General features: G+C 31.9%; 42 protein-coding genes, 2 long non-coding RNA genes and 3 pseudogenes across 57 annotated transcripts; 20 read left to right on the forward strand and 27 right to left on the reverse strand.

Moving 5' to 3' along the window:
• Positions 1-1,020: 1,020 nt before the first annotated feature.
• LOC107952997 (protein PSY3) lies at positions 1,021-1,737 on the forward strand. The gene is made up of 2 exons (XM_016888223.2): positions 1,021-1,119; positions 1,456-1,737. Exons 1-2 carry the CDS (start codon positions 1,032-1,034, stop codon positions 1,614-1,616), a joined length of 249 nt encoding a protein of 82 aa, XP_016743712.2. The 5' UTR covers positions 1,021-1,031; the 3' UTR covers positions 1,617-1,737.
• A 1,090-nt stretch (positions 1,738-2,827) lies between these two features.
• Positions 2,828-5,496, forward strand: LOC121212674 (uncharacterized). The gene is made up of 5 exons (XM_041085916.1): positions 2,828-2,988; positions 3,363-3,787; positions 4,614-4,709; positions 4,946-5,005; positions 5,087-5,496. The coding sequence occupies exons 2-5, from the start codon at positions 3,365-3,367 to the stop codon at positions 5,279-5,281; spliced, it is 774 nt and encodes a 257-aa protein (XP_040941850.1). The 5' UTR covers positions 2,828-2,988; positions 3,363-3,364; the 3' UTR covers positions 5,282-5,496.
• Positions 5,497-7,755: 2,259 nt separating this feature from the next.
• Positions 7,756-9,725, reverse strand: LOC121212675 (metallothionein-like protein 1). Its single transcript, XM_041085917.1, has 3 exons — positions 9,483-9,725; positions 9,269-9,352; positions 7,756-8,184 (listed from the first exon to the last, which is right to left on the reverse strand). The coding sequence occupies exons 1-3, from the start codon at positions 9,533-9,535 to the stop codon at positions 8,094-8,096; spliced, it is 228 nt and encodes a 75-aa protein (XP_040941851.1). The 5' UTR covers positions 9,536-9,725; the 3' UTR covers positions 7,756-8,093.
• Positions 9,726-11,744: 2,019 nt separating this feature from the next.
• On the reverse strand, positions 11,745-15,425 carry LOC121212676 (probable GTP-binding protein OBGM, mitochondrial). 3 transcript variants are annotated; one of them, XM_041085920.1, is made up of 6 exons: positions 14,926-15,425; positions 14,430-14,598; positions 14,210-14,318; positions 13,242-13,324; positions 13,100-13,162; positions 11,745-12,998 (listed from the first exon to the last, which is right to left on the reverse strand). In XM_041085920.1, the coding sequence occupies exons 2-6, from the start codon at positions 14,556-14,558 to the stop codon at positions 11,904-11,906; spliced, it is 1,479 nt and encodes a 492-aa protein (XP_040941854.1). In that variant the 5' UTR covers positions 14,559-14,598; positions 14,926-15,425; the 3' UTR covers positions 11,745-11,903. The 3 variants fall into 3 exon arrangements, with proteins under 3 accessions (XP_040941854.1, XP_040941853.1, XP_040941855.1); XM_041085919.1 differs by having other exon boundaries at positions 14,430-14,560; positions 14,926-15,309; XM_041085921.1 differs by lacking the exons at positions 14,430-14,598; positions 14,926-15,425 and having other exon boundaries at positions 13,100-13,155; positions 14,210-14,322.
• A 3,117-nt stretch (positions 15,426-18,542) lies between these two features.
• On the reverse strand, positions 18,543-21,651 carry LOC107891963 (nudC domain-containing protein 2). The gene is made up of 5 exons (XM_041085922.1): positions 21,380-21,651; positions 21,130-21,278; positions 20,988-21,036; positions 19,708-19,850; positions 18,543-18,839 (listed from the first exon to the last, which is right to left on the reverse strand). The coding sequence occupies exons 1-5, from the start codon at positions 21,426-21,428 to the stop codon at positions 18,753-18,755; spliced, it is 477 nt and encodes a 158-aa protein (XP_040941856.1). The 5' UTR covers positions 21,429-21,651; the 3' UTR covers positions 18,543-18,752.
• A 452-nt stretch (positions 21,652-22,103) lies between these two features.
• Positions 22,104-26,363, reverse strand: LOC121212677 (protein DAMAGED DNA-BINDING 2). Its single transcript, XM_041085923.1, has 11 exons — positions 26,029-26,363; positions 25,096-25,186; positions 24,846-24,973; positions 24,350-24,472; positions 24,144-24,232; positions 23,914-24,034; positions 23,711-23,802; positions 23,476-23,605; positions 23,137-23,385; positions 22,861-23,057; positions 22,104-22,594 (listed from the first exon to the last, which is right to left on the reverse strand). The coding sequence occupies exons 1-11, from the start codon at positions 26,224-26,226 to the stop codon at positions 22,375-22,377; spliced, it is 1,638 nt and encodes a 545-aa protein (XP_040941857.1). The 5' UTR covers positions 26,227-26,363; the 3' UTR covers positions 22,104-22,374.
• Positions 26,364-28,951: 2,588 nt separating this feature from the next.
• LOC107891961 (E3 ubiquitin-protein ligase AIRP2) lies at positions 28,952-31,609 on the forward strand. The gene is made up of 5 exons (XM_041085924.1): positions 28,952-29,203; positions 30,298-30,448; positions 30,530-30,596; positions 30,670-30,904; positions 31,200-31,609. Exons 1-5 carry the CDS (start codon positions 29,136-29,138, stop codon positions 31,408-31,410), a joined length of 732 nt encoding a protein of 243 aa, XP_040941858.1. The 5' UTR covers positions 28,952-29,135; the 3' UTR covers positions 31,411-31,609.
• A 995-nt stretch (positions 31,610-32,604) lies between these two features.
• LOC121212678 (UDP-glycosyltransferase 71K1-like) lies at positions 32,605-33,195 on the reverse strand. The gene has a single exon (XM_041085925.1). The coding sequence runs from the start codon at positions 33,193-33,195 to the stop codon at positions 32,749-32,751; it is 447 nt and encodes a 148-aa protein (XP_040941859.1). The 3' UTR covers positions 32,605-32,748.
• LOC121212373 (UDP-glycosyltransferase 71D1) lies at positions 32,605-34,191 on the reverse strand. Its single transcript, XM_041084848.1, has one exon. It carries the CDS (start codon positions 34,189-34,191, stop codon positions 33,358-33,360), a length of 834 nt encoding a protein of 277 aa, XP_040940782.1. The 3' UTR covers positions 32,605-33,357.
• Positions 34,192-37,025: 2,834 nt separating this feature from the next.
• LOC107892667 (UDP-glycosyltransferase 71D1) lies at positions 37,026-38,468 on the reverse strand. The gene has a single exon (XM_016817729.2). The coding sequence runs from the start codon at positions 38,466-38,468 to the stop codon at positions 37,026-37,028; it is 1,443 nt and encodes a 480-aa protein (XP_016673218.2).
• A 3,016-nt stretch (positions 38,469-41,484) lies between these two features.
• On the reverse strand, positions 41,485-42,181 carry LOC107891959 (pleckstrin homology domain-containing protein 1). The gene has a single exon (XM_016816893.2). The coding sequence runs from the start codon at positions 42,040-42,042 to the stop codon at positions 41,605-41,607; it is 438 nt and encodes a 145-aa protein (XP_016672382.1). The 5' UTR covers positions 42,043-42,181; the 3' UTR covers positions 41,485-41,604.
• Positions 42,182-43,170: 989 nt separating this feature from the next.
• LOC107943616 (beta-glucosidase BoGH3B) lies at positions 43,171-48,153 on the forward strand. The gene is made up of 9 exons (XM_041085926.1): positions 43,171-44,205; positions 44,306-44,510; positions 45,387-45,477; positions 45,675-45,820; positions 45,929-46,172; positions 46,300-46,404; positions 46,483-46,665; positions 46,927-47,128; positions 47,356-48,153. Exons 1-9 carry the CDS (start codon positions 44,055-44,057, stop codon positions 47,847-47,849), a joined length of 1,821 nt encoding a protein of 606 aa, XP_040941860.1. The 5' UTR covers positions 43,171-44,054; the 3' UTR covers positions 47,850-48,153.
• On the reverse strand, positions 48,136-49,324 carry LOC107943617 (uncharacterized). The gene is made up of 2 exons (XM_016877390.2): positions 48,996-49,324; positions 48,136-48,881 (listed from the first exon to the last, which is right to left on the reverse strand). The coding sequence occupies exons 1-2, from the start codon at positions 49,027-49,029 to the stop codon at positions 48,427-48,429; spliced, it is 489 nt and encodes a 162-aa protein (XP_016732879.1). The 5' UTR covers positions 49,030-49,324; the 3' UTR covers positions 48,136-48,426.
• Positions 49,325-50,426: 1,102 nt separating this feature from the next.
• Positions 50,427-56,721, forward strand: LOC107943612 (alpha-glucan phosphorylase, H isozyme). The gene is made up of 16 exons (XM_016877386.2): positions 50,427-50,691; positions 50,779-50,985; positions 51,104-51,283; positions 51,532-51,708; positions 51,795-51,880; positions 52,200-52,389; positions 52,651-52,743; positions 53,347-53,531; positions 53,643-53,760; positions 53,829-53,957; positions 54,049-54,267; positions 54,366-54,569; positions 54,994-55,152; positions 55,588-55,851; positions 56,053-56,243; positions 56,348-56,721. Exons 2-16 carry the CDS (start codon positions 50,794-50,796, stop codon positions 56,472-56,474), a joined length of 2,514 nt encoding a protein of 837 aa, XP_016732875.2. The 5' UTR covers positions 50,427-50,691; positions 50,779-50,793; the 3' UTR covers positions 56,475-56,721.
• Positions 56,722-57,462: 741 nt separating this feature from the next.
• Positions 57,463-61,009, reverse strand: LOC121212679 (serine/arginine-rich splicing factor SR45a). The gene is made up of 6 exons (XM_041085927.1): positions 60,818-61,009; positions 59,533-59,636; positions 59,301-59,421; positions 59,024-59,173; positions 58,558-58,621; positions 57,463-58,479 (listed from the first exon to the last, which is right to left on the reverse strand). The coding sequence occupies exons 2-6, from the start codon at positions 59,634-59,636 to the stop codon at positions 57,632-57,634; spliced, it is 1,287 nt and encodes a 428-aa protein (XP_040941861.1). The 5' UTR covers positions 60,818-61,009; the 3' UTR covers positions 57,463-57,631.
• A 2,818-nt stretch (positions 61,010-63,827) lies between these two features.
• LOC121212680 (proliferating cell nuclear antigen) lies at positions 63,828-65,948 on the forward strand. Its single transcript, XM_041085928.1, has 4 exons — positions 63,828-64,466; positions 64,621-64,773; positions 65,251-65,348; positions 65,482-65,948. Exons 1-4 carry the CDS (start codon positions 64,148-64,150, stop codon positions 65,710-65,712), a joined length of 801 nt encoding a protein of 266 aa, XP_040941862.1. The 5' UTR covers positions 63,828-64,147; the 3' UTR covers positions 65,713-65,948.
• A 259-nt stretch (positions 65,949-66,207) lies between these two features.
• LOC121212681 (cytosolic enolase 3) lies at positions 66,208-71,895 on the reverse strand. The gene is made up of 13 exons (XM_041085929.1): positions 71,487-71,895; positions 71,225-71,379; positions 70,829-71,003; positions 70,401-70,472; positions 70,200-70,316; positions 69,934-70,014; positions 68,981-69,057; positions 68,725-68,828; positions 68,317-68,415; positions 68,125-68,210; positions 67,798-67,884; positions 67,400-67,597; positions 66,208-66,457 (listed from the first exon to the last, which is right to left on the reverse strand). The coding sequence occupies exons 1-13, from the start codon at positions 71,589-71,591 to the stop codon at positions 66,392-66,394; spliced, it is 1,422 nt and encodes a 473-aa protein (XP_040941863.1). The 5' UTR covers positions 71,592-71,895; the 3' UTR covers positions 66,208-66,391.
• A 2,174-nt stretch (positions 71,896-74,069) lies between these two features.
• Positions 74,070-77,385, forward strand: LOC107943613 (tubulin beta-8 chain). The gene is made up of 3 exons (XM_016877387.2): positions 74,070-74,579; positions 75,035-75,304; positions 76,518-77,385. The coding sequence occupies exons 1-3, from the start codon at positions 74,186-74,188 to the stop codon at positions 77,186-77,188; spliced, it is 1,335 nt and encodes a 444-aa protein (XP_016732876.2). The 5' UTR covers positions 74,070-74,185; the 3' UTR covers positions 77,189-77,385.
• A 2,786-nt stretch (positions 77,386-80,171) lies between these two features.
• Positions 80,172-84,056, reverse strand: LOC107943614 (elongin-C). Of its 2 annotated transcripts, XM_041085931.1 has the most exons (5): positions 83,838-84,056; positions 83,041-83,503; positions 82,805-82,910; positions 80,953-81,049; positions 80,172-80,421 (listed from the first exon to the last, which is right to left on the reverse strand). In XM_041085931.1, exons 2-4 carry the CDS (start codon positions 83,150-83,152, stop codon positions 80,971-80,973), a joined length of 297 nt encoding a protein of 98 aa, XP_040941865.1. In that variant the 5' UTR covers positions 83,153-83,503; positions 83,838-84,056; the 3' UTR covers positions 80,172-80,421; positions 80,953-80,970. The 2 variants fall into 2 exon arrangements, with proteins under 2 accessions (XP_040941865.1, XP_040941866.1); XM_041085932.1 differs by lacking the exon at positions 83,838-84,056 and having other exon boundaries at positions 80,172-80,448; positions 83,041-83,521.
• A 490-nt stretch (positions 84,057-84,546) lies between these two features.
• Positions 84,547-85,437, forward strand: LOC107943611 (pentatricopeptide repeat-containing protein At4g01400, mitochondrial-like). The gene has a single exon (XM_016877384.1). It carries the CDS (start codon positions 84,547-84,549, stop codon positions 85,435-85,437), a length of 891 nt encoding a protein of 296 aa, XP_016732873.1.
• Positions 85,438-89,782: 4,345 nt separating this feature from the next.
• Positions 89,783-91,434, forward strand: LOC107952990 (eukaryotic translation initiation factor 3 subunit G). Its single transcript, XM_016888214.2, has 2 exons — positions 89,783-90,235; positions 90,783-91,434. The coding sequence occupies exons 1-2, from the start codon at positions 89,899-89,901 to the stop codon at positions 91,310-91,312; spliced, it is 867 nt and encodes a 288-aa protein (XP_016743703.2). The 5' UTR covers positions 89,783-89,898; the 3' UTR covers positions 91,313-91,434.
• A 4,479-nt stretch (positions 91,435-95,913) lies between these two features.
• Positions 95,914-100,077, forward strand: LOC107944828 (methylsterol monooxygenase 2-2). Its single transcript, XM_041085934.1, has 7 exons — positions 95,914-96,112; positions 97,314-97,451; positions 97,616-97,761; positions 98,294-98,413; positions 98,519-98,731; positions 98,846-98,926; positions 99,756-100,077. Exons 1-7 carry the CDS (start codon positions 96,083-96,085, stop codon positions 99,841-99,843), a joined length of 816 nt encoding a protein of 271 aa, XP_040941868.1. The 5' UTR covers positions 95,914-96,082; the 3' UTR covers positions 99,844-100,077.
• Positions 100,078-100,222: 145 nt separating this feature from the next.
• On the reverse strand, positions 100,223-104,101 carry LOC121212683 (tropinone reductase homolog At2g29290). The gene is made up of 5 exons (XM_041085935.1): positions 103,912-104,101; positions 103,583-103,790; positions 102,470-102,686; positions 101,526-101,632; positions 100,223-100,585 (listed from the first exon to the last, which is right to left on the reverse strand). The coding sequence occupies exons 1-5, from the start codon at positions 103,998-104,000 to the stop codon at positions 100,397-100,399; spliced, it is 810 nt and encodes a 269-aa protein (XP_040941869.1). The 5' UTR covers positions 104,001-104,101; the 3' UTR covers positions 100,223-100,396.
• A 12,237-nt stretch (positions 104,102-116,338) lies between these two features.
• LOC121212682 (tropinone reductase homolog At1g07440) lies at positions 116,339-120,511 on the reverse strand. The gene is made up of 5 exons (XM_041085933.1): positions 120,318-120,511; positions 119,820-120,027; positions 118,735-118,951; positions 117,602-117,708; positions 116,339-116,692 (listed from the first exon to the last, which is right to left on the reverse strand). Exons 1-5 carry the CDS (start codon positions 120,404-120,406, stop codon positions 116,480-116,482), a joined length of 834 nt encoding a protein of 277 aa, XP_040941867.1. The 5' UTR covers positions 120,407-120,511; the 3' UTR covers positions 116,339-116,479.
• Positions 120,512-125,078: 4,567 nt separating this feature from the next.
• On the reverse strand, positions 125,079-125,696 carry LOC121212374 (putative B3 domain-containing protein At3g49610). The gene has a single exon (XM_041084849.1). It carries the CDS (start codon positions 125,694-125,696, stop codon positions 125,079-125,081), a length of 618 nt encoding a protein of 205 aa, XP_040940783.1.
• A 506-nt stretch (positions 125,697-126,202) lies between these two features.
• LOC121212375 (B3 domain-containing protein At2g24670-like) lies at positions 126,203-126,718 on the forward strand. Its single transcript, XM_041084850.1, has one exon. The coding sequence runs from the start codon at positions 126,203-126,205 to the stop codon at positions 126,716-126,718; it is 516 nt and encodes a 171-aa protein (XP_040940784.1).
• Positions 126,719-127,994: 1,276 nt separating this feature from the next.
• Positions 127,995-131,012, forward strand: LOC107949094 (putative B3 domain-containing protein At3g24850). Its single transcript, XM_041084851.1, has 3 exons — positions 127,995-128,238; positions 129,952-130,116; positions 130,425-131,012. Exons 1-3 carry the CDS (start codon positions 128,020-128,022, stop codon positions 131,010-131,012), a joined length of 972 nt encoding a protein of 323 aa, XP_040940785.1. The 5' UTR covers positions 127,995-128,019.
• An 8,050-nt stretch (positions 131,013-139,062) lies between these two features.
• LOC107944114 (tropinone reductase homolog At5g06060) lies at positions 139,063-148,258 on the reverse strand. 2 transcript variants are annotated; one of them, XM_041085936.1, is made up of 5 exons: positions 148,068-148,258; positions 143,533-143,740; positions 141,558-141,774; positions 140,500-140,606; positions 139,063-139,364 (listed from the first exon to the last, which is right to left on the reverse strand). In XM_041085936.1, exons 1-5 carry the CDS (start codon positions 148,154-148,156, stop codon positions 139,152-139,154), a joined length of 834 nt encoding a protein of 277 aa, XP_040941870.1. In that variant the 5' UTR covers positions 148,157-148,258; the 3' UTR covers positions 139,063-139,151. The 2 variants fall into 2 exon arrangements, with proteins under 2 accessions (XP_040941870.1, XP_040941871.1); XM_041085937.1 differs by having other exon boundaries at positions 148,036-148,234.
• Positions 148,259-153,748: 5,490 nt separating this feature from the next.
• Positions 153,749-159,393, reverse strand: LOC107944113 (tropinone reductase homolog At5g06060). Its single transcript, XM_041085940.1, has 5 exons — positions 159,184-159,393; positions 158,288-158,495; positions 156,294-156,510; positions 155,250-155,356; positions 153,749-154,129 (listed from the first exon to the last, which is right to left on the reverse strand). Exons 1-5 carry the CDS (start codon positions 159,270-159,272, stop codon positions 153,920-153,922), a joined length of 831 nt encoding a protein of 276 aa, XP_040941874.1. The 5' UTR covers positions 159,273-159,393; the 3' UTR covers positions 153,749-153,919.
• A 3,234-nt stretch (positions 159,394-162,627) lies between these two features.
• Positions 162,628-166,171, reverse strand: LOC121212684 (tropinone reductase homolog At1g07440). 2 transcript variants are annotated; one of them, XM_041085938.1, is made up of 6 exons: positions 166,061-166,171; positions 165,840-165,967; positions 165,457-165,664; positions 164,352-164,568; positions 163,898-164,004; positions 162,628-163,157 (listed from the first exon to the last, which is right to left on the reverse strand). In XM_041085938.1, exons 1-6 carry the CDS (start codon positions 166,154-166,156, stop codon positions 162,930-162,932), a joined length of 984 nt encoding a protein of 327 aa, XP_040941872.1. In that variant the 5' UTR covers positions 166,157-166,171; the 3' UTR covers positions 162,628-162,929. The 2 variants fall into 2 exon arrangements, with proteins under 2 accessions (XP_040941872.1, XP_040941873.1); XM_041085939.1 differs by lacking the exon at positions 163,898-164,004 and having other exon boundaries at positions 162,767-163,157.
• A 3,137-nt stretch (positions 166,172-169,308) lies between these two features.
• On the reverse strand, positions 169,309-173,298 carry LOC121212685 (tropinone reductase homolog At1g07440). Of its 2 annotated transcripts, XM_041085942.1 has the most exons (6): positions 172,769-172,837; positions 172,656-172,666; positions 172,362-172,569; positions 170,972-171,188; positions 170,285-170,391; positions 169,309-169,657 (listed from the first exon to the last, which is right to left on the reverse strand). In XM_041085942.1, the coding sequence occupies exons 1-6, from the start codon at positions 172,820-172,822 to the stop codon at positions 169,469-169,471; spliced, it is 786 nt and encodes a 261-aa protein (XP_040941876.1). In that variant the 5' UTR covers positions 172,823-172,837; the 3' UTR covers positions 169,309-169,468. The 2 variants fall into 2 exon arrangements, with proteins under 2 accessions (XP_040941876.1, XP_040941875.1); XM_041085941.1 differs by lacking the exon at positions 172,656-172,666 and having other exon boundaries at positions 172,769-173,298.
• A 2,277-nt stretch (positions 173,299-175,575) lies between these two features.
• LOC107942448 (serine/arginine repetitive matrix protein 1) lies at positions 175,576-180,361 on the reverse strand. Its single transcript, XM_016876111.2, has 12 exons — positions 180,026-180,361; positions 179,822-179,911; positions 179,592-179,714; positions 179,230-179,397; positions 179,059-179,145; positions 178,783-178,919; positions 178,188-178,241; positions 177,239-178,024; positions 176,960-177,142; positions 176,716-176,865; positions 176,471-176,611; positions 175,576-176,381 (listed from the first exon to the last, which is right to left on the reverse strand). Exons 1-12 carry the CDS (start codon positions 180,044-180,046, stop codon positions 175,730-175,732), a joined length of 2,592 nt encoding a protein of 863 aa, XP_016731600.1. The 5' UTR covers positions 180,047-180,361; the 3' UTR covers positions 175,576-175,729.
• Positions 180,362-182,476: 2,115 nt separating this feature from the next.
• On the forward strand, positions 182,477-184,693 carry LOC107942447 (L-type lectin-domain containing receptor kinase I.8-like; annotated as a pseudogene).
• Positions 184,694-184,987: 294 nt separating this feature from the next.
• On the forward strand, positions 184,988-190,511 carry LOC107942449 (protein TOC75-3, chloroplastic). The gene is made up of 7 exons (XM_016876113.2): positions 184,988-186,311; positions 188,118-188,339; positions 188,458-188,565; positions 188,691-188,882; positions 188,972-189,220; positions 189,557-189,811; positions 190,001-190,511. The coding sequence occupies exons 1-7, from the start codon at positions 185,166-185,168 to the stop codon at positions 190,238-190,240; spliced, it is 2,412 nt and encodes an 803-aa protein (XP_016731602.1). The 5' UTR covers positions 184,988-185,165; the 3' UTR covers positions 190,241-190,511.
• A 313-nt stretch (positions 190,512-190,824) lies between these two features.
• Positions 190,825-193,192, forward strand: LOC107942452 (pentatricopeptide repeat-containing protein At5g59600-like; annotated as a pseudogene).
• Positions 193,193-193,308: 116 nt separating this feature from the next.
• On the forward strand, positions 193,309-197,383 carry LOC107942453 (E3 ubiquitin-protein ligase SDIR1). 2 transcript variants are annotated; one of them, XM_016876117.2, is made up of 9 exons: positions 193,309-193,577; positions 194,483-194,643; positions 194,745-194,799; positions 194,921-194,973; positions 195,063-195,291; positions 195,429-195,540; positions 195,663-195,711; positions 195,968-196,093; positions 196,970-197,383. In XM_016876117.2, exons 2-9 carry the CDS (start codon positions 194,566-194,568, stop codon positions 197,093-197,095), a joined length of 828 nt encoding a protein of 275 aa, XP_016731606.1. In that variant the 5' UTR covers positions 193,309-193,577; positions 194,483-194,565; the 3' UTR covers positions 197,096-197,383. The 2 variants fall into 2 exon arrangements, with proteins under 2 accessions (XP_016731606.1, XP_016731608.1); XM_016876119.2 differs by having other exon boundaries at positions 193,399-193,577; positions 194,492-194,643.
• Positions 197,384-200,957: 3,574 nt separating this feature from the next.
• LOC107942446 (laccase-2) lies at positions 200,958-205,587 on the forward strand. Its single transcript, XM_041085943.1, has 6 exons — positions 200,958-201,180; positions 201,838-201,989; positions 202,382-202,626; positions 202,723-202,851; positions 203,679-204,629; positions 205,215-205,587. Exons 1-6 carry the CDS (start codon positions 201,055-201,057, stop codon positions 205,343-205,345), a joined length of 1,734 nt encoding a protein of 577 aa, XP_040941877.1. The 5' UTR covers positions 200,958-201,054; the 3' UTR covers positions 205,346-205,587.
• A 203-nt stretch (positions 205,588-205,790) lies between these two features.
• LOC107929760 (uncharacterized) lies at positions 205,791-206,904 on the reverse strand. Of its 2 annotated transcripts, none has more exons than XM_041085944.1 (2): positions 206,447-206,901; positions 205,791-206,191 (listed from the first exon to the last, which is right to left on the reverse strand). In XM_041085944.1, exons 1-2 carry the CDS (start codon positions 206,577-206,579, stop codon positions 205,854-205,856), a joined length of 471 nt encoding a protein of 156 aa, XP_040941878.1. In that variant the 5' UTR covers positions 206,580-206,901; the 3' UTR covers positions 205,791-205,853. The 2 variants fall into 2 exon arrangements, 1 of the variants encoding a protein (XP_040941878.1); XR_005907926.1 differs by having other exon boundaries at positions 205,843-206,163; positions 206,447-206,904.
• A 7,935-nt stretch (positions 206,905-214,839) lies between these two features.
• LOC121212686 (uncharacterized) lies at positions 214,840-215,684 on the reverse strand. 2 transcript variants are annotated; one of them, XM_041085945.1, is made up of 2 exons: positions 215,450-215,623; positions 214,840-215,192 (listed from the first exon to the last, which is right to left on the reverse strand). In XM_041085945.1, exons 1-2 carry the CDS (start codon positions 215,580-215,582, stop codon positions 214,855-214,857), a joined length of 471 nt encoding a protein of 156 aa, XP_040941879.1. In that variant the 5' UTR covers positions 215,583-215,623; the 3' UTR covers positions 214,840-214,854. The 2 variants fall into 2 exon arrangements, 1 of the variants encoding a protein (XP_040941879.1); XR_005907927.1 differs by having other exon boundaries at positions 215,020-215,164; positions 215,450-215,684.
• A 1,959-nt stretch (positions 215,685-217,643) lies between these two features.
• On the reverse strand, positions 217,644-218,193 carry LOC107952975 (vitellogenin-2). Its single transcript, XM_016888190.2, has one exon. It carries the CDS (start codon positions 218,097-218,099, stop codon positions 217,767-217,769), a length of 333 nt encoding a protein of 110 aa, XP_016743679.2. The 5' UTR covers positions 218,100-218,193; the 3' UTR covers positions 217,644-217,766.
• An 8,508-nt stretch (positions 218,194-226,701) lies between these two features.
• Positions 226,702-231,620, reverse strand: LOC107942441 (factor of DNA methylation 4). 3 transcript variants are annotated; one of them, XM_041085946.1, is made up of 8 exons: positions 231,527-231,620; positions 231,317-231,421; positions 229,725-230,283; positions 229,456-229,637; positions 229,181-229,249; positions 228,810-229,097; positions 227,981-228,193; positions 226,702-227,324 (listed from the first exon to the last, which is right to left on the reverse strand). In XM_041085946.1, exons 3-8 carry the CDS (start codon positions 230,281-230,283, stop codon positions 227,097-227,099), a joined length of 1,539 nt encoding a protein of 512 aa, XP_040941880.1. In that variant the 5' UTR covers positions 231,317-231,421; positions 231,527-231,620; the 3' UTR covers positions 226,702-227,096. The 3 variants fall into 3 exon arrangements, with proteins under 3 accessions (XP_040941880.1, XP_016731599.1, XP_016731598.1); XM_016876110.2 differs by lacking the exon at positions 231,527-231,620 and adding an exon at positions 231,134-231,214 and having other exon boundaries at positions 231,317-231,526; XM_016876109.2 differs by having other exon boundaries at positions 231,317-231,620.
• Positions 231,621-237,076: 5,456 nt separating this feature from the next.
• On the forward strand, positions 237,077-239,556 carry LOC107942450 (serine/threonine-protein kinase PCRK1). Of its 2 annotated transcripts, none has more exons than XM_041085947.1 (4): positions 237,077-237,668; positions 238,222-238,491; positions 238,604-238,726; positions 238,825-239,556. In XM_041085947.1, the coding sequence occupies exons 1-4, from the start codon at positions 237,246-237,248 to the stop codon at positions 239,389-239,391; spliced, it is 1,383 nt and encodes a 460-aa protein (XP_040941881.1). In that variant the 5' UTR covers positions 237,077-237,245; the 3' UTR covers positions 239,392-239,556. The 2 variants fall into 2 exon arrangements, with proteins under 2 accessions (XP_040941881.1, XP_040941882.1); XM_041085948.1 differs by having other exon boundaries at positions 237,109-237,668; positions 238,215-238,491.
• A 613-nt stretch (positions 239,557-240,169) lies between these two features.
• On the reverse strand, positions 240,170-243,441 carry LOC107942451 (probable serine/threonine-protein kinase PBL10). Its single transcript, XM_041085949.1, has 7 exons — positions 243,129-243,441; positions 242,789-242,868; positions 241,885-242,192; positions 241,621-241,756; positions 241,396-241,538; positions 241,184-241,307; positions 240,170-240,874 (listed from the first exon to the last, which is right to left on the reverse strand). Exons 2-7 carry the CDS (start codon positions 242,838-242,840, stop codon positions 240,429-240,431), a joined length of 1,209 nt encoding a protein of 402 aa, XP_040941883.1. The 5' UTR covers positions 242,841-242,868; positions 243,129-243,441; the 3' UTR covers positions 240,170-240,428.
• Positions 243,442-245,102: 1,661 nt separating this feature from the next.
• LOC107942442 (thylakoid lumenal 17.4 kDa protein, chloroplastic-like) lies at positions 245,103-264,647 on the forward strand (annotated as a pseudogene).
• LOC107942445 (uncharacterized) lies at positions 245,904-246,314 on the reverse strand. Its single transcript, XR_001695839.1, has 2 exons — positions 246,176-246,314; positions 245,904-246,102 (listed from the first exon to the last, which is right to left on the reverse strand). It is a non-coding gene; the product is annotated as an uncharacterized lncRNA (long non-coding RNA).
• On the forward strand, positions 247,121-250,204 carry LOC121212687 (uncharacterized). The gene is made up of 2 exons (XR_005907928.1): positions 247,121-248,854; positions 249,144-250,204. It is a non-coding gene; the product is annotated as an uncharacterized lncRNA (long non-coding RNA).
• A 7,303-nt stretch (positions 264,648-271,950) lies between the features above and the next one.
• Positions 271,951-274,474, reverse strand: LOC107943631 (methyl-CpG-binding domain-containing protein 5). Of its 2 annotated transcripts, none has more exons than XM_016877402.2 (3): positions 274,123-274,474; positions 272,680-272,805; positions 271,951-272,567 (listed from the first exon to the last, which is right to left on the reverse strand). In XM_016877402.2, the coding sequence occupies exons 1-3, from the start codon at positions 274,420-274,422 to the stop codon at positions 272,334-272,336; spliced, it is 660 nt and encodes a 219-aa protein (XP_016732891.1). In that variant the 5' UTR covers positions 274,423-274,474; the 3' UTR covers positions 271,951-272,333. The 2 variants fall into 2 exon arrangements, with proteins under 2 accessions (XP_016732891.1, XP_016732893.1); XM_016877404.2 differs by having other exon boundaries at positions 272,657-272,805; positions 274,123-274,473.
• Between the last annotated feature and the right edge of the window lie 3,771 nt (positions 274,475-278,245).

A 278,245-nucleotide genomic window follows, 5' to 3' on the forward strand; every position in this document is an offset into this window, starting at 1 on the left:
ATTGGTTCGTGCAACGAACTTGAATCATTAATTAATAATGAACAAGTTTGAATAAAATAAATATGTCCAAGAATCACACATTGTGGGACAAAATTGGGGTATAAAGATAAATTTAGTCCATAATATTTATATTTTTTTATCAATTTAGTCCTTTTTTTAGTTAAATTTGACCCTAATATCAACCTTTTAAAAAGAGATGAATTGTTGCTTTTTAAATAGAAATTCTAAGTAAAATGTCAATTTTTTAAACATAACAGCTCGTATGGCTATCTATATACTTCATTTTTTTTAAAAAAAATTACGAACTTTTTTTTGTGAAGTTTGAATGGTTTTATTTCTTAAATATTTTTATAAAATTTAAATTATTTGTTGGCGTGATTTACAAGATAAATAGTGTCATTTCAATATAAGGTACACATGAAATACTATATAAACATTGTTAAAAAAAATTAATGTTTTAGTTAGCATTTTTATTTTTATTTTTTACTATTCCTGAAAAGATAATGGCCAAAGTTAACTAAAAATGACCAAATTGACAAAAAATATAAATGCTGAAAGTTAAATTTATTGTTATACTTAAAATTAGAAAAAAAAAACCGACACATTGTTTGCTTAAGGTAAAACTTGAATTTCATCCATCAAGCTCGATTTTAACTTTATCAACACAACCAAAACCTCGTCAGTCCAATGATTTAAATCATTATATTTCTACAATATTTTATACATTCATATCATATGGCATAGAGTGTATATGAAAAAGAAAAAAAAAAGGATAATGCAGCTTTAGAAAGCGGCAACATCATACTCGTTGACTTTTTTTGATCAAGATGAAGCGAACGGCTCAGATTCAATCAAGTAACAAACAGTTTCATGATAAAAAACGTGAAATGCACGACCTGTAAAAGTCAACTCTCAACTCCCAATCACGATTCGCCACGTAATAATATTTAAACTGGGGAACTTTGTGTCTATAAATAGGGCTTCCCAAAAATTGGCAAAAATACAAAGGACCTAAATGAATTTACAAAATAATGAGTTTTAAAGCTAAGCTTTGCTTCTTTCTTCTATTTACATTGACTATAGTGTCCTCGGCTTGTAAGGCAATTTCAATTTCATCAGGTATGTATTCTTAATTTATTATTTTCTCGATCCGTTATAGTTTGTAATAAAATTCACTTAGAAATTTTCTTGGTTTTATCTTATAAAATTGAAGAGATTATTGTTGATTGTTTGAAAGTAGAGTTGGATTTCATTCAATCACATTCTAGTAAAGCATTCCGAGACTACTATTAGTATTCTATGACCATACAATATAAGACGTGTCTAAAAACAGTCCAGAAGACATACGATAGATTCAACTTCCGATTTGATTTTTATTTTTATTTTACATTAGTAGAGGAGATAATATATAAATAATGAGATCGACATTCTTGCCTGGTTTGTATAATGTTACAGGAGATGAGATATTGATTGCTACGAAAGAAAGGTCTCTAGTGGCGAACATTGAAGATTACAGTGAACCAACCGCGAATCGTGGCCATGATCCTACTTCAAGAGCTAGAAGTGGCGGCGGAAATGGCCGTGGCCGAGGCCATAGCAGAGATCGAAAGGGTTAATGATAATCGTACTTAATTTTGTTTTTAAAAAAAGTGTTATTGGCCGATTATAATCTAAATATTTGGTTAAGTAATTGTGCATATGATGCTAAAGTTTTGTAGTGTAATAACGTTGATATAGTAATTATTGTGATATATGTCAAATAAAAATATTTATATATTTATTTTATAATTTATAATAAATCGACCAATCTTGTTAATTTTGGTTTGAAGATTTAACTTAATTTGATCAATAAAAATTAACAATTCAAATCCGAACATAAAGTGATCTAAAACGTAAAATTATTTGAAAAAGTAATTTGTAATGACCAAACTTGAAAATATTTGAATGACCCAAATTTAAAAAGACCCAAATTAAAAGTGATCCAAAATTTATAACCCGATTTGACATTTTAATATCGACTATGTTATTTATACTTGAAAATGAGTGTTTATACTCAAAATTTTCTTTCAAGATTTCAAATTAAAATTGGTTTAAGAAATCCAGGATGGTCAAGGTGTTCACGGCCTCATTTGTGGTTTGGATTTGAGTTACATTAATCGTGTTTGTTGTTCGGGGTTTGTTAAACTATTTGTGGAATAAAAAAATACACCCTATACATATCTATCTGTTAACTAAACTTTTTCGATGTTTATACAAATAAAATTGTATATTAAAAAGGGTTTTCTAAAATTTCGTATTACTAAAATTTTGATTAAATTGTGTCATTAATATTTATAGTATTTAAAAATTGAGGATTCAGTTCTTATAATTTAATTAATTAATTTTAGTCTTTTTTTTACTTGATTAAATTTAGTTTTTATACTTTTTAAATTTTAAAATTTTAATTTTAACCCAATCTATAATTCGATTCAATTATACTATTATGAGTTAAGTTATAGACTTAGTCTATGTTCTCCAATTAGATCATTTTTAGTCCCTATACTTTTCGAATTTTGAAATTTTAGTATTGATACAAAATGATAATCATTAAATCCATTAACGTCTAGCTTTTTGTTAGTCATGTATGCAAACAACAAATTGATATAACATTACATACGTGATAATATGTTTACCACATCAAATTTTAGAAATAAATAATCTTAACGAATTAACAACAACCATTTGGTCAGGACAAAAATTTTAAAATTAGAAAAATACAAGGACAAAAAATGATCAAATCAAAGTACATAGACTAAATTCATAACTTATGCATCTTACAAGGACTACTAGCATAATTTAACCTAGAAGTTTCTTGAGATTTCCTCCAAAATTTCCCGACTTCCCTTTTTAACTCTCTTTTTCCCACATCCCCGCCGCCAAACAAGCCTCTCCCTCTCCTCCTCCGCCTCCCACCGTTCAAGTTTCCGGCAGACCCTGAAATTAAATAAGGTAATTTATGAAACCCTAATTTTATATTTGAAGATTGATTTCTATTTGATTCATGAAATTTTGAGTTGTCTGCATCACTCTGCTATATTTGATTTTTTCTGTTTTCAATCCTACTGCTTGTTACTCTCTCTGTTTACTTTGTTAAAAAGAAGAAATCTTTTTAAAAGCTATCGATTTAGCTGAATTAGGGGATCATTATCGCCGCTATTTTCCGTAATTTGCGGCCGCTCTGCGCTGCTATCGTGAGGTTTTTACCGGTGGCGAACAGCACCGCTACTGTGAAATACTACCTATTGCTATTTGGAACTCTAAATGTTTTTTTTCATTGCTTTTAGGGTTGTTTTTTAGCTCATTATTATTATTATCATTATCAGAAATGAGAATCACTCGAGCTATGTTGAGTTCACTCAGTGGTGGTTTTACACGTCCAGTTCAGTATCTTGGAACTGTTAGATCTTTCTCCACAGCAAATAAGTTTGATGGAAATATTCCGAATTCCGGTTCGTTTGAATCAACTGAAGAATTCGAAGGAAGAATATTCGGTGGGTCTTCCAGTGATAGTGAAAAAGCTCAAGCTTTTTTCGAAAAGCTTGATAAGAGGTCTCGATATCGATTAGGTCCTTCGATGGCTAATAGAGACGAGTTGGACGATAGTTTCAGTATGGTATCAGATGGAATGGATATGAAATTGAAGAAAGCAGCCACTTACTTTGAGTTTGATCTCAATGAAGTTCACAAAAATGATTATGCTTTTAGACCCGATGTTACCTTTCATTCTGGATCGACATACGAACCCAAGGTTTTTCTTTTGGCAATCTTTGTCTACGTAGCTTCAATTCTTCATTTTTTCTTGAATACTTATATATGGACTTTGAACATGTATGTGTCACATCCTAGTATGAATAACATTGATCTTTGTTTCTTAGCAATATCATGTTTTAAGGATCATTAGAAACTGAACCAGGAATTTGATATTCCGTGTTTTGTTACGATTCCAATTTAGTCGAGCAAAGGATCGATTTATTTGATGCGAAAATGTGTTTTGCCAAGTTATTAGTGAGTGTAACTTTTAGAAGTTTCTGGTTCATTATGCTTACATGAGTAATCCGTAATTCCCGGACTTTTCCACTGATTGTTTCCCTTAATAGCTCGATGTGTTCCACGGTTGATGTTTTAAGCACTTTAGACTGATTTAAGTGTACGAATGGCCTTAAAAGAGTAGTTTCATGAATGAACTTAATATAATTCCGAAGAAACCAAGGTTTAGAAGTATAACCCACATTGCATCTTCCTTTCTAAGTCTCGGTAGAAGTCATCATGGTAGAATACAATAGTCTGACCCTATTTATCAAACAAACTAGCTCAGAAGACTCCACAAACCTGTATTTCTATCATAACATGTCTGGTCCTTATAGAAGATTACCTTCTTTTTGTTTTCGTTGTTTAGCAAATGTTTTTTATAGATATCGATAAGCTTTTGCGTAGAAATGGTTAATCAATGCCAAATCTTAACATTGAGTTTTGATGTTATAATTATAAATGTGCTGCTACTCCGTTGTTTTATTTTTCTGTTATGCTAACAGTAGCACTATCCTATTGTTCAACTTCCATGTGGTATAATGCAGGATCTTGATCTTAGAAGACCGGGAGTACGTAAACCTCCCAAAACTGCCACATTTGAAGTGACTACAGAGGAAGTACTGAGAAAAGCTGATTTCCGGGTGAGCCTATCTGAACCTTGCATCACCTTTGTTTCCCGAGCCTAATTGGTCATATATTCTTGTTTTTGTAAATGCTTTCCAAATCTAGATGGTTCAGATAATAGTGCTATCATGTGATTATTCTCTGATGACAGCATACTTTTCATTATAACTTGTGGGAACCTTGATTATCATTTTGTTAGTTATCGGGTACTGTAATTAACTTACTGTTACTTCTAACGATACATGTTGGACAGAATGTAAAGTTCCTGGCGCAGTTCTTAACCGAGGCTGGAATCATTATAAAGCGGAGCTCGGTAATTTCTAATGATGATTTGATGTATTTATCGTAGCTTATGGATTTTCCTTTATTTACATCGTTTTAGTTCAATGTATAGACCGGTATTAGTGCCAAGGCTCAAAGGAAGGTTGCGAGAGAGATCAAGACTGCTCGAGCGTTTGGTTTAATGCCATTTACAACGATGGGGACAAAGTCATTCGTTTTCGGAAGATCAATGGAAGTTGATAATAAAGATTATGAATATGAGGCTTTCGATGACATGACTCCCGCTATGGACGAAAAAGATGCTTGAGCCGAGATTTGAGCCTTGCATAGTTCCATTTTTATGGTATCCTCCTACCATTTCTGATGTTTTGGATGAAACAGTTAACTGCATTTACTATCATATTAGTTGTTTTGATTATATCAGCAAATGATGTTTTTTTCTGGACTTGTTAAAAGAAAAAAAAAAACCTTGTACGTTCTTAGATTGATCTAGGCTTTTATATAGAATTTATGTTTTTTCGATTTTTCGAATTTTTCTTATATTTCGGTTTTTTGAAATACTCGTGTTTAGTATTCGTGTTTATTTGAGTTCAATTAGTTTAAGTTAATTAAAAACATTTCATTTAAGTCACTAGGTTGTTAAAATAGCAAATGTATGTCCTCCGCTTGCACTACTTGCACTAAACGAAAACTATTGTTCTTTTTTTCTTCTACAATTTAATTTCTTTTTCATGAAATAACTTTGAACGTCACTAATCTTCAAATCAAAATCCAAACAAATTAACCATTAGATCAATTTAGATCTACGGTATATTCTTTTACACATTGATGAGTGTTGATTCATCGTATCGATCTTTAATTGTTGTTTGAAGCCCACTAGCCGAACTTTAAAAAAAATTAACAATTTAGTGACTTAAATAAAAACTTTCAAATAGTCTAGTTATTATTTTGTAATATTTTAAAGTTGAGTGATTAAAACGTAAATATATTAATAGTTTAGCGACATTGGGTATTAGTTTACCCAAAAATTAAAATAATGTTTTGAGAAATTAATTCAATTATTAGTGTGTGTATATATATATATGAGAGAGATTCACTTTCACAGTGTAAAAACTAAAGTAGTTTAACATACTTCAGTAAATATTTATATAAATTGTTAAAATATTAATCATATAAATAGTTACGAAAGTATGTAAAATTAGTGGATCTCTCCCTATATATATTGAATTATTGATTTTTGCTAGTTCTTTATAAATAAACTGTTTAAATTTTTTCGAGTTCATTTTTTAAAATTTTTAATTGAATTGAGTTTAAACAGATTCAAGCTCGAATTTTGTGAGTTGAGTTGTCAAACTTAATCTATTTTACATATATATATATATGGGAGAGATCCACTTACATAGTGTAAAAACCAAAATAATTTTACATACTTCGGTAAATATTTATATAAATTGTTAAAATATTAATCATATAAATAATTATAAAAATATGTAAAATTACTTTAATTTTTACACTATGTAAGTGGATCCCTCCCATATATATATATATATATACATATATATATTTTTAATCGCTTTTTGTTAATTTGTTGCATATAAATTATTAAATTATTAATTTTTGCTAATTCTTTATAAATAAACTGTTTAAATTTTTTCAAGTTTGTTTTTTAAAATTTTTAATTAAATCAAGCTCGAATTTTTTGAGTTGAGTTGTCAAACTTAAAACTATTTTACATTTTTATTTAAATTTAATCAAATCAAGCTCGAATTCAAGTGTATGAATCGAATCGAAAATTAAATTCTTTAATATGTGTTTTAAATATTATTTAAATTTACATTTTTTTTAGTTTCGATGGTATATTTTCTTTTTGTAATACTTCTTATTTTATACATAAATAAATTTATATAATATCTCGATCTTAATATTTTCTTTTCGATGGATAAATATTAAATTTATATATAAATTTTAATTTAATGTATAATTTTTTGATTTGGTACAATAATAGATGTAAAACTTAAATTCTGGTTCATAAATTTGAAACATTGATTCTGATTTAATTATACACATTTTAAAAAATGAATAGATATATTTATTTTCATATTAAATTAAAATAATTATTTGTGCACGCAATATATATATCATAAAATGATGCTAATTCAATAATCTTGTTAATGATTTGTCGAATTTAAGTCAAATTAAATTTTCATATATTACATTATACATTAAATCAAAGTTTATATATAAAATATATTATGCCTTACTTTTTTAAACCAAATTTAAAAAATTTTTTATCTAAAGATATAATCCAACACTTAAATAGGTACATACTAAATAAAAGAAATCAAACCATGAATTAAAAAAAAATAACTAATAAGTGATTGGTTGTAATGGTAAAGCACATTGTACTCCTAATGAGAGTTTGAAAATTGAGTTACATTTATTTTCCAGTTCCATTCAAGAGTTCTTATGTGTTTCCATGACCTTTAAAACCCCGAAATTTTGACAATTTTTTTTCTTAAGAACACATACAAGATTCATCACTACAAATAGGATAATGGTAACCGTTACCACGATTAATTACTTTATTTATGAATTTTATAGTAATAGAAATACATGTCCTATCGAAATAGAATTTATAATTTGCTATCCTCTTGCCTAGCGGGCAAGGATTTATCTCCGTAAAAAAGATGATTCATTCGAATCCGCAAAAATAACATTATTAAGAGGGATAGACACGAATTCTAAATATAGACCAGTACATGCATAATAAAAAAATAAAAGTAATAAAAGATGCCATATATTTTCAGACAATGATTTGATACAAACCAAGAGCAGCAACCGATATATATTTTTATAAGATTTTAACAACAACAGATAAAACCATAAACCAAGTCACCATGAATGAGCAGCAAAAATCCTTTGGAGAAAAGGACAATTTGCTCCCAACCAAATGGCTTATACATTATTTTCACCACAAACAAAGCTTCTATTACACAAGACACAGACAGAGACATAATTATAGACCTTGCAGGCATCCATCCTTGACAATATATCATTACAGAGGCCTGTTATTTTTGCTGCTTTCTTTTTTTCATAATCTATGGCTTTCATCAAGCTTTTCAACAGTTGCATGGATCACAAGAGCAGTTTGATCCACACTTGCATCCATGTCCTGATTCAGTAGTGCTCATCTCTGGTCCCTCAAAGGTCCTGCAATAATAAAAGTTATTATTAAAAACATCAATATATATACATATATATTTTTGCAATAAAATTTCAGTTACTATTATCTGGATTCTGAGATGATCTCAAATTTCAAAAGGTTCTTTTTTTAAAATATTAAAATTGTGTCAATCAGATAGTTTTGTTAACCTAATCATTTGGTTTGGATGTTAAAATGCAAGTTTAAATCTAACGTAAAATATATTTAAAACACGTGTCTACTTTTTTTAACTGTTAAAAGATAATCTCTACTATCTTTTTTTTAGTAAGTTAATCACGTGGTTATGATTTGATAATGTGTTTTTACATATGTTCTACATTATATCCAAATATATGTTTAAAACTTAAATTAATGCCTAAGTCGATAGAACTAACTTGATAATGAATTTATAGTTAAGGAATATATTTCGGCTCCTTTAAAAGAAGTTAAAGTGTCATCTAGTGGAATATAAGTGGATCCCTCAACACGTCTTGTATTGTTTCCAATAGTGATTTTGTCTTTTGATTTTATTAAGAGCTTGAATTAGGAGTGTAAATGAGACACCGGTGAACGTGAGTTATTTGACTTTGACTAAAAAGAAACTCAATTTGATTAAGTAATTATCATACCAAGCTCGAGTTATCAATTAAACTAGTAAATGAAATTACTTACGAACGAGTCTAATCGAGCTCAAGTTTGAGCTTTAATATAAAAATTGGTAAACGAATTTAATTGAGTTCGAATAACTCAATTATGTCTTGAATCGAGCTCGAACTTAAGAATTAATCTTCGAGTCGAGCTCAAGTCGAATAACAAACATCAAATTTTGACTGGAGCACAAGTTTACCGCTATTTAAGCTCGACTTGGCTCAATTACACTATTAGGTTGAGTGCTCAAATAGTCGAAAACGAAACCATGCCAATCTAACGAGTTTGCGTTTGCGCTGAGCAAAGCTCCATCCTCTGACCCATAACTTATAGGCCGAGAGAGCATGGTACCAAGGACCAATTTAAAATCCAAACAATTGTTTGGGACCGCTTGGTGCAATTAACTCATAAAAATTTGAATTTAAATTTTAGTTCGAAACTAACATCTTCACTGGCGCAACTCCGGAGATGATGGTCTGAGTGCTGGTTGTCTTCTCCGAATATCCAAGGTTAAGGTTCCTGCTGCATCTGCAACAATCCAAACCCGAAATTCAACATCGAAAAACAAATAAATTCAGAATTAATCCGATCCGTTTCGTTCAAGATCGATTCATTTAACGATTTAACCAAAGAAACCAATAATTACAAAGTAACTTACGAGCAGTTGTCACCGCAGCTGCAGTTAGATCCGCAATTGCAACCTGAAGACATTTTTTTTTTCGAGAAAGTGAGGGAAAGAATTCAATAGACAAACACGAAAGCTCAAAAAGTCTATGGATGAGTTTTGAGACGGAAAATGGATCGGTACTTATAGTGGATTTCAAGTAAGGGAGGGTGAATATCAACCGTACAAGTGGCATAATCTCGGCTGATTTGCGTCTTTGGAATTGTAAAGCTGCATCAGCTCTTTCCCTTGTTAGAAATTATTATAATTTTATCATTCAAAAAAAAGATTTTTTTTATTTAATCAAAAGAATAAATAAATTAATTAAATTATCCTTTTTGAGAAAGTCAAATTTTAAAAAAATATTATATATTTTAAATACTTTTCATACATATTACATAAATATAAATATATCTAAATTACATGTAAAATATTTATATAAAATATTAAATTTAAAATTATTAATTACGGCGAACTTACATTAATATAAATTGAAACCAATCGAAACGCATCATTGTGATAAGTAATGATCGAAATTCACACCAGTTCGAAAATTAAAATTGAGCAATTTTTTTACTTTCTAAATTTCATGATTTAAATATAATTATTAATATCAAAATTTTTATTAAATTTATTTATATAATATTTTAAAAATAAAAAAAATACTTTATCCTTTATGCCCATCAAAAACCAAGATTTGTGGTCTTAGTCGACTGTTTTTTTAAATAATTTTGGGTCAGAATCAATTGAGAAAGTGAGCCAATAGGTGAATAAATGTCATTTTCACACGTAAATTAATTTTTGCCATTAAAATTTTAAATTTAATCCAACAACTATGGTAACATCGAAACGAAATGATGGATTAGAATAATGATGAAAATATGAGGGGAAAAAAACAAAGTAAATTGATTAAATAAATAGATAAATAAAGTTGAGAGGAGATAGTGATAAAAAGGCATGAATCATGCAACCTTGGAAACATTCTCCCTTTATTTTATTTGTAATTTGTAATTATAATATAATAGACACTATATTTTTGGGTTAAACTATGCAACCAACAACAATGAAAACGATTAAAATTGAATATAAATATTTACATAGAAAAATTTATTCGAAGAAGATAAAAGATTATAGATAAAAGAAATTTCACTAAAACGATAAAAAAATTGAAAGAAGAGTACAAGATGAAAAACCAAACAAACCTGAAATCAAAATAATACAAAATTCTCCGAAAATTCCCACAAAACTATTGCTGAAAGTCCTATTTATAGGCTACAATTCGCGACTAATCTAATTATAATATCCTAGAGTTATTAGAGATCGACTTGAAAAGGATTGCAGAGTTTAACTAGGAGAAGAAATCCGGTTTAGTGGAGAACACATCACCACGTCATGACGTCATTCTTTATGTCGTCGGGACGTCGACTCTTCCTCATCCTGACATCGGCTCTGTTTCATCCGAAATGCGAAACACACTCCATAAATATATACACATATATTTTAATATATTAAAAATATAATCTTGTGATGTGAAATCAAATTTTAATAAATTAATATAAAAATTATACATAACTTTTGTATTGAAGTTTTGCACTAAGAAATGTATATATATATTTACAAAATATTTAAATTGTCATTATTAGTCGATTAAATTTTAGCTCAATTGGCATGAAAATTATTACTAATACAGAAGGACATGAGTTCGAATACATTGAAATATATTATTCTCCTATTTATAGGCGAATAGTTCCAAATATTATATCTAAGAGAGCGGATATTATCAAAACAAAACATATATTGAAATTGTTCAAAACATTATTATTATCATTAAGTTTTAATACCTAAATTACCCCCAACTAATTTTTTATAATGCTTAAACTACCCTTATTTACTTCTTATGGGTCTACAAAGAGTTGGTTTTATTATATGTCGATTATTTTCATATAATATCTTTGGATGAATCTAAGAATTTGTTTGTTTTCTTCAAAATTATTTCTTTTATAGAAAAAGCAATCATCGAAGATTAAACTATAATCATTTTATGAGTAGCAACTTTGTTAATGATGTTAACCCATAGCTCTCTGCCTTTTTTATATAATTGTTAATGGTGTTTGGGTAGTTATATTTTTATAATAATTACTTCCGGTTTGCTCTAATAATCATAAATTATAAAGATAAATTAATACAATGATAATATTGCATTTTTATTATTTCTTAAGATATCTACCGGAGCGAGGCAGTAACTAATCATCCGCATTCTGTAAGCCTATTAAGGAGATAAAACAATAAATTCGTGATATCAACACAATATGCCCTAACAATAATATTTTTTCATCAACGCATATATTTTTAAAAATAAAATTTAAAAAATCGACTAAAATAATTTCTAAAATATCATCCAAAGCAGAATTCTAATCAACACCTAATGTTTTCTATATTGAGTGAGCTTGAATTTTCATCACCATTGACAAGCAATTTAAGACCAGCTTTTACCTCTGATATTCCTTCCTCTAGAACTGCACATACACGATATATAGGAACGCCTTCGACCCTTTTCTCGAGCTCTCGAAAGACGTCTTCAGCCCCGGTCTCATCGATTTTATTCGCCACAACCAATGCTGGTCTATTCGAGAGACCTCCCTGATGGTGCTCGAGCTCCAAGACTAAATCTCTCAGTTGTTCCCATGGTGGAATTCCTTTCCTACCATCTAATGCGGCGGCCAAGTCTACAACGTATGCCAAAACCTTAGTACGTTCTATGTGGCGGAGGAAAGCATGTCCGAGTCCACGATTCTGGTGAGCACCCTTTATTAATCCTGGAATATCAGCCACCGTAATTGACAAGTCGTCAAAGTTCAAATTCCCTAAATTAGGCCTTAGAGTCGTGAACGCATAGTGGCCTATTGCAGGCTTAGCTCGAGATATTGCCCCTAAAAGTGTACTTTTACCAGCATTGGGCATCCCCACAAGGCCTACATCAGGAATGCTCTTAAGTTCTAGGACAAGAACAGCTTCAGAACCTGGCAAACCAGTACGAAGGGAGGATCGATCATCATTTGATGCTTCATCCTCGATTGAATTATCCCTAGGGACTTCACCCTTTGTCATCTTAGGCTTCATCGTAACATTTGGATAACATACATTACCTAAACCACCTTCCCCTCCATTTGCAACAATCATCCGCTGACCTTCTTCCGTTAATTCTGCCACATTATAACTGATTTCTTCCGTAGGTTCTGATTGAGGCCCGGTTGCTTGGTTCATGCCACTTGATTGGTCCACAGTTATTTCAGTACAAAACGATAAGTGACCAGCAACATGTGTCGATTTTACTTTCTCAGCCATACTTGTGTTCTTTGAGGAAGGTAGCTGGTCAACTTCAGACTGGTCCGTAGAGAGTGAACCAGGGAGTTCCCAAGGATCCAAATCGGCTGAAGAACAATGTTCAAGCATGGACGGTATTTCACCCTTTTTCAGGTGAATTACAGTACCAATAGGCACTTGGAGAATCTATCACACAATGAGTATCTCAAAATCCCATTTGATTCAATCAAACACAAGAGTGAATAACACGAAGTTCAAAGTAAAGAAAGGAGCTCCAAAGTATTAACCTTGTCTTCTCCTCGAGTTCCTATCTTGTTCTTCGAGGTTCCATGTCCACCTCTCCCTGCATTCTACAGAGAATCATAAGGTATCACACCGATCACGGTTGGGGAAATGTGCTGAACAAAGAAAAGAGAGAAGATAACATACGACATGATTTTGCAGGCCACTGAAGTCCCAAACTGCAGTGGAACATTCTAGGATCACATCACCACCTCTTCCACCATTCCCACCTACGTTTAAGCCCATCAAACATCAGAAGCAGGGTAGTAACAAAATATTACCCTTTTTCCCTCCATAGATTTACCAAGTTCAAACACCCTTTATTGCCAACATAATATGAACTAAGAATCACCACAAAATTCCATGTATGTATGCATGACTAGTCATGTATAGTATGAACTTGCGTTTGTCCGACTTGTTATTTCAATTGAAGCACCCATGTCGGGTATAAGGGCATAGGAACATGATCTTTCAAAGACCACCAAATACATGAATTTTTTTAAAGAAAAATGGAACATACCCGTGTCCTAAATAGACTTACATCTGCCACTTATGCTCGGGTCCGATTAACAAAAAAGTACTAACATGCAACTATATGAAAGAATGGTTGCAATTAGAAGCTCCGACTCATCATTTCAATTGAAGTACTCATGTCAGATACAACACATATTCATGCAAAGGAACAAGAGTATAGGAATATGATCTTTCAAAGACCTCCAAATACATTATTTTTTTTTAAAGGAAAAATGGAACAAACCCGTGTTCTAAATAGGCTTATATTTGGCATTCAGACTCGAGTCCGATTAACAGAAAAAGTACTAGCATGTAACTAACTATATGAAAGAACGGTCGCAATTACTAGCTCCGACTCGTCGTTCCAAGTGAAGTATTCGTGTCTGATACGACACATATTCATGCAAGGGTATAAGGGTATAGGACATGATCTTTCAAAGACCTCCAAATACATTTTTTTTAATAGTAAAATGGAACAAAACCCGTGTTCTAAATAGGCTTATATCTAACATTCACACTCGAGCCTGATTAACAAAAAAGTACTAGCATGTAACTATATGAAAGAATGGTTACAGAGAAGGAAACATTGAGAGAAAACTGACCATCAGGTTTACCACGACGATCATGACGACTACGGCGAAAACTGGTGGAGCCATTACCACCATCACCTCCTTTGGCATAGAGATTAAACCTATCTCTCATTCTAGTCTCCTACGAAAAAAAAAAAAAAGGGCCCATACAACCCCAAATATCAAACACAAGTCATCATTATATAGTTCAAATCCATGAAAGTGAACAAATGAGACAAGATATACGAAAAACCTGTAAAGGGCTCTTCTTGTTAGGAACGTCCGAGTAAGAAAGAAAAGAGAAAACGTAGCATGGTGATTTCGAACATCTTCTTCTAATGGTTTGCAATTGCAACAGAGGCTTAGCTCGTGCAATCCACATTTCTGATCTCGATGAGTATCTCACAAATTCATTATTTCAACTAAGAATAACAATACAAATACGAAATAGAAACCGTTATTAAGAGGTATATGTAGTTTCTTTTTCTTTTTTCTTTTTTCATTCAAGCATTTTATCAAACAGTTCATTTTCGTAGTTCGACGTTTCGGGTCTCGATGACTTTCATACATTCATTACTTCAACTAACAATAACAATACGTACGCAAAATATTAAGCGTTAGTACGAGAAATATGTACTCATTTTCCCTTTTTCTTTTCATTCAAGCATTTTATCAAACAGTTGATGTTCGCAGTTTTGTCAAACAAATAAATAAATTATCTTAGTCGGCTTAAGGCTTAAACCATTTACCTTCAGTTTGGGAAGAAGAACTTTCCTGCCGTTCAATTCTCAGGCTGCCCAAAACCGTGGCTGGCGTGTAATGAAATGAAAAGATTTGCGATTACTGGCCCATTCGGTAAAAAGAATGCGCTGATCTTTGCCCCGTGTATTGCTAGGCTTCTTATCCTACATTCTTACTTTAACAAGGAATTAAAGGGTGGGCTTAACCGATAATTAGACCCAAAAAAAGAAAACACATATTTGTGCATAGGTTCTTACATTATATATTGGGTTAATTTCATCATAAGTCCAAAAGTAATGATCCAAATTCTAAATTAATCTAAAACTTCAAAACATTCAAACATTTAAATTCAATCAAATCTTTCAATTAGCCTAATTCTCAACTTGGGCATTAAATTCTAGCTTAGATATAACAAGAAACATATTTATGTATATATCTAATGCACGGACAACTTTATATTTAGCAAGTCAATAGAATTATTTATTTTTTAAATACGTAAAATTCAAATAGCCTATACAATAGGTGCAGACATGTTTAAAATTTGAATTTTTTTTAAAATATGCACAATGTTATATTTGTTCAAGCATTTAATTCCTTAGATGATGACTTGACTAATAAAGATACCTAATTGATATAATAACGATATTTTGTAGTTAGGACCAACTTCAAATCAGTGCTAAATTCTAGAGACATCTAGTGTAACTAATGTGACGAATTGTTGACAGCCGGCATTATTATCGCACGTAATCAATGATCATCAAATTGTCATTTGAAGCTCGCTAGTCAAACTTAGAAAAAAGATTCAATAACTCAGTAACTTAAATAAAAAAAATTGAATAGTTAAGTGACTTAAACGAAAGTTTCTAATTAGTTTAGTGACCTTTTATAACTTTTTGAAATTGAGTGGTCAAAACATAAAGTTACTAATAATTTTGTAACATTTATATAGTTTACCCAAAAATTTAAGAAAAAATATATATTTACAAAAACCAATGATGTCCAATGTTCAAAAATTACCATGAGTGATTTTTTGCCTGATAAATCATTTGGTAAAATTAAAATATTTTTTAATTATTTAATAAGAGCTATTTATTTTATGTTTAAGATTTCAATTTTTGTTTAGAATAAATTCAAATGTTTAAAAATTAAGGATAAAATATAGAATATAATTTTTAATAATTTAAAATTTATATTTATAAAAAAATCTAATTATATTTCTTAATTAATTTTAAGTAATATATCAAACAAATTTTATAACTTAAATTTAGTAATTAAATTTTCAACACTTAATTTTTCAGTTTATCAAACAACACCAAAATTTATCGTGAATTTATTTTATTTTATAAATTTTATGGAAAATATAACAACATCATCGTTATATTATTTGTTACTTTCTTTAAAAAAAAATTCTTAATTGGGTCTATACTTAATTAACTCGTGGCACAACTCAATCAATAACTAAGACTTGAAAAAAATTCACTTACTCCTATAATTTGAAAATACTCACTTATGAAAAGTTTCAAAATGATCATCCAACTATTCAATTTTATCTTTTTTAGTCACCATCCGGCTAATGCAAAAAATGGAAACACCAAAAAATCTAAGATAATTGGGTGATCAAAGAAGACAAAATTGAATAGTCGACTTATCATTTTGTAGCATTTCATAGTTGGATGACCAAAAAAGCAAAAAAAAAAAAACTATAGTTGGGTGACTATTAATGTAGTTTACCTTAAATATTTTTTTAACATTAATCTCATTATAGGTTCTTATCATATCTGCTCTATTATTTGATACAATACCTAAAACTACCCATAGCACCTCCCGAACCCTTAATTAGGAGAATAATACGTTGCAGCATACTCAAAACCACATCCTTTGCACTGGCAACAATGTCGATGCCAATCAAGTCAAGACTCAACTAATACCTTAAATGAATTTAAATAAAAAAGGTCTTGTGAAATTCCGATTATGAGCTATCTATAACGTATATTAATGGCTTATTGAATTAATGTCAATTATCAAACCAAATCTCAACTCACTTAGAAAATTACCAAGTAATCAATCATTTTACGAAATAAAAAATATACTGAGAAATTTTTTTTATCTGTGATATTTAACTTAATTATTTCAATCGAAACGTAATTTAATTTTTTTATAAATATATTTCTTACATCATTATATTCATATAAGTCTAGCGTATAGATAAAAATTTATAAATCCAATTGGAATGTACACAATTAGCAATTGGTAATATAGTATAAGGAAATGGGCAAAACATATTATGAATTGAAATATAAAAAAAAAATCAAAAGCCAATAAGTCATAACCCAAAAATCGCACGTTACAAATTCCTATTAATTCGATTAAATTAATTATTTTTATAAAAAATTCAGCTGGCAATTAAAATATTAAATATTTTAAAAATCCAGCTTATAATAATTTAGTTCGTTTAATAATTCAATTATTTGAACACACCTAATTAATTAAGAGTAGGAATTAGGATGATGCTTTGAGACTAAGCAACCTGATATACCTTTTTATGTCATGACCAAAAGAAAATACCTTACTTGTATCAAAAGATTAAAGTGACATGATTTGATAAAAAAATAGTTTAATGCTCTTTGGTCTCGATTTAGCCTAATTGGTCGCTAATGAATTTTGTAAGGCTTAATATATAGATTAAAATATATCATAAATCCAAAAATTAAGAATTTAATCCTTTTATTTTTTATGAATATGTTAATATTGTTACGTTCTATTTGTTAAATTTGTTACTGTAATATTTTTAAAATAAAAAAAAATGCTCTTTTCCTAACCATATAATTAAAAATGACTTTGTAAAGTATTAACAATTAGACTTAAATTTTAAAATTAAAAAAATAAAAATATTAAATTTCATGAAATAAAAATTCAGAGATTAAATTCCCAATTTTCAAAAGTTACAGGGACTTGTGAAACTCAATTTTCTAGTGTGGTACTTGAGTTATTTTCTAATCCAATGTAATACCTGTATTTATATATATATATATATATATATATTAATACCTAAAAGTAACTGTTGACTTTTTTATTGTTCAATTCAAATTTAATGTTAGCAATTAACTTCCTTCAAGTAAACTTTAAAACCCGAACTAAATTAAATCCATTGACTGTACTTGACAAATTACACAAATTCACAATTAATATTATATTTATTCTATGAAAAATTTGAACCTATTATCATTAACATTTAACTTTCAGTCCTAAAAACATAAACGAAACATTAAAAAATTAATGCCATCCACTTTGGATACTAAAATTTATAACTCCTATAAAAAATAAATACCAGATTGAAACAAAAAATAAAATATATACCGCTTTAAAAAGAATCAAACCAAGTATCAAATAATGTATTAAGCCGTTTTATAACTAAAAACAACCAACTTAACTAACTTCCTAAATGTATAATTTGAATTTCTTATAATATATAATATATAATTTTTCAGTAAAAATTCAAATACAACCCAAATCAGTTTAATCGACCGAACTAATCAATATTAAGTCGTATTTTATTTTTATTTTTTAACCGAACCGACCGATTACTCTCCACTACAAACACCAAAAATTATAAAAACAACTAAGGTCAAGTAAAACAGAAGATCAATAAAGGTCTATAAGACACTCAATTTTCTTACATTAGATTTGAGCAATGGTGATAAAACGGCGTCGTATATCACAAATTGATGGCCGAGTCAATAAGTTAATTCAAAGCCTTACGACAAGCAAGAGAAAGCACATTAGATAGTTTATTTACTTAATAACAGGACAATGTAAGTGATCAAACCAGCAACTGTCAATCCGAACTGATGCCGCCCATAAAAGTCCTTGGATCGGGACAGCTTCCTGTGAACTGAGCTTGGGAGAAATCGAAACCCGGGTTCTGCAAAAACAATAATAATAAATGTTTACCGTGATGTGCAAACTATACATATAAATGTGAATGTGATTCCAAGTTGCTCGTTAAAATGAACAATTGTGGGATTGCGAGTTTCTAATGAAATGCATCTTTTACAGACATGCGAGCATGAATAGAAGATACCGATGGATGTCAAAACGTAAAACTCGAGACATTCCACAGTAAGCACATAAAACCGGCATTCTTATCAAGTCGCATTTATAGAAGACATCTTATTCTAATCCACGAGCAAGCATTTTGGAAGAAACTTCGTTTATATGAGATCAATTTAGAGTTTAATTACGAGGTCATATCCCTAGGGGCAGTGCCAGTGGGGCAGACAGGGGCCTTGCCCCACAAAATAGTAGAAATACAATTAGATACCCTAAAAAAGGGTAAAATTGCATTCCCCCAATTTATAATTCAATTCTGGTCCCATTAAACTTTTTTTGGCTTCACACCTACATGTCCCTATCCAATTCTGGTATATGATTATATCACCGATGTTTTACATCTCTGGTGTCTAGAGTCATTAGCATGGTTCTTACTCTCTCTCGCATGCTAAGCAACAAAAAAACAGAAGAACCACAAAGTTAGCCCGTACAGGCATACGGCATTGAGACTTGAGCAGACTTCACAAGCTGCAGCTTCATGATATAGATACAATTTATGTATTGACATACACGGAAATATACGTCTTTTAACGGAGCTTAAGAATGGATGACTAAACACATTAAGTTTGGCTATAGCAATTAAAATGAGTTGATACTGTAACAATGGAATCATTCATATAGATCGTAAAACTGCAATCATTACATTAAGAGCAAATTTAAGAGGGAAACGCATGATTCACCTCTTCCTGGAACCTCTGAAGCATGAGCCGCTTCTGCTCGAGATCAGTGGCATACGGGTCCAGCTGACCCTGACCTAGTATCGGTGACGACCATGTCTGACCCTTGTCCCTCTTTTGCAAAGTTATGTGCATTATATCATCCTCTAAAACACATTCAAATAACCCCCACTTCAGCTCAAATCCAAAAACTTAAAAAGTTTTAAGTGCTAATTCATCGTTCTATATAATGAAGTCAACTGAAAATGATATAAATAAATATAGGGTTAATTGCACCAAAAGTCTCCAAATTATGACCTAGATTCTAATTAGTCTCAAACTTTAAAACGTTCCAATTGAGTCCTCAACGTATCGATATCAAATCAATCAAGTATTTCTGTCAACTTGGGCAATTAAATATTAGTTTGGATCTAAAACGGAACATATTTAGAACACGTGGATCAAATTTTAAATTCATTTTGTACCCATCACATAAATAACTTGGATCTAAGATATTAAAAATAGCTCCTAATTTAATGACAGTCTATTTTTAACACATACCCAGACCGTCTATGAAATACGTATACATGTTTTTTTTTTCTTTTCGAAGTTACAACTATATAAATAGTTTAGATAAGAATCAATCATTACAAGCACTAAACTGAATAACTTTACTCCAACTCACTCACTCAACTAAGTAGCATAATTTTCACAAGGTGGGACACGAACTTGGACACTCAAAATACCAAGGTCTTAGCCTTTACCATTGGCAAGCACATGCATACTTAAAATTTTAACCATATGTTTGCTCCATGTTAGATTCAACCTGGCCTTTAATGCCCAAATTGCGGTTGGACTAATAGAAAGACCTCAAATATACTTGAAAACATCTAATTATCATTTTAAAACTTAGGCACTAATTTAAGAGTTGGATCATAGTTTATAATCATCTGGGGTAAAAGTACCATGAATGCCTCTGTACTAAGTGTCAAATTGTATTTTGCCCCTTTACTCAAAAAAATGAGCAAATTAGTCCTCATACATTAAATCAAAGAGCAAATCGGTCTTTTCTGATAAAAAATTCATCCATTTGTATAGAGACTAGTTTGCTCTTTGATCTAACTTATTTGCCCATTTTTTGAAGTTGAGCGAGCAAAATGCAATCCAACTTCTACTACAAGGGTTACCAATCATCTAATGGAAGTAATACTAAAATAAATAATACAAAAACGGATCCATTTCATCTTTAAGCTCTCAAGTTCTTAAAGAATTCCCAAAAAAAAAAAAATTGAAACGATAAATACCTAGCGTCCAAAAAGATGAATCCGTCTTCACTGGGGAGAACAAATCATGCTAACATGAAAATGAAAAAAATCAGATAGTTTTAAAAAAAAAATCTCAAACTTCAACAAAATGATGAACAATTTAACTTTAAAATAAACTAACATTGAGATAAGGAGGGTTGCCTTTGATGCCAACTTCGACATGTTTGGACTGAATCTTACAGTAAAACTGTTTGGAGTGAACATTCGGCGGTAAGTTTATGTAAATATTCACCTCTTCCAAGGTTTGATCCCATTCAAATACCTTTTCACCTAAAAATTACAACAAAAAAAAAACGAAATTAAGCTTCCAAATCATGAAAACCTAAGAGAAGAACCATCGAAATATGAAGATAAAGGAAATATATGAATACCGTTGTGGAGAAAACTGTGTCGTTTTTCAGGAGCCAATTTCTCCGCCATTTTTGTAGGGTTTGGACCTTCTTTTTTGTCCCTATCTGTTCCTGAATGTTCCTTTTTCTTCTTCTCACGGTTTTTGCGAGAATTTTAAATTTTATACGCTAGATCATGTACTTTTAATTTCTACTTAAGGATAAACGTTTTAAGTAAATTAACTAAATCGATTTGTGAATGCATATGTTTTCACTTTTTCATCCTTCCTTTTTTTTTTGGTTAAAATATGCTTAAGTGCTTATACTCTTTGAAAATTTAAAATTTAATCCCTAATTTTCATTTTAAATAATCTAATCTCTCTTTTATAAATTTAAAAATATAACTTCAATTATTAATTTCATTAAAATCTCACACCAAAATACAAGCCAAAAACCTAATTGTGTTCTAAAAAGTTAAATGAAAGATGAAATTTTAAAAATTAAATTATATTATAAGTCCTTATACTTCTTATAAATTTAAAATTTAACCTTTATACTTTTATTTTTAAAAATTCAATCTTTACTTGTTCAAATTTTAAAAATTCAAATTTAAATGTTATAACTATTAAATTATTTTATTAAATTCAAATTCATGTAACTATTTTTAAAATAAAAATACATAAAATATTTAATACACCGACAATTGAATTTTTAAATTCCAAAAACAAGATCAAGAGTAAATATTCTATAAAAATATAATAAAATATTAAAAGATAAATATTAACTTTTTTTTAATCAAAACCTATTTTACTTCAAACAGTTCAAATATACACTAAATCGGAATAAAAACCGATTTTAGTTCAAATAGTTCATTCAACCGATTCGAGCTAAATGCTACTTTAAAAACTATTTTTATCACTGACCGTTAGGCAAAATTAGTGATCTGATACGAAGATTATATATAGTTGATGGAAGCTATCAACAAAACCAAAACAAAAAGAAGCTTAGTTTCCATCTATGACAATGATGTTCTCGACTCAGCGCTTCGCCTTTCGATGAGTCATTTGCTTTACGGGTTTCTTGACCTTTACGTTTTTGCCTTTGACGTTGAATTTATCATCATCGGAATCATCATCGTAATCATCTTTTGACCTCTTGCCCCGCTTTTTCTCATCTCCTCCAAAGACGATGATTTTCCTCGCATCTGACTGTTCCGAAACGTCAAACTTCTCCTTCGGTCTCCAAATAAAAAGAGACCTAAAGAAAAATGATTGAAGTTAGATGGCTAATGGTGAAGCCAGGAAATTGTTTTAGGCAGTAAAAAATAAATAGTTGTTTTTGAGGTATCAAAATGCAATTTTATCATTATTCTAACTTGATTTCCTAAAATCTAAAGGGACTAATAGCCGATGGCCATGATGACTGAAGTATTCGGTGTAATCGTTTTGTTTAATCGTTCCTTTGCAAAATCAGATTGAAAGAATTCTTATATAAGAGTAAAAAAACGGAGAAAGAATTCCGACCTTGAACTACCCGATGCCAAAACATCGTCTCGTGGATGTAGTTTGTTCACGGGAGTGATAGTAGTAATGTTCGGGTCCATAACCTCAGCTACTAATTGCCCCGTGTTTATGTCTATGAAATCGATAGGGTGTAGAGCAGTTCCGTTATAATTTTCACTGATGTAACGACCGATAACGGCTAGAGATTCTGAGGGATCCTGCACAAAAATGAACAAGGGAATCATTAAATATAAAAGAGATATGTTGTAAAACAATAACAGTATCCGGTTTTATGACCTTAGGATCCCATTCAGCTCGGAAAGGAGTCAAATGCCGATTGAAATCATGACTATGTACGATTTCCCGACTCGGTGAGTCCAAATCCCGGAAGATGGAATCCCATATGCGAAGGCGATTATCTTGAGACGTGGTAAGGATTTTAGTCCCAGAAAATGGAGAGAAATAGGCGGAGTTCACAACACGTCTATGCTCGAGATTAGCAAGAACAGATCCAGCTTCTAATCGACGCATATCCCACAAACGGGCCTATGATAAGAACGATGTTTGGTTGTCACAAGAGTACCGTGCAAAATAAAACACAAAAACCGAGCACGGCGATGTAATTAATAGTCTTACAAAGTGATCGTTTCCACAACTCAGCAAAAGATCTGGTTGAAAAGGATTACAGTGTAGACCGACGACTTTACTTCCTTTCTTATGGATCATTATTGCCTTACCGGTTTGGCTGTTGGAGCGACTATCGACCCTATATATGCCATAACAAAAATTTCAATGAAATTCGAGCATAACAAACTCATAGATTCATACTCAGGGTGCTTCCTGGCTTTACATCGGTAAGAAATTTACTCACAAGTAGAGGAAACCAAAGTTATCAGCCACAAGCACAACACCTCTCTCCAAGTTGATATCCATTCCGTAAAGCATCCTCCAACTCCCCGGACCCTAGAATGGTACAACTATCAGTCATGCTCAATAATATATTGAAAAAAGCATATTTTGAATGCATAAAGCATAAATCTTTGTCTCTTAGGTTAAAGAAATTTGAATCATTACCTGCCAACCATCTGGATTAAGATTCATTAAAGTTGATGAAATCCCGGTCTCTAAGTCTGTGCAACTGACAGTTCCATCCGAAGATGCAGCATATATCATACCATCATTTGCGGGACTGAACCTGCAACAGTTTGGATTCGAGAAAAAATACAGTATTTCCATAAAAATCTTTTCTTACACAAAGCAGCACACGAAAGACAAAATACAGAGTTCAGACAAGGATCGTTCACCTCATATTATTGAGTATGCAAGAGTGTATGTTTCCATAAACCGTCTTTTCATGCACTTTTGCAAAATCCCAAACTCCGAGTTGTCCTTTCTATTAAACGAATTAGAACAGAACAGAGAGACATGAATAGAGAATCAGAATCAAGATATTCTCATATTAATATAAATTTATACAGAGTAAGAACTTCTTGCTTAAGACTGGGTTGACCTTATCTCCGGACAAAAGGATGTGATTGTTAGTGGGATGAAACTCCAAACACGTTACTCTTCTACTGTGGTATCGGATAACAGCACAATCGACTTGATCCGGGATCACATACGCCGGCTTGATCTACGTAATGAATAAAAGAAAGCAATCAACAACCATGCACTAGTAACGGATATACCTCGAAAACACAACAGCCTAATTCACACCCAATTTACAATGACATTTCAAAATGACAAAATATATCGTCAAAGAACACAATCCAAACTCACACATGCACAGGATTTACGAACTCTATTCTCGCAATACAATTGAATTACAAATCAAATAACAGCACAATTGACTTGATCCAGGATCACATTAGCCAGCTTGATGCATGGAACAAATAAAAAAAAAGCAATCAACAAGCACATCCCAGTAACGGGTATATCTTGAAACCACAACTGCCCGATTCAGGCCAAAAGGAACTCGACGAAATGATACCAAAGAGAGAACTCACCGGGGTAATTCTAGGTTTAAGTTGTCGCTCGAACACAAATTCCACGGGGTTCTGAGTATTTACATGGGGTGCAGGGACAACACCATGCTCTGTAGCAACTCTATGTGGACATGCCATTGTAGTATGACCTTCACAAAATGTTGTAAAACAGACAATCAACCAAAAAAAACATCATCAACATAAATACAGTAGAAACTTTTCAAAAGAACATCATTTCACAACAAAATTACACATTGTTTATGAAACTTACCAGGCATTTTGCAAAGAAAACAAGGCTTCATTGGGCAATCAATATAGGTAGCTCCTTTAAACCCAGCTTCATGTCCCGTTTTCTTACACACCTAAACCCCACCAAAATATTACAAATTGCATATATATATATATACGCTTTGTTGAGGGAAACCAACTCTTTTCGGAGAAATCTTATGAAGTATAGTTTGCTCGAAGTTATAGACCACTTAATGAATTGGTATTATCTTTAGTCAAGTCGGGTTTTGTTCCCAGACTTTGGGAAAACTCAGAATGCCTATATTGGTTCAAGCACTACCATGGCAAATGACACCATTTACTTGGTAGGTAAATGGTAACCGCACGACAAGAATGCTCCATTCTAATGACGCGCTCTCACTCTATGGTCACTCGACCCAAAGACAATACCGACTCGTTGAGTGATCCATCAACTCCGGACCCGGCCACGTGACCCGTTTTCTTAATCAACTAAACTTCACCAAAATTTTACAAATTTCATATATATATAAACACTTTAAGGGGAGGCCGATTCCTTCAAACAAGTATGCAAAGTACAGTTGGTTCGTAACCTACGAATTCTTTGAAAGTTTTGTCTCCCAACTCTATGAAGAGCCTGAATTCAATGGAAGTTCAAACACTATCGATGGTAAATGATCATCATTTCTTTGATAGGTGACTATGCCACTTACGGTCCATTCCGAAAAGACACTAGCTCTATCAACCTGCAGTCTAAGCGGCTTTTTCAAACACTAGAGCTGCCCAACAAGTCGAAAAACAAAAACGTACAGGGGACAATAACGATAAATTGAGGGATTTATCGGACCCGAACATGCCACACTTCAAAAACTTTTCCGAAAATAAATCGAACTCCCCTCAACATATTTTTCTCTAGAAAAAATGTAACCATTTAAAAAAAAAACTATAATGTACTTACTTTACAAACTTTCTTGAGGCTAATAGTAATGGGTGATTTTCCTTTCTTTTTCGTATCATTAAACTCCTCAGTTTTCTCTTCGTTTTCATTTTCTTGTTCTTCTTCCTCATCATCATCATCTGATGAGCTTTGTTCAGAGTCTGTATCTCTCTCAATAAGTACCTTAGGGAACGCCGTTCTTCTTACTTGCGGTGCCATGTTTTCCCAAAGAACGATAAATGAAGACAATACAGTGATCGGATACGAGGAAATTGAAAAAAAAAAGAAAAAAAGAAAAGGAGGAAATCAAAGTGTTTTTTTTTCTCTTTTTGGGGCAAAAAGAGGGAAAATGTATGCGAGGAAAAAGAACCGACTTTTGCTTCGGAGTAATTGGAACGTCGACGCACACGTGTTGTTTGATTTTACTGGATTGTCCTTACTATGGTACGGATGAAGGGTCTTGTGAAGTTGGGGTTAGTTTCGGGATTACGTTTGGGTTCGTGGCGGGAGATGACGTGGCTCATTTTATGCCGCTAGGTGTCTCCCACATGGAGCTTTCAAAACGGTGCCGCGTTTGGCCTGTGACCTTTTTGGAATAGGTTGGGAAAAGTATACCGGAGGCCCTAGTACGAATAATAAATTACATTTCCTTCCCTACACTCAAAAAATGGATAAGTTACATTTTTAACATTAGATCTTAAAGTAAATCGGTTTATTTGTTAAAAATTTTATATAATTTTATCATTAAAAACTTATTTTTATTTGGCAGCATGAAGTATAAATGATACGTCACGTATAACTATCTAGTTATTTTGTCAGTCAAGTCAAATTTTAATAATAAAAACGATGAATTTTTTAATAGAAATGACTAATTTTTTCTTTGATCTATCGGATAATGACTAATTTACCCATTGTTTTGAATAAAATAGGCAAAATGCAATATAACTCCTAGTACATGAGTCTCCATAATACTTTTACCAAATAGATTGAATTTTGCTAACAATCATTGTGCTATATGGACTTTTCGTATTTTTTGAATTTAGAAATTTCAGTCTCAACTCGAATAGTAACAATTAAATTCGTTCAATCAAATTATGCTATTAATAGTGTAATATGAGTAAGTTGTGGATTTAATCCATTTTTTAATTTGATATTTTTAATCTTTATACTTTTTTTTATTTCTAAAATTAACTAAAATAAAATATTTTATTGATATTATATGAATATAACAAGTTAGCATGCCATTATATGTATGATAAAATGTTTGGCACAAAAAAAAACTTAAAAATAACAACATTTAACCTTACGAATTTAACAATTATTGTTCGAGTTATTATTAAAATTTCAAAATTACAAAAATTTACGAAAAAAAACCAAATTAAAGTGTAAAAGTTCAAACATGCAACTTATCCATAATACCAAGACTAATAACAAATTTTGACCTTTAGAAAAAATAGAATGCTCCATTTTTAGCTTATCAATGTAAAATATGCATGAATTAGTTCTTACAATGTGTGGCAGTAGACTTATCTGTCCAAGTTTAAAGGCTCGCTCGACCCGTTTTTTAAAGTTTGTAATATTGTATATTATATAATTTATAACACATAAAAATTAAAATCTATAGTAATTTATATATTACTATAATATAAACATTAAAAAAATTAAGATAATTATATATAAAATTATAACAAATTAAAAATAAATAATTATTATATATTAAAGTAAAGCAAATATAAATATATGTTTTAAATTTTTGAAAAATAGTATGTACCTAACTTAAAATGAGCTTGGCTAGTAATTTGTAAATATACGATGATTTAGAAAAAAAAATTAAATTCATATTTTAGTCAAATTAAAATTAAAAAAATATAAAATATATTAATATCATATTTAGATCTAACACTAATCCAACCAATTAATTTAATCGTATTTATTATTATACTCTAGTTTCCATTAAAGGCACAAAAGTTCTTCCATTATATATACACATACAAAAAGGGGGTTGAGTTTGCATTTTGATTCGCTTGCTATTATTTAAAATGGATTAGGAGAACCGACCATTAAAGGACAAACTTTAGTTGAGAATATGGCTGATTCATAGCAAGAATCCCCATGTTTCATGACCTAATATGTTATACTTTTATTGTAAAATATGTTATAAATTAAATTTATATAAAAATGTTTTTTTATTCAATAATTTACATATGTATGTTGTGGTTTGAATTTTATTTTAGTTGAAAATTTTATGATTGATTAAGTCTTAATTCGATTGATATGGTATTATTGTTAATATAAAAGGATGTGGGTTCAAGTGCGCTGAAGCACATTATTCTCTTATTTATGAATTGTAGAGAGGTTAGGTCTAATTCTAGGCATTATATAAAAAAGATCAGATATGATCAGAAACTATAACTATTAAAATTGTTGTCATTGTAGAAGGACGTGGATTCGAGTGTATTGAAGTACGTTATTTTTCTATTTATGAGTTGCAGAGAAATTACCTAATTTTAGACATTATATAAAAAAAATTAGATAAAATCAAAATCTATAATTATTAAAATTTAATTCCTCGAAAATGGACGGTGGAAAGATTATCTATAATTAAACCATAATTAATTCCTCAATACACATCTTAATTATGACTGTAAATCTAATAATATCTACCATTCGGATAAACCCAAGCTTTTTATTTAATTTTATTAATTATTTCAGCGCCTCCTTGGTTTTACAAAAGAAAAACTCTAGGCGCCGCCACAAGTGTTTTAGTGGATTCTCTACTGACAACCTCACGCGAACTCCGTTAATTTAACCAATAATAATCACCCACGTCACCATATTTCTCTATTTGTCCTAAGTCATTAGTGGATTAGGTTCAGACGAGGACAACACCGTAATTTCTCCACCACTTCCCCCTTCGCTTTTAAGGCATCTTAGTACCCCGACAGTGTTCTTAGATTGCAATTAAGCTTCGTCTCAGTTTACTAATTTTTAAAAAATAAAAATACGAAATTACAAAACTATAATTTTATTTGGAGTTTTTCTTTGGGAAACCGGGGATTCTCTTTTAGCTACTTGATTGTTCTTGTGTTTGTTTGATGGGAAAATTTTTTCCGGGAAAATAACCGGTCATGAGAAAGTCGTCTTTCAAGGATTCACTCAAAGCGCTCGAAGCTGATATTCAACATGCCAATACTCTGTATAACCTTTTTTTTCCCTCTCTTTTTATGTGATTATATATATATATTTTATTTGCTATGATTTTCTATTTATGTATCAAGTATTTTCTCTGCTACTGTGATTGCTTGAAGACTTTTGACTTGCAATTTCTTTTTAAGGGGAAAAAATGGTGATGTAAAGGAATTTATATTTAAAAAAAGGTCGAAATTTGAATAGAAAATTATGGGTTTCTCTCTGAATCTGCAATGATTGTTGTTGATTTTGTGTGGAGTTGATTGTTTCTGCACTTTGTGTTTGACAATAAAAGGTTTCAAAGCAGATTATTGAAGTTATTCTCAACATTCTATTCCAGCATAGCTTATCATTCATTCCAAAACGTAAACATGCATGTATGTATGTATGTATGAAAGGTTTCTAAGCAGGTTATTGAAGTTATTCTCAACATTCAATTCCAGCATAGGATATCATTCTTCCATTCCAATGGTTTAGGCACAGGGGTGAATCCAAATTTTTTTTAAGGGCCGAAATTGAATAATAAATTTGAGAGATTAAAATTTAATTTTATAATGTATCAATTTATGATTTCATCATTTTTAAAGGGATTAAAAATAATTTTCTTCATTTTGGGGGACAAAGTGCAATTTTGCCATAAATTAATTTTAATTTTTATGGGGGGACTTAAATAGCAATTTTTCCATTTGAGGGGTGCCAAGGCCTTCCCTCAGATTCGCCCCTGTTTAGGCATGTATGTATGCATCGATAATATGTCTGTATGTATTTATGTGTATGAATGGATGGATGAATGCGTGTGTGTGTGTGTGTGTGTGTGTATGATGCACATGCTTGGAATATGGATATTGGATTCACAATAATCGGCAAGACAATGGAGGATTATGTTTCACATATAATCGATAGGACATCATTGAACATTGTCCTTGTATCTGTTACAATGCCGAACCAAGTGAATATTACTAAAACATCATTAATCCCTACTAATGTCAAAGATTTATGGGTGCCGAACCCTAGTAATGACATTCATTTTCGACATTCTTTTTGCTTTATCATCGGCCCTGCTTGATGTTTAACCCTGTGTTTTTATCGGTACATTTTCAGGGCTTTAGATTATCCAAGGGAAAGAGACGGAGCACGTCTTCAAATGAGACTGTCCTACAGTCCAGCCGCTCAGTTTTTCCTTTTCCTCGTTCAATGGACCGATATTCAACTCGCCGGTGCCCTCGGTTTACTCAACATACATATTTATATGGTAATGTTTCTTCCCGCCATACAATTGTCGACAAAATTATCTTTTTATTCTTCGAAATCGTAATCTGATGGATCAACGCAGACCTATGCTGATGGCAAGACCACCATGTCCGTTTACGAGAGGAAAGCCAGCATTAGAGAATTTTATGGTGAGTTCGAACGGGATTGCTTAGCTCGTTTTAAGTAAAATCCGGGTTCTCACTAGCTTTCTTTTTCGTGTAGCGGTAATATTTCCTTCTTTATTGCAACTTCAAAGAGGAATCACTGATTTGGAGGATCGAAAACAGAAAGAAGCTTGTACCGTAAGGTACCGTAGGAAGGATGAATCCGCAAGGGGGAAGATCTCGGAAATCGACTGTGAAAGGGAAGACGAGTGCTCGATTTGCATGGAGATGAATGGTCTCGTCGTTTTACCTAATTGCAGCCATTCTATGTGTTTGAATTGTTACAGCGATTGGTAAGTTACTCATTTCTCATAGTATAGCTTATTTGATACAGCGTTTGTAGGCTAAACCGAGTCTGTAAATATTTGAGATGATATCGTACATTCTCGAGTATAAACTTTTTTCGGGTAATACGGTTAGGGGTATCCCTATGTTTTTCGAGGATCTAATCCCCTTCTTGGCCACATTCCGAGTCATACCCAAACCTGGGTTTGACAAGGAAAGCTATATTAGCGGTTTCCATTCACGAGGCTCTTCACGATTCATGTTCAAAATGTTCCAATGTTGTATTTCTTTCTTGTTTTTCAGGCACGACCGGTCTCAGTCCTGTCCGTTTTGTCGGGACAGTCTCGTAAAGGTCGACTCTTGTGACCTTTGGATTTACATAGAACAAAGCGAGATCGCCGAGTTATCGTCGATCCTTAGAGAGAATCGTAAGAGGCTCTTCACGTACATTGACAGATTGCCCCTCATCGTCCCGGATCCTGTATTTGCTCCCTTTGACGTCCATGTTCATTAGTTAACCCGACTTCTTATACATACGAGGCAGATTAAACTGCCTGTATATAATAACTAGCATGATATGTATACCCCTATCATACTTACTGTTTAAAAATGTAAATGGTTTCTGGTTCAAGCCTCCATGATTTCCAGTGGCCAACGAGCTTATGACCGATCTTTTGTTCTCGTAAAATCGAGGTCGATTTTCTTCCTGATGATATCTACCGCTAGTTCGTTGTTGATGTTGAGCATTTTAACACAAATTTTCATCTCCACCCGTATCTATCCTTTGTACCAAGCAAAGCTTTAGGGTTTGGATTATTTCAGATATGGATCGGTTTCTGGTTTTTTCAAATTTCTGTTGTTTTGGTTTTTGTTCATTTTGAGTTTCGGTTATTCAAGTTTCTTTAGTCGGGTAGTTTGGAGGGGGGTTAATTTAAAATTTATACTCGCATTCAAATCATTTTGGGTCAAGGCTATTTTGGATTTAAGTCAATTTAAGTTTATATAATTTCAACAAGGAGATTTTAAAATTTTGAGGAGTCAAAGGTAAAATTTTTATTTAAAAGGACTTAAATTGAATGTTTAATAATTATGAGGGACTAACAGTTATATTATTCAACTTAAACAAGAGTGGCCAAAGCCCTGTAAACTGCAATGGCACAAGGGGCGTAACAGGAGATAAGTCGGGGCCTTCGCCCTTGGGTAAGTGGTATAATATTCTTTTTAGTTTCTCTTAAAATTAATGTTTCAATTTAATTTTTAACCCTTTTAAATGGAAAAAATTGTAATTTTGACCCTTTAGAAAATTATTTAAGTCGATGTCAGTTATTTTAATCTTTAACATGATTTTTAACTTTGACTTCCAAAAATTTTGTAATTTTATCTCAAATAAAATATTCTTGCATTCACATGCGCACACATATACTAGATATATTACATTACAACTCAATCATGATGTTAATAAATATAAGGAAAATATTTGGAACATTGTTAATAGAATTTTTAGACTTTACAAATAATGTTGGGGTTGGCAAGTGTCCAATAAGACTATAGTAAGATATTAAAAAAGGAGATTCGTGACAATTTTTTAATACTGTTTGTGGAATAAAAAAAGTACACTGTCGAATACAAATTATTTACCCATACATAAATTTATTAAAAGTTTGTATAAAGACAAATGGATATTTTATATATGTCTTAAGCTTAAATCTCACAATGTATGATTTTTTATTGATTTACAAAAGTATGAAAAAGACAAATACACTATCGCAATAATATAACTTATTTATAAAATAAATTGATACTTTTTTAATTTCGTAACCGAATTAATACCCGATTGAATGGTGACACCAATTTAATTATTACTTATCATATCGTTGATCAATCTTTGAATTGAGAGGAACGAAGACCCTTCGCTAACAATTGATTTCCTAGCAATTTCAGCCATTTCCTTCACTTTCTTCCGAGCCTCATTGCGTTCATCCATTACTTGCTTGACCGCTTTCTCAATCTCATCAGCCATCACGACGTCGTCGACTTTAAGTTGTTCGTAGTCGAGTCTTAGTTCCACTGCTAACTCTAATTCCTTCATCATCTTAAATACATTCAATTTTTGTTCGGCGTACATAGGCCATGTTACCATCGGCACCCCAAACCACAAGCTTTCGAGGATCGAGTTCCAACCACAATGAGATACGAACCCTCCTATAGCTTTGTGAGCTAGAATCTCCACCTGCGGTGCCCACCCATATATCATCATCCCCTTCCCTTGGATCCTTTCTACAAACCCTTCCGGCAACATGTCCTCACTGCAATGAACGCCTCCCGAATCATCATTTCGTGGTGGCACGCGCAAGGACCATAAGAATTTGTATCCACTTTGCTCGAGTCCAAGTGCTATTTCTTTGACTTGGGGTGCAAGAAAATGCCCAAAGCTTCCAAAACAAAGAAATATCACTGATGATTAAGGCTGTTCATTGAGCCATTTCATCACCTTTTCACGTTGAGCCAAGTCGAATTTAGTATGAAGCTTACAATTTATATCAAGCACCGGCCCAACGGGGTAAACCGGGGGATTTCCGTGATCAGAGAAACTACTAATAGCATAAGGTTCAAGCTCCTCAAATGTATTAACCACAATTCCTTTGACAGCCTTGAACTTTTGAGCAGTCATCATAAGCAAAGGATAACCGTTATCCTTGTCAAACAAAGCCGAAGGCAAAACATTGAGAGGAACGGGATTGATAAATCCCGGGATCAGTTGGTCGGGATCGGACTGCTTAAACTCGGGGCTACCCCGAATCTCACCTTGTCGAGTCATCAAGTGAAAAAAAAGACTCAAACACCCTGCATTAGCTGTTAAAAATATATACGAAGGGACGTTAAATTCACGAGCAACATCGACCAGTGATACAAACAACAAATCGAAAACGAACCCTACAAATGTTACCGAATCCAATCTTGATCTCGACAAAAGGTCAACGACAAAGTCTTTCAAAAGCGGCGTATGTATTTCCCTGACGACATTAACGTGATCTTGGATCGACTGCGAATGATTATCAACAATCGAATGACAATGTTGTTGTTGAAAAACATCCATAAAATCGATTCGATCAAGTTTTGAGGCCTTGACCGATTCGATATAAGCATCGGCGAAAGGATCGGAAGGCAATTTAACAAAAACAACGCTGATCGAAATCCGATCATCGTGATCAACAAGACGCTTTGCGAATTCAAGAACTGGGATCAAATGGCCTTTACTTGTTGACGGAACAAATATTAGCTTTGCTTTCTTCATTCTTCTTCAAGCAAAAAGTTCAAAAAGAGAGTATAAATAATGGATAATTTATTTGAACTTTTTTTAAAAATAAATAAATGAGACCCACGTTTCTTTTTTTAAAAATTCTATTTTTTCTTTAAAATATTCTACATTGAGTGTACCAGTTAATAATTCATAAATAATTCAAATTATAAATAAAAAATAAATAGCTTGTTTGAATGTTACGGCTATTATTTAATTTAAAAGATTCCAACAACTTTCAATGATTTATTGATTTTATGGAAGTAAATAATTAAAAATTAGAAGAAAAAAAGAAGTCTTGGTGGATTGGTTGTAATGATAATTATTTATTTTTTAAATATTTTAAAAAACATTTGAACAGCTCTAGGTATTGATTTTAGGCCTAATGACAAGAGAATGTGGATTCGAGTGAACTGAAGCACATTCTCTTTCTATTTATAGGTTTGGGAGAGACTGTGGGTAGTTTTAGATGGTGTATTAGAAGTACCTATGTTACTATGTAAAGTTGATCTTAGTTTTTTTACTAAAAATTGTTTTAGATTAGTCCTTGTATATTAAAAAATTATTCAAATCATGACATCGTTACAATTTGTCATTAAATTACTGATAATTTGAATAAAATATATCATACTCAATTGATTTACTTATGGCCAACCTTGACTTTTAAAAAACTTAACTATCCCCCCATAAACTCCATGTATTTTTGAGTTGTCATGTAGCTGAAAATAAATACGGGCATATTGGGTTTTGTTCAATTACATGTTAGTTAAAAAATACATGGATATTTCCAAGAAAGATGGTTGAGTGTTTTTATGGGTCTGGTCGAGTCATGAGTAAATCAATTTATTTTTGGCCATCTTGGGTAAATCAATTAGGTATGATATACTTTTTCTAAATTGTTAGTAATTTAACTATGAAATGTAACGGCGTCATGATTTTAATAAATTTTTAACGTAAAAAAACTAATCTAGAGCAATTTCTAATAAAGAGACTAAAATAAACTTTATATAATAATATAGAGACTCCCGATAGACTTTGATGTTAAATTTATCATTATGCTTAAAATATTTTATGTATTCATTTCTTTGCTTAAATTTAAAATATTTTCTTGTTAAAATCAATTTCACCTTCAACCCTTAGTTATTTGAGGTAATTAGTGGTAGTTGATTAAAGATGTGTATTAATATTTTTATTTTTAGGAATAATGGGAAAAATATATTAACAAATAAAAAAGTTAAAATATGTCACAGATCCATGTCTTTTCTCAAATTTAGAATTCAATCAATGTACTTTTATTTTTAAGAATTTAGTCTTATTTTTCAAATTTCAAAACTTATGTCCAACTGTTAATACTGTTATGATTATTTTGTTAAATTTAGGTTCATTATAACGTCATTTTTTAGTGACATTGCTGTCAAGCGAATATTTTTTTATTTCAAAATATCACACCAACAATTTTAACAAAAAAAATTAACAATGTTAATAGTTGAAGTCAAATTTTGAAATTTGAAAAGTAGAGGGACTAAATTCCAAAATTTAAAAGTGGGCTTATAACATATTTTACCCTAAAAAAATTGGAATTGCTTATCATCATCGAGCAAATTATGGAAATTTGATGCAATGAAAATATAAAAGGCTCTAGAAGCCATTGAAAAGTGATAATGATAAAGAATTCTATGTGTTGGTCTGATGGTCAAGGTGTTTACCGCCCCCAGTTGTGGCTTATGTTTAAGTCGCGTTACTGTTAGGGCTTTGCCCTCCTCTTATAATTCACTAAAAAAAAGTGATAATGATAAAAATAATAAGAGTTAAAGTGAAATGTGTTTTACCTTTTAAAGGGAGTGTATAAATTCATAAATACTTGTTTGATTTATGAAGTAAATTATCCTTATAAATATAGTGAAATAGTTAGGATATAATTGCCATGCCAGCATTTTGCATTAGAAGGCAACAATTTCTGTCTTGCATAACACTTATGTACATAATGAGGGCCATGATGTTTGGTGTGATGGTTAGATTGCATTTCAATCTTATAAATGTACTTTGTTCAGTTGGAATCCCGAGTATCTCGATCTTATTTTACTAGAGTTTACTAAGTGCTAAGTGTTTTAACAATGATGATTGAATTTATATTTAGGATGTGTTTCAAACATGCAAGTCAATAATGCTATAGTATAGGGCTAGGTATCGATGCACAGGGACCATGTATTGATATCTCTGCCCCTACACCTCTAAATTTATGGCTTTTAAGCTCAAATTAACCTTGAACCAGGTCTTAATGTTATAGTTTTGTAAAGATACCTTAGAAATGATTTGAAAAGTTTATTAAAACCTTAGAAAATTATCTTTTAATGAACCAAGTGAAAAGTGACTTGATTTTTGAAAGAAGACTTTATTGTCTCATTTTCGAAAGTCTGCATTTTAAGTCGATTGAAAAACCCGAAAACTAGTTTTAGGATTTTACCTCTTCTTAACACTTGGAAATCAATTTGATCATAGTTTGAAATGTATAGCAAAGTTTTAGAAATATGGAATCATGGATGTATTAAATCCTTTAAATTTGTTTTATGATAAATGCTTTCCATAAGAAATTTTGTAAGTACAAACATTGTATCTGTGTGATATCATTCATTCGTATTAATCGTCAGTGTCGGTGAGGAGTGTTACAATTTTAAGCTTAAATCTTACAATATGTAATATTTTATTGATTTAGAAAAATACAAAAAATATCATCATAATAATATAACTTATTTTGTAAAATAAATATTTTTTTTATCATTTTCCAATTGATTTAATTCCCGGTTGACTTGACTTGTGACATTAACTCAAATCTATCCTATCATATCCTCAATGAATCTTTGAATTGAGAGGAATGAAGATCCTCCATTGACAATTGCTTTTCTAGCAATTTTAGCCATTTCCTTCACTTTCTTTCTAACCTCATTGCAATCATCCATTACTTGCTTGACCGCTTTTTCCATCTCGTTGGCCGTCACAACATTGTCGATGTTAAGTTGTTCGTAGTCAAGTCTTAGCTCCACCGCTAACCTTAATTCCTTCACCATTTTAAATGCGTTCATTTTTTGTTCAGCGTACATAGGCCATGTTACCATCGGCACCCCGAACCACAAGCTTTCGAGGATTGAGTTCCAACCACAATGGGATACGAATGCTCCTATTGCTTCATGGGCTAAAATCTCCACCTGTGGTGCCCACCCGTCTATCATCATCCCCTTCCCTTGGATCCTTTCCGTGAACCCTTCCGGAAACATATCTTCATTGTAACAAACTCCTCCTAGAGCATCGTTTTGTGATAGTTGCGGCGGTGACGATGATTGCACGCACAAGGACCATAAGAACCTGTATCCGCTTTGCTCAAGTCCAAGTGCTATTTCTTTGACTTGGGGTGCAAGAAAGCGCCCAAAGCTTCCAAAGCAAAGAAATATCACCGATGATTGAGGCTGTTCATCGAGCCATTTCATCACTTTTTTGTGTTGAGCCAAGTCCGACTCAGTGTGTGGCCTACAATTGATATCAAGCACTGGCCCGATGGAGTAAACCGGGGGATTTCTGCCATTGGAGAAATTGCTAATAGCATAAGGTTCAAGCTCTTCAAATGTATTAACCATAATCCCTTTGGCAGCCTTGAACTTTTGAGCAATCATCATATAAGCAGGATAACCATTATCCTTGTCGAACAAGTCAGAAGGCAAAACATTAGGAGGGACGGGATTGATAAATCCCGAGATCAACTCGTCTGGATTGGACCGTTTAAACTCAGGGATATCTCGAGTCTCACCATGTCGGGTCGTCAAGTGGAACAAAAGACTCAAGAACCCTGCATTAGCGGTTAAAAATATATACGAAGGGATTTTGAATTCATGAGCAACGTCGACCAGTGGTACAAACAGCAAATCGAAAACAAACCCTGTAAAAGTCGTCGAATTTAAACTCGATTTTGACGATGAAATGTCAGTGACAACGTTTTTCAAAAGCGGCAAGTGCGTTTCCACAAGGTCAATGACGTGGTCTTCGAACGACTGTCGATGATGATCAACAATCAAAGGAACATCGATGAATTTGAATCGGTCGGGCTTCGAGGCCTTGACTGATTCGATATAAGCATTGGCGAAAGAATCGAAAGGCGATTTAACGAAAACGACGGTGATCAAAATCCGGTTATCATGATCAACGAGACGCTTTGCGAATTCGAGAATTGGGATCAAGTGGCCTTTGCTTGTTTGTGGAACGAATATTAGCTCTACGTTCTTCATTTTTATTGATGTAAAAGTTCATACTGAAACTTAATAGAGAGAATGAGAGTTTAAATAATGGATGTTTATTTGGAAATTTTAAAAAAAAAATGATATCTTCGTTGTTGTTGTTGTTTTTTTAATTCCATTTTTTAGTTTTTTTAATGATTTCCATGTTTTTAGTTAAAAATATATTTTACTGTATAATTCATAAATAAAAAATAAGTTGCTATTTTTCAAATATTTTAGATTTAAATGGTTTCTAGATATTGATTTTAGTCATAATAACAAATTTAACCTTCCATGTTTATTTTTTGTTTAATTTGATCCTTATTTTTCTAGTTAAATTTGAGAGAGTTAACTCATTTATTTATTTAAATAATCTCATTATAAATTTTGATCATATCTCCTCTTTTTGATACAATACTTAAAATTACTCATAGTCCTCCAACCCATAAATAGTAGGATAATGCACTTCAATGCACTCGAGCTCACGTCCTCCTACATTGATAACAATGTTTATGCCAATCAAGCTAATACTCAATTGACAACTCATTTTTTTAAACAAAAATACTTATTAAAATATTATTTTTGATAATATTGATACAATAGTCTGTGACAATCCATGTATGCTTTATGTCAACGTAGCACTTTTAATTTTATATATGTCATGTCAATAAATAATTTTAAAAAAATATTTTAAAAAAACAAAAAATTCAAAAATTTGAAATAAAGAAAGAAAAGAAAATGAATTTTCACATGAGTTGTAATATTTAAAATTTTAATATTTTATTCAATATTTCCATTAAAAACAACAATTCCACTTCAATAGTCAAATTATTATTATTATTTGATAAGGTTAAATTTCAACGTAAAACGTTAAACAATTCAGGTTTAATTTTGAAAGATGGGATCAAACAAATTTGAAAATTTACCAAAGCTGTTGGCATGTGTATGTTGATAGCAGAAATTTATTAAAAAGAAAAGGTTCAAATTATTGGCAATGAAATGCACGAATGGTAAAATAATTTATAGTAGTCCTTTTGACATTATAATTAATTTATAAATATAATGCTTTCGATTGAGTCTTAGCCTAATTGATATGGGTATTGTTGTCAACATAAGAGGACACGGGTTTGAGTGCACTGAAACGCATTATCTTCCCATTTATGGGTTGGAGAGGAAATACGGGTAATTCTAGGCATGATATCAAAAAGAACATATATGATCAGAACTTATAATGAGATTGTTCAAAAAATAAATAAATACAAATACAATGATAAATAGATAAATGGTAAGTTTCACTGGTTTTATAATTCACGGTTTTGAACGATTCACGAGTCATTTGATTTAATCTTTTTTTCTAGACTAATATCCCAACCAGTTTCTGGTCCAATTAATTGGTCATTTCCGATTTAAACAACGTTGAATAAAAGTATATACCGATGAAATTTTAAAAAATTGAAATTAATTTTCTTGTTTAACTTTGAACTCGATTAACTTCATTGGTTGGATTGAAGCATTTATCTTCAAGTTACTTGTAATTAACAATTCCAATGTAAAAAATAGTCTCCCTCCTTACATCGCTCCATTTAAAATCTCAACATTTAGTTCTCTTATTTTAACTCGATTCGTTCATACAAATCCTTCATCTATAGGATCAAATAATGTTAACATTTTGCCATTTTGGCAAATCCTAAAACTTTAGGACTTTGAATTGTTAGAGTTCGAGTATCGTATTTTAGTTTCAAGTCCCATCACGTGTAAATCATATCCAAATTTATTATGATCTATATCCAGATATATTTTGATTTTGATTTTATTACATTGTGTTGAATTAATTTTAATTCTAATTTATTAGATATGCTATTTTTATAATTCATTCTATATTTCCGATAAACTCCCTAAAATATTGAAAATTAATTTCTCTACTGCTATAATTGGTAAATCAACTTTTATAATCCTAAAAGTACTTGTTGCCGATAAAATCATGTGGAAATCCTTCTATGATATTTGTAAACTGCTTGTTTCACTCAATAATCTTATAATAAACTCTATGCTAATGTGATTCTTAATTTTACTAAATTAGATTGCTAGTGTTCTCTAAAAAAACATATGCAAGGTTGTTTAAATTAGATGACTGATTAAACCGAGAACTGATAGGGATATTTGTTCGGAAAAAGGTAATGAATCGATTGATTTAGAAACCGATACAGGCTGGTTCTGAAAACCTTGAACGTAAGTACCCTTTCGGAAATCGTAAGGAAGATAGCAATTTCCAATAACAAATAAGGACACGTACAACCAATGTTACTAAGAATGCGAATCAATTACGAATAAAAACTAGAACACAATTAGTTACTTCTATAAAAACATAATTCGACAGAGTAGTCTTCTTCCAGGAACGAAATATGATATATTCAAATGTAAAACACCATTGATAGTGTCCCAAAAACAAAATTGTGAAGATAATGAAGAACAACACACCCCAAGTAGCAAACACATTTTAAATAAAAAAGTTCATTACCCACTTAAATCTTAGATGGTTAAAACTTACTCCTTGCTCGAAAGGTATTAGTGCGTTTATTTACAGTTAGTGTAAAAACAACAACGGTGACGATAAAATTAGATATTATAACCTGAGAGAAAATAAGAAAACTAAACGCTACCCACTAAAAGTAAATCCCATTTAAAGTAGTCCTAACTCTTTATGCCTTCGTATATTTAAAATTTAATCACTTCATTTTTATTTTTAAGGGATTTAATCAGGTTAACTGTCTCAAAATTCTTTTGTCAAATTAGCTATGTAATATTTTGAAATAATAACTTTTTTCACTTGATAATCAATTAACCATGTAAGAAAAAGATTTGTAATAAGACTTGTATTTTTAACTTGTTCATTGTGAAAAGAAATTATATACCAAGTTCTTCGTTATAATAATTACTAACCCTAAACTTGCAATTAAATTGAGAAATTTACTACTATTTTTCCTAAAACACAAAATTAATTTTTTTTTAAATATAAGGAGAGTGCATAAAATTAAAGCAGGCACAAGTATTTTTAGTCTTTATTTCTACAAGCCAAAATTTACAGCACATATTAAAAAAAAAAGACGAAAAATTAAAATTAAAAAAGAGAGCAAAAAATTCAGAAAAATCACCTGCTTTTGCTATCGTAATCAACGATCTCAGAATCAGTAACGGATCTCGAATGTTGAACAATAGATCGACCGATCGAATTGATCCAATCCTCTTTCTCTTTCTCCGTATCAGCGATGAAATACATGGTGGAATCTCGAGTAGAGAGCTCAAAAGCGAATGCCTTATTGACGATATCCTCAGCTCCTTTGACGGTAAGGCAAGATCCTACTGAAACAACACCGCGAGGAGAAGATCGGCGGCTGACTGAAGCCGGATCCTTGAACCATAACAGTTTGCCTTGTTTCAAGATGAACCAACGGCGTCGCCAAGTCTTGATGTAATCACCTTGTTTGGTCAACCAACCGGCTCGTTCCGGGTTGGTCCAGAACTCGACGCCTTTATAATCATCGGGATTCGGGTCCTGACCCGTTGCCGCTCGCCATAGATTCTCCATTTTTTTGAAGAAAGGGAGAGGAAAATGGCGTGTTTTTGAGTGAGATGTGGAATTAGATTTGGATTTTTTTTGGGGGGTTAATGGGAGTCGGTCGAAGATGCCTTTGTCTTTTTCAAAACGTCGACGTTTATGTGATAGATACGTGCATTTACCCATGTGAGGTCAAAGATATATATACTTTTACAGCGGTGAAACTCGAACTCGAGTATTTAGTATCTAAAGCCTTAAACCCTTTGTCTTAATAATTTTAGAATCGATTCAATTAGTTTATATAGTTTGATAAAATGTATAGTTAAAAATTTATAAAAATAAAATATATTAATAAATTAATTTTATTGATTTGTATTGACTTATAAATTAATTAATCTATTATCTCATTCTAAATTCATACCTCGATTAATTTTTAATCTAACTGATCCGATCAATTTTTGTCAAACATGCTAAAGCTTTATTAATTTAAAATGTATTTAATTTAAGTTTCTTTTTCTTTGTTGATAATGTGTAATAATTTTATTAAAATATACTTTAAAAATTTATATTATTAGTACATTTTGAATTCTTTTAATAATTTAGCTTTATTAATTGGTGAATTTAAAGTTTAATTCTAAGTTTTGTACTTGAGCTCGATAAAGTTTGTATGTATTTAAATTTAAACTCGGCTCGATATTTAAGCATATGATTAATAATATGTTATGAGAAATAACGTGATTTAATAATATAAAATATTTTAAATATATGTTAAAAATGAAAAATCCGATAAAGTTTATGAACGTTTGAGTTAAATATTATTAAACTTGAAGTTAATTCGATCAATTGCTTGAACTCAAACTTGACTTAATAATTATCAAATTGAGTTAGAGTAATTTTTGAATACCAATCTTATTTACATCCCTAATTGTATCGAGGTTAGCAATTGAATTTTATTTTCAAATTTGATAAATAAAGGACTAAATCAAAATGTTTTTGAAAGTTTAAAATCAATTTTCTGATTAAATAACACGTGGAGTGAGTGGGTTGGATGATGAGCTCACACCACATGCTTGTTGCTGATTAGTAGCCACATGTTTGGATTCAACCACTTTTTCGACTTTTTCTTGGCAACCACTTCGGCTTTTTTTTTATATTAATAATTTGGTAATTATTTTATATTTAGGTTAAATTTTTTTGTCATTAATTTTTAAAATTGGTAATTGCTTTTGCATTTGAGTGATTTTTTTAAAGTTAGTTTATGATATTTCTTCTAAAACTTTAAAGTTTAGATCTTAATTTGAGAATAATTGTTAAATTTAAATTTTAACGTGAGAATAATTATCTAATTCAAGCCGAATAATTATTAAATTTAATGATTAATTTAAAGAAGAAAAAAAATTTAAGCCCAAATGAGATAAGAGTTACTAAATTTAACCTCTAATTAATGATTTAAGATATGTATATGACATTTTAATATTAGGGTGTATTTAGCATTACATTTAAGAAGCACTTTTTAGACAAAAATATTATTAGATAATACTTTTACAAAATAAAAAATTAGTTCAAAAGTTTTTTTTAATTAAAAATTTTAGCTTATCCCCAAATTTTAAATTTGGTTTTATTCGTATTTAGTTCCTGAATTTGATGACTTCTTTCGTGGCCTTTGGATTTTTTTTTCTATCTATATTAGTATTAAATTTTTCGATAAACTTTGTCCTTTGAACTCGATTTATGTAAAATTATCGTATGAAATTTTTTAAGATTTTAAATAATTTTTTAAAATATTTAAATAATTATATATTACAATTTTAAAGTGTCTATCGAAATCTAAGTTGTCAACTCATGGATTAAGTATTGATTTATCCATTTTTGTTTTTCTCCGGTTAAGGGAACAAGCTAGTAGAAGAGCTACGAACAATTTGATTATCATTTCGAATCAAAACTTGAATTTTAGAAGTGAGATTTAATCGAATTAAAATTCTGGGTTGAGCTCGAATTTTCTTTATCCTTCAGATTTTCTCTGTTCAATTCAATTTTGGTTAATGGATTGCACTTACAAGAACCCAAATGCACCCATAGAGGATCGAGTCAAAGACCTTCTTTCTCGAATGACTCTACAAGAAAAGATCGGTCAAATGACCCAAATCGAGCGAAGTGTCGCCACTCCTGCTGATCTCAAAAGCTTTTCCATAGGTACCTTTATTTTTTTTTCCTCTTTTAGGCATTTTCTCGAACAGTCTGTTGATAATTTTTGAGAACTAGAGAACATTGATTAGCCTTAAATTTTTGGCAGGCAGTATACTGAGTGCCGGTGGAAGTGTGCCATTTGAGAAAGCATTGCCAGCTGATTGGGCTGATATGGTGGATAAGTTCCAGCAGGCAGCACTTGAGTCTCGGCTTGGGATACCGCTTATTTATGGGATTGATGCAGTTCATGGTAACAATAGTGTTTATGGTGCCACTATATTTCCTCACAATGTTGGAGTTGGAGCTACTAGGTTTGTTTCTTCTTTGATTTTAAGTCTTTTATGGTAATTTCTAATATTTCTTTGATCAATGCCAATGTTGATGAAGGAAAATAAATGAATATTGTGATATTAATTTTCCCCTATATTACATCATGTCCATTAGAGAGAAAAAAAATATAGAGTTTTTGACTGGTACTATGTGCTAAAAATGAGTGATGTTTCAAAAGAACTTATCCCACCTCACTTATTCTAAAACTTTAGACTTTTGCTTATAATATAGAGTCAGTTGAGAGGATGGGCTTGCGCACACGAGAATTGGACCCCAAAGTCCAGTGTTGTGCAAATCAATAGATTTCCCCTTGCGCGTGATAAGCTCGTATTTTTAAACATTTCGTTGAAATTACCCAAAAGCCTTGTGTTGCTTGAACTCAAGTGCGAGTGCTAGATGTATATGTTCAACATAGGAGTGCTCTTTTTTCTAAGTTTCCCCCTATAATAAGGGGTGGCTCCTTGGGGGCAAGTGCCGGATATAGGTATGTGTTGAGCACAAGTATGCTCATTTTTTTTTCTAGGTATTAAGAAAGAGGGAAAAAGGGAATTGGACTAGAACTAGGCACTCTTGTATTATGTTGCTAAAAATCAGAGGCAAGTGCTGGATATAAGTGTGTCAAACATAAATATGCTTAAAATTTTCTATGTATATAAAGGATCTTAACGCGTATCCAAGTCTAATTATGTGTGGATATGGATATTTTAAGCAAAATGAAGAGGTAGAGTAACATAACTCTTGTATTTAGCCTTCTCCATTTCCTCAGCCAACTTTTTACAGTAAAAGATTCATGGGAGTATCATTTCAAATACAGTAGTTGTATCTTCTAATTATTGAAAATTATATGCTCATCATAGAGATGCAGATTTGGCTCAAAGAATTGGGGCTGCAACTGCTCTTGAAGTTAGGGCAACTGGCATTCACTATGACTTTGCTCCCTGCGTAGCTGTAAGTACTGTAAAAATAATTAGCCAAATGTTCTTTGATTCTACCGTGTTGTACCAAGTCAAATAATTACCGAGATACTAGACCTGATAATTCATACGTCCATGTTGTGTTCATGTCATAATCATGTTTAAGATCCTTTTTATATATTATAAAATTTTCTATTATATAGATTTTGAGACATTAGTGTATTATCACAGGTATGCAGGGATCCCAGATGGGGAAGATGTTTTGAGTGTTATAGTGAAGACACCAACATTGTTCGAAAAATGACTTCCATTATTACAGGTTTGCAGGGAAAACCACCGGCGGACTACCCGAAAGGCTACCCTTTTGTAGCTGGCAGGTAGATATATTCGTGTTGGATTCTGTATCAACTATCAATAACCATATACAGGTATACCTCGTTAGAAACTTGTTTCAATCTCTCATCATCAAGTTTGCTTGATTCCAGAAACAATGTCATTGCATGTGCGAAGCATTTTGTTGGAGATGGAGGCACTGAAAAGGGTATAAATGAAGGGAATACCATATTATCATATGATGATTTAGAGAGCATTCATATGGCACCATATCTGGACTGTATTTCTCAGGGGGTTTCCACCATTATGGCATCATATTCCAGTTGGAACGGACGTCAACTTCATGCTGATCGTTTCCTCTTGACAGAAATTCTAAAAGATAAACTAGGTTTCAAGGTTTGGATCCCTGTATTCTTTTCATCCGAAATGGCCTATAGGTGTACTGTGAAATGCCTATTATAGTAAGGCGTTCCATCAAATGCTTTATGTAGCATATGTAACTTCGGGGGAATGTTCTGTTCAGGGTTTTGTAATTTCCGACTGGGAAGCACTCGATCGACTCACTGAACCTCGAGGCTCAAACTATCGTTATTGTATTTCTACTGCTGTTAATGCTGGTATCGACATGGTATAGAATGTTTCTCGAATTCTACAATAAATCTTTCTTTTGTTCATTTCTTCATTCCTTGATTGAGAAAATGTGCAGGTAATGGTGCCTCTCAGATATAAACAGTTCATGGATGATTTGACGTTTCTGGTTGAATCTGGGGAAGTACTGATGTCCAGGATAGATGATGCCGTTGAACGAATATTGAGAGTGAAATTTGTTTCCGGTCTTTTCGAATATCCCTTCTCCGATAGATCTCTGCTGGATATAGTTGGCTGCAAGGTAAATATTGCAGAATTTAGCATCTGATAACTGAACTTTTGGAACATGGTTTTGAAGGAAATTTTTTTTCCAACATTTTTCCAAGAATTTATTGCAATTAGTTCAACAGTAAGCGGCCGAGTTTCCGAGACTCGGTATGTTTGCTTGTTAGGAGAAACATGTTTGCTACTTTTTATTAGGTAAATGTTTCAAAGGCAACCAAAGTCCTTGTTGATTTTATACTGTTGAAAGGATGGTCCTGATATTCTGATTTTCCTGCAGCTACACAGGGAACTAGCTCGTGAAGCAGTTCGCAAATCCTTGGTTCTATTAAAAAACGGAAAGAACCCTGAAAATCCGTTTCTTCCATTAGACCGAACTGCTAAAAGAATTCTTGTTGCTGGCTCACACGCTGACAATCTCGGGTACCAGTGCGGTGGTTGGACCAGTACCTGGTTTGGAGGCAGTGGTAGAATAACAATTGGTAAGTGGATATATATCGAGTTTCCTTTCTTCTTATCTGTTTTTTTGCTTCTCTATTGTTTCTGAAAGTCAATTAACCGATCACTTATTTATAGAACCATACCATTTATCAACAAAATGCATGCATAGACATCTAATAACCAATAACTTTGCTGCAACGAGAGAGATGGGACTTATTCCTGAGTTCATGTAGGCATTTGGATTGATGGGTTTTCTTTTATAATTTAGGCACCACCATCTTGGATGCCATTAGAGAATCTGCAGGAGACAAAACAGAGGTGATCTATGATGAATGCCCCTCAACAAACACCTTAGCAGGGCAGTACTCTTTTTCCATTGTAGTTGTAGGTGAACCACCTTATGCCGAAACTTTAGGCGACAACAAAGAGCTTGTAATCCCTTTTAATGGAAGTGATATAATCAGTTCCGTTGCCGAAAAAATCCCCACGTTGGCCATCTTGATATCTGGAAGACCCTTGGTTTTAGAACCTCAGGTTTTGGAAAAAGTTGATGCTTTCATCGCTGCTTGGTTGCCTGGAACTGAAGGGAGGGGAGTCACGGATGTTGTATTTGGAGATTTTGAATTTGAGGGTCGATTACCGATGACATGGTTTAGAAGCAAGGACCAGCTTCCAATGAATCCCGGACAAAATTCATATGACCCTTTGTTTCCGTTAGGGTTTGGATTGACATACAATAAGGAGAAGAAACCTCAAGAGTAAGCAACTTGTACTCTATTTATAGATCTTTTGTATAATGTATGTAAATGAGTGTGCTCAATCACATTGTCATTAGAACCCTACTGTTTAGGTGGAAACCCGATATTTATATTAGAGTTCAAGTAACATGGATCAGTTTTATTACCATCCCCTAGTGTTTGAATGTATGAAATAAGGTCTAGCTTGCCATTGGTTGTTGTGGTGGTTAAGAAAAGCTCTGTTTGTAAAAGGTGCTGTGAACAATGATGGTTTGTAATTTATGTTAGGCATTGCTATGAATAAACATATGTTATGAAAATTAATAATATATATGATATCAAATTTAGCTCAAGCTTCAAACACGAAAGCTTGAGCCAAGCTTTGAGTCTCGAATTTCAAGTCTAACTCGAGCTTTTGAGCTTGGTTCAATTGCATCATACATGAAGGGGTACCAATTACACTAAAGGATAATTAACACATAAAAACAAAGACTAACTGAAAAGTACAAAAATTAAATCCACAATCCACAACTTATTCATAATAAGGACTAATAACGAAATTTGACCCTTAACAATAGAATCACCATAGCTGAAAAAATCACTCACTCAACATCATACCCTTTCTCTTGAAGCTCTGAAATAACTTCATTCCTCATCCTAAGCCAAAGCTTCATCGCTTCCTGTTCGAACTTCTTGTTCTGCATCTCTTTCTGATAATTAACCGAATCTTTATCGGTTTCTATTATCCCTTTCGGCCCAATCGTAGTTCCAATCATGCCTCCCTTAGCAACGAACTCTTCCATAGCCTCAGCATCACCGGGGTACGGAAACTCTCGCCGCTCATATAAATGGGCTAATTCCCTTTCTTCTTTTGGTCTAGGCTTCAACGTCCACCACCCTAGCGGCGACGTTTCGTTGTAAAGCCATGCAACGCCAAAGAGCGTGTAGGTGCATAGCAATGCCTTCCCGACTTGCTTCCAAAAGTAATGATCTTCTTTGCCTAATCCTATCTTTTTTAGATACTTGTCTGCGTCTATTGATTTTAACAATTGGAAACCTGGGGTTTTTGAGAAAAAGTAGTTTCGTTTAGGCATTTCATCGAACAGGTTGAATACAATCAATTGAGGTGAAAATTGAATGAATTTGTTTAATATTTGTCATTGAGATTTACCTGTTTTGGCTTCTTGATACCGTTTACGAACCATTGTTTGAAACCCAATCCAACGATCGAGGAATAGTTTGAGTCTTATCGTATGATAATTATGATCGGAGAAAGTTTAACTTTGTCTAATAGTTCAAGGTGATAATAAGATCATATCAGAAGATTGAACAGTTTTTTAATTTACCAAATTTATCCCTACACTTTTGTCAAATTTACGAGCATAATTCAATACTTCTGGATAAAAGAAGGGATAATTGGGTCATTTTATGAGATTAATAGCATTTACACGACGGCTACAACGATGAGGTTCGCAACACTTGTATCAGGTTAATTCCATCGAATATCCCCAAGCTATCACAAATATTTTAAGGGTAAACTGCTGCCAAAGTCCCTAAACTATTAGTAATTTTACATTTTGGTCATTCAACTTCAAAAAGATATAAAATTGTCACTAAACTATTTGAAAATTTTCATTTAAGTCACTAGGCTGCTAAAATCATTGTTGTATAGCCTTCTCTATTCGCATTGCCAGCACCAATTGAAAGCTCTAATTCCCCTTCTCTTCAATCATTTATTTTTTTTATGAAACAACTTTGAACATCACAATTTACAAACCAAAATCCAAATAATTTTTTCTCCTATCTCCACTAATCGTCAGATCAACTTGGATTTAATATATGTTCTTTTACTCGTCGATGGGTGTTGATCCATCATACCAATCGTCGAATTAACGTTTGGAGCTCACTGACCAAATTTAAAAAAAAAAAGAAAAGAAAAGGAAACGTAACAACAGTGACTTAAATAAAGAAAAGAAAAGAAAAAGAAACGTAACAACAGTGACTTAAATAAAGACTTCTGAATAGTTCAGTGATCACTTTGTAACTTTTTAAAGTTAAATACAAAAAAATATACTTACTAATAATTTAGTGACTTTAAATGTAGTTTATTCATATTTTAATTTGATCCTTAAATTTCAAATCTTAAGTCACAAATCATCAAATTTAATCTACGAGTTTTAAATATATCTTAGTGTCATTATTGCGTTGTTATTTAATAATAATTTAAACAAAATTTTTTAAATAATTTAATAATTTAAATAAAATTTAAATATTTTAATTATCATTTTATAACTTTTTAATTAGTGTTAGTTTAATAATTTTATGTATAAAATTTTATCATTTTTAATTAAAGTGTTCGGTTAATTGTGTCATCTATTTTATAAGTAGTATAAATATAAATATTTAGTAAAGTAAAATAATAATAAAAAAAATTTTATCCCAAATAATCTCGAAAAAATTCAAGAAAAGACATGAAATCCGTGATGTTGGCCCATTCTATTCTCAGATCCGTCGGTTAAGTATCTCGTTGAGCGCGCTTTCCCTTAAATCCGGCCACGTGTCCCCGCCTTTCCAAGCTAACGAACATGGCTTTGTCCACGTCATCTCACAAACCAAAAAACGAAAACAAACAAACTTTTTTTTTTTTCCAAATTCTCTCCAAAATTTCTTTTCTTTTCCTTTCTTTCAAAATCATCCTCATTTTCTCTTTGATTTCTTTTTCTTTTTCAAAAATCTATTTTTTTTGCTTTAAAAATATCTCAGTTCTTTCGCATATTCCCTCAAAAAAATATCTTCATTTTGCCACTTGCTTTGTTAAATTTTTGGAACTTTCGATTCAAAAAAGTATATAAAAAAAGATTTTGATAGTGAGTTGGCAGTTGATACACTACACTCTTTTACATTCACTCAAATTTTTGGCTTTTTTTTCAGTGTATTATTGTTGTTTTTGTTAGGCAGATTTGGAAAAAATGGCGGAAAACGGTAAATCTGCGACGGAGAAAGTACCGGCGGTTGCGAATCCGTTAAGCGAACAGCCATCGGAAATCGCATCGAATATCAATTACCATGCGCAGTTCAGTCCTCATTTCTCGCCGTTCAAGTTTGAGCCAGAACAAGCTTTCTTCGCTACGGCTGAGAGTGTTCGCGATCGTCTCGTCAAGGTATTTAACGGTTTCGTTGTTTTTTGTTTTGTGTCTTTGATTCGGTTTATGTGTGAAAGTTTGTTAGCTGATTATGGAAGTTTTTGTGCTTTTTTTTTTTTTGTGTGTGTGTGTGAAGCAATGGAACGAAACTTTCGTTCACTATCATAAAGTTGATCCGAAACAAACTTATTACTTATCAATGGAATATCTTCAAGGACGAGCTTTAACTAATGCAATTGGGAATCTCGACATTCAAAATGCTTACTCTGAGGCTTTGAATAAGTTAGGACATGAACTCGAAGAGATTGCTGAGCAGGTAATTCGTAAATCCTTTAATTTTTTTTTTGGTTTAATTACTTCTTATTTTAATTTGTAAAAATATTTTTAATAGCTGTATTTGTGATTTCTTTTACTAATAAGATGCATGATGTTATTTTCATATCAAATAATTTATGTGAGGATAATTGATAGAAGCCTATTTTGTTGTAGCACCGCCATTTTTTTTTTCTTTTTTGAATGCCTAGTTTTGAATGTGCATTAATTTGATGACTAAAAATTTTGTAGGAGAAAGATGCTGCACTTGGAAATGGTGGTTTGGGAAGGCTTGCTTCTTGTTTTCTCGATTCTATGGCAACGTTGAATTTGCCTGCTTGGGGATATGGTTTAAGGTACAAATATGGGCTTTTCAAACAGCTGGTAACAAAACAAGGACAAGAGGAAATTGCGGAAGATTGGCTTGAGGTTGGTTCAGCTTATTCCACCTTGAAGTTGCAGCATAGTCCCTGGAATATACCCTGATTTTCTGTTTTGATTGGGAATTTTTGCAGAAGTTTAGTCCCTGGGAGGTTGTTAGGCATGATATAGTGTTTCCTGTCAGATTCTTTGGAAGTGTTGAGATTAATCCAGATGGGTCGTAAGTGTTATAATCAAAGGCATAATATGCCCTTTTTGGTTATTTCTTTGCTGGTATTTGTTTTAAACTTACTCAAAAGTTGCAAAGTTATTTAGTTCGTTTTCAATTAGAAAATGATCAATTTAGTTCTTAACTCCTCATTATCATGGTTGTTTCCAATGCACTTTTCCATTCAGCTTTTGGAAGCAAAAGCAAGTAGCAAAGGAAACAACTAGAAGGCTTAGTATTGTATTATGCTGATGTTTTTTGGTCTGAATGTCATTTCTAACTGCTTCTATTTCATTCTTAATTTATGTTATATGATTTAAATGCATTGCAGTCGAAAATGGGTTGGAGGAGAGGTAGTGCAAGCTCTGGCTTATGATGTTCCAATTCCAGGATATAAAACCAAGAATACAATAAGCCTTCGCCTCTGGGAAGCAAAAGCTCGTGCTGAGGATTTCAATCTTTTTCAGTTTAATGATGGACAATATGAATCTGCTGCACAGCTTCATTCAAGAGCTCAACAGGTGATTATCAATACCATTAATGAGAAGCTGGTCTTGAAAGCCTTCATATTGCAGAACGAATCAACTATGCTAATTATGAAAGATAAATTTGATTAATGAAATTGTTGGTTTCTGGGCACAAAATGATACTAATCTCCAAGGTTCTGAATTTATTCAGTTGAATAGTATATATAAGCTTCTGAAAAATTTTGTCTACATTTCATGTACCTATCTCACTGCATGTTTCTTGGCACTTATGGTCTATGAACTTTTCGCATGCAGATATGTGCTGTTCTATATCCTGGAGATGCTACTGAAGATGGGAAGCTTTTACGTCTGAAACAACAATTTTTCCTCTGCAGTGCATCATTGCAGGTTAGTTGATACCATTATTGCTTCCCTTCTATAAGATTCCTGGTTCTTTCATTCTTCTATTGGATTTTTTCTTGTTACTGGCCTCCTTTTGTGTAGTGAATTGTTATATGCTTGAGGACTTGCCATTATTTCTTGCATGGGTTGGTTGCATAAAAAGGGAAATTCTCCCATATTCTTTACCCCAAAATCTATTTACTTGTGTACAATTTAGCTTTTGAAAGAGAAGGAACAATTTTAAATAATATATGATAGAGGTCTATTGCATGTAAAAACTACTGCATGCTTTATAGAATTTAAGTATGAAATGATCTGTATTCAAGAATAATCTTGACCATCATTCCATGTAGAGTTTTCTGCTCAAATCTGAAAGTTTTAAGTGTATTTGAATTCTATAGACGAAATCACACCTCTTTTCTGCAATGAAGAATGCCAATCCAATTTTCAGTTTTCATCAATTCCATTTTAAGTGGTAGTGACAATTCCAATGATAGTTATATTTATAATTACATAATTTTCTCCCAATTCAACAGTGTCATGGTTGTTTTATTTTTCCTGCTAAAATTTATCATATTGGTCTCAAATCTCAATGTTGGATTATTACAGGACATTATTCTCAGATTCAAGGAGAGAAGAAGTGGAAAGGGCTCATGGAAATGGTCTGAATTTCCCAGCAAGGTAGCTGTACAACTGAATGATACTCATCCTACGCTTGCAATTCCTGAACTGATGCGCTTGCTAATAGATGATGAAGGACTTGGGTGGGATGAGGCTTGGGATGTAACAACAAGGTGCGTAGTTCTGTTTTCTAAGAGGGTTTTATAGTAGCCCATGTTGCTTTATGGCATGTATTGCCATTGTTTTCTTTTTTTGACATTATTAATTGTAAATAACTGAACCAGGACAATTGCATATACGAATCATACTGTCCTTCCTGAAGCACTTGAGAAGTGGTCACAATCTGTAATGTGGAAGCTTCTTCCTCGCCACATGGAAATCATAGAAGAAATTGACAAAAGGGTAATTCGCTTGTCTTTTACTTTCTATTCATTAGAGTCTTCTAATTGCAAAATTTAAGTTTTTTTCAGTTTCTTGCAATGATCAATGCCACCCGTCCTGACCTTGAGCATAAGCTTCCTACCATGCGCGTCTTGGATCATAATCCCCAAAAACCTGTTGTGAGGATGGCGAACTTATGTGTGGTATCTGCACATACAGTAAGTAAATCATTCTACAAAAATCATCGAGGCTCGTAAAATTGTAGCGAAAAGCACTACTTTTGAGCTTGTTCTGTTGACCTCTTTTCAGGTGAATGGTGTAGCCCAGCTGCACAGTGACATCTTAAAGGCTGAGTTGTTTGCAGATTACATTTCTATATGGCCCACCAAGTTCCAAAACAAGACTAATGGAATTACTCCTCGTCGATGGCTTCGGTTTTGCAGTCCAGAGCTCAGTAACATAATCACCAAGTGGTTAAAAACTGACCAATGGGTGACCAATCTTGACCTGCTTTCTGGTCTTCGAGAAGTATGTATCAGAATAATTCTCTGGAGTATGCTTTCTTTTATTCTTTCAAAACTATAATTGCAGTAATGTTGCATACTGAACTTATGCTTCCCCAACAGTTTGCCGATAATGTTGATTTTCAAGATGAATGGGCGTCTGCTAAGATGGCTAACAAACAACGTTTGGCGCAATACATACTGCGTGTAACAGGAGAAAGCATCGATCCAAACAGTTTATTCGACATACAAGTTAAGCGTATTCATGAATACAAGAGACAGCTGCTGAACATTTTGGGTGCGATCTATAGGTACAAGAAGTTAAAGGTATCAAATCATACTGATCGTTCTTGGCAATTTGTTTGCTTAATGGAGTTCTGTGTACTGGCATTTAATTTTCAACCAGTATAATACTTTTTCTCTACCAAATTTGAAAATCATCATCATTATTATCGGTATTTTAACTGTTATTGCTGTTGTGTGTGTGCATAATCTTTCAATCTGAATGCTGTTTTTAACATCACGGTTTTATATTAATCAAATCATGCAGCTAAAACAACTTAAGATTAAACCTACCTACTTAAGAACTCAAATGAATTGCTTCACCCTCTATGAGCTTTCATATGTCCCTTTTCATTCATCACATTGATTTAGATATTTGATTTTTTGGTTCTTTAATGTTTATATCAACTCAAAGTCAGTTATGAAATAATTTGCTCTGATTTATTTTCATGAAACAAATTTATGGTAGGAGATGAGTCCTGAGCAGCGGAAAAATACAACTTCCCGCACCATTATGATTGGAGGGAAAGCATTTGCCACATATACAAATGCTAAACGTATAGTCAAATTGGTGAATGATGTTGGTGCTGTAGTCAACAATGATCCTGAAGTCAATAGCTATTTGAAGGTAAATTAATTACTTTTGACTCGGTACTTTCGGCTTTTTGAGATCTTTTATTGTTGTAGGTTTGAAAGTCCTTTTTCCTGTTTTTCTCGATCAGAAACCCGTTGCCCTACTTAATAATTTCGTATCATATGCATTGTTATTTAGCAAAGCAACCAGTGGAATTGACGTAAGTTAACTCGCTTGAAATGAAATTGAAAGTTTACACGTGAAATTTTGAAAACTTTGATATATCCGGTGATAAGGTTGAAGCATCGGTGCAGTTACAATTGCTTAATTGGTATTTAATTCCTTAGGTCCAAGGCTTCAATTGTATGATATTCCTTATATAATGTTCTTAAATTTTTACCACTGGGTAGAATATTTGGTAAATGTCTTCAAACTATGTCGGGTTCATCCTACAAAACATTATGTTTCGTACTGATAAAAAATTTTCAGGTCGTATTTGTTCCAAACTACAATGTGTCCGTAGCTGAAATGCTTATTCCCGGAAGTGAGCTTTCCCAGCATATTAGTACTGCGGGCATGGAGGCTAGTGGGACAAGCAACATGAAATTTGCTCTAAATGGCTGCCTCATAATAGGAACACTTGATGGGGCTAATGTTGAAATCCGCGAAGAAATAGGGGAGGAGAATTTCTTCCTTTTCGGTGCAAGAGCTGATGAAGTCCCTCAGTTGCGGAAGGACAGAGAGAATGGATTGGTAAGAACTCAAATTATTATTGCAACTTTGTGAACTTAGAGTCGGTGCCTTCAACTGAAATTAGCAGCCTCAGTGATTGGTGCCATTAAAATCGATATGAGCGTCTTGTTAATTATGTAAAGTGCAACTTCCTTTGAGATACTGAATTTGTTTAATTGTTTCTTTACCATTGGTTAATGTTATTTCTAACTCACCCAACAGTTCAAACCCGATCCTCGGTTTGAAGAGGCCAAGCAGTTCATAAGAAGGGGAGCATTTGGAAGTTATGACTACAATCCACTTCTCGATTCTCTAGAAGGTAACTCGGGTTACGGTCGAGGTGATTATTTCCTCGTCGGTCATGATTTCCCAGATTACATGGATGCTCAAGCCCGAGTAGATGAAGCTTACAAGTAAGTCCTAAACTTTACTTTTTAAATCTGAATGTCCTGACTTTCATGAACGATAATAACATGTTTACTAAAACGTTATATGTCGCGTGTTATTGCTCCTTCAGGGATCGCAAGAAGTGGCTAAAGATGTCTATACTAAGCACTGCTGGCAGCGGCAAGTTCAGCAGCGATCGGACTATAGCCCAGTATGCTAAGGAAATTTGGAATATCGAGGAATGCCGCGTGCCGTAATTCCGACCCAATCTATTTTGGCAATCAGGTTCTAGTTTTATGATAATGAAAAGCATATATATATATAAGAATGAGTAATAGGATTTGCATTCCAAAACCATATGGCTTAGTAAAAACAAAAAATAAGCGAGAAACCATGCATCTCGATTTCACCTTTAAATGTAATAAACAAAGTAATGTGTTTTACTGAATTGCCTTTACTAGTTTGTGGAACTTTAGTAGAGTATTAAAATTTTAATTTTAGTAAGCGGAATTCACTCCTTGAAAGGTGTATGTGTATATATATGCCTAATCCATGTACACATATATATTTGGTAGAAGATGTTAGTGTATATATTTATTTATTTATTTATTTGATAGAGTTTTGTAGATCATGATTAAATTCAACCAAACTAGTAAATTCAACCAAAAAAAATAGTTTGAATTCAATCGAGTTGAGTTTGAGCAATTTGAACTATTAAATGATCCGAGACTATGTGTCAAACAGTTTACGAGTCTGATTCAGTTGTTCCCGGGGAAAAGTATACATCTAAGTATACTAATCGTGTAAACAGACTTAAATAGTTTGATTTTATTTTAAACTTGAGCTCAGATAATAATATTCAATTGAGCTATGAGTATTGAGTTGAACTCGAGCTCACGGCCAACCTTATCACACTTTGTGAGCATAGCGCAAAGTAAGACGAGCACGTAAATATTGTTAAATGCACAACTATTCTACTATTAGCGCTCTTACTCTCCTTCGTCGTATACTAAAATTTAATTATTTTTATTAATCATAAATAACTGTTTGATATTTATTTAATTATTTTGGATAATTTTTAACAGTGTTGACATTTGATAATGTCAACTTAAAGATTAAAGATTATAAAAAATATCCTAAAAAATCTTTAATTAATATTCTCAATATATTTCTTTAAGTTTGATACTAAATTTAATTTGTTCAGTTTATGCTGTCATCGGCAATATAAATGTTCAAAACTACGTCTAAAACCAATATTGAACATTATTTAAAAAAGAAAAAAAAAGGTCGGTTTCATAAGATGTACTAGATTTATAGGGCACAAGGCCATTAACAAGGTAAACAACTACTCCTGAAACTACTAGTATTATAGTGCATTCATAGTAAAAGTAGAATCTAAATCCTCTGCCATTTTTCAAGATGAAGAATTCGATCTAGGAGAGACCGACCTCGACATAGATCTCAGAGCTGGACTTCCACTTCTTCTAGAGTAGCTTTTGTTAGAACCGTCCTGCCTCAGACTCCTCGAACTTCTCCTAGGTGGTGGAGAAACGCTTAGCGAGTAGCTCCTTGACCTCCTCCCTACTGAGGAAGTGCTGCATGAGCAGCTCCTCCTCAAACTGGTACTTCGTTTAGAGCTGACACTATACGAGCAGCTTCTCCTCGAAGCTCTCCTTGATCGAGGAGGTTTAAGGCTTCGAGAAGCAGAACGATAATGGTGTCTTCTATATCTAGAGTCATATGGTGAGTATGACCTATCACGTGAAATTCTATAGTACCGATCATCAGGTGAGTAAGAACGTTCCCGCCTTCTATAGTGTCGATCCTCAGGAGAGTAAGAACGGTCCCGCCTTCTATAGTATCGGTCCTCAGGAGAGTAAGAACGATCCCGTCTGCAGTGGTAACGATCATCAGGAGAGTAAAACCTATCACGCCTTCTATAGTATCTATCATCGGGAGAGTAAGAACAGTCCCGTCTACGATAATAACGATCATAAGGTGAGTAGGACCGATCACGCCTTCGATAGTATCGATCTTCAGGTGAGTAGGAACAGTAACGATAATTCTTTCTATAATAGCGGTCATCAGGTGATCTACTAAACCGGGAATGAGCACGTGAATAAGACCTATACTGAGGGGAGTAAGACCTGCTCCTACTCCTACTCCTATCAGATGAATAACAAGATGACGGGCTTCGGCTGCTTGAATAAGGAGAATAGCTAGGGGTTCGACAGGGTGAGAAACTCGGTGAACGATGACGCTCTGTATGCAGAGAAGAATAGTATTAACACATTTTCTGGTTGGATCGAAGATAACAAAATCGATAGAAAGGAACCATACCACGAATAGTTCTCAACCCCAAATACCTTCCCGGTGTAGGGGTTCTCCCCCTCCGCCTCCTAGCCTGCAAAAAACAAAACTCGAAACGTAAGATTCTAAAATTACCTAACTGTCCACAAACAAAACAAGCTGAAAGACAGCCAGGTTTTTTCCGGAATAAGTATGAAACTGTAAATCAAAACAAAGACAGGGAGACATAAAGCTAAATAAAGAGAGAAATTCCGGGCATACAACCCTAAAAGTCTGATTCTTGATGTTGTGTTTGATTTACTTTTGGAATTTGTTGAAGAGCTGCTTCACACAACTAAACCTGCTGCTGCCACAAAAAACTTCAAGTGGAAAGAAGCAAAACAACTTTCAAGAACTCTTAGGAACCGACCATTCATATATCATTATGCAATATTTGAAGGAGCAAACACAAAACAATTATCGAAGCAGGCTATAATCAACACAAGAAAACTTTTACCTTCTCAACTGTAATGACACGTCCCTCAAGAACAGAACCATCCAAGTACTTAATGCAACGATCAGCTTCTTTGTTGGTAGCCATCGTAACAAACCCAAATCCCCGAGAGTCCCTTGTCCTTGGATCAACCACAAGGTGAACATCGATCACCTATATAATTGAAACGAGATTACCACTTAACCATATATGCAAACCTGATATTACATAAGTCATTCAAACAAACATAAGTTCTTAGAGTTCGAACAATCCATGAAACAAAAGTTGCATTCACCCATACATTTCCCTCGCTTGCAAAATGCTTTTCCAACTCCCTCTTGGTGATCCGAGGTGACAAGCCAGTAACATACAAACTGTTCCCGGGATTTTCAACATCACTTTCAGCACTCCTACTCTTACTCCTACAAATCGAAAAAAGAACAATAGGGGAAAACATATATATCAACCTTTTGCGAAACAAATATAAACACAATAAACAGCATGAAAGGCAGGACTAGAAAAATTAAAAATACCGGGACCGACTCCTTGAGCTCGACAAGGATCTTGACACAGACCGGGTGTATCGCTTGTTTGGGGAAGGAGAACTTGAATACCTTGACCTCTTAGTGTACGACATCTGGAAATATAAACAAAATATACAACTCAGTACTGAATTAAAATTATAAAATTTCTTCAAATTAAGGGATAATTTTTTTTGACTGTTTTGATAAATGTAATTTTCAAAATTTTAAAAGTATTAAATGAAATAAAATAAAATAAATGGAAAAAAAATCTACATCCTTATCTACTTATTATTTTCTAAAGTTTTTCATTGAAAAAATTCTATCATTTAGATTTAGTTATGTATTATCTAACGTGCTTAAAAAACTAAATCACTGGAAATATTAGTTTATTTATTTATTTTTAATACAAGGCTTAAGTGCATAATGAAGTTATATTTCAAAGTATTTCCAGTGCAAAATAATACTATATCATATTATCATTTTCCTAAAAGAACAATAACAATTCGAACCCATTTTAATTAAACTCCTTATTTTTCATGATGAACTCGCACCTGATACCCATGCACGATGTATATCGGGATAACGGTACAATACATCCCTTGAAAGGACCCTCAAAATCCATATAAATCTTGAGGAAAATGTAAGTTCCTATATTGCTTACTTATATCCAACCTTCACAACTAAGTTCAAATCTAACTAGTCGGATCAAATTTTAAGTTAAAGAGGTAATATGACTAGTTCTAAGCATTATATAAAAAAAGTGATAAATTATCTGATAATATTCATATTTTTCCGTAATTATAATCCGGAAAAACAGCTTCGATTTAGTCTTTTATATAACAATTTAATCAAAAATTTAAAATCTACAGAATCCTTCGGAATTGCTTTCCCTTGTTAAAATAGAAAAGATGCTAATGTATAAGGCTCTTGATTTAAAAACTTCATTAACGACAGATAAAAAAATTATTTACAAATTGTTTCTGCTTATTGTATTTAACTTTCAATTGAATTTTTCATTTTTTTCATAAAATTTGTTATTAATTAAAAAAATCAAATAAACAGTTAATCCACCTATAAGCAATTAAGCTAATGGATTTATATTTAGAGCCAAGCCTATTCATCATCATAAACAAAGCCAATTATCAAATTCAACAAACATGATTTACATTACAATAATTAAAAATAAAACTAATCCCCAACCAAGAATTGCGGATCGAATTACGAATATATATATAAATGATTAAATAACAAAGCAATAAATTAATTTAAAATTTAAAATCGATGAATTTATTACCTTCGAACAAATGAAGAATTAAACGATCGAAGAATCGAGTCTTTTGAATCCCACCTTTGTTTGGTTTATGCAACGATTTTCTTTTTATTTGTTTTTTTTTATTTTTTTAATAGAATTTAAAATGGCAAAACGAATTATATATAAATGGTGAAAAGGCACACTAAAGAAGTTTCCGGAGATACGGACGTGAGGAGTGCATTAAAATTCGGACGAATCTTTCCCCTTCAAGTCCGTGTGCCGGAGGCTTTTTGGTCGTTCAGTTTAATAACGACACCTGTACGAGTAATCAATCTTTGGTTTAAAATATACTATTAATTTTTGTATTATAATTATATTTTAATTTAATTATTTTTAAATTTTTTTCAAATTTTGAAATTTTATTCTGACTAAATGTTAGCCATTTAATTCATTGAATTAGTAAATGTATCTATTAAAATTTAAATTGTATTTTATCTGTTAAAAAGTTAATCAATTCCTACTGTTAATAATTATTGTCACTGACGGTAACCAAACGGTTGCTGTGGTATACCACGTGTAATTCATGTTAACATACAAGACTAATTTTAAATAGTATAAATGGATGTAATTTTTAATAAAATGATCAGTTTGCTCTTTAATATAATGTATAAAAATTAATTTGTCCATTCTTTTAGTAGGAACAAAATGTAATCCAACTCGCAGCAAAAATGCTTTCATGGTAATTTTGCCTATTAAGTATTTCTATTTCTAATATCTGATGCGAAAAAAAATATATTACTATATATATAATGTCATGTTAGCTTGCTATTTTTAAATAGTACTTGCGAAAAAATCAACTAATGATTGCAATGATTGTTTTTTAAGACAGGAATGGAATTTTAAAATTTAAAATAAATAGGGGCTAATAATGAACAAGTTAGAGAATATGGATTAAATCCATAACTTACACGATACAAGGCTAACAACGAAAATTAATAGAATTGATTTAATTGTTTTGCTTGTGTTAGGGATAAATTTTCAAATTTTAAATAAATATAGAGATTAAAATTGAATAATTTGAAAAGTATATGGATTAAAATTTTTAAAATAAGATTATAAGGATTAAATTTACAAATTACAAAAAACAAAATAACTATAGATGAACTGAAAACGTCTTAAGCTTGTTCGATTTAGCTCTAAAATATGGATTTAAACTTTAAATTTGATATTAAATTTCAAAACATGATAATTGAGTACTCAATTAAAACATTTGAAGAAGTGTGTGGACATGGAATCACTGGAAGAAATAAAGGAGAGAATGGGATGCCTTACGTAAAGGGAACGCTAAGCAATAAATGAACAAACACTTGGAGGATTCCAATTAATCAACTCCACCATGGGTTATTGTTAATAATAGGCAAATAAAAATCGATTTGATTTGAAATTTTTAAAAATAATTTTGAATTTTAAGTTAATCAAATTGAATTATTTAAATTATGTGAGTTAATTTGAATAACTTAATTTAATTTTCGAATTCGAGTTGAGTTGAATTTCACAATTCGAATAACTTAAAAATTTTAAATGACAGATTAATGTAAATATATTTTTTGTCATTGTTAATTTTGAAAATAAGCAATCTAGTCTCTCTCAACAAAAAATATATAGAAAAAAATCAAAATCATTTTCAAAAATTCAAAATGTTTATAAAATTTTCAAAAATTTTAAAAATTTTCTAAAATAATATTTTTGGGACCTAATTAATGGTTCGAATTTATCTAGTCAAGTACTTTATTTTTTTTTGTTTTGAAAAAAATTCAAATATATATATGATTTCAAATTTACTTGCTCTAACATAGATTTAATTATACTGTAACAATATTTTTCTTTGACATGTTTATTTTTTTAATTTAACTTGAAAATTTCATTCTATCCGACTCATCTCGAATTTCATTTCACTCGATTCGATTTGAAATTTTTTCAATCTGAATTAGGATGATAAAATATGACTCGTGAATTTAATTAATTCAAAATTTGTTCACTCGATTCGATTGAAGTCTCACCCCTAATTATTATTATTACTATTACTATTATTATCATCATTATCATTAGGTTAATATATGTTAGTAGTCATTGTACTTATCCAAAATTTGAGATTTAGCCCCTACACTTTAAAAATTAAAAATTCATTTTTCTTATTTTTTTTCAATTTAATAATCCTAGTCTAATTATTATTGTTGTTTGTAATTTCTTTTAAAAATTGTCAACTTAACATATTTATTTTATTGCCAATATCATATAATGTCATATGAGAATAGTCTAATGAACATGCCAAACTGATAAAATTTAACGAGAAATACTAATAATGTTAATAATAATTAGACTAAAATTTCTAAATCATAAAAGTAGATGAACCAGTATTTAATTTTGGTCTAAGGACTATCAGCATATTCCAATCTTAATATTATTATTTTACAAATTGACCTTGAATTATAGTAATTTATTAGTTTTGTATTTAATTTTTTGACTTATTTTGGTACTTCAAATTTATTTTTGTCTTAGTCTCTAAAAGTTAACGACGTTGGCCTAACAAAATGCTATCTTGTGGCATTTATATAATTTAAACTTAAGGTAAAATCGAGTTAAGTTAAATTTGAGCATTGAATATTAAGATTTAATTTAAGTTGAAATTATCTATAGAGGTATAACTGAATCGAGCCTAGTCTGAATAGTAGTAAGTTTAAGCTTGACTCGAAGTTTATAGTTCAATATCAAATTCAAACTTGACTTGAAACATAATCGAGCTACTCAAACTCAAAATTATTTAAGCTCATGTACTAAATTTCATACTTAACTTGAGCTCAAATAGGCTCATCCGTATTTGGGCTAAGCATAGTTCATAATTAAACTATTGTTATAAAATAAAAATAAAAATGTAATTCCATAATATAAAAATATACTAAAAAAAAAAGCTTAATTAGGCGCACAAATAGTTTTTATCGAGCATTGTGATGCTCAAATTTAATTTCGAACAATAGCTCGAATTGCTCAAATTCAGCCTAATTAATATCGAATAAAATTCAAAATTTTTGAGAACTCAAGTAATCTACAAATACCAGCGTCTCATTTTCACCTGAATCGTATAAGTTGCATGGCAAAGACTCTACAAACAAAACCACCTAATCCTTTCCCCCGCGTCTCCTTTTTGCTAAAGTCATTGGCGGGAACCAAAACACTTCCCTTTCCCGCTAATTGAATCCCATCACGGTTCAAGTTCTTCCCAGCTTTTTTATCTATAAAACCCTAACCCCAAAATTTTCAATCTCTGTGCTTCAATCGAAGGGAAAAAAGGGAAAAAGAAAGAAAACCCCAAAAATGCTAGAGCTTAGGCTAGTTCAAGGTTCGCTTCTGAAGAAAGTATTGGAAGCGATTAAGGACTTGGTCAACGATGCTAACTTCGACTGTTCGGCGACCGGATTCTCATTGCAAGCCATGGATTCAAGCCACGTTGCTTTGGTGGCTCTGCTGCTCAGATCGGAAGGTTTCGAGCACTATCGTTGCGATAGGAACCTTTCCATGGGGATGAATCTCAATAACATGTCTAAGATGATGAAATGTGCCGGTAATGATGATATCATCACAATCAAGGCTGATGATGGCAGTGATACTGTTACTTTCATGTTCGAAAGTCCCAGTAAGTGCTTTATGTTGGGTTTTTTTTTGGGATTTAATGGAATCTGTATAAATTGTAAAGCGTTTTGATGTTTCTTAAAAGATTTGGTATTTTTTTTTGTCAATATAAAGATGGACTGACATTATTTTTGTGTGTATTGATGGATGGATTAAAGCACAAGACAAGATATCGGATTTTGAGATGAAGCTGATGGATATAGATAGTGAGCATCTTGGGATTCCAGAGGCAGAGTATCAATCTATTGTGAGGATGCCTTCAGCTGAGTTTGCTAGGATTTGTAAAGATCTTGCTAGCATTGGTGATACTGGTAACCTACTGAAACCTTCAGCTTTAATATATATATGTTATTTTGTTTTTGCTATCAATATTCTGAATGAAATTGATCGTGGTAATATTCTTTAGGTCTAGAGCTATCAAAATTTTTAACCTGATACGATCTAATTTGACTATAAAAAAGTTTGAATTGACCCAAATTCAAAAGATTCTCAATTTGAGGTTGAAATTGATTTGAACTTGAAATAGCTTGCATGAAGTGATGTATTGACTTGATCTAAAGGCTTTGATCTCAAACTCAAGAGTGTTTGAACTCCACATTATTTGAAATAAAGTTGAATTAGGATTTGATGATCCAATTCAAATTAATTCAACTCAAAACTAGCTTGACTTCTCTAATTATTTTTGTTACCATAATAATTGTGATGCCATTGCAATTTTGAGTCCTTGATTGATCATAGTTTCGTGTGCTTGTTTCTAAGGTTAAGTCTCTGTTTGATGTGATCTGCAGTTGTTATCTCTGTAACCAAGGAAGGTGTGAAATTTTCCACAAGAGGTGATATCGGAACTGCCAATATTGTTCTCAGGCAAAATACCACCGTAGATAAAGTATGTTCTTTGCCCTTTAGGCCTATAATTTTTCAGCACTGTGATTTGCTTGAATGTAGTTATTTTGTAAAATGTTATGCTTATTTCCAAGATATAATGTAAGTTGGTTTTTCTGGAATTAATGCTTTTGCAGCCTGAAGAAGCGACGATCATAGAGATGAACGAGCCGGTTTCATTGACATTTGCATTGAGGTACATGAATTCATTTACAAAAGCAACTCCATTGTCAAGTACAGTGACGATTAGCTTATCTTCGGAATTGCCGGTTGTGGTTGAGTACAAGATAGCTGAGATGGGTCATATTAGGTTTTACTTGGCACCCAAGATTGAAGAGGATGAAGATGAGACAAACCCACAAGGTTAACTTGATTAAAAAAAAATTTTTTTGGGGTGGATTTAGTTTTCTTGGTAAACTGAAAATGGGTATTTGATGTTTATGCCATTAATGGTTTTGATTAGGGTTTTTCTCCTTTAGGGTTTCACGTTTATAGTTGAACATAAAGTAGTTTAGGTTTTTGATGGATGTTAAGTTATATTTGTTGCATTTTTTTTAATTTTGTTTGTCTTTACTTCTATTGCAACTTAATAGTTTCTCTTTAATGGATGCATTTAAAATAAATTATTTAGATAAACGATAATTTTTTATTATGATTAGAAAATAATTAATGGTATCATTAATATATAATAAAAATTAAAATTATTGTATTATTTTGATAAAATATGTAAAAAGAATAAAAATGATTAAATCTAAAAAAATTAATAAAAGGTAATCATATAAGCTTCTAAATTATTTCACCGAGCATAACAGTCTTTAAAATACCTCATTCACCAAAAGTAAAACAAAGAAAACACTTAAGACTAAAGACATGAAAAGATTTATTAGTGAATTATATGAAAAAGTCCAAAGAAACAACCAACAAAAAATTGCAGAAATCTGGAAAATTCAACAAATTGTTTAATACATTTCAACAAACTATTTCAAGGTCTCAAATAATTGAGGGAAAAGAAAATGGCAAGTATAATTCCCCCATAAGAAACTCACATTATAATCTCCAGTCTTCACCTGCGTACACCGCTTGATCACCGAGTTCTTGTTCGATACGAAGCAACTGCAAAAATATTTTCATTTTCCACCATTAATATCATCTATGGCCTTTTTCTAGACCTTTAATTTCATCTATAGATTGTATTTGTGGTTACTAGATCAAGAAAATGGCTAATTGGCAATCTATTGATTACAACTAGACTACAAGGCTTTCGTTTTTTGGTATAAAAGAGGTCATAACCAATTATGTTTGAACTGGACCAGATCAGCCGGGGTACTGGTCCTAAGAATGTGGACCAACCGGCTGAATCAGTTTTTTTTTTTTTTGTGAATTTTGAATAAATTTTTAATTGAACCAGTTGGACTGACGAACCAGTGACCTAACTGGTTCAACCACCGGTCTGGCTGTAGCATTAGGTTAGAGGAGACGATTGTTGATATTAAAATTCGAATCCTGAATTAGCTGGATGCCGCCTTCTAATGAATCGAGTAGGTTAACAACAATAGACATATAAGGTTGTGCTTATCTTAGGATAACTCATCAGCCAAAGAGAAAGGAAGGAGAAATTATGGGAACCACCAAATATACTACCTACACCAATGAATGTTCAGGAATACAGAAGGAGATCAAGGGAATACTAAATAAGGTACTACAAGATGACTCGGTAACGAGACTACTATCACCACAGCAGCCATGTGGTCTGGAAAATCGCAAGGTGACGGTCCTAGATGAATATTTAAATTTACTATATCAATGCGTGTGTATATATATCTTGTCCTTAAACTAGTTTGGTGAGATGTGCATCAGTGAGAATACAAGGCCTACCAAAAACAAGAATTTATGAACTATGGTATTTATTAGCAAAACCTATAAGATCTGTCTTAATGAAATCTTGTCTTCGGTATAATTAGTATCTTATTATTATTTTCTAAACGTGAGCTATGTGATTGTTCGAAAAGCAAAAAATTATAAAAAGGTAGCACTTCACAAGATAGGAATACAGACCTGGTTGTACTTAGCCACTCGCTCTCCTCGGCAAGGAGCCCCTGCTTTGATCTGACCTGCGCCAAGTGCGACTGCTAAATCCGCAATGAAACAATCATTAGTTTCCCCAAATCTTTGAGATACCACCACTCCCCAGTGGGCTTCCTTTGCCATTTTTACCACGTCAACAGCCTCTGTCACAGTTCCGATCTGATTTATCTGATTCAGAACATCGAATTATTAGAACACGGAGTTCCAGCAGCATATTTAACAACAAAAAGTTTCAACATATTCTTTTGGCGCACGACCTCTCTTTTTTTTCAGCTTCAGACTAAGTAAAAAGATGGTGATTCAGCTAATTTGACATCATTATCATCAAATAAAAGTACTTGTGTTTCGTACAATAATCCAGTAGATACCTTGAGAAGAAGAGAGTTGCAAGCAGATTCATGTATTGCTCTCTCAATGCGCTTTGGATTTGACATCAATAAGTCATCCCCCACCACCTGCAAAACCATCTTACCTTAAGTTACAACAGGTCCAACATAGGGAAGACGTACAAGATTTGAACAAAAAGCTAAAAGTACCCAATAAGTTTGCAAATTTGGATCCTATTTATGTTTAGGTGCACCAAAAACCAACAATTAAACCATTCTATGTTCTTGCCTTTTGTTGTATATGTTAAATTGGATAAAACATCATTCAACGGATCTAAACATAAGCAATATGTTAACAGGAAAACAAACCTGACATAGTCCAAGACTGCAAAAACGTTTGCTGTGTTCCCAATCTTCCTTGTCAAAGGGATCTTCAATAGAAGCAATTGGGTAATCTAAGACACCAGAAAAGAAGATAAAGGAACAGGATAGCGTTAATTTTTAGTTGAAAGAACAAAGCAGAAAAAACAAACAGAAGCCTCTACGGAAAAATGGAGATACCAATGCAAAGGTCTTTGTACATCTGAATCATATCCTCTCCTGACTTGAAATTTTGCCCAGATTTATTTGGAGATTTGAATTCTAAATCATACTTTGTACCTGTATGAAAACGAAAGAAAAGCAGCTCCTATTTATTATGAGCAAGCCATGTCTACATATGAAAATTAGATTCTGAATAAACATGCAACCTAACTAGGGTAAAATAATCTTTCGAGGGACCTAGATCATATATTCAGTTAAAGATCTTTATATCCTACTAGGCTACTAGTGATTATAATGCAATGGCATTGCACGGATATGCCAACATATCTTATGAACAGTAGAATAGCAGGTTCTACCCAAAACTTGTCCCTGGTCTTACATGCTTCAAAATGAGAATTGACTAATTAATGAGAGAACATGCATCACCTATGCAAAATTCAGTAGCTGCAACACCAATTCCTATCTTTATTTTGTCATTATACCCTGTTCTGCCAATAGCTTCTCGGACAATATCCAATCCTTCTCTTACACTGCCAGACATATGAGAATATCAAACAAAAATTCCAGCCAGTTTCCTGAAATAACACAAGATAAACTTCATTCCCCTTACGGGGTTAGGGGCAGAGTGCGTTGATCAATAATGTGAAAAACAGGGATAGTCAGACATAATGGTAGCACTTGCCTGGATATGTCAGGAACAAAGCCACCATCTTCACCAACATTACACCCATTTGCACCGTATTTTTCTGTAACAACAGCCTGCTCTTCTTTACAATAAACTAATGAGTATATGCGTGACATTTCCAGTGCAGATTACTTGTAAGAGAGTATACAACAAAAATATTAAGGTTGAGCAATTTAAAGTTTCTTCACAGAATTAGGTTAAATGATTTTCTATTGTTAATGTCTACCCATAAACTGATGGTTAATCGGTATTTCCCCAAAAAGTATAGGTGTTTGTTTATGTATATGTAATCAGATCCATTCTCAATCAGAATCTTTTAGAAAATTATAGGCACAAACCAATCAGCGAGCCAAAAACCTTTAAGAGAGGTGACAGCTAGACAGTCAAAAAACTAGCTGTCAATAGCAACATTACAGGCAGGTCCATATTACTTACCCAAAAAAATCCATTTTTTTTCTATTGAATTTACTGAATCTCCTAAATATATAGACTGCAACTTACTTTATCACACTAGCAGTGTCACAGAGTTCTAGACAAATGAGGCATTCTATTAATACAAACAATTTCTGGAAACTGGGCAGATGTAAAAGTTCAAGAAGAATCATGAATGTCTATTCGAAACATTTCAAAAAATCAAGTCATAAGAGACTTAAACTACAGTATGTCAACTTATTTACAATGAAAGAAGAACAACCGTAAGATCAAATGATGATCAATAAAAAATAACAGGCCAGACTTAGAAATGGAGACTAAACTACAACAAAATTCTCAATGAAGATTTATTTTTATACTCAGTTTACCAAATTGAATTTCCAAAGGTGTTCTACGACTCATGACTTTTCACATGGCAAACTTTACTTGCTTTATACCCATTGAGACAAATAATATGTTTGTGATGGGCAACTTAAAACTAAATCCAAAGGCTACACAATTTGGTTTAACAAAATCACCTTCAAGTGATGATAGGTCTCAGAGCCCATTTGTAAAGCTTCCTCAAATCTGCCTGCTCCTGTTGGGAGAATCATAATGTCCTGATAGCAAAATAACTCGAATCAAGTCATACAGATATGAGGCATTTCAAAAGAAGCACAGGAAGGAGATAAATTCCAGGAATCAAAATCATAAAAATGCTAAATTATGGGGACTCGAAGTAAAAGATCATTCACAAAATGATATAAGCCAATATTAGAATTTAAACCTAAAGATGATTCTCTACCTGAACGGGCAGACTATTTCCAGAATGTTTTCCGCCACTGATAACTGTGAAGGCAGGGACTGGAATGATTGCATTCGTTTTACCAGAAAGATCAGCTATGTGTTTGTAAAGTGGAACCTGATTTTTACTTTGATTAGAAGATTTTGAATAGAAGTCAATAATTCTAGCATATAAATGGAAAAATATATTGGGAAATGATACCTCCTTTTCAGCAGCCCCAGCTCTGCATGCAGCAATAGACACAGCTAATATAGCATTTGCCCCAAGTTCACTCTGCGATAATTATATTCAAACAAAGAACCAGAATGCAACAAATTCTGTAAATTCCATTATAATGTGAATCATCCAACCTAAAATTTAAAAACAAAAAGATCTAAAAATTGGTAAGGAAAAGATTGGCACAATAATTTCTTCCTATTCTGTTTATTCATCTAGAATTTCACATAAAGAAAAATTATCTCACTTTCTATCCACTCCACCTAGACCAGATTTCAGTTGGCAGACTTGAAAAACAATCTCTAGGTCCCAACCTAAACCGACTATTAAAATGGTTTGGTTTTTGAACCCATATATAAAGTAAACAACAGCTAACTAAACCCGAATTTTGAGAAAGAAATAAAGAAATGCACCTTCTTTTCTGTCTTGTCCAAGTCTATCATGGCCTGATCGATCTGAAGCTGAACAGTTGGATCCATACCAACCAATGCTTCAGATATTTTCTCATTGATGTTCTTAACAGCTTTTGTTACAGCATTTCCAAGGTATGTTCCCTTATCTCCATCTCTCAGTTCAACAGCCTCATACCTGAGATGAAATTGTCAAAACCAAAACGTTATCATGGCGTTGATAATTTTCCAATAATGATAAATAAGAGAGTTTAAGCATTAAACAACAGAAAAAAAGGGTTAAATAATAACCAATAAAATGAGTCAATTCATAATCATGCATTTCCATATGAACTAAAATTAAATTGTTCAGTTAAAATAATTTTATACATTCTGAAAACAAGCTAAAAAGAAAATTACATTCCAGTAGAGTCGCCGCAAGGAACAGAAGCACGGAACACCCCTTTGTTAGTGAACAACTCAACTTCAACAGTAGGAATCCCTCTACTATCGAGAATCTGCCGAGCTTTTACCTTCGTTATCACTGACGAAACCGCTTTTTTCATATGATTAGACTGCAATATCCATTTAAAAAAAAACAAAAAAAATCATCGTCAAAACGAAAAGCAAAGGAAATTGAAAATTTGCAATCGAAAAAGGAGAAAGAGAAAAACAAATTTACGATGAAGAGGATGGGATCCGGAATTTTAGCTCGAACAGCGGCATTGACGGCGTCTTCGATTTTGCGAGAGAGCATATGCTTGTCGAGGTAATCTTGAACCGACATTTTTTTTTTAATTCTCTCGTTTGACGGTAAAGATCTAACGGAGATACGTTACCCTTTGAGCTTTGATCCCCAAATCTTCACAGTTTATTGCGATATTCGAGTCTTCAAAAAGAGCTGAACTCCACTTGATTTCGAAACAATAAGAAGCTTAGCTCACTTCGTGTTTTTGTAATCTGAAATTTCAAAAAGAAAAAAACACCTCCCTTTTTCACTGTATTTCCTTCTCCCGCATCATTTTCTCCTTCGAACAATTGAAAATTCCAGTTTTCAGGGAAAATTTTCCATATCGATTTTTGGGTTTTTTGGGCCAATATGAACTGGATTTCACTGTCTTTTAAGCCCGTCTTAGAGTTTTGGAAAATTCTGGGCCAGGCTCAGTAAAATGATAAGGGTAATATAAGAAAGGAATAGGGCTATAACGGTTCGGTTCGAATAGGGTGGTTTGAATAATAATAATAGAATATATTCATTTTATTTTTAGTTTAAATATTTTTTTTACGTTTACAGGTATTGATAAAAATGCAGAGAGTCGATTTACCTAAGTAGGCAAAAAGTTAAAAAAAGAAAAAATTTAGAGAAGAGTAAAAAAGTAAGGGAGACTGAGTGCAAATAAGGATTGAAGGATGTAAGAGAGACTAAAGATCCCTCCATCATTTTATTGGGCATTTATAAAGAGGAAAGTCTTGTGCCTAGTAATGTCACATCACCAACAATTTCAAGACATGGTGGTCATGTGATCACCCAGGTGACAAAGCCGTTATACATGATTTGTCATCGAGTGTGGTACAACTTTAATATAGTACTAGGTTACTATGCTTAATGGTCTCTTATTGGTCCACACTTTGAGGTGAGTGCGTTCCTCTTAAAAACAAGTGGTTTGGAGGATGAAGTGTCTGGGTGGCTAGTCACCCAGTAGTGATCAGTTGAGTGATGCAAGATGGGGGACAATTTAGGTGGTCGTATGGGAAATTAACCAAGTAATGTGAGGCAGAGAGTCATTTGTGGATGCCTTTTAGGTATCTTCTCATGATGCCACAGTGTTCATGCCAAATAGGAGCATAACAACAATTATAGATATGGTTACAAGTAGTACAATTCGAATCAATTATAATCAAAATCAACCATTATAAAGCACAATTTAAGTAATATCTGAAGACAAATAAAAATAATTTTAGAAATGACCTACACATAACAAGATGTAAGCCAAAGTAAATTTATAAACAACTCACACGTAATTTAAACATCAAAAAATATCTTGAAGTACAAACTCTTAAAATCATATAATTTTCCATTGTCTTGCCAACTAATCGATTTATATTAACCTTGAAACAACTTCCAACTCATCCTCCTCCAAAATTAAGGTTAACAAATAAATTAATAAATATTTCTAAATAACTTAATTATTATAATTTTCTGTGCAAGTACTTTAAATGTTCCTCTGTCATAGGGTTGGACAATTTTAATTTTTATATTATTAAAAATAATAAAATAGACCAATTTTTAACAAATCTAGAATTTATTGTTTAAAATATGATATGAAAATTATTTTATTTATTTACAGTTTAAATCCAGATACTGTTTAACTATAAATGTTCTAAATATAAGGGTTAAAATTGTTCAAAATCCTCGCACTCTTTGCACATTTAAAATTTAGAATTTAGTCCGTTTACCTTCTAGATTTCAAAATAATGTGCAATTGTTAACTCCATTAAAATTCTTCTGGTAAATTTACTCACTTTACATTTTGAAAAAAAAAACTCAATCGATAGCCATACAACAAAAAAATGAAGTTTGCAATGGACTTAAATTTAACAAAAGAATTTTAACAGTGTTAATAATTGAATTTATATTTTTAAATTGAAGAAGTAGAGTGACTAAATTCTTTTCAAATAAAAATAGAGAGACTAAATTCTAAACATGTGATAAGTATAGGGGCTTGAAGCAAATTTTAACTAAATATTAAATCAATTAACAATAAATTGATTAATTTAAGGGTAAACTATATTAGTAGTCACCTAACTTCTTTTTTTTTGTCACTCAACTATAAAAAGTTATAAAATGGTCAGCCAACTATTAGTAATTTCTTTTTTGGTCACCAGCTAAGAAAAGTTACAAAATGACCACCCAACTATCCAATTCTATCTTTTTTGGTCACCCAACTATCTTGGATTTTTGGGTATTTCTATTTTTATGTTAGTTCGTTGGGGACCATAAAAGACAAAATTGGATAGTTGGGTGACCATTTTGTAAATTTTCATAGTTGGATGACCAGAAAATAAAAAAATCATAGTTGGGTGACTACTAATGTAGTTTACCCTTAATTTAATAATAGAGAGACTAATTTAATAAAATTACTACAATAGAGGGACCTCATAGTCAATTTCACCTACATTTTTCTCTTACCTAGCCGTTACAAAACCAGTGGTAACCCGCCAGCAAAGCCATTATATATAACATATAATAATAACAAAATACAGCAAAGAACAGCTTACTAATTCCATTTGAATCCCACTATAAAACCCTTCCCTAATAATGCAAACCCTAAATCATCCCATCTTCAACCTCAAACAATCCCTCTCAGTCACCAAAACAAAATGCGTGAAATCCTTCATATTCAAGGCGGCCAATGCGGCAACCAAATCGGCGCCAAGTTCTGGGAAGTTATATGTGCGGAACACGGCATAGATCCAACGGGGCGTTACAATGGAGAGTTGGATCTTCAACTCGAGAGGATCAATGTTTACTACAATGAATCCAGTTGTGGTAGGTTCGTTCCTCGTGCTGTTCTTATGGATCTTGAGCCTGGGACCATGGATAGCATTAGATCTGGTCCGGTTGGTCAGATTTTCAGACCGGACAACTTCGTGTTTGGTCAGTCCGGTGCCGGTAATAACTGGGCTAAAGGGCATTATACTGAAGGTGCTGAGTTGATTGATTCTGTTCTTGATGTTGTACGGAAAGAAGCTGAAAATTGCGATTGTCTTCAAGGTACGTAAGATTGTTAGATTTTGTCACATAAATTCTATTTGGTAATATTCAATTGAGATTTTAATATAATTCTATTGACCGGAGATTGTTTGATAATAAGGTTTATTAATAAATTAGTTGTTTTTTTAGTACAAAACTCTCAACATAAGGTTTCTTGGCGATCAAGTAATAGTTAGAGTACAGTTTCCTTGTAGGATTAAGAAGAAGAGGAAATATTTAATCTTTGTAGGAAACTTTTATGAGGGCTTCTAGCTTTATTTGTGTTGTAGCCTTGGACTCGTAAATGAGGGCTAGAAGGGTCGAACACATAAAAATTTATGTTAATCTCCTGTTGTTTATGTTCTTGCTCACAAATTCCCAAATAAAATATTGCTTATGAAGAAGAACCTCTTGATCTGAGAAAAGCTTGTTTTAAGCTCTGCTTGATTATTGTTTGTTTCTTTCCTTTTCATTAGGATTTCAGGTTTGTCATTCATTGGGAGGTGGAACTGGATCTGGAATGGGAACACTTTTGATTTCAAAGATAAGGGAAGAATACCCAGATCGGATGATGTTAACTTTCTCGGTTTTCCCATCTCCTAAGGTCTCTGATACGGTTGTGGAGCCTTACAATGCTACATTATCTGTTCATCAACTGGTTGAAAATGCTGATGAGTGTATGGTTCTTGACAATGAAGCCTTGTATGACATTTGTTTCCGTACACTTAAGCTCTCCAATCCCAGCTGTAAGTATTCCCATTGACTTATATACTTTATTTTTTGTATAGGAATCATTGGTTTTGCATTGGATTGCTGATTTAAACTTTGATACACCATTGCTAAGGCTTTGCTTGGTAGAGTGGAAAAAAATTTGGAAGGATGGAAAATTGAAAGGGTAGAAATGATTGAAAATTGGAAAGACAATAAAACATTTGAAAAATGCATATTTTTTAACTAACATACACTTCTCTCTCATTTTCTATCCTCTAATCATTCCAAATTGGAAGGATTGATTTTTATACATTTAGGATGGAAAATGATCATCCCTCCTATTTTCTTTCCTCTCACTTTTCTTCCTTACCAAACACACTCAAAATTTATTTTCTTTCCACTTTTCTACTCCCTCCTTCCATCCCTCCACATAATAGCTAGGATTCAGCATGTTAGTTGGTATAGGAATGAAGCCCGTTGTTTCTTTAATTTGTAAAAAAAACTCTCGTGGACTATCGTGTGAGGTATTGCCATTTCTTGATCCGAAAGTCTCAGTTTTATCTACAATAACAGGTTTCATACCTAATATATTATAATTTCATGGAAGATTCTCACAATTCTCCAATATGAGATTGGAGGCATTATAATTGCATGCTGTTGTGGCTATTGCTATATAAAATGGTTGGTATAGGGAAGAAGCCCTTTGTTGTTTGGAGTAACCTGTCAAAATATCTTTTTCGACTATTTTGCGCGGTATTAGCCTGTTTTAATCTCAAAAAGTTTCACAGTTTTTCTTTTCTTAAAATGAATGTCGGTTTGAGTCTCTACAGAGTCTCTACATACATTGAATCGTAGCAGATCCTCACAAATTTTCAATATGAGATTGGAAGCATTACAATTTCCTTTATTTTGAACTTTTAGAAATGATCATTGTGCCGGGTTATGGCTTTTGCTATATGAACCAGTTTATAAAAGAAAATAGTTTCCAAAAGGCTAAAATCGAGTTAGATTAACCAAGAAATCTTTTGCAATCTGTTAATTGGTTTGGGAAAGAAACCTTTTGTTTGGTGTAATTTGTAAAACCACCTTTGTGAACTATCGTGCCATGTTTGTCTTGCTTTGATTCGGAAGTCTCACGGTTTTGTCTTAAAAATCGCGGGTTTGGGTCTTCATAATTTTCCGATATGACTGTAGGCATTAATAGCGTCTTTTGCATCATTGTGATATTCTTTTTTCATCTATTTGCAGTTGGTGATCTGAATCATCTAATATCTGCAACAATGTCTGGAGTTACTTGCTGCTTACGTTTCCCTGGCCAACTCAACTCCGATCTTCGGAAACTCGCCGTAAATCTCATCCCATTCCCTCGTCTTCACTTCTTCATGGTCGGTTTTGCTCCACTCACTTCAAGAGGCTCCCAACAATACCAAGCTCTAACTGTCCCCGAACTCACTCAACAAATGTGGGACGCAAAGAACATGATGTGCGCAGCCGATCCTCGACACGGCCGGTACTTAACCGCATCAGCTATGTTCCGTGGTAAAATGAGCACCAAGGAAGTAGACGAACAAATGCTAAATGTTCAAAACAAGAACTCGTCCTACTTTGTTGAATGGATTCCCAACAACGTGAAATCAACCGTGTGTGACATCCCACCAACCGGTCTCAAGATGGCATCGACATTCATCGGGAACTCAACGTCAATACAAGAGATGTTTAGGCGCGTGAGCGAACAATTTACGGCTATGTTTCGAAGGAAGGCTTTCTTGCATTGGTATACAGGTGAAGGCATGGATGAAATGGAATTTACTGAAGCAGAGAGTAATATGAATGATTTGGTATCAGAGTATCAACAGTATCAAGATGCAACAGTTGATGAAGAAGAAGAGTATGAAGAAGAAGGAGCTGAATATGAATGAGAAAATTAATATTTAAACTTATTAAATATAATTTCCAGTTTCTGTTTTTTTTAAATTAATTATTGCGAAAGAAATTAGTTATTTTGATGTTTATGGAGTTTCATGGTAATGGCCAGTTTCAATATGAAGCAAAAGGGATTGTATTATTGTTCAAAAGCCTTTGAAAAACAGATTTAAGAAATCAAAGTACTTACAAATTCTTGTGCTGTTTTGCATTTATGTTAGTAGTGTTAAATTCAAGGTTTTCATTGAGTTTATCTGTTTAATTGGGATTAAATAAGTTATTAAAAAATTAAAAATTTTAAAAATTTGGTTCAATTGCTTAATTTAATCAATTTTTTGCCAGGTTAAATCAGTCTGTTTCTCAGGTTAACTGGTTCAATGCTCTTTTCAAAACTAGTATCTTGACAACTTCTATTCGGTTCAAACAACCTTGGTTACGGTTAGATAAGAGTATGAATTCAAATTTAAGCACTAATAGCAAGATATAGTGAAAGCGACAATTCTCTAAAAGTTTAATATGCCATTTGGTTTTTTTGTCTTTATTTTGGTATATCAATTTGATTTCAATATTCAATATAGTACTTATAGCAAGCACATAATATGGTTAAATGAAAAATTGAGACGTGCTCTACTAAAAATAACATAGATACTTAATTGAGAAAAAAAAAAGCGAAAGTACCAATTTAAACATTGAAGTCAAACTTAGGTGCTTAATTGTGAAAAAAACTTAAGTATTAAACCGAAAAAACTCAGGTACTAATTTGAATGCCGAAGTCAAATAAAATATTGAATCTAAATTCAGGTACCAAATTGTATAAGAACCCTTCTCTAATCATGAAAAGAACTTTATATGCATATTTAAAGGCAATTCTTAATAGAAGTCGTTGTAGTTTAGTGGTGAGTATTCCCGCCTGTCACGCGGGCGAGCCGGGTTCGATCCCCGGCAACGGCGGTTTTATGCATTTTTTAATTTTTTTACTTGACAGTCAAAACGTCAACTAACTCTTCACCTTCACTTTATTCTTTGACCCACCACCACATTCGTAGCCGTCAGCTCTCCCCCCTGCGCCGCTGTCTCCAACATCGCCTGGAACCTTGTAGCATGAAACGTGTAATCGTTTACCCCTTTCGCCTCCTCTAGCCTCACTGCACCAGCCATTGATCTAAGCCATGAAAATAAGCAAAACATAGCAAAGACATGGACAGCACAGGGAATGGGGTTTGGCGCCAGTTTTAAGTGCATATGAAACCTTAATGGCTTTCACGGTCGAGATTTATAGGTTTGGCTTAAAAATCGAGAAATCCATTTGAATTGAAGTATTTTAAACAAAGGATAATATCATATTCCATACCACTATTTTCATAAAATAAACAATGTAATACTTACACTTTAAAAACATTCAATACGGTACCTAAACTATTTATTTAGGCTTCTTCTTTTTCTATTTATAAGATAATTCTGAAACTCTATTTAATTTTCTTTGAATCTCGCACTGTTTTCTGATAAAAATCATGTCTCATCATTAATATGATTGCTTCCACGTTAATTGTCTTGTCAGATCATTGATTTGATGGTTGCCTCCACATTGCAATCTTTTTTGTTTTTATCTAGATATCATTTACTTCAAGTTACCTTTTTTATCCATTTGTTTTTCTTAGACTTTTTTTTTCACACGTAGCTGCCTGTTTTAGCTTTATTCTTCTTGAATGTTATCTAAATTCATCTCTTCTATCTCATCTAGATGTAATGAATTTAGTAACAGTCTTTTATTATATTTATAATAAATATATACTTAAACTGAACTGAATTTTATTTTTTATTTAAATTAAATTATTAACTCGATTAGCATAAATATTATTACCAATACAAGAGTTCGTCAATTCAAGCATGCTAAAGCGTGTTTACCTTTCTATTTAAAGAAGTAAAAATAAATATATTTTATATTTTCATATCCATTTTATAATTCATATTCAGAATTTATGTCTATTCCTCTTAATAATATCGTCTCCAAAGTTTAAATCTAGATCTCTCTTGTTAATGAAATATGCCTTACCATTGTTCCAACAATGTAAAAATAAATACTCTAAATAAGATAAAAAAAAACTTATAATTTTTAATATTTTGTAAAAGTTAGAAATCTCAATACACAAAGTTAGTACGAAAAACGGTTGAAAAATTTTAACAAACCTAATCCGATTAAACCAAACTAAGCTCACCTCTAAAATTTATAACCATTTTAAGATATTATATTTATATGACTTTTGATGTATTTCTTTTATTTAGATTTTGACATGTTTTTTGTGTTCATTTTGCAATCGCATTGTGTCATGTTTTAACCATCATAATCCACATTTTTATTTTACTTTCAAACTTGGGCTAGGCTTATTCATCATAATTCATGCAATATCAAAGAACATCTTCAACTGTTATCTCAAACTCTATCGATTTCTTTCAACAATCATCATACAAAAATATTCTAATCCCGAAACCTAACTCTTTAAAAGGTAACATCTAGCAAGATTGGGATTCGATCCCCTCGTTGGAACCCTTCTATGCCGCAGCTTCTTTAATATCGAAAAATCATACGAAAAGATTCAAAAACAATGCCTATTTCAGATATTCCGTAAAGATCATTAGCACAAAGTTGCTCCACCTTCAAGAACCTTTCAAATATATTACTCAAACTCAGTGTGTCAGAACATGAGTATATTCAAGATTTCTGTGTATTTGGAGGGTTCTTTGAAGGATCTTAACGGCGCCCATATCCATATATGTCCGACATAGAAACTTCAAGAAAAATGAAAAGTCGGAGTAACATAGCCTTTCAAAACGCTTACCCCATAATCCAAGCACCAACTAGGTCATGCATCATATCGCGATTGTGTTGGAAGGTTTATAATAAAAAAAAAAAAGGTTTCAAAGTGCTAGGTGTGGGAACCTTGCATCATAAAGGTGTCTTACGGACAAAACATGAGGATATAATCGTGCAAGGAAAGATATCCGATTAACATTGAATAAACAGTCTCGTTCTAAAACCGTGTTCGAGTTATTTTGGTGTATTAGAATCAATCATAAGTCTCACAATAAGTGCATTCATTTACCTACATATAAGTCTATGTTCTAAGTCAAAACAATCACATAAGATAATCATAAATATACCACTATGCATTGGAGCAGAGAAGCTAAAAAGCACGCGACATACATACTCCTCTCGGGCAAGAAAACAGACCTGGAGTTGCACAAAAGAGAAAAATGGCTGAAACACGGAAATAATAGTTACCAATTTATTGCTGAATTCAAAGACCAGAATACGAAAAAACAATAAAAACTGATGAGGTAAATGTACCATGAAGGCCCCTGTACTAAGAGTAAGATTGCATTTTGCCCCCCTTTACTCAGAAAATGAGCAAATTAGTCCCTGTATGTTAGATCAAAGAGCAAATTGATCCTTTCTGTTAAAAATTTCACCCATTTCTATTGTTAAAAATTGGCATGGTTAATAGAATAACCAAGTAGTGACACGTGATGTGCCACATACTTACATTCAAGGACTAGTTTTTAACAGTAGAAATGGATGAAATTTTTAAAAGAAAGACCAATTTACTCTTTGATCTAACATACAGGAGCTAAGTTGCTCATTTTTTGAGTAGAGGGGGCAAAATGCAATTTGACTCCTAAAACAAGAGCCTCTATGGTACTTTTATCAAGTGATGACATTTGTGCATTGAAAAGTTTTGCAATGTTGAAATGAAGATCTTACCTAAAATACGAAAATTGGCTAAGTATGGAGATAATTCGCAGCCATCATCAGCTCCAGAGTCAGTTCGGGTTCAATGTGGAACTCAGTCTCTTTGCCCCTGACAAAATCGTAACCGTTTTTAATAGCGTAAAACAAAAACAGGAAGAGCTCGTAAACATAACTCAAAGTTAAAAACACAGAGAAATGGAGCTGATTCGAGCAATCAACAAAAGTAAACAATGATGGTTCTTGCATAAGTGACTAAGTTCGATGAGGTTGAGAATTTCAATGTTGTTAAAATACCACACCATACATAAAGAGGATATACAAAGAACTTTCTATCTTTGGAAAATATTTAATGTCGTCAAACAATCACTCCAAGATGATAAAACACTCACAGCAAATTCCATATTTTTCACACCAAAATGAATTGGATTCACCTAGAAATTAGCGTTTATATTCAGATGATATTTTTCATAGAAAATCCAACTACAATAAGTGAAACAACTGGAATATTTCAAAAGAAAAGTATCATGGCTCATTCATATCTCGAGAAAACACGATAAATCATCAGATAAGTATGTTAAGCTATCACTGAGAAATCCATTATGCAAATTTACATAGAGAGGAAATGTTTGTAATTTTGATTTCCACTTTAACTACAACAACTCCTATCAAACAGAAGGAGCCGCTATGAATATAGTCAAAGACATCATTAAAAACACTTAACATTTAGTTCTAAATTAGAACAATAAAAGTCTTCCCGCCATACAATTTGATAATTTCACTTAGAACATAATCAAGAAAAAGAACTCTCATAATAGATTCATTGGCATACCATTTATCTTTCTTCTTTTTTTTCTCTTTTAACTTTTAAGCATTTGACTCATTTGCAAATTTAGGCTAATGCTCAAATCAGGAAACAACCTCTACAGTTGCACACATAAGGGTCAAACCCTTCAAAATAATCATATAAGGGCCAAACTTTTATGAAAGTGCTCAAATAAGGACATTTTACATACTCCAACCTAGTTTGTAAAAATTAAGTGAATGCGGACATGTTTAGATTAGAAAGCACTTTAAATCAAATATACTTGAAGAGGAAAGAACAAAAATTCTGAAACCTGATTTACGGCATTTGAAAAGCCCTTATTTGACCATTTTAAAAGTTATGGCCAGCAATCCCTTAAAGGATAGGTCCCAATTTGAGCATTTTAGCCCGCAAATTTATTATTTGTCGAATATGGTTGGCTAGATTCCCATGTGACCATGATTGTGTAATCAAATAACAGTACAAAATTTTCATATGAACACTTTAATGGAAGCAACTAACAATGATATCAATTAGAACCTACTAATAACAAAACAGTAGAGGGATCAAATCCCTAACTTTCAGCATAGTAGAGGGACTAAAACCATAATTAGACACACTGTTTTTGATAATTCACTTACAACATAATCAAGACAATGAGCTCTTAGAGAAAAACAACATTATGAGATTCATTGGCATACTAATTATCAGTTCACATTCGTCTGACATGAAAATTTATTATTTATTGAATATGATCCATGTGTCCATGATTGTATGATCAAATAACAATACAAAATTTTCACACCATCACTTCAATGGAAGCAACTAACAGTAGTATCAATTTGAACCTACTAATAACAAAATAGTAGAGGGATAAAATCCCAAACTTTCATCATAATAGAGGGACTAAAACCATAACATATCGATTCTCCAGAAGCTACAATCCATGGAATTTCTTCCCAAAATCAAACCAAACCAAACATCAATTCATAAAAATAAAAAAATAATTAAAAAAAAACAGCTCACAAAACCTAGAAAATTTATAATAAAAAAAAACCAAACCTGGAATATTGAAGAGACCAATAAAAATACTGACAAATCTTCTCAAGAATCACAGCACTTATCTCCGGGAAAGTCACTTCCCCATGCTCCGCCTCAGCGAAACCACCTTCATCATCAATACCCAAAGTTCAAAATTTAAAAAAAAAATAGGCCTTTCATATCAATAAACAATTAAGAACCCAGAAAAACTCAATTGCCCCCACAAAAGATCAAATTAAAAAAAAAAAGAATTAGACCTGGAGAAGTAAGCATGTTACGGATTGTTTGAGAAACCATAGCAGCTTCTTTGTCGATAACGAATTCCATTCCTTCAGCGCTAATGAGTTTCACTGTGTCTTCTTTCTTCATCTTTGTTGTTGTCGGGTTATTTTTAAATTTTCGATTATCGGCGAATCTTAGGTGAGATCGAGAGAGAGTTCGTCGATTATCGGTGGAGTTTCCCGGAAAACAAGATTTTGGGCTGTAAAGCTCTTAGGGCCGATGATGGCTTTAATCGGGAATGGAAACTTCTAAATCGGTACTAAAAGGATATATATGTTGTTCTTACATCTATGGATTGTACTGGATTTCGGATTTAGAATGATCTCGTTCGGCGCGCGTGAATTTCACGTTGGATGTTTGGGTATTAGGTTTACTTCAAAACGGCGTAGGAAAATGGATAAAGAAAGCCGTGAATGATGTGGTTAAAAAAAGGGTAAACTGAGACATCAAATACGATGGTGTTTAAGTTGAAATCCAATGCATTTTATTTCTAGTAAAAAGATAAAAAGAAAATATTTTTATAATGATATTTATTATTTTGTAAGAAAAATATGTTTTTAATAAAAGTAAAAATATAAGATTCAATATAATTTAACATATGTAATATATATATACCTAGATTACGATACAACCGAAATAAATACTGTTCATAAAAAATTAAATAAATCTGAAATGATAAATTTTAAATATGGTCTTATATTTAAGACTGTTAATTTTTATTTTTTTATACATAATGCAAATATTTTGTAAAGAAAACGAAATATATTAGTACCTTACGACTAAATAAAGGATATGTTCAAGTCTCTCCACTGCTAGAGCCATAGCATGCAGCTGTTCCTCGAATGTTTTTACCATCCTGTGAAATGGAAGAGGATTCTCTTTAAAAAGAAGGTATAAACCTCTTTGAAATTTGCTAATACCGAATTTGGTGGTTGGTGGATGGGGGGGAGGGGGTGTTAGATTCGTGTGAAAGAGTATGGGAAAATTAAGTGTGGCAAGGTTTCTAATTATCCTGTGTGAAAGATAGTTTTTATATCCAACATAGACATTCCAGATAAAATACCTTTATTGTTTGAGGGTTCATCAGATGCTCAAAGAATAAGATTTTGAAGATTTCTCTTGAAAAAGAACACTAAGAAGCTCCTCCAACAATATTCAGTAGAAAATGTAATAATATGCAAAAGAGAAAACTAATAAGCAATGCCATAAAAAAATAAAGGGTAAATTACACCAATAGTCACTCAACTTTAGGGTAGCTGACAAAATAGTCACTTTAATTTCATTTCAGTCACTCAACTTTAAAAAAGTGACAAAACAGTCCTTTCCGTCACAGAGGTCACAGTAAAGTGACATGGCAGATGAAGGTCTCCAGGTGGCCGATTACCACCAATTTAACAGCCCTATCAGCACCAATTTAGGGTTTAAAAAGAGAAAAAAAGAAGAAGAAGAAGAGAAGGAGAAGAAGAAGAGAAAAAATAGAGATGTGTCCAGTTTTCAAATCAACGGCAACCGTCGCTGTCGCCAATAGCTTCCCCTACGTGAGTCTTGAAACTGATATCTTACTCTTCCTTCCTCATCCTCATTCTCAAATTCGGTGGTTCCAAGCACTTCTATCTTGTCAACAACCTTCTCATTCGTCTCAAATCCGATCAAAATCTATGTCGACTCTCTTTTCTTACCTCATCAAAATCTATGCTGAAGCTGATTTATCCCAGAAAGCTCTCAATGTGTTCTACAAAATGCTTGAATTCAATGTTAAGCCTTTACACAGACACTTAAATCATATCCTCGAGCTACTTGTTTCTCATCATGACTTCATCATGCCTGTTTTCGACCTTTTCAAGATTGCCTATAAATACGGTGTTTTCCCCAATACCAAATCTTACAACATTTTGATGGGAGCATTTTGTTTGAATGGGGACTTAAGTATTGCGTACAAACTGTTCAAAAAATTGTTTGAGAGAGGTGTTATGCCTGATATCGAGTCTTATAGGATATTAATGCAAAGGGTATGCAAGAAGAGTCAAGTGAATAGAGCTGTAGATTTGCTAGAAGATATGTTGAATAAAAGATTTGTACCAGATTCATTGAGTTATACTACTTTGTTGAATAGTTTGTGTAGGAAGAAGAAGCTTAGAGAAGGAAGAGCTATGGATGCTGTTAAGGTTTTTGCACAGCCATTACAGTGGAAGAAATCATATCAACTGTTGAGAAATTTTAGATTTCAGGATAACTTTAAGCTTGGATATCAATGGTATCGCCCTTGTTTATACCACTGCAACTTTAGCTGCTGCTACGACAAGTTGCCTGCCTGTCATCACTTTTTTCTTGGCTATGTTAATTTGGTAAATTACACCATCAGTGGCCGATGACAAGAGACGAATTTTGGGTCAGCGGAGAATTATTAGCCGACCAAACAAGGGCGTTATTTCTAGATATGTTGTAATACCAAACAGAGAAAGTGTAGAGATTTGTAGAAGCACTCATTGACTTAAACCCAGCAGCGAAGATTTTGTTTGAACAGATAAGAATTTTTTTTTTTTGAGATGAAGTCCATGGGAAATCCAAGAAATTGAAAGATCGATATTGCCAGGACAACAATGGCGAAAGGTTACAGAGGAAGAGGCAAAGAAGATTTTTTTTTACAGTCTCTTCTTCTTCTTCTTCTCTGTTATTAAAGTTATTCTTTTTTCAATTTTTCTTAAATTGGGTGGGATTTACTGTGTGCATCCGATGTGGCAAGTTAACTTGCCACATCAGTGGTCCCGTTAACCCCCTAACGGAAACTGTTAATCGGTGACTGTTTTGTCACTTTTTTATAACGTTAGTGACTGTTTTGTTATTTTTTAAAAATTGAGTGACTGATATGAAACCTAGGTGACTGTTTTGTTAGTTACCCCAAAGTTTAGTGACTGTTAATGAAATTTATCCAAAAAAAAATTCGAGGTGCTCCAGTTTACCAGCTTTTTAAACCATCGTTGAAACCCCTCAAATCTCAAACACCTCACTGTAAAGTCACTCTACTTAGACCTATCAGTACAGTCCACCTGCTCATCTAGACTCAATCACAGTGTGACTCGTGGCTCTCTCATGACATAAAGTAGGACCCCGATAAAAGAGGCCAAGCAACTCCACTCCTTCCCACCAAAACCAAGTAACCTTCATTACTATTCCATTAAAGCTCTACCTCTCAGTCAACTGCCTCCGACCGCCATACCCGAAATCTGTATCAACAATTTCCTTTGCTTGAAGCTGAATCATGAGAAATAACAACAAATTCATCACATATTTGCAGGTTCCCAATAGCTTCTTTTACCTCTTATTTCCAATATAATGCCCAAAAATAACACCATTACAATACCTTCAAGTATAATATCTTGTTGTTTTCAATTAATTCTGCATTTTTTTTCTTCTGCAAAAGTCCTGTAGCTGAGATGCTAAATCACCAACATTCGCATGCACTACCAGTTATATGTTTACTATAATAATATGCTAAAAAATTATAATTCAAAAGGCCCATAATTTGTTGAAACAGATTAAAAGAATTCGCTATATTTTTCCACATTGAATTATACATGAGAATTTGAATGTTAAGCTTCGATGACAGTGAAGAATTAGTAATCAAACTTCAGGCAGCACAGGCAAAAAATCAGTCAATCAATAAATAAATAAATTCCTGCAATATCCAAACAGATTACTGTATAAAATTTTAAAAAAGTTTACATAGTTCTTTTCAGCAAATAACTTAAACAAATTCCACATTTGAATAAAAATAACCGATTCGGAAAAATTATGACTAAAAAATACCTCGGAGAGTCGATTGCTCTGATTTCTTCATGACCGGAATATCTACAAGCATAATTTTTTTTTTTAAGGAAAAACTCAAATTATGAATAAATTAGAAAATATGGAACAAACATGAGAAATTGATATCGGAGCTTTGGTACAAGATCAGATCCAGAAGAAGCTTCGCAAATTCTTTTTGCGCCTCTCTCTTTCGAAATCTCCATTAGCTATTCAAAATCATCGCCAACAACAATAAACAAAACACTAGGAGAAATCAAAAATCAATAAACACTATCAAATTTGCATTAAATATTATTCAAATTTCTAAAAAGATTACAAATCTATAAACACTATTAATCAAATTATCTTTACCGTTTGTTGATCGAGTGAAGCACGATGAGCGTCCACATGAAAATAAAATAGAAAAAGAAATTTCAAAGAAAAAATTGTTCTTAATTTTGATATTATTTTCGTTGAAGCGCAGAGATTATATATATATCCCTACAAAATTATTTAACCGACTAGAAGCATTTGAATTGGTGTCTGGGTGGTGTAGTTGGTTATCACGCTAGTCTCACACACTAGAGATCCCCGGTTTGAACCCGGCTCATACTTTTTTTTTTACTTAGATTTTAGGTTAAATTCTGCAAATAGTCCTTGTATTACGTATAAGTTATGGATTTTGCCTTTATACTTTTGATCATTTTTCGTCTCTAGACTTTTCAAATTTTAAAATTTTAGTCTTGAGTTTGGCTTCAATATTCAATTTTGTACCTAATTTTTTTTGTCCTAATTTGTACTTAAGTTTAGATTCAATAATCACTTTGGTACCTAAGCTTTTTAATTTGATACTTGAGATTTTTTTGTCCAAATTAAGTATATATGACTTTTTACTAGAGCACACATGTCAAACATTCATTGGGTTATACGACTTGGATTTAGTCATTATACTTTAGTTTGATCATTTTCATTCTTCAGGCTTTTCAATTTTTGAAATTCCAGTATTAAGTTTTGCTTTAATGTTTCAAATTGGCACCTAAGTTCTTTTATCCCAGTCTAGCACTTGAGTTTGGATTCAATGTTCACTTTGGTACCTAAGTTTTTTTCAATTTGATACTTCAGTTTCTTTTTTTCCCAATAAGTACTTAAGTTTGACTTTAATGTTCAATTTGGTACTTTAGCCTTTTTTCCCAATAAAGTATCTATGTTGTTTTTTACTAGAGTACACGTGTTAAACATTCATTGGCTATACAAAATGGATTTAGTCCTTATGTTTTAGTTTGGTGTTCAGTCTCCAGACTTTTCAAATTTTAAAATTCAGTCTTGAGTTTGGCTCCAATGTTCAATTTCATACTTGAGTTTTTTTTGTCTCAATTTGGTTTCTAAGTCTGAATTCAATGTTCACTTTGGTAACTGAGTTTTCTCAATTTGATATATATATTTTTGTCCTAGTTAAGTATATGAGAGTTTGGCATTAACATTCAATTTGGTACTCTAGGCTTTTTTTGTCTCAATTAAGTATCTATATTTTTTACCTGGGCATACATGTCAAATATTCATTGAGTTATACAATTCCATTTGATCTAAGTACCAAACTGATCATTAAAACTAACCTTAAGTACCAAATTAAAAAAAAACTTAAGAAATAATATTAATCTAATATCACAAATTGGAAAATAGAAAAAGTTTTTTATTTATATTATTCATCAAAGAAAATACAAATAAAAATAATTTTAACAGTCACAAGTATCTCGACCGATGTTTGGGTGGTGTAGTTGGTTATCATGTTAGTCTCACACACCAAAGGTCCCTGGTTAGAACTTGAGTTGAAACACTTTTTTTTTTTCTTATAATATGACCAATTCGAAACCGATTAAGACTTTTTTGAATGGTATTTTCATCTTGGTCTTTGAACATTTTCATTGTTGACATTAATTCCAAAAGTTGGTAGCTTTGTCCAATTTGGTCTTTAAACTTATCTTCTATTAAGGTAGGATGATGCGACATTATAAGATTGCGCCACATCATAACTTGATTTTTTTTTTAATTTTTAGATGATGACATGGCACAATTTCAGAGTTCACGTCATTTTACTATTAATACAATCCAATTTCAAGGGCCAAATTGGAAAAAATACAAAACTCAAAGACTAAATATTGCTTTATCCAAATTTTAACTTAAAAGTTAGGTCAAATTCTCCAATTAGTCCCCTATATTATGCATAAGTTATGGACTAATTTGGTCACTTTTAATTTTCGTACTTTTCTAAAGTTAAAATAACAAAATGTAATGAATTTAACAATTACAATTCAGTTCAAAATTCAAAACGTACAATGACTAAAAGTGACCAAATTAAATACGATAACTAAATGCATAACTTACACATAAAACAAAAACTAAAAACAAAATTTATCCATTATTGTTTAACATACAATATGCCATAAGTTTGTATAGTCATCACAAATTTAGAATTAAATCCTTCTACTTTTGTTTATTGGAATTTAGCCCTATTTTTTTTTAAATTCAAGTCTATCTGTTAACATTTTTAAGATTATTTTTTAAAATTCATGTTCATTATAATGTCATTTTTAGTTACATGACTACTAAGTGAATATTTTTTATTTCAAAATGTCACATTAATAAATTTAACAAAAAAATTAATTATATTAACAATTAGACCTAAATTTTGAAATCTAAAAAAATAAAGAGATTCCTAAAAGTATAAAGACTAAATTTTAAATTTTTAAAAAGTGTAAGGACTTATAACATATTTTAACATCCTTAATATTATCCATCTTTATGTATTATTAAAATAAGCCATACTAACTCAAATCGAATTAGGATTTTTTTTTTTAATTTCCTAATGACTCCAAATTGGATTAGGATTTTTACAGCATTATATAAAGCATCTTGAAGTTAAAAAATATAAATAAAAATAAAAGTTACACTAAAAATACTCTCTAGTTACTATTACCGTCTGCTTTTTTTTTTTTTTGACACCTTTCCCGCCATAGTAAAAAGCTTGAAATTTTTATTACTATTCTTCGATGGCAACTGAAGCTACCAAGCAAACAAAGTTCCGATGGGCGGATATTGAAGATAACGACGCCGAGGATTTGACTTACTTATTACCACCGAAGGAAGTAATCGGCCCCGACAAGAACGGGATCAAGAAGGTGATTGAGTATAAGTTCAACGAAGAAGGGAAACAAGTCAGAGTCACGACGACGATCCGAGTCCGAAAAATGGCCGTCGATTCTCCAAGCAAGGAACGGATATTGGAGCGAAGGTCTTGGGCTAAATTTGGAAGTGCTATGGGTGATGAAGATGATGATAGCCGACTCACTATGGTTTCTACTGAAGAAATCTCCCTTGAACGACGCGGTTCGTTTCTTTTTCTCTCGGTTTATTTTGATATGAATTTGATTGTTTTAGGTTTAATTATGAACCGGTCCCTAATAGAGTTTTGAAAATTAGTCACTTTTAGGGGGAGTAATTTTCGGTTTTAATAAAAAAAACCCAAAAATAAACCCATTCAGTTTTGATTTAATCGGGTGGGACGGATTGATCGATTTTGACCTTAATTTAATTGATTAATTTAACCTATTATAGTTTTTGAATTCACGGAACCGAACTGAAGAAAGAATTGATTATATTTAAATTATTTAAAATATATTTATATTTTATATATAGCCATATTTTAATTGAGAAAACCGACTTAATCAAATTAATTTCCTAATTTTCATTGTATACGATAATTAAAATTTGACAAATTAGAATATTTGAACTAATTTCTCAATTTCTGTGAGAAATACTATAAATAAAATTTGACAATTTAGTATATAGGGATTAATTTATAAATTTTTGTAAAATAGTGGATGAAATTTAAATTTAAACATTTATTCTTAAATATCCTTGAAACTACTTATAGGTAGCAAAGTAGAAGAACCAAAGGTTGCTGCCGAACATTCTTTAGCTCAACAAGCCAAAAACGGTGCCGTTCTCATGCTGTGTAGAACATGCGGCAAAAAAGGCGATCACTGGACTGCGAGGTGTCCGTACAAGGATCAAGCTCCACCACCAGCCAATGGAACCGTCGACAAACCTCCGGCATCTGAAACCAGTTCCGGCAAGACTGCCTACGTTCCTCCAAGTAAGAGAGGCGCCGGAGCGAAGAGAAACGGAACCGATATGAAACACAGGGACGAGGAGAATACTATTCGGTTCACTAACCTCTCGGAGGATGCTATGGAATCCGATTTGCGTGAACTTGTCGCACCGTTCGGTCCGGTGAGCCGGGTTCACGTGGGGATTGATCGGAAAACCGGGATGTGTAGGGGATTTGGTTACGTCAATTTTGTGAAGAAGGAAGATGCCGAAAGAGCGGTATTGAAGCTAAATGGTTATGGATATGATAGTCTCATATTGAGGGTTGAATGGGCCGATCCAAGAACCAATTAGATATTCTTCTTTTTTTTGAGAATTATAACTTTATTTTTAATTTAGGTTTTCTTTTTGGGATATTTTAATTTTTAAGTATCTAGACATATTAGGTTTTTTTTATTAATAAATTTTTTTGTGGAATCTAAATTCCACTAATCATTAATAAAATTCAACTAATTTAGTGTAAATTTAATCCAACTATTAGTAAATAACAACTATAAAAAATTATAAAATGGTCACTCAATTATTAATATTTTTTATGATAATCTAACTATGAAAAATTATAAAATGATGACCCAACTATTCAATTTAATCTTTTTTAGTCATTAACAGGACCATGAAGATATAAGTCAATACAATGATGAAATTGCATTTTAGTTCTCATAAAAACATATAACTTCTGTCAGCTTATCTAAAAAATTTTTTAGCTTCGCCCTTGGATACACACACGCACATATATATATATGGAAGAAATCCACTTATATCAATTTATCTAATTATTTGTTTTATGTTTCAATAAATATTAATATATAAAATTTTTTAGAACGATATCAGATCGGTTAAAAATTTTTCATGTATTGACAAGTAAAATTTCATTGATAAATTATAATTTAGTTTTTTTTTCATTAAACATCTTTGAACATCACAAATTTGTGAACCAAAATCCAAACAACTTTCTTATTTGACCTTCCATTCTAATCATCAAATTGACTTGGATTTAAGGTATGTTCTACTTGTCAATGGGTATTGATCCACTGTACCAATTGTCGTCGCTTGGAGTTTGCTAGTTGGATTTTTTCAACAAAAAAAAAACCCTTAACAACAAATGACTTAAATAAAAACTTCGGGATAGCTCAATGATTTAAATGAAAACTTTCGAATAGTTCAATGACCATTTTGTAATTTTTTGAAGTTGAATGGTCAGAACTTAAACTTACTAATAATTTAGTAACATTGAGTGTGATTTAACCTTATAAATGTTGACCGTTAAATAAAAAAATTATGTTCATTTTAAAAGCTATCACCATCAGCCAGTTGGTGATAGAAAAAGAAAATTGAATAATTGGGTAACCAAACAAGAAATTTACTAATAGTTAGGTGTTAGATGACTACTAGTGTAGTTTACCCTGATAAAATTGAAATAATTTATAAGACCATTGGTTGGTGAAAATAATTACCACATTTTCAAATTTGGGTATTGTAGAGGGACTAAAATCAAAATTTGACCAAATATAAAAACCAAATTCGATGTAACACAAGTCCAAGACGTAATTGAAAACTTTGAAAATAAGTAAGTTCTAGGTTCCATATGTGTGATGGTTCTGATAATTGAAAAGGAAATGACGTTTTTTAGTTTTGTTTTTTTTCAATAGAAATAATAAAAGAAGTCAAAAATAGATATTGATAGCTTCCAATCAAATCATACTACCAATTTAAGAAAAAAAATCGTTATCTTATGATTATTTAAAAAAAAAAAAGAGTATTAATACTTTCCAATTTAATCCTTTCATGTCTCTCTCACTCTCACTCTCACAAGGATTTCTTTTTTAATTAAAAATTCATTTTGGTCACCCAAATTTTATATTTCATTAATCAATCTAAATAAAAACATGATTTTCTTTCTTAAAAAATTCTTTCTAAACTCATTGACTTGACACAATTTTTTACATTTGGAAGGGTATTTTTTTTAAGTTAAAAAATTGTCAGTGTTTTAATGAATTAATTAAGCGCTAATTATTTGGACTAAAATCAAAATTATAAAATTAGATGGACCAAAATTAAAATTTGAGCACTATGAAGATCTATATTCAATCCGACACAAGTCTAGGACGTAATTGTATACTTTCAAAATAAGTAAGTTTTAGGCTCCAAACGCGTGATGTTTATGTTTAATGAAAACAAAAATGATGTTTTCTGGTACCTTTTTTTAATTAATTGTATTAGAAAGGAATAATAACATACGATTTAAATTAGTATTTTAAAAAAAATAAAATTAACGTAATATATGTAGATTTATTAATTCCATTTATAGAATTTAAAAACTCCACTCAAATAATAATTCATATTTAAAAATAGGGATATAAAACTATTTTTAGTCCTTTAACTCAGTTAATTTTCTCATATTCGTCTTTAAATTTTTTTATTCGCATTAGTCCTGAAACTTTACAATTTCTTTTCAAATTTGACCGTTAAATTTGAAAACCTTTAAAGTGTGATGATATATTCCAATTTCAGAATGTTACATTATCGCACTTAATTAAATCAAAATTTAGGGATTAAATTTAGAAAAATTTCTAAATTCAAGGACTAAATGTTATTTTATCTCTTTATATATACATATATATATATAACTAATAAGAAAAACACTCGATAGTTTTTCAACCTTGTTAGCGGATATAATACAACGAGTTTTTTGAAGTATAATTTTAATTTTTAAAAGTTATAATTATAATCGCCATCAATATAGTCCGAATAATTATAATCAACAATCAAAATAAAATAAAATAAAATAATACACACTGTGAAACTCAACTAAAATAAAGGGAAAATATTAATTTAATTAAAAAGCATTTTAGTATTAAGCGATTACACTATTATAATCAAATTAAAACATAATAAAAACATTATAATCAGTCAGCATTTAGATCCCGCATTGAAGGATGTGGCTTTGCAAAAAAAATGTAATCCTGTGAACCTTGTAACAGAATACTTGATCAAATGGTTCGCAATTTCGTTCTGGGTTCTTGGAACATGACGAATACGTACCCTCCAGCTCCAGTTAAACAACTGATGTATTAGACACAATTCCATCATACTACTATCGATATATTTATATGATTTTGACCACTTTTTAAGGGAAAAAAATATCAATTTAACACCAATCCAAAAAAATTTAAATTAATCCTCCTATCAATCTACATCTAATCATCATTACTTAAATAATTAAGAGTTGGCAAATAAAAAATAAGATTATAATTTATTGCATGCATTAGAAAACAAAATAATATTTTGTCTATTTATTGAAACATATTTTAGTAATTTCAAAAGCTATGTACTTTCAATTAGATACAAGGGGCAGGGCCTCCAAATATGATAAATTATAAATTTAGTCCCTTTAGAAAATTTAAAATCATATTTTATATAATGTTAATTTTAATATTTAATAATGAGGTTTTAAAAATTATGACCTTTTTAAAGTTGAAAACTCCTCCAGTTCTCCCCTTCACCACTTAGTTACATTTTGGTCAAAACTCTCTTTTTATAGTGTTATATAAACATATAAAATATTCCAAATATAATTTTATGACAACTTGAAACCAATATTTTTTTACAACTTATTCATTTAATCACAAATAAAAAATGTAAGATTATAGCTCACTATTAATGTATAAAGAAAAAATATTAATTTAAATTATCGGATCAAATGATAATAAGTTTAATGTTCTTTTAAATAAAATTTTGGGTTCGAGTTATAGAGAAAAAAAATTATGCACTAAGTTTACTTTTTGTTTTGGTGTATGATCAGAGGCGGATGCAGGGTAGTTGGCAGTGGCTCTGGCCCCCCTAAAAATGAAAAATTTATATTTAAGCCCTTAATTTTCTTTTAAAATTTTAAATTAGTAAAGATAAAAGTATACTTTAGCCCTCTCTAAAATTATAAATATTCGATTTAATCCTTTAAAAATTATAAATATATAGATTATAAAAATTAAAATTTCATTCAACCCCGCCTAAAAATTTATTTTGACTTCGCCCTTATGTATAATCCGACTTGATTTTGAATTTTGTAAAACCTTAAATGTAACTATCAAATATAGAGGCAAAACTAGAGCACAACCCCATAAAGGGGAAAAACAATTTCTCCTATAGTCTTTAGAATTTGTAACTTCTATAAATAATGAAAATGATAAAAATTACATTTTGACTTTAAAAAATTTAAATTAAATTTTAATATTTTAAAATTTAAAATTACTTAATATTAATTTTTACTTAGAATTTGTGGTTATCTCACGTAATAAAGTTATATTTAATGCTGCACCTAACTCTTATTAATACTCAATGCGGATTATTAATACTCTAGTTAATACTAAAGCAATATGTACCAAGCAGCACTGGGCCTTGATGGTAAGTTAGGTTGGCTTCAATAAATTACATTTTGACTTTTAAATTAGGTTTTGAACTTGACAATTATTCTCATTTTAGGATTTGAAATTTTTTTTGTTCAAGTTAATTCTTAAACTTGACAAATATTCCCATATTAAAACATGAACTTTAGGGTTTTAAAGAAAATATTAAGAATTAATGTGGAAACATGTGCCTATTTTAGGCCTAAATGTGGGGTCAATTGTCAAATTTAGGGTCTAACTTGGTCAAAAAAAGTTCAGACTCCAATATGAGCGTAATTACCAAGTTTAGACCTTAAAAAATGATTTAATCATAAAATTCTTTTTAAAAGATTAATGGTCAGATTTGTTTTTTTTAGGATTTAAGGTCAAAATTTTATCAAAAAATAAAAAGGATTAAATTGAAAAAAATGTAGAAGTTAAGAATTAAACTTTGCATTATACCCCAAAAAGTCCATGTAGAAAGCCCTGATTCCATTAGACAGACTATACGGCAATACATCTAGTGGTCTTTATTTACTCGCACTCTATATTCACTCTCTGTATCTATACCTGTCTCTCTATCTCTCTCTGTTTTTCTCTCTCCCGCAAGGATTTAATTTTTTAATTAAAAACCCATTTTGGATTCTCAGTGTTTTGCTTGTCACTTCCAAGCATCACTCTCATGGCTTCCATCATTGAATCTGGTTGGCTGGTAAAAACTTCTGTCTTTTCTTTTCGCTCATTTGCTTTATTGTGGATCTGTTTTTGCTGGGGTTTATGTGGTCTTGGGATTAACTTAGTTCAATTTCAAGGTTTAGGGGTTGATTAGTTTCTGATTATATTTGATTTGAAAATTTTAGATTTTATTTATTTGTTTGTTTGTTTTGGCTGTTTTTTTGGAGGGTGACATTCAAAGTAAATGTAGATGGTAGATAGATGATGGATGTTGATGTTTACAATGCTAAGATTTGTTTAAATATTATTATGCAGTGTTTCTTCTCTGTTATAAACTGAAATTCATTATGCCACCATAGTTTGAATATACATACATACATACATAATTTGAATAATATACTGTTATGGTTTGTTTGAATAATACACTGTTGTGGTTTACATAATTGGGATGATGGTAGCTGCAGAATGGATAATAATTTGGGTTTTGATTCCAAGTCACTGATTTACCATATATTTTTATTATATACACATACATGCATGCATACATACATAGTTTGAATAATATACCGTTGTGGTTTACGTAATTGGGATGATGGTAGCTGCAGAATGGATATTGATTTGGGTTTTGATTCCAAGTCACTGATTCACCTTTTTTTTTTGTTATATACGTATACATATTCAGTTTGAATCATATACTTTTGTGGGTTAACATAACTGGGATGATGTAGCTGCAGAATGGACCTTGGTTTGGGGTTTGAGTCCAAGTCACTGATTCGCCATTTTTTTCTTGTTATATACATATATGTGTATGATATCATTATATAGTTTTAATCTATGTTACTCTGGACTTGGGTGTGAGTGTCAAATGGGTATGTATCTGGCACAAGTATGGTTAGTTTTTTTTCTAAGTTTTTTCATGTATTTGAAGGATCATTGGAAGTGATATCCTCATATCTGTGTGACGGACACGAGTGTTAGACATAGGTAATTCATGAAAAATGAAGACTCAGAGCAACATATATTTTAATGCCATTGATTAGCCACTGAATATGTGTTTCTTCGTTGTGATTATTTAGATCTTAATTTTATTTGGTCTACATCGAAGGATCTTTGATGAATCTTTGATTTTTCTTTCAATCGTTTGAAGCGCGAATTTGTCTAGTTTTGCTTATTGATTCCACCTTTTGACACGTAGTTCTACTAATTAGTTTGAAAAATGTTCTTTGTTTACTGTGCAGTATCTGATCACGCATTTCAGCGACTTCCAACTAGCTAGTATGGGAAGTTTCCTTCTTCATGAAAGTGTTTTCTTCTTATCTGGGCTTCCATTTATATATCTTGAAAGAGCTGGATTGCTAAGCAAATACAAGATTCAGGTTCACTCCATCTTCTTTGCTGCTATCATTGTCGATGGTTATTATTTTTTTAGCATAGAAACCGGCAAGGGGGAGTGAAGGGTTGTTCGTGATGGAAAAACATCTTTCGTTTTTATCTAATTCATAATAAATTAGTTTCGTTTGTAATTTGTGTTTCTACGCAGACAAAAAACAATACCCCTACTGCTCAAGAAAAATGTATCACTCGCCTTCTTTTGTATCATTTTAGCGTCAATTTACCGCTTATGATTGTCTCGTATCCCGTCTTCAGATGCATGGGCATGAGAAGTAGTCTACCATTGCCATCCTGGTATTTTCAGGTTCTTTATATGCTAGAGCCTTTATATTTTCCTTGATTCTTACACCCTTCGATCATAATATCGTGAATTATATTACTTCTCCGAAGGTAAAAGTACCATAGAGGCTCCTATAATAGGAGTCAAATTGCATTTTGTCCTCTCTACACAAAAAATAGGCAAATTAGTCCTTCTACATTAGATCAAAGAGCAATGTAGTCCTTTCTGTTAAAATCTTCATTTATTTGTACTGTTCAAAACTGGCGTATCTGACAGAATAACTAGACATTGATGTGATGTGCTACGTGTATGTCATGTTGACATATAGAGACCAGTTTTTAATAGTAAAAATGGATGGAATTTTCAATAAAAGAACCAGTTTGGTCTTTGGTCTATCGTTCAGGGACTAATTTGCCCATTTTTTGTGTAGAGGGGGCAAAATGCAATTTGACTCCTATTATAGGGGCCTCTATAGATTTGCCTGCATGAAATTAAATTCTCTGTTTTTGAAGCTCTAATTTTTTGCATCCTTTTTTGGTTTCATAGGAAAGTGGTTCTAACTCAGATAATATTCTACTTCATTCTGGAGGATTTTGTGTTTTACTGGGGACATCGTGTTTTACATACAAAATGGCTGTACAAGCATGTACACAGTGTCCATCATGAGTAAGTCCGAGCATTAGATGGTTATACTATTTAAAACTACGAGCAATGTTGTTCGTTCTAGGTTCTTCCGCATGTACTAATCGGATAATCTTATAAACTACACAGATATGCAACACCATTCGGACTGACATCGGAATATGCTCACCCAGCTGAGATATTGTTCCTTGGCTTTGCCACAATTGTTGGTCCTGCCATCACCGGCCCACATCTGATTACTCTCTGGTTGTGGATGGTTCTTAGAGTCCTCGAGACAGTTGAGGCACATTGTGGTTACCATTTTCCATGGAGCCTCTCGAACTTTCTTCCTTTATATGGGGGGTGAGTTCCGTGTTCACTTGTCACTTTGCTTCTTCACGAGTGTGCGTAGTTCTATTGTTTTTTATTTTAACTCATCGGCCATGAAGTAATTGTTCATATTTTTCACTTTTCCAGTGCTGATTTTCATGACTATCATCATCGTTTGCTTTACACGAAATCTGGCAACTACTCATCCACTTTCATTTACATGGACTGGTGAGTTTGGATTTATTTTTCGAATCATTAGTATGCTTTCAATGGTCAGATTGTAGGGGTAAAAGTACTATAGAAGCCCTTGTATTAGGAGTTGGATTGCATTTTACCCCCTCTACTAAAAAGGGCACAGTAATTCCTTTACATTAAATTAAAAAGTAAATTAGTCTTGCTATTGAAAATTCCATCCATTTTTACAGTATCCCTATACATTAGTATGATTTAAATGTGGCATGCCACATATAACTGGCTATTTCGACAGCTACGCTAATTTTTAATAGTAGAAATAGATGAAACTTTTAACAGAAAGGACTAGTTTGCTCTTTGATCTAAATATACAATGGCTAATTTGCTCATTTCTTGAGTAAAGGAGACAAAATGCAATCTAACTCCAAATACAAAAACTATCATGATCCTTTTACCGGTTGTAGGTTATTGTGATTGCCAATATGTTTTTCTTGAAGTACCATTGTCCGACACTTGTGCATGATGCATGTACATGAAGCACTCGATCACTACTCACTAGGAATTTCTTCACGTCGTTCAAATGTTAAACCGACTTTCTAGCATCTGATACACCGTCAAAGGTTTGTCAATTTGGATGTCAATAATCTCGTAAGAAAGTTTTGCGATGAATGTATGCGTTGTTAGAATCCTTCATGTACATGGCACCGTCTGTAATTTTGACGTACCCTTCAAATTTTATCTGTTGTCATTCGAAACCGATCTTGATTCTCATAATAGCCCTCTGGGTTCGGACTTTATTATCCTCCGGAGATCATTTTTCTGTTAATATACATACTAATCAGCAGTGACCGCCCTGTATTCTCAGGATATTCGGTACCGATAAAGGCTACAGAAAGCTGAAAGCACTAAAACACAACGGAGTCGGAGTCGAAGATGACAGCAAGCAAACATAATGGAGAGAAAACTAGTTTCGAGTTTGAGGGTTCGGGATGATTTATTAATCGTTTAATGACTTTAGGTATAATTTATCTTTTTTATTTCAACAGTAATAAAGTGTCATGTTATTGTTTCCATAGGTAATAATTTGGGGTAAAAAAAAATTAAAAGTAGTGAAATATAATTTTAATTAAATATGCCTTTAAAATATGTTTTCAAATAAATAAAAAATATATATATTCAGAGTTGAATAGTCTTTACAAGCATTGTTAAATGGTTAACATATGTCTTTCTAACGTTATCTTAAATAATATTTTAAAAAATATATGTGATATTATTTGAATATTATTTGTGACATCAAAATTTTCTCCTCGTGGCGTATTAAACAATCAGTTTTTTTTTTAATATATGGTATTTTTTATAATTAATATAATATTTTATTTCATATAACATTTTACAAAAGGTAAAATATTTTAATATTAAAAACTTCACTGGCTATGAATCCTCTAGCTTCATAGCTCGTCTTATTTAATCACCACATTTACATGAGAGCTGGCTCACGGCTGTGATTTATTTAGGAAAGTTCAAGTCATTCACTGTCATCCCACCATCAACACAAATAATCTGCCCTGTTAAATAGGAAGCCGCCGGTAAGCACAGGAAAGCCACCATAGCCGACACTTCCTTCGGCTGGCCAAGCCGTCCTAATGGTGTTCGGTTTATGGTTTCCTTTAATCTTTCATCTTTCTCATCGAAAAACTGCAAAAACAAATAAATAAATAAATAGCTGTACTGTAAATATAGTATCAAATTGGTCCCTCCATTGTTAAATAGATCAATATAGTCTCTATGCTATTTAAAAAAAATGAAATAAACCCGAACTGTAACATAGTTTTAACATTTATTATATAAAAATTATCTTGAAAATTATTTTTTTAATTATAGTTTAATTCCAAACAAAATATTTCATTTACAAAACTATAAAAACTTTATAAATATTAACTCTTTTTAACCGTAAATGTTAACTATATTCTAATTTGACCTTATTTGATTCTTTTTAATAGTATAGGAACTAGATTATCCATTTAATAATAGAAAAACTTATTTGATATATCCTCTATAATACAAAGATTTCCTAACTTTCACCATAATTGTCTACTTAATCGGATTCAATTTGAAAAAAAATCAAAATCTTTTCTATCGTTATAGTCGAACTATCAAGCAAACCGATTTGAATATCCTGATAAGATACAAGTTGAATCAAGTTTTTTATAATATACATAAATTTAGTTAGTAATTGAAAAATCTCAATCCGAGCTCTAACTTGAACATAAATTATAGAGTTTGAATTCAATCATAAAATCGAGCTTACTTAATACTAGGTGAACAAGCCTAATCAAATAAGTTCAAGTAATTCTTTTTTTTTTTAAATCTTGAATGAAATCTAAATTTTGAATATGAAATTTGGTTGAGCTCGAATTAAGTTTTGAATGTTGAGTTAAACTTGAGGTTTTTTTACAACATCCTAACTCAATTAAAAGTAAGTTTTTCAAAATTAGACCGATGAATGAATTGGTTAAGTCATAGTTCATTAGTCTGATGGTTCGATTAATAAATCAGTAAAAAAAATATTAAAACTGGTTCAACCAGTTTAAAACCTTTCTTCAAACTGATTTCACCATGATTAAGAGTTTCTTACTTGTTCACTAAGGGGAGTTTTGATTACTCCAGGTGCAATAGTATTAACCCTAATATTATCTCCTGCCCAATCACATGCCAAGTATTTTGCAAGATGGTTCATGGCCCCTGCAACAAAATCACACAATTTTACGTTAAGGCTAAAGCAATAAATTTTTTGTAGAGTTCGGTACAGAATTATAAATTTTTATAAGAGTTAAAACGTAATTTTATTATTGTATTAGCTTATAATTCTACTATTTTATAAAGACTAAATCACATTTGTATCATTCTCAGCGGGCCAAAAATGCAAACTTACCCATATATTAACTTTATAACTCTACAAATTTTAAAGGGACTAAAGCATAAATTTTCCATTGCTTGTTGCCATCTTTGCTTATATATAGGGCTAAGCGTTAAATTGAATTTTGTCCCCTTACTAAAAAAAATTGGATAAATTAATTTTTGTACGTTAGATTAAAGAGAAAATTGATTCTCTCTGTTAAAAAAATTATCTATTTATATTGTTAAAAATTGGTGTAACTGACAGACTAACCAGACAGTTACACTTAGCGTGCCACGTGTATCTCAATCTGATGTACATGGATAAGTTTTTAATAGTAAAAATGGATAAAATTTTAAATAAAAGAACCTGTTTACTTTTTGATATGATGTACATGAACTATTTTACCCATTTTTTAAAAGTAAAAGATAAAATATAATTCGACTTTTAGTATAATAACCTCAATTATAATCTTACCCTTAAACACGACAAAAAAAATATAAAATCTAATGCGAAAATCATCAAATTTTGAATCACAATATTATATGACATGACATGATGAGATAAATAAAATACGGAATTAATTTTTTAACACAAATAAAATAAATCTCATAAATATATATAATACAAATTATTAAGGTATCAAAATTTATATAAATATAAAACATCTAAAGTAATATTACCTTTGTTGGCTCCATATATAGGTGCAAAAGATACAGGTAATATACCAGCAACTGAAGAAATAAACACAATGCTTGTACTGGGTGAAGCTTTCAAAAGGGGATGTGCCAATACACTAATGTTATAAGCTGATTCAAAATTGATACTCGTCAGCTTTGAAATATCTTCCGCCGTGTAATCCGACACCGGTTTCCCCATACTTATTCCCACATTGTTTACCTGCAAAATTTTACCATCCATCACAATTCGGATCGATTTAATTTTTCAACGGGGTCATGTCGGATCGGAGTGGACTTGTGGCGATTTTGATTAGGTTTTTATGTGTATAGACTTGAATTTCATTTTATTCAAGTCTTTGTCTCTCATTCTGAGTAAAATTTGTTAGATTGATATGAATCGAGTTAGTATAAGTTTCAAAATTTTCAAGTTGTTTTGGTTTGTGTCAATATTAGCATCAGGTCAATTTCATTTCTGGGTTACTTAGGGTTAGAGTTATTTTAACTTTGATTAATTTTGAGTTTAGGTCATTCGGGTTTGTGGTTCAGGTTTTACGAGTTGTGTTGTTTTGAGTTCGTATCATTTCGAGTTGTTAAATTATTTCGAGTTTAGTTTAGTTTGAGTTTAGATTGTTAGTTAAAATACATTATAAATTTCAAACCTTTAACTTTACTATTGCACCGTTTAAATTTTTTTTATATATAAACTTTTAATAACCATATCTATTATATATTTTTTTGTGCTCATATATTGAAGGTTAAAATATGTCTATTCTTTATAAATTTAAATTTTAGTCTCTATATTTTTATTTTTAGGAATTTAGTCACTCTAATTTTTAAATTTTTAAATTCAAGTCCAATTGTTAACACGGTTAAAATTATTTTGTTAACTTCAAATTCATTACAACGTCATCTTTTTAATTACATTACTACCAAGTAAATTTTTTTTATTAAATTTCAAAATGTCACACCAACCAATGTAACAAAAAGAAAAAGTGTTAACAATTTGACCTGAATTTTGAAATCCGAAAAGTAGAGAGATTAAATTCTAAATTTATGAATATTATAGGGACCTATGATATATTTCAACCTAAATTGAATGTTAGCGGTAAATCTTACCAGGATGTTAAGCTTCCCATTGAACTCAGAGGACACTGCGTTTAATAGCTTTTCCCTTTGAGCTTGATTCGAAACATCACAGACTGAACCTGTAACTCGAAAACCCTTTGCCTTCCACTCGAGTAAGCAATCGTTGAGCTCGGTTATAGTTCGAGAGCATGTATGTACTCTTGCTCCGAGTCCTGCTAATTCCTCCACAATTGCATACCTAATCATCATCGCATTAACAACAATACTTGGTTTTTTTTTTCCCATATTGACATAAAAGCAAACAAGTTGAAGGCAATAAAGAAAAAGAAAACAAATCATAAAATTCATAGCACAATTACCCGATCCCTTTGGTTCCACCGGTAACAATTGCAGTCATGCCTTGAAGATTCCATCTCTTATCTTTGCTAAACCCATCTGCTTCATCCATTTTCTTCTTCTTCTTTTAGTTTCTAAGCTTCTTCCTCTCCCTGGTCTGTTCTGCAACTTATTTTATTTTGAAGAGAACCTGCTGCAACTTAAATGTATATATAGTGTGTGGGGGGTGGGCGAGTGGGGATGATATCCTCCTCCGTACTGAAACTGACATATACAAAACAATTATTTTTTAAATAAATGATAGAAAAATTAGGGTAAATTGCACCGGAGGTCACTAAATTATTAATAACTTTATATTTTGGTTATTTAACTTCAAAAGTTACAAATAGTCCTCGAACTACTTAAATGTTTTCATTTAAATCACTAAACTATTTAAAAGTTTTTATTTAAGTTATTGGGTGGTTAAGTTTTTTTTAAAGTTTGGTTAACGAGCTCCAAGCAACGATTTGACAATCGATATGATGAATCAATACCCATCAACAAGTAGAATAATTGTAGAAGAAAAGGGGATGGAGAGTTTTTGATCAGTCCAGACGGTGCAAACAAAGAAGACCATACAACAACGATTTTAACAGTCCATGACTTAAAGAAAACTTTTGAATAGTTTAGTGATCATTTTTTTTAACTTTTTGAAATTGAGTGACCAAAACGTAAACTTACTAATAATTTAGTGACATTAGGTGCAATTTACCCTAAAAATTAAACGTGACTTTAGTTGAAATGGTAAAGTTAAAGATAATAAAGAATACAGTGTTTTGGGTTCAAATCTAATGATTTATATATTTTTTTGTAGATTTATTAAAACATATAAAACGCATACTTAGAATAATATTTGTTGCTTTGTAAAAAGAATAAGTTTTTTTGGTAATTTTACAATTGAGTTGGGATCCGGTTAGTAGGTGACACGAATTTAGTCAAACACATTATAATAGTGTAGCACCTACGTAAATTTTACACTTACGGTTACATTTTATACAATTAATATTTTAACAATCCATCTGTCGTATTTATTATTCCATTCATGTAGATAATGCATGTCGAGCTTGGCATAAATTAAAATTCACTTACAATTCGTTTTATGAAAAAAGCTTTCAATCGTTAAATATATACTAATATAGACAATATTTTAGATCAATATGATAGAAAAATTATATCGATTCAAAAAATTTACATGCATGACAAAAATAAATATTTTGATAATTTAAAATATTTAATAGTATAAAAAGTTACGAAATGGTATAGAACCACTTAAGTTTTATATTGGTGGTAGTGGATCCCTCCTCGTATAAATATTTATCAGTGTTCATGATTGAGTCGGTGTTATGAATGAATCGAATAATAATTCAATTCAAAAATTACTAATCCCATTTTGTTACAAATTAGCAAATATTAATATGAGAATGTTTTTGTCATCTTAAATATTTATATAAAATTTTATTATGTTAAGATTCGAACCTAAAATCAATTTTATAAAAACCGAACCACCCTAACCAAAAGTCGAACCAATATAAGTTTCAAAGATTTTAAAATTAGATTAGTGATTAAATTAGTCATACCACCAATTCGATGCTTCAACTTAATGAGCTTTTGTTTTTGGCTCTACTGCAGGGCCAAAGTCAAATTTTTTTTTAGGTGAAGTCGAAATTAAATTGTAATTTTTACGATAGTAAAAATGTAATTTTATTATTTTAATAGTCTATATCTTTATAATTTTAAATGATTAAATTAAAATTTTATTATTTTTAAGAAGTGCAAAGTGTAATTTTAGGACGTAAATGAAAAAAATTTCCATTTAGAACCCCCCCCCCCAGCTACGACGTTCCTCAATCGGTTGTACCTTATGTTTTATTTTATAAAGCGACACCTAATATCTTTGAGTCAAATAGTCAACACTTGGTCACCTAATAGTAGCAGAAGCTTCTTTTCACGCTATCTAGGAAGGAAGATAATTTATTTGTTTCCTCTGAAAGAACCATCTATGGAGATAATGAAAAAGAAACCAAGGGGTAAACTGCATCTAAGGTCTTTAAACCATTGATAAGTTTACGTTTTAGTCATTTAACTTAAAAAATTACAAAATAGTCATTAAACTATTTGAAAGTTTTCATTTAAGTCACCAAAATATTCAAAAGTTCTTATTTAAGTCACTAGACTGTTAAGTTTTTGTTTAGAAAAAAGTTAAGTTAGCAAGGTTCAAGCGATGATTCGACATTCAATACAGGGATCAATACCCACCAACGACTAGAACAACTTACCTTAGATCCAACTTGATTTGAGGGTTAGTGTTAAAGATCGACGAAGAATACTATTTAAATTTCAGTTCGTAGATTCGTAACATTCAAAGTTGTTTCATGAAAAAATTGAACTGTAAAAGAGAAGGAGAATGTGAGCTTTTGACTGGTGCAGGCAGTGCTAACAAAAAAAGCCATACAACAACGATTTTAACAGCCTAGTGACTCAATTAAAAAACTTTCCAATATTCTAGTGACCATTTTGTAACTTTTTAAAATAGTTTAATGACCTTGATTATAATTTACCCTAATTTATTTTATTTTTAAAAAGAAAATGATTTTCTTTCAATAATTACGTAAGGGATAATCACATGATATACTGAAAATTATTGTCGTATTCAGCTATAGAAATCAAAACAAACTTTCATACGACCAGGTTTTATTCACAACTATTAGGTGTTTTAGCCATCGTTATCGCTATCCGACCTGTACTTCGTCGTTTTGATATTGTTTTGATATCAGGTAGTTTCGATTTTATTTCGATAAAAATTCGAAATATATTTTAATATTTTAAATTAATTTTTTGTTTTTATTTTTAATTTATTCGAAAAAAATTCCAATTTTAAATTTTAAAATTGGTTTTTTTATAGTTACATTTAAAAGTAAATTATAATCTTATTCAAGCTAATAAATAATTTTAAAATTGATATTTGCATAGTATTTATGAGCTTGGCGAACCTATATATATTTTTCAAGGGTCCAAATTTGATTATAAATTTTTGAGAGAGTTAAAAATATAAATTTTTTATTTTATTAATGTAAAATTGTACAATTTTCAAGTGATTAAATGATAAAATTTATATTTTTTAGAGGGCATAATTTAATTTAAAATTTTAAGAGGATCGAAATACAATTTACCATTAAATTAACTTAAAACATTATAAATACTATAGAGATTAAAGGGGCAATTTTTTATTTTAAGAAGTGGTAGGCCCCTTCTTGCCCCTCTAGCTTTGCCCGTATTTATACATACATAATGGAAGTATATTTGCATGTATATATAATTAATGAAATGAGATTTATTTTTATAACTTTTTTATATAATTAATATTTTAATAATTTAATAGTTGAATTAGCATGCATGTAAAATTTTAAATAATTTCGATATTTTTATCATATTGACCTAAAATATTATCTATATTAATATACACCAAATTTCGGTACACCCACAATATGAATGAAAATTTTATGTAACAAAGTTAAAAAAATTGATATAATTATCAAATATAGCTTTTGTTAAGACGGTAGAGTTTAGATGTTAAACATTTTAATGTTTTGGGTTTGAATCCCATTTAGACCTATCCAAGGGTTAGGTTTGGGCAATGATTTTGGCATCTCAGGAGCAAACTTGAATTCAATTTAAACAGTAATATTTTATTATTTAAATTTAATTTTAAAAATATATTTTTAATATTTTATTAATTTTGGAATAGTGAAACGAGCTTTTTGGTTTGGCCAAGAAGGCATGAAAACGAGTTTGAACTTGAACCTTTTTTGGAATCAGGCTTTATTCCGCCCCATGAATAACTCTAAACCCATTATGTGCATGTATTTTTTTTCTAGATTTTAGATGAAAAGACAAATTTGTCCTCAAAGAAATATCTATTGATTTGTAGACATAAGGAATTTTTGGTAACTTTACAACAAAGATTGGCTGATGGATGAGGTGGGATTTGGTTGACGAGTGACACAACTCAGTCAAAAATTTAAATATAGTATAGATATTTAACGGTTGAAAGGTTTTTTTACAAACAAATAGCGAGAAAATTTTAATTTACTCCACATTTGATATGCATGATTTATATGAATAAAAGATGAAATTTAACGATATGCTTGTTAAAATATTAATCATACAAAAAGTTATGAAAATATGTAATTTAAGCATTGTTGACAAAATCGAACTGACCAATTGAACCAAAAACCAATAAATCTGACGATTCATCCATCCTCGTAGAACCAAAAACAAGTGAAATGTCAAGGACAGATAAACACCAAACTAAAAAATTTCTTAATTTTCAGTTTTAGGGTTATTTATTTATGATTAAAGTATACCATAGTCTCTATACTATTTACAAATTTGAAATTTACTCCATATACTTTTATTTTTAGGAATTTAGTCCTTCTACATTTTAGATTTGAAAATTCAAGTCTAATTGTTAAGATTGTTAATTTTTTTTTAAAAAAAATTGTTGATGTGACATATTAAAATAAAAAAAAGCTTACTTAGTAACAACGTAACTACAAAAATAACATCGTAATGAATCTAAATAAAACAAAATAATTTTAATAGTGTTGATAGTTGGACCTAAATTTTAAAATATGATAAATAGGACAGAATTCCTAAAAATAAAAGCAAAGGGATTAGATTTCAGATTTATAAGGATTACAGGGACTTATGGCATATTTTAACCTTTATTTATTTACTTTTAAACCTTTGAACGGCCGTGATTTTGTTGATTCTTTGAATTTTGCCCCAAACTTGTCTTTGATCACCTTTTTCGTTTTCCTTTTGCACGTTTACAGCTACAGAAATAATTATGGAGTTTGATTTAAAGTTTACGAGTTCAAGTCAATATTAGACAAAAGGATAAATAATTAATTATGTACCATTTAAAGAAGTAATCGCACAAAACATCCTTAAATTATGGTCCTCATTTTAAATTGGTCTTTAAATTTTAAAATATTCTAATTATATCATTAGACTATCAACGTTATATCAATCAAGTCCTTCTATTAATGAAATTATTAATTTAACTGTAAAATGATATGTAAAATCTTATGTGATATAATTTAAGATGAAAATTTTAAAGAAAAGTAGAATGTTGTTGTATAACATTTAAAATTAAAAATAAAATAAGACCGAAAAAGAGAGAGAGTGAACAACAATTTCTATTAAAGCTTCAACAACCTCGAAACCAAGATTTTTATAACATCCATTTTAAATTATGTCATATAAAAATAGAAATCTCATTTAACGATTAAATTAACGATTTTAGTAATGAAAAATTTTATTAATATAAGATTGATAGTTTGAGAATGAAATTAATATATATATAATTTTAAAATTATATTCAAAACCTTCAAAGAAAAAAAAAAGGCAAGATTAGAAAATGTAAAAAAAATAAAATAAAATGACACATTTTCCCAAAACTTGGTAAGCAAGTGTTTTAATTTTCAATAAAGTAACATTTACTCTTTGCAGTTTATAATATTTTTTAAACTTAGATTTCTAATTTTTAAAGTTAATTGTGGAATTTAACAATTTTTTATTTAGTATTTGAATTTAGATTCCGTTCGAGAGTGATAAATTGGTAATTCTTTTATATAAATTTATAATTTGTTTATATTTTTTACTATTAATTAATTTTAGAAAATAAAAGTTTATAATAAAGGCAGGGCGTAGTAATCCTCTCTAAAATAGAAAATTTTCCATTTTGGTCATTAAATTAGTAAAGTTAAAATTGTACTTTGGCCCTCCTAAAAGTGATAAAAATTTAATTTAATCTTTTAAAAATTATAAATATATAGACTGTTAAAATAGTGAAATTATATTTTTACTATCGTAAAAATTAAAATTTAATTTTGATTCCTAAAGAAATTTCTGTCTTCGCCAGTGAATAGAGAACAATAATAGTAAATATTAAAAAGAAAATTAACCAATATTCATAGTAAAGAGAATGTTTGAAATTTAGAGCTTTGAAAAGAAAGTTTTCAAACAAATGAAATGGATATGAAAAAAAAAACCGAAAAAAGGTGACGAGAAATTAGAAATAGGGACTTGAAAATTAAAATACTTAAATATGGAAAAGAGAAAGTTTTGAATGGAACAACTTAGAAATAGGGACTTGAAAATTAAAATACTTAAAAATTGAGGCGGCAACTAGAATTATGGGTTGAAAAAAATATTTAATCTCTAAATTTGATAATTTTTTCACATTTGTTTCGAAATTTGAATTTTTTTTAATAATTTCGTTATAAGTTTTGATCATATCTGTCTTATATTGGTAATAATACTCATGCCAGTCAAACTAAGAATCAATCGGCCGGAATTTGATATTTTAGTTCTTGAATTTAGATTTTGAAAAATAAAATTATTTATAATTTTTGTTAAAGCTTCAACAACCTCAAAACCAAGATTTTTACATTTTAAATTATGTCATATAAGATCAGAAATCTCATTTAGCAATTAAACTAACGATTTTAGTAATGAAAAATCTTATTAATATAACATCGATTAATCAATATATATAATTTTAAAATTATATTCAAAACCTTCAAAGAAAAAAATAAGAGTAAAAAAAATGACACATTTTCCCAAAAATTGGGTAAGTAAGTGTTTTAATTTTCAATAAAGTAACATTTACTCTTTGCATTTTATAATATTTTTTAAACTTAGATTTCTAATTTTTTAAAGTTAATTATGGAATTTAACAATTTTTTATTTAATATTTGAATTTAGATTCTGTTCGAGTGATAAATTCGTAATTTTTTATATAATTTTTTTAAAAATAAATTATATAAATTAATAAATTTTTTTATTTTTACTATTAATTAATTTTAGAAAATAAAAGTCTATAATAAAGATAGGGGCATAGCCAGGGGGCTAGCAGGGGCTCGACTCTCCTCAAAATGGAAAATTTTTCATTTAGACCTTTAATTTAGTAAATGTAAAATTACACTTTAACCCTCTTAAAAATGATAAAAAATTAATTTAATTTTTTAAAAAAATTATAAAGATATAGACTGTTAAAATGGTGAAATTTTATTTTTACTATCGTAAAAATTAAAATTTAATTTCGACACCTAAAGAAATTTCTGTCTTCGCTAATGAATAGAGAACAATAATAGTAAATATTAAAAAGAAAATTAACCAATATTCATAGTAAAGAGAATGTTTGAAATTTAGGGCTTTGAAAATAAAGTTTTCAAACAAATGAAATGGATATGAAAAGAAAAAAAAAACCGAAAATAGGTGACGAGAAATTAGAAATAGGGACTTGAAAATTAAAATACTTAAATATGGAAAAGAGAAAGTTTTGAATGGAACAACTTTTCTCTTCTTTTTTTCCAAATAAAAAAAAATACATAAAATTTACAATGGAGGTGGCAACTAGAATTATGGGTTGAAAAAAAATATTTAATTTCTAAATTTAGTAATTTTTTTCACATTTATTTTGGAATTTAATTTTTTTTGAATAATTTTATTATAAGTTCTGATCATATCTGTCTTATATTAGTAATAATGCTCATGCTAGTGGGACTAAGAATTAATCGGCTGGAATTTGATATTTTAGTTCTTGAATTTAGATTTTGAAAAGCAGAATTATTTATAATTTTTGTATTTTTAAAGATTATATATATTTTAAAATTTTCAGGTGATGACGTGATATATTTTCGGAATGACACGTCATCACTCCTAAATAAAATCTAAATTTAAAGCTAAAACTAATGTGAAAAAAAAAATCAAAAACCAAGTTGGAAAGAAATTATTAAGTTTGGACTTTAGGGATTAATTATTGCTTTATTTATTTTTTTAAAATTATAAAATTATAAATTTAAAGCCATCAGTTGGCAATATGAAAGTCACCATAGTCGACACTACTTTCGGCTGCCCAAACCTTCCTAATTGTGTTCGGCTAATGGTTATCTCCCATAGCTCGATTTCGAATTGAGTTAGAATATCATTATGCTTAAAATTTTTTTAATATTTTTTTCTTTTTAGTAATTGAAAAAAATATCAATTGGAACTCGAGCTTGAAGAGAAAATATCGAGTTTGAATTCAAGAACAGAAATCAAACTCATTTCTTACTAGATGAATAAATCTAATTGTCGAAATCTCTTTGGAAATCGACTTTTTATTTTAAAATGATAATGGAGTCGCCACTAATATTTTTTATTTAGGTGTGATTGAATTACCTCAAAACTTGGTCATTTTAATAAAATGTTTGATTTATTAAAATGATAATTTTCGGTGTACAAAATCCAGGAAATGGGTTCGTGAGTTAGTTACATATGAGGAAAGGTTAACACCCTCATAATACCCAAAATTGGTACCTAATTGATTACTTGATACCTTAATGTCAAGAATTGAAAATTCAAAGAAAATTTAAGATACGATCCCCTTCTTGCGTGATTGCAAACTAAATTGAATTTTATGGAAAGAGCCTTCTTATTTTGAGTCAATTGAGAAAATGATCATGTCCCGTAAGTTAGAGCATGATATCTAGAATCCTCGAAAATAAGGATTCTCGTTATTTGATTATTGCCTAAGTCTTATATATTTTAAATTTTAAAAGGATGCTCGTTTATCTTGGTTCAAGGAGAAAGTCATACCTTGTAAGTTAGGGCACAATTCCTTGAATCCCTAAACAAAGAACATTGCCTCGGTTTTAAAAAATTCCTTTTTTATGCATCAGGTAAAAATAAATATAACGTTTAATGCAATATGTGATTAATTTATTCAAATGGTGGTACAAAAATAAATGAATATTTAAACATGTTGCATAATATGGAAATGACAAAAATAGTATAGAATAGCTTACGTGGTCAAAAAAAGATAACGAAATAATAACGAAATAATAACAAGTGGTAGTTGGAATAATTTTTAGCCAATTAATAATACTATTTAATAATGACAATAATAGTAAAATAATAAGTGGAACATTAGTAATGAAAAAAATGAAAAAAAAAGTACGATAATGCTATGATCATGCTTGTGTAATATTAGGGGATAAAATAATAAAAACAATAAATAAAGAGGCAAAATTAAATAAAAGAGGGATTAAATTGAAATTGAAACAGAACTTGAAGCATAAATTGCGAAATAAATAAGAAAAAGGGAAGTAAAGGACTAAATTAAAAATATAACAAAATTTAGAGCCTAAATTACACGAAAACATAATATAAATGATTAAATTAAAATAGAATATAAAAGTTTGGGTATCAGAGAGCAATTAATTCAATCTGTGTCATTCCCTTGGGTTAGCAGTAGGTCAAATGACCAAATCACAAAGGAATCAAAATAATAGGGTAAAAATAAAATAAAATAAAAATGTACAAGATTAATTTAAAAACATGCTAAAAAGTGAAAGGGCCAAAATGGAAAATAACCCATTCCTTAAAAAACATGTGGATCTAAAGGAGTTCGGGTCGAGTTATCGGGCTAAGTGTGAAAACGACATTGTTTTGGGTGTTTGAAGGTTAAGCCCAAAACGACGTTGTATACAGCCCTATATAAATAAAAAAATCAGAACAAAAAAAATTTTAGACTCTGTTTAAAAAAAAAATTCTTTTCTCTTGTTTTTTTTTTCTTTCAAAGCCACCCCTATGTCCGACCATGGGATGATGGGTCTCCGTCGTGGCCATCGGTCATCGACGACGGAGACCGCTGCCTCCGATGGCCGGAGTTCCCCAAAATAGGCCCTTTTGATCCCTTTTTTGAGTAGTTAGTGGATCTAGGGTTAGATCCTCCGAAATGTAGTCGAAAATTGACTGGAAATCAGGAAACTTTTCGGCTCCTTTTCTCCGATGAAACCGTCGACAATGGTGGAAGATGAACAGGTAAAAAAATTAAATTTTTTGTTTTATTTTTCTTATATTTTTCAAAACAAGAAGAAAGAAAAAGAAAAGGAAAACAAAATAGGACTACCTTCGTATTTTCTTTTTAACTTTGTTGTTCTTTTTTTTCTTTTGTATTCGATTTCTTCTATAAAAAACGTTACATGTGATGGTTGTGGCTTTTATAGCCAAACAATAATATTTATTTATTTTTTGTTTCTTTTCTGTTTCTCTGCTTTGTCTTCTGCTTTCTTTTTTGTAGGTATTTCACAGCAGTGGCAAAGGCTTTCCGATCAACCATGGTAGGGAGATATGCCATTGCCATTTTGGTGAAACGATGGCAAGGGCAAACCTTGGGTGCCGTGCCTGCTGACGTGGAGAGGAGTGGTGGCGGCTGGTGAAGTCTTAGAGGTCGCTAGGGTTCTTTGTTTAGTTTAGGTTTTGGGCTTTGGGCTTTTAGGGTTTTTAGGTTAGCAGATTGAGTATTTAGGGTTTTAGGCTTGTAAATAAACTTTTTGTTAATGGACTTTTATTATTTTTATTTATTTGTTTTTGTCTATTTTTGTCTGGGCCGGACAAATTTGGGCCATTACACTAAATTCAAAATTTTTATCTCAAATTAAGTTTAAACTTTAAAAACAAAACCCGATTCAACCCAAACTTAATTTTGAATTTCAACTTGAACTCAAGCTTCTTAGATAGAGGGGAGTTTTTCTTATCACTTGTAATAATATAACTCACTTTGTCTATAAAACAATATTTTAATCATTTTTCAATTGAGTTAATGTCCATTTAACTTATAACACAAACTCAAATAGTAGCTTAAATATATAGAGAACCTATATTCATTTATATTTGTTTTTCTTTTAAGATAGGGATTAGAGGCGTTCATGGCCCGATTTACTTGATCAACTTGGCTCGCTTTGGGTCAAGCTTAGGTTCATATATTTTAATCTTGAGCTGACCTAGTTTTATTGTTTATAAATAGTAAAAAAAATAGTATAAATAACCTACAATCAAAATAGAAAAATGACATTTATGTTTGTTTTTCTTTTGGGATGGAGAAAAGTAGGATTGGGAAAGGTAAGAAAGAGAAGAGAAATATTGTTGGTCTATGCCATGACTTGTTATCAAAATTCAATTTAGAAAAGGAGTTGCATGGGTGGGAGAGATCATGATCCATAATGACTTTAAGTTAAAATATTTATGTAATTATTATTATTATAATAATTTAATGGGTAAACTATAAAAATAGTAATTTTTGTTTGCCTCAATTCATATATTAGTCACTTATGTTTGAAATGTTACGTTTTACTCATTTACGTTATCGTTTTGTTACGAAGTGGTCACTCTGCTTTAAGCTTCGTTACCTCCCTAATGACAATCCTATGTGACAGTCCAAATGGGTTTTAAATGCCAACTTGGATGTACAACTGAGATGAGAATAAATTTTTAATTAAATAAATTTAATTAATTGAAAAGTTTAAATTAATTACAACTGAAAAAGAAAAACTCAATTGGACATCCATGTTGACATTTAAAATCTATTTGGACTGTCATGTAGGATTGCCATTAGGGAGGTAATGGAGCTTAACGACAAAGTGACCACTTCGTAACAAAATGATAACATGACTAAAACGTAACATTTCAAACATAAATGACTAAAATGTAATCTGAGACAAACAAAAGTGACTATTTTTATAGTTTATCCTTTAAATAATTATTTTAATTTAATTTTACATAATATATTTAAAGAGTTGGTTTACATATTAAACCAAGAGTTGGTCTACATAATGACAACGCCATGATAAATAATTATAGTGCATTTAGTATTATTAATTTCATGTGTTATTATGATTAATTAGTTTCAAACCATACGTTTCATTATTTATTGTATGTTATTTTTCAACACATATAAGTGTTTTAAATCCGTAGTTTCCACTCGCATACGCGTGTGATAGGATTTTTAATCTATACTATTTATCAAGCATTTTACTGACTAAGTGTCGTCCTCAAGGAAATTATGAAAATGCCCTTCCATAATTAAAATAGTTATATTATTCAAGGGTATTTTAGTATTTTATTTCAACAAAAACTAATAAAAATATGCATACAATGAGATTTGAACTGACATCAATTAGACTAGTAAAATATTAAATTTACCACAAATCCAAAGCTTCATTTTAATATATTTTATACATTTTTATTTAATATGCATAATTTATTATTTCCACAAATTTTATATATGTATATAAAATATAAATAATGTTGTTAATTGAGTTAGTGTCATAAGTCAACTCGACACTAACTGCAATTGATGACAACTCCGTTATAATTAGTTGTAGTGCATTTAGCATGGTTAATTTGATGTGTTTATGTTGTTAATTTTACGTGCTATTATAATTAATTAGTTTTAAAACATACATTTTATCATTTATTGTATGTTAATTTTAAACATATACTTTTGCTTTAAATCCGTGATTTTCACACGCATGCGTGTGTTAGGATTTCTAATTAATTTTTTAAATATAATTAAATATATATTTAAAATCTATTTTTATTATAATAATATTTATTAAAGTTTGGATTAAAGGGTGGCTATGAATCCACTAGCTCATAGCTCATACATGTCTTATACATCACAACTTACAAACTACGCACAAATTTGAGTTGGCTCATGGCTCATGGTTCATGTTGTTTTGTAGTTTGATTTGGAAAACAGAGGCCATTTACCGTCATCCCGCCATCAACATAAATAAGCTGCCCTGTGACATATGAAGCCGCCGGTAGGCACAAGAAAGCCACCATGGCCGACACTTCCTTCGGCTCGCCAAGCCGTCCTAATGGTGTTCGGCTTATGGCTGTCTTTAATCCTTCTTCATTACCTTCAAAAAACTGTAAAAAAAATGTATTATACCTATAATTGTCTAATTATGATCATACTAATTGCTGAGTACTAATAAATGAAACACAAAATAATTCAAATTCAATTCGAAAAAATGGGTTAAACTATTGAGCCGGCGAATTTGAATATCTTAATAATGTACAAGTTTAATCTAGTTTTTTTTAAGGTAAATTACACTTAAAATCATTAAATTATTAATAAATTTGTGTTTGTCACTCAATTTTAAAAAGTTATAAAATAATCACTAAACTATTCAAAAGTATTCATTTAAGTCACTAGATTGTTAAAATCGCTGTTATATAGTTTTCTTAGTTCGCATTGCTTGCACTAGTCGAAAACTTTTCTTCCCCATCTTTTCTACAGTTCAATTTTTTTCCATAAAACAACTTTGAACTTTATAAATCCAACCAACGAAACGTCACTTGGAGCTCGCTAGCAAGACTTTAAAAAAAAAGAAAGCTTAACAACTTAGTGACTTAAATGAAAACTTTTGAATAGTTTAGTGATTTAAATCAAAACTTTCAAATAATTTAATGACTCATTTGTAGTTTTTCAAAATTGAGTAACCGAAACGTAAATTTACTAATAGTTTAGTGACTTTAGATATAGTTTATCCTTTTTTAAATATATATATATTTATTAGTAATTGAAAAAATCTCAAACTGAACTCGAGCTTGAATATAAATTATAGAGCCATTTAGCATTAGGTGAACAAGCCTAATCAAGCAAGTTTGAGTAATTCGATTTTTTAAAAAAAAATAAATTCAATCAAGCTCGAAGTGAGTTTTGAATTTTGAATAGAACTCAAACTTCTTATGGTGTGGATTCATTCGAGATTGATTACAAGTTTATTGGTATTGAGGGAGTATAAAAGATAAGCATAAAGATGAGTTTCTTACGCGTTGAGAGAGGGGAGTTTTGATGACTGCAGGAGCAACGACATTAACCCTAATATTATCTCCTGCCCAATCACATGCCAAGAATTTCGCAAGATGGTTCATGGCCTCTGCAACAAAATCACTCAATTTTAGAGGGGATTAAAGCACAAATTTTCCATTTCAATGGCCAAGGCCCCTACCTACCTCCTGCTTATATACATGGTTAATTGTATCAAGCATTCTTAAATTATCACCAGGACTTTAAATTGGTTTTTGAACTCCAAAATATTTTAATTGAATATTCAAAATATTTTAATTTAGGCATTAAATGATAGTATGAATCTGACGTGCTACATATTTAAAACATATGAATCAAATCGTAAACACGTCAGATTCAAGTTGTTTGCACGTAATTACAATTTGAACCACATATTTTACATATGCTTTACACCATATTTGAGTTGGCAGTTAACAGCCTAGATTAGTAGAAGGACCTGATTAACATGATAGTGATATTTTAAAGACTCGATAAGAAAGTTTTAAAGTTCTAGGGCCAATTTAATATCTAGATTACAATTTGAGTACGTCTTGAACTTGACAACATTTCCAACTTTGGTCTCTAAACTCTTTTTATAATCCACATTAGTCCTTGAACATGTCATCTTTTCTCAATTTGGTTCCTAAACTTGGATTATGTTAAGGCATGAGGACATGGAACTCTGATATTGGTCCCTAAACTTGTAATTTTTACATTTTATACAATTTTTAAACATGACACAATATCAAAGTGCTACATTATTACCTTAGTTGAATCTAAGTTTAGAGACCAAATTAGAAAAATTACCAAGTTTTGGGACTAATATAAACTAAAAAAAAAATTCAAGGACCAAATTGAAAAAATGTCATGTTTATTTATTATATTTGTTTTAGTTTCTTTTTATTATTATTATCACATTTAATATTAGTTAATAATTATTTGTCGAGTTAATCCGTTGTGTTTAGATAATTTCAATTTGATATTATTCCCAATTCGATTTTGATGTTCAGTATTGAAGCTGCATATTTCCCGATATCCCAACTGTTTAAGATAACAATTGTTATATAAATATAAAACATGTAAAATATATTTCCAAAAGAAGAGAGTAAAACATTACCTTTGGTGGCTCCTAATATAGGCGCGGTATATATAGGTAATGCACCAACAATTGAAGAAATAAACACAACGCTTGCAGCGGCGGAAGCTTTCAAAAGGGGATGTGCCAATACACTAATTTTATAAGCCGATTCGAAGTTGGTGCTCGTCAAAAACGAAACATCTTCTGCCGTGTAATCCGTCACCATTTTCCCTATATTCGTTCCAACGTTATTTATCTGCAAATTTTACGGGTTAAACTGTGAATTTTTATTAATTTTATATAATCATAGGTTAAATTCCATGGGAGGTCCCTGTACTATAGAGGTTACATCAAATTAATCCCTCTATTATTAAATAGATCAATTGTAATCCCTATACTACAAAAAGAATTAAACAAGTCCCTTAAAAATAAAAATGTGATTCTATAAAGCAAGAATTATTATTAATTTTTTTATGAAATGGATTCAAATTACTTCACAAACTCTAATTAAGAATAAATGAAAAGATCTAGCTTGAAACCTCTCCTCAAAATTAAAAGATTCAATTTAAGTCTTTTTAACTATTCATTAAATGAAAAATTAATAATTTTATCTCGATCCCTTAAACAAAATTTCTAGCTTAGCCCGTATTTATTTGAGTCAATTTGTAATATATATATTTATATATATGGGAGAGAGATTTACTTACATAAGTGTAAGACTTAAGTGGTTTTACACATTTCCATGAATTTTTACACAATTACTGTTTTAATAATCCAACTGTCATGTTTCATGCTCCATTTTTTAAGATCATGCATGTCAAGTTTGGCAAAAATGAAAATTTTATAACTATTGATTTTATGTAAAAAACTTTCAACCATTAAATATATATTAATATAAACAATATTTTATATAGATATGATAGAGATATTGGATCGATTAAAAAATTTACATGCATAATAAGTATAAATATAATGATAAATTTAAGGTTGCGTTGTTAAATATTAATAGTATAAAAAGTTACGGAAGGATGTAAAACCATTTAAGTTTTATATCCATATAAGTGGATCTCTTCCCACATATGTATATAATGATCTTTCATATTTGAATATTAGCAGTAATTTACCAGGATGTTAAGCCTTCCATTGAACACAGAGGAAACAGTGCTTAATAGATTTTCCCTTTGAGCTTGATTCGAAACATCACACACTGAACCTGTAACTCGAAAACCCTTTGCTTTCCATTCGAGTAAGCAATCGTTGAGCTCGGTTTCAGTTCGAGAACATGTATGCACAATGGCTCCAAGTCCAGCTAATTCCTCCACGATTGCATGCCTGATCATCGTCGCATCAACAACAATACTTGGTTTTCACATTGACATTAAATCAAACACATAGAATGCATAAAAAACCAACACTCTTTTCATGTAGCATCAATAACAATACTTGGTTTTCACATTGACATTAAATCAAACACATAGAATGCATAAAAAAAACAACACTCTTTTCACGTATATTTCCACTAAATTCATATCAAATCACGAAAAGGAGATGAACCCTTTTCGTGTTGTCTCATGTTCTGGTTATTTTTCTCGAATTTTTAGGGAGTAGGGAGAGGAAAGTACCCGATGCCTTTGGTACCACCGGTGACAAGTGCAGTCATGCCTTGAAGACTCCATCTTTTGTCTTTGCTACACCCCTCTGCTTCTCCCATTTTGCTTACTTCTCAGCTTCTTCTTCTTTTCTTTGGTCTTTATATAGCGGTACACCATTTTGTATATTTTTATATGTAGATTAACTCTCCAATCTTCATTTTCGTATTCCATTAAGATAGATTATGTACCGTAAATTAAAATTTTCTAATTATTTGTTTTGTGTAAAAAATTTTCAACCATCCAATTAATATTAATATATAAAATATTTTAGATTTATATGATAAAGATATCAAACAGGTTTAAAATTTTACATCTACAATAACTGCAATTATATTAATAGATTTAACGGTTAGATGATTAAAATAACAATTGTAGTGTAAAACAATGTTAATTTTACACTTTTATTGTACATATATCGTTAAAATGTCGATCCAAAATATTTATTTTTATTCCAAGATTTTGTCAATTATTTTATTTATTTAATCTTTCTAAATATAATTTAAGTATACACGACAAAATTTCAATTTCACTTGCAAAGTTAAAACTTTCCATTATCCGTGTATAAAATAATATGACACTTCATCATTGGTGAAATAATAAGGAAGGACTTTTAAATAAATATAAATAATATTTATTTAGAAATAAATCCTAAACGTGCTTGTGGATTGAGCCTTATACGGTTAACATTATTATTATTGGAACAACCAAGAAGACGTGGGTTTGAACGCATGTGTTTTTCTTCGATTTAAGATTGAGAGGGCTTATGAATAGAAATATGTATTGTATAAAAAAACATGAAATCCTAACCTCAATATAAACTCTAAATCTTAAACTCGAAACTTAAGAGAAAGAATGTACTAATTTTATTTATAAGTCCTCCACTATTTTTTGTTTTACTCAATAATAACATATTGTAATATTATTTACTGACAGTGTATTAAATTCGATACCACGAGTTAACATGATACAAAATGAATCGAGAAAAAAATCCAATTTTTTTAAAAAAAATTAAAAACTCTTTTTGTAATTTGTTTCATATCTTTCCAAAAAAAAGAAAAATGGAGGAGGGTTTATTTATTGTAGGTGTTTTACTATATGTATTTGTAGATGGCATACAACCATCCACATAGTGTATGTGTTTTACTATATATGTGTGGATGATATGCTGAAAATGATTGCCATTTTCATAGAAATCCGAGCTATACGACCATGGTAGGTAGCCTGGCTGTTGTTATTATCATATCAGTGTCGGTGGTGATTGTTTTGGTTTAATTATATTTGCTTGTACTATATGTATAAGTACTATTAAAGATAAAATTAAATTTTTTTACGGGCAGAAACTAAATTATAATTTTTACGATAGTAAAAATAATAATTTTACTATTTTAATAACTTATATATCTTTATAATTTTTAAATAATTAAATCAAATTTTTATATTTTTAGGGGGATAAAGTATAATTTTACCTGAGTACTACTTATTGATTGATAAGTATTTTGATATTTTAAATTAATTTTAATTTTAATTTATTAAAAATAATTTTTTGTCTTAACTATTATTTTATATGAATAGATAATGAAATATGATGATTGTATTATTAAAATATTAATCGTATAAAAAGTTACGGAAGAGTGTAAAACCAATTAAGTTTTACACCAGTGTAAGTGGATACCTCCCCGATAAATAGTTAAGTTGACAGAAGGACCTTCTTGACATGATAGAGATATTTTAAAGACTCAATAAGAAAGTTTTGAAGTTCTAGGGCCAATTTAAAATCTAGACTACAATTTGAGTACGCCTTGAATTTGACAACCTCTCCAACTTTTGGTCTCTAAACTTTTTTTTGGTCCACATTAGTCCATGAACATGACATCTTTTCTCAATCTAGTCCTCAAACTTGGATTCTGTTAGGGCATGATAGCGTACATGGAACTTTGATATTGGTCCATAAACTTGTAAGTTTAACGTTCTATACAATTTTTTAAATTCTTAGGTGAAGACGTGACACAATCTTAAATTGATACATCATCACACCTTAATTGAACTAAGTTCATGGACCAAATTAGAAAAAAAAATACTAAGTTTTGGGGCTGATATGGACCAAAAAAGGTTCGAGGACCAAATTGAAAAATACCAAGTTCAAAGACTAAATATTGCTTTATCCCAAAAATAAATAGAATACAACATGTAAAAAAAATAGAGGGATTAATTTAATAGTAGAGAGACTAACTTGATCATGTTCCTAACTATAATAGGGGGACCTCTTAGATACATTCAACTATAAACATATTAAAGATAAAAACATCCTCGTAATAACATAACTTTGTAAAAGAATAGTATTGAAAACATACCACTTTAAGGATAGTTTTGTTCATTGATCGGGTTGGGTTAGTTTGTGTATTGGTTGTATTTGGGTTAGTACAAGTTTTAAAATTTTGAGTTATACATTATTTCAATTTCAATTTATTTTGGGCTTGAATCATTTAGGGATAAAGCTCGGGTTTTGCATGTTGAATCATTATGGATTTCGGTCCTTTTAGGTTATTTCAGCTTTGGGCCAATTTTGGTTCAAAATGTTGAACTTTTTTATTGTTAAATTGAACATATTCAAGTAGAATGGATCGAGTTTTCATATTTGAGTAAAATTTGATAAGACTACAATTGTAAGATCCAACCTAAAATATTAGGCTCAGAAAATAGGTCTAGACAAAAAAAATTAGACATGTTTAAAATATGAGAAGTGCTCAAGCTCAAGCATTCAAGACCCGTGCTCGGCTCAACTCGTTCTCTACGTTTGCAATATATATTATATTATGAAATTTACAATCTATAGTAATATATAATACTAAAAACGTTAAAAAATATTAAGATGTCTATATATAAAATTTTAGTAAATGCAAAAAATATATAAAGCTATTAAATATTAAATAAAAATAATATAAATATTTTTCAAAATGATTAAAATATAAATGGGCAGGCTAGGGTAAAATTCTAGACCTATATTTTTGGCTAGCTAGGTTCGATTTGAACAAGCATAAAATATATTAATATTATGTTTAAGCCTAGCCTAAACACAGTTTGACCCTTCCAACCATCAACACCTCTAACCCCACCCAAAATTTACTTGATGATGTATAATATATTTGATCTTCCTTGAAAAAAAATTGATTCTATAAGGTTACAATTATCATTAATTTTTAGGTAAACTACACTGTAGTCACCCAATTATTGTCTTTTTTTCTTTTTTTGTCACCTAATTATCTTATATTTTCGAGTATTTTTATTTTTACGTTAATCAACCGATGACCAAAAAAGACAAAGTTGAATAGTTGGGTGACCATTTTGTAATTTTTCATAGTTGATGACAAAAAAAAATACTAATAGTTAGTGGTCATTTTGTAACTTTTTATAATTGAGTGATAAAAAAAGAAACCATAATTGGGTGAAGTCTATTATAATTTACCCTTAATATTTTGGATAAAATGGATTCAAATTACTTTATTAACCCTAATTAAGATTAAATTACAAATCTAGCTTGAATATTAGAGCACGAGTAAGCGAAAGATTTAAATAAGCCTAAGGATTAATTTGCAATAAATATATATATACACACACAAATATTTGCAGTAATTTACCAGGATGTTAAGCTTCCCATTAAACTCAGAAGAAACTGTGTTTAGTAGATTTTCCCTTTGAGCTTGATTCGAAACATCACAAACTGAACCGGTATCTCGTAAACCCTTTGCCTTCCATTCGAGTAAGCAATCATTGAGCTCAGTTTCAGTTCGCGAACATGTATGCACAATCGCTCCGAATGCAGCTAATTCCTCGACGATTGCATGCCTGATCATTATCGTATTAATTGCACTATGCTTGGTTTGTCACATTCACATAAAAACAAACACGTTGAAGTTAATAATAATAATAAATACTTGAGTTTAAGTATGATAAATTTGAATCATTAATTATGTCCCATAATTATTATTTTAGAAAATTTTTAGATGTTAACTTTTTTATATATATTTTAGATTTTTTTTAAAATTTTTTTATAATTTTTTAAAAATATAAATTTTAAATTTTTTATAAATATTTTGAATTTTTGGAAATTATTTTAAAATATTTTTTATTTTGTAATTTTTTTGTGAGAGAGATTAATTTGCTTATTTTCAAAGTTGAAAGGGACCGAAAGAGTATTTACACCAATCTGTTATTCAAATTATTGAGTTATTCGAATTGTGAAATTCAACTTGACTCAAACTCGAAATTCGAATCAATTTATTCAAGTTGAATCGAATAATTCAAATAACTTAAAACTCAAAATTATTTTCAAATTGAATTAAATCGAGATTTTGTTACAAATTTATGGTGGTTTGAACGACATGGAGATAAATTATTGAGTTTATTTACACTACCATTGATTTAATTTTAGTTAAAGAGAGAGAAATAAAGTAAAAAAGGCCTTTGGGTCTACATTTTATGTTTCTCTATATGATAAGCAAATGTACATGAAACCTTTGAAAGAGAGATTAGCAACTGTTGCTAATATGTGTATAAGTCAGGCAAAGGCAGGAAGCTAACATAAGATTTTTACATTGTTTTTTTGGGGGGTTATGTACATAATAAAATAAACTAATAGTTTTGATTCACTTAATACTAATATTTAACCTTAAACATAATTGAGTATAACTACTTCATAATTTTAACTATACATTTTTCTGGAGTTAAATCAAGTCAAAGTTTTTGAAGTGCAAAGCATAAAGTTGAGTTAACTCGGAATGACCAGAGTTGAACAACATCTTCAGCTTTGAGTTGGTTGTTCTTTACAATAGAATTCCAAGATGTCGTAATGACATACATTGACTTTTTGCGCATATCCCACCTTTTAAAGTTGATTTCAGTTTCCTCCATGGATGGTTCCACCAAGCAAGCTTTAATGGCTTCTTTATTCTTCAAACGCTCAACCTCGGATTCGTTAAGGAACTCATGGGATTCGACTTGCGAAAACGGTATCAACAATCGACTTGCTTGAGGGTTCACATCGGAGAAAAACAGTTGTTTTTGAATCACCAAAACGCAATTTGATCCACCCATGTTTTCAACAATATGTTGTTTCAAGCCTTCAGGCATCATTGGCTTAGGTGGATAAGAGGTAATGGGTCTCTTGTTCTTGTTATTTTCTTCTTGGGTTCGGCGTTTCCTTTTCAATCCACCATTCTTTTTCTTATTCATGAAGGTTTGCTCTTGCATTTTTTCCTGGTCGACTCTCACAACTTCTAACAAATAATCCATAGCTGTCCATTCAGGTTGAATCTTTGTGTTCTTGAAATCTTCAGAAGTAAGAAGCTCCATTTTTCTTTTAGATAATCATATAGGTATTAGGGTGGAAGTATAAATATATAGACATGAGAGCTGAACAGTTCGTGTAGAATTGGGTTTCTTTTTTTTTATGAAAAATATGAAATTAATCCAAATCCAAATAGGAATAGGATGATTGAATTTAAATAGAAATCCAAACCCAAATCCAATATGTAAAAAAAAAAATTTCTTTGCTCTAAAAATTGACAGAACCAGAACCAGAAACCTATGACTTACATATTGAATTTGGAGTTGGATTTCTATTTAAATCCAATCATCCCAGAACCAGAAACCTATGACTTACATATTGTATTTGGATTTCTATTTTTTTTTACATATTGGATTTGGATTTAAATTCAATCATCCTATTCCTATTTGTTTTTGGATTAATTTCATATTTTTCATAAAAAAGGAAACCGAATTCTACACGAACTGTTCAGCTCTCATGTCCCTATATTTATACTTCCACCCTAATACCTATATGATTATCTAAAAGAAAAATGGAGCTTCTTACTTCTGAAGATTTCAAGAACACAAGGATTCAACCCGAATGGACTGCTATGGATTATTTGTTAGAAGTTGTGAGAGTCGACCAGGAAAAAATGCAAGAGCAAACCTTTATGAATAAGAAAAAGAATGGTCGATTGAAAAGGAAACTCCAAATCCAAGAAGAAAATAACAAGAACAAGAGACCCATTACCTCTTATCCACCTAAGCCACTGACGCCTGAAGGCTTGAAACAACATATTGTTGAAAACATGGGTGGATCAAATTGCGTTTTGGTGATTCAAAAACAACTGTTTTTATCCGATGTGAACCCTCAAGCGAGTCGATTGTTGATACCGTTTTCGCAAGTCGAATCCCATGAGTTCCTCAACGAATCCGAGGTTGAGCGTTTGAAGAATAAAAAAGCCATTAAAGCTTGCTTGGTGGAACCATCAATGGAGGAAACTGAAATCAACTTTAAAATGTGGGATATGCGCAAAAAGTCAATGTATGTCGTTACGATATCTTGAAATTCTATTGTAAAGAACAACCAATTCAAAGCTGAAGATGTTGTTCAACTCTGGTCGTTCCGAGTCAACTCAACTTTATGCTTTGCACTTCAAAAATTTTGACTTGATTTAACTCCAGAAAAATGTATAGTTGAAATTATGAAGTAATTTATAATTGTACTCAATTATGTTTAAGGTTAAATATTAATATTACTTGAATCAAAACTATTAGTTTATTTTATTACGTACATAACCCCCAAAAAAACAATGTAAAAATCTTATGTTGTCTTCGTGCCTTTGCCTGACTTGTACGAATATTAGCAACAGTAACTGAATTTCTCTTTCAAAGGCATCATGTATATTTGCTTATCATATAGAAGCATAAAATGTAGACCCAAAGGCCCTTTTTACTTTATTACTCTCTTTAACTAAAATTAAATCAATGGCAGCGTGAATAAACTCAATAAATTATCTTCATATCGTTTAAACTAACTGTCAACACCATTAATTTGTAACACCAAAATCTTGATTCGAAAAAATCGAAAAAATTTTCGATTTCAAGTTATTCAAATAATTCGATTTAACTCGAATAACTCGATTCAAGTTTTGAGTTGGATTCGAGTTGAATTTCACAATTCGAATAACTCGAATAATTCAAATAACAGATTGGTATAAATACCCTTTTGGTCTATGTTAGCTTTGAAAATAAGCAAATTGGTCTCTTTAACAACAAAAAATTACAAAATAAAAAAAATTCAAAATATTTTTAAAAAATTATAAAAGATTTAAAAAATTTCTAATATATATATATAAAGTTCAAATTTTAAAAATTTCTAAAATAATAATTATGGGACCTAATTAATGATTCAAATACTCAAACTCAAGTATTTTATTTTATTTATTGTTTTGCTTTGAAAAAAAATTCAAATATATATGGTTTCAAATTTATGTGCTCTAACATGAAATTAATTATAATGTAAAAATATTTTTATTTAACATGTTTAATTTTTTTAATTTAACTTCTACAATATCACTTGATTCGATTCGAAAAAAAATTCAGATTAAGTTAGGATGATAAAATAAAATTTATGAATTCGGTTAACTCGAAATTTTTTCACTTAATTCGATAAAACGCTCACCTCTAGTTACCTTTACATAACCTACGAATGGTTAATCTTACATTAGTGTTGAGACGCATATTTGATATGAATCTAGTGGAAATCCACACGAAATGGTTCCTTTTTTTTTTCTTTATTATTATTGTCTTCAACGTGTTTGTTTTTATGTGAATGTGACAAACCAAGTATTGTGCAATTAATACGATGATGATCAGGCATGCAATCGTAGAGGAATTAGCTGCATTCGGAGCGATTGTGCATACATGTTCTCGAACTGAGACTGAGCTCAATGATTGCTTACTCGAATGGAAGGCAAAGGGTTTACGAGTTACCGGTTCAGTGTGGGATGTTTCGAATCAAGCTCAAAGGGAAAATCTACTAAACACGGTTTCTTCTGAGTTTAATGGGAAGCTTAACATCCCGGTAAATTACAGCAAATATTTATGTGTATGTATATATTGCAAATTCGTCCTCGAGATAAGCTTGTTTAAATCTTTTGATTTCTCGTGCTCTAATATTCAAGCTAGATCTTGTCATTTAATCTTAATTGGGGTTAATAAAGTAATTTTAATCCATTTCATCCAAAAAATTAAGGGTAAATTACAATTGACTTCACCCAATTATGGTTTCTTTTCCGGTCACTCGATTATAGAAAGTTACAAAATGACCACCCAACTATTGGTAAATTTTTTTTAGACACTTTACTATAAAAAGTTACAAAATGATCATCTAACTATTTAATTTTGTGATTTTTTGTCACCAGCTGGCTAACGTAAAAATAGAAACACTCGAAAATCTAATATAGTTGGGTGACCAAAAAAGAAAAAAAACATAATAGTTGAGTGACTACAGTGTAGTTTACCCAAAAATTAATGATAATTGTAACCTTATAGAATCATTTTTTTGTAAGGGGTTGATGGCGGGGAGGGTCGGGCTTAGTTTGGGCTGGCTTAAACATAATGTTGAGATTTTTATGCTTGATTAAATCGAATCTAGCAAAAGATTTGGGTCTAAAATTTTACCCTAACCTGCCCATATTATATTTTAATCATTTTGAAAAATATTTATATTATTTTTATTTAATATTTAATAGCTTTATATATTTTTTGCATTTACTAAAATTTTATATATAGACATCTTAATATTTTTAATGTTTTTAGTATTATATATTACTATAGATTTTTTTTTTGTGTTGTAAATTTCATAATATAATATATATTACAAATATAGAGAACGAGCTGAGCCGAGCACGAGTCTTGAATGCTTGAGCCTGAGCATGACCCATATTTTAAAAAAGGTCTAATTTTTTTGTTTAGACCCATTTTCTGAGCCTAATACTTTGGGTTGGGTCTTGCAATTGTAGTCTTATCAAATTTTACTCATATATGTAAACTCGATCCATTCTACTCGGATATGTTCAATTTAACAATAAAAAAGTTCAACATTTTGAACCCAAATTGACCCGAAGTTGAAATAACCTAAAAGGACCCAAATTCATAATGATTCAACACGCAAAATCCGAGCTTTATCCCTAAATGACACAAACCCAAAATAAATCGAAATCGGAATAACTCTAATATGAAATAATGTACACCTAAAATTCACACAATAAAATAACTCAAAATCTTAAAACTTGTACTAACCCAAATACAACCAACACACAGCTAACCCCATTCAATCAATTAACAAAACTATCTTCAAAGTGAGATGTTTTCAATATTATTCTTTTACAAAGTTATGTTAGTTTTTTTATCTTTCAATATGTTTATAGTTGATTGTATTTAAGAAGTCTTTCTATTATAGGAACATGATTAAATTAGTCCCTCTACTATTAAATATATCAATTTAGTCCCCATACTATTAAAAAGAATCAATTAAAGCCTAATTGAAATAGAATTAACATCTACTGTTTTAAAAAATATAATTTACAATTTAACAGAGTTAATCATTTTAATTTTTTTACAGAATTGAAGTTCAATTGAATTCTTTTTGTACTAAAGGATTAAATTGATCTATTTAATAATAAGACTAAATTAATCTAGTCACTATTATACAGGGACCTCCCGTGGAATTTAACCTATGTTTATATAAAATTAATAAAAACTCGGATTTGAATTGAAGTCGTAAAATTTGCAGATAAATAACGTGGGAACGAATATAGGGAAAATGGTGACGGATTACACGGCGGAAGATGTTTCATTTTTGACGAGCACCAACTTCGAATCTGCTTATAACATTAGTGTATTGGCACATCCCCTTTTGAAAGCTTCCGCCGCTGCAAGCGCTGTGTTTGTGTTGCTGGTACATTACCTCTACTTTCTGCGCCTATATATGGAGCCAACAAAGGTAATATTCTACATCTTTTATATTTATATAAATTATTTTTTTTACATATTGGATTTGGATTTGGATTTGGATTTGGATTTGGATTTAAATTCAGTCATCCCATTCCTATTTGGATTTGGATTAATTTCATATTTTTCATAAAAAAAGAAACCCAAATCCACACGAACTGTTCAGCTCTCATGTCTATATATTTATACTTCCAACCTAATACCTATATGATTATCTAAAAGAAGAATGGAGCTTCTTACTTCTGAAGATTTAAGAACACAAGGATTCAACCTGAATGGACTGCTATGGATTATTTGTTAGAAGTTGTGAGAGTCGACCAGGAAAAAATGCAAGAGCAAACCTTCATGAATAAGAAAAAGAATGGTCGATTGAAAAGGAAATGCCAAATTCAAGAAGAAAATAACAAGAACAAGAGACCCATTACCTCTTATCCACCTAAGCCACTGATGCCTGAAGGCTTGAAACAACATATTGTTGAAAACATGGGTGGATCAAATTGCGCTTTGGTGATTCAAAAACAACTGTTTTTCTCCGATGTGAACCCTCAAGCGAGTCGATTGTTGATACCGTTTTCGCAAGTCGAATCCCATGAGTTCCTCAACAAATCCGAGGTTGAGCTTTTGAAGAATAAAGAAGCCATTAAAGCTTGCTTGGTGGAACCATCAATGGAGGAAATTGAAATCAACTTTAAAAGGTGGGATATGCGCAAAAAGTCAATGTATGTCGTTACGACATCTTGGAATTCTATTGTAAAGAACAACAAACTCAAAGCTGAAGATGTTGTTCAACTCTGGTCGTTCCGAGTCAACTCAACTTTATGCTTTATACTTCAAAAACTCTGATTTGATTTAACGCCAGGAAAATGTATAGTTAAAGTTATGTAGTTTATGATGATACTCAATTATGTTAGGTTAAATATTAGTATTACTTGAATCAAAATTATTGATTTATTTTATTACATAACCCTCCAAAAAAACAATGTAAAAATCTGATGTTGTCTTCGTCCCTGTGCCTGACTTGAAGACATATTAGCAACGGTAACAAAATCTCTCTTTCAAAGGGCTTATGTATATTTGCTTATTATATAGAAGCATAAAATGTAGACCCAAAGGCCTTTTTTACTTTATTACTCTCTCTTTAACTACAATTAAATCAACGGTAACCTAAATAAATTCAATAATTTGTCTCCATGCCCTTCAAACCAATTATCAACACCATAAATTTGTAACACCAAAATCTCGATTCGATTCGATTTCAAAAAATCGAAAAATATTTTGAATCTCAATTTATTCGAATTATTCAATTCAAGTTTTGAGTTCGAGTTGAACTAAGTTGAATTTCTCAATTCGAATAACTTGAATAATTTGAATAACGGATTGATATAAATACACTTTTGGTCCCTCTCAGCTTTGAAAATCAACAAATCGGTCTCTTTCACAACAAAAATTACAAAAAAAATTAAAGTAATTTTTCAATTAATTTTTAAAATTTAAAATATTTATATAAAATTCGAAATTTATATTTTAAAAAATTATACAAAATTTAAAAAATTCTAAAAAATATATAAAAAGTTTAAAATATAAAAAATTTCTAAAATAATTATTATGGGACCTAATTAATGATTCAAATTTGTCATACTCAAGTATCTTATTATTATTTTCATTGTTTTGCTTTGAAAAATTTCCAAATATATATGGTTTCAAATTTATATGCTCTAACATGAAATTAGTTAAAATGTAACAATATTTTTATTTAACATGTTTAATTTTTTTAATTTAACTCGAACAATTTCACTCGATTCGACTTGACTCGAATTTCATTTCACTCGATTCGATTCGAAAAAATTTTAAATTAATTTAGAATGATAAAATAGGACTTGTGAACTCGAATAACTCGAAATTTTTCACTCGATTCGATCGAATGCTCACCCCTAATTACCTTTACATAACCTAAGGATAAAACAATTGTTACATCACCACATCCAAAACACTCAACTAACTAAATACTTTTCTCAATGTTGAACTCGTTCAGGAACTCATGCCATTCAACTTTCGAAATTGATATCAACAATCAACTCGCTTAAGGGTTCACATAAGAGAAAAACAGTTATTTCCGAATCACCAAAATGCATTTTGATCCTCCCATATTTTCCACTATATGTTGTATCCTCCATAAAAATTCCTTCTTGCATTTTTTCTTGGTCAACTCCAACAAATAATTCAAAGACCTCCATTCAGGATCTAACCCTTGTGCTCCCAAAATATTCGCAACTAAGAAAATCTTAGATAATTATGCAACTATTAGGGTGAAAGTATAAATATATACCCATATAATGGGTGTGTCTTAAATTTTTTTTATCAATTAATTTATCATATATATTTTAAAAGGTTTAATATAATGAAAAATCCTTGTAAAATAATTTAATAATCAACTAAGGCCTCAATTAAAAACAACATTCAATTGAGTCTTTAATTTTTCTTTTTTGCTCGGCAATTAAGTCCTTAATTAAATATAAGCAATCAATTAAACTCTAAAAAAAAAAACAACTTCCATGTAAACCCTTAATGATAGGAGCTCAATTGATTATTTAGTTATTTTATAGGGACTTTTCATTTTATCAATCCCTTTAAAGCTATAGTTTTCGTAAAAAAGACAAATATTTTCATAATAATAATTGTTATTTTTAAAATAAATATTTTTTTAATCATTTATAATTGAGTTTGTTTGGTTGACTCGTGAAGTCAATTCGGTAAAAAAACTTGAATATAATATAAATACAGAGAAAAGCTTTGATGAATTAGGGGATGTGTAATTTGAGAATGACTTAAATATGCGTTTCGGCCTTTGAATTTTGATTCACTTTGGTGTCGGGTTTTTAGAAACAAGTACATGAGTAATGTTGCTTTCTTGAGTGATGAAGTTAAGCCAAATGTTTCCTCCACTTGGAGAGCTTTATGAGATAGTGGCCAAGGGTTGTAAATGGGAAGTAGGGGATGTTCAAATATTCGGTTCAGGTTCGCTTGGTGGGTGGGACAATGACCGTTGAAGGATAATCAAAACACGAACCAATCGGAGAATGGTCTCGGATTATATCTCGAATGAGGGTTCGTGCCAATCCCTTGCGTGAATAGAGAGGTTGTTAAAGACTCTTCTTGTTGGGGGTTGGAGACTTCTGGTAGATTTTTGGTAGGCTCAGCTTATTATATGCCAGCAAAAATGGAGTTCTATAGCAATAGTGACATGAGGTCCAGAGTGAATCCATTTTTTCATAGGGCTTGCTTAGCTAAATCACTAACGACATTATCGAATTAGTACTATTTTATAATGATATATTGCATCTACAAACAATTATATTAATCTAATTTGAAAATAAATGTAAGTATTCATTACTTTAGATGAGACAGTTGAATCAAAATCAAAGTTTCTTGTATACATATGAATCACAATTCAAGTTTCATATGAATAATTGCACCAAATCAAAATTTATGTATCAAATTACACATTAGACCAAAGCTCATATATGAACTTGATATTCATTCCAAAAATAATATTAAAGTTTGGATTAAAGGGTGGCTATGAATCCTCTGTTGGTAATGCAAAGGGTTGGTGTTAGTGGGTATATCCCATATTGTTTAAATACAAACTGTTAAAGAGTGTTTTTATATAATTGTACTTCTTAGTCTCATTGAGCAATTGGGCTATAGGCTTATTACATGTTTTTTTTCTTTTCAAAAGACTTATTTTTTCCACATAGTTACTATTTCGAAAAATCTAGGAATTTTCGGATGTTCGAATGGAAATAGTGGGGGTAGTTTCAGTGCTTTTATTTATTTATTTATTTCTTTGCCCCTGCCTTTTTATCATTTTCCCTTATGTTACTAGTATAAATAGAGGGCTGATTTCCTCATTTTCTTTTACACTGAATAGAAACACAACCCTCTCTAAAAAACATTCCACTCCTCCGCTTTCTGTCTTTGATTTCTTTATAAATTGTCTTTTTTTCCTTAATCACTTTAGAGGAAATTCTGTCTAGGAGTTTGGGTTTTAAGTGGGATCGAAATCACTGAACCTTTCAGAAAAAAATAATTTAATCACTGAAATCAGAAAAAAAAACTTAATACATAATTTGGTACTTAAGTTTGACACTTTTTTCTAATGTGGTACATGTGTTGTTTTTTGGTCTAATTTGGTACATGTATTTGATAAAAATTATACATTCTGGTACCTAAAGGTAAGAATGCTAATTTTTTTAGTGTTTAATTTAGGTTTTAAAATTGATTTGATTAAAATTCATAATTAGCTAATAATATTAACAATTAACTTTTACAAAATCAATCCTATAACTTTAATTAAACCACAATCATCGGACTATATTTAACAAATTAAATAAATGTTACAGGCCAATTTCAGGCTGTTTACAAATACCCAAACCCGGTTGGCCCATTACAATACCCCTAACCTATTTATAACTATCACCCATTTAACCCATTTACAAATTTAACCCAATACCCACCAAACCCCAAAACCCAATCACATTAAACCAAATACCCCAAGCCCAGTTACTAAACCCGAATGGCCCATTTACATTACAATGAACTTTAGCCCAACTAACCCTAGCCCAATTAGCCCAATACCCAAAATCAAAAGAAAAAAAAAACAAAACACCTAACCCTAATCAGCCTTTAGCCGCAACCACCCTCCCCACTTGCCCCCGACTGTCAGTCTCTGCCACCACCATACCAGCCCATGCCACTGTCACCTCCACCGTTCAACCACCCTGCAAAGACAAAGCAGAACACGCAACAGCAAAACAGAGAAACAAAAAGTGTATAAAAATCGAATGTAAACCATAAAATAGGGATTCGGCAAATTTTTGATAAAAAAGAAAAAGCATTCAATTTTAAAAAACACAAAAATAGAATATCAATTCCAATGATACTAAATCAAGCATAATACCAAATCAGAAGCCCCAAGATACTGAAATCGAAAGTTTAAAACCTAAGGTAATTTCTTTTTTTTTTCTTATTTTAATTTCGTTTTTTTTAAACCTATTTTCTCATCTTTACCTACTAAAACACATAAAAAATATAACACAAAAATAAATAAAAAAGGGGGAAAAACGTTGGCCGGCGCCGGCACCGGCGAAGGTCCGGTGACCGCCCCCCTTGGCCGGAGATCCTCTCCTCTCCCCTTCTCTCCCTTTTTTTTTTCCTTTCCCCTTTCAACTGATTTTTTAAAAAAAAATTGTCTTTTATAGGGACCAAAACGGTGCGTTTTGGTCCCCCCCGTTTAAAGAAAAACGACGTCGTTTTGGCACCGGGTCGGGTCGACCCGACCCGCTCCGATCAGGATCCGCTTTTTTTAAACGGAAGGGATATTTCTGCATTTAGCCCTTCCGATTTTTCATGCATTTACAATAAGGTTTTTCGCTTTTAATTTGGCCCTGGATTCTGTTGAGTTTTACAATTTAGCCCCTGGCCATGCGCATCGTCTTAAATGATTTGGGTAAATTTCGATTTTGGTCCCTCTAAGTCACGCGCGCGTTACAATTCGGCCCCGTGTCCTATTTTATTTCAAATTTCGCCCCAAAATTTTGTTTTATGCTCGATTTAGTCCTTTTGTTAGTTTACTGTTTATTTTCAAATTATCTTGTTATTATTTTCTGTTATTTATTATTATTAATTATAATCTATATACTTATTATATTGTATTATTTGCAAGTAGTAGTGTATACTTGTTATGTACGTATACGTATATGTATATTTATTGATGGTGTTCCTTTATACTTTATTTTAATATTTTTATCATATTTGCCTTTTTATATATTTCAATATTATTATTATCATTATGTATTTGTGTATAATCTTTTATATATGTATGTGTATTTAATATACTTATGTATTATATTATATAGATATTTATACGTTATATATGCTTTTAATATTACATTTTATATATTATTATGTATATTTTTAATATATATATATTTGTGAAATATTATCAATAGTTTATTTTTTATTATTATTTTTTTAATATGTATATTTTTATATATATTTTAACACTACATTATATATATTTTTATATTATGCATATATTTCAAATATTATATATTAAGTATTTCTAATATCCTTATTATTTATACTCATACGTACGTGTCTATGTATCGTATTAATAAATTCATTTTATTGTTATCGTTTCTAAAGTATATGTACATATCATCTATGTGTTATATATATATTTTCAATATTATTAGTTATATTTTTATATATACTATTCCCATGTATATATTATTACATTTATTTTATTTCTATTATATTTATTATTAGTACATATATTTTAGTATGCGTATATATATATTTTTTACATTCATTTTATTGTTACTATTTTTACTATTATTATTAGTATAGGTCTGTTATATATGTATATTGTATATGTTCATTTTAAATATGTTATGTATATATATATATTATGTACCCATATTAGTATTATTATGTAAACCTTTTTCATTCCTATTTTACGTACATATTCTCAATGTCATTATTACGTATATACACCCATTGTTTCCATTTCATATTTAATTCTAGTATTACATAAATCTTTATTGTTTATAATATTATTGTCACACTTATATTTGCTTCAATATATTTCAAGATTTGTCTTTTATTTATTTTTATTTATTAATTTGCTTTGCATTATTTCAAAAATCTTATTCTTGTTTTTTTAATAAATAAGGCAATGTATCGATTTAACATTAAGCCGTAGATTTCATCGCTATGTTGGATGGAATTTGTCGGCTCGTGTTAAAGACGGAACACCCTTCTGAAAAATCGAAAAACTAAGATTTCTCGTCTTTTCAATCGGATCACGACTAAATGTTACATTGAATTCGCATTTTTGAAAATCAAGACAACACGTGTTTTATAATATACCAATTTTGGGCGTCGCGAGGGTGCTAATACCTTCCTCGCGCGTAACCGACTCCCGAACCCTAATTTTTTTCTCTGGATTTTCACGTAGACTTAAATTTGGTCTTCATTTTTTCTCAAAAAAAAGATGATTTATTAGGTGTCCGATCACACCTAGGAAAAAGGATCGGTGGCGACTCCTCTTTATTTTAAAATCAAATTTTTTACTAAATCGCCACAATTAGTGACCAAGCTAAAGATTTTACGTCGCTACAATAAATTTACAACTAAGACTAAATTTACTCTATTAACAAAATCATGAAGAAAAACTAATAATATAAGCACTTAACTTTCCTCAAATCAATTCTAAAACCCGAATTAAACACTCAAATATTACATTAGAAAAAGAATATTGATCTCGAATACCAAATGATATATTAAGCTTTTCTTCTTCATAAAAGAATGGTAATCGTTGGATTTTATAGGTCTGATTTGCTCAAAGAGTGGGTTAAAGGAGAAAAATCGATTAAATAATTATAAATCTTCTACTATTTTTTGTTTTATTCAATGATGATGTGTCATATTATTATTTCACTAATGATGCATTAAATATTATTTTTGTGTATCTTTATTATTATAAAACTCCTAAATGAATTTGATATCACGAATTAAAAACATACAAATTGAATTAACAAAAATCCAAAAGGAAAATTAAAATTCAAAATTAATGTTTTCTTGAGTGATGAAGTTGAGCCAAATGTTTCCTCTACTTGGAGTGGTTTATGAGATAGTGGCCAAGGGTTTTAAATGGGAAATAGGCGATGGTTCAAATATTTGGTTCAGGTTCGATTGGTGGGTGGGACAATGATCATTGAAGGATAATCAAAACATGAACCAACCGGAGAATGGTCTCCGATTATATCTCAAATGAGGGTTCGTGGTGGTGCCAATCCCTTGCGTGAATAGAGAGGTTGTTAAAGACTCTTGTTGTTAGGGTTGGAAACTTCTGGTAGATTTTCATAGGGCTTTCTTAGCTAAAGCACTAACAGCATTATTGAATTAGCACTTTTTTATAATGATATATTGTATCTACAAACAGTTATATTAATAAAATTTGAAAATAAATGTAAGTATTCATTACTTTAGATGTGGCAATTGAATCAAAATCAAAGTTTCATGTATACATATGAATCATAATTCAAGTTTCACGTGAATAATTGCACTTAATCAAAATTTATGAATCAAATTGCACATTAGACCAAAGCTCATATATAAACTTGATATTCATTCCAAAAATACTATTAAAGTTTGGATTAAATGGTGGCTATGAATCCTCTGTTGGTAATGCAAAGGGTTGGTGTTGTGGGTATATCCCATATTGGTTAAATACAAGCTATTAAGAGTTTTTATATAATTGTACTTCTTACTTTCATTAAGCAATTGGGCCATGGGCTTATCACATGTTTTTTCAAGAGTCTTATTTTTTCCACATAGTTACTGTGCCAAAAAATCTAGGAATTATTGGCTATTTGGACGAAAATAGTGAGGGTAGTTTTAGTGGTTTTTTTTACTCCTTTGCCCCTGCCTTTTTATCGTTTTCCCCTTATGTTAACATTCCTCTCCTCCGCTTTCTGTCTGTGATTTCTTTATAAATTGTCTTCTTTTCCTTAATCACTTTAGAGAAAATTATGTCTACGAGTTTGGGTTTTAAGCGGGATCAACTATGACCCCTCTAAACTTTCTTACGAATTGTTCCTACTATAATTTCCTGAGAAGAGCAACACCAATCTAGTTTCATCTTCCATAATCGGGTGTACAAATATCGAAGGACTGTGTTAACCTTGGAGGATGAGATCCAATTCATGATTACACCGATCACGGTGAATTCGTTTTTAAGACGATGGATTTACCCCGACGCAATAATTTTTTATTTCATATTTCGTTATTTATTTTCCAGTAAGTGCTAACAGATTTTTTTTGCAATAACTTATTTCCAACATCCTCTTGCTCATTTCCCAAACAGGTCTTATACATCACAACTTACAAACAACGTACACATTTGAGTTGGCTCGTGGCTCATGGCTCATGTTGTTTTGTAATTTGATTTGGAAAACAGAGGCCATTCACAGTGATCCCACCATCAACAAAAATAAGCTGCCCTGTTACATATGAAGCCGCCGGTAGGCACAAGAAAGCAACCATAGCCGACACTTCCTTTGGCTCACCGGCCCGTCCTAATGGTGTTCGGCTTATGATTGCATTTTTTCCTTCTTCATTATCTTCAAAAAACTGCAAAAGTAATATATCAATGTATCTATTATGTCTATAGTTGTCTAATTATGATGACAACTAAATGTCGAGTCCTAATAAATGTAACACAAAGTTATTTGGATTTGATTAGAAATAGGTTCAAAATATTTTTTATCATTATCGAGTCAAACTATCGAGCCCGCTGATTTGAATATCTTAATTATTTAAAAGTTTAATCAAGTTTTTAAGGTAAATTGCACCCAAAGTCACTAAACTATAGTAAGTTTATGTTTTAGTCACTCAACTTAAAAAAGTTACAAAATGATCACTAAACTATTCAAAAGTTTTGATTTTAGTCACTGGACTGTTAAAATCGTTGTGGTATAGGTTTCTTTGTTTGTGCCACTTGCACAATCAAAAGTTCTCCTTCCCCTTCTTTTCTACAATTCAACCCCTTTTTTTTTTGCCATGAAACAGCTTTGAAAATCACAAATCTACAAACCAAAATCCAGACAACTTTCTTCTCCGATATCCAACACTGACCACCAGATCGACTTGGATCCAAGGTATGTTCTTCTACTCATCAATGGGTACTGACCCACTGTACCAATCATCAAATCGTCGCTTGGAGCTTCCTAGCTGATTTATTTATTTTTTTTAAAAAAAACTTAACAACCTAGTGACTTATATCAAATTTTTTGATAGCTTAGAAACTTAAATGAAAACTTTCAAATAGTTTAATAACCATTTTGTAACCTTTTGAAGTTGAGTGACCAAAACGTGTATTTACTAATTGTTTAATGACCTTGGGTGTAGTTTATCCTTTTTTTAAGATTATATATTTTTATTAGTAATTGAAAAATCTCAATCCAATCTTGAACTTCTAACATAAATTATAGATTTTGTTTCAATAAAATTTCAATGACTGAGAAAAAAAAAAGAATTACATAGTTTGAATTCAAGAATAAGAATCGAGTCCATTTCATATTAGGTGAACAAGTCTAATCAAGTAAGTTTGAGTAAACTTTAAAAATGAAATTCAATCAAGCTCGAACCGGGTTTTGAAATTTCAGTTGAACTCAAGCTCCTTACAGCACGAGTTTGTTCAAGACCGATTAAAAGTTTATTGGGACGGAGGGAGTATAAAAGATAAGCATAAGGAAGAGTTTCTTACACGTTGAGAGAGGGGAGTTTTGATGAGTGCTGGTGCAATGGCATTAACCCTAATATTATCTCCTGCCCAGTCACAAGCTAAGAATTTCGAAAGATGATCCATGGCCCCTGCAACAAAATCAGACAATTTTAGAGGGACTAAAGCACAAATTTTTCATTTGAAGGGGCCAAGGCTTTACCTACCACCTGCTTATATATGTGGTTAATTGTATTGAACATTCTCAAATTATCACTAAGATTTTAAATTGGTCCTTGAACAAAAAAAAAATTTTAATTGAGTTTTCAAAGTATTAGTATTATATTAATCAAGTCTTTTCGTCAGTTTGGATATCAATTTAGGCATTAAATGATAGTTCAGATCTGACATGGTATATATTTAAAATACATGAATCAAATTGGGAACATATTACATTCATGTTGTTTGCACGTAATTAAAATTGAACCATACGTTTTAAATATACTCTACACTATATTTGAGCTGGCAATTAACACCTAAGCTACTAGTTAGGTTGTCAGAAGGACCTTATTGATATGATAGTGATATTTTAAAGACTCGAAAAGAAAGTTTTGAAGTTCTAATGCCAATTTAAAATCTAGACTACAATTTTAGTACGCCTTGAACTTGACAACACTCCAACTTTGGTCTCTAAACTTTTTTTTGGTCCATATTAGTCCCTGAACATGACATCTTTTTCTCAATCTAGTCCTCAAACTTGGATTTTGTTAGGGATGATGGTGTGGAACTCTGATATTGGTCCCTAAACTTGTAGCTTTAAGATTTTATACAATTTTTTTAAATTTCTTAGGTGATGACATGACACAATCTTAAAGTCACAATCTTAAAGTCGTACATTATCACACCTTAATTGAACTAAGTTCATGGACCAAATAAGAAAAAAAGATTACTAAGTTTTGGGATTAATGTGGACCAAAAAAGGTTCAATGACCAAATTGAAAAATACCAAGTTCAAAGACTAAATATTGCTTTATCCCAAAAATAAAATAAAATACAATATGTAAAAAAATAATTTTATAAATATAAAACGTGTAGAATATTACCTTTGTTGGCTCCATATATAGCCGTATTAAATACAGGTAATGTACCAGCAATAGAAGAGATAAACACAACGCTTGCAGCGGCGGAAGCTTTCAGAAGGGGATGTGCCAATACACTAATGTTATAAGCAGATTCGAAGTTGGTGCTCGTCAAAAATGAAACATCTTCCGCCGTGTAATCTGTCACCATTTTCCATATATTCGTTCCCACGTTATTTATCTGCAAATTTTACGAGTTCAATTCAAATCCAAATTTTTATTAATTTTATATAAACATAGGTTAAATTCCATGGGAGATCCCTGTATAATAGTGACTAGATTAATTTAGTCCCATTATTAAATGGATCAGTTTAGTCCCATTAGTACAAAAAGAATTTAATTGCACTTCAATTCCAAACAAAATGTTTCATTTACAAAGCCATAAAAAAATTAAAAATATTAACTCTGTTAAATTGTAAATTATATTTTTTAAAGCAGTAGATGTTATATCTATTTCAATGAGGCCTTAATTGATTCTTTTTAATAATAGAGGGACTAATTTAATCAAGTTTCTATAATAGCGGGACCTCTTAGATACATTCAACTATAAACACATTAAAAGATAAAAAATCCTCGTAATAACATAACTTTGTAAAAAATATAATATTGAAAACATCTCACTTTGAAGATAGTTTTGTTAATGGATTGGATTGGGTTAGTACAAGTTTTAAATCTTTGAGTTATTTTGGTTTGTGTGAATTTTAGGTGTACATTATTTCATATTAGAGTTATTTCAATTTCGATTTATTTTGGGTTTGTGTCATTTAGGATAAAGCTCAGGTTTTGCGTGTTGAATTATTTATGGATTTGGGTCCTTTCAGGTTATTTCAGCTTCAGGTCAATTTGGGTTCAAAATATTGAACTTTTTTATTGTTAAATTGAACATATTCAAGTAGAATGGATCGAATTTTCATATTTAAGTAAAATTTAATAGGAGAACAATTGCAAAACCCAACCCAAAATATTAGGTTCAAAAAATGGGTCTAGACAAAAAAATTAGACCAATTTAAAATATGGGCCTTGCTCAGGCTCAAGCATTCAAGACCCATGCTCGACTCAACTCGTTCTCTATGTTTGTAATATTTATTATATTATGAAATTTACAACACAAAAAAAAATTAAATCTATAGTAATATATGATACTAATAACATTAAAAATATTAAGATGTCTATATATAAAATTTTAGTAAATGCAAAAAAATATATAAAGCTATTAAATATTAAATATTAAATAAAAATAATATAAATATTTTTCAAAATAATTAAAATATAAGATGGGTAGGCTAGAGTAAAATATTAGGCTCATATTTTTTGCTAGGTTCAATTTGAACAAGTATAAAATATATCAATATCATGTTTAAACCCAGCCCAAACTCAGCCCGGCCCTCCTAGCCATCAACACCTCTAACCCCACCTAAAATTTACTAGATAGTTTATATCATATTTGATCTCCCTTGAAAAAAAATTTTGATTCTATAAGGTTACAATTATCATTAATTTTTGGGTAAACCACATTGTAGCCACTCAACTATTATTTTTTTTCTTTTTTGGTCACCAAACTATCTTGAATTTTCGAGTGTTTTTTTTTTACATTAGCCAGCTCGTGACAAATAATTACAAAATTAAATAGTTAGGCGGCCACTTTGTAAATTTTCATAGTTGAGTGACCAAAAACAATTTACTAATAGTTGAGTGGTCATTTTGTAACTTTCGATAATTGAGTGACTGAAAAAGAAACCATAGTTGGGTGAAGTCAATTGTAATTTACCCTTAACTTTTTGATGAAATGTATTAAAATTACTTTATTAACCCCGATTAAGATTAAATGACAAGATCTAGCTTGAATATTAGAGCACAAGTAATCAAAAGATTTAAACAAGCCTATTTCGAGGATGAATTTGCAATATATACATACACATAAATGTTTGCAGTAATTTACCAGGATGTTAAGCTTCCCATTAAACTCAGAAGAAACTGTGTTTAGTAGATTTTCTCTTTGAGCTTGATTCGAAACATCACACACTGAACCGGTAACTCGTAAACCCTTTGCCTTCCATTCGAGTAAGCAATCATTGAGCTCAGTTTCAGTTCGAGAACATGTATGCACAATCGCTCCGAATGCAGCTAATTCCTCTACGATTGCATGCCTGATCTGTTGAATATTGGCAATATCCCACATTAGGAAAAGATAGAAAGGGAGGGGGTTTGGTTTGTTATATATAGAACCCCTCCCCCTTTGGTTGTATCATCCCAAAATCTTCTCCTTTGTAATATTTCTAGAGGAAATATTAATTTGGTAGTGTCCGAGGACGTAAGCTAAATTGGCCGAACCTCGTTAAAACTCTGGTATTTTATTTCTTATTTGTTTGCTTTTATTTAATAGCTTTATGTTGGTTATATTTATTTAGTTATTATTGCTATAAATATCTAAGTGAGTTCTGTCTAGTTGTTGGGTTTTAAGCGGGACCATTGTGACCCCTCCAATTTAACTGGGAATTTTCTTAGTATAATTGTTGGCATAATAATTATCTAAATATTTCTGATAATATTGTTATTAATATTATCGTCGCTTCCGCAACAATTGGTATCCGAGCCAAGGTTTTGTAGTATGCTCTGTGTTTGCAGCTTAGTCTGATCTTACACATCAGAAACATTTCCTAAAGCTTGTGGGTATTCTGCATTTGGTGGCTATTAAGTAGAAGCTATGGCAAAAATGACAGAAGAAAAACCATCCATATCAACAACTTCCACTTCGTACATTTTGCCGAGGATTGGAACTGCAAATACGAGATTTGTAGTGGAAATTTTTGATGGAACAGGTCATTTCGGCATGTGGCAAAGTGAGCTTCTAGATGCCCTCTTTCAACAGGGTCTAGATATTGCCATTGAGGAAGAAAAACCAGAAGGGGTTGATGATAAAGAATGGAAGACCATCAACCGATTGGCATGTGGTACAATTCGATCATGTCTTTCCAGAGAGCAGAAGTATACATTCAGTAAAGAGACTTCTGCAAGTAAATTGTGGAAAGCATTGGAGGAGAAATTTCTGAAGAAGAACAGTCAAAATAAGTTACATATGAAGAAAAGACTGTTTCGTTTCAGTTATGTTCCTGGTACCACGATGAACGAGCACATTACCAATTTTAATCAGCTGGTGGCTGATTTGTTGAATTTGGATGTGACTTTTGAAGACGAAGACTTGGCGTTAATGTTGTTGGGATCGCTTCCTGAGGAGTTTGAGTACCTTGAAACTACTCTACTTCATGGAAAATCGGAAGTAACTTTCAATGAAGTAACTGCTGCATTGTATAGCTATGAACTACGCCGAAAGGATAAGTTGAAAGGTTCAGGTGAAGCAGCAGTGGAAGCATTGGTAACAAGAGGTCGTCAGCAAAGTCAGTCTAAGGGGAAGAGAAGAAAGTCCAAAGGTCGAGCTGTTGCCAAAGATGAATGTTCTTTTTGCAAAGAAAAAGGACATTGGAAGAAAGATTGTCCAAAATTGAAGAAAAAAGGGAAGACTCCGCAAGATGCAAATGTTGCAGAATGCAATAGTGAAGCAGAGTCAGACTTTTCTCTTAGTATGACATCTTCAACATTATATGCAGATGAGTGGATCATGGATTCTGGTTGTTCCTATCATATGTGTCCCATTCGGGAATGGTTTTTTGAATTTCAAAACTAGATGAAGGGGTTGTTTACATGGGTAATGATAACACATGTAAAATAGCCGGGATAGGTTCAATTAAACTGAGGAGTCATGATGGATCTACTAGAATTTTGCGGGATGTACGATATGTCCCAAAGTTGAAGAAGAATCTCATCTCTTTGGGGTCGTTAGAATCTAAAGGCCTAGTTGTGACAATACGAGATGGAGTTCTTAAAGCAACTTCAGGAGCATTGGTGATGTTGAAAGGCATAAGAAAGAACAATCTGTATTACTACCAAGGTAGTACAGTGGTCGGGACAACAGCAGCAGCAATTACGAGTACCAAGAAGGACGCTGAGGCAACACAGCTGTGGCATATGCGTTTGGGCCATGCTGGTGAAAAATCCTTGCAAACTCTAGCCAAGCAAGGATTATTGAAAGGTACAAAGACTTGCAAACTTGAATTTTGCGAGCATTGTGTTCTGGGAAAACAACGAAGGGTGAAATTTGGCACTGGGATTCACAATACTAAAGGTATTCTGGATTATGTGCATTCTGATGTATGGGGACCGTCCAAGACTCCATCACTTGGAGGAAGACGTTATTTTGTCACCTTTATTGATGATTTTTCCAGACGAGTTTGGGTGTTTCATATGAAGAACAAAGATGAGGTGCTTGAAGTTTTCCTTAAGTGGAAAACTAAAGTTGAAAATCAGACAGGAAGGAAGATTAAGGTTCTCCGATCAGACAACGGTGGAGAATATAAAAGCGATCCATTCCTGAAGATATGCCAAGATTGTGGCATAGTAAGGCACTTCACCGTAGGTGGAACACCGCAACAGAATGGGGTGGCAGAGCGTATGAATCGAACGCTTGTGGAGAAAGTTCGATGTATGTTATCTAATGCTGGATTAGATAGAAAGTTTTGGGCTGAGGCTGTGACGTACGCTCAACATCTCATCAATCATTTGCCATCATCTGCTATAAATGGCAAGACTCCTTTGGAGAAATGGTATGGAAAACCTGCTACTGATTATGACACCTTGCGCATTTTTGGTTCTATTGCATATTATCATGTGAAAGAATCAAAGTTAGATCCAAGAGCAAAGAAGGCTCTATTCATGGGCTTCAATGCTGGTGTTAAGGGATATCGTTTGTGGTGTCTAGAGGCAAAGAAGACGATAATCAGTAGGGATGTTACCTTTCATGAATCTGCCATGTTGAATAAGGTAAATCCAGAAGGAGTGAGTAGTACTTCACAGCAGGTGGAGTGTACTCCGCAGCAGGTGGAGTTTGAGCAGAGTGTGGTAATTCCAGCAAAAGGTACCACTAGTGATTCTTCATTGGCAGATGCAGAGTCAGATGAGGAAGAGGTTTCTACCCAAGAACCTCAACAGCAATCAGAGCCAATTGCAGTCAGAAGGCAGAGACGAGAAATTCAGAAACCTGCTCGTTTCACTGACATGGTAGCTTATGCACTTCCAGTTGTTGATAATATTCCATCCACTTACACCGAAGCCATTCAGAGTTTAGAGAATAATAGATGGTTAGGTGCAATGGAAGAGGAAATGCAATCTCTAGAGAAAAACAAGACGTGGAAGCTGGCACAACTACCAAAAGGGAAGAAGGCGATTGGTTGCAAATTTGAAGACACTATTGAAGTTTGTGTTATGAGAAGATGTTCGAAGATGTGGAATATCGCCAAGGTGGAGATTTGTTGAATATTGGCAATATCCCACATTAGGAAAAGATAGAAAGGGAGGGGGTTTGGTTTGTTATATATAGAACCCCTCCCCCTTTGGTTGTATCATCCCAAAATCTTCTCCTTTGTAATATTTCTAGAGGAAATATTAATTTGGTAGTGTCCGAGGACGTAAGCTAAATTGGCCGAACCTCGTTAAAACTCTGGTATTTTATTTCTTATTTGTTTGCTTTTATTTAATAGCTTTATGTTGGTTATATTTATTTAGTTATTATTGCTATAAATATCTAAGTGAGTTCTGTCTAGTTGTTGGGTTTTAAGCGGGACCATTGTGACCCCTCCAATTTAACTGGGAATTTTCTTAGTATAATTGTTGGCATAATAATTATCTAAATATTTCTGATAATATTGTTATTAATATTATCGTCGCTTCCGCAACATGATCATCATCGTATTAATTGCACAATACTTGGTTTGTCACATTGACATAAAAACAAACACGTTGAAGACAATAATAATAAAGGGAAAAAAAAGTAACCATTTCGTGTGGATTTCCACTAGATTCACATCAAATCTGTGTCTCAACACGAAAATAAGATTATCCCTTTAAGTGTGGTGTTGTGTTTTAGTTATTTTTCTCGTGTTATTTTTATGGGTAAATTATATTTAAGGTCATTAAACAATTAATAAGTTTACATTTTGATTATTGAATTTCAAAAGTTACAAAATAGTTAATGAACTATTCGAAAGTTTTCATTTTAAGTCACTAGGCTATTAAAATCGTTGTTATATGACTTTCTCTGTTCGAAAGTTTTTTTTCCCCTTTTATTCTACACTTCAGTTTTTTTTTTTTTATAAAACAACTTTAAACCTCAAGAATTTTAGATCGATTTAGATCTAATGTATGTTTTTCTATTCATTAATGGGTACTAATTCACATACCAGTCGACGAATTGTCGCTTAAAACTCGTTAGTCGATCTTTTAAAAAAAAAACTTAATAACCCAATAACAATAACCATTTTTTTATCTTTTTAAAATTAAATAATCAAAATGTAAAGTTATTAATTCTTTAGTCACATTAGGTATAGTTTACCCTATTTTTATCGAATAGGAAGAGGAAAGTACCCGATGCCTTTGGTACCACCGGTGACAAGTGCAGTCATGCCGTGAAGACTCCATCTTTTGTCTTTGCTACACCCCTCTGCTTCTCCCATTTTGCTTACTTTCTCACCTTCCTTTTTTATGGTGCTTCATATATATGTGTACATATATATATATGGATGGATGGATAATATGCTGTAAATCAGAATTGTTTTCAACCACAGAACGAGATTCATCATGTACCATTTATCTTCAAATCAAGGTTATATTCTGTCATTAGTCCCTGTATTTTGCAAAAGTTATGAATTTAATCCCTATACTTTTATATGATATTTTTAGCTCTTGCACTCTCCAAATTTTAATATTTCAGTCATTACCAAATAATAACTATTAAATTCATTAAGTAAAGTTATGCTATTTCTAAAATTCGATGTGCCAATATATATTATTATATGTGTAATGTCATGTCAATTTATCTACATAAAAATTCAGTTAGTAGATTAACGACTCTCATTTGTGTCAAGATTAAAATTGCAAAATACGAAAAGTGTAAGGACTTAGAAATACCCAATTGAAAAAAATAGACTAAATCTATAATTGTACGCATAATACATAACTAGTAATTGAATTTACTCATTAGCCATTAACGGTGGTAAGTAGCTTCAACATCCATAATTTAAGGGTAAATTACATCAGTAGTCATTTAATTATTAGTATTTTTTCTATCATCTAATTATGAAAAGTTATAAAATTGTTACTTAATAAATTTCATTTTTTGTTACCCAACCATGAAAAGATACAAAATGGTCTCCCAACCATTCAATTTTGTTTTTGTTTGTCGCCAACTAGCTGATAGTGGCGGCTTTTAAAATTGGCATAGTAACTATTTTAACCCTCAATATTTAAACATTGTGTCAATTTAGTCTTGATTCTAAAAAATCTACCCCTCAACATTTACACATTATGTAATTGGGTCTTTTTTACAAGTTCGATTTTTTTTGTGACCCTTTTACCTAAAAACCTAAAAAAATTTATCAGCTAAATTTGATTGAAAATTTACAAAAAAAAATGGAAACACTCAAAAATCCAAGATAATTTTCATTCTTTTAAAATTAATACTTAATGCCACAAAAAATTTTACATTTATCACTTAACCTTTCAAAAAAAGATAATTTAATCACTGAAATCAGAAAAAAAAACTTAATACATAATTTGGCACTTAAGTTTGACACTTTTTTCTAATGTGGTACATGTGTTGTTTTTTGGTCTAATTTGGTACATGTATTTGATAAAAGTTATACATTCTGGTACCTAAAGGTAAGAATGCTAATTTTTTTAGTGTTTAATTCAAGTTTTAGAATTGATTTGATTAAAATTCATAATTAGCTAATAATATTAACAATTAACTTTCACAAAATCAGTCCTATAACTTTAATTAAACCTCAATCATCGGACTATATTTAACAAATTAAATAAATTTACAACTAAAACTAAATTTACTCTATTAACAAAATTATGAAGAAAAACTAATAATATAAGCACTTTACTTTCCTCAAATCAATTCTAAAACCCGAATTAATCACTCAAATATTACATTAGAAAAAGAATATTGATCTCGAACACCAAATGATATATTAAGCTTTTCTTATTCATAAAAGAATGGTAATCGTTGGATCTTATAAGTCTGATTTGCGCAAAGAGTGCTTTAGAGGGAGAAAATCAATTAAATAATTATAAATCTTCTACTTTTTTTTGTTTTATTCAATGATGATGTGTCATATTATTATTTCACTAATGATGTATTAAATATTATTTTTGTGTATCTTTATTATTATAAAACTCCTAAATGAATTTGATATCACGAGTTAAAAACATACAAATCAAATCAACAAAAATCCAAAAGGAAAATTAAAATTCAAAATTAATGTTTTCTTGAGTGATGAAGTTGAGCCAAATGTTTCCTCTACTTGGAGAGGTTTATGAGATAGTGGCCTAGGGTTTTAAATGGGAAGGAGGGGATGGTTCAAATATTCGGTTCAAGTTCGATTTGTGGGCGGGACAACGACCGTTGAAGGATAAACAAAACATGAACCAATCGGAGGATGGTCTCCGATTATATCTCAAATGAGGGTTCGTGGTGGTGCCAATCCCTTGCATGAATAGAGAGGTTGTTAAAGACTCTTGTTGTTGGGGGTTGGAGACTTCTGGTAGATTTTTGGTAGGCTCAGCTTATTATATGCCAGCAAAAATGGAGTTCTATAGCAATAGTGACATGAGGTCCGGAGTGAATTCGTTTTTCATAGGGCTTGCTTAGCTAAAGCACTAACAGCATCATCAAATTAGCACTTTTTTATAATGATATATTGCATCTACAAACAATTATGTTAATACAATTTGAAAATAAATGTAAGTATTCATTACTTTAGATGTGACAATTGAATCAAAATCAAAGTTTCTTGTATACATATGAATCACAATTCAAGTTTCACGTGAATAATTACACCAAGTCAAAATTTATGTATTAAATTGCACATTAGACCAAAGCTCATATATAAACTACTTGATATTCATTCCAAAAATAATATTAAAGTTTGGGTTAAAGGGTGGCTATGAATCCTCTGTTGGTAATGCAAAGGGTTGGTGTAACCGCCCAATTTAGACCCTAATCGGAACTGTGGTTTTAGGACCACAAATCCGAGTCAGAAAAATATTTTAAAATTATTTTCTGTGTTTATTTTGTGTGAATTTATATTTGTGAAATTTTCGTGATTTAATTTTGTCGTTTAGGTGTCTGATTAAATAAAAGGACTTAATCGCGTAAATTCAAAATTTGATGGTTTTAAGTATAAGGGTCAAATTGATGTTGGCTTATTGAGTGGGAGACCTTAAGTTGTAAATAGGCCATTATTAAAATGGGTGAACGGTAATGGACAATAATAAGTGAAAATAAAATGTTTAAAACTAAGGTTAAAAAGGTAAAATAATGTTAAGTTATTATATAACATATAACATAAAAATATATTAAGTTATGTTCATATATCAACATCCACCGAAACCATAAATAAGAAAGAAAAAGAAAAAGAACTAGGGTTCGGCCATTTTGCAAGCTAAATTCAAGATCAAGAACAAAGGAAATCAAACTTGGATCGGGGAAAAACAAAAATAGTCGAATAGCCGATTTGTAACATCCGTCGATATCCGAGGTAAGTCTTTAAGCAGTTAAACATGGTTTATTTTGAACATAGAATGATTTACTATGATGATTCAAAATTTTTTAATGTATTAGTATGTTAGCCGAATGAGAAATATTGATGAATCAATGTGATTGAGTTGTATTTGAATGACATCAAAACATCTGGAAGTGTGTATGTGTTACATGGGTTATTGTACAATTCGATATATGAAATGTTGTGGAATGAGTTTATATTTGTGATATTCGGGCTTTGAGCCTAGCAAGCCTTGTGCTGGTGACTTTGATCGGGCTTTGTGCCTAGCAGGCTTAGTGCCGGTGAATAAATATCAGACCTTGGGTCTAGCAGGCTTTGTGCCGGTGTGTGATTCAGGCTTATGCCTAGCAGGTTTTATACCGGTGATTTATTTTAAGTCTATGTCTATAAGACTTCACATTGATGTGGAAAGTGAGCAAGTAAGTTGATCTAAATGACTTTTATATTTGGCCACATAAGCATGTACATGTGAGGTCATATTGAGTTTGTATATTCGGCTGCTTGTGAAGTTATATTGAACTTGTATATTCAATTTCATATGAGGTTATATTGAATTTGTATATTCGGCCATATGAGATATTTTATTGAACTTGAACATAGGTTACATGTGATGACAATTTGAACTTATATATTCGGCCATATGAGATAATATAATGAACCTTGTGTATTTGGCTATATAGGTAAGTTTTTATGAGATGATATATTGGATCTTATATATTTTCGATTATATAGGTAAGTATTTATGTGGTGTTATTATTGACCTTGAACATTCGACCAAGTTAACTTATTTGAGTTAAAGTATAACTTTAATGGTACGATTCGGCTTGTATGAAATGATTTGATTATTTACTTGAGTTGTTTAAATTGCTTAAGGCTTACTAAGCTAAGTTGGCTTACTCTATGTGTGTTTTTGTTACTCTGTTTTATAGATTTTGGTTGTAAGTTTCAAGCTCAGAGATCGTGATCGAAGTCATCCACACTATCGTCAACTTTCGGTATTATTAAAAGTTTATTTTGAAACTTATGGCATGTATAGGCTAATATGTATTTTGTTCAACTTTGAATGTGTATATATATCGAGCCATGCGAATATGGCTTATCTTTAAAGTTTGAATTATGTTTGGCAATGGTTTATCTCATTTTGATTTTAATGTTATGTGAAATGAATGAAAAGTATATGTGATTAGTGTTTTATGATTTAGAAATAGCTTGAAAATGATTATTGGATTTGGTTGTACTTAATAAATTGGTCATGGTATGTATAAATGTGGTTAGTCAATTCGGTTATGGTACATGTTTGGTTAATTATAAATGTGAATTCGTATACTAAGCTTGTTTAACGCATATTTTGAATGACATGATATAGGATATGTTTTGTGTTAATGAATAGAATTTAGTTTGGTTTGCATGTAAGTGTATATGTATTTAAAGTGATTAACTGTTTAATATAGATTGTAAGTGAGAAAAAGATATCTACCAAATGAATAGTGATTCGAGTAATAATGTACTATGGGAGTTATATGAATTTTTAATAAGATGTTAATTATATATATTTATATACATGTACATGTTGTGTATTCGATGAAGCTTGACATAATGGTTTGGTTTATAATGAAAGTATTTGCGTTTGAATATATTTGCTAATGAATAAATGATTTGTGATAAATATTATTCAATTGAAGATATGCGTATGATTATTGGGTTGGAATTATGTTTGTTTGAATGCCATGGATATGGTTTAAATTTGAGGTATGATTCGTAATGACAATGTGATTAATAGTGCATGTATTATATTTAATTAGCCATGTGCTTAATATGTATGAATATGACTTGCATGAATATGTGAATGTTTGGGATTATGTTTTTATTCAGTAATGCCTCATAATCTTAATCTGGCGACGGATACGGGTTAGGGGTGTTACAGTTGGTGTTAGTGGGTATATCCCATATTGGTTAAATACAAGCTATTAAGAGTTTTTTTATAATTGTACTTCTTACTCTTATTGAGCAATTGGGCCATAGGCTTATCACATTTTTTTTCAAGAGTCTTATTTTTTCCACATAGTTACTGTCCGAAAAATCTAGGAATTTTTGGTTGTTCGGACGAAAATAGTGGGGGTAGTTTCAGTGCTTTTTTTTACTTCTTTGCCCCTGCCTTTTTATTATTTTCCCCTTATGTTAACATTCCTCTCCTCCGCTTTCTGTTTGCGATTTCTTTATAAATTGTCTTTTTTTTTTCCTTAATCACTTTAGAGAAAATTATGTCCACGAGTTTGGGTTTTAAGCGGGATCGACTATGACCCCTCCAAACTTTCCTACGAATTGTTCCTACCATAATTTCCTGATAAGAGCAACACTAATCAAGTTCCATCTTCCATATTCGAGTGTACGAATATCGAAGGACTGTGTTAACCTTGGAGGATGAGATCCGTTACATGATTACACCGATCAGGGTGAATTTGTTTCTAAGACGATAGATTTACCACGATGCAATAATTTTTTATTTCATATTTCTTTATTTATTTTCCAGTAAGTGCTAACAGATTTGTTTTGCAATAACTTATTTCCAACATCCTCTTGCTCATTGCCCAAACAGGTCTTATACATCACAATTTACAAACTACGTACACATTTGAGTTGGCTCGTGGCTCATAGCTCGTGGTGTTTTGTAATTTGATTTGGAAAACAGAGGCCATTCACAGTGATCCCACCATCAACAAAAATAAGCTGCCCTGTTACATATGAAGCCGCCGGTAGGCACAAGAAAGCAACCATAGCCGACACTTCCTTCGGCTCGCCAGCCCGTCCTAATGGTGTTCGACTTATGATTGCATTTATTCCTTCTTTATCTTTAGAAAACTGCAAAAATAATATATCAATGTATCTATTATGTCTATAGTTGTCTAGTTATGATCAAAACTAAATGTTGAGTCCTAATAAATGTAACACAAAGTTATTTGGATTTGATTAGAAATAAGTTCAAAATCTTTTTTATCATTATCGAGTCAAACTATCGAGCCCGCTAATTTGAATATCTTAATTATTTAAAAGTTTAATCAAGTTTTTAGGGTAAATTGCACCCAAAGTCACTAAACTATAGTAAGTTTACGTTTTAGTCACCCAACTTAAAAAAGTTACAAAATGATCACTAAACTATTCAAAAGTTTTTATTTTAGTCACTGGGCTGTTAAAATAGTTGTTGTATAGGTTTCTCTGTTTGCGCCGCTTGCACCAATCGAAAGTTCTCCTTCCCCTTCTTTTCTACAATTCAACTTTTTTTTTTTGCCATGAAACAGCTTTGAAAATCACGAATCTACAAACCAAAATCCAAACAACTTTCTTCTCCGATCTCCGACACTGACTGCTAGATCGACTTGGATCCAAGGTATGTTCTTCTACTCATCAATGGGTACTGACCCACTGTACCAATCATCAAATCGTCGCTTGGAGCTTCTTAGCCGATTTTTTTTGTAAAAAAAAAACTTAACAACCTCTTGACTTATATCAAATTTTTTAATAGTTTAGTAACTTAAATGAAAACTTTCAAATAGTTTAATGACCATTTTGTAACTCTTTGAAGTTGAGTGACCAAAACGTAAATTTACTAATTTTTTAATGACCTTGGGTGTAGTTTACCCTTTTTTTTTAATTATTAGTAATTGAAAAATTTCAATCCAATCTTGAGCTTCTAACATTAATTATAGATTTTGTTTCAATAATATTTCAATGACTTAGAAAAAAAAGAGAATTACATAGTTTGAATTCAAGAATAAGAATCGAGTCCATTTCATATTAGGTGAACAAGTCTAATCAAGTAAGTTCGAGTAAACTTGAAAAATGAAATTTAATCAAGCTCGAATCGGGTTTTGAAATTTCAGTTGAACTCAAGCTCCTTACGGCACGAGTTCGTTCAAGACCGATTACAAGTTTATTGGGACGGAGGGAGTGTAAAAGATAAGCATAAGGAAGAGTTTCTTACACGTTGAGAGAGGGGAGTTTTGATGAGTGCTGGTGCAATGGTATTAACTCTAATATTATCTCCTGCCCAGTCACAAGCTAAGAATTTCGAAAGATGATCCATGGCCACTGCAACAAAATCAGACAATTTTAGAGGGGCTAAAGTACAAATTTTCCATTTGAAAGGGCCAAGGCTTTACTTACCACCTGCTTATATCTGTGGTTAATTGTATTGAACATTCTCAAATTATCACTAAGATTTTAAATTGGTCTTTGAACAAAAAAAATATTTTAATTGAGTTTTCAAAGTATTAGTATTATATTAATCAAGTCTTTTCGTCAGTTTGGCTATCAATTTAGGCATTAAATAATAGCTCAGATCTGACATGGTGCATATTTAAAACATATGAATCAAATTGGAAACACATTAGATTCAAGTTGTTTGCACATAATTAAAATTGAACCATACGTTTTAAATATGCTCTACACTATATTTGAGCTGGCAATTAACACCCAAGCTACTAGTTAGGTTGTCAGAAGGACCTTATTGATATGATAGTGATATTTTAAAGACTCGAAAAGAAAGTTTTGAAGTTCTAGGGCCAATTTAAAATCTAGAGTACAATTTGAGTACACCTTGAACTTGATAACACTCCAACTTTGGTCTCTAAACTTTTTTTTGGTCCATATTAGTCCCTAAACATGACATCTTTCCTCAATCTAGTCCTCAAACTTGGATTTTGTTAGGGCATGATGGTGTGGAACTCTAATATTGGTCCCTAAACTTGTAGCTTTAAGATTTTATACAATTTTTTAATTTTCTTAGGTGATGACATGACACAATCTTAAAGTCGTACATTATCACACCTTAATTGAACTAAGTTCATGGACCAAATAAGAAAAAAAGATTACTAAGTTTTGGGACTAATGTGGACCAAAAAAGTTTCAAGGACCAAATTGAAAAATACCAAGTTCAAAGGCTAAATATTGCTTTATCCCAAAAAAATAAATAAAACACAATATGTAAAAAAATAATTTCGTAAATATAAAACGTGTAGAATATTACCTTTGTTGACTCCATATATAGACGTATTAAATACAGGTAATGTACCAGCAATAGAAGAAATAAACACAACGCTTGCAGCGGCGGAAGCTTTCAGAAGGGGATGTGCCAATACACTAATGTTATAAGCAGATTCGAAGTTGGTGCTCGTCAAAAATGAAACATCTTCCGCCGTGTAATCTGTCACCATTTTCCCTATATTCGTTCCCACGTTATTTATCTGCAAATTTTACGAGTTCAATTCAAATCCAAATTTTTATTAATTTTATATAAACATAGGTTAAATTCCATGGGAGGTCCCTGCATAATTGTGACTAGATTAATTTAGTCCTATTATTAAATGGATTAATTTAGTCCCTTTAGTACAAAAAGAATTCATTTGCACTTCAATTCCAAACAAAATGTTTCATTTACAAAACCATAAAAAAATTAAAAATATTAAATCTGTTAAATTGTAAATTATATTTTTTAAAACAGTAGATGTTATATCTATTTCAATTAGGCCTTAATTGATTCTTTTTTAATAATATAGGGTCTAAATTGATCCATTTAATAGTAGAGGGACTAATTTAATCAAGTTCCTATAATAGTGGGACCTCTTAGATACATTCAACTATAAATATATTAAAAAATCAAAAATCCTCCTAATAACATAACTTTGTAAAAGAATAATTTTGAAAACATCTCACTTTCAAGATAGTTTTGTTAATTGATTGGATTGGGTTAGTACAAGCTTTAAATTTTTGAGTTATTTTGGTTTGTGTGAATTTTAGTTGTACATTATTTCATATTAGAGTTATTTCAATTTTGATTTATTTTCGGTTTGTGTCATTTAAGGAAAAAGCTCGGGTTTTGTGTGTTGAATCATTATGGATTTGGGTCCTTTTAGGTTATTTTAGCTTCAGGTCAATTTGGCTTCAAAGTGTTGAATTTTTTTATTGTTAAATTGAACATATTCAAGTAGAATAGATCGAATTTTCATATTTAAGTAAAATTTGATGGGACTATAATTGCAAAACCCAACCCAAAATATTATGACCAAAAAATGGGTCTAGACAAAAAAATTAGACCTATTTAAAATATGGGCCTTGCTCAAGCTCAAGCATTCAAGACGCGTGCTCAACTCAACTCATTATCTATGTTTGTAATATTTATTATATTATGAAATTTACAACACAAAAAGAAATAAATCTATAGTAATATATAATACTAAAAACATTAAAAATATTAAGATGTTTATATATAAAATTTTATTAAATGCAAAAAAATAAAACTATTAAATATTAAATAAAAATAATATAAATATTTTTCAAAATGATTAAAATATAATATGAGCATGTTAGGGTAAAATTTTAGGCCCATATTTTTTTGCTAGGTTCGATTTGAACAAGTATAAAATATATCAATATCATGTTTAAGCCCAGCCCAAACTCAACCCGACCCTCCCAGCCATCAACACCTCTAACCTTACCCACAATTTACTTGATGGTGTATATTATATTTGATCTCCCTTGAAAAAAAAATTGATTCTATAAGGTTACAATTATCATTAATTTTTGGGTAAACTATACTGTAGCCACTCAACTATTATTTTTTTTCTTTTTTGGTCACCAAACTATCTTGAATTTTCTGAGTGTTTTTACTTTTACGCTAGCTAGCTAGTGACAAATAATCACAAAATTAAATAGTTAGGTGACCATTTTGTAACTTTTCATTGTTGAGTGACTAAAAAAAATTTACTAATAGTTGGATGGTCATTTTGTAACTTTTTATAATTGAGTGACCGAAAAAGAAATCATAGTTGGGTGAAGTCAATTGTAATTTACCCTGAACTTTTTGATGAAATGGATTAAAATTACTTTATTAACCCCAATTAAGATTAAATGACAAGATCTAGCTTGAATATTAGAGCACAAGTAATCAAAAGATTTAAACAAGCCTATCTCGAGGATGAATTTGCAATATATACATACACATAAATATTTGCAGTAATTTACCAGGATGTTAAGCTTCCCATTAAACTCAGAAGAAACCGTGTTTAGTAGATTTTCCCTTTGAGCTTGATTCGAAACATCACACACTGAACCAGTAACTCGTAAACCCTTTGCCTTCCATTCGAGTAAGCAATCATTGAGCTCAGTTTCAGTTCGAGAACATGTATGCACAATCGCTCCGAATGCAGCTAATTCCTCTACGATTGCATTCCTGATCATCATCGTATTAATTGCACTATACTTGGTTTGTCACATTCACATAAAAACAAACACGTTGAAGACAAAAATAATAACGAAAAAAAAAAGAGTAACCATTTCGTGTGGATTTCCACTAGATTCTCATCAAATCTGTCTCAACCAGAAAATAAGATTATCCCTTTTAAGTGTGTTGTTGTGTTTTAGTTATTTTTCTCTTATTTTTATGAGTAAATTATATTTAACGTAATTAAATCATTAGTAAGTTTACATTTTAATTACTGAATTTCAAAAGTTACAAAATGGTTAATGAATTATTCGAAAGTTTCCATTTTAAGTTACTAGGCTATTAAAATCGTTGTTATATGACATTCTCTTTTCGCATTGCCTATATCATTCGAAAACTTTTTTTCCCCTTTTATTCTACAGTTCAATTTTTTTATATAAAACAACTTTAAATGTCACGAATTTTAAATCGACTTGGATTCAATGTATGTTTTTCTCCTCATTAATAGATACTGATCCACATACCAATTGACAAATTGTCACTTAAAACTCGATAATCGAACTTTAAAAAAACCTAATGACCCAAAAATAATAATGAACTTTTAACTTTTTAAAATTAAATAATCAAAATGTAAATTTATTAATAGTTTTGTCAGGTATAATTTACCCTATTTTTATCTAACAGGAAAGGAAAGTACCCGATGCCTTTGGTACCACCGGTGACAAGTGCAGTCATGCCTTGAAGACTCCATCTTTTGTCTTTGCTACACCCCTCTGCTTCTCCCATTTTGCTTACTTTCTCACCTTCCTTTTTTATGGTGCTTCATATATATGTGTACATATATATATATATGGATGGATGGATAATATGCTGTAAATCAGAATTGTTTTCAACCACAGAACGAGATTCATCATGTACCATTTATCTTCAAATCAAGGTTATATTCTGTCATTAGTCCCTGTATTTTGCAAAAGTTATGAATTTAATCCCTATACTTTTATATGATCATTTTTAGCTCTTTTACTCTCCAAATTTTAATATTTTTTCAGTCCTTACCAAATAGTAACTATTATATTCATCAAGTAAAGTTATGCTATTTCTAAAATTCAATGAGTCAAAATATATTATCATATGTGTAATGTCATGTCAGTTTATTATATCTACATAAAAATCTAGTTAGTGTATTAACGACTCTCATTTGTGTCAAGATTAAAATTTCAAAATATGAAAAGAATAAGGGCTTAGAAAGACCCAACTAAAGAAAATAAACTAAATCTATGACTGTACGCATAGTACATAACCAGTAATTGAATTTAATCAAACAAATTTAAGTGCTATTATTTTGATCAAAACTAAAAATGATCGATTCGAAAAATGCAGGGACTAAATTGTTTTATAGATAAGAAAGGCTACTCACCACCCTTGGTTTTTCAAATTGTTAATAATGGTGTCCACTGGTAATGACTAATAAGTAAAGTATCAAAGTTCTTGTCGTACACGTTTCAAAGTTTCATTAACAGTGGTAAGTAGCTTTAACATCGATAAATTAAGGGTAAATTACATAATTATTAGTATTTTTTCTATCATTTAATTATGAAAAGTTACAAAATTATTATTTAGTAAATTTCATTTTTTGTTACCCAACCATGAAAATATACAAAATGATCACCTAACCATTCATTTTTTTTTGTCACCAACTAGCTAATGGTGGTGGCTTTTAAAATTGGCATAGTAACTATTTTAACCCTTAATATTTATACATTGAGTTAATTTAGTCTTGATTTTAAAAAATCTAACTCTCAACATTTACACATTATGTAATTTAGTCTTTTTTACAAGTTTGATTTTTTTTTGTGACTCTTTTACTTGAAAAGCTAAAAAAAATTATCGGTTAAATTTGATTGAAAATTTACAAAAAAAAAATATGGAAACACCCAAAAATCCAATATAGTAATATTCATTCTTTTAAAATTAATACTCAATGTCACAAAAAAATTGCATTAATCGCTTAATACATAATTTGGTACTTAAGTTTGATATTTTTTTCTAATGTGGTACCTGTGTTGTTTTTTTGTTTAATTTGGTACATGAATTTGACAAAAGTTATACATTTTGGTACCTGAAGGTAACAATGTTAATTTTTTTTAGTGTTTAATTCAGGTTTTAGAATTAATTTGACTAAAATTCATAATTAGCTAATAATATCAACAATTAACTTTCGTAAATCAATCCTAAAACTTTAATTAAACCACAGTCATCGGACTGTATTTGACAAAATATATGCAAAATTAAATAAATTTACAACTAAAACTAAATTTACTCTAACAAAATCATGAAGAAAAACTAATAATATAAGCACTTAACTTTCCTTAAATCAATTCTAAAATCCGAATTAAACACTAAAAAATTAACACCATTACCTTTGGGTATCAAAATATATAATTTTTGTCAAATACAAGTACCAGATTAGATAAAAAAATATAACACAAATATTATATTAAAAAAAGAATACCGATCTTGAATACCAAATGATAGATTAAGCCTTTCTTATCCATAAAAGAGTTGTTACCGTTGGATCTTATAAGCCTGATTTGCAGCAAAGCGTGCTTAGAGGGAGAAAAATCGATTAAATAATTATAAATCTTCTACTATTTTTTTGTTTTATTCAATGATGATGTGTCGTATTATTATTCAATAACGATGTATTAAATATTATTTTTGTGTATCTTTAATATTATAAAACTTCTAAATGAATTTGATATCACGAGTTAAAAAATATATAAATTGAATCAACAAAAGAATCCAAAAAGAAAATTAAAATTCAAAATTAATGTTTTAAACTAATTTGAAATTTACTCTATGTGTGTGGATGATATACAACCATGCATGCACATAGTGATAGTGTACGTGTGTGTGGATGATATGCTGAATATCATTTTTCATTTTAAAGAAATTAATGGTCGGTAGGGGTGGCCCCATATATTCCTAAAGTAGAAAATTTTCCATTAGGGTTAATTTGTAATTAATAAAATTTTAAATTAATAATGGTAAAAATTATATCTTAGTCTTCTTAAAAATATAAAGAAAATTAATTTAATCCTTTAAAAATATAAAGATATAAACTATTAAAATGATAAATTATTTTTACTATCATAAAAATATATAATTTAATTTCACCCCTATTTTCTCAATCCATTTTGATTAATATTTATTTCCGCAATTCACAGTAATTTTTTTCCTTTTTATCAATTATATATATATATATATTAAAAGCTACTATTTTTAAAGCTATATTTTTTAACCACTCACATAGTGGGTGTATGAAATAATTTGTGGATTTTGTCCAATAAAAAAATGTATTATAGAGGTAAAAGTATCATGGGTGCTTCAGTATTAGGAATTAAATTACATTTTTTCTTTTTATTCAAAAATGGATAAATTAAATTTTGTGCGTTGATCAAAGAACAAGTCCTTTCTGTTAAAATTTTTGTCTATTTGTACTATTAAAAACTAACATAGCTGACAAAATAACTAGACAATAACATGTGGCATGCTATGTGTACCTCATGTTGACATATAGGGATATGTTTTTAACAATAGAAATAGATGAAACTTTTAACAAAATGACAAGTTTGATCTAATGCATAGGGATTAATCTATCTATTTATTGAGTAGAGGAGGCAAAATGCAATCCAACTCCTGATATAGGGGCATCTATGATGCTTTTACTCATTGTGGATTTTGCAAGTTGGTTGGATGTTTCAATAATTTTGAAAGATTTAGCTCAATTGACGTGGTTGTTATTGTTGCAATAACTTGGAGGATGTGAAATCAAGTGCGCTAAAGCATGTCATTCTCCCAGTTACACTAGATTATGGTAAATACTCACGATGTTGGTAAAAAAATTTATATAAAATGTATTAATAAAAAAATTCATAAAAAATTCAATGAGATATTGGTTGAAATGATAAATTTGAGGTTTGGAGAAAATCCGTGTCTTAAGTTGAACACTAGTTTTTAACAATATAAATAGACGGAATTTTAATAGAAATTACTCTTTGATTTAATGTTTAGGACTAATTTGCTCATTTTTAAAAAATATTAAATATTATTCTAAAAAAAAGAAATATCAAACATTATATGAATTCAATCTCATTTGTTTCTTATTTCTAAAAAAAAGAAATATCAAACATTATATGAATTCAATCTCATTTGTTTCTTATTTTTTCTTTTTCTAATTCTAATCTAATTGCAACAAGCAATGCTTCAAAGGAAAAAAAAATGGTTAAGTCGATTAATCGACTGACATTAAGTCAGTTAGGTCAATTTTGATAATCTAAAAAGGTTGATTCAAATTTTTTTTATTATGGTTATTTTGGAATTGAATGGTAAACGTTGTATTATTTGTTAAACAATAAATATTAACTCTATTATAATATAACATTATTTGATCCGATAACATGGCTCATGGTGTTTCCTAATTTGCTTTGGAAAGTAGATGCCATTCACTGTCATCCCACCATCAACACAAATAAGTTGCCCTGTTACATAGGAAGCTGCCGGTAGGCACAGGAAAGCCACCATTGCCGACACTTCCTCTGGCTTTCCGAACCGAGCTAATGGTGTTCGGCTCATGGTTGTCTCTAATAATTCTTTATTACCTTCAAAATACTGCAAAAGAAAAAGGAAAAGGAAAAAAGTACAATAAAATTTTATCAGTGTATATATTATGTCCATTTCAACTCGAAAAAAAATTAATTCTTTTCAATTATTATTGAGTCGAGCTGATTTGAATATCTTCAAGGGTGGGAGGGGGGCGGGTCAGGAATTAAGTTCGGGGGCAAAGTTAGAAAATTTTTTTAGGGGTGTCGAAATTATATTGTAATTTTTACGATAATAAAAATACAATTTCATCATTTTAATAGCATATATCTTTATAATTTTTAAAAGATCAAATCAATTTTTTATTATTTTTAGAGGTCAAAGTGCAATTTTATCACTACTAATTTAAAATTTTATAAATTATAAACAACCTAAAACTGTAATTTTCATTTTAGGGGAAGGTGCCCCCAGCTCCACCCTTGAATGTATTAATGCTCGACTCAAGTATACAAGTTTAATAAGCTCTTCATTTGTTTTATATTTTAGCTAGCAACCGATAAATCTTAATTCGAACTCGAACTCGAGCTTGAGCATAAATACTTGAATTTGAATTCAAGTATAGGAATCAAACAAATTTCTAACAAAATGAACAAAGTCTAATCAAGCAAATTCGGATATTTATCTCGAATTTAAGTTTAAACTTTAAAAACAAAATTCAATCCAATTCAAATCAAATTTTAAATTTTAAATCAAACTCAAGCTTCATACTAGTAAAAAATATAAAAGGTAAACATAAGGAAGAGCATTACAGGTAAAGTGTGGGGAGTTTTGATCACCCCCGGGGTGACAATATTAACCCTAATATTATCTCTTGCCCAATCACATGCCAAGAATTTTGCAATTTGGTTCATGGCCCCTACAACAAAATCACACAATTTTATACTTATATATACACATATACATGTATTTATACAAAAATAATAGGGTTAATCGTATCAAACATCTTCAAATTATCACCTATATTTTAAATTGATTTCTAAACTTCGAAATGTTTTAGCTTAATCCTCGAATTAGTACTTCAGATTCTAGTTATCTACGTAGTGGGTATATATCTGTTTACAATTTCATTAATGTGTTTTAAATAAGCTTCGTGTTTGATTTGAACTAGCATTTGATGCTCAAGTTAATGGCGAAATTGAAGGAATACCAGATTAATAAATCTCACAAATATATATAATATGAATAGAACCTAGGAAATGTTACCTTTGTTGGCTCCATATATAGGCATAAGATATGCAGGTGTTATACCAGCAATTGAAGAAATAAACACAATGCTTCCAGCACCTGAAGCTATCAAAAGGGGATGTGCCAATACACTGATGTTATAAGCCGATTCGAAGTTGGTGCTCGTCAAAAACGAAACATCTTCCGTCGTGTAATCCATCACCGTTTTCGCTATATTCGTCCCCACATTATTTATCTGCAAATTTTACTCACCGTCACAATTCAGATATGTTGATGCATAGCTTACAGTGTGTATTGCAGTGCGGTTTCAGGTGTTCGACACATCTCTTTTCACACTTTGAAGCAGCAAAACTACAATTGTATATATATGTTTATTCATTTAATGAGTGTAGGAAGAGCTTTCAGTAAGAAAGTTTCATTAGATAGAGTTCATATTAAATGTACTTAGGTTAGGTTGCAATTATCCGAAAGTTAGGATAGTTGAGATTTAGTAGTGACATTTTTCTCTGGGCAAGACTCTTGCAAACGTATAATTGCACAACTCTGAGATTAAGCAGTGCTCACATCATGTATCACATCTCACTACCAAACTTTGGATTTATCAAGGTCCATCTAGTTTTTAACCGATTCGTAATAGTGTCGAAAACCGATTCGAGCAGACTTGTGCTGATTCGAATTGGGATTTTTATGTATAGAAACCAGGTTGAATTTGATTTAATTTAAGCCTTAAACATCTTACTCTTGTGGTAGATCTCTTAATTGAATGTATTGGGTTAGTTTTACATCGGGTCAATATCGATCAGATTAATTTGATATTTTTCAAGTTAAGATCGTTTCGACTTCGATTTATTATGGATTGAAGTCGTTTGAGAGAATCGGATCATTTTGGGTTCTAATCACTCTAGGTGTAGACCATTTTGGGTTATTTATTGTGTCGCTTTGATCTCCGATTAGTTTGGATTTGGATTTTTGATATTTTTTTAATGGTTAAATTGGATTGGTTTAGGTTGAACAGATCGGATTTTCGATTTCGAAGTTGAAAGCCTATCTCGAGGATTAATTTGCGATATTTATCTAAAACATAACTTGATCTTTCATTTGTTAAATATTAATAGTAATTTACCAGGATGTTAAGCTTCCCATTGAACTGAGAAGAAACAGTGTTTAATAGATTCTCCCTTTGAGCTTGATTCGAAACATCACACACCGAACCTGTAACTCGAAAACCCTTTGCTTTCCATTCGAGTAAGCAATCGTTGAGCTCGGTTTCAGTTCGAGAGCATGTATGTACAATTGCTCCAAGTCCAGCTAATTCCTCCACAATTGCATGCCTGATCATATTGACATAAAAACAAACACGTTGAAGACAATATGAAAAACAACAACCTTTCACGTGTATTTCCACTAAATTCATATCAAATCACGTAAATGAGACAACTCATTTCATGTCGCGTCGTGTTTTAATTATTTTTCACCAATTTTTATCAAATAAAGAGAGGAAATTACCCGATGCCTTTGGTACCACCGGTGACAAGTGCAGTCATGCCTTGAAGACTCCATCTTTTGTGTTTGCTACACCCCTCTGTTTCACCCATTTTGCTGCTCAGCTTCTTCCTTTCTTGTCCGTATCGCAACTGATATATATAGACATATATTCACACAGGGAAGAAACCAGAAAATTACTTTAGAGTCAAAGATAATCATAAATTTTCAGAGTATAAATTTACCATTTTTGGGAGCCAATGCGGTCCAATATATCTATTATATCGTTCTAAAATATGACATATATTAATACTTATTAAACGATTAATCAAATTCAACATGCATTATCCATAATTAGAATGTTAAAATATTAAACACCGGTATTAGTGATGAAGGGCAGAACCGAAAAGTTTTCTAGTTTAAAAGGTCATAAATTTTAAAACGTAGTATTAAATTATAAAATATTTTAAAGGAATAAAATTTAATTTTAATATTATAAAAATATGATTTTAAATTTTCTAAAAGGACTAAATTAAAAAATTTATCATATTTGAAGGCTGCACCTTGTATCTAAATGAAAGTAGATAGTTTTTGAAATTACTAAATTATGTTTCAATAAATAGACAAAATCATATCAATACTAAAATACCTTTTGATTAAATTGATATTTTTCTTTTATTTTAGTTGAATTTCACAATGTGTAGACTTTTTTTTATTATTTATTTTAATGTAATTTGATTCTTTATTTTTTAAGGGGTTGAAATTATATTGTATATTTTTACGATAGTAAAAATGTAATTTTACCATTTTAATAGTCTATATCTTTATAATTTTTAAAAATTTATCATTTCTAGGGGGTCAATGTGTAATTTTACCATTACTAATTTAAACTTTTATAAATTATAAAGAGACCTAAATGGAAAATTTTCTATTTTAAAAGAATGAGAAAAAGATGAAGATTATTATTTTGGATTTTTTGGTATTTCCATTTCAATCAAACTTAGCTAATATATATATATTAAATAATTTAGGTAAAGGGGCTACAAAGAAAAGCAATATGGCAAAAAAGAAAGATCAAATTACACAAGGTGTAAATTCTTAGGGTTAAATTTTTAAAATTAAGACTAAATTGACACTATGTATAAATGTTGAGGGTTAAAATTATTATTATACTTATTTTTAAAAATTACCATCATTTTCAAAAAGACTAAATCAAGAAAATATAGTGTATAATAAGCAAAACAAAATTCTCGTTTTAAGGGGTTAAAGCCCCTCCCTTATCCATATATAAGTGTGTGGATGATATGCAACGGTCCATATTGTAGGTGTTTTATTATATGATATGTTGTTTTCAGCCATTGAAATTGAAGCCAACCTACTCACCATAAATGGCTAGTGTTTGGTACATATTATTGTCGAGATAAATTCGCATTCAGTATTATTAAGAGTTGGGTGTAGTAGTAAAGTATATTATACTTTTAAGGGAAGATGCAAATTCGAATATTGGATATGACTCTCTTAAAAAGGATAATCACAAACCTCGAACATGAACCGTAAAATAAAATAAAAAAAATCAATCTTGAGCCATTTAAGTTTCATTTTGATTAAAATTTTAATCATTTTGGTGTATTTTCCGTCAATGTTGATTTGTATGATGCAATCAAGCTTGAATAAGTTGATACATAATTTTGATACTTTAAGTGTAATTTTTAATTTTTATTTTTAATTTATCCAATTAAAACTATTTCTTAATTTTATCATTTCTCAATCAAAGATATTATTAAAGAAAGAGTAACTTATACAAATGGTCACCCAACTATGCCCGCATTGTTGTTTTGGTCACCTAACTTTAATATTTTCAATTTAGGCACTAACGTTTGAATCCGTTCCTTTTTTGGTCACCCACCATTAAATTGATAACGGAAAGTCTTTTTGTAATTTTTATAATATCACATTTAATCATCAATACTTACTTATTCTATCAATTTGGTCTCAATTCTAAATAATTCAACAAATATAACCCTTCATATTTACAAATTTTATCCATTTGATCCTCAAACTTCCTAACTAAAGCTTTCAGGTTTTAAAACAGAGGCACTCTACATCTATTAATTGTTTTATTTATGGTTGAAATTATTCAATTCGGTATATAACCCTTTTTTATATTTTTTATTTAGTGCTAGAAATTAACTAAACACCATTAAAAATAATAGAAAATATAATTTGAAAAATATAATATACAATAAATCTATATAAATAATTTAATATTTTTAAAAAATAATATTCCACTCTGGCTAGCATAATTGTAGTTTTTAATTAATTTGGTAAATGATTTAACACTAAACCGGATTTTTAGTGATATGTATTGCTTATTGCGGATTTAAAAGTGAAATACAAATAATTAAAGATAAATAGAACACATAATAATCTCTTTCAATTTATAAAATTACAAAAATCATTACCAATTAACAAAAGGAACTTCAATTAATTATTTCGCATTTTTTTTCTTATGAAAAATTAAATGTTCATAATTTTCTCTTATATTGTAAGATAAACTCATTAGTATCAGGAATTGGCTCAAAAAACGGTTAATTAGTTGAGAGAAAAAAATTTGGGGGGGTTACAAATTTATAGATGTGGAATGCCTCTATTTTAAAAGTTGGAAGTTTGATTAGGAAATTTGATGATCAAATTGATAGAATTTGTAAATGTGAAGGGTTAAATTTATTAAATTATTTAGAATTAAGATAAAATTGATAGAAAGTATAAGTATTGAAGACTAAGTATGTTATTATTCCAGTTAGAAAAAGGCTTTTCCTTACCAATTTAACAACGGGTGACTGAAACGGGAACGAATTCAAATATTGGTGCCTAAATTGAAAATTTTTAAAGTTAGATGATCAAAACAGAAACACCAACATAGTTGAGTGACTATTTGTACAATTTACGTTTAAAGAAAAGTCCAAAGCAAAGTACAAATGGAAACCAGCAAACTTTTTTTTTTGTCACAATATTTGGTACCCGAACTTTTTTATTCACTATTTTGGCAGTTTTTGAATTGTTATATGTCACGTGATAATCTAGAAATTGTGACACGTGGTATTATAATATGAAAAGATGTTTAAACTTTTATAAAATTTAAAAAAATGAAATTTTATTTAAAAAATTAAACATCAAAATGGAATAAAAAATTCATAAATACTAAATTGAAAGAATATTTCAAGTTCAAAAATTAAATGCATATTTAAGCCTTTGAAAATAAAAGTACTTAAATTATAAATATTTATAATTTAAGGACAAAGGCAAAGGGCAGATAATAACCCAAAATGTTAGTATAATGGTAAAATTGCATATTGCCTCTCCAATAATTTATGAAGTCATTTTTTGGCTTTGTTCCTTATAAAATTACTGATAACATGAATCAAGTTACATCAAATTAAAGTAAAGAGGTTAAATTTTAAATTTTAACATAGTTGAGATACTAAAAGCACAATTAGACCATTAAAAACATATTTAAATTATGATAAAAGTCTTTAACATTCACAGTTGACAAACATGTCCTCTTATTCATAGCTCATAGCTTAGACATGTCTTATTCATCTCAATTTTCATCCTACATACTTGAGTTCATGGCTCCTTGTTTGTTTCATGATTTACTTAGGAAAGAAGAGGCCATTCACGCTCATCCCACCATCAACACAAATAACCTGCCCTGTTATATATGAAGCCGCCGGTAGGCACAGGAAAGCCACCATAGCTGACACTTCCTTCGGCTGTCCAAGCCGTCCTAATGGTGTTCGGTTTAGGGTAACCTCTAATCCTTCTTTATTAACTTCGAAATACTAGAAAAGAATACAATAAAATATCGACTTTAAAAATGAAGTTTGATCAAGCTTGAATTGAATTTTGAATTTTGAATTTTGAGTCAAACTCAAGCTTGTGGTAGCTTCTTACCACGTATGTTCATTTGAGTTCAATTATAAGTTTCTTGAAACAAAAGTATAAAACATAAGGTTAAACTATACCCGAGATTACTAAATTATTAGTAAGTTTTTGTTTTGATCACTCAACTTAAAAAAGTTACAACATGGTCCCTGAACTATTCGAAATTTTTCATTTAAGCCACTGAGCTATTCGAAAGTTTTCATTTGATGATTAGAGTCGAATATTAAAGAAGAAAGTTGCTTGAATTTTGGTTCAGAAATTCATGATATTCAAAGATGTTCATTAAAAAAAATGAATTGTAGGAGAAAAGGGGAAGAAAAGCTTTCGATTGGTGTGAACAAAAAAGGTCATATAGCAGTGATTTTAGCATCTCAGTGACTTAGATGAAAACTTTTAAATGATTCAGTGATCATTTTGTAACTTTTTGAAGTTGAATGATCTGATCAAAAAGTTAACTTACAAATCTTATAGTGACCTTAGGTATAATTTACTCAAAATATAAAGCATAAGGAAGAGCTTCTTACCTTTTCAAGGAGGGCTGTTTTGACGACCGAAGGTACAATAGCATTAACCCTAATATTATCTCTTGCCCAATCGCATGACAAGTATTTCGCAAGCTGGTTCATGGCAGCTACAACAAAAACACATAATTTTATACTCTTATATATAACAAGATATACATAATATAAAGTTAATTACGTCAAACATCGTCAAATTATCACTTAATCTAGAATTTAAATTGCTCTGTCAATTTTACAATGCTTCGAATGAGTTTTCAAAGTAATAATATTTTATCAATCAAGTTATTTCATCAGTCTAGCATTAAGTGTCAGTTCAGATTTGATCTTCATTCTAAATTGGTCTCTGAATTTCAAAACTTTCAATAACACGTCAAATCTTAACGAGAGAAAGAAAACCCCAAAATTAAGATTTTTTTTAGAATAAAAAATTAAGATTTTTAAAACATCCATTTTAACAATATTTATTTTCTTAATTTTTTTCATTTCAAATTATGTCACATATGATCTAATGTGTCATTTATCAGTTAAATTAATGATTTCAATAACAGAAAGACTTAATTGATATAACATTGATAGTTTAGAGATGTGATTAGAATGATTTGAAGTTTAAGGATTAATTTAGAATAAAAGACATAGTTTAAGATGTTTGCTGCAATTAACTCAAATAATAAGTTTAGAAGAAAAAATTACCTTTGTTGGAAGCATATATAGCCCCAAAGTATGCGGGTAATAGACTACCCATTGAAGACATAAACACAATGCTTCCAGCACCTGAAGCTTTTAAAAGGGGATATGCCAACACACTAATGTTATAAGCCGATTCGAAGTTGGTGCTCGTCAGAAATGAAACATCTTCCGCCGTGTAATCCGTCACCGATTTCGATGTACTCACTCCCACATTATTTATCTACAAATTTTATCCATCATCATAATTTCAGATCCATCGCTTGTCTAACTCTTAATTAGATTTGTCGATTTTATCTGTTTTCGAAAACTCAATTCGATTTAATTATAAAAGTTTAATAGTCCAAATTCAAAGTAATCCGAATTTTAAACTATACGAACTCAAAATAATTCAGCCTAAAAAATTCTAATGATTTAAATTAGAGGTGATCATGGGCCAAGTCAGATTCAAGCCGAGCCTAAACCTGGCCATGCCCGAATATGAGCCTAAAATTTTGCTCAAGTCTGCCCTGCCCATATTTATAAATGGTTAACTGAAGTCTATTTTAGGTCCACCCATATTATTTTTTTAATTTTAAAAAATATATTTATTTTAACATATAATAATTTTATATATTTTTTATTTATTAAAATTATATATAGTCATCTTAACATTTGTTAATGTTTACATTATAGTAGTATTATCTATTATTATAAATTTAAATTTTATGTGGTATAAATTATATAATATATAAAAATAATATAATAAAAAACATGACAAACTTTAAAACTCGTGGCCAATGTCTTCTCCCTTAATGGGCCTACCAAACGCAAAGGATTAGTCATTGGGCTCACTCTAATGAATACCTTTGAGAACTAAAAAAAAAAGGACTAGACCGGGCTCAAGCTTTGAATATTCCAGCCTGAGCTCAACCATATTTTAAACGGGCCTGTTTTTTGGCTCAAACCTTTTTTCAAGCCTAAAATTTTTATTCAAACCCTTTCAAATTTCATATGATTTTTCAGACCTAAACGGGTAACCTAGCCATTAATAAGTCTAATTTAAACCAAAAATGATTTATATTATATTTGAGATCATCGCTGAAAAGAAAAATTCTCTTATTTATTTTGCTAATCACTCTATGTTTTTAGATTTTAAAATTTAGATTTAATTGTTAATCCCGTTAAAATTCTTCTGTTGAATTCATTGTGTGATATTTTGAAATAAAAATATATATATACTTATTTGGTAGCTATATAATAAAAAAATTAAAGTTGTCATGAACCTAAATTTAACAGAATAATGTTAACGATATTAATAATTGAACTTGCATTTTTATATACTAGAAAAAAAGATGGGTTAAATATTTTAAATATATAAAGAGTAAAAGGAGTTTGAACATTTATAGTAATTTACCAGGATGTTAAGCTTCCCGTTGAATTCAGAGGAAACAGTGTTTAACAGATTCTCCCTTTGAGTTTGATCTGAAACATCACACACCGAACCTGTAACCCGAAAACCCTTTGCTTTCCATTCGAGTAAGCAATTGTTGAGCTCGGTTTCAGTTCGAGAGCATGTATGCACAACCGCTCCGAATCCAGCTAATTCCTCCACAATTGCATGCCTGATCATCAATTGCAGTACTTGGTTTTTCACATTGACATAAAATCAAACATGTTGAAAACAATATGAAAAACAATCATCTTTTACATACATTTCCACTAAATTCATGTCAAATCATGAAAATGAGATAAGCCTCTTCGTGTCGTGTCGTGTTTTAGTTGTTATTCTGAAATTGTTATGAAAGAAGGAGAGGAAATTACCCGAGCCCTTTGGTTCCACCAGTAACAAGTGCAGTCATGCCTTGAAGACTCCATCTTGAAGACTCCATTTTGCTAAAAACCCCTGCTTCACCCATTTTGCTTACATTCATATATATATATATATATAAAAGTTCAATAAGTTTATGTTTTGACCAATCAACTTCAGAAAGTTACAAAATAGTCACAGAATTATTCGAAAATTTTTATTTAATTCTGACTAATGAGTTCCAAGCGACAATTCGATGATTGGTACAGTAAATCAGTACTCATCAACAAGTAAATGTATATACTTTAGATCCAAGTTGAACGAATAATCAGTGTCAAAAATCATATAAGAAAATTTACTAAGTGTAGTTTAACCATATATATATATATACATATATATCCATGGGTGAAACTAAAAATTTCTTTTAGTGGCCAGTGATTAAGTCATATTTTGTACGACAACAATAAATGATTAGAAGAAGTTAAATTATAATTTTACCATATATTAACTTATAATTTTATGAATTTTGAGAGGTTTAAAACAGAAATTTCCCATTTTAAGGGTGAGGTCCCTTCACCCCTAAATGTACTCTACTATTATAAAATTCTTAATTTAAATTAATATAACCAACTTTATTTTTAAAAATATTTTTTATCTATATTTTTTTCAACGGCCCACATAGTCAATGTTTTATAATATACGTTTGTGTTGGATATTATCATTTTTTTCCAGCCATCGATTTTGAAGTCAACAAATAATAAATGTTTTATTTATTTTTTACTCCAATAAATATATATATGTCTTTTTCAGAGGCTTATTTTTTATGTATATTAGTTTAAAATTTTATTTAGTAAATTAGATGTTATTTATATCCTTTTTGTCTTTTCAATTTTAAGATGGTATAATATCATAAATAGTCCTTACAAGCTCATTAAATTTGATCAATATAATCCATCCATTTTGCAAGTTCAAAAGTGAATCATAACGTTCATCTTAAAAATTGTACTTCGTTAACAAGTAAATCTTAAACTTTTCATATTTTATAAATAATCGGATTTCAATACTTTAATTTTTAATTTAAAAAATAATGGTTTTAAAATATAATTCTAAATCGAAGGGAACATGTTGAAATTTTGATAAAAATTAAGGACTATATTGAAAATTTTAAGATGAAACTAGTAAATTTTTAAATATAGTTTTGAAGTGGATGGACTAAATTGAAAATAAATTTTTATTGATCATGTATAGTATTATTCCAAGGCGAAGCAAGAAACTTTTTTTTAGGGTGCCGGAGATTTGGTCATATTTTTATGAGAACAAAATGTAGTTATATTTTTTTATGGTTTTTAAAAGGAGTAAATTGAAATTTTAAAAAAGGATGAAGTTTAAAACAGAAATTTCTGATTTTAGGGTCAGCGATCCACATGGTAGGGTGTTTTATTATATATGTTACTGCATATTATACGTTAGGAAATTATTGTCCCTTTCAGCCAACCATCAAGTCCTAGGGTTTGGTACATATTATTTCGATATTAAAACATTATTATCGATGGAACTTGAGTGCAATATTAAGATATATTATACTCTTAATTAAATATATAAGTTCGAATTATGAAGAAAACTCTATTAAGAGGGATAATTACAAATTCTGAATATGTATCATAAAATAAATATTGTAAATAAACAAATAAAAGGAATCGATATTAAATAATTTAAGTTTTATTTCAATTAAAATTTCAATCATTGTGATGTATTCATTTGTATGGTGTGTATTTAATATATTAAACTAATTTTCTAATTTTGAATTATCGAATAAAAATTATTTCTTAATTTTTTATTTTATTTTTTACAATTACACTAAAAAGTAATATATATATATATATAATCATTATATTAAGTTATTAAAGCTAATAAATAATAAGAAATTTTATATTTGCATAATATTTTTATGTACATAACTGAAGCATATTTGCATAAATATGTATAGATAATATATGTTTACTACCATAAAATGCCTAATTGAGTGTGTTTCATAAGTTGAATGAATACTAGGAATATTAGAAAAACAAAGAAAAAATCAAAAATTTAAAATGAATGATATAAAGGTTTTTTTAAAAGAACAAAAAAGCACTACTATTTTGTATTTTTCTTTTCAAAAAGCAATTTTTTTGACCATCCAATGGCCGGTCATTTTTGAACCCATTGTCTTCAACACTCTGGTTGTCCTAAAATCAAGAGACAAGACTCAAGCTGCTTGAAGATAATACAAATCTACTCAAAGCATATTTACTATAGATGAACAACATTTCAAAACTACTCTAAAAGAAAAACAAAAAGGTATTCCCACTTTGTCGAACCCGCTACCTCAAGTACGGAAGCTCTCCGCAGAATTGAGAGATAAAATTTCAACTCAATTCAGGGATAATATTGACCTATTAAGAAATCCATCAGCCTAGATATTTTTATAAAGAGTCAACCTCAGGCTCAATATTATTATTTTATTTTGTCACAACATTTGGTACTCAAAACTTTTTTTATTCACTATTTTAAAACAAATTCAGAATTTTAAATTTATATTTGCATAACATATTTATATGTATATAAATAAAGTGCATTTGCATGTATATCTAATATTTTATTAACGAAGTAGGATTTAAAATATAAATATTTGCGAAAACATATATGAAATAATGATAACCACAAAATGTAACACAAAAAACAAAATATTTTATGTCATCTAGTAACTTTAGGCTTACGATCATACTGAGGATCAATTTAAATTATTTAGTTCAAATTATTCACTGTTTACGAGCAAATCAAATAAACAAAATGTCAAATCACCATTAATCTTGAGCCACATTCTGCATAAATGTAAAGTTCACTCCAAATTGAAACATAAAAACTCGTATGAAACTCCAATGGTGTCTGCTTAACAACAATAAAATGACATATTACCGTCCAAAACATGAAAAGATTCAGTGACTGATACCCTTCTTTGCTTTGAGCGATTCAAGAGCCTTCTTCCTCAACTCGATCTCAAGCTTCTTCTGTTCAGTTTCTGCCTCCTCCTCGTCATCATCTGGACGAAACTTTCCAGTTCCTGCATGCTCACCATCTGAACTAGAATCATCATCGTGACGTTTTGTTTTGAGCTTTTCTGCACGCCGTGCTTCTCTTTTGCGACGCCGTTCCTCGCTACGTTTACGTTTTTCTTCCTTTCTTAATCTCTTTTCTTCCTTTTTCCTCCTCTTAGCTTCTTTCCTGTCATCGATTTCGGAATCATAACTAGAATCATCGTCGTCTGAAGTGACTTTACGCCTCTCGGACCGTTTATGCTTTCTCTTACCATCCTTGTGCTTAGTTCTGCGCTTATCGCTTCCCTTGGAATCTGAATCAGAACCACGGTTATTATAATCAACCTTTTCAAGCAACATAGGTGAAGTTTCTACTTTGTGGTGTTCATCACTGTCCTTTGTGTTTTTATGGGAACGACTTCTTTCGTCTGATCTTTTTCCTTCTCTCAAGCGTGATCTACTTTGCTTCTCACCTTGAAATGAATCCTCCGATATTGCTGGTGATCGCTGTCGGTCAGGAGTTCCTGAATGAACCACTTCTCCGGAAGACCTTCTGCTATGAAGAATATGCAAATAGTAAGACCTCAATGAACCTGTACTTAAACAGAAGCATATAATCTCATGATTGCAACAAAATAGTACCTTTTTGTTTCAAGGTCTTTCTTTCTTGATTCAACATTATCAAGCCGACTCCGAGAGTCTGTAGACCGACTGCCTGCCAATCGTTCAGGAGTATGAACCTTCCTAGGAGAAACCCTTTGCCTACTGATAGGCGGTGAATGCCTTCGGACGAAAAAATAAACCAAACTAAATTGAACATTCATCATCTAATAAGAGCCAACAGAAGCACTAAAATTGTAAGAACATTTATTTAATATGGAATTAACCTGCTTTCACTGGTTTCATTTCTTCTCCCCGTTCCTTGACCGTCCCGATGACCTTTCAGTTCTCTTGATTTCCATTCAGGACTAAAGCTATCATCACGAGCAATTCGGGCCTTCCTCTGCCTCGGGGGACTTCCATATGGACTTGACGACCTTCAGAATAAACAATGTGAAATAAATAAGCTGTATAGGCATGGACACTCATTTTAAAAAAAAAAAGGTAACAGATTAAGATTTAAAAATGCACCTCCTATCTTCACTTCCAGATCGATTCCTCACATGTGATGGGGATTTGGAGAGAGGAGACTTATTTGGGGGTGGTGATAAACCAGGCACTTTATCATCTGTATCACTCTGATCCATACGATCTGAGCGTGTGGACCTCATACTAGAGTGGTTATGTCCCACAGGAGACAACTTCCGACGCATTCTGCACCATAGAATTTGGCAATACATATTAGACTGCTCCACGTTTTCAGTCTAAGGAACAAGTAAATCAAAACTGTAGGAACAGATGCCATCATACCGCTGTCCTCCTGGAGAAAGCGAAGATGATCTTTGTCCCTTTGGAGACCTCCTAACTGGTGAAGAAGATCTACGTTGCACAGGAGACATAGAACTTGATTGATAAGGTGACGGAGACTTACCACGGGAAGGAGTTACTGACCTACGGCTGGAAGGGGGTGATCTACGTTGCCGTGGGGATGAAGATCTGCGGTGTCGCTGTTGCACAGGAGAAGGTGATCTACGTCGCATGGGAGGTGGTGATCTTCGTCGTAGAGGTGATGGAGACCTACGGCGCACAGGCAATGGGGATTTACGACGTATAGGTGAAGGAGATCTGCGACGCACAGGGGAACGAGATCCATGAAGCATAGGTGAGGGAGACCTACGACGCCGTACAAGAGATGGTGATCTGCGACGTCGAATGGACAATGGTGATCTACGACGTGTAATAGGTGATGGTGATCTATAACGTCGGATGGGTGAACGAGATCTACGGTGCACAGGTGTAGGTGACCTGCGCCGATAAGGAGAACGAGATCTACGGCGCACAGGTGTAGGTGACCCGCGCCGATAAGGAGAACGAGACTGAGATCTACGCCTAGAGTAAGACGGTCTTCGTCTTTCAGGAGACCTTCGCCTGTAATAAGATGGTCTTCGTCTTACAGGAGAGCGTGAAAAAGAAGGTGAATGCCTGGATCGAGGAGTTGAAGATCGCCTTCTAGGAGATGGATGCATCCTATCAGAGGAAACAGAGCGTCGCCGTGCTTCAGGTGATCTAGATACACTCCTAAACTTCTGTTTGCCACTGCATGTAAATTCAGATGGTAAAATCTCAAAAATTTTATACTAGTAGAACACTCGAGAACTATCAAAAACACAAATTGAACATGTAATCCCCCATTTCAAATTTAGAAAGGTTAACAACCAAATGTGTTTATGCTATTTGTTATAGATTGAGAAAAACATACTCTGAATAGCTTCTTGAATTAGAAAACGATCTGCTGACTGATTGAGAACGTGATCTGCATAAGAAGCCCGATATATTTAATAAGCATTCAAAAACACATTTAAAAGAAAATGCTATTAATACATCATAAGTGTTCTATAAACTAAAAATTACCAGTTTTGAAGAAAATGTTTCCATTTACTTCAAATTTCAAATACACATTTTGCATTCAAAAACCACTTCCCAATGATCCCTGAACTTACCCATTTGGTAAGAAAAGGCTAACCATCCAAACAATTTTAATGCACAATCACAAAATTCCACAAACGTGAAATAGGTAACAAGCTTGGACTTCCAACTTGCAAGTGAGGGTAAACAGCCCTATAGTATGATAAAAAGCCATAACTAAAGTTGCATACCCCAAAAGTCATTGGGCATCTACAAGTATTGAAAAGAAAAAAAATGCTTAATTCCAGCACCTCCTAGAAAGAAGCCCCAAACCAAAAAATAGCAGGAAAATGTTCAGTAGATATTAGTAGTATTTTACTTGTTGAAAAGCCACCAATGGAAAAAAGTGCTCCAAAGAAAGCTGATAAAAAATAAGGTAAACTCCTTACCTATTCCTTCCAACACCATTCCTTTGGTCAGCATCTCTCTCCTCCTCGGGGCGTGCACGTGAACCCTTTGTTGGCAGCATATTCTTTGAGGATGGATCCAACTCTGAATCACCAGCCTTGATTTCATCCCCATCGTCCTACAGTAGTTTGAGGTAAAGGACATGAACCCAAATAATTGCAGAAGGTAGCTGAATGCCATAAGAAACACAAACGAAAGTTAAAACCAAAAACCCAACTCGATACATTGCAACTCCATCATGAAAAACATAGTATTACCATTTTCCTCAATCTATCTTGTTCATTTTCTCTAATTTCCTTGTCTTTTTTCTTCTGAATCTCGTTCGCAATCCGATCCGACTCTGCCTGCAACCACCCATATGACAACATTGTCAAACAAGAAACAAGAGTACTAACACAATAGTAAACCACACTCCTATAAATATTTACCTTTTTCTTCCTAGTTTCTTCTTCTTTGGCATCCAAGAACTGTTGGGGAACACCACTTGCATTCCTTTGTGCACTAAGTAGAAGAGACCAAAGCTCTTTCATAAACTTCCCAGTATTCTTCTCCATGAATCCAGTGAGGGATATCTGAACTTGCTTGCCATTAACTTCCTGCATCGAAGTCAACAACATTACACAATTATCAAAAACAAGCACCAACAAACACTTAGTATGAAGCTGAAAGAATAAAATAAACAGCCCACAGACCAAATAAAATATATAGTGAGCAAACATCTTCAAACAGTAATTAACTAGGTAACAAACCACTTAACTAAGCGAAAACAGAGGGGAAAACACTATAATACCTTCCCATCAAGAAGACCGTAAATGAAGTTAATAAGAACTTCATCTTCAAAACCAAGAAGCTCAGTTACCCTAGTAGCAATCCAAGGTCTAATAACATCCATCTTAACCTTTGTCATATCAACCTAAAAAAACAACAATGTTTATTTTCCGAAAAATTAAATTAAATACCATTAATTGCATCAAAATCCGCTGGGTAAAAAAAAATAAATAAACGCGTTCAAAAGCGAACCAGATGCTCCAATTCGGGAGCAAATTTCTGCGATTTCAGTAGCTTCGCCTGCTTATTAGAGAACCGAGTATCTTGATCGGCCGAAGTACCCTAAATCAAAAATTAATAATAAAATTACTCGGAAAACGATTCAGTCGCAAAGATCTGAACAACAAACACGAGAAACGCAATAAATTAAATTAAATTAAAATTTTTAAAAATTACCCGGAAAAATCCGCCCGACATTTTCTAGGGTTTTGAGGAGTGATTCTTCAGTTGAAACGGCGTGTGAAGTGAGTATTTCTTGTAGACGGCGAGAGATTCGTACTTGAATTTTACGCCATGAGAATGAAAAATGGTAGGGTTTGGGGAGAGATTTAATCGAATCCAAAAGGGGGAAGCTCGATCCGGAAACCAAAAAAAAAAATCTTTGTTTGGTTTTTTTACTGTTTTAGGCTTTGAGATTTGGTTTTCATAATGGGATATATGGTGTACCCTAAATCGGTGAAATTGAAATTTGATTTTGGTTGTGAATTTAGGTCTGGGTTTCAGTATAATTACAATGTTACCATTAGTTTTCTGGATTCGTTTCGGGGTTTATTGGATTGGGTTGGTTTGCGGTGGCTTAGATTGGATTTCTTGTGAATTTGGGCTCAAAATACATTATATTAGGGTTTAAATATGCAAATAGGTCCCTATACTCTTTGTAAATTTAAATTTTAGTCTTTTTACTTTTATTTCTAGAATTTAGTCTCTCTACTTTTCAAGTTTCAAAAATTAGGTCCAACTGTTAATACTGTTAAATTCAGGTTGATTATAACCTTATTTTTTTAGTTACATTGCTACCAAATGAGGTTTTTTTTTATCATTTCAAAATGTCACCCTAATAAATTTAATAGTGTTAATAATTAGACCTAAATTTTGAAATCTAGAAAGTGGAGGGACTAAAATCAAACTTGTGAATAGTATAGGGACCTATGCATATTTTAACGTTATTCTTATAAAGCAACAAATATTATTTTGAAATTATTTTTGTATTTTTATATAAATGAAAAAATATCCAGTACACTATTCGGAAATCCCTTCCATTGGACTAGGTATTCATGCCGCGGTCGATAGTACTTCCGTCTGACCACACGATCCACCTTGATGTTTTCAACCTCTCGATCATAGGCAACTTTTACCCGCATTGGTTGCTTCGATTTGGGTCTTCTCCATCTTCATGAAATGGGCCCCTCATACACTATCAATGAAGTTTTTAGACTCCACAAGTAGGAGGTTAAGTATAATAAAATATTTTAGAAAAATGAGACCCGTGGGAATTTTTTAAGATCGCTTGTGGAATAAAAAAAGTACACTAGTATACCAAATATTAGCCTTTATATAATTTTTAAAAAAATACATACACGTAATGAAATTTAAACCTAATGCATCAAAATCTTTACGAACTCGACTTTACCATTTCAACAAAAACCACATTTTTTTATTTTTTTATCAAAATCTAACCTTAAACGGATCTAATTTTTTTGTCTGATTTCATTTTTCAAGCTTAATACTTTTATTCAAATCTTTTCAAATTTCAAACGAATATTCGAGTTTAAGTGGATGACTTATCTCATGAATAGATCTAAATCATGTGTTATAATCAAGTACTAATTTATATAACTTGATAAACAAATAAAAGTCCAATTATTTATTAAATGCTATGTTATCTTCTAGCAAATCCCTTCTACATGCTTACAAGTCGTTTTCCTCCCTAAACCACCAATTAATCCGCCAAACACGGCCAAGGAAACTTCTAGGAGTCAATGGTAGACCAACAAGTCTGTGTCGTTGTTGAAGTCTCCTAAAAGAACAAAACAAGTCATGCTTGGGGAAATTGATGTCTATTGGTTAAACTATGTTATTAGTGTTTGTACTTTACAAAAATTATGGATTTAGCCTATAATCTTTAATTTGATCGATTCTAGTCATTATACTTTTGAAATTTTAAAATTTCAGTCACTACCGAATGATAATTTTTAATGTCATTAAGTTATATTATTTCCAAAATCTGATTACACATGTTACTTACTAAAAATTAAGTTAATGGACTGTCATTTACGTTGAGACTGAAATTTCAAAATTTGAAAAGTACAGGGACTTAGAATGAACCAATTGAAGAATACGAATGACATCAACAAATATACACTAGTACATAACTAGTAATTGAATTTAACTAAACCAATTTAAATGTTGTTGTTTAGGTTAAAGACTAAAATTTTAAAATTCGAAAAATAAATTGACTAAAATTGATCAGATTAAAATATAAAGACTAAATACACAGTTTTCATAAAATATAATGGCTACCACTAGAGTTTAACACCTTTCGGTTAAAATATGTTGTCCCTATACTCTTCATAAATTTAAAATTTAGTCCCTGTATTCTTATTTTTAGAAATTTAGTCTCTCCACTTTTCAAATTTTAAAATTTAGGTTCAACAATTAACATTTTTAGTTTTTTGAATTAAATTTGTTGTGGGACATTTTGAAATATTAAAAAAAACCCATCACTTAGTAACCATGTATCTAAAAAATAAACATAAAAGTATAGGGACTTATAGCACATTTTAACCTTTTCTTCTTGCCATTTATAATACATTGTCTTGAGTTCTTGGCTAATGACCAGACCTTATCTTTGAAAACTTGCAGAGATTTTTTTTACTGATTTCTTTCAGCCCATTGTTTTTTCATGTTCTTCAATCTTGTTTGGTCATCAATGGCGGTTAGCATGAGTATTCTAGTTTATATGGTAATAATTAGTTCCATAGCCATAGCTAAAAACCAAAACCAGTTTGTCTACAATGGCTTCCATGGATCCAATCTATATCTCAATGGAATAGCCAAAATCCACCCAAATGGCCTTTTGGAGTTAACAAACACTTCCTATCAACAAATCGGCCGTGCTTTCTTTCCGTTCCGATCAAATTCAATACGTCGTCGTTTTCAACGACCTTTGTGTTTGCCATAGTCCCCAAGCTCCCAGAACTCGGTGGCCATGGCATTACCTTCACTATCTCACCATCAATTGAGTTCTTCAACAGAGCTGTTGCAAATCAATACCTCGGCCTGTTCAATATTACAAGCAATGGTCACCCAACTAACCGCGTTTTTGCGACTGAATTGGATACGATTAAGAACCCCGAGTTCGGAGATATCGATGATAACCATGTCGGGATTGATATCAACAGCTTACAGTCCTATGTATCAGCTCCGGCAAGTTATTATTCGGAGAAGGAAAAGGAAAACAAGACATTGAGACTCATAAGTGGAAAGCCAATTCAGTTGTGGATTGATTATGATGAAAGGGATATGTTACTTAATGTAACAATGGCTCCTCTTGGAACTCAAAAACCATGGTTGCCTCTTTTATCAACAAACCTTAATCTTTCCATGTCGGGATCTATGCATGTTGGTTTCTCTGCATCAACTGGTTCAGTGGCAAGTGATCAGTACATTCTTGGGTGGAGCTTCAACAAAAGTGGGCAATCACAAAGCTTCGACTATGCCAAACTTCCGCCTCCGCCTCCGCCACCGCTCCGGAGCCGACCTCTGGTGAAACCCGATTTTCGGGTTGTGGTCCCATCGGTGATCTCGTGTCTTCTGGTTATAACATTCATTGGAACTGCTTACAAGATGTGGATAAAGAGATATGAAGAAATAAGAGAAGATTGGGAACATGAATATGGGCCTCATAGATTCTCTTATAAGGATCTGTATAAAGCCACTAAAGGTTTCAAAGAAAGGGAACTATTAGGAATTGGTGGGTTTGGGGAGGTTTATAAAGGTGTATTGCCATCTTCCAATGAACAAGTTGCAATCAAAAGGGTCTCTCATAGTTCCAAACAAGGGATGAAAGAGTTCGTAGCTGAAATTGCTACTATGGGGAGGTTGAGGCACAGAAATTTGGTGCAACTCTTTGGGTATTGTAGGAGAAAAGGAGAGCTTCTTTTGGTCTATGATTTCATGGCCAATGGTAGCCTTGACACTTTCTTGTTTACCAATGAAAAAATGAACCTTAATTGGTCTCAAAGAGTTAAAATCCTTAAAGGAGTGGCTTCATCACTTGTTTACCTCCATGAAGATTGGGAACAAGTTGTGATTCATAGAGATATAAAAGCTAGCAATGTTCTATTAGATGCACAACTTAATGGAAGATTAGGCGATTTCGGACTAGCGAAGTTTTATGATCATGGATCCAATCCTCGAACCACTCGTCTCGTTAGTACAATTGGATACATTGCACCCGAGCTAGCTAGAACTGGAAAACCAACAACCGGGTCAGATGTGTTTGCTTTTGGCAACTTAATGTTGGAAATTACTTGTGGGAGGAGACCTTTCGAACCTGAAAGATCACCAGAAGAGGTTATCTTGTATGATTGGGTCCTTGAGTACTGGAAAATCGGCTTGATTCTTCAAACAAGTGACCCGAGATTAGAAGGCAACTATGTGGTGGAAGAAATGGAGTTGATATTAAACTTGGGTTTGCTTTGTGCAAATCCCGCACAAGAAATAAGGCCTAGCATGAGAAAAGTAATGCAATATTTAGATTGTAATGCCTCGTTGTCAAATAATTTTTTTGATGCTGCCACAAATAGTTTGATCACATCTCATAACCAAAAATCTCTCAATGGTACTTCATTTCAAGCATCATGTGATAATATTTCCATCATTTCTTTGTCTAGTTCAACCGAATCTATTCTCTGCGATGGTAGGTGAATCCGACGTCATTTGAGATTCAAGTGAGTGTTAAATATAGATGCATGTCCAATACAAATATATTTTGTTATGTGTTCAATCACAATAACTAGATCCAATAATATTCAAGACTAGTACAAGTTTCAAGTATGGGTATACTAATTTCTTTATGTACAATATACCTTCAATTACACGAGGTAAAATTATATGTGTGAATCTTTGAGCCTGATCATGTGCAAATTATTACGTGTGTGTTTTAGTTTAGTATATCTAATTTACTATAAAAAATAAAAAAGAGAACTTTCGGTTGACGTAGTTAATAGGAAAAAAAATTTATAATAGTAATTTTAACAATAAAGTGAATTTTTTTTTCAATAATTCAATAAAAATTTTAAATTTCTTTATGATATAATTTACTTTTAAAATAATCAAAATAATATGATTAAAATTAATTTAATTTAAATTTTTAAAATCCAAATTAATCCAAGGAACATACTATCTAACCCCTTCTGTCCGGTCTGACAAAACCCTCTTCACTTCGGCCATTCTCGTAAAACCCAATTCCTCAGTAACAGATTTTAGTGTCGCTTGTCCCCTTATCCCCTCCCCCAAAACCCACCGGAAAAAGATGCATTCTTTGGTCGCTGCATCTCTCCTTCTCCCATCATCCACCCGCCGGCAATTGCCGCCGTCTCCTCCTTCTTCCTCGCGTGCTTCTTCACGCGCCACCACCATTAAATGCCGGTTCGCTTCCGGCAACGATGAACCCCGGAATCCCACTTCCTTCCTCCGCTCCCTCTCCAAACCCGTCGCGCTTGCCTCCGCTTCCGCAGCCACTCTCCTCATCCGCATCACCCCCATTTTCACCCTTCTACCAGGAGGCGGCGGAAATAACTGTGGCGGTAGCGGAGGTGGTGGTTTTTCCGGTGGTGGAGGTGGAAACAACGGTGGCGATGGAAACTTCTGGGAAAAGCTCTTTTCTCCATCGCCGGCTATTGCAGACGATAACAACCAAAACCAGGAATGGGATTCTCATGGATTACCAGCCAACATCGTTGTTCAACTCAACAAGCTAAGTGGGTTCAAAAAATACAAGCTTTCGGAGATTTTATTCTTCGATCGACGGCGATGGACCACCGTAGGAACCGAAGATTCGTTCTTCGAAATGGTTTCATTAAGGCCAGGAGGGATCTACACAAAAACCCAATTACAAAAAGAGCTTGAAACTTTAGCCACTTGTGGTATGTTCGAGAAAGTTGATATGGAAGGCAAAACAAACCCAGATGGAACTTTGGGGTTAACCATTTCTTTCGCTGAAAGCACTTGGCAATCAGCTGATAGGTTTAGGTGTATAAACGTGGGGTTAATGGCTCAATCCAAGCCTATTGAAATGGACCCTGATATGACAGATAAGGAGAAACTGGAGTATTACAAAAGCCAGGAGAAGGATTATAAAAGGAGGATTGAAAGAGCTAGGCCTTGTTTGTTGCCAATGCAAGTGCATAGGGAAGTGTTACAAATGTTGAGGGACCAAGGGAAAGTGAGTGCTAGGTTGTTGCAGAAGATAAGAGATAGGGTTCAAAAATGGTACCATGATGAAGGGTATGCTTGTGCTCAAGTTGTTAACTTTGGGAACTTGAATACTAAGGAAGTGGTGTGTGAAGTTGTGGAAGGGGATATTACACAGCTTGTGATTCAGTTCCAAGATAAGCTTGGGAATGTTATTGAAGGGAATACCCAGCTCCCTGTTGTGAGGAGAGAATTGCCTAGACAGGTAGATGATTGATGCCTAGACAGCTTGTGATTCTTGGTTTTTATGTCCTAACTTTCTGTTTTGAATGTTTATGGGTAGTTTTTAAGCTATGAGAAGCTAATGTAGAACCACATTGTACATTTGATAATTGACTTTATAGTTTTTGACCTTCATTGCTAGTTAGCTGTGTACAGGGACTTGGGTGTGAGCGTTGAATAGCCTATATGTCCGATATGCATTAGATATGGGTACTTAAAGAAAAATGAGGAGTCTAAGCAATATAGCTAGTTGGTAATTTCTAATCTATGGGAATCTAATGGAAAACCACATTGTGCATTTTGACATTTGAATTTATACTTCTTGGCCTTCATTGCTAGTTAGTGGTGTTACCGGGACTTGGGTGTGAGCTTTGGATAGCCGATATCTCTGATGTACATTAGATATGGGTGCAGATATGAGTACTTCAAGAAAAATAGGAGTTCAAGCAGTATAGCTAGTCAGTGATTTCTAAGCTATGAGAAAGTACTGAAAACCACATTGTGCATTTTGATGCTTGACTTTATAGGTTTTGACCTTTTTGACTTTATAGGTTTTGACCTTCAATGCTAGTTAGCTGTGTTACCGGGACTTGGGTGTGAGTGTTGCATAGCCTACATGTCCAATATGCATTAGATATGGGTGTTAGATAAGGGTACGTAAAAAAAAATGAGGAGTTTGAGCAATATAGCTAGTCGGTAATTTCGAAGCTATGAGAAACTAATGAACCACATTGTGCATTTTGATATTTGAATCTATAGTTTTCAGTCTTTAGTGCTAGTTAACTGTGTTACCGGGACTTGGGTGTTAGCATTGGATAGCCTATATGTCTAATATGCATCAGATATGGGTACTTAAAGAAAAATGAGGAGTTTGCACAATATAGCTAGTCGGTAATCTCTAAGCTATGAAAAACTAATGAAGAACCACATTGTGCATTTTGGTATTTGAATTTATAGTTTTTGACCTTCATTGCTATTTAGTCATGTTACCGGGACTTGGGTGTGACGTTGGATAGCCCATATGTCCAATATGCATTAGATGTTTGTACTTCAAGAAAAATGAGGTGTCCAAATATAATAGCAAGTTGGTAATTTCTAAGCTATGGGAAATTAATGAATAACCACATTTTGCATTCTGCTATTTGAATGACATTCAATGCTAGTTAGCTGTGTTACACATATGTACATAGGTGTGAGTACTGGATACGAGTATACTCCGTTTAAGTTTTTCCATGTATTAGGAGGGTCCATTGAGGGTCATATCCCCGATGCATCATTCATGGATTTTAGGCGTAGGTACTTCAAGAAAAATGAGGAATCCGAGCAATATAGCTAGTTATGGTAGGATTTGATCTTTGGTTCAATCATAAAATTCATGAAGTAAATATTTGATTGTTTTCTTCGTTTAGAAATTGCTATAATTGATTAGATAAGTTAAATTGATAGTTACCAGAACATGAAATAGCATACAAGTGTATAGGAAAGAAAAACTATTACGAATATTGAGCACTGACTTCACTGCTTTTGGATAAGATCTTGTGAAGCATTGCTAATAAGATATACCTCTTCAATTAAACAGGTAATGAGTGATCTTTTGTTGATTGAAATGTTTGATTGTATACTCCTATGCATGATTGATAGATAGTTTATACCTTGAGTTTCGATGTTGCAATCAATTCCTATTTATTCATTTTCACAAATGTTGTGTTTTGGTTGCCGATTTGAAGTAACTAGTTTCAGTCTTTATGGTGAATAATTGTTGATTTATGTATGTGCTTTTGATTTACAGCTTCGACAAGGCAATGTTTTTAATATTGAAGCAGGGAAACAAGCCCTGAGGAACATAAACTCACTTGCTTTATTTTCAAATATTGAAGTGAACCCACAACCTGATGAGAAGAACGAAGGGGGTATCATTGTTGAAATAAAGCTCAAAGAGCTGGATCAAAAATCAGCTGAAGTCAGTTCGGAGTGGAGTATTGTACCCGGACGTGGGGGCCGTCCCACATTGGTATGTAAATCTAGTTATATATTTTTGCTCTGCAATTCGACATGTAGGTAATAGGAGATTTTGATTGAACTTATAGTTTCTTATATTGTGTGCGTACCGCACTGTGTTTTCTTTCTAGGCTTCACTTCAACCTGGTGGAACTGTATCTTTTGAGCACCGAAATCTCAAAGGGCTTAACAGGTCCATTCTCGGTTCATTGACCACCAGTAACTTTTTTAATCCTCAGGTATCTTTTTCCCCAAATAATCATGTCAGTGTATCTCCCTCTCTCGTGGTTCTTGTAATGACTATTTTCATCAGTGTTTAGTGTAAAATTTCATCTTACAATGTTCCCATTATTCTTTTCTTCAGGATGATCTTGCTTTCAAGCTAGAATATGTGCATCCATATTTGGATGGTGTTTATAATCCACGCAACCGAACTCTTCGTGCAAACTGCTTCAACAGCCGGAAACTGAGTCCGGTTTTCACCGGTGGGCCAGGAGTTGATGAAGTCCCACCAATATGGGTTGATCGAGCTGGTGTTAAATTTAACATTACAGAGGTAATCTGCTATGTTTAAAGAAGTTTTTGAAGTGATTTTTGGATTATCTGTGTCTCCGGAATCATTTATGATTGATATGATTATGCCAGAATTTCACCCGTCAAAGCAAATTCACTTACGGACTTGTGATGGAAGAGATAACAACTCGTGATGAAAGCAGTCATATATCTCCAAACGGTCAAAGAGTGCTTCCAAGTGGAGGCATCAGTGCTGATGGACCCCCAACCACACTCAGTGGTACCGGTGTTGATCGAATGGCATTTCTACAAGCGAATATCACACGCGATAATACCAAGTTTGTAAATGGAGCCATTGTTGGCGAGAGAAATGTGTTCCAGGTTAGCCTGCCTGTATATTTATGTTGTGAATCTTTTGATTGTATTAGGATAGTCTGTCTTTTCTAATACCGATTAATATCGGGAATGAGGTGAAAGCATTCTTGTAAATGGGCCTTAATATATTCAAAAATATATTCAAAAAGGGACATGGGGGTCTAATCCTCAAAATATATGAATATAGGAAAAGAATCGAGCATGCATGTATCAAATACATACCCTTATCCAGCACTCATCCCTGAGTCCGAGTAACATCAGTAGTTTATGCATAAATATACATTTTAGTCTGCCTAAAATTCGTTTCATAGCTAATTGCGGACATATATTTATTCAATGTAGGTGGACCAAGGACTTGGCATAGGCACCAAGTTCCCGTTGTTTAACCGCCACCAACTCACAATTACACGATTCCTCCAACTAAAGCAAGTGGAAGAAGGTGCCGGTAAATCCCCACCACCAGTTCTAGTCCTTCATGGACATTATGGAGGTTGCGTGGGTGACCTTCCAAGTTACGATGCTTTTACACTTGGGGGCCCCTATTCGGTGAGGGGTTATAACATGGGTGAGTTAGGTGCTGCTCGAAACATTCTTGAGGTAAGAAGGATTTGAGATACCTATTTCTTTTCCTAATCTTTTGTTTGTTTTTCAATGTCATTACTTATATTTCGCACGGAACCGGAAGCTAATGATAAAAAAGCCTTTGGAACCAAGATCAGAATAAGTGTTACATTATTTGAAATTACTAAAATTTATCTGAAAATCATTTTCTGATGTTACCTGCAGCTCGGAGCTGAGATCCGGATACCCGTGAGGAATACACATGTGTATGCATTTGCAGAGCATGGTAACGATCTTGGAAGTTCAAAGGATGTAAAGGGGAATCCAACAGAAGTCTACAGGCGAATGGGACACGGTTCGTCATATGGTGTTGGCGTCAAACTAGGACTAGTAAGAGCTGAGTATGCTGTTGACCATAACAACGGAACTGGTGCAGTCTTCTTCCGATTTGGAGAAAGATATTAAAATGTGATTTTGGGTCTAATTCTGCTAAGGTGGGCCGTTACAGGTTCCGGTTATGGTTGAGCTGTTCTTGATCTTAGAAAATCCTGTTGAGAAGTATGGAACTAGGCATATTCTTGTGTCAAATAAATTTTGTTTCAATTTTGTGCTATATAATTTTATCTTGATCTGTAAAACCAAGGATTTATAAGGGAATTGTTGGTGTTGGATTACATACTTTTTTATGTTCTCAAAGAATAAAAACAGAACCGAATTGATTTTCGGGTTTTTCTAACTCGAAATAATACCCTATTTCCTCCTACATGAAAATTTTTGAATACTTCAGTGATTGTTTTGTAGCTTTTAAAATTAAGCGATTAAGATGTGAACTTATTAATCGTGTAGTAATTTTGAGTGTAAATTTTTTTAAGGTATCTAAGTCTCTTGGAATGGTGGTGAGTCGGAAATTTTTCAGATATTTAAATTCATAAAATTTGAATTCTAATTTGCTAAAATTTTAACTAGCCGGTTCGGATATTTGAATTTAAACCTGCAACTATTATTCGAATAAGCAATGTCAATTCAAATAATGGATGTAGAGACGAAGATGAACTTAATTATCAAGTTCATACACCAAAATAGATTAAAAAAAAAAACCAAAATGGTTATATTAACCCTTAATAGTTTATATATGACATTGCCCAATCATCAGGGCAAAGCTTTTCTTCGATTTTGCCCATCATGCACCGTTCATTTCAATCATCCACTGATAACTACGCCAATCTTATAGAAACGTACGCTCATGATCGAGCATTGAAACCAGGAAAACTACTTCATGCGCACCTGATCGTCAAAGGGTTGGCTCATTTGACATATTTGGCTACCAAGTTGATAGCATTTTACACGGAGTGCGGCCAACTATCAAATGCTCGTAAACTGTTCGATAAAATTCCCAAGAGAAATATCCATCGTTGGATTTCAATCATAAGGGCATATACTCGACGCGGGTATTATCAGGAGGCGATTGGTGTTTTCACCGAAATGCAAACAGAAGGTTTGGGAATCGACAAATACCTTATCCCCAGTGTTTTGAAAGCTTGTGGACATGTTTTGGATCAAGAAACGTGGAAGAAAATACATTGCTTGTGCGTCAAGAAATCTTTAGAAAGTGACGCTTTTATTACAAGTTCCCTTATCGATATGTATTCGAAATGCGGACAAGTTGAGAAGGCGAAAAAAGTGTTCGATGGGATGTTTGTGAAAGAGTTGGTAGCTTTGAATGCTGTTGTTTCGGGGTATGCTCGAATGGGGATTGTAGAAAAAGGGTTACGTTTAGTGGAGGAAATGAAATTGATAGGAGTTAAGCCCGATGTGGTTACTTGGAACACTTTGATTGCCGGGTTTTCAAAGAAAGGTGATTATTTGTCAGTGTCTAAAGTTTTTGAATTGATGTTGGATAATGGGATCGAGCATGATGTTGTATCATGGACTTCTGTTATATCGGGGCTTGTACAGAATTTTCAATATGATGAAGCTTTCGATACTTTTAAGAAGATGATGAAACAAGGGTTATATCCGAGCTCGGCTACAATTAGTAGTCTTTTTCCTGCTTGTATGACTACAGTTAATTTGAAACACGGGAAAGAGGTTCATGATATGCAACAGTGATTGGAGTTGTAGATGATGTTTACGTGAAGAGTGCTCTTGTTGATATGTATGCCAAGGGTGGCTTTATATCCGAAGCTCGAACTTTGTTTTACAAAATGTCTGAAACGAGCATTGTTACCTGGAATTCGATGATTTTTGGGTACTCAAATCACGGATATTGTGAGGAAGCAATACAGCTTTTCGAACAAATGGAGAAGGAAGGAAAGAAGCCAGACTACATGACTTTCATTGCTGTCCTTAGTGCTTGTAGCCATGCCGGATTAGTCGAGCTCGGAAAGAGTTTATTCAACTCGATACAAGAGAAGTATGAGATTTCCCCAAGGGTAGAACATTATGCTTGCCTAGTAGATCTTTTAGGTCGAGCCGGGAAACTCAATGAGGCTTATGATGTTATTAAAACAATGCCTATGGAACCGGATTTATTTGTATGGGGTGCATTATTAGGAGCATGTAGGAACCATGAGAATATCGATCTTGCTGAACTAGCAGCTAAGCATCTACGGGAGCTTGAGCCTGGTAGCAAAGGAAACAATCTGTTGTTGGCGAATTTATATGCTGATATTGGTAGTTGGGGAAATGTTGAAAAGTTAAAGACGATGATGAAGAAAAAGAGGTTGAGAAAGTTTCTAGGATATAGTTGGATAGAAGGCTCGTAATTTCTTTGGCTTGGGTTATTCGGTTGCTCTACTGGCTGTATAGCTGCCATAACTATCTGCCTGCATGAACAGAGGTCTGGAACCAAAGGGCTTCTCGGGTCTGTTGAAAGCTACAAGCAAAGCCAAAAAGGTAAGCTTTCTACCAGTTTCTTCGAGTATTTCGTTTCTATTAGAAGGTAACTTAAGCTTGATTCGAAATTTGAAGTTCAAAGCTCGAGCTCAATTCAACATAAAGATTGAATTGCTCGAGCCTACTTGCCATAGCTAGTTTACTTGGTAAAAAGCTCAATTTTTGTGCTTACACTCGAACTTCTGGTTATAAAAAGATTTTCAATGTGAACTAAAACTGAAAAAAAGCCCAAGCTTGTGATCTACATGAGTTAAACATTAAGATACTCGATTTTACTCGAATTATAGTTTAAGCTGCTTGACTCAAAAATATTGAGCCGAATTCGAATTCTTCTTAAACGAACCCGAAATTTTACTCACATTAATGTTCTTTTTGGTACAATTTATTAGGTTTTCCAAATTCAAACCATCAATGCAAGTGTTAAATATTTTGAGGGTTCATTTTAGAATATTTTAAAGCTTAGGGATCAATTTAAAATTTATGTCATAGTTTGGGACATTTGATGAAATTAACCCTATAGTTATTTTATTTTATTTTTCCTATGCCGGGTCTCCTCGGTTAATAAATACTCTCAATGGGCGAAGATGCAAAATCCAACGGTTCATATTAATTCACCCACGTCGACAAGTAACATGGCAGCGGTTAGATTTAGAAGTAGGTCCACGTGGCACTATCTAGAGCTTTCTCTCTTCAACCTTAAAACTGAAATTAGAAAAAAGATAAAAAATAAATCGCTATGAACAGTTCAATTTCGGACAGAAAGAAAAAGAGAGCGTAAATCGAAAGGGAGAGAGAATTTTCTTGCATTTTCTCTTCTTTTCCCTTTTTTTTGTAATTTTCTCTGAAAATTGCTCATTTTATTCAATTAAATGGACGGCCGTTTGATCGACTGATCTTCGTGTGTCGTGTAAGTAAAACTTTTCCCCTTTGTTTTTTTTTGGGTATTGAATTCTGTCTGTTTGCTGAGAAAAAAAACGGAGGAAAAATTGATATTCTTGTTTTGCTTTTCCATTGCGATTTCTCCTCAATTTTTAGCCTCATGAGATTTTAATTCATACAGGGCAATTTAGGTTACTGTGCTAATATGTATAATTGTCTTATTTTAAATTCATTCGTTTTGCTTGATTTCGCGGTTGCTTCTATCTTTGTATTTGATCGTATTAACAACATGAGGTTTTTAAATCGTAAAGCTTGAATCTCTGCTTATGAGAATGTGTAAACTATGGCTTAATTAGCATAAAACAGTGTAGCTTTAAAGCCGATGTTACATTAGTAAAATAATGATAATTGAATGTAAATTGCAGTTATCGAACAATTTGATTCATTGTTTTATTTTTTAAAGTAATTTTTTTAGGAACTGAGAAATAGATAAATATGGTGGTTCTAAGCTATAAACAAACTTTCTATTGGATTTGTTAAGCTTTAATGGCATTTGAAAGCCAATTGAATCATTAAATTGGTTGGTTAGGTCTAGATCGTTTTCATGTGTAATGGGATTACTATGATTCTGTTTCCACTGAAATTTATATATATATATATATTCCAACTGTTATGGTACTTTATCTTTGGAGCTTGGAGAAGTTTTTAACACTATTTTAGTCATAATTTTCGTTAACAAGATTGAAATCTTTGGACTTGTGATGGCCGTTTCAGAGCTTACTGTGTTTTGATAAACGAGTATATTTAGTTATCACATGTAGAAAGTGTTTTTAGCTATTAATCCTTAAATTTTGAGTCGATTTCAATTTAGTAAAGCATTTATTTCGTTTGTCTCTGCTTTATTTGATGACTTATATGTTTGAAACGTCATAGGATTTAAAGGTTGCAAGAGAAGAGGCTATTTGTCTAGCATCTCCCACCTTTTAGACAAGTGAAGTTTCAGAGTCTTTGTGACAATGAGCTTTGTTTTCCGAGGTAGTAGAGGAGATATTGAGAGCGGGTTTTCAGGATTTATTCATGAACGTCCTGCCGTGGTATGTTAGCTTTGTCCATACCTGTATACTTGTTTGGTTGCACAATCATCTAATACTGTATAATTGGACTCTTATCTGTCATTGTGCTATTCCTTTTCCAGCGTATACATGCATCTCGGCCTGTTAACTCCAATTCACTGGCCTTCTTTGTTACAGGTAATGTTATGTTCTCCATTGCATCTGTTTGTTTTTTTTTCTTTTTTTGTCGCTGAATCATTCCTTATTGCCTTTCTAACTTTTATTTCTAACCTGTTGTTACCCGTTTGTTTTCTGGCAGTTCTTTTGTTATTCATGATTTTAAACTCTCACCAAATGTCTCCAAATTTTCTGGTACGTACACAATACACATTCACTGAATCACTAGGAGCATGCTAGCTGTTAACATATCATGAATGTATTCTCTCTGTCTGTGCGTGCAGCTTTGGCTAGTAGTAGGCATCTTTTTAATGGCTACTAGCCTTAGGATGTATGCAACTTGTCAGCAACTTCAAGCTCAGGCTCGAGCTCACGCTGCTGCAGCTAGTGGTTTGCTTGGTCATACCGAGTTGCGTTTGCACATGCCACCATCAATAGCTTTTGCTACAAGAGGACGCTTACAAGGACTAAGACTCCAACTTGCCCTTCTCGATCGTGAATTTGATGACCTAGGTATGCTGTTTTCTTTTTCAAAATTCACCTATGTGATTCTGTGGTTTAGTTTTTAACATGCACTGAATGATATGCAAAAGGGTTTTGGTTGTTACTAGTTTGGTTCTTTGAAGATTAATACTTCCTTTCTTCTACAGATTATGACACCCTGAGAGCGTTGGATGATAATACTTCCACAAGTCATTCAATGAGCGAGGAAGATATAAATGCTTTACCTGTGCACAAGTACAAGGTCCATGGCCTGGAAAGGTACTCGAAATTTTACTACCTATAGCTTGCTTTGGTTGTGAACTAGCATCTGCGGCTTACTTTATTTTTCGTGTGATCAAATTCATATTTCCATCAACTGATCTTCCTTGTTATTTTTACAGTGCAGGATCATCATTGCAACAGGCATCTTCTTCGTCAGTCACAATTGAGGTATCAATAATTAGTTCTATTTTTTATATAAATCCCTTCTGCAGTTGCTCATTCTATTTTTCAGTTGCTTTTTCATGAAGGTTTTATATGTTTCAAAGAAGATCTCGGTAACATAACAAGTTATCAGGAACATCTCCTATACAAAATTGACATAATTGGAGAGAAATTAAAGTGTTGAAGATTCTTTCTGAACCATTTCATATGTGCTGTTTCATGGATCGTTTTTATAGTCTAAAGTCCCAAATATGTGTTGCAGCAAAAGCAAGATTCCTGGAAAGGTGATGGGAACATGAAGGCTTCAGATGATGAACTAACTTGCTCTATTTGCTTGGATCAAGTCAACGAGGGGGAGCTTGTTCGGAGCTTGCCATGTTTGCATCAGGTTCTATTTTTACAGTCTACTCATTTTTTCTTTTGTCATCTAATGATTTTATGGTATACTGTTTCTCCCAATATCTTCGGTCATCGTCTCTTATGTGAAAAGAAAATAAATTATGGCAACCAATATGCCACGTCAAGAGTGCAATATCGAGTTTTTTAGAGAGTAGAGCCTATGAACTACAAAAGTATTACAGAATCAGTGCAATATTTCATGTTATCAAATGGTAAAAGTACTATGGAGGCCCTTCAGATTGCAGTTTGCCTACTTTACTAAAATAATGGGTAAGTTAGTGTTTGTACATTAGATCAAAGAACAAATTGGTCTTTCTATTAAAAATTTCTATCTATTTCTACTATTAAAAACTGATTCATGTACATTAGCATGATGTACATGTCGTATGCCACATATCATTGTCTCGTTATTTCATCAACCACACCGGGTTTTAATAATAAAAATGGATGAAGTTTTTAACAAAAAATGACCAATTTGCTCTTTGAGTTACTGTACAATGATTAATTTGTTCATTTTTTAGTAGAGGAGGCAAAATGCAATCTGACTTCTAGTACAAGGGTTTCCATGATACTTTTACCATTATCAAATGTTTCAATATCACATTCTTCCTTCGTATCTCAAATGGATGACCTACTGTCATGATTAGAAGTCTGTCCTTGACATATAATTTTGCATATCATTTTGAATTCTTGATGATTCTTTAGTCTCCTCGTGCTTCTTTAGTTCTTTTATGCTTAGTCCTCGGTTATGATGCTTGAAGATAAATCCTAAGTCCAAATCTTTCCTAGCTGTAAATGGAGGTTATCTCCACGCCCTTTTGATTTTATGAAACTTGATGCATCAATTAACATTTCCTTCTTACAGTTCCATACCACCTGTATTGATCCATGGCTGCGGCAGCAAGGCACATGTCCAGTATGTAAGTTTAGAATGGGGTCGGGATGGCAAGAAAACAGGGAGAGTGAATCAGATGATTCGGACATGGTTTAACTCAACTCCCCTGGTAATACAATCGGAAGTATATATTTACATTAAACATTAATTTTTCCGGAGATCCATCTTCATATCTCCTTTAGGATTGGAATCTTATCCATCTTCGGCTCCATGGAAGAAACTGAGGTTAGAGTTTCATCATGCTTAGCCTTGTACATTTAACTTCTCTTTAACTTATGCTGTTTCTAGCCCCATCTGTGTTAGGGATTATCGGGATCAGCAATCCCGACATCCGAGCATGTAGTTGACTGGAATTTATGCAATCTCAATGAGACTTTTCATTTATTGCTGATTGCCATCAATCATCTTATTGTCAAGGGCTTCTTGGAATAGCAGTTTTTATGATCTTGGACTATAACGGAACTTTTTTGCATATTAATTTTGGAGCATTTATGAAAACTCCCTGTATTTTGTTAGCATTTTATCGTATCTTAAATGGAAAAACAATCCGGATTTTGGAACTAGTGTCGAATCTGTTAATTTTTAAAAGGAGTTTGTTTCGTAAATTTAGAAGATATTATTTTACTATTAGTCCTTGAATTTTGAAAATTTAGTTTTACTAACTCAAATGATAGCAGTTAAATATGTTCCAATGAGTGTAAGTTGTGGATTTTGTTTTAGTTGATATTTTCATCTTTATATTTTTGAATTTTGAATTTTGAAATTTTAATGGGAACTTTTGACTCCAAATAAAAGTTGTTAAATTCATTGAATAGAATGAGATGATATTTTGTGAGTATTACATGAAAATAGAACGTAAATTGTCATATATGTTTGTTAATGAGATTTAAAAATAATAATCTTTAATAGAAATTTCAAATTTTAAAAAATATAAAAGTTAAAAATAAATAAATTAGATTTTATGCCTTACGCACAATCTAAACGAGCTATGTAGATTAGTTTAATCACAAACAATATGAGAGAGCAGTGATTATGATGTGGTATAATATCAAAATATTATTTCATCGTATCTTTTATGGAATTTAATTCAAAGATCAAAACAAATAAAAAATGTTAAATACAATTATCAAAGTTGGAAAAAAAAATATTGCTCAATTTAAGAAGCAAAAAAGTTGATATAATTACTTTTTAATATCAAAATTTATAACTTTTCTTCAGCACTAGTATCAAAATCCTTAACATAAATATGACTTTGCTATTTTTCTATTGTATCGTATCCAACATATATTATCGTATCGTATTTAAACACATGTCAATGCTGAAAGGTTTAGTGCTTCACAGTTGCCAGTGTGAGTTTCACTGTTATTATCAACACTGTAAAATATATACGCACATTTACTAGGAAAAGGAACATAAGCATGAAGAAATCGCCATTATTATTTTACTATACGCATACTCTGAAGCAAGTAAAGTAGAGTTCTACAACTACAAATAGTATAATAGAAGAATCGCAGTTGGTGCAACCACAAATATATAGGTAAAACTATACTGTTAGTCCCTGTATTATATGTAATTTAAGCTCTGTATTATAATTTTTTCATTCTTAATCTTTTTATTTTTCGAATTTTAAAATTTTAGTCGTCACTTAAACGGTTAAATTTGTTAAGTCAAATTTTACTATTTTTTAAAATCTTATACAGCAAATATATTACTACATATACAACGACATACCAACTTGTTATTTTCACATAATACTCATAAAAAAGATTATGTTATATGAACTAAAACTGATCAGAACGGATACTAAATAATGGAATTTGACCTAACCAACTTGATTACTATGTTTCGGTCTAGATGAAAAAAGTATAAAAATTAAATTGATCAATTTTAAAAGTAAAACGATTAAAATTGATTAAATTAAAAATATAAACTAAATTTACGGCTTATATATAATACAAGGATTAATAATAAAATTTAACGAAAAATTATTATCCAAAATGAAGTTTGGTCATTCAACTATTATTCCATAATAAAAAAAACCCATTTTAGCCATAGATTTGAAGCTAAATTTGGTTTATACTTAATGTGTAAGATTGGGTTTAATGGGTCAGTTCATTTATAGTAAGACCTATGAAAGAAATGAGCAATCATTTCATTTGTTGCTTAAAAGAAAGGTGGGTCAAAAGTCGTCTTCGCCTTAGCCTCTTTTGAGTCCCAATTCACTAACCAAAATCCATATATGCATTATTTCCCAGTTAGGGTTTGATGAAAATGATATTTAATTATTGAATATAATAATTTACTGCTTTCTAGTTAGTCAAAAATAGATATAACATGTATTAAAAATTGGTATTTATGATAAATACGATACAATTTTTATTAAGTAACGTATAATGTGATATTTTATTATATGGAATCTTGTGGGATCATTTTTAAATCAACGATTGTAGTTTATAGATAGAAATAAGAAAATTGTAACCGTTTGATCAAGTCACGTCAGAAATTAAGAAATTGTACTAATGACTTGGAACTTGTTAAATCAATTACTGAATACGTTATTTTTTTCTCTAGAAATTAGTTTCTCTCCTCCCGTGTTGAAACGAGATGAATTGATTAAAAGATAAACAAATATTTTTTTAATGCAAAATCTACATTTATTTTAAGTTCATTGCCAATTGTTGAGGGAGAATATCGTAGCTCTATTTCTTATCTATTTTGATCACCAAGAGTTAACTATAGAATTAGATCTTGTAATATATTCATTAAAAATTACGATAAACACGTTACGATAAAAATGTCTATGAATATATACACACTAAATTACGTTATACTCAAATGTGACTTTGATTGGTATAATAAATTTAATGCTTCGAGTAGCAAATTTCATAGGGTTATTATTGTTTTTAGATGATTTATTTCGAGTTTAAATTAATCTTTATAAATTTTATATAAAAAGTAAAAAATAAAAATATCCATTTATATATATAATTGTGATGATTATATATGTTGGGTCAAACAGATATTGAAATGCACATTGGTTGGGATGTTTGTTTCACTGTTTTCTTGGGTGGCAATATAGAAGATATGAAGTATGATGATATCTCTTTCATGGGCTCCATTAATCTTTATAAGTAAAAAATAAAAATTATTTTATTAATCTCAGAAGCAAACTTTGGGATTTTGAGATCAGGTTAGAAAAATGGAAATATTGTAATTTTCATTTGAGTGTTGGCTATATATATATAATACCCTTTAAATTAAATAAAAAAATGTGTTTAAGCATATTCGAATCCATCAAAACTCCATCTACTATTCCGTTTTATGTATGTATATATATATGTTGATATTTCTATATCCATATTAAAATATACTGGTATATATATATTATCCGGGTGAATATTTAATTTGGGATGTTAATTGAAGATTTAAACATAATTTCTTTATCATTTCACTATAATTCAATTGGCGTATATGTTTTTTTCAGAGAGTTTACAAGTATAAATATAATGCAATCATAATATATTTGCGAGCACAGTATAATCATAAATACATATTCGAGTAACTACAAACTAAAATCATATCAATACAAAACAAAAAGGGATTGAAAACCGAAATGATTTGAACAAAACTAGAAAGCTATGGAAAAAAAAAGGTACATTTAATCAATTGCACTAGCTGTTTTAAGGCTTTAAAAAATGGTGAAATATTGTGTAGAAAGATAAGATAGATCGACGGGTATAACAAGAACTAAAAACAAACAATGATTAACATACTTTAATGATACTCGACAGTGAATAAAACTGGGTCCAATGTTTGGTAATCTTGTTGTTTTCGGTTCCAAAAAAATATAATGTTCCCATTCTTATTACCTAATCAACCAAACACACACACACACACACACTACATACATTCTTTCTTATGTCTCCCTATATATACATACATTTTTCTCCAACGTTTTGTCATGAACAAACACACACATATATATATACACTCCAAAATTTAAACCCTAATAGCTTCAGGGGGCAAAAACATAACGAGAGCTTTGTTTTTCCAACATGAGGTTTTCAGGTTTTTTGTCATCGGCAGTTATGGTTATCTTGTTTGTTGGTTGTTTCATGGCGGTTCCTGAGGTTGTCACTGCAAAACATGGCGGCGGGGTAACCAGACATTACAAGTTCAGCGTATGCTTCCATTGCTATATATGTATATGTATAATGCGTGTGTATATAATATTTTTGCATTGTTTACTATTATTTGTGAAGTCAAATATATTAGGGTAAACTACATTATTAGTCATTTAACTTTTTTTTTTTGTCACTGAACTATGAAAAATTACAAAATAGTCACCTAACTATTCAATATTGTTTTAATCTGGTCACCAGTTGGCTAAAACACCCGAAAATCCAAGATAGTTGAGTGACAAAGAAGACAAAATTGAATAATTAAGTAACCAGAAAAGAAAAAAAGACATAGTCGAGTGGCAATTAATTTAGTTTACCCTAATACATTAATGACATTGTTGAAGCAATACACTTTCAACAAGTTCGATTTTGTTTTGATTGGGATTTTGTTTCTCAACTTTATCAAAAGTCCTGATAGATTCATAGAGTGAAAAAAGCCTTGCAATATCTCAATAGACAAAAAACATGCAAACCGAAGAGTTTACTCATGGTTTGATTCGACCCCATGAACTATGACATATAAAGCATGCTTCCCATAAATGACCTATTTGTTATAATGCCATACACAAATTCTTTGGTTTGCCATGAGGATTTTCGCAGAATTGAAAGACAATTTTGACAGAGGACAAGACATTACATATATATTTTTGGTTGCAGATAAGGATGAAGAATATTACACGATTGTGCCGTAGTAAGAGCATTGTTACAGTTAACGGCAAGTTCCCAGGGCCTCGTGTTGTTGCCAGAGAAGGAGATCGCTTGGTCGTTAAAGTAGTTAATCATGTTCCTAACAATATCTCCATTCATTGGTAAATATGAAAAGCCTTTAAATTTAATTGTAGTTAGGGCAAGTTAAAAGGATTGGCAAAAATCAGTTTAAACTAACTTAATTGAGTTTGCTCGAGTTAATTCGATTAAGTCGATTATAATAATAAAAGAGATTTTGTAGGCTGTTAAAATATGTTATATCAATAAGTTAGATTTTCATAACGAATGCATCATAGATGTTGAAATCAAACCGGATTAGTTGATCAGATCAAAAATTGTCCAATACATTGATCTGGAATAAGGGAGAAAATCGGTTGACCTGTGAATGGGTACGAACCGGTTGTGCCACAATAGCCCCGAATTTTATTTTTTAAAATTTTATTATAAATTTTTAATAATTCATTTAATTAAAATTGAACAAACTTTTTCATAGGCATGGAATTAGGCAGCTTCGAAGCGGATGGGCAGATGGGCCTGCATATATCACACAATGCCCCATTCAAACAGGCCAGTCTTACGTTTACAACTTCACTATAACCGGACAAAGAGGAACTTTGTTGTGGCATGCTCACTTTTCATGGATGAGAGCTTCTGTTTATGGCCCACTCATCATCCTCCCAAGGCGCAATGAATCTTATCCTTTCATTAAACCTTACAAAGAAGTCCCTATCTTGTTTGGTAAGCTATATTGCCAGAAAATCACCATTTTATTTTTGTGTACACGGTGTTCGACGATTTGACCGAATGAGTTCTTTTTGGCTTGTTGAACTATAGGTGAATGGTTTAATGCTGATCCTGAAGCTGTTATCAATCAGTCACTTCAAACTGGTGCTGGCCCTAATGTTTCCGATGCCTACACTCTCAATGGTCTTCCAGGCCCATTGTATAATTGTTCTGGCAAAGGTATATTGTATTCGGAATTAGAATCGTTTAAGATCGAGTTATTAATTTAAGCTTAGATATTTGTCGATATTTAGAGTATTTGAACAAAAAATATTTAAAAAAGGAGCTTAACTAAAAAAAAAATTTAAACACCTTTAGAATATGATTGAGGCACTAGGGTACCTCAATCGGGCTCATTTTTCAAATTTATACTATGTTATTTCTTTTTTATTTTTATATATTATACAATTTATATTATATAAAAATTAACTATATTATACAATAATATGAATATAACTATAAATATAAATAAATATTTTAAATTTATGTTAAGAAATTTAATAAAAATATTAAATAGAAATGACATTTTCTAAAAATATATAGTGGATAGTTCTTACTAGAAATGTTCATGGGTTGGATCGAACCGAAGCTTGAGATCAAGCCATTCAAATAACTCATTTCACAGTTTAAAAAATAATTTTCATTTAAATTTAATTATAAAACATTTTATATTAATATAAACTTTTTTATATTTATATTATTTTTAAATAGAAAAATATGCCGGACTGAGTCAACTCAACGTTAAAAAATCTAAGCCCAAGCATAAAGCAGATGGGCAATTTAGCCCATGAACATATTTAATCTTAATGAGCTTGAGTTAATTTTTAAGCAATAGGCAAAATTTGAGCCCATATCTAGAGTTTAGCTAAGCTTGGGCAACTATTTACGATATAAATATTATACATGGACTCGGTCCAAAAATACCTCTTTTCGTAATTGTGTTCGTGTTTTTATTCCAAATAAATTGTGTTTTGTATTGAGTTTTTAATTTTTTTTTTCCTTGTCAGATACATATAAATTGAAGGTAAAGCCTGGAAAAACATATCTACTGAGGTTAATCAATGCTGCACTCAATGATGAACTATTCTTCAGCATTGCAAACCACAGTGTCACTGTCGTGGAAGCCGACGCATCGTACGTGAAACCGTTCGTGACTGACACATTAGTGATAGCACCGGGACAAACCACCAATGTGCTCCTAAAGACCAAATCGCCAGCCCCTGATGCCGCTTTCTATATGTTGGCTAGACCCTATTTCACCGGCATGGGCACATTCGACAACACAACCGTTGCCGGCATCCTCGAATATGAAAACCCGAAAAACCCGGAAAATGCTCCATTGTTTAAACCAAGCTTACCTGCCATCAATGCCACAAATGTTGTAGCCAATTTTTCAAACATGTTCAAAAGTTTAGCCACCAACAAGTTCCCTATCAATGTCCCACAAAAAGTGGACAAAAGGTTCTTTTTTACTATTGGACTTGGAACCAACCCTTGTCCTAAAAACCAAACATGTCAAGGACCAAATGGTACAAAATTTGCAGCTTCAATGAACAATATCTCCTTTGCACTCCCTACAACAGCTTTGTTACAATCTTATTTCTTTTCTAAAAGCGGGGTTTTCACCGCCGATTTCCCGGATTTCCCTCTTCATCCGTTTAATTACACCGGCACACCGCCGAACAACACACACGTTATTAACGGTACCACTAAAGTTGAAGTGTTACCGTTCAATGCGAGCGTCGAAGTGATCATGCAGGACACTAGTATATTAGGGGCTGAGAGCCACCCTCTCCATCTCCATGGCTATAATTTCTATGTTGTTGGTCAAGGTTTTGGTAACTTTAATCCTAAAAATGACCCTTCAAAGTTCAACCTCGTAGATCCGGTTGAAAGAAACACCGTTGGTGTCCCCTCCGGTGGTTGGGTTGCGATTCGGTTTCAAGCAGACAATCCCGGTAACGATTCTTCATATAGTTCATAGTTGAATTATGGTTAATTTTAGTCTCTTTAGTGCTTATACTTTACTTAGACATGATTTAATTTTTTACTAATATTTTAGTTAATCAAAATAATTAATATCATTAACTATTCGAGTCACAGTAATAATTTAGCTTTTTCTTAAAAACTTCCCTTTAAACACAAAAATTCACATCAATATTTTAATCGTAATAGTAAATGATGTTAACTATTAGGATTAATTAATAATATTCTAAATGATCTCTTAAGAGTAAGAGAAAATTATGCCGAATTAAAGCATTGGAATTAAATTCTCAACTTGAACATATTATAAGTAATAATAGGTTTAATTTCAGTTTTAATCCCATGTAGAAATTTAAGGTTTAATCATTTTTTTTAATTTGATATAATTTAATCCAGTTTATAATGTTATTAATAGTTCTAGACTAAAAAAAACATATTAGTTGGCTGCCATTGAAAAGACGATATGGATTTTGTTTTATTTCATTCAACCATCATGTTTAACCAATAAACTTAAGAAACATCTCGCATATGTGTTTATATATATATATGTAATGATTCAGGTGTTTGGCTGATGCACTGTCACTTTGATGTTCACTTGAGCTGGGGTTTAAGAATGGCATGGATAGTGTTGGACGGAAAACTTCCTAACCAGAAACTACCGCCGCCGCCGTCGGATCTTCCCAAGTGTTAAAACTTTTTTGTCTCTTTGATGGGGACTTGAAAATATATCAATCTTGCCATATATATAGACATATAATATATACACATATAATTGTTTTGTTGTTGTCTTATAAAGCCAACATTGGCATTGAACATGGTTCTTTGCTGTTTGGAGAATCTATCACCAACACAAATGGTGAAGGTTTTGTATACTTTGTATGAGTCTCAATGCAGTTGTTGCGGCCAATAATAAATACTTTATTCTCATAAAAATATCTACGTGTATTTCAATTTTTATAATTTTATATTAATTAATCTAAATAGATTAAATTCTAAATTATTAATAGTATAAGTACTTGGAGCAAATTTTTACTCTATAATTTGTCCCAAAAAATAATTAACCCAATAAAAAAGCATACTTCACAAACTATATTAATTGAGATTAAAAGTTCAACACTTTGTTCTTAAATCAGTCCTTCAAGCTTTCTAATATCTTCACAGCAAACATATTTAGAACTAGGTATAGAGTATTTCCAATGTTAGCCACTGATGTCTATATATAGATGATATGTGTAGAAGCCCAAATTTGCTGGGCCCATTGTCCAAATGAAATAAAATACAACAAACCCAAAATTCAATCCCAATAAACCAAATCCCATAGCCCAAATACCACCAGCCCAATACTCAACTAGCCCAACATAATAAAAAAAGAGAAACAGACAACAAGAAACCTTGGCTACCACACCCCACTTTCCTCTGACACTAGCACCATCTTTGGTCACCACCATGTCGGCTACCACGCCCCATGCTTCTGCCAACACCATCCCCGCATGCCTGGCACCTCCATACCTTGCAAGCAGCAATGAAGAGATAGAAACTAATAGAAAATGAAAGTGTAAGGGCTATAAAAGCCATGGAAACTAGTGTAAAAAGAGGGGGATTTTAAAAGATTGAAAAAGAGACAAACACAAAAATCCCTCCGAACTTCAAATACAAAGGAAAAAATCAATAAAAAGGTTTGCATTTTTTTTTCTTTTTCTCTCTTCTTTCGATTTTTTTTTCTTTGTTTTTTTTCCTTTCTTTCTATATACATATACATATATATATTATTAAAAAAATAAAAAAAAGTTACCTTTTGAACTTCCGGCCACCATGTGCGGTGGCCAGCGACGGTGGCGGCGCGACCAACGGCGGTGGCTCAGTGACCGGGATTTCACCGGAAAAGAAAAGGCTTGAGAGGATTTTAAGGGAGGGGAAGAGAGCATGGAAGCTTTTTTTTTTGTTTTTTTAGATTGGGGGTTGAAAATGAAACACAAAAAAAATCTTTGTTTTTAAATAATGGTGTTGAAACGGCACTATTTTGTTTGGTGGGTGGGGTCTGTGCACTTTCCCTAAAAGGGAAATTTATGTGTTTAGTCCTCCTCCCTCGCAACCTCATTCAATTAACCCCCATTTTCTATCTTCTTTTGTTTTTTTTAAGTTTGGCCTTCAGATCTTGTTTGGTTTTCGTTTTGATCCCTAATTAACTATCCAATATTTATACTTTTATATCCCAAATTTTCATTTGTTTTTAACCATGTCTTAAATCTATTTAATTCATTTATTAACCTTTTTTAAATGTTTCATTTATATGTTATTTCAAATATTTTATATGTTGTTTATTTACATCATTATTGTAAATATTATATATATATATATATTTTTGCACATTTCCTAATATTTTCTTTTGTTGTAGATATTATTATTACTATTATATTACATTACTATTATTATTGTTATCTATTTATTTATATATTTAAAATTTCGGTACATATATATACTTATATATTTTTTATATTTTACAACTTATGTACATACCTATATATTTATATACATATTTTCATTTTCATAAATATATACACGTACACATTTTTCTCTAATATATATATGTATATATATATACTCATATACATTTCTTACTATATCTTATAATTTATATATATATACACGTACATATTCTCTATTTATTTTAAATATATTTTTTTATATTTCATATTTTCTACATGCATATATATATACTTATCTATTTACATATTTTAATTCATATACCTATACATGTATACATATTTACATATATTTTTATATTTAATAATCTCACAATACGTATACATACATAGATTTTTCATATTTTCATAATTTTGTGTACATTCATGTATATACGTTCTTTACACCTATTCATTATTTATTTATTTATCTTCATTTTCATTATTATTTATATTTAATAATCTTATTTCCGTTGCTATTACTCGTGTTGTTTTTATGCCATCATATTCATTATTGTTTTGCTATGCATATTAACACCATACATCAAAAAGAAATTTTTTTAATTAAGGAAATATTTTGCGTTTGGAAAATTCGAGAAAACGTGCCCTAACGTACTGGGTTTCGGTTTCTCGTTCGACCAAATAGCCGAATATCCTTTTTAAACTTTCAAAATAAGGTAATATTTCGTATTTAGAAAATTCGAGAAAATCGTGCCCTAACTTACTGAGCTTCGATTCTTCTCACGTTGATCCTAAATAACCGAACATCCTTTTGAAATTAAAATAAATGAGGTTTAAACAAAAAATAAAGGCAAGCTTACTCTCGAAAATACGATGTGTTGTATCCTAACTTACTGGACGTGACATCTTGTTACTTCGAGATAAGGAAGCATTTTCCATTTTGATTTATTTGAGTAATTTTAAAATAACAATATAAGGAAGGATCGTACTTTTAAAAACTCTTCAAATTTTCAATTTTCGACACTAAGACACTAATTAATCAACTAGGTACCAATTTTGGGCGTATCGAGGGTGCTAATCCTTCCTCGTGCGTAACCGACTCCCGAACTCATTTTTCTGAATTTCGTAGACCAAAATCGTTGTTTTAATAAAATTAAACCATTTATTAAAAAACAACCACTTTTTGAGGTGACCCGATCACACCTCATCAAAAAAGGATTGGTGGCGACTCCCGTTTTCATTCTTTTTTCAAAATCCAAGTCGACCCCGTTTTCATCCAAAAAATGGTGTCAACAGCTTGGCGACTCCACTGGGGACGATAAGAGAGTCAAGCCACGTGTTGATTATTTCTTGTCTTTTTGTTGAAAGTGGAAAATTCGATTTAAATTTACGATCCTCTCATTGCATCTCTTTTGTTTTGAGTTATTTTTTTTTCTGTATTTTATTTTATACCTCTGCACATTGCATTGCATGACCGCTGGTCATACCCTTTTAAGTGGGAGTGAGAAACTATGCCTTCGTGAGGTTTTCACCTCCGCATGGGATAGTGAATCGCTTCCGGGATACATCCGTACCTATGTCTTCGTGAGATTTTCATCTCCGCATGGCCATAGGGAAATGTATTCCCCTGAACTGAACTCGGTCTATATGAGCCTATAATGGGTGAGGATCGAGGAATCTGCTGGTTCAGGTACCCTTACTTTAGAACCAAACCTCATGTAGTGAACCTTAGGAGCCCACCCTAGGTAGAACCACTTCGAACCCCTAGTATTCACCCAAATAGGTGTTCTATTTATTCTTACTTGCTTTTGCTTGGTACTAACCTGTTTTCTTTTTGCTATGATTGCATTGCATTTTCATCATAAAAAGAGGTGTTGATTCACGTTCAGTTGTTAAATAGAGAGTTTGTCATAAGGAAATGGGTTTCTTGATAAAGTGGATAATAATACGGTTGTCCGAATGTGGTCCAAGAAAACGTGATAAGAGAAGGATGATAGTTTAATGGAGGACCACACAACCATTGCTCCGTGGCCCGAGAATTTAATGTGACAAGGATTATTCGAGAGCCGCTGAACTTTCTTAAAAGAGAAGCCAACGAGCACCATGAGGTTTAGTGAGCAACGAGTCACGGCCCGGATTGAGTAAAAAGGAGATATAAGATACGTCCCTTTTGAAGAGTTCGTGAGACTTATCTTAACGCTCGAACGAAGAAAATGATCGAATGTCTCCGCATATGAGGGCAAAGCGTATATGTATCCGCTTTATGTAAAGAGATTTGTTTTCTAGTAAAGTTGTTCTAATAGAATTGAATCAAGAATCAATGTCTCTTTTTGCATTCATACATCTGCATTACATTTCATTGTACGTATCTCTTCATTCATTAACATTACATTTCATTACATACAATAAATTTCCTAAAATCCAAAAATACGCGTTCATGCATTAACATTACATTTTATTACATACAATAAATTTCCTAAAATCCAAAAATACGCGTTCATGCATCAACATTACATTTCATTGCATACAATAAATTTCCTAAAATCCAAAAGTACGTCAAGTTTAGAACTCTAGTACAAAACCAGATGGATTGGAATTCTTTGAATATATTGATGGTTCGAAAGGTGAAGATGTGTATGCCTTTGAAAAAGAACTAAAAAATGAAAAAACCTATCTTGAATTTGTTTCTACATCCCTAGAGGCGTTTTAAACAACTGGACCGTGGAGGAGATTCTTGTAATTTTTAGGACCATTTCAGAGTAATATTTGGAACGCTCTTATTGTTCTAAGCCTGGGAGCAATAGAAAATCCTTTTGTGAAAAGGCACATGTCCACTATTCTTTATTTCAACGAAATGCATCTTTGTGTCTTGTTTTGGCAAATATTCTTTTGTTCCTTCCAATTCATTCATACTCATACCACCAGGTAATTACCCTTTGATTCGTTAGCTCTTTGAGACTTCCTTCGTCCCTAGAATAGGTCTCCAGATATCAATGATATGAGCGACACTGCTATTGACTCAGAACTTTCTTTCAAGCAAGATATGTGTCTAGAGGATCCTCAAGACTTCGAAGATGATCAAGACTGTAGTTTATCTCCTGATTTGTTAAGGATGGTAAGGCAAGTCGAAAAATAGATCCAACATTACAAAAAAATTCAATGGGGAATTGTGAGCTTAGGAGAAGAGAAAAAGGTAAAGATTAGAGCCTGTATCACTGCAAAGACAAAGCGAGACGTCATTGAGTTACTCTAAGAATTCAAAGATGTTTTTAGACAAGTGGATGCTCTTGAGGTTAAGAAGATCTTGGACGAGGAACACGTGCTAATGGTTTTGCAATGGCCAAGCAAATCATGAGATTTGGGTACTGCTGGCCCACCATGGAAGGGGATTGCACCAGTTATACCAAGAAACGCCACAAGTGCCAAATTTACGGAGACAAGATTTATGTGATTCCTTTATCTCTTCATGTTATGAATTTTCCATGGACTTTCTCTATGAGGGGCATGGATGTTATTTGGGCCGACCTCGCCAAAAGCTTCTGGCGGTCATCGATCTATCTTTGTGTTCGTCGATTACTTCATCAAGTGGGTAGAGGTTGTTTCATATGCCAATATCATAAAGTCGACACTCGGCAAATTTCTTGAAGAATCATATGTCAATATGGAATGCCAAAAAGGATCATATTAGATAATGCATTGAATTTGAACAACGGCACGACATCAGAAGTTTGCAGTTTGTTCAAATTAACACCATGTTGCCCTCAAAATGAACAGTTTAGTGGAGGCCAAAAAAAAAGAACAAATAAAAACCAAATAAAAAACAAAAGCAAAAACAAAAAAAACTCTACCAGGACAACTCATTTCTCATTGGCATATGGAATAGGGACAGTTTTACCCATCGAAGTTGATATTCCTTCCCTTCGAGCCTTGTCAAAGTTGAAGTTGGATGAAGTAGAATGGATCCAGGTCCGATACAATTGAAGAGAAAAGGTTAACAGCTATCCGTCATGGTCAAATGTACCAAAAGCAAATGATGCGAGCTCACCAAAAAAGGTTCACCCTAGAGAATTCCATGAGGGGATCTAATATCGAGGAAGATCCTTCCCATGCAGAAGGACTTCATAGGAAAGTCTATGTCAAACTGGAAAGGACCTTATGTGGAAGGCCTTATCTGAAAAAGCGTCGATATTAACCAAGATGGATGGCAAAAACCTGCCTAATCTTGAGAATTCTGATTCAAGCAATAAATACTTCACTCGAAAAAAGAAACAAAAAAGGAACAAAAAGAAAAAAAGGAGAGGCCAAGGTGAAAACCCGCAAAGGGCGCCTTGAGACCAAAGGGTTTTGAATTGAAAACCCAGAAATGGGCAGTTCAAATTTTGATCAAAGGTGGGGCATGCGGTAGTCTTGCCCTTTCTGAATTAATAAGAAGGAGGGATGCTACATCTTGGGTTATCAGCAAAGCCTTCTAGGACTTCTAAACACATATCAAGTTCAAAAGGGTCCTTAAGAAGTTTGGGACAGAGAAGCTCATGCTACGATATCTGGGGCACCTATTTTCATTTTATTCATTTTTTGTATTTTTGACAAAATACATCATCTTGATTAATTTATTCTCATTTTGTATTCTAGCAAATTTGCTATCTTGATTAATTTGTTCATTTAGAGCTTTGCTCTCAACAAATTTTCATCTTATCCATTGTGATAATCTTTTTCATCTTATTCATCTCGTATCTCAGCAAAATTTGCTATCTTGATTGATTTGTTTGTTTAGAGCTTTGCTCTCAACAAAATTTCATTTTGTCCATTTTGATAATCTTTTTCAAGCATTTTCATTGAAATAACGATTAATGGACTGACAATACACATGCAGAAGGAGTTCTGCATATTACTCTGAAAGTTTCTAAATAATACGAGGACCTGAAACAGGACTATTGTTTAGAACTAACCAAACCTAAGGGTTGGAAACATTTGAGAAATGATAGTCTAAATAGCGTCTATTTCTTTAGGTTTTCTGTCAAAGGTACTGGCTGAACAAGAAGGCATCAGTGATAGAACCTTGATGAACAATGAGGAATGACAACCTAAGCATTAAAAATGGATCATTCTCATGACATTCTACAAATATAATACATGCACATCCAGTTAGGAGCATTTGATTCATTCTGATCATGTTATCCTAAACACTAGGCGTAAATAGGTCCTATCTTCCTATATTGGTAGGAAGTGGATCGAAGATGCAGATCTTGCCTTCCTGTATTTGGCAGCAAAGCAGATCAAAAGATGGCAGATTTTACCTCCCTGACTACAGTGGAGTACATTGAAGCCGATAACTCTATCTCCCTGCATTTGGCAGTGGAATAGATTGAAGATCAAAGATGGCAGATTTTACCTCCCTGACTACAGTGGAGTACATTGAAGCCGATAACTCTATCTCCCTGCATTTGGCAGTGGAATAGATTGAAGATCAAAGATGGCAGATTTTACCTCCCTGACTACAGTGGAGTACATTGAAGCGATAACTCTATCTCCCTGCATTTGGCAGTGGAATAGATTGAAGATCAAAGATGGCAGATTTTACCTCCCTGACTACAGTGGAGTACATTGAAGCCGATAACTCTATCTCCCTACATTTGGCAGTGGAATAGATTGAAGATCAAAGATGGCAGATTTTACCTCCCTGACTACAGTGGAGTACATTGAAGCCGATAACTCTATCTCCCTGTATTTGGCAGTGGAATAGATTGAAGATCAAAGATGGCAGATTTTACCTCCATGTGACTACAGTGGAGTACATTGAAGCCGATAACTCTATCTCCCTGTATTTGGCAGTGGAATAGATTGAAGATTGCAGATCTTGCATTCCTGTATTTGGCAGCGAAGCAGATCAAAGATGGTAGATTTTACCTCCCTGACTACAGTGGAGTACATTGAAGCCGATAACTCTATCTCCCTGTATTTGGCAGTGGAATAGATTGAAGATCAAAGATGGCAGATTTTACCTCCATGTGACTACAGTGGAGTACATTGAAGCCGATAACTCTATCTCCCAGTATTTGGCAGTGGAATAGATTGAAGATTGCAGATCTTGCCTTCCTGTATTTGACAGCGAAGCAGATCAAAAGATGGCAGATTTTACCTCCCTGACCACAGTGGAGTACACTGAAGCCGATAATTCTATCTCCCTGTATTTGGCAGTGGAATAGATTGAAGATTGCAGATCTGGCCCTCCTGTATTTGGCAGCGAAGCAGATCAAAGATGGCAGATTTTACCTCCCTGACCACAGTGGAGTACATTGAAGCCGATAACTCTATCTCCCTGTATTTGGCAGTGGAATAGATTGAAAATTGCAGATCTTGCCTTCCTGTATTTGGCAGCGAAGCAGATCAAAGATGGCAGATTTTACCTCCCTGACCACAGTGGAGTACATTGAAGCCGATAACTCTATCTCCCTGTATTTGGCAGTGGAATAGATTGAAGATTGCAGATCTTGCCTTCCTGTATTGGCAGCAAAGCAGGTTGAAGACGGCGGATTTTACCTCCCTGATTATAGTGGAGTACATTGAAGCTGATAGTTCTATCTCCCGGGGCAAGAAGTAGATCGAAGATAGCTGATCCTATCTTCCTATATTGGTAGGAAATAGATCGAAGATGCAGATCTTGTCTTCCCATATTGGTGGCGAAGTAGATCGAAGAAAGCAGATCTTGTCTTCATGTATTGGCGTGAAGTAGATCGAAGATAGCTGATCCTATCTTCCTATATTGGTAGGAAATGGATCGAAGATGCAGATCTTGTCTTCCCATATTGGTGGCGAAGTAGATCGAAGAAAGCAGATCTTGTCTTCATGTATTGGCGTGAAGTAGATCGAAGATAGCTGATCCTATCTTCCTATATTGGTAGGAAATGGATCGAAGATGCAGATCTTGTCTTCCCATATTGGTGGCGAAGTAGATCGCAGAAAGCAGATCTTGTCTTCATGTATTGGCGTGAAGTAGATCGAAGGTAGCAGATCTTATCTTCCTATATTGGTAGGAAGTGGATCGAAGATGCAGATCTTGTCTTCCCATATTGGTGGCGAAGTAGATCGCAGAAAGCAGATCTTGTCTTCATGTATTGGCGTGAAGTAGATCGAAGGTAGCAGATCCTATCTTCCTATATTGGTAGGAAGTGGATCGAAGATGCAGATCTTGTCTTCCCATATTGGTGGCGAAGTAGATCGCAGAAAGCAGATCTTGTCTTCATGTATTGGCGTGAAGTAGATCGAAGATAGCAGGTCCTATCTTCCTATATTGATAGGAAGTGGATCGACGATGCAGATCTTGTCTTCCCATACTGGTGGTGAAGTAGATCGAAGAAAGCAGATCTTGTCCCTGTATTTGACAGTGGAATAGATTGAGGATTGCAGATCTTGCCTTCATGTATTTGGCAGCGAAGCAGATCGACGATGGCGGATTTTACCTCCCTGACTACAGTGGAGTACATTGAAGCCGATAACTCTATCTCCCTGCATTCAATAGTGGAATAGAGTGAAGATGACAGATCTTATTCCCCTAAGCAGTAGTGGAGCAGACTAAAAACACAAATCTCATCCCCATGAAGTCGTAACAAAGTAGATTGAAGCTACAAGGCGTATCTGAAGTTGTCGTGAAGTGGATCAAAGCAAGAAGACGCAGTGGACTGAAATAAGGCTACTTGAAGAAGAAAAGCACCCAAAGAAATTAAGCCTCAACGAGACCAGGCAAATTTGGTCTTTCTTAGTCTTTGCTCTGTTCTCGTTACACGAAAACGAGCAAAGAGGGGCAGCTGTAGAAGCCCAAATTTGCTGGGCCCATTGTCCAAATGAAATAAAATACAACAAACCCAAAATTCAATCCCAATAAACCAAATCCCATAGCCCAAATACCACCAGCCCAATACTCAACTAGCCCAACATAATAAAAAAAAAAGAGAAACAGACAACAAGAAACCTTGGCTACCACACCCCACTTTCCTCTGACACTAGCACCATCTTTGGTCACCACCATGTCGGCTACCACGCCCCATGCTTCTGCCAACACCATCCCCGCATGCCTGGCACCTCCATACCTTGCAAGCAGCAATGAAGAGATAGAAACTAATAGAAAATGAAAGTGTAAGGGCTATAAAAGCCATGGAAACTAGTGTAAAAAGAGGGGGGATTTTAAAAGATTGAAAAAGAGACAAACACAAAAATCCCTCCGAACTTCGAATACAAAGGAAAAAATCAATAAAAAGGTTTGCATTTTTTTTTCTTTTTCTCTCTTCTTTCGAATGTTTTTTCTTTGTTTTTTTTCCTTTCTTTCTATATACATATACATATATATATTATTAAAAAAAATAAAAAAAAGTTACCTTTTGAACTTCCGGCCACCATGTGCGGTGGCCAGCGACGGTGGCGGCGCGACCAACGGCGGTGGCTCAGTGACCGGGATTTCACCGGAAAAGAAAAGGCTTGAGAGGATTTTAAGGGAGGGGAAGAGAGCATGGAAGCTTTTTTTTGTTTTTTTTAGATTGGGGGTTGAAAATGAAACACAAAAAAAAATCTTTGTTTTTAAATAATGGTGTTGAAACGGCACTATTTTGTTTGGTGGGTGGGGTCTGTGCGCTTTCCCTAAAAGGGAAATTTATGTGTTTAGTCCTCCTCCCTCGCAACCTCATTCAATTAACCCCCATTTTCTATCTTCTTTTGTTTTTTTTAAGTTTGGCCTTCAGATCTTGTTTGGTTTTCGTTTTGATCCCTAATTAACTATCCAATATTTATACTTTTATATCCCAAATTTTCATTTGTTTTTAACCATGTCTTAAATCTATTTAATTCATTTATTAACCTTTTTTAAATGTTTCATTTATATGTTATTTCAAATATTTTATATGTTGTTTATTTACATCATTATTGTAAATATTATATATATATATTTTTGCACATTTCCTAATATTTTCTTTTGTTGTAGATATTATTATTACTATTATATTACATTACTATTATTATTGTTATCTATTTATTTATATATTTAAAATTTCGGTACATATATATACTTATATATTTTTTTATATTTTACAACTTATGTACATACCTATATATTTATATACATATTTTCATTTTCATAAATATATACACGTACACATTTTTCTCTAATATATATATGTATATATATATACTCATATACATTTCTTACTATATCTTATAATTTATATATATATACACGTACATATTCTCTATTTATTTTAAATATATTTTTTATATTTCATATTTTCTACATGCATATATATATACTTATCTATTTACATATTTTAATTCATATACCTATACATGTATACATATTTACATATATTTTTATATTTAATAATCTCACAATACGTATACATACATAGATTTTTCATATTTTCATAATTTTGTGTGCATTCATGTATATACGTTCTTTACACCTATTCATTATTTATTTATTTATCTTCATTTTCATTATTATTTATATTTAATAATCTTATTTCCGTTGCTATTACTCGTGTTGTTTTTATGCCATCATATTCATTATTGTTTTGCTATGCATATTAACACAATACATCAAAAAGAAATTTTTTTAATTAAGGAAATATTTTGCGTTTGGAAAATTCGAGAAAGCCCTAACGTACTGGGTTTCGGTTTCTCGTTCGACCAAATAGCCGAATATCCTTTTTAAACTTTCAAAATAAGGTAATATTTCGTATTTAGAAAATTCGAGAAAATCGTGCCCTAACTTACTGAGCTTCGATTCTTCTCGCGTTGATCCTAAATAACCGAACATCCTTTTGAAATTAAAATAAATGAGGTTTAAACAAAAAATAAAGGCAAGCTTACTCTCGAAAATACGATGTGTTGTATCCTAACTTACTGGACGTGACATCTTGTTACTTCGAGATAAGGAAGCATTTTCCATTTTGATTTATTTGAGTAATTTTAAAATAACAATATAAGGAAGGATCGTACTTTTAAAAACTCTTCAAATTTTCAATTTTCGACACTAAGACACTAATTAATCAACTAGGTACCAATTTTGGGCGTATCGAGGGTGCTAATCCTTCCTCGTGCGTAACCGACTCCCGAACTCATTTTTCTGAATTTCGTAGACCAAAATCGTTGTTTTAATAAAATTAAACCATTTATTAAAAAACAACCACTTTTTGAGGTGACCCGATCACACCTCATCAAAAAAGGATTGGTGGCGACTCCCGTTTTCATTCTTTTTTCAAAATCCAAGTCGACCCCGTTTTCATCCAAAAAATGGTGTCAACAATATGTACATATATAAATGTATATATATATGTTGTGTGCGTATATATATATATAAATATATATGCAACAGCATGAAAGGAATCTCGGTCAACAATGCACAAACACAAAAAAGAAAAACAAAGAAAACCTCATGATTCTGAGATCTGCTCTGTAATGACTCAAAACAAGAAAAAAGGATCAGAAAAAAGAAACTTGCTTGTTTGAAGATTCATAAATCTATTTGTTCATATAATCATTTTCTTACAAACTAAGAAAAACTTTTAGCTAACTTTCTGGTTTTTAATTACAAAAAAAGCTTGATTTGTTCCTTTTGATCCAATGGATATGAAATCATCCATTAGTTCAACACAAAACCAAAAAAAAAAAAACCTTCCCTACAGACCTATATATATATATATATCAAGAATCTCCATGTTTATGCCAGCAAACAAGCATGGCGACACAACGCCTCATAATATAGAATCTAGCCTTTTGTTTTTTAGCTAAGTTACTGCATTTACGCGAAATGGAAGAGCTCTTTTGCGAACAACTTCGAGGCAGCGATGATGAAGATGAAGAAGAACAAGGGTTCTTTTGTGAAGAGCTTCTAAGAAGGCATTCGGCAGTGGTGGCAGCGGCGGTGGTTGTTTTGGCTGAAAAACTCCTCGGCAGTGATGATGAGCGCTTTGAAGAACTATTATTAACTGATGACGAAGCTTCTTTCTTTGATGTTTTACGGTACTTGTCGTCCATGGAGAATATATATATAAATAAGCTTCAATGGGGAGCACCAATGGCAGAGTTTGAATAATGATGAACGTACGGTGGAAATGAATGAGAACGTGAGGAAGGAGATATATATGTGATTGTGAAACGATTTTCAGAGCAGCTGACAGTAGTGGGGCTATATGTTCTCACGTATCATATATATTATAAAGTTGACAAGGAAATAATACTATTAGGCATATTACAAATTTATCTATTATAATATTCATGTATTTATTTCTCCTCTTATCTTAATCGAGGTCCATCTTGAAACTAAATTTTGAGGTTAGTAAAATTTTCAAAAAATTTAAGAATTTTAATGATTTTTTTTTTTAAAATTGGGATCTAATTAAAATTTTTAAATTTTTTTATGAGGTTAATAAGAATTTTCAAAATTTTCAAGGCTTAATTGAATTTTTTAAAAATTTTAAGAGACCTAATTAAATTTTTTAAAAATTTTCAAAGAAAAAGTAGAAATTTCCCAAAATTTTACTTCGTTTAATATTTAAAGTATGAATTTGTGCTTGAATTCATAAATGTTTATTTATTTTTTAACATTTAAAAGTGTGAATTCTATAGTTTACTTAGCCCTTACGTCTGATTTTTGTATGGGGGGAGTTTTGCATGTTCATACGTACCTTGTTTTGTTAACGTGGCACGATACCATTGGTCAGTTAGTTCTTCAAGACTTTTGGATGTCTTAAATTGTTGCAGATATAAATTAGATTTTGTCCAACACAAATAATAAAAAATGTAAAAATAATTTTATATTTTTATGATTAAATTTAAATTTTATTATTATTTTTATGTTCATTGAGATAAACTAGGCTCAATACGGCCACCCTTAATAAAGGAAAAATTATATTTCATCCCTTTAAAAATAATAAAAATTTAATTTAAATTTTTTAAAAATTATAGAGATATAAATTATTAAAATAATAAAATTATATTTTTATTATCATAAAACTATTTAATTTCGATAGCTTAAAAAAAGTTGCTGACCTCACCTTAGTTATTCAACCAACCGGTCCCTTTCATAGGATTCTTTTTATGTAAATTTATATTAATTTTATTTTTTTTATTTTTCAATTAACTTGAAATCTTGTTCAGAAGAAAAAAAAACACAGTAATTTTAGTAATATAATAGTTAAAAATAAAAAGTATAAAATTATATATATATTGGAATTAGGAGCCACATGCCCATTCAAACATTTGGATCAGCAAAACAGAAGCTTGAAATTTTAAAATAAATTTAATTTTTTTAAATAATTGTCTTTCTTTTTTTTTTCAAACATTGCATATACAGCCCCTCCTATATAAAAATTTTAAAATATTTCATCAAGGTGATTTGCTGACTCACCATGTGATGAAAATTTATTTGTTCGATGATGCTTCTTCTGGTATGGCACACCTTACGAAATATCCAATTTTGAGTGAATATTTAATTTAGATGTATTTTTAATTTATATCTATATTCGAATATATTTATAATAGTCGATTGAGTCTTAATTCAATTAGTATGAGCATTGTTACTAATGTATGAGGACGTGGATTTAAGTGTGCTGAAGCATATTATCCTCCTATTTATGAGTTGAGGAGAAACTATGAGTAGTTTTAAGCACTGTATTTCTTCCCATAGAATTGTCAACCCACATAGCTTCTTCCTAGCAAATTAATAATTTGAATAGAATTAGACCGACCCGAATTTAATTTTTTTTTTAGGTTTAATTTGAACTTGATTTTATTATTTAGGGTTTTGTTTTTTGTGTGAATTTGATTTGGTTCGATCGATATTTTTAAATTTTTTCAAACCTTTCATGATGATTTGGTTTGATTCGATTCGGTTTTCAATTTTAATACTAATTTCAAATATTATTTAATAAAGTTTCAAAACCATTTCATAAATATTTCTAAATTGATTTTTCACTAAAAAAATTCAATCTCTAATATATTATTTTTTAGATATATATATAACTTTAATTATTTTCACTATATTAAATATAAAAATATTTATTTTTAACATCTTATTAAAAAGTCGATTTAGATAACTATAATTTTTTAATATATATTTCATAAACTGTTTAAATATCTTAATTCGAATCAATTTTCGAGTTTTCAATTTTTTTTAAACCCACCCTATTTGTTTCATTGATTTTAGTCTAATGACCAAACATATATATATATTTTGCAAATTGCATTAATTTTCTATTCTTTTCCATTAAACAATTACTAAAAACAAGAAAGAAAAAAATGGGGAATCTGAAGAAACATTAATCAACATATAATTTTTTATTGTTAAATGAGACAATTTGACTGGTCAATGCTTTTTAACAATGCAAATATATACATATATATATATATGCATGTACTTTAAACCTTGCTTTCACATGTTTTCAAACCAATGTTTGGTTTTTTAAGGATTTATATATATATATATTTTATTATAAGATGAGGATAAAATCCTAATAATAATGCGATTAGCGCGGCTCGAAACTAAATCACAAAGGCATAACATTTTATTCCAAAATTTAATTGTAAAAGCAGTAAAAAATTTTGTATGTTTAATAAAATTTAAATAAAGTGATAATTTTTCGAGTTTTTTGATTGGGTGGAATTTTTTTTTCTTTTGAAAATAAATTAAACTTTCAACTACAAATGTAATTAATATAATCTGAATAGCTATAATTATAATCGATCATTACAATAAATAATCGAACTAAGCACCGGAATATTTTACTTTTTTTCCTTTGTTTAGTTTAAGTTTAATTTGTAAGTAATTTTATTGTATTTATTGAAAATAAAATAAAATGTTAACCAACCCCAATTAATATATTAATATTTTTTAAAATTAAAACTAAAATGATAATTTTTGTAGAATGTTTCTTCCTTTCATGAAGGGAGGATTGGGAAAATCCTATTGATTGCAACTTTCTCCAAACCTCCGAGAAAAACATGAAAAAAAAAAGGCTCGAATGGTACTATCCATCCGTCACCCCAGAACGAGAGGGGCGATCTCGTAGTTCTTGGTCTGTGAAGATACATTGTTTGGTACTCCATTTTATTTTCTCATTGAGGTCAAACCTAAACCTGTGCTCGAGAGATAGCTATCCATACACTGATAAGGGATGTATGGATTATCGAGAAGAGATGAGCTATGGTGGTCCCCCTGGACCGCCCAGATCCCACGAGTGCATAGAAAGTTAGATCTACATTGAATCTCACCTGAATCGCCCCATCTATTCTCTTAAGGAGAAATTTGATTTCAAACCCAGATTAGACTTTCGATACTGAGTTAATAGCAAGAGTGATTCAAAAATTCAAAAGGATGAGCGACTAAATCAAAAAAATTAATAGTTATGTGACCAATTTTTTTTTCCTTTTTTTAACTTTGTGCTTATTTTCTTTCCTTTTATTTTACAAATTATATAAACTTCAATATTGGTCAAACATAGTGTAAGGATGCGTCAAAATGGAATCACATGGTGTGTTGTGACTTTCACTACTTATACAATGTTTATATTTTTTATTAATTGAATATATGTACATATTGTAAAAATTATTTAAATTTTAAATTAAAATAAATATAAGTGTATCATATTTTAATTTATTACACTGTTTATCATATTAATTTAATGTTTTTTATTAATTCATATTAAAATTTTAATATGATGCTCAAAAATTAATCTATTTAATTATCAAACACTTAGGATTTCCACATGGAAACATGTGAGGTGCACAAGCATGGGCACCCTTCAAATTTTTATTTTATTTTATTTTGAAATAAAAATAATTAAAATACATGAATATTCTAATATTTATGTGAATATATAATATTTTAAATATTACAAATAAATAAATTTTAGTAAATTTATTTAAAGTACGCTTGAGAAATAGGTCAAAGATGTCATAAATTTATGTGGGAAACCTAACTCAATGTAAAATAAAGAAAAAAAAACTTTCACATTTTCACATTGTTTGTTCCATGTTCACCTTGTTTTCATTACATAAAAAATATTTAAATATCCCGATTGAATCATAGCTCGATTAGTATGAGTATTGTTGTCAATGTAGAAAAACGTGGGTTTGAGTGCGTTGAAATACATTGTCTTTCCATTTATGGGTTGAGGATTAATTTTAATGAAAAATATCCAATAACCTACCAATCGCAATATTATAAGTAAACTAATCAAATTAATTTAACATATCGATTCGATCGGTTATCTCAATTAAATCCGTAGACTCAGTTGTTTCATTTTGATTTTGATATTTAGACCTAACATTGCTCCCAATTAATTGTTTTGATAATTTAGGCCCAAAATGTTCTAATAGTACACCAAGTTTTGGGTACAAATTTGATCCATTATCAAAATAAGATTAAAATTTTAATATTATTTAAAAAATTAAAAAAATCTCAATTTATTCATATTGGATATGAATTATGTATTTACTATAAATGTTAGGATCAATCCGTATAAACAACGAAAAAGAAAAGGTAAATAAGATCGAATACAAATATTTTATGTGGAAACTTCTTTGTAAAGAAGACTTTGGCTTTTTACTAAATAAGTAAACAAGCAAGAGTACAATATAGAAAAAATAAACTTAAATGTTCTAGACATACAAACTTAAACCCCAAAAAATAAAATCCTAACTCTCATAGAGTTTTCTCAAAAAGGGCACAAAATTCTCTTTACAATTACCACGAAAACTCTCACGAAAAAACTCATCTGAGAATATATCTTGTCGCTCCTAAAAGAAAAATCCTGTAGTACTACATCTTTAATTATCTCTTAATTGACTTCCTCAAAATAGGCCCTTTTAAATAGGCTAAGATTAGAGGTCTAATCATACTAAGATATCCCTAAAGTAATTAGAGTTTAATTGGGAAAAGAAACTTTGATTGTGGTTCAAATGTACACATAAAAATTCATTGTGATTCAACTATACAATTTTTTTTTTGATAAATTACAAAAGGAGAGCAAAACCCTAATAGCAACGCGTCTAGCGCGACTCGAACACAACCCACACCTAGGGTGATGAATACTCTAGTCATCATGCCAACACATAGGGTTTCAATTATACAAATTTAAAGAAATAAATACATAACTTTCTTTTCTTATTAGATAAATATAATTATTTGTATATGCAATATGTAAATGTAAAATGGTGCTATATCGATAAATGCTTTAGTGATTTGTGACAACTGAATCAAATCAAAATATCATATATAAAATTGCACAAAATGATAGTTCATGCATAACATTACACATTTGACCAAAATTTATAGCTTTGATATTTATCTCTTGAAAAACAAAAAATTGACTGAACTGAACTGAACCGAATCGAAATTTTGGGTTGTTTAATAGGTTTTGGGTCTAAATTTAGTTTGATTTATCCAGTTTTAATGGTTTAATCAGTTTAACTCTGGTTCTTGATATATTAAAAAACTGAAATGACCTAATCAATCACACGTACTTATTTACAGGATGCAATCAAGTTGATAACTCAAATAAATCCAAATTGAACTCACACGGGATGAGACTTAAACCTAAATAAATCAAATACATTAATATAAATATCTAAGTACATATTTATTTAAGTTAGTATCACGAAATAACTAAACAAATCAATTAAAAATAATTAAAAACTTTTTTTAGAATATGTACGATGATCAAATATATATATATAACCATGATCAAATCGAGTGTACCATAATCCAACTTTATCATACAATTCTTTTAGAATGTCTAAATATGTAATATAATTTTTTCAAGTGTACCATAATCTGTTGAATATTAAAATATCTTCATAATCATATATATATATATATAAAACCATGATTGAACAAGGAATAATGAAATTATAATATTACCTTGTGGCATCTCCTCGATTAAAACGGTGGAAAATGAAAAAAAGGGAAAGATAGTTGGCCAATATAATTGCAGATGCAGCATCATCAAGATTCAAGAAAACTTTCAAGGCATCCAAACAGGCTCTTAGGAAAATTTTCTATGAATCTTGACGATGCCGCATTTGCAAACACTGACTGTATTATATAAATGGATTAAAAACCTTATATAAAGAAGAAAAATTAACCGTAAATTATCAAGGATGGGACCTTCAACTCGTCAGATATTGTTCACGGAAGCGAAAATTTTTTGTACATAGTTGGTTTTCTCAAACACTCGACACCTCTTTAATCCCTCGACAGAAATGGAAAACAAAATTTTTATTAAAAACAATACCTGATATATTGGAAGTCCGACCCAATCCGATCTTCAACCAAAAAAAAAAATTAATGCTGAAGAAGAAACGTAACCATGAAACCTATAAATCAACCAATTTTTTTGTGGCAAAAAATTAATAAAAAAGGACAACAAAAAGGTCAAATTGAAGAAAAGATAATCACGGGAAGAAAGAAAAAACTGAGGGAAAAGAAAAAAACTACAAGCTATAGCTATTATCTATAGGCTTTGGCTGATTTTGTACTATAAAAATTCGTAAATTTTAATATTTAATGGAAATAAAATAGATTTGATGGCTTGAATCCCATCCAATTTGATAGCGAATGTTTGAGTGAAAAATTTCGAATTAATCGAGTTAATGAGTATTATTTTATTCTCCTAACTCGATTTGAAATCTTTTCGAATCAAGTAGAATCAAGTGAAATTATTCAAGTTAAATTAAAAAATTAAACATGTCAACTTAAAATCTTGTTATCATGTTAGAGTTAATAATTTTGAAACCATATATATATATATAAACTTTTTCAAAGCAAAATAATAATAAATACTTTAGATAATTTTTAATTTTTTAATTTTCTTTATATATTTTTTAGATTTTTTTAAATTTTAGAATTTTTTAAAAAATAAAAATTTTAGAATTTTTATAAATATTTTGAATTTTAAAAATTATTTTGAATTTATTTTTTTGTAATTTTTGTTGTGAAGGAGACCAATTTGCTTATTTTCAAACTAGACGGTGACAAAAAAAGTATTTACACTAATCTATTATTCGAATTATTTAAATTATTTGACCTGTAAAATTCAATTCGATTCGAACTCGAAACTTGAATTACTTATTCAAGTTGACTCGAATAGTTCGAATAACTCAATTCAATTAACTCAAAATTTAAATTTTTTTCGATTTTTTCTAATCGAATCAAGTTTTGCTCACCTTTACAATTTGATAAGATTGGACTTTTTTTAAAAAAAAATTGATTTTGGAACATATCTAATTCTTCAATTAGTCAAGTAAGATTGAGGTCGAAAAAATTTATCTTGATCTATCTTGAGATAATTATCAAAATAATCTTTTATATATATATATTAGTTTAAAATATATGAGAATGAAATTTATATTTATATTTGTAATATAATTATGAAAAATATTTGGTACACTTTTATTAGAATTTTTAAATTCCACAAATAGAATTGAGGTAATGAAAGTATCCTATAGAATATAATAAAATATTTTTTAAATAAATATATAAAAAAATTGGGACACAAGCAATTTCAGTGGAATATCATATAATTATACCTAGAAAACAATTAATAACTTCATTAAAAAATAAAAAATAAATTTATTATTCCATTTCAATAAAAAATAAAAACTTGTGGAATATCGTATTAGAGTTGAGTATAATTTTGAATTTTCGGGTTAGATTTAAAGCCGTTGAATTAATATTTTATTTCAAATCAAATCAAGTTAGAATTATATTAAAGAGTATATCAAGTCAGGCTTGAAACAGACAAAGAACCGCCACCGCCTTGTTGCGGCTTGCCATTTCCAATCTTAATCTTTTTAATTGGTTGGAAAGCAATGAGTCAGGTGAATTGGACATGTTGAATTGGTTAGACTGATTTAGATGGTGTTAATTCAGATTTTAAATTTTTTGAATCATTTCGATTTAGATAAATTTTGGATTTAAGGTCATTTCCGATTTGAATTGTTTGGATTCTAATCATTTAGGTTTAAGACTAATTTATTTTGAGTTCAAATAATTTATTTGTTTGCGAGCGTTAAATGAATCAAACTTATTTTCAAATCAATTCAAGTTCGAATTATGTTAATGATATATCGAGGCCAAGACTGGCAAAGAACCACCACGCCTCGCTGCCACTTGCTATTTCCAACCTTGACATAATTCGGACCTAATTTGATCTAAAAACCAATTAAAAAGATTAAGGATATATCAGGACCAAGGTCGAGACAGGCAAATAACGGTTGCCACTTGCCATTTCCTATCTTAATCTTTTTAATTGGTTAGAAAGCAATGAGTCTAGTCAATGGGACCGTTGAATTGGTTTTCAATTAAACTGATTTAGATGAGTGTTAATTTAAATTTTAAAAAATTTTGATTCATTTTGAGTTAGATAAATTTTAGATTTAGTGTTATTTCATGTTTATCATTTTAAATTTGAATTGTTTTGGGTTATAATCATTTAAATATAAAATTAAATTATTTTGAGTTTAAATAATTTATATGTTTACAAACGTCAAATAAATTAAGTTTGAATATGCTAAATAATAAACTGAGTTCGAACATAATATTAAAATTTTAAAAGAATATGAATCAAACATGAACAACTTTAAAAATAAACAATCGAATGCTTTGTTTGCTTGAGGACAATTCATTTACACTCCTAACTTTTACCTCTAATACATTTTAAGTAAAAATGTAATTTAGTAACAGAAGTACTTGCAAGCTAATACCATTCAACGCCGAAAAAAAATTCAAATAAGCTAAATACAGTTCCACTCGAAAAAAGAGCTTGAAATTCAATCCAAGCTCAATCATTGACTAATTCAAGTATACTAAGTTCGAGCTCGAACTGGTAAAAACCTAATCAAACTTCTTAAAACAAAAAAGTAAGTTCAACTCGAATACACCCTAATTTACTCTGTCTTGCATTATAAGTATACCTTTTTTTGAAGATTCGCAAAATGATCCTTCAGTGAAAGAAAATTGATGAAGAAATTTTATTATCTCCTACGCTTATGCAGTTTCCATTTGTTCAGTAAATGTTGCACTACCTCAGTTAATGTTGCCTTCCTTCCTTCATTGAAATTCCAAAGTTCCGGTACTATGTATCTGCCGCTCGGATTGTACTCGTTCATCTGTTTCAATGCCGTCGTCACAGCATCGTATGCTTCGTCACCGAGCTCTGTCTTGAGTTCGACCAATTTTTCATCTTCCTCGTCAAGTATTTCCTGTAAAAGAAAAAGCCCTATTTTTTAGCCTGAAAAAATTTTAGATCTATTTTTATATTAATATTCGGGGCAGTATGAGTAGGGAATTGCCCAAACCTTGTCCAAACACGGTCCAAGCAAGTTAGACCTCTCAAGAAAGTAATCCGGCCACTAAACAAGTCTAAAGACGAGCCAACGTCATACAGCAACAAATTTAGTATGTTACTTAGATACAAGTATAAAGGTATTATCCTTCGAATATATTAGAATTTATTTGAAAAATAAGCATATTCGCATCTGACACCCTTAAGTTAATTGGGAAAATATTCATTTAGCCCCTCCCATAATATAAATTATGCAAATTAAGTCCTTTCGTTTTTTGAATAAATGAATTTTTTGCACTTTTAGCCCCTCAAAAAAATTAATAATGTAATTTAAACATTTAACATAAAAGTTGGCTCCAAAATTTTATAATTTTATCTCACACGCACAAAATAAAATTTCTAACTTTGCCCGTCTTGACACTTATCTGAATCCGAGTAAGAAAGATAGGATAAACTGATCATTTCCCTATTGTTACACCTTAAGGACAAATAAGGATAAAGATAGTCTAGCAACAACAGTTATTAAAGAGGGGGAAATTGAATGGGTGTAAAATATAGAGAAAGAAAAAATACCTTGCAATTTCCTTCCTTGTCTGTGAGGATTTTAAAAGGATGCCAGCTAGGATCTCTAAGATAGTCTTGCCACAGTGAACATAGCTCTGCTGATTTCACATCAGCTTCTTTAGCTGAGTATTTTCTTTTGGCTGCAACTAAGAAGGGTCTAATGTCCACTTCTCCCATTTTCTTGACACCAATATGAGCTCTGGTGGAAACATCTTTAAATGCCTGTGGAACAAAAATCAAGTAACACATAAATCTCTTGCAAAATTCATGGACACCGTGTATATATATAATATAGAAAGCACTTGTTAAGCTCCTATCTTTCTTCAAAATATGCAAAGGCAAGTTGATGCATGTAAGTTCTTCATCTAACCATAGTGAAAAGTAAACTAATTCCATTACTATAAAAGTAAACTAATTCCATTACTATAAAAGTGATTTTGAAGCAAAAAAAGGTAAAATTTTAAACTATAGTGAGATTGAACGTTAAAGATTAACTTGTCGTGTTTTAAATTCAGAATTTTTTAAAAGACAATAAATATTAAATAGCTAACCCTTTTTCCATCGCTTCAAAACACAAAACTCAGAAATTTTTTGATGTTCAACATTACTATTATTTTTGAAATTAAGTATTGCATGCAAGTTATATTACGAGAGGCTTGAATGTCACTGTTAGACACAGACATGTTCACTTTATTATTTTTAACTCATGTATGTGAAAGGTCGTATCTCTATGCCTCTCTCTAAATAATGTAGGTTCCAAGCAATATAACATACCAGTGATTAGCTCTTATACACGTTTTCTAAGAAAAGAAAAAAGGGGAATATAACATATACTTACAGTGATTAACTCTTTTCGGGCATCTTGTAATTCATCATTGCTTTTGCGTTCCTTGATAATAAGAGCTTGATTAAGATCTTCCAAGTCTTCCAGTTCTTCTTCCTTCTCTTTCAGTTCATCTTGAATTACCCCCATCCTTTTCTTTGTGTCTGCATCCCCATCACCATTCATGTGCTCCATCACTAGTAAAGCACCTCTCAAACGCTGTATCTCAAGTTCTAATCCTTGTCTAGTATCAAGTTGCTTTTCTAGCTTAATGATTTCTCTGTGAAGTTTCTCTTTATCTCTCTGACATAGGAAAATAAATAAATGGTAAATGAAGAGATTCTAGAAATTGAAAATAGCACACAATATGAAGACCAAAGATATACCTTGTGCTCTTTAGCCAGTTTGAACATAGTTTCATCAGCCTTCTTTTGTTCCAAGGCTGCTCTCTCGTTCTGCCAAAACAATTTATGAATATTTTGATTTGTATAGATAGGAAGTGATATGATCTGTTCACTAAATCAATTTTTGTTATTATGGTTCGGATAAAAGGGCTGATTGCTATACCTACTATATTGGACAACTTGTATCTAAGGTATCAAAAAATATCCGTACATGTGCTTAAAATTTTGATACACTATTTTAAATAGGTTCAACATACCATCATCTTCTCGTGCTGAAGTTTTTTGGTCTCATTTTCATTTTGAGCCTCCCGTTGCAACAATTCCTTCTCACGCTGCTCTAATTCCCTTTTCTGGTCTAGAATACATTTTGCATTCCTCTCATGTTCTAAAGAAATCTGCTTGAAATGATTATGAGCATTCTCCTGCATCTTTTTACACTCTACACATTATAAACTATAACCCGTTAACAATTAGAATAGTAGAAATTGAATTTAAATCCCTTTTAGAAACTAGGATTGTAGCATACCTTCATTATAAGCTCTGATCATGTCATCTTTTTGCCACATCAATGTACTCATTGAGCTACTCACTTCATTGAATTTGTTCTGCATTTCCTGAAGGCGTTGATTCTTGGTCTCCAAGGTATTGTTTAGTGTTGTCAATAGCTTTGAGGTCTTCCTTAGATCTTCAGCTTCTTTGCTCGAAACGGTCTTCAAGTCTCCGTTCCTACGAAGATATTCACCAATCAGTCCACCAGAGTAGTAGTCGTCTTCACGAGCAACCCATGCATACAATTTGTCTTTTTTCCTCCGAGATGAGTAGTAATCCTTCTTTCCATAATGGTCCAATTCAAAACTCTTTTCAAACATGATGGCATTGTTAAAACCATCCCATTCTTTATTGAACTCTACTATGGCGTATCCTGAGTGACCGTGTCGGTTCCAAAGAGGTTGAACCTTCAATGGATTGAATCCCTTTTTTGCCAAATCCTCCCTCAGTTTCCTTCCACTTTCCCCTACATGTTTTCCATCTTGCAATGTTGTTGGAATATTGGCAATGATGCCCTTCCATGGATAAACAAACATCTGCTCATCACGAAATAAAAATAGACAAATCTTTAAGTTTGTAAACAACTAGAAAGTATATGCAGATATGATGCAGTTTAATGACTAAATGTGACGAGTGGATTCTATAGCATCTCAAAATTTGCCACCCATAAGTGCACGAACCAATGACCACTCACTAAAGATAGTCCTTACTCAAACTCAAGTACCTAGCTCAAAGTCTAATAATTCCATGAAATCCTATATTCAAAATTAAAGCATTACATATCTTTAGTAAACTTTTGAAAATTCCTTAAAAGCATTAACAGATTTCAAAAGGTTACCCTTCTGAAGAAAGTGAAGTGTCTGATTATAATAAAAGCAAAGCATAAAAGAAACTTTTGAAACAATTACTAGGCCACAGCTTCTTAAAAACTATATATATACATGACAAAAGGCCACATCTTCAGCAAATAAAATCATATACATGCAGAGCATAGTAAAGAAAATGCAAAAATTGAAACATATGAAGCAGCTACAAACTTAAATTCAATTATCATTTCATTTCTAACAAGCATTCAACAGCCAAATTAAGTAAACTAGAGGACTTTTCAATTAACAGAGCAAATATACACAAGAGGGTAAACTTACACTAGTGTCAAACTTCATCTTCCTAAAGTGGATTACACATGTAGAATTTTAAATAAATTAAAAATGTCTGATTATTGGTTTGATATAAAAAATCTTTCATTCGGTGAATATGTGATTTTCGATTGTCCATTAATATAAGAGAAATATTGCATCCATTGGAAACTTCACATATATGATAAATAACATTATAATTGATAAACTCAATGATTAAATTGTTGCATTGACGTTTTCCATTTTTTACTTCACTCTCTCGTTGAAGCCAAACAGAGCAAGCACATATATATCATGTATCGACATTCTCCTTCTCCTTTTCCTTCACTCTCTGGTTAAAGCCAAACAGAGTAAACACACACACACACACATAATACGTTAAGCAAAAAGGGCACTATTCAAAAAAAAAACGCAACAAACAGTAATGACTTACCTTACAAAGACTAAGATTCGTTGAGGAAACTTTGGCAGGAAGCTTGAAAACAGATCACCGTCGTCGCAAAATTACCGCCGTGGAACACTGAAAACCTTGAAAAACCTAGGGTTACAACAAAAAAACAAAGCAATGAAAACCAATTTTTTTAAAAAAATTGAGAAAAATATTGTATGCACTTTGCTTAAAAGAAAAAGTGAAGAACAGTACAACTTTAAAATGCCAATACGCGCTTGTATATACATGATGTTGGCAACAAATTGGTCGTTTCAATTTCTCCTGGGTCAGACGGCTTTTCGAGAGTATGTTAAAACCATGTAATCGCGCTTTTAGATACAAATAATGGCTTTGATTTTTAATCAAGTGGCTTTAAGGGCGAGTGTAAAGCGGTTGGTTTTAGGGCGAGTGTAATGCTGTTGGGATGGTACGGTGGGATCCGTACGAAAACGTGGAATATGGAGATTGGGTATTTCGTGAAATCATCAATATGGAGGATTCTTTGTTTCCATATAAAAACCAAAAGAATTAGTTGACTCTTATATTAAATCCGAACTCAATTGAGTTATCTCGGTATTAAAAAAATTAATTAAATCTTTTTATTAACGATTTTCATTTTTTATTATGTTGATTGAATGCAGAAGATTTTATTTTATTTTTTAAAACAGGTGAGTTGATTTTTAGAGTATTTTGGAAATGGTAAACATTAAAAGGTGCTAAAAAAGCAAAACTAAAGGAAATGAGGGACTAAAAGATTACTTTTTTGTTTTATTCTAAGCTTACGAGGACTTAGTTTAGATTTTTTTTGAAGATTGAAATTTATTTATCCATTTGTTGGCACATTTAGAATTTTTCTCTAAAATTTTATCATTAATATCATTGTACAATTTTATAAACTTAAAAATAAGTAAATCGAAACATGTTGATCAAATATCACGAGTTGTAATATTTTATCAGATGTTTCTTAAGGTTATAACTATGACTATTGGTGAAATTTAGCATTGAGTTTTGGGGGTTAACTAAAAGATTGGAAAATTTTGAGGGTTTTGATGATATTTTCCAAAAAGTTTGGTAAGTCTAATTAAAACTTTCAATTTTTTAGAGGTTTTGTGAATATTTACAAAAAGAAATGAAGAGCTTAATTGAAATATTTAAAAAAATTTAAAAGTTTAATAATAATTTTCAAATTTTTAGGAGGGCTAATTAAAATATTTAGAAAATTTTAACAGTATAACTAAAATTTTCAAAAAAATTTAGGAGGCCAAGCCCTCCAAGCCCTACTGAGGATTGGTCTTTGATTATCACTTATTTCTTTCATTCAAAGTTGTGCATGAAACTTTCATCCCGCACGAGTCCTAAATGATAAAAATAAAAAATAATTTATATGCTTTCTTTTTCTTTACTACCTTCCTCGCGTATATATAAGATCGAACTCATTCGATTTTTAAAACGGATTACTAATCTTTAACTTTTCATGGACTCTTTCATCAATGATTGTGAATGGCTGATTTTTCTCAATCTTTTCGACCATGGTTCTGTAAAAGTAAGTTAGAAAAATTAAGAAATAGAACCATCTGATTTGATTCGTTCTTGATAGCCATGAGACGAGCGATACTTTTGTCAACAGATACTCCTATCCCCCTTTGACATTTTATCTCTTCTCATCAATTCGATTAAAAATATTGTTTTTATCATCTCTTCTATATTTTTTTTTACACTCAATTTTTATTTTATTTCTACTTTTCACTTTTTATTTCCATCCCTCCACTTTTCCGCCCGGTCAAATAGAAGGAAAATGATCTAAATTGAAATATAAAAATTGGGTTTCAGCTTAAAATTCTAAGATTGAATTAAGTCATGTTTGAGCCTGAAATTATAGTTTTTTTTTTTTTAATTTAGCCTTGGCTCGACCCATAAACCCTTTTACCGTTATGTAATACTACTATTAATACAGATTATAAAAATATTTTGATTTGCTTCAAATATAATTTTTGTTTTAAATTACATTTTGGTCTTCCACTTTTTTTCTACATAAATTTATTGCTTCTGATGTTGTTTTCTATTCTAAATTATTTAGTGTAAGTTGTTTTAATATATGAGGATCTCTTGGCAGCCTTGAAATATAAAAATAAAAAAATGTGACTTCAAAATTATTATTTTTTAAAATTATATAATTATAAATAATACATGTTAGAAATTATAATACACAAAATAATTAAAATCAAAATATAAATTATTGTAAGTTTAGACAGAATCCAATGACATAAGCCATAATAAAATCTAAAATAACTCAACCCATTTAAATTAGAATTTCAAATTAAAAAAAAAAACACTTTCAATTATTGCAATTAATATAATATGTTGAATGTCAAAAGGTTTAATATAATATTTGGTACTTGAATTTAACACATTTTCTTAATTTAGTACCTAAACTTGACACTTTTTCTTAAGTTGGTACTTAATCTTTTTTGGGGTCCAATTTAGTACCTAAACTTGATTTTTTTTCCTAATTTGGTACCAAATCCTTTTTTGTTTGATTTGGTACTTGAACTTGTCAAACTTTTTACAAATTACTCTAATATACTAACAATATTATTTTTTATGAGGTAACAAAAATAATCAATATATGACCGATATGTGATAAATAACATGATTTTTTTTGTATTTAATATGTTAAATTACTTTTAGCTTTATTTGTTTAAATAATTGTTTTATTAATTAAAAATAATGAAATTCTTTTAATTTGGGTTTTTAAATATTAATTCGTTAAGTGTAGTTCAATACCTATTTTTTAGCATGAATTTCTTCTAATACAAACAATATTTTTGTAGCATAACAAAAAAAAAACACAGATAGTGTTTTGTGTAATTTGTATAACATTTAATAAATTTAGGTACTAATTTGAACCTAAGAAAGAACTTCGGTACCAAATTAGGAATACCAAATTGGGCCCAAAAAAGTTTAGGTATCAAGTTAGAAAGAAGTGTCAAGTTTAGATACCAATTTGAGCCAAAAAAAGTTTAAGTACCAAATTTAAAAAAAGTGTCAAGTTCAGGTATCAAATATTATATTAAGCCTCGTAATAAAGACCACTAAATTTAAAAAATAAAAGAAAATTACATTATTATACAAAAGTTGTTGAAGTAAAATTTAGTTTTCAAAAAATATATATTCTTTTAAGGAATGAAAGAAATTTAATTTTTTACATTTTTTTAATATAATAATTTTATCAAATTGACCCATCTATTGGGTTTCAACTCAATTAATAAATTATTAAAAAATTATTTGTTTTATAAAATAAGAAACATTACTATAAGGGTATTTTTGTCATTATGTATGCTATGCAAAATGCAAAGATATACACGTGATGGAATTTGAAGTTGAAACATCATAGGTTTTAATATCTTAACTTTATTATTTCAACTAAAACATCATATATTTATTATATTAATTATTTTTATAAATATATTTGTTATCTAAATTTTTTCACTCGACGAGTGTATCATGATTTAATTTAGAATTAATTGCACTAGACATCTTCAAATTACGACCCTTGTTCTAAACTGGTCATCAAACTTCAAAATATTCTAATTATATATCAAAACTATCAAAATTATATAAATCGCGTCTTTCATTGTTAAATCTGTTAAATTAATCAATAAAAGCCACATCAAACTTTATGTAACTAAATTTAAAATAAAATTTTAAAGAAAAATAAAACGTTGTCACGTAACTTTTAAAAATAAAAATTAAAAATAAAGAGTGAACGGTAAAGCTTCCATTAAAGTTTTGAAAACTTCAAAATTAATATTTTTAAAACATTCAATTTTGCAATTTTCATTTTAAATCATTAAAATCAACATATTTAGTGACAAAGGGACTTAATTGATATATACAATAGTTTAGGATATAATTAAAATGATTTTAAGCTTAGGGACCAATTTAAAATAAGAGTCATAATCTAGAGATGTTTTATGCAATCAACTCTTTAATTTTTATATATATATTAGTACAAACTTTAATTTATATTAAAGTAGCAAAGTGGGGACCAAAAATCCACAATGTTTAAAACAGAAATCGAAATTATCAAATTTGGGCAGCCAAAAAATTGTCCTTTTCAAGCAATTTGCCAATATATGTTTATTTTTACACATGCTTTTGGTTCACCGATGTTGCCGGAATTGACCTCTTATTTTCTTTTTCTTTTTTTTTTATGTTACATATAAATATGTTTACTTATTTATTTTTAATATTTTTAATAATGCATCAAGTATAAATTCATAAAAAAAAAATTATGATTCATTATGGGAAATAATAATGGAACATAGTTGGTTTATGGGATTTAAAATTAAATTACATGTTGAAATCAATTTCGTTGGACGAAAAAGATTACCTTGAGTTAATAATATGATTTTAACAGTAGTGTTTAAGGTCCGATGTGGTTGGCCTACCGCGTTTTTATTGTTCAAAATAAAAATATATATTAGTATTAATATATTTTATATTGGAATTTAAATAAAAACATTATTTTTTTCTTCTCTTTTAATAATGAAACAGATTATTTAGCAGGTCAAACTGAGTTTAAACTTTTTTACTTAACCAGCCTAATCCGTGAACACTTCTACAAACCATTGAAACAAGAACAATTACTACTAATAGTACTACTATAAAATGCCCTTAACTCGAATATTATGTTCAAATAAAACACTTAAAACGATTCGTTTTAAAAATCTAACTGATAATTTTAAATGATCAAAATTTAAAACAATTTAAATGCGGTCAAACTCAAAATAATTTAAAATTATAAAATTCAATTTAATCCAAAGCCAAACTACCTACCAAAATATAAATAATTTTTACATAACAAAGCAAAAAGGTCCCCACAAATTCCAAATCCTAAATTCCAAACAACACCCGCATCAAATTCCAACCCCACCAAAGCCATTCAACAAACTTATCTAAAAATGGAAGTGAAATTATCAATGGGACCTCCACTCACTCATTCCTTTATGTTTTTCTCTTTCATACAAAAAATTATAAAATTAGAGGGATATTAAGTTTGATATTTATTGTAAATTAAATCTTAATTTAGCTGACATGTTATTATTATCAGAAGCAGACCATTTAAAAGATCTATGAGAAATTATCCCTTAAAATTTTAAAAATTCTTATTAATATTACAAAAAAATTAAAAATTTTAATTAGACCCCAATTTTTTAAAAGAAATATCACTAAACTCCCTAAAAAAATAACTTAGTCCTAAGATTTGTTGCTAGTTATTATTGTTGCAACAACTAAGAGAATGTAAATTCAAACGTCATTAAGAGTTTTTTATCCTCAATTTAAAGGTTTTGAATAAACTTTTTAAAATTGAATAATAGATTGAATTGATTAAATTGTCTCAATTCAACCTGATTTATCTAATTTTAATTAAACCAATTATTAATAATTCATAAAAAATAAAGATAAAAACAAATATATTGATAAATAGAAAAAAATCGATTCATTACTTTCGCTTAATACTGTTTTATTTTACCGAAAGAAAAGAAGAAAAAAATCAATTCAATTAATTTTTAGCTATATTCTGAATGATTTACTTAAAAACTAGTTTAATTTTTTTATTTAGAGTGACGTACCGTTTAATTTTCGATCCAATTAATCCGACAAATAAATTTAATTCCAATAATGGTTTTATCGATATTGTATTAGTAAATATATTAGAATCATTAAAAACGAAAAAAAAGCATTAAATTATAAATATTTAACCTAGAAAAAAATATAGTAAAAACCACAAAACAAATTATATTATGTTTTGTATTTTATTATTAACCAATCTTAGTTCGTTGATCTCTTCGCCATCTCCCATTTGACCTCAAAAAAGAGTTTCCATCCTCCTTTTGTTTTCTCCGTTTTGAAGCTCTCTGCATTTCGTATGGTTATGAAGTGTTTTCATTTCACTAACGGCGAGGGTCGTGACGAAGGAGAAGATGTCAGCGGCGGCGGAGGCGTTGTTTCGAGGATGTCGTCGAAGGTGACGTGGACTAGGTCTTTAAGCGTGGCGTCAAGCAGCGCCGACACGCGCCGTTCCGAGTTCGACTCCGAGTCGACTCGGGACTTCGCCTCGGCGGCGAGTTTCTGTGAGTTCCTGACTCAGCGCCGAGCTAACGATCTACGTGTCTTTACATTCGCGGAGCTGAAATCAGCTACTCGCGGGTTCAGCAGAGCCCTTTTGATAGGCGAAGGAGGCTTCGGCTGCGTTTATAGAGGCACCGTTGACGTTTCCGATGAAGTTAACGGCGGTCGTTATTCAAAGTTGGACGTCGCCATTAAACAGCTTAATCGTCACGGTTTCCAGGCATATTCCCTTTTTGCCCCTCATTGTTTTCCATTTTACGTTCTTTTTTTCCTATCTGTTTTAAAAGATTCCACTTTCTTTATGTCTTTAATTTAATCGCAGTTATAATTATTTGTACCTGAATCTTGCTTTTCGAACTTCATAATTTATTACAAGTTAAGGAAATGTCAAAACTATTAAAATTTGTAATAATGTTAGAAAATGTTTGTTCTTTTTATTAAATCATAAATCTATCTACATCAATCACATAAATTTCTTTCGAGATACTTCCAAAAAATTTGAAAAAAAAAATTAAATTTCATACTTTTCAATTTAATTTTTTTAATTCAAGTAAAAAGTTGTTTTCTATTTATAATTATTTGTTTATGAAGTTAATTTTGACCTAGATTACAATTTTTAAATTGAAAAAGTAAGGATTAAATTGTAAACTTATTCAAGTATAGGGATTAATGGTAAATTTTGACATTTTTAAATATTGAATGTATTAAGCATTATTGTGTTTGTTATTAACATCTTGAGGGATTTGGCATGTTTTTTATTTCCTAGTATGCAGGGGGATAAGGAATGGATAAATGAAGTGAACTTTTTAGGCGTAGTTAACCACCCGAATCTTGTGCGATTAATCGGCTACTGTGCCGAGGATGATGAGCGAGCGATTCAGAGACTTCTGGTCTACGAGCTTATGCGTAACAAAAGCTTAGAGGATCGACTTTTGGCTCGGACTCCATTGCCGTTGCCGCCATTGCCTTGGGTGACAAGGTTGAGTATCGCACAAGACGCTGCCCGGGGTTTGGCTTACCTGCATGAAGAAATGGATTTCCAGGTATATACTGTCTCGATAATGCCCATTTTTAACTCGAAATCTTGGGATTGTTCCGATCCATACGCGAATCTTGTTCCTGTCTTTGTGAGTTTATCGTGCTTTACGGTTGCAGCTAATATTTAGAGACTTCAAAACATCGAATATTCTACTAGACGACGACTTCAATGCGAAGCTTTCAGATTTCGGACTGGCTCGGCAAGGACCCCCCGAAGGATTTGGGCATGTTTCGACAGCAGTAAGTTAATCTAGAAAGTTTTAGATTTTGATGCCTTGTGTCTTAAGAAACTTAGTTCTTGCATTTGTCTTACGATGTTTCGGAAAATGTTTGTTAAGGTTGTCGGCACAGTAGGTTACACTGCCCCTGAGTACGTGCAAACCGGCAGGCTAACTGCCAAAAGCGATGTTTGGAGCTTCGGGGTTGTTCTATACGAGCTCATCACTGGAAGGCGAGTTTTAGAAAGAAACCTACCTCGAAGCGAACAAAAGCTCCTAGAATGGGTGAGACCTTACATATCAGATTCGAAGAAATTTCACCTTATTGTAGACCCTCGCCTCGAAGGACAGTATTGCCTGAAATCGGCTCGGAAACTAGCATCCCTAGCAAACAAATGTCTAATGAAAAACTCTAAATCCCGTCCCAAAATGAGTGAAGTGGTTGAGATGCTAGGCAACATCATTAGTGAGACTTCATCTCAATACGAATTGATCTCTCAACCAATCGGCGAGAACGAAGATGTAAAGGAAGAAAGCGAAGTGCAGACCGAGGTCGAGTCCACAAAGCAAGGACACAATTACTTGAAGAAGGTTTTCGAAATCAAAGAAATAATTAGTTTAAGAAACCGATCGGTCGGGAAGTTAGATTGGAGAAATTGGACGCCGGGGCTAGTGAGAACTTGGTAACGATGACCTTTCCGTGTCCAACTCCCCAGCCGCAAAAGATACATGTACTTCGAACGAGTAGTTCTTCGAACGTTCGGAGGATAACTTATGTATCTTCCTACTCTTCTTTTGTTGAAACTTTGTTGTAAAGATCGTTTATTTTCAAAGAAAAGCTACATTTATTTCTTCAAATGGTCCAAAACTCAAACTCGTATGGTATTATCCTTCAAAATATTATTATTAATAGGAATCATGGCTAACAAAAATTACAAAGTCATGGTATATAGTACAAGCGATAAATAAATCATTACAAATTAATGCATAAATATCATGTCTGAAAAGTAATTTAAAAAAAAGAGAAAGATAAACAGAAAATAACTGTTATACTAGAATAATTCAAAAACAATCCAGAGATACACCAACTTAATTAAATCGTTGAAAACTAAATTATGTCCTTACTATCATCAAATCAACCTGACGATGAAGCTGATCAACCAAAAATTACTAACAAAAAAACTTAAAACCCACCACATTAGTGATGTACAAAAGATTAAGTTTCAAATAGTCTTTCTCCTCATCTCGAGTTTAACAATCACAATGATCTATCATTATAAAACCCTTCGAGAATGGCTCTAAATAGATCTAACGGCACCCTTATATTACAAAGAAAAAAAAGAACTTTCGATAAATGTAGATAATACGAAAAAAAATATCATATAATAGTTATTTTAATTTTTTAAAGTTAAAATGTAAACATACTAATAGTTTAATAACTTTGAATGTAGTTTACCCATAATAATAAAATAAAATAATATTTGATTATAAAATGGAGTCCCAAGCATGGCTAGAAAAAAAAGCAAGACCTTTTCAAAAATAAATACAAAATTGCACACACACACCCATGTTTCTAGGGTTTGCACTTGCAATTGTAGAGATTTTTTTTTTTTTTTACATCCATTTTTAAACAAAACTGTACACTAACAGGTTATAAAATGGTGAATGCCTCGGGTTGCAGAGATCATCCCGGAACCGCCAGAGATGAACTTCAGTTTTCATTTTCAGTCATAAAGAGGCGAAGCCGATGGCCGAGGGTACGCCGTAGTAGTGGTACTCCTTCCACCACTAGGATATTCTGCACTTCGCCTACGTATCCGGGGTGTACTGCTAGTGTTGTTGCTCAGATTACTTCCAGATTCATTGGAATTTTGGAGTTGTTCCAATACTATTACGACTTCGTTCATTCTCGGTCGGAATTTGGGTTCAATAGAAATGCATCGTAAAGCAAGGGTAGCAACCTTGAAGGCTCCTTCCATCGAGTACTGGCCTTCGAGACGGGAATCTAACACACGGAACATTTTTCTTTTGTTGGCTAGGTAAGGTTTGGCCCAATCCACTAGACTATGCTCTCCAGAAGGTCGATTTTTATCAACTGCTCGGCGACTGGATAACATCTCTAGTAACACAACTCCGAAACTATAAACATCACTCTTGGCAGTCAAATGACCTACAGTTCGAGAAATAAGTAAATAAAAGAAATATAACAAGGACGAAGCCAAAAAATTGCTTTAGGGGGCCAGAAATGAATCATAAATTATTGGGGGGGCATGTGCAATTTTACCATTATACTAACATGTAATTTAATAAAAATTTAAAGGACTATATGGCAAATATACCATTTTGGGGGGTGGGGTGGGGGGGAAGGCCACTGCCTGACCCCTTTGTCTTCGTCCCTGCTCCGAAGGTTTATCGAAGCAGAGAAAAGAAGATTGAGCCACACTAAATCAAGCACTTCGTGAATATGTTAGTAAAGTACCTGTGGCTAAATACTCGGGAGCAGCATATCCGTAAGTCCCCATTACCCTGGTTGAAACATGGCTCTTGTCACCTGTTGGTCCGTCTTTGGCCAATCCAAAATCTGAAAGCTTTGCATTGTAATTCTGCAATGTCGATAAAAGGTGAACTTTATGGGAAATTATCGAATGAAACCATATAAGGGGAAGTGTAAAAGAATGGAGACTCAGGTACCGAATCAAGCAAGACATTAGAAGTCTTGAAGTCTCGATATATAACTTTTATTTCAGCACTATGGAGAAAAGCAAGTCCTTTAGCAGCACCGAGAGCGACCTTCATCCGAAGATCCCAAGAAAGTGGCTGGAAATAAGAGCCTCCTGGTACAGACAACGAAATCCCGGTTAAGCCAAATTTTGTTTGATAAAACCGAGAGGGCGGAAAAGAAAGAAAGAAACTTACTCCGGAACAAATGATTCTCCAAGCTGCCACGAGGCATGAACTCGTACACCAACATACGATGTTCATCTTCCGAGCAATATCCGATCAATTTCACAAGATTTGGATGATAAAGCTGTCCGAGATAATTCACTTCAGCCTACAAGATAAAAGATAGATCACAGGTTAATCTCATCATCTTAGGCAAGCAAGTTAATTAGATCCCGAAATAATACAATCAGCAGTCAATGAACAAATATGAAACTGATTGTGTGAAAATGGACTCACCAACCACTCCTTGTGACCTTGGAACCCTTCCTGGTTAAGCCTTTTCACAGCAATAACAATGCCGGTTCCAGGTTTCGAAGCATTAAACGAATTTTCATCGATCCACCCCTTAAACACGGACCCAAAACCACCTTCCCCGAGCACACTGTCGGGCCGGAAATTCCTGGTGGCCGTTTTGAGATTAGCAAAACTGAAGCTTTTCAAATTGGTGCACTGTAAGATCTCACCCTCGCTCCGAGGCGTCAATGGCATCGAAACCGACGAGACCTTGCTGCTCGTATCACCACTAACATAGTTCGAACTCAACCCTGTAAACACAGAGTCCGGTCCAACACATTAGTTAAAGTGACATAATATTCACATTACTATATTCGAGCAATTATCTTACCGTGTCGGGCACTTATCTGTATAATTAGGGGCAAATTAAGAGGGGGCAGGCAGGGGCCTTACCCCTCAAATGGAAAACTTATCTTTTAGTCCCCTAATAAATGACAGAATTAAAAGTTACTATGTGGTAAAATCATACTTTGGCCTCTCAAAGAATAAAAAGGTTTCTATTTAGTCCTTTCAAAAGTGATGAAATCATAAGTTACTACAAGATAAAATTAAACTTTAACCTCACAAACTAAACCTTGGAATATAAGATTTTTCAAGCAAAATTAATAAAAAAGTTGGTTAAAAAAGTAAATGTCAAGGGACCTCAAAAATTCCTAAATTGCAAGCTTGAAAATTCAAACAACAATTTACCTACCACCATAGCTAAAAACCTAAAAAAGGGAACAAACAACAAGTACACTTAATTAAAAGCAAGTAATAAAAGATCAAAGCAACTTAAACATAAATACATAGATAAAATGCCATAAAAGGAAAAGTTTAAGGATTTTCCGGGAAATTTCAGAAATACCTGTGTTATTTGGGCTCTCAGCTTTGATTCTAGCACTTAAGCAAATCCCCATCAAACCCCCACTATCTCTTCAACTCTTCCTATAAGGATCATAAAAAACAACAACAACAAAATGCACAAATATGAGCCTTTTAATTTATTTAAAAAAAAACCCAGAATTCAACAAGGAAAAAGAAGCAGATCTGGGTTTTTGAATAAGCAAAAAATAAAAATCAGCCATTTCTATATAAAAAAGCATCATATATTGTCATATTTAAAAGTTTAAAAACTACTGAATACCCAATAAGCTAAACCACCCCGAAGGGAGAAAAATGATACACACACACACATATAAACAAACCTTTTTTCTAGCTGCAAACCAAACCCAACACTGAATCAAAGTAAAAAACCTTAAGAAAATTTGCAGTTTTTTTTTAGAAAATTGAAGCAAAAAAGCTTGAATTTTTTTTTCCTGAGAGAGCAGTAGTGAGTGAATATGAATAAATGATGATAGTTGCAAATTTAGAAGAGGAAAAAAAAAAAGAGGGTTTTTTTTTTTTAGGGGAAGGTGGGAAGAATTGCATTAATGGTGGGCTGGTCCCATTTTTATTTTTAAGCTTAGCTTTTTTATATACTTCTCTTTAAGAAAGAAAAGCTTTTTTTCTTTCTTTCTTTTTTTTCTCTTGGCTGTGTTTCCGTAGCTGGCTACTTGTTTAAGAACAGTGTCTGTGTCACTGTCAAGTGGTGGTTTTATGGGTTAATATACTATTTAGTACCTAAATTTGATTCAAATATTCAATCTGATACTTGCATTTTGTTTGAGTTTTCTTCAATTCTTTTTCCCTCAATTAAGCAGTTAAGTTTAGCTTTTAAGTTTGTCTTTTTTTTCAATATGATTTTTTTGTCTCAAATAAATTTCTAAATTTTACTTCAATGTTTAATTTGGTACTTAATTTTTTTCTTCCTATTGAATACCTATTTTTTTTAATTAAAACTCACGTATCAGATATTCATTGAATCACGTTATATTGTAGGGAATCTTTTATATTTGGCAGCAAAAATAATGTTTGTGTCAAATAATTTTACGGATTAATATACTATTTAGTATCCGGACGAAACCAACAAATTATTTTATAGGGGTCAATGATGATTTATAATTTATTAGAGGGAAAAGTACACGTAATTTAAAAATAATAATTAAAGGGACCATTTTTGAAGGGACAAGGACCAATGTTTACCCCTTTGCCTTCATCTATATTTGGTACCTACGATTGGATTCAATATTTAAATTGATATATATTTTTTTCAATTTGATTATTAAGTTTTTTGTTTTTCAATTAAGTACTTGATTTTAGCTTTAATGCTTAATTTGGTATTTGGATTTGTGTATCATATATTCATTAGACCGCATAATGACGTATTATTTGGATGCCAAATTAACCATTGGAACTAATTGCAAGTATCAATTTGGAGAAAAAAAATAAACAAATACCAAACAAAACTTTGAAAGTAAATTCATGTACCAAATGGTATATTATTCTTTTAATTTTTATGGTTCATCCCTTTTGTCTCTTATGGAAATAGAGAGGGAAAACACATTATTATGGTCCCCATTGAATTGAGGAAATTCCATGGAAGCCTTTATTTTTGTCGATGAATCTTTTTCCATCAATCATTTTTAACTTTTATTCCCCCCCCCCTTTTTTTTTTTTTACAAACAATGACGATATATTTCTAGCTTCATTTTCCTTAGAAACTTAAGAGATTTGAACACTTTTTTAATAGGACAAAAATTTAAAACAGATTGAGTTTTAGTTTAATTGGTATAGATATTGTTCTCAATACAAGAAGACGTAGTTTCGAGTATGTTAAAGCACATTATCCTCTTATTTATGGGTTAGGGAGGGGCTATGAATAGTTCTAAACATTATATCAAAAAAAGCAGATATGATCAGAACCTATAATGAGAATTATGTGATGGTTGAATAAAATTGAGATTAAAATCTATTTTTTGTATTAAATTAAATTTATAATCTTGAGGTGTAAATAGGTCGAAGTTAGAATTTTTTTTGGGTTGAAATTAAATTATATATTTTTATGATAGTGAAAATATAATTTTATCATTTTAATAGCCTATATATTTATAATTTTTAGATGATTCAATCTATTTTTATCATTTTAGGAGGTTAAAATATGATTTTATTATTATTAATTTAAAATTTTATAAATTATAAAAAGTCTAAATAAAAAAATTTATTTTAAAAAAGACCAGAGTTTTTGCTAGCCCCTAGATGCACCTCTATGTATAAACGTAAATGCTAAAATTTGTAATTTTATATATTTTCATTAATTTTAAGTTAGGTTTAAAAATTATTTTAAAATTCATAATTAAAAATATTTGTCATATTTAAGTAATTATCTTCTTCACTATTTCCTTTTCAATTAAGGCTTCCTTTGGTTTGGCTGTAAAAGCTAGTGAGGTGCAGTTGGGGGAGGAAATGGTACCAATCTCACTGTTATGCTGTTTGGTTCAGCAAATCAGTGCAGTGAGATTGCATCTCCACCACACTGCTCAGCTGAAAATTAACTGGAGATTTTAGCTGCAATTGAAATCAACTGAACTGTTGGTATTTTTAACCGACAAAAATACCCTGCTGCAACTAGAACCATGTCAATGGATAAGCTCTCAAAATGGAGATCAAAGAGACAAAAAAATATATATATACCTTCAAAAATGGTGACCCTTTCAACTCCACTCTCCCATAACTCTTTATGCTCTCCAGAATTATCAACAAAACGCCATGGTTGTCCTCTTCATCAACCCATGTACCTCTCAGAGTCACCTGTTCTTCTTCTGGTATGGCCCTTGCTTTTTTTTTCTTTCTTTATTTCTTAAACTGCTTCCAAATTCTTTTTCTTTTTTTCCTCTTTTTGAATGTTTGGAATATGGATTCAAGCTTGAAAGTAATTCCCATTATGTGGGTAAATCTCAATTGCCGTGATGTCTTCAGTTCAAGTCATGTTTTGGGGTTTATGTTGTTGAGTTATTGTCTGGAACTTTAATGGGGGAAGCCATGTTTAGCTTTGTGTTTTCTCTTTAATTACTACTACTGATATGTTTTCTTCCATCGAAGCAGCTAGCAAACGTGTTCCCAAATCCGAGGAAAGCTCGTCTCCACTGAGGACTGTAGCTTGTGGCCTTCTTGCTGTATGCACCGTTGCCACTGCCTCGCCTGTAATTGCTGCCAATCAGGTTGAAAACCTTCACCACTCCTCTGGGTTAAGAATTGCCAGGAACACATAAATTGTTGCACGGTAGCTGTTTGTATCTTAGCCTGAAAGAAGAAATAATGGAATTCATACGTAAATTAGCCTAGTTAATTCAATCAAACTGTCCATCCAAGTTACCTTAGGTCATTTAGTAACTGGCTTGCTCGGGTAAGGATGACTATTGGGATTGGGGAATAAATGTTCCTATATCCATCTGACGATTCAAATTAACACTGTCAAAAGGCTACTAAAAATGTCTAATTACTAAAGCATTGTCATGCAGAGGCTTCCTTCGTTGTCAACGGAGCCGAACCGATGCGAGCGTGCATTCGTTGGTAACACCATATGTCAGGCAAATGGTGTGTACAATAAGCCGCTCGATCTACGCTTCTGCGATTACACTAACGAGAAATCGAACTTGAAGGGGAAATCTGTTGCGGCTGCACTTTTGTCGGATGCTAAGTTTGATGGTGCAGACATGTCTGAAGCTGTGATGTCAAAGGCTTATGCTGTTGGAGCTAGCTTCAAAGGTAAATCTTCTTTATGTTTTGCATTTTCTACAATCATACATCTTTTCGTAACTCAGTGTTTTTGAGACAATTATAATTTTGTGCAAATTATCTATTTGATAAACTTGGCACAATTACTCGTATATATTTAGATACAGATATATGAGTATGATCCTTGTTGACACCATTTTTTTTTGATTGAAAAACGGGGTCGACTTGGGTTTTGAAAATGAAAAAGGGAGTCGCCACCAATCCTTTTTGAGGTGTGATTGGGTCACCTCGGAAAAAGGTTGTTTTTAATAAATAATTTGATTTTATTAAAACAACGGTTTTGGTCTACGAAATTTAGAAAATGGGTTCGGGAGTCGGTTACGTACGAGGAAGGATTAGCACCCTCGTAACGCCCAGAAATTGGTACCTAGTTGATCATCTAATGTCTTGATGTCGAAAATTGAGAACTTGAAAGAATTAAAAATACGATCCTTGTATTAAAATGAAAATTTTTGGAAAAAGAAATATATTTCACGTTAATCGAGAAAGAGGATCATATCCAGTAAGTTAGAATACAATATCTCAAATTCTCGATACGCGAATGAAAAATGCTTATTTAAAAGATATTTTAGCCATCTCGGATTTAAAAATGAGATCACGACCAGTAAGTTAGGACGTGATTTTTTTAATCCCGAGGTCATCTAAAATTTGAGTTTGGAAAGATTCGTACATTTAGATTTATCGAGAAAATCGAAACCCAGTAAGTTAGGGCACGATTTTCTCGAACCCAAACACGAAATGCCATTTTTTAAAAAATAAATTTTGTTATATCGAGTAAAAATAAAGCACAAAATTATAGTGAAAGCAAATTACATTATTTATGCATGGCAAAATCATAATGAACATGAAAATATAAAAACGATGCAAGCTATAGCAATCAATATGAACGATCAAACTTACAACATACAAAATAACAAAATAAAAAACGAATAAAGTTAAATCATTCATTCAAAATAATAACAAAATGAAATAAATAAATAGCAAATACAATTAAGTATAAAAGATATATATAGACATGAACTAAAATATGTGTATACATGAATTAACAAAATATATAAAGTATATTTTATATAAAATAAATAAATACGCGTATGTATAAAAAAATGTACATATATAGGTGTATAAAACTATGGAATACGAAGATAAAGAAATACATATAAAAAGTAAGTGTATATATATATTGTAAAATAAAAGAAAAAGTATATATGTACAAACTAAAGTTTAAAACTAATGAAAATATACATATGTATACAAATAAATACGTTAATTTATATACATACTAAAAATATATTGAAAATGTGTATGTATATGCGGATTTAAAAAATATAAAAAAAGGTGTATTTTGGACTATAAAGATTATATATAAATATGTATGTATTTATGAAAATGAAAATATGTATATAGATATATAGATAGGTACATAAGTTGTAAAATATATAAATATATATATGTACCAGAAGTTTAAATAAAATTAATATAAATAAATAGGTAATAATAATAGTAGTAGTAATAATAATAATAATAATAATAATAATAGGACTAATTCAAAACGGGAACGAAATCTCAGGGCTGAAATAAAAAATAAAACGGAATAAATGATCAAAATGTAATATGCGCGAAAAGGGGGGGACCAAAATCATAAATACCCCGAAGCCCCAAAACGCAGTGCAGCAGAGGATCAAAATAGAACAAAAACAGAATTCTGGGGCGAAATTGAAAAATAAGAAATAGCGAAACAGGACCAAATTGCAACGCGCTACAAAGTCGGAGGGACTACGCGCACAAATATCCCATTTAAAGAAAACACGCGGATCCTTCCCCTGGGTCGGGTCACCGCGCAGGTCAGAGCTCAATACGACGCCGTTTTGGAGCCACTGATCAGACTCCAAACGGCGTCGTTTCACATCATGTAAGGGCCAAAAAGAACCCTAATCTGGTAGCCTCCATTTCATTTTCTAATGAAAAGAGAAAAAAATAAAAAAATAAAAAAAGAAACAGGAAAAGAGAACAGAGAGCTCGAATGCTCTCCTCTCTGCGCCCCTCTCGGCCTTAAAGCTCAGGCTACCATCTCCGCCTCCATGGCCAGTGGCCGGAGCTGCGCGAGAACGGCCCCTAGGCCTCCCCCTTTTGCGGCGTCCCCGAAGGCTAAGCCTTCTCAACCGCGAGACCAAAAGGAAAAGGGATGAAACGCCCCTTTTTGCTCGACTCCGACGACGGCAAAGGCGGAGTTCCGACACCAGCCCACCGAAGCAGTAAGGTATCTTCCCCTTTCCCTTTTAGTCCCGCTTTATTTATTAAACGATTGCAGAAAAATAAACAAAAATAAAAGAAATAAAATGAATAAGAACACGAGAATAGAGTAGAAATAACTGGAGTCAACCTTTTTTGATTTGCTTTTTCTTTTTCTTGAATTCAAAATGCTGTCTCTAAAAAATGTACAGAGATATTGTTTGGCTTTTATAGCCAATTTACATTGTATTTTTTGGTTGTATTCTATTGCTTTGCACTATCTGTTGCGTGCTCTGGCTTTTTCTGCCATTTTGCAGGTGTTGATGAAGCTAGGCACGGTGGGTGGCGATGGGACAAGGCGAACGGCAGAGGGATCGGTGCGGCGCTAGGTTTGGCTAGGGTTTCATTTTTCTGAAACCCTAGTTGGATTTTTTTTTGGGGGAATTGGGCTCCGAATTTGGGCCTCGGGTTTGGGTTGTAATTGGGCTTGTGGGTTGGTGTTTGGGCTCTGTTAATTGGGCCCGGGCAATAATTGGGCTGTACAGCTGCCCCTCTTTGCTCGTTGTCGTGTAACGATAACAGAGCAAAGACTAAGAAAGACCAATTTTTGCCCAGTCTTGCCGAGGAAATAAGATTCGCCGTTGTGGCTTCGATCTTTTAAATTGCAATGTCGGGGAAGTGAGATTCGCTGTTGTAGCTTCAATCTGTTCCACTGCATTACCAGAAGTAAGATTCACTGTTGTGGCTTCGATCTTTTAAATTGCAATGTCGGAGAAGTGAGATTCGCTGTTGTAGCTTTAATCTGCTCCGCTGCATCGCCTGGAAGTAAGATTCGCCATTGTGGCTTCGATCTTTTAAATTGCAATGTCGGGGAAGTGAGATTCGCTGTTGTAGCTTCAATCTGCTCCGCTGCATCGCCTGGAAGTAAGATTTGCCATTGTGGCTTCGATCTTTTAAATTGCAATGTCGGGGAAGTGAGATTCGCTGTTGTAGCTTCAATCTGTTCCACTGCATCGCCTGGAAGTAAGATTCGCCGTTGTGGCTTCGATCTTTTAAATTGCAATGTCGGGGAAGTGAGATTCGCTGTTGTAGCTTCAATCTGTTCCACTGCATCGCCTGGAAGTAAGATTCGCCGTTGTGGCTTTGATCTTTTAAATTGCAAACTATGGTTTATTCGATCTGCTTCGCTGTCAATATAGGAAGGCAAGATCTGCTATCTTCATTGATCTGTTCTCTGGGGAACATGACCTGTATAATCCATTTGATGGACCTATTTATGTCTAGTAATTAGGATGACCAGAATGAATCAAATGGTCCTAACTAGACGTGTATGAATGACATTTGAATGAATGTCGAAATGTCATGAAAGTGATTTCTTGATGCTTAGGTTATCATCACGCAAAAGCTTATTAAGGTTTATCGCTGACGTGCTACAACGCCTTCTTGCTCGACTGGCAAATCCAAAGAAAAACTTAACCAGACTGCCCCCCACTGTAAACCTCCAGGTTCAATCCACTGGATGCAAAATTTGAACCATCTTTCTCCCGCTGTAACCCAAAGGTAGGAAGATCTGGCCTTTTCTCGATCCTCTGCTATCACAATTCAATGATACAGAATGTGAAGCTCTTTGGTCCTTTACCCCATTCCCAAGGTGTCATACCAAATGCTCATGCACAATGAAGAGTTTTCTTCTCCCAGAAGACATTTTCTTATTGCTTGGTGAACATCACTTGTTTGTTCATTGAAGCTTTGCCACCAACACGACATCTTGTCATTTTGTTCAATGTTTGGAGAACAAAATTTGAAAAGATAGTCCTAACTTGGACTTTTCCCTTTTAGACACTTTGAATTTAGTGTGCTCTAAACAACAGTCCTGTTTCAGGTTCCTTCATTATTTAGAAATTTCTAGAGTAATATGCAAAACTCCATTTGCTTGAACATTCAGTTCATTAATAGTTATTCTAAATGTTTTTCGAAAAGATTACCACAACGATCAAACAAATGTTATTGAGAACAAATCTCGAAATGAATGAGTTAATCAAGATAGCAAATTTTGCCAAGATAAAAATGAAAGAAGACAATAGACAAAATGAAATTTTACTGGGGAGCAAAGCTTGAAATGAATACATTAATCAAGACAACAAATTTTGCCAAGATTCAAAATATAAGATGACGACAGGTGCCCCAGATATCGCAGCACGAGCTTCTCTGCATAAGTTTTCTAAAGACCATTTAATATGTGTTTAGGGAATCTACAGTATTCTGTCGATACCCCAAGATGTCACCTATTCCTTCTTGTGATTCAGGTATAGTAAGACCACCACATGCCTCAGATCCTGATCAAAATTTGAGCTGTTTCGTTCACCTCACGCTTCTTCAAAATTTGAGCCGCCTTTTCAAGTTTTCAACTCAAATCCCCTTTGGTCTCAAGGCGCCCTTTACGGGTTTTCACCTTGGCCTCTCTCCTTTTTTTTTTTTGAATTCCCTTTACGGGTTTTCACTTTGGTCCTCCTCCTTCAGGTGAAGTATTTCTTGACTGAATCCGAGTTCACAGGATTTGGCAAGCTTTTACCATCCATCTCGCTCAAGATCAAAGCTCCTCCTGAAAAGGCCTTTTTTACCACATAAGGACCTTCCCAATTTGGCATCCTTTTTCCTCTAAAATCCTTTTGTAGAGGAAGAATCTTTTTCAAAACTAAGACCCCCTCGTAAAATTCTCTGGGACGAACTTTTTTGTTATAGGCTCGCGTCATTCGTTTCTGATACATCTGACCATGACGAATAGCTTTTAACCTCTTTTCTTCTACCAAGTTTAGCTGGTCATATCGAGATTGAATCCATTCAGCATCATCCAACTTTAGTTCAGCTAATACTCGGAGGGAAGGAATTTCAACTTCTATGGGTAAAACTGCTTCCATCCCATAGACTAAAGAAAACGGTGTTGCCCCAGTAGAGGTTCTAACGGAAGTGCGATATGCCAGGAGAGTAAAAGATAATTTCTCGTGCCAGTCTTTGTAGGTTTCAGTCATTTTTCCTACAATTTTCTTGATGTTTTTGTTAGCTGCTTCCACGGCACCATTCATTTTTGGACGATACGGTGACGAATTGTGGTGTCTGATCTTGAACTGACTACAAACTTCCGCTATTAAGTTGTTGTTTAAGTTTATCGCATTATCGGATATGATCCTTTCAGGCATCCCGTATCGGCATATGATCTCCTTTTTCAGAAACTTGCTAACTGCCGACTTCGTGATATTTGCATATGAAGCAGCCTCCACCCATTTAGTGAAGTAATCAATAACCACAAAGATAAAACGATACCCATTAGAAGCTTTTGGAGATATTGGCCCGATAACGTCCATTCCTCACATGGAGAAAGGTCATGGAGAAACCATAACATGAAGGGGTGAAGGTGGTGCGTGCATTTTGTTACTGTAGATTTGACACTTATGGCACCTTTTGGCATAATTAATGCAATCCCCTTCCATGGTGGACCAATAGTACCCAAATCTCATAATTTGTCTGGCCATCGTGAAGCCGTTGGCATGCATTCCACAGATACCTTTATGCACTTCTTCCAAAATTTCTTTTGCCTCGACAGCATCCACACACCTCAACAATACTTGATCTTTTCCCTTTTTATACAAAATTTCCCCATCTAGGACATAGTCAATGGCTAATCTCCTTAATGTCTTCTTATCATTTTCTGTCGCATGGTCAGGGTATTCACGACTCTTCACATATTGCAATATGTCATGGTACCAAGGGTGATCATCCTTTCCCTCTTCACTGTTAATGTTGCAACAATGAGCTGGAGCCTCGTAGATGCTGATCTGGATAGGCTTCATATCTTCTAATTTGTTCACTTTAAACATGGAGGCTAAAGTGGCCAAAGCATCTGCCATCTGGTTTTCATCTCGCGGGAGGTAACTAAAGGTGACACTATCAAATTCCTCAATCAATTCTATAGCCAATTTTCGATAGCGGACCAACTTCGGGTCTCTTGTTTCCCATTCCCCTTTGAGCTGATAAATTACTAATGCAGAGTCCCCGTATACTTCTAGCACCTTAATTTTCCGTTCTATGGCTGCCCGGATGCCCATAATGCAAGCTTCATACTCAGCCATATTATTTATGCAGTCAAAGTCCAATTTGCTAGTGAAAGGATAATAGTCTCCACTGGGAGACACGAGTACTGCCCCAATTTCGTTGCCTATAGCATTTGAAGCTCCGTCAAAACTCAACTTCCAAGAACCACCTTCTTGGAAATCTTTCTCTACAGTTGCGATATACATCAAATCTTCATTTGGGAAATCGAAGTTCAATGGCTTATAATTATCCAGAGCCCTACTTGCTAGGAATTCCGCTATTGCACTTCCTTTGACCGCTTTCTGGTTTACATAGACTATGTCAAATTCAGATAGAAGAATTTGCCATCGGGCCATTCTTCCATTCAGAGCGGTTGACTCCATTAAGTATTTCAAAGGGTCCAATTTGGAGATTAACCAGGTCGTATGGTACAACATGTACTGTCTCAGTCTCCGAGTGGTCCAGATTAGGGCACAACATAATTTCTCGATTGGCGAATATCTTGTTTCGCATTCAGTGAACTTCTTACTGAGATAGTAGATTGCTCTTTCCTTTCGTCCTGACTCATCATGTTGACCAAGCACGCATCCCATGGAATTTCCAAATACTGCCAAATACAGTATGAGTGGTTTGTCTGGGCAGGGTGGCATCAGCACTGGGGCGTTGGATAAGTAATGTTTGACTTTTTCAAAAGTTTTTTGACATTCCTCATCCCATACACCAAGATTATGTTTCTTGAGGAGGCGAAAAATGGGGTCGCATTTCTCAGTTAGCTGTGAGATGAACCGAGCAATATAGTTCAGCCTTCCTAGAAAACCTTGAACCTCCTTTTGAGTAGGCGGCGGGGGTAATTCTTGTATTGCTCTTACTTTGTCAGGATCAATCTCAATTCCTTTCTCACTGACCACGAACCCAAGCAATTTTCCTGATCTGACCCCAAATGTGCATTTTGCTGGATTTAGCTTTAGCTGAAATTTTCTCAACCTCATAAATAATTTCTTAAGGACCTGCACGTGTTCCTCTTCTGTTTTAGATTTTGCAATCATGTCATCAACATAGACCTCTAACTCATTATGCATCATATCATGGAACAATGTTACCATGGCCCTCTGATACGTTGCCCCTGCGTTTTTCACCCCAAATGGCATCACCTTATAACAAAAGGTTCCCCATAGGGTTATGAATGTAGTTTTCTTCATATCCTCAGGATGCATCTTAATTTGGTTATATCCAGAGAAACCATCCACGAAAGAAAACAGCGAATGTCCTACTGTGTTGTCCACCAAGGCATCAATGTGCGGCAAGGGAAAGTTATCTTTGGGGCTGGCCTTATTTAAATTTCTATAATCTACACACATTCGGACCTTCCCATCTTTTTTAGGGACAGGAACGATATTGGCTACCCACTCGGAGTATTTGACCACCTGCAGGAATCCAGCGTCGAATTATTTTTGTACCTCCTCTTTTATTTTTAACACAACATCAGGCCTCATCCTTCGGAGCTTTTGCCGAACTGGTTTGTAATCTTCCTTTATAGGAAGTCGGTGAACTACGATGTCAGTACTTAACCCCGGTATATCTTGGTATGACCATGCGAAGACATCTTTGAACTCTCGAAGCAATTTAACGAGGTCTCGTTTCACTTCATCAGCTATGCACGTGCCAATCTTTACCATCTTTCCCTCCTCCAGGATCACTGTCTCTATCGTCTCCTCGTGAGGAAGAACCTGTTTCTCTTCCTGCTCTACCATCCTCAATAAGTCCGGAGGTAGGTTGTAATCCGTGTTATCTTCAAAATCTTGAGATTCCTCTAAACACATATCTCGTTCAAAAGGATTTTCTAAGTCCATAGTAGAGTCACTCATATCATTGATATCTTGGGACCTGTTATAGGTATCAAAGAATGTACAGGGAATGTATGAATTTAAGGATTCTTATTTAGTATGACCATGAATAAAAGAATGATTCAGAATAAAAGCATTCGGGATGACTATTCGTATGAAAGAATGGAAAGAGTTTTAAAAGAATATATATACTCAAAATGCGAAGATATATTTCATTGAAATCACAATGTCCACATGTAAGCCTATTTTAGTTCACAAAAGTTTTTATTTTCTCCAGGCTTAGAACAACTAATATGTTTTGAATATTACTCTGGAAAAGCTCTAAAAACTTCGGGCATTTCTTCTGCAGTCCAATTGTTTAAAACACTCCCAGGTTCAACGGGATAGATGCCTGATGTACTTCCCTCTTCAGATTCTTCTTCAAATATGGCATTGATGCTTAAGTTTCCTAACATTTCCTCTGCGGTCTTCTTTCTTGGAGTCCTCAGTCCAGAATACATGGTTCCTCCTGATATGAATGTCCTGGATATGTGGGGGAAAGCCATAGGTTCCCAATCAACTTCTTTTCCGTTCAAACGCGCTTTCCTCCTGTCTTGTCTTTTCTCTAACTCTTTCTTTCTCTGCTTGGCATTTGGTTTAAATCCTAAACCAAAACGGTCCTGATTGTCTTTCACCACTGGTGCCTCAATCTTTCCTTGAAGGCATCTTCCCAGTCCTCTTCCAGGCACAGCTCCTTTCCCAACTGTCATTTGTAGTCCCATCCTTGTGGCTCTAGATATGCTGGGCATTGGGATTTTCTTTCCTTCAGTGACAAAAGTTGCATTTACGAACTCTAAGGATCGAAAAGAACATTCGACCGCATCGTCATCTACTCCAAAATATGATGCGTCGCTGGTTACCGATGCAATGATGTCTTCCTCAGCGTCAATCGTAATTAACCGGCCTTCTGTCACTAATTTCAACTTCTGGTGTAATGATGAAGGCACCGCCCCTGCTGAATGAATCCATGGTCTCCCCAGTAAGCAATTATACGAAGGCTTGATATCCATCACTAAGAAATCCACTTCGTACGTATTTGGGCCAATCAAGAGAGGTATTTCTATTCTTCCCATCACCTTTCTTTCGGTACCATCAAATGCTCTCACTATGTTCTGGCATGATTTCATGTGAGAGCTGTCCACCGGTAACCTATTTAAGGTGGATAGGGGTAAAACATTCAAGGCTGATCCATTATCAATTAGCACTCTTGACAACATATGTTTCCCGCAGTAAGTAGAAACATGTAAGGCTTTGGCAGTTCCTCTTCCCCCGGGCGGTATTTCATCATCATTAAAGAAGATGAAATTGTCGGCACTGATATTATTAACCAAACGGTCCAACTTATTCACTGAGATATCATCAGCGACGTAAGTTTCATTTAGCACCTTAATCAGCGCGTTACGATGTATCTCTGAACTTAGAAGCAATTCAAGCATCGAGATACGAGCCGGTTGCTTATGTAATTGCTCTACCACGCTGTACTCGCTATGTTTTAAAAATTTTAAAAATTCATTAGCCTCATTTTCAGTTACCGGCTGATTGATGCGCGGCTCGATTTTGTCTGTCTTTACTTTTCCCAATTCAACCGCTAAGGCTTTTCCTTTTCCAGACTTCACTCTTGCGTTTGCCGGATCATAGCGTTTTCCATTTCGTGTATAGAATCCTTCATCCTCTCCTGAAGCATTTATCAAGCTCTCCTCTCCTGGGATTGTTACATTGCAGTTGTAATTCCAAGGAACCTTTTTGCTATCCTTGTAGGGAAAGGATACAGGTTTTTGGATTACGACCTTTGGTGCTATTTGTATTCCAGATTCTCTGCTCATTGGTTTTGCAATAATCACCACCGGGTAATTAGCCTTTTGGGATTTCCCCGTGAATCCTTCTTCTGCAGCATAAACCTCTCCTCCTTCTAATCCCTTAATCTCTTCATAAAACTTCAACTCTTTGCTATCCATTAAGTTTTGCATCATGGTTTTGAACTCGGTGCAATCTTGGATGTCATGGCTTTCTTCTGCATGGAACTCGCAAAATTTCCTTGTTCCTTCAGGCCTTTCTATTGAAACTTGCTTGATGAGACCTCTTTTCATCATTTGTTTCCAAACCCATTCAAGGGGGTCTTTATCTCTGCTATGTTGGCTTTGACTCTCCTTCCTCCATATTCAATTATCGCATTCACCCCTTTATTATCATGGTTGGGCAACGGATTCTCTGCTACATTCGGTCCTGATGAGTCACCTATCTTTACGATCCCCAAATTGATAAGTCTTTCAACTAACTTCTTGAATGCAGTGCAGTTTTCAATTGAGTGCCCCTTGGTCCCTGCGTGATACTCGCATTGAACGCTTGCGTCATACCACTTAGGGTATGAAGGTTGCATAGGTTTGAGGTAAAAAGGAGATATCACACGTGCATCGAATAAGTTCTGGTACAATTCCCTATACGTCACTGGAATGGGTGTGAATTGAAGTTTCTCTACCTTTGGCCTTGGATTGGATTCCTGTGTCGAAAAAATTTACTGATTAGCGGTTACTGCTCTGGCTTGCCCCACCGTGATTGATTTAGAATGGTCCCTGTTAAACGTGCTTGTATTGTTTATCTCATGTTCCTTTTTCCTTGGAGCCGATCTTTTAGTACTTTCTCCTGCTTCTATCTTGCCACATCTTATGGCGTTCTCTATCATTTCTCCAGACATCACTATGTCTGGAAAGCTTTTAGTGGCACTGCCCAACATGTGATTGAGAAATGGAGCTTTCAAGGTATTGATAAAAAGCATGGTTATCTCCTTCTCTAAAAGTGGTGGTTGAACTTGTGCTGCTACCTCCCTCCATCTCCGAGCATACTGGCGAAAGTTCTCATTAGTTTTCTTTTCCATGTTTTGCAATACAATTCGATCGGGTGCTATATCCATCACATGTCTATACTGCTTTATAAAGGCCTGCGCCAAATCTTTCCAGGAGTGGATTTCGGTTCGACTCAATTGATTGTACCATCTAGCTGCTGACCCGATCAAACTGTCCTGAAAACAGTGAACCAACAGTTGCTCATTGTTGATGTACCCGGTCATCCTTCGGCAAAACATAGTGATATGAGCCTGGGGACAACTTGTCCCGTCATTTTTTTCAAACTCCGGTATCTTAAATTTGGGAGGAAGGACCAAATTTGGTACCAAGCTTAGATCTTTAGCATCCATCCCATGATAATTCTCGCTACTTTCCATGGCTTTGAATTTCTCTTCGAGCCATTTACATCTTTCCTCCAATCGACTCGGTAGTTCTTCCTTTGTTTTCTCTTTTCCCATCATTTCGTCAAAATCGGGTACTATGGGATTAGTAGGGGCTTCTCCGAGATGAGAACCTATTCCAGTTTGGAAATTTACTGGTATTGAGGCACCAATTTGAAATTGCTGAGGCCTGATAGTAACAGATGATCTGCGTGGTTGCACCTCAGCTTGGGTTTGCGCATGAGGAGGAGTGAAACCTGGGGGATAGAGAGGGCTATCATTATTTTCTTCTTCTGTATTAACCACGGGGTCTTTTCCTTTGTCGCTTCCCCCTTTGAACAATTGCGTTAATTCAGCTATCATGCTTTTTTGAGACTCTATCATTTCGTTCTTCATATCTTGTTGAATCTTCTCTAACCGCTCTTGCATTTGTTCTTGTATCTCCCTTTGGAGCTGTTCGAGTCTTTCGAGTCTTTGATCCATGGCTTTTGTTTTGCGACGGGTACCGTAGTGATAAACGATTGGCAAATTTTTGTTAGTTTCCAGGGTAGTTCTATCATAATTTTAAATTAATTAGGCTCCCTTTTTAAAACTTAATGCATATGATGATATGTAAATGCATGAATGCAAAAAAGAGGCACTGATTCTAATTCAACTTCATTAGAGAGCTTTACTAGAGAAGAAATTTCTTTACATAAAATAGATTACATATACGGCTTTGCCCTTATGCCCAAAGCCTTAACCTTTTTAAGGAGCCAAGCTAATTCTCGGCCCCGGTCCGATTCCACCTCAAACTTTAAACTTAATAGATCAGCTTGAACCGCTAAGGTTTGCAGGTGATCAGCTACCTCGCGTACTTGAACCACTGCCTCACCCATAACATAATCTCTGTCTCTAATCTGATCTTGAGACCGCTGGAATCGCCCTTGCCACTGCTTACTACTTCTTTCCAGAAGCTCTATTCGGAATTCGCTGCTTTGCAATGCGTCCTCGAGCTCTCTTACTTGTCCCTTTAATTCTTCAATTTTTTCCAAGCTTGCCTTTAATTCAATCACAGAATTACGACTACGGTATTGGTGAAGTAGCCTTTCCAGTTCAGTTATTCGGGCATTCAACTTCGTCTTCTCATTTTGGCAGACTAGCAGACTTTCTCCCAAAGTAACTTCTCGAGTTTGAGCATCCTGAAATTTCTTTTCCCACTGATTAGCTTTCGTTCTTTCCTCCTGAATTTCTTGCCGCCATTGTTCTGACGTTTTACCCAAGCCAGCAGTTCTTATCGACCTGCGCAACTTCTTGTAATCAGTCTTCAGGCTGTCTAAACCTTCTTCTGCCTTGTTCTTCCCTTTCCTTAATTTGTCGGCCTCAAATCTTTGAATGTCCAAATCTAGTCCTAACTGTATTTTCTCTTCCTCTAACTTCTCTACTTTCTTTCCTATCTCCAAACTCCTCTTTTCAAATTCTTGCTTGATAATCTCTATCTCAGAGGGCAGTACCTGTAGGTGTTCCTCTAAAGATCGAGCAGTTTCTGGATTAGACGCCGGGATATTATCGTTGACCCTTTGATCACGCCACTGGCTATACTCGGGGGTCATCGTCGGACCCACGGCTAAAATTCTCATTCGGCGAGTTTGGTTCCAGGCATTAGACACCTCTCGAACCTTTTTCTTGTAATTGTCCTCCCTATAAGAAAAATCAGAATAGGCCGACCCCAGCATTGCTGGTACGAATTGTCGTGATCTATACTGTCTGGATACGAGTAGGGGAGCATATCCGATAGCTCCCCATATCCCGAGCAGAGGAACCCAGTCGAAATCTCCACACCGGTACAATATCTCATCAGGAATTAACCAATGAGCCCTCCATTCAATATCTTCATCCTGGAGATTCTGGAGTATCTCCCTCCATCTTTCTTCTGAAAGATCATCCCGTCTTGGTGTGGCCACCAATTCCTCTAGAGGGGAGTAACCGTTAGAGAACACTCGATAAGAGACCTTTTCCATTTTCCAGAAATGACTATGAAACCATGCCAATAAAAGTTGTGCGCATCCAATAAACCTTCCCTCACCTGTTTTCCGACATGCACTCAGGGATCTAAAAGTTTCCGCCAGTATTGCCGGAACCGGTGTAACCCCTTTACTAAGCCGATCAAACAAATCAGATACAGCCTCGTCGATGTGCCCTAAAGCCTTGGGGAAGACCACTAGCCCGTAGATACCTAAAGCGAAGACATCGACCCTTTTCTTTACGTCAGGATGTACAAGCACCAAATCTCGTAAGCTTTTCCAAGGGACACATTTACTGTCGCCCTTCTGTTGGATTCGGGCAGCGACCCACTGCTCGCTCATCCCGGTAATGTTCATTAATTTCCTTAACAATGAAGGGACACAAGCAGCTCTAGAATAAACCCTGTCGACTTGAAACTTTGGGCACCGAAGCAAGGTCGTATACTCCTCCACAGTAGGCGTCAAATCGACTTTCCCAAAAGTGAAACAACTGTAGGCAGGATTCCAAAATTGAGCAAGGGCTCGGAATAAATACTTGTCCACTTTGACACTGAGCAGATAAGGTAGGTCACCGTAGTTACAATAGAACAACTGCTTGGTCCCGACATCCCACTGATCCCAGACTTCTTTCATTTCTCGAAGGTCATTCTGGATTACACTGATACGGGTGAAATCCCATAATTCTGACACGTGCCCCTCGGTAAGACTATCGCCTTTCTCCCGTTGTGTCGTTTCAGCCCAAACTCGCACAGCCGCATTATCTTCTACTTTATCAAGAAATCCCTTTTCCATGATAAGCTTTCGTTTTAGACACTGAACATGAATCGACACCTCTTTTAGAATGAAAATGCTATACAATCAAATAAAGCAAATATAATATTATGCAGAACAAGATTTAACGTAAATGACGATAAATATAACATCCATTTAGGTAAGCACTGAGGTTTGGCGTAGCTCTACCTAGGTCGGTTCTTATGGGTCATTACATGTGGTTTGGTTCTAAGCAGGGTACCTGAACCAGCAGATTCCTCAATCCTCACCCATTATAGGCTCATATGGACCGAGTTCAGTTCAGGGGAATACATTTCCCTATGGCCATGCGGAGATGAAAATCTCACGAAGACATAGGTACGGATGTATCCCGGAAGCGATTCACTATCCCATGCGGAGGTGAAAACCTCACGAAGGCGTAGCTTCTCACTCCCACTTAAGAGGTGTGACCAACGGTCATGCAATGCAATGTGCAGAGGTATATAAAAACTTAAAATACCAAACATGATAAAAACTATAACTCAAAATAAAATGCAATGAGAGGATCGGATATTTAACTCAAATTTTCAACTTTTGACAAAAGGACAAGAGATAATCAACTCGTGGCTTGACTCTCAATTTTTTTGAGTCCCCAGTGGAGTCGCCAAGCTGTTGACACCATTTTTTTTATTGAAAAACGGGGTCGACTTGGGTTTTGAAAATGAAAAAGGGAGTCGCCACCAATCCTTTTTGAGGTGTGATTGGGTCACCTCGGAAAAAGGTTGTTTTTAATAAATAATTTGATTTTATTAAAACAACGGTTTTGGTCTACGAAATTTAGAAAATGGGTTCGGGAGTCGGTTACGTACGAGGAAGGATTAGCACCCTCGTAACGCCCAGAAATTGGTACCTTGTTGATTATCTAATGTCTTAATGTCGAAAATTGAGAACTTGAAAGAATTAAAAATACGATCCTTGTATTAAAATGAAATTTTTTGGAAAAAGAAATATATTTCACGTTAATCGAGAAAGAGGATCATATCCAGTAAGTTAGAATACAATATCTCAAATTCTCGATACGCGAATGAAAAATGCTTATTTAAAAGATATTTTAGCCATCTCGGATTTAAAAATGAGATCATGACCAGTAAGTTAGGACGTGATTTTTTTAATCCCGAGGTCATCTAAAATTTGAGTTTGGAAAGATTCGTACATTTAGATTTATCGAGAAAATCGAAACCCAGTAAGTTAGGGCACGATTTTCTCGAACCCAAACACGAAATGCCATTTTTGAAAAAATAAATTTTGTTATATCGAGTAAAAATAAAGCACAAAATTATAGTGAAAGCAAATTACATTATTTATGCATGGCAAAATCATAATGAACATGAAAATATAAAAACGATGCAAGCTATAGCAATCAATATGAACGATCAAACTTACAACATACAAAATAACAAAATAAAAAAACGAATAAAGTTAAATCATTCATTCAAAATAATAACTAAATGAAATAAATAAATAGCAAATACAATTAAGTATAAAAAGATATATATAGACATGAACTAAAATATGTGTATACATGAATTAACAAAATATATAAAGTATATTTTATATAAAATAAATAAATACGCGTATGTATAAAAAAATGTACATATATAGGTGTATAAAACTATGGAATACGAAGATAAAGAAATACATATAAAAAGTAAGTGTATATATATATTGTAAAATAAAAGAAAAAGTATATATGTACAAACTAAAGTTTAAAACTAATGAAAATATACATATGTATACAAATAAATACGTTAATTTATATACATACTAAAAATATATTGAAAATGTGTATGTATATGCGGATTTAAAAAAATATAAAAAAAGGTGTATTTTGGACTATAAAGATTATATATAAATATGTATGTATTTATGAAAATGAAAATATGTATATAGATATATAGATAGGTACATAAGTTGTAAAATATATAAATATATATATGTACCAGAAGTTTAAATAAAATTAATATAAATAAATAGGTAATAATAATAATAGTAGTAGTAATAATAATAATAATAATAATAATAATAATAATAATAATAGGACTAATTCAAAACGGGAACAAAATCTTAGGGCTGAAATAAAAAATAAAACGGAATAAAGGATCAAAATGTAATATGCGCGAAAAGGGGGGGGACCAAAATCATAAATACCCCGAAGCCCCAAAACGCAGTGCAGCGGAGGATCAAAATAGAACAAAAACAGAATTCTGGGGCGAAATTGAAAAATAGGAAATAGCGAAACAGGACCAAATTGCAACGCGCTACAAAGTCGGAGGGACTACGCGCACAAATATCCCATTTAAAGAAAACACGCGGATCCTTCCCCTGGGTCGGGTCACCGCGCGGGTCAGAGCTCAATACGACGCCGTTTTGGAGCCACTGATCAGACTCCAAACGGCGTCGTTTCACATCATGTAAGGGCCAAAAAGAACCCTAATCTGGTAGCCTCCATTTCATTTTCTAATGAAAAGAGAAAAAAATAAAAAAAAAATAAAAAAAGAAACAGGAAAAGAGAACAGAGAGCTCGAATGCTCTCCTCTCTGCGCCCCTCTCGGCCTTAAAGCTCAGGCCACCATCTCCGCCTCCATGGTCAGTGGCCGGAGCTGCGCGAGAACGGCCCCTAGGCCTCCCCCTTTTGCGGCGTCCCCGAAGGCTAAGCCTTCTCAACCGCGAGACCAAAAGGAAAAGGGATGAAACGCCCCTTTTTGCTCGACTCCGACGACGGCAAAGGCGGAGTTCCGACACCAGCCCACCGAAGCAGTAAGGTATCTTCCCCTTTCCCTTTTAGTCCCGCTTTATTTATTAAACGATTGCAGAAAAATAAACAAAAATAAAAGAAATAAAATGAATAAGAACACGAGAATAGAGTAGAAATAACTGGAGTCAACCTTTTTTTATTTGCTTTTTCTTTTTCTTGAATTCAAAATGCTGTCTCTAAAAAATGTACAGAGATATTGTTTGGCTTTTATAGCCAATTTACATTGTATTTTTTGGTTGGATTCTATTGCTTTGCACTATCTGTTGCGTGCTCCGGCTTTTTCTGCCATTTTGCAGGTGTTGATGAAGCTAGGCACGGTGGGTGGCGATGGGACAAGGCGAACGGCAGAGGGATGGGTGCGGCGCTAGGTTTGGCTAGGGTTTCATTTTTCTGAAACCCTAGTTGGATTTTTTTTGGGGGAATTGGCTCCGAATTTGGGCCTCGGGTTTGGGTTGTAATTGGGCTTGTGGGTTGGTGTTTGGGCTCTGTTAATTGGGCCCGGGCAATAATTGGGCTGTACAATCCTCAAAATACATGAAAACATTTAGAAAAAATTAAGCATACACGTACCGAGTACATGTGTGTATTCAACACACATCCAAGTTGAGTATTGGAAATCATGGTGAATAAGTTTAGCATAAAATGGGAAATGATCCAAAATATAATGAACACAGGTACAGACTTCTCGAATGCGGTTTTGGATTGAGTTAATTTCGGAAAAGCGAATCTGCAAGGAGCTATATTCAAGAACACAGTGTTATCTGGTTCAACATTCGACAATGCGCAGCTTGAAGATGCAGTTTTCGAAGATACCATCATCGGTTACATTGATCTTCAGAAGCTTTTTACCAACACAAGCATCCGTGCTGAAGGAAGAGTTGAGTTGGGTTGCCGATGACTGATTTATATACACATATATATTCTATGTTCTTACTTTCTTTTTCTTTTTTAATTTTCATGTTGAGATTAAAAATGGTACTGGAAAACAGTTATTTCTGGTTTTGCTGCGTCTTTTATCTGCTTTGGGCCGCAAATGAAACAGATCAAAAATTTGTGGAAAAGAATTTGGGTCAATCGGCGCTCAGGCTGATGTCTGATTTGAAAGTTTGCTTTATTATTTAAAGGCACAATGGCTATTTAAAAGAAAATTTCTATTTTTCATTTTTACTCCCTTAAACTTGCATTATTTGGTAAAATCTCAAAATTGATAGAAAAATTTACTTTTGTTGATGGGGCATGTACGTGGATATAATACCAATAATTAATTAAAATTTTAAATTTAAAAAATTTAAAACTATATTTAAAAAAATAAATACATTATAAATTATAAAAAATATATTTAATTATATTGAATCAAAGTTTATGTATTAAATTGCACATTGGATCAAAATTCGTGTATAAATTTAAAATTTATACCTATATAAACTATAGCAAATATAGCAATTTATAATTGCATCTTAGGAAATTTTGAGAAAAGGGATTAAAAGCCATCTAAAATAAACAAGTCGATTAAGACATTATTGGCGTTAACTGCATAGGCTCCCTTTGGATAGGCGGTGCGTTTATCTAATAAATAATCTAAATTGATTATATAATTCATTAAAATATTAGAAGATACATTTTAATATTCTATTAAATGAATTTATAAATTCACATATTTTAATAATTTTTAAAAATTATATTATATATCAGTTCTAATCTGATGTCCTTAATAGTCATTTTTTATTCTCATCTCACTGCTACAGCTGCGTTTGAATCCAAACACACACTCTACTATTGTTTTTAATCTCACCGCTACAGTATCCAATCTCACTGCTACAGTAACTAATCTCACCGCCACCGCTTTTTTTAACCTCACCGGAGGTAAACACACCGCTCATCCAAACTCACCCTAAAACACGAAAGAAGAAAAGTAAGCTTTTGGCTTCATGCGTGTGATTTTAGCAAAATATTTGGAAAAAATTAAAAAAAATACTAGCCATTAGTTTTAACTTTCTTCCAATTTCATCCAATTTACACCTAAGAGTGACGTATGATTTTCTTCATTGCTTGCGTCAGCATATAAATATAAACAGATCACAACCGTCGGATTTAAAGACATTTCTGTCACCGAAGTCGTTCAATGGATCGGTCCACGTGATGCTTGGTGGGCCCAATGTTTAAACGAGGCTCGGCTTTTAAGCGGCTTTTACCGGTTAGCCGCTGAGCCGTGAGCCAAGCTGGTAGGGATTCCTGCCGTCAAGCATTTATTCTGTTCGGTGGATTAAAATACATTTTTTAAAATATTTATTTTTATAAATTATCGATTCCCAATATTTTCGAATTCATTAACAATATAAATATTTTAACGTTAAAAAACTTTATTTACGTTTTTTATTAATTTAAAATATTAAAATATTAAAAGTATTTTTCATATGTATGTTATTTTTAAAAAATATTAAAGTATTTTTCATTTGCATATTTTATAAATGTTATTTGTTTAAATTGTGATTTTAACCTCAATATTTCACTCAATTTAAAATTTTACTCTCTATATTTTAATTAAAAATAATTCAATAATTTTATTAATATTATTATAATTATACTTCAATCCGAATCACAAACAACAAATTAAAAAAATTTATTAATTAGTTCTTTTTTTTAAATATTAAAAAAAATGAGATTCTTGGTATCATTTAAAACTTGACAATCATGCTTATCAAAATAATTATTTTCCACTTGAAAAATTAAGTTTAAAAAAATAAGAATTTTATATTTTAAGTATTAGTTTTTTTTAATTACATTAGTTAAATTTTATCTTAATATAATATTTAGTATCTAAACTTGATATATTTCTCCAATTTGATAATTTGTTACTTAAATTTGACACTTTTTTCCTAATTTGGTATCTAATCTTTTTTTGTTCGATTTGGTTCATGAACTTATCAAACATTTTACAAATTACTCCAATATACCAATAATGTTATTTTTTTACGAGGTAGCAAAAATGATCAATATATGACTGACATGTGACAGATTATATACTTTTTTATTTGTATTTTATATGTTCAATTACTTTTAGTTTTATTTGTTTATTTAATTATTTTATTAATAAAAAATAATTAACTTCTTTTAATTTAAGTTTTTAAATCTTTTTTTATTTAATATTAATTCGTTAAGCATAGCTCAATACTTATTTTTTTAATATGAATTTCCTCTAATATTGACAATATTTTTATAGCATAACAAACACAATTATTATTTTGCGTAATTTGTATAACATTTAATAAATTTAGGTACTAAATTGAACCTAAAAAAAGCTTAGGTACCAATTTAAGAAAAAAAATGCCAAGGTCAAATACCAAATTGAGTCTCAGTAAAGTTTAAGTACTAAATTAAGAAAAAAATGTTAAATTTAGATACTAAATATTATATTAAATCATGATTTTTTAATTAGGGATTTGGATTGGACATAATATTATTAATAATATAATTATTAAATTATATCCCATTAAAATATAGAAAGCAAATCCCTAAATCTAGTATATAACGACGAAACAAAGTAAAAATTTTCTCTTAAATTAATAAATATAAAATTTTCCATGTGATGCATGTTGAAGCATATAGTAAGAAATGAGGTTATTTATTTATTTATTTAATAAATCTTATTCAATTTTATGATTTTTAAAATGAAATGTTAATTGAAATAATTAATTTACTATATCAAATTACATATTGTTTTTAATTAGAAATCACAAACTACGGTACCATTTAATAAATTAAAATATTTTTAATTAAATATTAAATTTGTTTCACGTGTTGTTTATTTTAGATATAATTTTGATTTAATTAAGTTTTATATTTTTATGAGAGTAAAGTTTAACGGCTCGTATTTTTATAATTTGTAAAAAATTAAATTAAAATTTATTATTTTGAGAATTAAAGTGTAATTTTTATCATTTATTAAATTAAAATATTGTAAAATTTAAAAGGTTGAAAGTGAAAATTTATATTTTAAGGGGATTAGGTCCTGCTAACCCCCCTCGTGCTATCCCAAATAATATTAGCACATTTCGTATTTGTCCAAGTTCAACTTAACTCGAAAAATGAGTCTTAAATAACTAATATAAACTCGTTTTAGGTCTGATCATATTATTATTTTTTAATACTTTTAAATCGTATATATATTATTTTAATATCGTTAATTTAATATAATTTTCCTTTAATAAAAATTTAAACATTCACATCTTAACATATTTCTTATGTTTACATTATAATATTATATATTTAACTATATTTTATATAAATCACATAATATATAAAAATAAAAATAAAAATTTATAAATCTTTTACAAAGTAAAAAACGAGTTAGGACGGTTTGAGCTTGAACCTTGAATACTAGAATTCAAATTCGGTCCATATTTGAAACAAACTTAATTTTTTTTGCCTAATCTCTTTTCTCGAGTCTCGTATTTTTATTGAAACAATTAAATGATTTGTTTTTTAATAATCTAATTATAAGTTCTGATTATATCGTTTTTTTTGCATAAAACTATCCATAACCATTTTCTAATTCATAAATAGAAGATAATGCGTTTTAGTACATACAACCTTAATCCGTAATTAATAGATAATTATTAAGTGTTAAATATGGGAAACGAATAAAACAATAGTGAAGATCAAAGTGACGGTTCTGTTGGCTATGAAACGAGATTGACGGGCATTTATAGTGTCATGTCTCCACCATGATTTTATAAAATGGTACTTCCATGTGACTTTTAAATAACTGAATAAATAAAGTAAAACCATGAAAGCAACGTCGACTGTTTTTATGGTAAGTTTGGTTCGAGAAATGTAATAGTTTTGGGATAGTTTTAGTTTAATATATGTTTTTCATGTTTGGATTACGGGATAGTACATAATTTGAATTTAAATGATACGAGTTTTCAAAATATTTTTTATTTTTGGATTTAATTATAAAAATATTAATATTAATATAAAATTATAAATTTAATTGTTTTGTTATTTTTTAAATAATATTATAGGCCTACAATAATATGAGTTTTGGGGGGCAATTTGAGGTGAGTTGAAATTTTTATATCGGTGTCAATCGGATTTAACCTATGGATACCTCTACTTTAGGTAACATTATATATTTCTCTTATTAATATGGTATTTTTAACAATTCTACCCAATTTGAAAAACCCTAAAAATATTTCTCTTTTTCTTTTTTGAAGCCGTTTTCTTCTTTTCCTTTATTTTGCCTAGCGGCGGTGTCAGCTTTCGGACTGGCTATCGTCCGCCTCGTTTACTTCATGTGTCTCTCTTTTTAGTTTATAGATCTATTTTGTGAGCTCTCTATTCACTCCAAATACTTTATTTTTTTTAATTGCAGATCTATTTTGTGGGTATCTTCAATATCTTCCTAAGTTGTAATGGACAAATAATGATGTCGTTGTTGAACCTTCACCGCTCATCAATGGTTTCTTTGGAAAGTGAGTTGGTTGTAGATACTCAAACAGTGGCTCTTCATCAACTTCCTAATATGTTTTTGTTTTGAAATAATAAATGAATTCGTGAGTCAATTTGGACATGTATTATCTTTAGGTTTTATATGTTTTCTTATTTATTTTTTATTGTTTAATAAATCTTAACTTTGAAAAGTTTTTCAATCTTGCTTATACATGTAGTCTTACTTTCGTGTGATTTTAGGGAATTTTCTCGTCGGCCTTTCTAGTTTGATGGATGCTCAATTCTTTTTTCGATTCCACCCATTGCTTTAAACCATCCGAGGTTGATTTTCTGATCATGTTAGTAGCTTGCAATCACTCCAAATATGTTGTGTGTGAGTTGTGACAAAGCCAAATGTTCTATTGATGTTAAGGTTGAAGCCTTTGTCGTGTTGATGGAGCTTGCCTTCACTGCCAACAACGAGTGTTTTTTTTTTCTTTTTCCCGAATTGTGAGATCTCATTCATGGAATAACTTAATGAATTTTCCCTTAAAAAAACAATTCTACCCAATTTTCAACGACTTTAATAAAAACTAATAAAAACTAATTAATTAAATTATTCCATTTTGTCATATATATTTTCAAATAACATCATATACTCCTCATATCTCGGCTTCAATAGTTGAACAATTCCAATCTTTTAGGCAAATCTCATATTCCATCTTCCATGATTGTCCCTAATAACACCACCAGTTAACTTGTGACCAGTCTTCAACATTCAAATGGGAGCCATTAAAAAGAATATTACTGCTATTCTTCCACAAGCACCAGCAAAGACGGTAACAAGGGTAGGGAATGGCAATTTAGTTTGTCTCGACCCTTATCTAATATATCTTTAATATAACTTGATTCAATCCGAATTAAATTTAATTTACTTAGCCCAACAATTTGAAGATTTAGACTCATTTTGAAACTCAATTTTTAAAAAAATCAATCGTATTAAATTGATAGGTCGAAACTCGTTGAATTCAAGTTTTTTTAGGGGTGATTCAATAAAAAAAAACCACGATTCAGAGAACAATTTAGTCCGTCTAAAACCAAAAAAAATATTAGGTGTTAAAGCAAAAAAAAAAGGTTGGAGGGGTAAAAGTCCAAAAAGCCTAATTTCATTGGGAAAAACTACAAAAAAATAATAATTATGATAAATGAATGTCAAAATCGAAGGAATTTTTAGTAGCATTTGATAAGAAAATGAGTACAATATATGATTTTTTTATACCAGAGAATCTTTTTTCTTTAATTGGCTGTACGGAAAGGAAGTACTTGTTTGTATTTTTGCTTCATATTTGTCAAAGAAATTAAAAGTTATTTGTTTAAAGTCAACCAAATGGTAGCATCTATCATAATCATCATTATTATTAAAAGGTTGAAATGTACTGAAATATTTTATTCTTTTATTAATGATTTAAGAAGAGATAAAAGTAAATATAAATATGGTATAAAAAAATAAATATGATTAAAATGTTCAAACAAAATTTAGAAAATTCGAAAAAAAAAATTAAAAGTCGATTCCTAAAAAATTTATGAAATGAAAGCACCATAGAGAGATTTGTCAAAAAGAGTATAAACAAATTGAAACGAGGCACATAAATCAACTCTTCAATTATTAATGCTAGAATTTCTTTTTAAAAATAAGAATTAAATTTTTATTATTTTTAGAGTTCATAGTTACAAATATAATGCAATTGTAATTACGATACAAATACGATTATAAAATTGAGTAATAAAAATTATATTTAAAAAGTAATAAAATATTTTCTACTAAGGTATTGTCTTTTATATAAAATCAATAATCAAAATCCAAAATAAATCCAAAAATAGTAAAATTTAAGTCTATACCACCAAGATCTCAAAATTTCAAATTTCTCTTTGTAACGAAAGATTCATTAAACAAACTTCTTATAGTAAATATTGGTGATGACAGATGAAAGGTCAACTCCATTAAAAGAAGTCATCAAAGTATTTTCCACTGGACACCTTATCGGCATGGACTGTGAATAGCATATAACTACTTATCAAGAAAAATGTGAATGTTTGCACTTGATAAGATTCGAGTCCATACCCAATAGCATACAAGGCACTTGTGGGCAACTCAAGTGGTATCCAAATTGCTTATTCAACTTCTATACGCTAACTATAGAATATGGGTTCAAACTCCACCAAACATAAAACATGAATTTGCTAATGAATGAAGGCATTCTCCCTTCATGAACTCAGTAAAGCTCTTGATGGATGCTGAAGACAAAATCCAAAGATAAAATTAATTGTAGACATCCCAAGTCTAATACCGAATTTATTAAAGAGCCATCCAATTTTGAATGAAAAACAGTATCGAAACTTCTCCAAAAACAGTCAAGTTGGCCTCAACAAATATCCTTCTTACATAATTTTTTTTTAATTTGCGAGCCATAAATTTTCGTTTCAGTGCGTTTTGGGCTGTGAACCAGAAACCCAGAGCTAAAAAGGGTCATTGTAATAACATTGAAGAGATGCCGATGGAACATTTATATATATTTAGAGTAAACTACACTCTTTAGTAATAGTAAATTTATGTTCTGATAGTTATTGTATTATTCAAAAAATTTCATTTCAATCACTGAGATTAATGTTTAATTTGACACCCAAACTAAAAAGCATCATGTAAGCCAATGAATATTTGACACATTGACCTTAGTAAAAAAATTATAATCACTTAATTGAGATAAAAAAAACTGTCTTACATCAAATTGAACATTAAAATCAAACTCGAGAATTAAATTGAAAAAACTCAGATACTAAATTGAACATTGAAACCAAAGTCAATTACTAAATAATATATTAACCCTAATTGTAATAAGAAACGAATTGTTAAACAAAAAACACAAATCCATTAACTAAAATAAACAAAAGGGCTCTCTGCATTCATTCTCTAAAAATAAAAACAAAACCATAAGTTTTCAGAGTTTTTTTTAAACAACAAAGCCATTTAAAAGTAAACTTTCTAGCTACAGGCTACATATGAACAGAGGAAAGGGGGACCAAAAAAAATGAATACATGAGTGTGTATTGAACTTTTTTATAACTAGAAAAAAGTCCTAACCTTTGTCGAGCCTGGCCGGTGTGTGAAATGTCTGATCAAAAGATAACAAGACATGAGCGATTACAGCTGAAAAACGAAAACAATTAGAGATGGAAACAGGAATATAGATATTGCTGGTCAGTATGAAACCAGGCGTTTAATCGATGTAGTCAAATCTAAAACGACGTAGAAAATGTCTTCAAAACATTGCTTGACTACTTTTCTTGACTGCTAGGGACGTAAATGCAGTGGCCCAATCTTGTTTAGTAGATTCAGGCACTAAATCGTTCCCGAGGAAGGGAGTCCAGGAGTCCAAACAGGCATCAGTTAAAATCCAATCGACTTTCTCCGGAACGTTAATGAAATCAAAGTTCAACGGCTTCTGTTTTTTAGCAGACTTCTTCTGTTTTTGGCCGGGAGAGTTTCCTGTAGACTGCAAAAGACACAATTCAAGCACTCACCGAATGCCAGGGGATTAAGAAGTGAAGCATCGGGTTTTAAATAATCAGCTTTTCAACTAACATGGCTTTTTGTTTCTGACTTACAGGTACTTCACTGCCAGGAAGCTCAGTTCCCTTCTTCCGTTTAGGTGGGGGAGATCCGTTTTCTAAAAAGTAAAGCACTTCTTTCTTGGATCTAAATTTTCGGCCTGACGTTGGATCAACGTAATACTGCACGAAAAAGGTTATCACGTATGTTTATATTATCACCGCAGAGCCAATCCTCTCAAAAACACGAGCAACATAAATCCAAGTACACAAGAAACATATTATTGATGCAAGAGAATAACCATATCTTGACTAAAACAAACCCTAACCGAAACGAAATTTCCAATGTTTCATAGGTTCCTATAACTCTCTAAAGTAAAATACTGGTCACCGGACAATGAAACATTCTCTCGAGTCAAATCCAATCTTATGGACCAACTTGTACTAAGACATTCATTCACCAGACTTTCGCAATACATCTCGTTTCCACGACAGAACGAAGATGAAAGCTCATACATGTGTTTATGCAAACTGAGTTTTAGCTTCTCAAGGTGCAGCGATGTTTCTATAACTCTCTAAAGCAAGATACTAGTTGCCGGACTACAAAACATTCTCAAGAGTCAAATCCAATTTTATGGACCAGGTTCAACCGAGACATTCATATCCCGGACTTTCGCAATGCATCTCGTTTCCGTGATAGAACAAAGATGAAAGCTCGTACATGTGTTTATGAAAACCAAGTTTTAGCTTCTCAATATGCAGCAATGTTTCTATAACTCTCTAAAGGAAAATACTAGTCGCCGGACAACAAAACATTTCGATTTTATGGACCAACTTCGACCGAGACATTCATTCACTATACTTTCGCAATGCATCTTGTTTCCATGATAGAACAGAGATGAAAGCTAGGTCTTGCGTTTATGCAAACCCGAGTTTTAGCTTCTCAATATGCAGCAATGTTTCTACAACTCTCTAAAGCAAAATACTAGTCACCGGACAACAAAACTTTCTCTCGAGTCAAATCCGATTTTATGGAGCAACTTGTACCGAGACATTCATTGACTGGACTTTCGCAATGCATCTCGTATCAGAAATAGAACGGAGATGAAAGCTCGGTCGTGTGTCTACGCAAACCCGAGTTTTAGCTTCTCAATATACAGCCAGGATTAAAATCTACGCCAATCAATTGTGTTTCGATAAATTTCTTTCAAAAACAAATGCTTCCATACCCCATAGATAAGAGTTCAAAAGATCAATAATCCTAATCAAAGTGGTAAATCTATGAACCCTAGAATTTGATCTAGCTCTAGGTACCAATCTGACGGCTAAGATCAAAAGATACAATGCTGCTTAATGGCAAATAACACTAGCAAGTATCAACGACTCTAGCAGCAAAAACAAGGGTTTAATCAATCAAATTTAAAACACAAACAGTACACAATTAGATAATCAACTAATCTTCAAAAAAACAGAGAAATTTCAATAAGAGATGAGAGTGACCTTATCAACTAGTCCAGCAGTGGCGCCGGAGGTCCGAACCCTATCTTCGATCAACCATCCAGGCGGCAACCAAGTTTCCGGGGCCACTACGCGCCGTTTGACCTTAGAATCTGCCGACGATGAAGAGTTGACCGAGCCCCGCGAAGGTGTCTCCGGTTGGGAACCGTTCGGGATCGAACCGTTGCGAGCTTTGGTTGGCTCGGCCGGTTTTCGTTCACCGTTGACGTCGATGAAAGCTCCGGGTTTGAGAAGCGGATCGGAAGGTAAATCGGCCGGGGAGGTTTGAACCGGGTCAGACATTGCGCTAAAAGAAACGAGCTGAAAAGTGTGCGTGCTACGGAAAAGGAAAGAAAAAGGGTAAGTACAACCAATTCGATTCTCCAAATAACGCCGTAAGATTGTTGCCGTTAATTTCGATGACGTGTCAACCGTTTAGCATAGCATTCAGTAAAAACGCGGTTAATATTAACGAAACGCATGCGTTTTTAGCAACAAAATGGGGTACTTTATCAATAGTCCTTAGATTATCGCTCAGATTCTAAATTAGTCACTAAACTTTAAAAAGTTTTAATTTAGTCCTCATAATATCAATATTCTATTAGTTAGATTCTTTGCCAACCTAGCCATGAAATGTCAATTCAGATATGACATGGAGCACTTTCAAACTATAAGGATCAAATTGTAACAAGTGCATATTTATTGCATTGATGACTTGAATTTGATGCGTTAAAAAATAACATAGGTCAATAAAAGTTCATATGGTTATTTAGTTTTTAACATGTCAAATACAAGCTATCGATGTGATAGGCACAAGGATGGATTCAGGGGACACAGAAGGCTACCGCCCCCTTGAAATTTTCAGATTTTTGAATTTTATATGTAAATTATTATGTATTTTAGATTTGGTGTCAAATATTTATTAGACCACATGATGTTGATTAGTTCGAGTACCAAATTGAACATTGAAACTAAACTTAAGTATCAATTTAGAATTTAAAAAAAACACTCAAATACCAAATAGTGTATTAACCCTTAGAAATGAAAAAATTATCATTATATTTGAATGAGTTATTATTATACATGTATCACACTCAAATCAATTTTTGTATTTATATTTTGTAAAATAAATTGCAATTCATCTCCAATTCACACTTAAATGGGATTTCAAATATAATAAAAAATATAAATTTATTTAAAAAGTCAAATTATTAAAAAAAATCTAAATAAATACTTTAATTAAATATGATTTTTAAAAATCAAGGCACCCAAAGTCTAAACTTTTCAAAAATAATCTCAAATAAATCAGAATCAAAGGGATGCATTAACGAATTGAAATTTGAAATATATTTAACTTTAGAGTAAAATAAACATGGATGATATATTAATTATGAATTTTAAATCAATGAATTGAAAGTTCAATTTTTTAAGAATAATCATAAATAATACACGTGCTAATGATTTTAATCAAAATCATAATCAAAATATTACAACACATGAATAGATTTGAGTCACGATTATAAATCAAAATAAAATTGAAATATATCTAAACTTAAATCAAAATAAATTATAAAAAATATGTAAGTAAGCCTATACTCATAATTAAATGGGAAATTTTCTTTTAAGCTCCTTTAAAATAATAATTTGATACGCTCATGGTAGAGTTTTTTAAACTTAATAAGAAAGGTCGAAAAGTTATTCGTATGTCATTGATTGTTATTAAAAAAAAGGGAAGTTGTATTAAATAATAATTCATTTATCAAATAGATAATAATATATTTAAAATAAAAAATAAGTTCGAATTTTGAAGTCGTCATTGTTAAGAGGGATTTTACCTGAATACTATATCTGATCCTATTAGAACTTTGTTCAAACCATAAAACAGATGACGAGTGTAATGGCCCAAATTTGAGGTTATCGGAACAGTGGTTTCGGAACCACAAATCCGATGAGAAAATTTTATTTTTCTTATATTTTTATGGTCTACAATTTCACAAAATGATTTTTTGAAAAATTCGTTCGAAAATTTCGACGTTTGGGCACTCAATTTAGTCAAAACGAATAAATTGTAAACAGTGCAAAAGTTGAGTTCTACATGTTAGAGGTGTCCAATTGTTATGAAACTTTAAATTGGAGGTCCTTATATGGTAATTATACCATTGGTAACTTGGTAGACAAAAATGGACATGAGATAAGTGAAATAGAAAATTTTTAAGTTAGGGGCAATTTGGTAATCTAGTAATTAAAATGAATTAAAAGGGAAAAAGATGGCAAAAATCATCATCTTCTTCATATGAACGAAATCAGCAAGGGGGGAAGCCATAGTTAGGGTTTTCAAGCTTCCAAGCTCCATAGTAAGTGATCCCAAGCCCCGTTTTTAATGTTCTTTACGTTTTTGAGATCCCGGTAGCTTAATTTAGCTTATTCTAGCAATAATTTAACCTAGGGTTTATATTTGGAAAAATACCCATAGGTGAAAAGTGTTTATTTTGATGTTTTATGATAAAATATGAAGCTAGAAATTATGTTAAACAACTTTTGCTAAGCGATTTTAAGTGAAAACGAGTAAAACGACATAATCGGTAAAAATACCTAATGTTCATAAGTACATGTTAGAGTGGGAATTTGATGTTGCCATAGAAGGGGAAAATGTTCAGAATGTTATAAAACATAAGAATAAGAGATGAAGTTTAATTTCCGAGCCTTGGGGCAAAAATGTAATTATGTAAAAGTTTAGGGGCAAAATTATAATTTTGAAAAAGTTAGAGTCGAGGGCTGTTTTGATGAATGTGATTATTAAATAAGTTAAATTTACTATTTTAGATCAAGAAGTACGAAACTCGAGGTTAGACAAAGGGAAGAATAAAGTTGAAGACTAAGTTGGTGAATTTGGCTATAATTGGTACCGAGGTAAGTTTACGGTAAATAAATGCAATATTTCAATATTTATTATTAATGCTGTTAATTTCCAGCAATTATGAATTTATTTTATGAATTTATTTGATGATGATCCAAGCATGAAATGATAGAGAATTAAAATTTAAAAGTCCCGTTGATACATAAGGATGGTACTGGATACGAATGTCATGACATTTGGGTAAAGAGATCCCATGTAAGACCATGTCTGGGACATGGCATTGGCATCCTTAAGATCATGAGAGGTCCCCTGTAAGACCATGTCTGGGACATGGCGTTGGCACCGAGATGAGAGGTCCCCTATAAGACCATGTCTGGGACATGGCATGGGCACCATCACGAGAACATCCCATGTAAGACCATGTCTGGGACATGGCTTTGGCATGTTATTATCAGAAGAAACCCGAGTATCATTATTATTCCAATGTAGCTCAATTTATAATTAGCTTATCTTACCAATTCGGAGCATAAAAACTAGGTTTGAAAATTTATTTCATTATTCGCAGCAAATCTGTCCAATCGCGCAGCAGTTACTAAATTAATTATAACTTGAGCTACAGAACTCGAAATTTAATTCCGTAAATTTTCCCTGAAACTAGACTCATATATCTACTCACCATAAAATTTTTAGAATTTTTGGTTCAGCAAATTAGTACAGTTTATTAGTTAAAGTCTCCCCTATTTCACCACCTGACTGCCCTGACCTCTAGTCACTAAAAATAAGTTTTCTCACTGTAGGATTTTCATATGAAGTTCTTACTTGTTTCTACAGAAAATAGACTCATTAAGAAATCTAAGCATGTAAATTTCAACTCATAACCATTTTTTTACAATTTGTAATTATTTTCTAAACTCAAAACAGGGGACTCCAAAAACATTTCTGACCCTATCTTACTAAAATTCACATATCTTAAAATATAAATTTCCTTTTTCTACACCGTTATTTTTCCATGAAAATATACTCAACAAGCTTTAATTCCATATATCATTCACCCTCTAATTCATTTTATAGTATCTTGGGTGATTTTTCAAATTCACGTCACTGTGCTGCCTGAATTCTGTTTCTTTGCAAAATTTTATCCTTTCATGATTTCCATGCATAATTTATCACCTAATCTTTCATAACAACAAACACCTTCATCCTTAATCATTTTAATAACCATACATCATCAAATACTTACACATCACTCATTAGCAAAATCATCATTAC

The sequence above is a fragment of the Gossypium hirsutum genome, chromosome A13 (genome assembly GCF_007990345.1).
Source record: "Gossypium hirsutum isolate 1008001.06 chromosome A13, Gossypium_hirsutum_v2.1, whole genome shotgun sequence".
NCBI classification, from domain to species: domain Eukaryota; kingdom Viridiplantae; phylum Streptophyta; class Magnoliopsida; order Malvales; family Malvaceae; genus Gossypium; species Gossypium hirsutum.

What these genes read in the sequence shown, in the direction of transcription:
- LOC107952997 (XM_016888223.2), top strand. Translation starts at nt 1,032, where the DNA reads ATGAGTTTTAAAGCTAAGCTTTGCTTCTTTCTTCTATTTACATTGACT. An exon ending in GGCAATTTCAATTTCATCAG is followed by an intron (nt 1,120 to 1,455) that starts GTATGTATTCTT and finishes ATAATGTTACAG; the next exon opens with GAGATGAGATATTGATTGCT.
- LOC121212674 (XM_041085916.1), top strand. Translation starts at nt 3,365, where the DNA reads ATGAGAATCACTCGAGCTATGTTGAGTTCACTCAGTGGTGGTTTTACA. An exon ending in GATCGACATACGAACCCAAG is followed by an intron (nt 3,788 to 4,613) that starts GTTTTTCTTTTG and finishes GGTATAATGCAG; the next exon opens with GATCTTGATCTTAGAAGACC. An exon ending in TGAGAAAAGCTGATTTCCGG is followed by an intron (nt 4,710 to 4,945) that starts GTGAGCCTATCT and finishes CATGTTGGACAG; the next exon opens with AATGTAAAGTTCCTGGCGCA.
- LOC121212675 (XM_041085917.1), bottom strand. Translation starts at nt 9,535, where the DNA reads ATGTCTTCAGGTTGCAATTGCGGATCTAACTGCAGCTGCGGTGACAAC. An exon ending in AGCTGCGGTGACAACTGCTC is followed by an intron (nt 9,353 to 9,482) that starts GTAAGTTACTTT and finishes GGATTGTTGCAG; the next exon opens with ATGCAGCAGGAACCTTAACC. An exon ending in GGAGTTGCGCCAGTGAAGAT is followed by an intron (nt 8,185 to 9,268) that starts GTTAGTTTCGAA and finishes TTATTATTGCAG; the next exon opens with GACCTTTGAGGGACCAGAGA.
- LOC121212676 (XM_041085920.1), bottom strand. Translation starts at nt 14,558, where the DNA reads ATGTGGATTGCACGAGCTAAGCCTCTGTTGCAATTGCAAACCATTAGA. An exon ending in TCGTCGTGGTAAACCTGATG is followed by an intron (nt 13,325 to 14,209) that starts GTCAGTTTTCTC and finishes GCTTAAACGTAG; the next exon opens with GTGGGAATGGTGGAAGAGGT. An exon ending in GAACTCGAGGAGAAGACAAG is followed by an intron (nt 12,999 to 13,099) that starts GTTAATACTTTG and finishes ATTGTGTGATAG; the next exon opens with ATTCTCCAAGTGCCTATTGG.
- LOC107891963 (XM_041085922.1), bottom strand. Translation starts at nt 21,428, where the DNA reads ATGGCGGAGAAATTGGCTCCTGAAAAACGACACAGTTTTCTCCACAAC. An exon ending in TTCATCTTTTTGGACGCTAG is followed by an intron (nt 19,851 to 20,987) that starts GTATTTATCGTT and finishes AATGTGTTTTAG; the next exon opens with AGGATGATATAATGCACATA. An exon ending in TTCAGAGGTTCCAGGAAGAG is followed by an intron (nt 18,840 to 19,707) that starts GTGAATCATGCG and finishes TTGTTTTTGCAG; the next exon opens with AACCCGGGTTTCGATTTCTC.
- LOC121212677 (XM_041085923.1), bottom strand. Translation starts at nt 26,226, where the DNA reads ATGGCACCGCAAGTAAGAAGAACGGCGTTCCCTAAGGTACTTATTGAG. An exon ending in TTAAACCTAGAATTACCCCG is followed by an intron (nt 24,473 to 24,845) that starts GTGAGTTCTCTC and finishes TTCATTACGTAG; the next exon opens with ATCAAGCCGGCGTATGTGAT. An exon ending in GAGCTGAATGGGATCCTAAG is followed by an intron (nt 23,058 to 23,136) that starts GTCATAAAACCG and finishes ATTTTTGTGCAG; the next exon opens with GATCCCTCAGAATCTCTAGC.
- LOC107891961 (XM_041085924.1), top strand. Translation starts at nt 29,136, where the DNA reads ATGAGAAAGTCGTCTTTCAAGGATTCACTCAAAGCGCTCGAAGCTGAT. An exon ending in TCAACATACATATTTATATG is followed by an intron (nt 30,449 to 30,529) that starts GTAATGTTTCTT and finishes GGATCAACGCAG; the next exon opens with ACCTATGCTGATGGCAAGAC. An exon ending in CAGCATTAGAGAATTTTATG is followed by an intron (nt 30,597 to 30,669) that starts GTGAGTTCGAAC and finishes TTTTTCGTGTAG; the next exon opens with CGGTAATATTTCCTTCTTTA.
- LOC121212678 (XM_041085925.1), bottom strand. Translation starts at nt 33,195, where the DNA reads ATGTTGCCGGAAGGGTTTGTAGAAAGGATCCAAGGGAAGGGGATGATG.
- LOC121212373 (XM_041084848.1), bottom strand. Translation starts at nt 34,191, where the DNA reads ATGAAGAAAGCAAAGCTAATATTTGTTCCGTCAACAAGTAAAGGCCAT.
- LOC107892667 (XM_016817729.2), bottom strand. Translation starts at nt 38,468, where the DNA reads ATGAAGAACGTAGAGCTAATATTCGTTCCACAAACAAGCAAAGGCCAC.
- LOC107891959 (XM_016816893.2), bottom strand. Translation starts at nt 42,042, where the DNA reads ATGGAGAATCTATGGCGAGCGGCAACGGGTCAGGACCCGAATCCCGAT.
- LOC107943616 (XM_041085926.1), top strand. Translation starts at nt 44,055, where the DNA reads ATGGATTGCACTTACAAGAACCCAAATGCACCCATAGAGGATCGAGTC. An exon ending in TCTCAAAAGCTTTTCCATAG is followed by an intron (nt 44,206 to 44,305) that starts GTACCTTTATTT and finishes AATTTTTGGCAG; the next exon opens with GCAGTATACTGAGTGCCGGT. An exon ending in TTAATGCTGGTATCGACATG is followed by an intron (nt 46,405 to 46,482) that starts GTATAGAATGTT and finishes GAAAATGTGCAG; the next exon opens with GTAATGGTGCCTCTCAGATA.
- LOC107943617 (XM_016877390.2), bottom strand. Translation starts at nt 49,029, where the DNA reads ATGGTTCGTAAACGGTATCAAGAAGCCAAAACAG. An exon ending in GTATCAAGAAGCCAAAACAG is followed by an intron (nt 48,882 to 48,995) that starts GTAAATCTCAAT and finishes CAAAAACCCCAG; the next exon opens with GTTTCCAATTGTTAAAATCA.
- LOC107943612 (XM_016877386.2), top strand. Translation starts at nt 50,794, where the DNA reads ATGGCGGAAAACGGTAAATCTGCGACGGAGAAAGTACCGGCGGTTGCG. An exon ending in TTGCGGAAGATTGGCTTGAG is followed by an intron (nt 51,709 to 51,794) that starts GTTGGTTCAGCT and finishes GAATTTTTGCAG; the next exon opens with AAGTTTAGTCCCTGGGAGGT. An exon ending in AGGACAGAGAGAATGGATTG is followed by an intron (nt 55,852 to 56,052) that starts GTAAGAACTCAA and finishes CTCACCCAACAG; the next exon opens with TTCAAACCCGATCCTCGGTT.
- LOC121212679 (XM_041085927.1), bottom strand. Translation starts at nt 59,636, where the DNA reads ATGTCGTACACTAAGAGGTCAAGGTATTCAAGTTCTCCTTCCCCAAAC. An exon ending in AGCTCAAGGAGTCGGTCCCG is followed by an intron (nt 59,422 to 59,532) that starts GTATTTTTAATT and finishes TTCGATTTGTAG; the next exon opens with GAGTAAGAGTAGGAGTGCTG. An exon ending in GGGGTTGAGAACTATTCGTG is followed by an intron (nt 58,480 to 58,557) that starts GTATGGTTCCTT and finishes CTCTGCATACAG; the next exon opens with AGCGTCATCGTTCACCGAGT.
- LOC121212680 (XM_041085928.1), top strand. Translation starts at nt 64,148, where the DNA reads ATGCTAGAGCTTAGGCTAGTTCAAGGTTCGCTTCTGAAGAAAGTATTG. An exon ending in TTTCATGTTCGAAAGTCCCA is followed by an intron (nt 64,467 to 64,620) that starts GTAAGTGCTTTA and finishes GATGGATTAAAG; the next exon opens with CACAAGACAAGATATCGGAT. An exon ending in TGCTAGCATTGGTGATACTG is followed by an intron (nt 64,774 to 65,250) that starts GTAACCTACTGA and finishes TGTGATCTGCAG; the next exon opens with TTGTTATCTCTGTAACCAAG.
- LOC121212681 (XM_041085929.1), bottom strand. Translation starts at nt 71,591, where the DNA reads ATGTCGGTTCAAGATTACCTCGACAAGCATATGCTCTCTCGCAAAATC. An exon ending in TTTGTTCCTGACATATCCAG is followed by an intron (nt 68,829 to 68,980) that starts GCAAGTGCTACC and finishes TATGTCTGGCAG; the next exon opens with TGTAAGAGAAGGATTGGATA. An exon ending in AGCTACTGAATTTTGCATAG is followed by an intron (nt 68,416 to 68,724) that starts GTGATGCATGTT and finishes GTTTTCATACAG; the next exon opens with GTACAAAGTATGATTTAGAA.
- LOC107943613 (XM_016877387.2), top strand. Translation starts at nt 74,186, where the DNA reads ATGCGTGAAATCCTTCATATTCAAGGCGGCCAATGCGGCAACCAAATC. An exon ending in AAATTGCGATTGTCTTCAAG is followed by an intron (nt 74,580 to 75,034) that starts GTACGTAAGATT and finishes CCTTTTCATTAG; the next exon opens with GATTTCAGGTTTGTCATTCA. An exon ending in TAAGCTCTCCAATCCCAGCT is followed by an intron (nt 75,305 to 76,517) that starts GTAAGTATTCCC and finishes ATCTATTTGCAG; the next exon opens with TTGGTGATCTGAATCATCTA.
- LOC107943614 (XM_041085931.1), bottom strand. Translation starts at nt 83,152, where the DNA reads ATGAAGAAAGAAGACACAGTGAAACTCATTAGCGCTGAAGGAATGGAA. An exon ending in TAACATGCTTACTTCTCCAG is followed by an intron (nt 82,911 to 83,040) that starts GTCTAATTCTTT and finishes TTGATGATGAAG; the next exon opens with GTGGTTTCGCTGAGGCGGAG. An exon ending in TGGTCTCTTCAATATTCCAG is followed by an intron (nt 81,050 to 82,804) that starts GTTTGGTTTTTT and finishes CGATTTTGTCAG; the next exon opens with GGGCAAAGAGACTGAGTTCC.
- LOC107943611 (XM_016877384.1), top strand. Translation starts at nt 84,547, where the DNA reads ATGTGTCCAGTTTTCAAATCAACGGCAACCGTCGCTGTCGCCAATAGC.
- LOC107952990 (XM_016888214.2), top strand. Translation starts at nt 89,899, where the DNA reads ATGGCAACTGAAGCTACCAAGCAAACAAAGTTCCGATGGGCGGATATT. An exon ending in AATCTCCCTTGAACGACGCG is followed by an intron (nt 90,236 to 90,782) that starts GTTCGTTTCTTT and finishes AACTACTTATAG; the next exon opens with GTAGCAAAGTAGAAGAACCA.
- LOC107944828 (XM_041085934.1), top strand. Translation starts at nt 96,083, where the DNA reads ATGGCTTCCATCATTGAATCTGGTTGGCTG. An exon ending in TAAGCAAATACAAGATTCAG is followed by an intron (nt 97,452 to 97,615) that starts GTTCACTCCATC and finishes GTTTCTACGCAG; the next exon opens with ACAAAAAACAATACCCCTAC. An exon ending in AGTCTACCATTGCCATCCTG is followed by an intron (nt 97,762 to 98,293) that starts GTATTTTCAGGT and finishes TTGGTTTCATAG; the next exon opens with GAAAGTGGTTCTAACTCAGA.
- LOC121212683 (XM_041085935.1), bottom strand. Translation starts at nt 104,000, where the DNA reads ATGGATGAAGCAGATGGGTTTAGCAAAGATAAGAGATGGAATCTTCAA. An exon ending in GGTGGAACCAAAGGGATCGG is followed by an intron (nt 103,791 to 103,911) that starts GTAATTGTGCTA and finishes GATGATGATTAG; the next exon opens with GTATGCAATTGTGGAGGAAT. An exon ending in TATATATGGAGCCAACAAAG is followed by an intron (nt 101,633 to 102,469) that starts GTAATATTACTT and finishes ATTTTGTTGCAG; the next exon opens with GGGCCATGAACCATCTTGCA.
- LOC121212682 (XM_041085933.1), bottom strand. Translation starts at nt 120,406, where the DNA reads ATGGGAGAAGCAGAGGGGTGTAGCAAAGACAAAAGATGGAGTCTTCAA. An exon ending in GGTGGTACCAAAGGCATCGG is followed by an intron (nt 120,028 to 120,317) that starts GTACTTTCCTCT and finishes GACGATGATCAG; the next exon opens with GCATGCAATCGTGGAGGAAT. An exon ending in ATGGAAGGCTTAACATCCTG is followed by an intron (nt 118,952 to 119,819) that starts GTAAATTACTGC and finishes TAAAATTTGCAG; the next exon opens with ATAAATAACGTTGGAACGAA.
- LOC121212374 (XM_041084849.1), bottom strand. Translation starts at nt 125,696, where the DNA reads ATGGAGCTTCTTACTTCTGAAGATTTCAAGAACACAAAGATTCAACCT.
- LOC121212375 (XM_041084850.1), top strand. Translation starts at nt 126,203, where the DNA reads ATGGAGCTTCTTACTTCTGAAGATTTCAAGAACACAAGGATTCAACCC.
- LOC107949094 (XM_041084851.1), top strand. Translation starts at nt 128,020, where the DNA reads ATGATGATCAGGCATGCAATCGTAGAGGAATTAGCTGCATTCGGAGCG. An exon ending in ATGGGAAGCTTAACATCCCG is followed by an intron (nt 128,239 to 129,951) that starts GTAAATTACAGC and finishes TAAAATTTGCAG; the next exon opens with ATAAATAACGTGGGAACGAA. An exon ending in GCGCTGTGTTTGTGTTGCTG is followed by an intron (nt 130,117 to 130,424) that starts GTACATTACCTC and finishes TGAAGATTTAAG; the next exon opens with AACACAAGGATTCAACCTGA.
- LOC107944114 (XM_041085936.1), bottom strand. Translation starts at nt 148,156, where the DNA reads ATGGGAGAAGCAGAGGGGTGTAGCAAAGACAAAAGATGGAGTCTTCAC. An exon ending in GGTGGTACCAAAGGCATCGG is followed by an intron (nt 143,741 to 148,067) that starts GTACTTTCCTCT and finishes TCAACAGATCAG; the next exon opens with GCATGCAATCGTAGAGGAAT. An exon ending in AAACTCCCCTCTCTCAACGT is followed by an intron (nt 139,365 to 140,499) that starts GTAAGAAACTCT and finishes TTACTTTTGCAG; the next exon opens with TTTTTTGAAGATAATGAAGA.
- LOC107944113 (XM_041085940.1), bottom strand. Translation starts at nt 159,272, where the DNA reads ATGGGAGAAGCAGAGGGGTGTAGCAAAGACAAAAGATGGAGTCTTCAA. An exon ending in ATGGGAAGCTTAACATCCTG is followed by an intron (nt 156,511 to 158,287) that starts GTAAATTACTGC and finishes TAAAATTTGCAG; the next exon opens with ATAAATAACGTGGGAACGAA. An exon ending in TATATATGGAGTCAACAAAG is followed by an intron (nt 155,357 to 156,293) that starts GTAATATTCTAC and finishes ATTTTGTTGCAG; the next exon opens with TGGCCATGGATCATCTTTCG.
- LOC121212684 (XM_041085938.1), bottom strand. Translation starts at nt 166,156, where the DNA reads ATGTTGAATTTGATTAATCGTTTAATAAGTATTAATATATGTCATATT. An exon ending in ATGGGAAGCTTAACATCCTG is followed by an intron (nt 164,569 to 165,456) that starts GTAAATTACTAT and finishes TAAAATTTGCAG; the next exon opens with ATAAATAATGTGGGGACGAA. An exon ending in AAACTCCCCACACTTTACCT is followed by an intron (nt 163,158 to 163,897) that starts GTAATGCTCTTC and finishes TTTCTTTTGCAG; the next exon opens with TATTTTGAAGGTAATAAAGA.
- LOC121212685 (XM_041085941.1), bottom strand. Translation starts at nt 172,878, where the DNA reads ATGAATGTAAGCAAAATGGGTGAAGCAGGGGTTTTTAGCAAAATGGAG. An exon ending in GGTGGAACCAAAGGGCTCGG is followed by an intron (nt 172,570 to 172,768) that starts GTAATTTCCTCT and finishes ATTGATGATCAG; the next exon opens with GCATGCAATTGTGGAGGAAT. An exon ending in AAACAGCCCTCCTTGAAAAG is followed by an intron (nt 169,658 to 170,284) that starts GTAAGAAGCTCT and finishes ATTCTTTTCTAG; the next exon opens with TATTTCGAAGTTAATAAAGA.
- LOC107942448 (XM_016876111.2), bottom strand. Translation starts at nt 180,046, where the DNA reads ATGTCGGGCGGATTTTTCCGG. An exon ending in ACGGTCTTCTTGATGGGAAG is followed by an intron (nt 179,398 to 179,591) that starts GTATTATAGTGT and finishes ACTTCGATGCAG; the next exon opens with GAAGTTAATGGCAAGCAAGT. An exon ending in TCTGGAAGTGAAGATAGGAG is followed by an intron (nt 176,866 to 176,959) that starts GTGCATTTTTAA and finishes TTTATTCTGAAG; the next exon opens with GTCGTCAAGTCCATATGGAA.
- LOC107942449 (XM_016876113.2), top strand. Translation starts at nt 185,166, where the DNA reads ATGCATTCTTTGGTCGCTGCATCTCTCCTTCTCCCATCATCCACCCGC. An exon ending in GTAACTTTTTTAATCCTCAG is followed by an intron (nt 188,566 to 188,690) that starts GTATCTTTTTCC and finishes TCTTTTCTTCAG; the next exon opens with GATGATCTTGCTTTCAAGCT. An exon ending in TTAAATTTAACATTACAGAG is followed by an intron (nt 188,883 to 188,971) that starts GTAATCTGCTAT and finishes TGATTATGCCAG; the next exon opens with AATTTCACCCGTCAAAGCAA.
- LOC107942453 (XM_016876117.2), top strand. Translation starts at nt 194,566, where the DNA reads ATGAGCTTTGTTTTCCGAGGTAGTAGAGGAGATATTGAGAGCGGGTTT. An exon ending in AAGGTCCATGGCCTGGAAAG is followed by an intron (nt 195,541 to 195,662) that starts GTACTCGAAATT and finishes TTATTTTTACAG; the next exon opens with TGCAGGATCATCATTGCAAC. An exon ending in CTTCGTCAGTCACAATTGAG is followed by an intron (nt 195,712 to 195,967) that starts GTATCAATAATT and finishes TATGTGTTGCAG; the next exon opens with CAAAAGCAAGATTCCTGGAA.
- LOC107942446 (XM_041085943.1), top strand. Translation starts at nt 201,055, where the DNA reads ATGAGGTTTTCAGGTTTTTTGTCATCGGCAGTTATGGTTATCTTGTTT. An exon ending in CCAGACATTACAAGTTCAGC is followed by an intron (nt 201,181 to 201,837) that starts GTATGCTTCCAT and finishes TTTTGGTTGCAG; the next exon opens with ATAAGGATGAAGAATATTAC. An exon ending in AGAAGTCCCTATCTTGTTTG is followed by an intron (nt 202,627 to 202,722) that starts GTAAGCTATATT and finishes GTTGAACTATAG; the next exon opens with GTGAATGGTTTAATGCTGAT.
- LOC107929760 (XM_041085944.1), bottom strand. Translation starts at nt 206,579, where the DNA reads ATGCTCTCTTCCCCTCCCTTAAAATCCTCTCAAGCCTTTTCTTTTCCG. An exon ending in GGTGGCCGGAAGTTCAAAAG is followed by an intron (nt 206,192 to 206,446) that starts GTAACTTTTTTT and finishes ATTTTCTATTAG; the next exon opens with TTTCTATCTCTTCATTGCTG.
- LOC121212686 (XM_041085945.1), bottom strand. Translation starts at nt 215,582, where the DNA reads ATGCTCTCTTCCCCTCCCTTAAAATCCTCTCAAGCCTTTTCTTTTCCG. An exon ending in GGTGGCCGGAAGTTCAAAAG is followed by an intron (nt 215,193 to 215,449) that starts GTAACTTTTTTT and finishes ATTTTCTATTAG; the next exon opens with TTTCTATCTCTTCATTGCTG.
- LOC107952975 (XM_016888190.2), bottom strand. Translation starts at nt 218,099, where the DNA reads ATGGACGACAAGTACCGTAAAACATCAAAGAAAGAAGCTTCGTCATCA.
- LOC107942441 (XM_041085946.1), bottom strand. Translation starts at nt 230,283, where the DNA reads ATGTTTGTTTATCCATGGAAGGGCATCATTGCCAATATTCCAACAACA. An exon ending in GATCAGAGCTTATAATGAAG is followed by an intron (nt 229,638 to 229,724) that starts GTATGCTACAAT and finishes TATAATGTGTAG; the next exon opens with AGTGTAAAAAGATGCAGGAG. An exon ending in AACTGGCTAAAGAGCACAAG is followed by an intron (nt 229,098 to 229,180) that starts GTATATCTTTGG and finishes TTCCTATGTCAG; the next exon opens with AGAGATAAAGAGAAACTTCA.
- LOC107942450 (XM_041085947.1), top strand. Translation starts at nt 237,246, where the DNA reads ATGGTTATGAAGTGTTTTCATTTCACTAACGGCGAGGGTCGTGACGAA. An exon ending in TTAATCGTCACGGTTTCCAG is followed by an intron (nt 237,669 to 238,221) that starts GCATATTCCCTT and finishes CCTAGTATGCAG; the next exon opens with GGGGATAAGGAATGGATAAA. An exon ending in TTGGGCATGTTTCGACAGCA is followed by an intron (nt 238,727 to 238,824) that starts GTAAGTTAATCT and finishes ATGTTTGTTAAG; the next exon opens with GTTGTCGGCACAGTAGGTTA.
- LOC107942451 (XM_041085949.1), bottom strand. Translation starts at nt 242,840, where the DNA reads ATGGGGATTTGCTTAAGTGCTAGAATCAAAGCTGAGAGCCCAAATAAC. An exon ending in TGAGAGCCCAAATAACACAG is followed by an intron (nt 242,193 to 242,788) that starts GTATTTCTGAAA and finishes CTGTGTTTACAG; the next exon opens with GGTTGAGTTCGAACTATGTT. An exon ending in AAGGTCACAAGGAGTGGTTG is followed by an intron (nt 241,757 to 241,884) that starts GTGAGTCCATTT and finishes TTTATCTTGTAG; the next exon opens with GCTGAAGTGAATTATCTCGG.
- LOC107943631 (XM_016877402.2), bottom strand. Translation starts at nt 274,422, where the DNA reads ATGTCTGACCCGGTTCAAACCTCCCCGGCCGATTTACCTTCCGATCCG. An exon ending in CTGCTGGACTAGTTGATAAG is followed by an intron (nt 272,806 to 274,122) that starts GTCACTCTCATC and finishes TTTTTCGTGCAG; the next exon opens with TATTACGTTGATCCAACGTC. An exon ending in TTCCTGGCAGTGAAGTACCT is followed by an intron (nt 272,568 to 272,679) that starts GTAAGTCAGAAA and finishes TGTCTTTTGCAG; the next exon opens with TCTACAGGAAACTCTCCCGG.